The 288358-nt window shown below is 40.5% G+C and overlaps 9 protein-coding genes across 19 annotated transcripts; 2 read left to right on the top strand and 7 right to left on the bottom strand.

Moving 5' to 3' along the window:
• Window positions 1-77157: 77157 nt before the first annotated feature.
• c6h1orf127 (chromosome 6 C1orf127 homolog) lies at window positions 77158-86554 on the bottom strand. Of its 4 annotated transcripts, XM_051949124.1 has the most exons (12): window positions 86436-86554; window positions 85908-85977; window positions 85745-85827; window positions 85565-85666; window positions 85353-85477; window positions 85121-85261; window positions 84993-85031; window positions 84754-84891; window positions 84562-84646; window positions 82416-82612; window positions 82129-82246; window positions 77158-81025 (listed from the first exon to the last, which is right to left on the bottom strand). In XM_051949124.1, the coding sequence occupies exons 2-12, from the start codon at window positions 85943-85945 to the stop codon at window positions 80427-80429; spliced, it is 1665 nt and encodes a 554-aa protein (XP_051805084.1). In that variant the 5' UTR covers window positions 85946-85977; window positions 86436-86554; the 3' UTR covers window positions 77158-80426. The 4 variants fall into 4 exon arrangements, 2 of the variants coding, with proteins under 2 accessions (XP_051805084.1, XP_051805085.1); XR_007942366.1 differs by having other exon boundaries at window positions 82416-84355; window positions 85353-85666; XR_007942367.1 differs by having other exon boundaries at window positions 82416-82568; window positions 85353-85666.
• A 732-nt stretch (window positions 86555-87286) lies between these two features.
• tardbpa (TAR DNA binding protein a) lies at window positions 87287-91936 on the top strand. Of its 3 annotated transcripts, XR_002596251.2 has the most exons (7): window positions 87287-88050; window positions 88489-88652; window positions 88739-88879; window positions 89175-89345; window positions 89562-89646; window positions 90471-90620; window positions 91384-91936. XR_002596251.2 is itself a non-coding variant. In XM_022206713.2 (6 exons), the coding sequence occupies exons 1-6, from the start codon at window positions 87810-87812 to the stop codon at window positions 90563-90565; spliced, it is 897 nt and encodes a 298-aa protein (XP_022062405.1). In that variant the 5' UTR covers window positions 87287-87809; the 3' UTR covers window positions 90566-91936. The 3 variants fall into 3 exon arrangements, 2 of the variants coding, with proteins under 2 accessions (XP_022062405.1, XP_022062399.1); XM_022206713.2 differs by having other exon boundaries at window positions 90471-91936; XM_022206707.2 differs by having other exon boundaries at window positions 89562-91936.
• Window positions 91937-98690: 6754 nt separating this feature from the next.
• Window positions 98691-108946, bottom strand: pgd (phosphogluconate dehydrogenase). The gene is made up of 13 exons (XM_022206726.2): window positions 108795-108946; window positions 108337-108412; window positions 108069-108248; window positions 107923-107988; window positions 107716-107834; window positions 107567-107636; window positions 107343-107477; window positions 107071-107260; window positions 105099-105229; window positions 101734-101867; window positions 101218-101317; window positions 100069-100191; window positions 98691-99184 (listed from the first exon to the last, which is right to left on the bottom strand). Exons 1-13 carry the CDS (start codon window positions 108800-108802, stop codon window positions 99065-99067), a joined length of 1452 nt encoding a protein of 483 aa, XP_022062418.1. The 5' UTR covers window positions 108803-108946; the 3' UTR covers window positions 98691-99064.
• A 4797-nt stretch (window positions 108947-113743) lies between these two features.
• Window positions 113744-182871, bottom strand: kif1b (kinesin family member 1B). 5 transcript variants are annotated; one of them, XM_051949120.1, is made up of 49 exons: window positions 182555-182859; window positions 181229-181383; window positions 162922-162998; window positions 162634-162813; window positions 161518-161586; window positions 160920-161098; window positions 160073-160184; window positions 158389-158466; window positions 158234-158299; window positions 158043-158060; window positions 157610-157685; window positions 156400-156478; window positions 155912-156054; window positions 155210-155251; window positions 153291-153502; window positions 151757-151836; window positions 150706-150781; window positions 148889-148968; window positions 148354-148460; window positions 147914-147997; window positions 147008-147188; window positions 146807-146879; window positions 138821-138926; window positions 137768-137916; window positions 136004-136186; window positions 135382-135515; window positions 134240-134491; window positions 131916-132034; window positions 131524-131609; window positions 130264-130393; window positions 129736-129889; window positions 128180-128270; window positions 127962-128080; window positions 127801-127856; window positions 126434-126542; window positions 125785-125851; window positions 125440-125524; window positions 124361-124466; window positions 122984-123098; window positions 122762-122895; window positions 122076-122137; window positions 121831-121976; window positions 121369-121629; window positions 121188-121259; window positions 120946-121067; window positions 120712-120864; window positions 119356-119548; window positions 119081-119199; window positions 113744-116783 (listed from the first exon to the last, which is right to left on the bottom strand). In XM_051949120.1, exons 2-49 carry the CDS (start codon window positions 181332-181334, stop codon window positions 116741-116743), a joined length of 5484 nt encoding a protein of 1827 aa, XP_051805080.1. In that variant the 5' UTR covers window positions 181335-181383; window positions 182555-182859; the 3' UTR covers window positions 113744-116740. The 5 variants fall into 5 exon arrangements, with proteins under 5 accessions (XP_051805080.1, XP_051805076.1, XP_051805078.1 ...); XM_051949116.1 differs by lacking the exons at window positions 113744-116783; window positions 119081-119199; window positions 119356-119548; ... (22 more) ...; window positions 137768-137916; window positions 138821-138926 and adding an exon at window positions 140141-144078 and having other exon boundaries at window positions 182555-182871; XM_051949118.1 differs by lacking the exons at window positions 113744-116783; window positions 119081-119199; window positions 119356-119548; ... (22 more) ...; window positions 137768-137916; window positions 138821-138926 and adding an exon at window positions 140141-144078 and having other exon boundaries at window positions 153291-153424; window positions 182555-182870.
• A 1321-nt stretch (window positions 182872-184192) lies between these two features.
• On the bottom strand, window positions 184193-206735 carry ube4b (ubiquitination factor E4B, UFD2 homolog (S. cerevisiae)). The gene is given in 29 exon segments (XM_051949128.1): window positions 184193-185322; window positions 185481-185627; window positions 187615-187789; window positions 188540-188731; window positions 188914-189048; window positions 189322-189466; window positions 189562-189688; window positions 189818-190053; window positions 190262-190360; window positions 190524-190651; window positions 190871-190970; window positions 191065-191203; window positions 191628-191826; window positions 191992-192105; window positions 192193-192291; window positions 192548-192664; window positions 193284-193340; window positions 194310-194393; window positions 195671-195781; window positions 195971-196093; window positions 196896-197037; window positions 199052-199156; window positions 200020-200508; window positions 200738-200963; window positions 201077-201221; window positions 201554-201641; window positions 201869-202004; window positions 204631-204850; window positions 206405-206735. Coding segments are annotated over 29 exon segments (4170 nt in total). The 5' UTR covers window positions 206432-206735; the 3' UTR covers window positions 184193-185257.
• A 1158-nt stretch (window positions 206736-207893) lies between these two features.
• On the bottom strand, window positions 207894-211574 carry rbp7a (retinol binding protein 7a, cellular). Its single transcript, XM_022206803.2, has 4 exons — window positions 210982-211574; window positions 209518-209696; window positions 209258-209359; window positions 207894-208672 (listed from the first exon to the last, which is right to left on the bottom strand). The coding sequence occupies exons 1-4, from the start codon at window positions 211217-211219 to the stop codon at window positions 208613-208615; spliced, it is 579 nt and encodes a 192-aa protein (XP_022062495.2). The 5' UTR covers window positions 211220-211574; the 3' UTR covers window positions 207894-208612.
• Window positions 211575-212651: 1077 nt separating this feature from the next.
• On the bottom strand, window positions 212652-217029 carry nmnat1 (nicotinamide nucleotide adenylyltransferase 1). The gene is made up of 5 exons (XM_022206778.2): window positions 216946-217029; window positions 216419-216537; window positions 215661-215844; window positions 214576-214694; window positions 212652-213720 (listed from the first exon to the last, which is right to left on the bottom strand). The coding sequence occupies exons 2-5, from the start codon at window positions 216528-216530 to the stop codon at window positions 213320-213322; spliced, it is 816 nt and encodes a 271-aa protein (XP_022062470.2). The 5' UTR covers window positions 216531-216537; window positions 216946-217029; the 3' UTR covers window positions 212652-213319.
• A 52-nt stretch (window positions 217030-217081) lies between these two features.
• lzic (leucine zipper and CTNNBIP1 domain containing) lies at window positions 217082-219860 on the top strand. Its single transcript, XM_022206791.2, has 7 exons — window positions 217082-217248; window positions 217502-217623; window positions 217713-217848; window positions 218232-218330; window positions 218454-218549; window positions 219356-219437; window positions 219530-219860. The coding sequence occupies exons 2-7, from the start codon at window positions 217523-217525 to the stop codon at window positions 219583-219585; spliced, it is 570 nt and encodes a 189-aa protein (XP_022062483.1). The 5' UTR covers window positions 217082-217248; window positions 217502-217522; the 3' UTR covers window positions 219586-219860.
• A 2387-nt stretch (window positions 219861-222247) lies between these two features.
• clstn1 (calsyntenin 1) lies at window positions 222248-268490 on the bottom strand. 2 transcript variants are annotated; one of them, XM_022206759.2, is made up of 19 exons: window positions 268216-268490; window positions 250984-251106; window positions 247025-247054; window positions 244636-244831; window positions 242934-243142; window positions 241492-241641; window positions 241046-241231; window positions 240716-240964; window positions 237245-237366; window positions 236956-237118; window positions 236622-236672; window positions 235473-235630; window positions 234250-234398; window positions 233049-233293; window positions 230983-231153; window positions 230521-230666; window positions 230206-230341; window positions 227107-227291; window positions 222248-225429 (listed from the first exon to the last, which is right to left on the bottom strand). In XM_022206759.2, the coding sequence occupies exons 1-19, from the start codon at window positions 268295-268297 to the stop codon at window positions 225235-225237; spliced, it is 2946 nt and encodes a 981-aa protein (XP_022062451.1). In that variant the 5' UTR covers window positions 268298-268490; the 3' UTR covers window positions 222248-225234. The 2 variants fall into 2 exon arrangements, with proteins under 2 accessions (XP_022062451.1, XP_022062460.1); XM_022206768.2 differs by lacking the exon at window positions 247025-247054.
• Window positions 268491-288358: the final 19868 nt, after the last annotated feature.

Genomic DNA, 288358 nt, shown 5'->3' with positions numbered 1-288358 from the left:
GCACTTAACAGAATCGGGAGTTTAAGCCATGTTGATCCCCCATGAACACTATGTTAAAAAAAGAAAATAAAATTGTAACTTAATTATAGATTTATAATGAGCCGCTGCACCACTGCCAAAAACATGTCCCATACCAAGGCAAACAGGCACCTGCTGAATGCTCTCCGCTCATGGGTTTTCATAGCTTAATTAATCTATGCCTTGGGGTATCATGACTCGTGCGTGCTGCTTGCGTGCATGTTTGAGACAATTAGGTTGCTCCAAGAAACAGAGGTGCAACTTCAACATGGAGCGAAGACACCAATGCCACACATTTGCACGACACATTTTGTGTTTTGTGAAAGGAAAGTCAATTACCCAACAATTTGTTTCCCACTGAAGAAAACTGAAAATTAATGACGAACGAGAGAAATGATTTTTAATACAAGCGAATTACAAATCGTGTGCAATAACCTCTCGGTGACAGAAAGCAAATCCAGCCCAAAGTTGAAGCCAGTTTTAGTCCCTCTTATTTGCTATTGAACACATTTTTTATGACACTAAGAGGAAATATTGGCATATGACACACGATGACACAGAAATGTAGGTTTAGGACTCACCTTCCTGATGAACAATCTGCGGAGGAGTTATCGTCTCAGGCCGATGCTCGCTCTTCTTCCACCTGATTTCTGGAGATAAACATAAAACATCACATGTAGATTGTAGGCTTTCTAAGGAAACAAGCAACAATTTGAAAGTAAATGTGCAAATCTTTAAACATTAAGTTGTTCTTCTGACAAACAAGGGATGCCGTTATACAGTTATGTGGTACAAATTTGTTCCTTCTAAGAAGCTATATGATAAAATCAGCCTCAAAACTTTTGACATTCGAAGAACAACTTTTCCCTTCTCCGTGGAAACAGACGGATGTAAAGTGTTAAAGCCAGAACCCTAAAGAAGTCATTAAACCACAGGGGAAAAGGGGTTTATTCAATGACGGTCAAGCAAATTAAAACATCTTTTTTAAAAGGCGCTATTGTTATAATTTTATGTTTCTCCAAATTAAACCTACGTCTCACTTAAAACCCCATTTTTCCTGTTCCTGCAGAGAAAATGAGCTTTAGGAACTACAAGAAGCTGAAAGTTTTCTCCGCTAAATGGAAGTAGGTGCAGTGTTTGTGTGCTTACTGATAAATCTAAACAACACGGTAATGATTTGTTGATGTGAGATACAACAGAAATAATTGGTGAGCGGAATGAATTAGGACAAAAGTATGAAATTCTCATGACTGCTAATTACCAGTTTGAATGAGCCCGATAACTAAAGAGAAAAGGTATTAAATGCAATAATTATTACTATTGCTAATTACATTTCCAATTATGTCACTAATGAGAACAGCTTAATTATCAGCACATTGGATAAATAAGAGTTTTGCTTTCTACCACTGCGATGTGGTCACGATATGGAGAGCAGGTCCTCGGACCAAAAACACACAAGATAAAGCTCCAAAACTCTCAAAGTGTCCTAAATGCTGATACAATATTGATTATGTGGATTATATGCATAAGAATTTATACATTTGCTTATGATCCTTGCACTGTGTCGAAATTAATGTGATATCGAACAAATTTATCAGAGGCCTCCGAGAACTGCTTTTTGTATTCAGTACTGCAGCTGTGTGAAATACGTTTCATTACGATGACTTTACTGAATGCTTTCTCAATTTTAACATACAAAAGGAACAGAACTTTTCCAAATATTCAAAGGAGGAGACACTGGCAGGCGGGCAGGAAGGCAGCCAGAAAGAAAACCAAAAATCTGGAGGGTCCGATGTACAAATTAGGCACTTTTATGTAAGTCACCACAGTAAGTCTTCAGTTCTTTTTCCATGAATAATCCATTTGCTAAAAATTAAAATGCCAATACTTCTCAAGTTACAAAACCATGAATCGATGTACTATATTTAAAATAACAGCTCGTACTGGATGATGGAAGAGTTACACAACAAACAAAGAAAAGGAAGCATGGTGGGGTGAAGCCTGGCACAAATCTGATTTGTGGAACCCGATTTGAACATTTACAGGCCAAGGACAGGCCGTTATCAGTCGTCATCGCTCTTGGAATTTTGCGTCAGTCTGGACAAACTGCAAACACCAGTACAACAGGAGATCTGTTACCATTGTGTAACATCAGTCCAATAACAACCGCTTTATTCTGACAAATATAACCCAAATTCACCATCTTTTTCTAAACCTGACAATGTTCTTCTCATGCCTCATCTTACACTGAAAACAAAAAATGGAATTGAAACATTTTTCGGCTTCATTTCACAAATTTTTCTGCATTTTTGAAACACAGGAAAATGTTATTCTAATTCCAAAATAAACTTCGGATTTACAACCTTGAAATTTCTATTATTTTAAAATGCTTCAATATCTTTCATTGTGTAAATAAAATATATTTCTACAATTAGACACAATTACTGGCTATTATCAGAAGATTCTACATGGATTGGTTTGCTGAATGAGGGATTTCTTGTATTATTATTATTATTATTGCAGATGTTATCAAAACAAAACTGTTGAATGAATGCGTTTTCACCAATGTATAATATCAGTAAGAACTGGTGATCTGTCAAAATACACTTTTATTGTTGAAAACAGTGATAACTAGCAGCTGGAACACAATGACAGAGACTCCTGTAGCAGTTAATGGTGTCCATCCAGTGTTTGTATACAGGAACTGAATCCACGTTTAACTGGAGAGTGTTTCTGAAGATACGTTCTGTTTCTATCTCTTTAGTGTTTCTTACACATAATTTAATGATCTGTCAGACTTGTATAGATTCAATTTAAAGGTAGGAATATTTTTTTAACATCAAACATCTATCAAATTACATGATTTTTACGTAAAGTTACATGCAAAAACTCATATTACACTTGGTATGATCTAAAATGAACAGATTCTTGCAATTTGAAATTGAATCATCAGTATTTTGACACTTTTTACAAGACTTTTAACTACAAATTCTAACTAATAACTAGAATGTTCTGCAGTATTAAGCCTTATTATTTGTATTATAGCATTATTCAACCACATTTTTAGGTAACAGGTTGTTACACATATAAATATCTCTCATTCAAATAAAGAAATAAAACAACACTGCATAAAAAAAAAATGTATGAAACTGTTACTTTCCCTTTTTCACAGCAACTTTTCGGCAACAAACCAGGCGGCTTTTGTTTTGTTTTGATGTGTGATAATAATACACCATATATATTTTTTATTTTATTGTTTTTTGTTATACTTACACAAAGTTTGGTCTGCCTTCTAGTTGTTGCAGGGAACCTTTGCTGGGTTCTCCTTGACCCCTTCACGCACTTTTAGCCGCCCCACGGCATCTTATAAATGTGTTTTTCCTGCCTTTTTTTTTCATGTATTTGGAAGAAGAGGTAGGCGAGATTGTGCAGTTGTGATTTGTGTGTTTTAATATTACATAATCCCACTTATGAGTTCACTTTCCGATTCTGACGTGCATTATTTGATTTCTGTGGGAGCCCAAGTTTGTAAGACGGACAATATTGTGTGTTTTGTTTCTTGGCTGTAAAGGATAAGAATAAACGGAGATTGCCTCCAAGAGATCTATGTGTCGGCTGAATTAACAACACAGAGAGAAGCCACCCGTTACACAACCGTGTACTTTTCATGTGTAAATCTAACAAAAAGTGAGTGAAATTTACAACTGTGTCACACGGGACACAAACTGAGTTCGACAACCGACTTCTGTCACTATTTCACCAAACAATACGCATCCATCAACACATTTCCTGAGATGAAATCGGCCTGCTGAGCGTACTAGAAGTTGGATGAGGGCATCTACTCGTCATATCTATGCGAGTGATAACAACTGAACAAGGGCTGAAAACAATCAAATCAGCCGAGTCTGGATCTCAGTTATGTTACGAACTAATCTACCTTCCACATCTGAATCTGTGAACTGGTTGATGAAAGCTGGGAAACGGTACGAGTCATATCACCACTATCATCAGCACCCCTTCTCACTGATCCCCAACACCTCCGCAAGTCAAAACTACCCCCCACGTGGCTGTCAAAATACTGCTGGATCACACTCAGGTGAGTTTTCAAAATGCTGTGATATTTCTCGCATTCCTTCAGGGCGTTGCTCGAACTTCCAGGAGAGCGGAAGTGTTGCGAGTAGGACCGTGTCTGAGAGCCAAGTAAAGCATGACGGATTAGAGTCATATCTTCCACATGGCTGCTTCCTAATCCCACCATCTGAGGTAAACACAGCGCCAGGTGAGGCAACACGCCTGTCTGAGACACCTCTGGAACTCACTGGGATTCTCCTCCTCTGCGCCCACGGACTTCCGACTGAATCCCGCATCACTGTGGGTTCCACGGATAATCGGGACATGCCGGGACATTCTGGTCTGTTGGAGAGTCATAGAACACACCTACATTACTAAAGTTGGTTGTTCTGAAAATCTCAGCCAGGAGGAAAGAGAATTCTAAGTTCCTAGAGAGAGTCTATTATAGACAGAAGATCTGGAGGTTATCTTACAGACAGCCAGAATGTACCGACTCCAACAGAATATCCAATATCAGGGTGTCAAATCATTTTAGTTCAGGCTCCACATGCCAGCAAAACAACCTATAAAAAACGATAACTCCACATGTTTCCTTTGTTTTAGTGCAAAAAAAAGTGTCATTCTGAAATTATTTCCATTTAAAGAATTATCTTTTTATTAAACATTATGAACAAACTCAAGTTTTTTCAGAAAAACAAGTGAAATTTCAGCAACATTAAGCCTCAGTTGATCATTTACACATTAAAACTTACAGATCACAGAGTGTCCACAAAGGAACAAAACATTCAGTCTCAGGTATGTGGAACTGAATGATGTAGTATCCAAGTTAAAGACATGATATAGTATTTAGGTTAAAGAAAATTTATATGTAATCACTTTAGATATTTTTAGGATTTTTTTTGGAAGATTTTCACTCACACACTTTTGAAAATACAAGAATTTTCTTGCCTAATTTAGGGGATTTTTTTAAAAAATAAAACTTTTAAGGGAAACTTTTAAGGAATTATTGGAATTTTCTGAAGGATTTGCAAATTTTCAGAAATTTGGGGAATTTTTTTGCTGAATTTTTGTATTTTTTCAGACAAGGAAACAATATTATGTGGTACCCGTGAATGAGGACAACAGGAGGGTTAAAATACAACTTCTACAACAGCAAGAAACATCTATTTGCCCCATCTCCGCTACCATTAAACTGGTGGTTATATTGTTCACTTGAGTCATATGCGTTTACACTCCTTTTCCTATAAACGTAGAGTGTTTTCAGATCAGAACTTGAACATCTGGTTCAGCTCTTTGTGTTCTTTTTTTTTTTCTTACGCGTGTTCCAAAAGTGAGCAATAAGGTGATACCTCTGCATGTGTCACTGCCAAGGAATGCTGCCAACTTTAGTTTCAAAGTGTCTCACCTCAGAGGCAGGACGAGAGGAGGAGCAAAAACAAACAAAACCAGAAAGAAACACTCATTGTGAGTTTAAGCTTCTTTTTTTTCAAATATCTAGATCATTACGTAAAAAACAGGTTTTGATATGTTATGGCACGACTGTTTTTCAGTACATTTTTTACACATGACCTCATAAATTGGAGGAAAAAAATGCACACACCCATGGAACGGATACTTGAGGTAAAGACACTAACAAAAAAAAAAAAAAGCTTCGGGAAGATGGATATTTCACAAGTAAATGGGGTATGCACTGTCTGGTATTTGCCTCAAACTGGTATTTTCCATTGCATGGGTGACTGAAGTCAGCGATACAAAACATGCAACATGATGCATTTATCAGGACTTTTGGAGTGAAAAGAGGACGTGTTTAAGGTTTTTTGTTAATATATGTTCGGCAGTGGTTCCTATAATGTGAAAATTTTCTGCAATCCTCTTGAAAACCGTGTTTAAATAACAACACGGTACAACAAAGCACCGGGTAATGCTCTAAACACAAGCCAGAGCCAAGTCACTTATGAAAACCTTGTCAGAACACGAAGGTTCTGAAAAAGTGCATATTTTGATTTCAGTGATAAAACAGCAATCAGGAGAGCTGAAAGGTGTTAACTGTTCAGTGGCTGTTGGGCCCGTTTGATCTGAGCAGGGGAGGTTCTGTTTCATTTGGAAACTACTCAAACACAAGTGCTGAAAAGTTTCCTCTCATCAGTGCTTGTTTTGTTGCAAATTAAATGTCATAAGCGTAGAGTGAGGATAAAGCGCGCTTGATGCACGGCCTCCGCTGACGTTTATGGTGGTCCTCAAATTGCAATTTATTATGTCAAAGTTGCTCAATCAGCATGCGAATGAATACTCAAGTTATCGTAAAAAATAATTTATGAAATTGAGTTTCGAGAAAACAGAACACTCCAGGTTTTGAGGACTCATACCAAAGAAGCGAGTGCATGACAAAAAGAGAAAATCTGAACCTGAATGGTGAGATTTTCTGAGGTTACGTTACCTTCGGTTGCCCTTGGGCAGAGGTATGAGATAAATATACTGTAAAATATACACACCTTTGTCACGCAATGCGAGTTGAGTGAACAGGCATTTGAGTTCATCACAACATTTCCTATAAATGCAGGCTGATCCACCTTAGGTTGTTTTGTAGGATTTTTTTTTTTTTTTTTTACTGTCTTTGCTGACAGAAAAATAGCCGCCTTTAAAAAAAAATCTTTCTCACTGAACAGCAACTCGGCTGCTCCTATCAAAAATATTAAGTATGGAGGCCTCGCATGAGTACATGTGTTTTCGTGGTTATTACATTGTGAATACAGACATATCCTGCGCCTACACAACACTGCTCTCATAATAACTCCACATCTCAGCTTCATTCATGCTTTTATTAATGATTTCAAAGTCTTCTAACCACTGTTGGTTTTATAAAATCCGGCTTCTGAGCTCCCTCCAGGGTGTGTGCGTCTATGATGAAAGAGGAAAGAATCTGGGCAATACTCATCCTTCTGTACTCTCAGGGCATTTAATAGAAATCGAGACAAATTACATTTACATTAGTCAATCAATTGTAAATTAAATTATTAGTTTAAAAACGTCACACAGGCTGCACTGACAGTAGTCTGGGCTGGGCTTTTTAGAGCTGCCATGCAAACTAAAATGAAAAAAGAACAAGCAAAAGGGCCTAAAATAACCTAAAATAATCAAATCAACGCAGCACAACTTAATTCTATTTAATGCGCTGTTGTTCCTGCTCACCAACAATATAATGCAACTGCAGGCGAAACATTTTTCACCTATGCAGTAAAGCCTTAATAACACGTAGCTGACTCAGGAGCAGCTTTAATCTCCTATTACTCACAGTGTAATTCAGTGCAGCTAAGTCGTGTCTTCAATGTAAAAATGTGAATCACTGCTTCTCATTCACAAATTCCCCAACTTAAGTTTTGTTTCAGTGTCTCTTTCGGTGTTTGTTTTGTAAATCCCAGTAGCATTAGGACGGAATATGCATAAATTAGAGCGATTATATTGCGGCAGATCTGCGTTTTATTGACTCATTTTTGATTAACGCCACCGATTCGTCACACAGGGGTGAAAAAAACACCACGTGTAATAAAACAGGATTGCGTTTTTTTATACAATCTTAAAGTTCTGATGAGCAGAAAATAACATATTTCATGTTATACTGGCAAATCACAGGCAGCATATGGACACAGACAGCAGACAAACAGGCTACACTCAGCATTGGTTTCTACTTCTATGGCTCTTTTAATATCTTTTTTTTCATCTGTGAAAACTTTGCATCATTACTGTTTATTGTATCTGACACGAATACAAGTTCACCGCAGCTGCGTCTTTAATGAGGACTATGTGGTTTTATAATGCTCCAAAGATAGGTTTTTGGGTGGAGTATCACTGTAATGGCATCTAGGTACCCAGTCAAATTTTTAAATTCCATTTTGAGTTTTTTTTTTGACTATATAAAAAAAGGGAGAGGCCCCTTTACACTGTGCCTCATGCATGGCTTCACCTGTTTCATGTCCCAGTGGAGGGAATCACAGTGACCACAACACCCAGGCTGAATATGTTCCCTTAGACGGGCTTCTGAAACAGATCTGAACAGTTTTAAAAATCCAAATGCAATCACAGAGCTCAGACAAACCAGACACATGTTGGGAAGTCTCCAACATTCATATTACGGAGCCTATAAAAAAGTATTGGAAGTTATTTCCTTTTATTGCTTTTCAACATTAAATCGTGGCCAATTTAATTTGGATTTTTTGACAAGAATTTACCAAAATAGTACTCTTTGATTTGTTTTCCAGTGAAACAATGGCCCAAAGCAGACAGCCAAAGCTACACAGAAAAGCAGAATTTTCTCAGCCCCAGACTTCTATCCAGTTGCTGTTCAAGATCCAGTTCAACCCGTCAGAACTAAAGCAGTTTTCTGAAGAATGAGGTAAAACTGTAGCGTCCAGATGTGCAATCCTGATCGAGAGCTATCCACTTATGCTCAATGCTGTCTATTAAATAATGACAAGAAGGGTTGAATAGTTGTGAAATCAATGATTTTACATTTTATATTTTCAATAATTAATAACCCATGGGTTTTTTCATTTTTATTTTTTGCCCGCAAAATGATCTCAAAAGTCTAAAAATACTTGAAAACGTGTGAAAATTGCCACACACATCAGGACAGGCAAAAAAAAAGCGATATTTTGGGGGATTCGCATAGATGTGACCCAAAATGGCTCAATAGCGCCACCTGGAAAACAGGAACTACGGCCACCACGAGCCACCTACAGCTGTGAAATTTGGGAGGCATGCGTAACTCATCAAGATGCACGAAAGTCTTCATCAACCATGCCCAACACCCAAAAGGAAGTCGGCCATTTTGAATTATCTGACATGCTTTCGACGATTTTGGACCAATTTTTGTACATTTTCAAAAGCTATAAACTCAATTGGGTTAACCCCGACAGAGCTGAAGTTTTGCTAGTGGGTAAACCAGGCATGGGTGATTAAAAGTTATCAAAATGCTCAACAAAAGTCTGAGGGCGTGGAAATGGTGGCTGGCGGAATTTCGACGATTTGCCATGAAACATTAAACACTGTCGAGCCTGTACATGCTCCAATCTGTCTCAAACTTTACATGCGATCAAAGTTCGGCCCTGATGGATTCAACAGACCAATATACAGTCACAGTGATAGCGCCACCTGGTGGACATGCTTGGATTCGCTGACGAGCAAGGATGCAAGGACCCAACCAACGCTGCTTTCAGCTTTAAATGGTATTACTTTGCAGGAATCTGTTTTCACTTTGACATGAAAGAGTCTTTCGTCGTAATTTCTTGTCAAAAATGCCCAAATAAACTGATCTTAAATTAATGTTGAAAAGGAAATATAGGAAACTTTTACTTTCTAAATTGGAACGGACATTTCTTATAGGCAATGCAAATGAGCATACTCTAATTTCATCTTTATACAGCAATAAAACATAGAACAAATAGCGACATCTATGTTTGTTTTCCTTAAATATATATGTGTATGTTGGTCATAGTAAAGCCTGTAGAAACAGTTGATAAAGTCCACCTCTCAATCTACTGATTGGGGGAGCTTGAATTTGTGCGATTGTTGAGTCCCACCAATTTACAGAGATTGTGTGAGTGTAGAGAGTGTACAAAGCATGGACATGTTGATTATGTATGCTAGGAGTGGTACAGTCTTTTATTGGAAAATTTACACCCGTGCAGTGATTTATATAAATCAGTAGTGCCCACAAAGCAGTAAAACTCTAATTGTTTCTTCCATTTTGAAAGTCTAGCGTCCATTAGGATGCAGTGAGTATAAAAAGGACTTTTAATCATCCTCTCTTGTTGATGAGCTGATGTGTGAATGGCCTATCCTACCTGACAGTGTACCATATGTTGATTTTCTTTTTCTAATAGTCAACAAAGAGATAGAGGGAGCTTATTCCATGTAGGTGAATGCCTTTGCTATGTAACTTAATTAAAAGCGCTCTGAAGAAAGACGACAATTACCTGAATGGTTCTGGTCTTTCTGATCTGTTTCTTCTTGCTGAATGAGCAAAATTGCCTCTTTTTGCCATAGTTCAGCTCCCTGAAACCAGCCGCATTAAAGTGCTCTGATGTTCAATGCGATCTAAATACAATCTCTCTCTTCTTGTAAATAAAGAGTGTCTCATAATACTTTAAAGTCGCGGTAAGGGGAGTGCGGTAGCGTGCCACGTTACTCCCTTCTGCCACACCGCAGTCTCTGCAGTGACCCTTTCATTGTCAGATTTAGACTGGGCCGACCCCTTCTCGACCGGCTGGCATGGTCACAGTAAATCCTGGAGACTGCTCATGCTAGGGACCTTGGGTAATTAATAAAATCCCCATTACATGCCTTGTGCCCGTTGTTTGCTATTTCAACACCCCATTTGTGCCACGATTACGTCATTATCAGTCACCGCCATTAATTCTCTACCCGAAGCCAGAACTGCATACTAATAAATTGGGCTCTAAAATTTTTTTTACCTTTCAAGGAGTTGGTGTTGGAAACTGGGCAGGAAGTGCCACTCCAGATTAGGAGTCATCTGGTGACTCGGAAGGAGCCCTTTGAATAGGAGGCTGCTGCATCTTTGGAGATAGTTCAAATTTCCCCTTTGATTATTTTCCTTTCCCCTCCAAAATGAATCTTTATTAAGCTTAATCCTGAATAAAATGAAATTAGCAGACTGCAAAATATTGCTTTCTTTCTGACTCTATTCCCTTGTGCATGCATGCAAATTATAATGCTTATTTATGTAAATGAGGTGTCGTCTTTAATTAGTTTGCTTGGAGGCATTAAAATACATGTATTCTTTCCCCAAAAATGATTTGTTTTGTTGCTCTGTTCAGTTTAAGTTCAAAATGAATGATTATGCCGACTAAAAAGGTTTATTAATTCTCTAGTTTTCTTTTTTTTTTTCCCTCTCCCCTTCCTCTTTGGAGAATTATCTTCTCCACCCACTTCTAGGAGCAGAGTATTCTCTGTGAATCGAAAAGCCTCTTCAGGCAGTACTCTGAGCACTACTCTGACAAGCACTTGTAAAGGTCCAGGTTGAAACCACATGGTAGAAATGCACTTCCACTTATCAAATCTAAAAGCTGTGCTTCAGCAGTTCTCTCCATACGTTATGGGTTCGTGCTACTTGACTGTTGGTGTAATGATACATTATTGAACAGGAATTTGCTTAAACCGTTGCACTTTACATTCATATATGTATCTTAATGTGCAGTTTAACCATCGGAAAGAACATTGTGCTCCAATCACGAGTTGATTCGTTTGCATTTTGTTCATACATCACAGAACACACACTTGGAACATAACCTGCCTGGAGGTGAGGGCTACGTTATTAATTGAACGTTATTATCGATGTAAATTCCAGCATCCTGTCAGCGACCGGGGCTCGGCTCAGAAAGTGAAGCGACCCGTTCAGAGGCGCTTCGGCTGATTTGGGTCTTATTTTAATATTTGTTCAAAAGGATTTGCAGTGTTCCAATAAATCTCCCCCTATGCACTGTTTTTATGCATTTACTGTTGGATTTACAGTCCCGTGTTGAGTGGCTATCGACAGAAACCTGCTTTATGTCATTGTCGGAGGTGTTGGGTCAACTTCAGCTGGAAGCAGCCCCTGACTGTGTCGCGCAGTATTTCAAACCACTTCAGGTTGAAGTGACCAACTGCGGCTCTGCTTGTTGTTCAATATCCTATCAGTATTCTGCATCCCTTCAACTGCTCAGATGAGCTGAAATGGCAAGTTAAGATGCCCCCTCCCCAGCCTCCGAGTGTGATTTATGGAAAGGAAGCTAAAACCATTATAGCATTTTATTATTATTGTTCTTTCAAGGCTAATGCAACAATAGATTTTTGCATGATTGATGCGTTATACTAAACATTAGAGGATTACATTAACTTTGCATAGAACAGCTAAATGACATGAGATTACTTATTGTTATTTTCCTCCACATGATCATACTGTAAACATAGTACATATAGTATTTCTTGGCACATATCGATTACCGTACTGTACACACACCGGACACTCAAAGTAAACACCAACAGATACCGCTTTAGCCGTCTTTCAACGCTGCTTTTAGTGACGACTCTAAACTGCTCTTTCTTGTTCCAGGAAAACTTGTGAATGGCAGTGCTTCAGAGATAAACAAATATAAGTGACTTTGATAGCTTCTCATCTGCCCCCTTCATTCTGCAAATTATAAAACTCTGGCTCTGTAGGAGGGAATATGGCAGCAATATGCTGATACTTCAATCATCTGGGAGGAAATTCCACATGTAATAAGGAGGAATTGCATACAGTATACAGTAGAGCCATGAGTTCTCTTTCATGGCATGTGTGATAGAAAAACTCCTCAGACCACATCAAACCGCTTCACATTATTCCTCACACATTAAGCACAGACTCAGCCCTGGCTCTGCTTTCATAAGGTGTTCGCTCACTTTCATCATTTTACTGGAATAATGTCTTTCTCAGTGTGTTCCTTTAAACCAGGAAATGTACCCATAAAAAAAAAAAACAGTCACACTACTTGAAAGATGCTCGACCCAAAGCGCTTAGGTCAGAACATCCTTGACATCATCTGTGTTTTCAGCTCGTGCTTTCGCACATTTCTTTCTCTGGTGAGACCTTAATGGCCTGTTTTACACGTAACACTTGAGGGTTCACTCATCATAAAAGTGCAATATTACCAATGCCACTGCAGGAAATCAGAGGAGATAATGCTACAGAGATGTTTTTATGAAAAAGAAAAAAAACCTCCGTCAAAATGTTTGATGCAAACTTTGGATTGCTTTACAGGCCTTGGTGCCTGTGTGTTTATCATGTCCAGGCCATGCGGCAATGATGGGCATCCAGCAACTGATTTCTTCCCCTAAAGTGCTAATTTGTGCCACTCTAGTGTGCACAACGCTATAATTACCTGAAAACGTAAACTGGAAGCTATGCCTGACAAAGACAAGAAACTGTAATAAAACTGAGCTTTTGGTGCTCAGTTGTGGCGAGTCTTATAAACATATTAATGGGATGTTTAAAGGGTATGGCACTTTTCCATTTGTCTTGTGGAAAAATCTCGGGCAAACACCTGGCGCACTAAGTGCTGCAGTCTGAACGCTGAACAGCAGCTAGCAGTCATGGCATTCTTCTATGAAGCACTGTCACACCTAAAGACTTTCTATTAACAACGAGCTGCAGATTAAAACCAGACTTGTAATTTCTCGACTGTCGGGGATGACTGTCATTATGTGGCAAGCTAATGAACTACCAAATTTCAAAGCATTTTGCCTCGTAAATTACCTTAAACAATAAAATCTGTCTTTTTCAAAAACACATCATTCAAATCGTCAGCTCTTACTCTACTGTTCATTCTTCTGAGTTCTATGACTGGTGACCTACGACTATTATTAAGTGTTTTGAGTAAAATAGGAACACATTTTTATTGAATCTATCGGTGGCAGACATTAATGTCAATAACAGTATATTTAAATTAAATTGTCATGCACAAAATGTTGGCAGAATTGATGTTTCTTGCATATTAGACTGATAAATAGCTCGATTAGGAAATGTTTCATCGCAGGCTTTACATGATGCCACCTTTAAAGATATTTAGTTAGCTACAAACTGCAGGAATTGTTTCACTTTCTCACAATCAAAAAGGAAATTAATCATTTAAAAAAAAAACAGATTCTAAAAAAAATGCAAAAACTTGCTAATCTAACTGATACTTTTCATCGGCGTGCAGACCAAGTTTAGTGTTTTAGTTCTGCCACTTGTGGAACAAGTTTGTGCACTTGAAAAAGGAACACAATGTTATGCCTTTTGTGTGTTTTTGAAATCCATATCTCATGATAACAAGAACATACGTGTGAGTGGGTACAGCCTGTGTGGTAACATCCTGTAGGTGTGGCTGCATTTCTCCAAAAACAGCGCTAGATTGTTTCAGACGGTTTTTTTGCTTGTTTTTTTATGACCCAAATTCCGCAGACATATTTTTGTATGTCTTCTGTGTCCTCTGAAACCAAGCATACAGTATGTATGGAATGCTCCTTCTCAGGCATGTCTCTAAAAACACTATTTTACTGTCATTCAGAATAAAACATCCAACTCTGCAGAGCTTGCATAGGCAAATCCGTTGCTGCAAAATAGCTAAGCAGCACGATTGCTTACAAAATTAAATCAAAAATCTCAGGTTTCACTCAACTATATCTGTCTTTTTAGTCTTCTGTATACACAGCAGCTGAAAAATGCTAAATCTGGAGATGCCACTGTTAAATGTAACGTTAACGAACATTAGAGCTCGATAATTGCGCTGTGCTGATGTCACAAGTCAAGATAAAACATGACAGAAGAAAAAGAAATATGTTCCAGTTGAGAAAACTGGTCCTGCAACTTAACTTACTGTTACGAAAACAGACAATTTATAAGCAGAAAGACACAACACGTTAAAGGACACAAAACAGGGAAGACAGGTTGAGCTATCGTTTACCGTAAAGAGACGTGATTATTCCCTCATATAGGAAGAGTTCAGCAGCAAAGTCAGGAGATTCCAGTGTTGAAGATGCTCTGGTGGTTTACCAAAGAAATATAATATATAGAAAACCATGATGACGGTATTTTACTTTTAATGAATATTGTACTGAATTACTGTAATCAGTTCTGGTGACCTCTTGAATAACTCAACGGAATCAATTCATAACTTGTATGACAACTGCGTGTATGTAAGACCTATGTGCAGAAGGTACGATGTGGAAATAAGCTTTTAAATGTAATTGATGTTTTGGTTCATTTGTCCACCAGAGGCAGCAACGATAACTTCTGAAAATAAGCGAGGTTGCAAAGAAGTGTGCGCATTTACAGGCAGCAGGTATAGTTAAATGACATTTTACACAGCGTAGAGTGCAGAAACATTTGTGTCGAATGCACTGAAAAGGATTTCAAAGATTCTTAGTTGTTACAAAATCTAGGAGCACTAATTAACAGCAAATTGATTTTTTAGACTTTGACTTGAAAACGTTTCTTCGCTCAGTCAATCGGCAACATCAGAACGACCACGAGAGAATCAGAAACCAGTTGGGTTACCTTTGAATTAACTGTTAACGTACCAAAAATCTGTCAAGTGTAACTGACATTTAGGAGGTCTGTCTGTGTGTGTCTCTGGGCGGCCGCTCAGGTTGATAAAATCACTCATTTTCCACTTGAGGTCATCTGACATTGGAGCACATTATTTCGCTGTTTCAAACTCTAAATTTTGGATGCACCTTTGCTTTCTGTGCTGGAATGAGCAGAGAAGAGCTGAAGCCTAGTAGCACCTACTGATGTCATGTGAGGTGTTTAAGGGACATCAGTAAATTCAAGCATCTAGTAATAAAGTGCATGTGAGGCGTTGAGGTGGCATCGGGAATTTGTAGCTTCAGAAAACAACCTGGGTTACACTTTTGCCCTCTAAACTACATGAATCTCTGCACGCATTTTGATCCTTCTGCACCACTACAAGCAAATTCTCAACACTGAAATATGAAATATTATACATTTACTGCATTAATTGTAAAAAAGAAAAAGTTGCAGTCGAAGCATGTCTGGGAACAAAGATTTTGCTGTTGGAGCATCAAAATTCTAAATTGAAAGAGCACAATTTCTCCTCCCTGGTGTAGCTTGCAGAGCAAACCAAAGCGATGAGGAGTCAGAAATAATAACAAAATCTAACACTGCTTACAATTTAGCCAAAGAGTTCCAGGTCGTCCTCATGAAAAATGCCAGGTTTCATACATTTTTCTGCACTTTTACTCCTATTTACAATCATTCGCATGATGTACTCAAAAATTACTAATGTGTATGAGAACTGACAAAACGATAATGCTTAAAATATATTATTCAGCACCAAAGGCGCTTTGAAAATGTTTGGGTGCTCCCAAATTATGTACTGGGGCACCTAAATTGGAAAATCTATGTGCACCAGTGCAGCTAATGTAAACAGCTGGGCTGTAGTGCTGCTAACTATTTTAAGATATTGTACCAAAAATGTATTTTAACGGTAACAAATCGCTCATACTAGTAAGGACCGTCTCCAGGTTCAAGTAGAAACCTTGGACTTTCAGAGACTTAGCAATAAACAACACTTCCATTGAAAAATTTGTGTTTGCAATCTATACATACACAATCTGAAAAGCTAATATTCCTTAAGTAGTATTTTATTTTAAAAAATAAAAAACTTTGAATGTTTTCCACAATCTGCAACCCTAATTGTTTCATATACGTCCAAATGGAAAAGGTAATCAAAGCAGATCACTTTTTTTTCTTTACTTAGTCTCGGTCTCACAAAAGCCACAAGAATTTGAGAGAAACAAAATGCCTGTCAGGGCGAGCATACAAGAGGCAAAGGGGGGAATCTGGCATGGCCTAAGCAAAGTCATAAAATATTTCCCTTTTATTTAATGTCGTCCATAATTCATTGCCAGGAAAAGCTAATCAATAGCACCTTAATGAAAACTTGAGCCATATTTTATTTTGCCGCAGAGAAGTCCCGGATCAGCATTTGTTGCCTTGTTATGTGCCGGTTTTCACCCTTGGGCTGTTTGACAGATGTGCATCACATTTGCAGATACCTTAAATATTTGCTCTCTTCAACCACATTTGCTTTATCAAAACACCACAGAGCAGGAGGGAAATTTCTGATGATGACAGCAGTGTAGATCTAAAGCGATCCAAAACTGTAACACGTCTCCTGTGTCTGTGTTTTACCCTGATGCTCAATACGGCAACATACAATCAAATACTAAACACTGACACGTTGTTGTGTCATAGAAATACTCCACTTCCCTCAGACCCTAGTTTTCAGGTTGAGTGGGGAGTGTTGAAAATACTAACATATATGCATTAAACATTGTACCTAAACTAAGTGCACAAAAGGGCTTGGGAGGTATACGGTAGCTGTAAATATAACAGCATAAATGGACACAATATGTACGTAAAATCACTTTGAAATTGTGGTTCATAGAAGTAAAATTATGTCAGCATGATTAAGATGCGGATAATAAAATGGTTGGCTGGGACTGCCACTAAAGTGCAGAAAACTACACATTACTGCAATAAATATAATATGCATTCCAAATAGCACAAAGATCCGGTAATTAATGGCTGCAAAAGCACTATAGACCCAGTAAAGGTTTAGCTGCATAAATTGCAGACATATTAGATGAAGTTAATCCACAAAATGTCTCTCTTTTAGCAGATTATAATCAAAACTGCATGCTTACAGATGCAAATATATGAAAGAAAACAGGCACATTCTTTTGACAATCCTTAAAACAGAAAAAAAAAAGGTCAAATTAAAGTGCTAGATGAGGTTCAATGTGCCTGATAAAACAACCTCTACTGCATTTGCTCAAACCAGAGTGGTGTTTAAGGATGAAGGTGTAAATAAAGTGGAAACACAGCCGCTTGCAGACCGACTTGTGAGATGCGATGCTAATTGTTTCCAGTGATCCTTGTCAACATACAGTATGCTCTGGTTGCAGTCAACTATCTATGAACTCAAACTACAATTACAAGGGAAAAGGTCATTTTTCATGCTCTGAAAGGCATCCTAATGAACTGGTTGCCATCTATTTAACACCACCCTCCAGTCCTCTAAAACAGACTTTCCATTTCCGCTGACAGCAGGCTTCACTTTGCCCCGCGAACAGGATGAGATGTTTTGTTTTGCCATTTGTGTCAGGGGCAATGACTGCAAAACTTATGGAAACTTGTTTAATGCCCGCTTTCGGAGTAAACAGTTATTCATCAAAAAAATAATAATGTTTCAAAGGTCAGGCCATAAAAAACAATATCTGCCCTCTTTCCATTGCCTATTGCATTAGTAAACGTTCCCATGGCAAGCGGCTGCGTTGGAGGAAAAAAAAAAAACACTGGCATTTACTGGGAAGAACCAGAGACTATAGAGTGGATTATGACAGAAAATAAAGAAACGACTCCCAAAGTCACTGTAAAAGAATCATCATTTTGACGATCAGACTCCAGTTTTCTTATCCATATGGAATTATACGAGTGTGTCAGAGCTGTCCGGCAGCTCCACATCGTTTGCCTGTATTTGCATTGTCAGCCGGAGGTGAGAGGGTGGAGACCTGCCAAGTGTGAGGCTCTGGGCCAATGCCATGACAGCTGACAACTCAGGCAGGCCCTCTGTGCAGCGTTGCACTTCTAACAGCCAAGATCCCAGATCAAGTAAATCCTAATCACAGAGTTAATATGCCTCTAATGTGAAAATTCATATTTCTACTCTGTAGCGTTTCATGTTCAAAAGGGAGAACATGTCGTTTGGCATGCCTTCATATAACACTAGGGCTTCCATCAGTCACTGATTATTGCAATGAGGAATTAAAATCCCTTAACACAAAGGAACCGGCACCACATTGCTTTGGCTGTCAGAATTAACTAGTGCAAGTGACCTCAGCCTATACATGCTGAAGGAGGAGGGAGCATATTCAATTAGTCAGACAGAAATATTCTATCAGACATGCATTCATTGTTGATTAATAAAGATACAGAAGAGCATGTTTCATTGTATCAAATCCCAACCCTGTCCTCGCTGTTCTCCATATGAACCTGGTCATTTCTACTCAACGCGTTTGAGGTGACTGGTGTTCACAACCAAACTATACTGATGTGTTCGGGTTCAGCCGGGCTGCAGAGGGGCTGTCGAGTCTGTCAGAGAAGACCGGCTGAGGGAGGCTGGGCTGAACTGTTAGTCTTCTCCCCCTTATGGCACGCTGTGTTTACACCGATCCCTCAGGCCATTTGTTTGCAGCACTTCCTTGCCCCACAGCACCATGCATAATGCAGGAATGAAAATGTTAACAGTGGCAAATAAAATCGGCAAGGTGCCCCCACAAATCAGGGCAGTTTAGGAGCACATTTAATCATCCGTGCATTGGGGACAACGCAGAGCAATTAATTGTGGCATTTCCAGGAAGATCAGGACCCAATTTTTCCAGGGCCTTTCCAGCTTCTTGCCCCGTTCACTGCAGACCAGCGGCACCCGAGCTCCTCATTGAAACATCTCCACATTTTGGCCCAATTACAGTAAGTTTATTATCTCTTTGCTCTGAAGTAGATGAGAGGAGAACTCTGGTAGCATGTTGCAGATGAATTGCATCAACAGAGCCCACCCAGCAGAAGAAATAACAAAAAACAGGCATTGTTTGAAGAGGGTCTCCCATGTATACACACAAGAAGTAATTCCATCTAGGTCTTGCATTTCTCCAGTATGCTCCAAGACAAACAAGTTACAGCACCATATGGTGATGTCAGGAAAATAAATAATTTAGAGAAATTCATGTGCGGTGCGCAGATGAGACGCCGCAGAAATACCAACACAGGCATCCTCATACTTAACCCTTCTAATAAGAACCCTCAGCATGGGGCTACGAAGAGACAACCACAATATCGGGCCTTAACCGAATTGAGAACTACTTTGGAATTTCAAAGACTGGGACTGGTAACTGTCTCTGGATGTAAGAACAGCATTTTGTGCAGATACAATCTGTAGTGCCTTTCAGCACTTCCTGAACACGAGACAGTCTAATCTAATGAACTAAAGGGGGGTGTGGGGGGTAGAGCAAAATCTGCCCGGGCTTTTAGCCCAGTGCCAGCGCTCTCACATCTTACTGCAGTCAAAAATCCACTTGTTATTTTTATTCCCGCTGAATTTTCCCTGAGGTGTACTCTGCGTGGCTTGAGTCATCATTGTTCAAGTCTTTAGAGTTGGGAAAAAAAAAAAAAACACAAACACGCACACACACAAGCTGATGGCAAGGTTATAGCCACTCAGACGAGGGGGCACTCGTTTTCTGCCAACCCCAGGGAAAACTCACAGAGGGCTGCGGAGAGGGAGAACAGAGACGTGCCATGTTGCTGACATGGCAGGCGTCACGTCATACTAACCGGTAAGAGTGATGTGCTCAGACAGCACTGAGATTTGTAGGATACTGTAGCAGCTCCTAACCAAAACAGAGAGGGGAGTGTGGATTGCTTTCTTCTGATTTAAATACCTGAAAAGGAAGTGCAAAGGCGGCAAGACGCTGTATAATCCTGAACATCACCCAACAAAACCTTTCAAACCTCAAGATGTCTAAAACATCTCATTATCCCAATCTTGTTCATCACATCTCATCTTTATGTAGCTGCCGTTTGCAATGAATCACATCTTTAAAAATTAAGCAAAATCCTGAATAAACTTCATATCCTCGATTGGTTCTTATTTGTCCTCGTGCATGTACTGAGGACAGAGAACAGGTAACTGATGCTAGTCACATCTGCAGAGATTTTTGTGTCTTGTGTGTCCTCTGAAACCAAGCATGCAGTACGTATGGGATGCATGTCTCCAAAAACACTATTTTACTGTCATTCAGAATAAAACGTCCAACTCTGCAGAGCTTGCATAGGCAAATCTGTTGCTGCAAAATAGCTAAGCAGCACGACTGCTTAAAAAATCAAACATAAATCTCAGATTTTACATATCTTGGGCTATATCTGTCCATTTTGCCTTCTGTATGCACAACAGCTGAAAAAATGCAAAATCTGGGGATGCCACTATTAAATGGAACGTTAACGAATGTAAAATTGTGCATGTTAGTGTTCAATAAAAGCATCGTGCTTAATGTCACAAGTCAAGATAAAACACGACAGAAGAAAAGAAATATGTTCCGGCTGAGAAAACTGTTCCTGCAATTTAACTTACTGTTAGGAAAACAACTAAATTTATATGCAATTTATATGCAAGACGCTGTATAATCATGAACATCATTCAGCAAAACCTTTCAAACCTCAAGATGTCTAAAAAGCCTCGCTATCTTCATCACATCCCACCTTTAGGTTGCTGCCATTTGCAATAAAGCATATCTTTAAAAATTAAGCAAAACAAATAAACTTCGTATCGTGGATTGGTTCTTATTTGTCCTTGTGCTTCACTGAGGACAGAGAACAGGTAGCCGGTGCCAGTCAGATCTGCAGAGATTATGTGCAAGAAGCAGATGAGTGACAAAATAAAGCAAATAATGAACAAAGAGCCACACTCTGAACGCATTGCCGAAGCAGATGCGCATTACAAAAGGCCTTTTTGATCGCTTTTTCATCTCAGCGACAATGACACCACACAATAAAATCACTGGTGTACTGCAACTGCGCACTCAGCACTTTTCAATACGACATTGTTTTCATTAAATGTTTTTGTGTCTTGTATTTAGTGCCAAGTGGTGATTTCATTTTTCTTTCCTTTATTTTGTGGGCACTGACCGACGCAATTTCCCCCCTTAAGTGTTAATAAGACAAACTTAATCATGATTGAAGCGCAACAAATTAAGAAACCGCTCTAAGTCACAAAATCACAGGCCAGTAAGGAAAACAGTTGACTTCTGAATTTAAAAGCTGGAACGTGGCTGACGAAGGAATCTGCAAATTGCTGGCGTAAATCACAAATCCTCTGGAAGACAGTCGTGTTACTCTAAATGAACCTGATTTGATGCTAAATTCCCAACCCTAACCAGTTGAAAAAGGTGAACCACAAGCCACAAGACTCTGTCAGTTCTCAAACTTAGACGGTTCCACTTATTTTTGTTGCTTGACTTTGTAATTAGGGAGATTTGAGCCTTCGCAGTCGTTCTGAAGTGGAGAAAATTATTATTATACATCTACAAGCAGCAAAAACAGACAGAATTTAGTTCCGATTCATAATTATTGTTATCTGCTGACCAGTGTCATTAAAGAGAGGCTTTACAATGTGACGGATAATGTGACTAACTAACATTTTGCACAAATACTGCTCCTGTTAAAAGGTTTCTAGTATAATCACAAAAATAACTAAAATCCTAAAACCTGAGTGAACAAAAATCGCTGCAACATCAAACCATCTTCCTGATAAACACCCTCCGTTACAGCCTCTGATATCACAAATTGTAAAACTGTAAATGGGTATGAGAAGCTTTAAACTTTAAAATGCTGTCGCCATACATCACTCCGTCTTTCAAGGACTGCAGGTACGACAATATCTGCTGCTAACAGTTTCATGACTTGTGAAACTGCAGGCTTTTAACATGATGTTTCTCTCTTTAATGTGCACAGCAGGACAAAGCGAGCCAACAGAATAAGCAAAACAAAAAAAAAAAAAAAGATGGCCTGAGCAGCTCCACATCCATGATAAATCACTGCCATTTTTATAGCCTCTAATAAGTTGATGCAAAGCCATTTTTCTTCCTGCCCATCGTTCAAACATTTAAGGCATATTTACAAGGAACTTGTTAAAATATTTAATAATATTTAGTGGCAATTTTGGAGCAGCCTGTCACAGTGGAATTTATTACCTTTAAGTGTTTAAAACGGCAATGACATGAATAACAAACTGTCAAAATTCCCTAATTTGCATGGACAGGCCATAACTCCTGATACCTTGCATTAAAAAAAGAGGTTTTTAACAAAACGAGTCATAAAAGAAGCATTCAAAGTGAGTGATGGCAAAGACTCTTCCACAAAGTCGCACCACTGAGACAGCTCCCCCCCCACTACAGATGCCTCAGAGATCAAGTCAGCCAATAAAAGGACATATATCCTGCTGCTTTGACTTATTTATCCTGTGTGGATGAGCTCAAGATGGAACATCTCCTATAGGCAAGCTTAATTAATTGTGATAAAAGGGCTAATTCAGAGGCTGCACAAGAAAAGTGAGCCAAACAATAATATTCCCCACAAATCATCTCTGCACGTCAAATATTTCCTCCATAACTTTCTAATTCAAAGTCCTTCGGACGTGAGGCTTTTGTTAAGGAACCTCGCGGAGCCAAACAACCTCCTCCGCATCTCTGCCGCTCTGTCCGCACCTCCTGACGGAAATCATCAGGTGCAGCTGCTCGACGCTAAACTCTCTTGTCCTTTGTTTGACTGAACAAGACGATGGCCATGTTTGAGGCCGCTTCTTCCACCATTCAGTGGTTTCCACGATAAGACTCAGTGACCTGGGCCTGCCCCGGCTGTCCCAGTCAGAAAAGGGCCCCCGTTGACACTGATTGCAAGGCTATGAGTAGTCTCTCCCCTGTGCCCTCTCAGTGCAACTCTAATTAATAGCCAATTCATCTTCTCTGATCTGAGCCAGCACATGGAGTAATATATCGTTAGTTTGGCAAGCGAGCTATTAAAGTGTAATAACCAAGTACCAGCACTCGATTTGGAAGAGTAGCACATACTTAACCATGAAGTGGAAACAATTAATTTATTGGAGGATCTCCTGTAACCAATCATTTACTAGCATTCACACTGTGATGCAAAAAGCCATCTCCTGTTGTGTGTGGCACCAGTCAATGGCATATTTTGGGCTCAGCGCCTCAAACCTTTTGCACTGCGACCGGTTACGTAAGCCTCATTTAAGCACCAATGTCACACTTTTCTGCCAACACATCTGCAAGGTAGAAAGTTCATTAGGAAAAAGCTCCCCCGCTCAATTACAGGTTACCTTTTCACATGTAAGTATTTCTTCAAGGCAAAAACGCATTTCATTCTCTACACTCATCTAACACATTCATCAAACGCTGCCTTGAACCAAATGATTTAGAACATTCCTTTTACTTTGTGCTGAGGTGAATCAAAAGATACCGACTACTTTTATGACGGTTCATGCCTTTATTTTAAAATAGTTAGAAGATAATATTCCTAGGAAGCTGTTTGCATGGATAAAGAAAACTAATATCCCACTAATAATTCCATGTACATGCAGCCATGCATGCTCCATTTAACATGACTAACACGCTGTTTATCACGTCAAAAGAATTTCCTTCAGGATAAGTAAAGTTATCTCTTATCTTATCTCAATATGAAAATGTGGAAGGGCTGGAGCTTTGCTTTGTGGCTTCAAATAAAGATATACATTTGTTTTGACAGGTGGTGGATTCCTCTTGCATCCTTTCAGCCACCTTTGTGAACTGGTCGGCTATCTAAAAATCCTTCCTGATGTTTAAAAGTAGGTGTGTTACTGGCTTCTTTTCATCCAGAAATGTTCTTTACATCTCGAGCTCAGCCTTGCAAACTGTTGGTTAGTTGGTTGAACCAAATGTGATTTAAAAAACACAACTAAGACAGATATTCAGAGTGCACCGTCATGTCTAAAGAATGCTCTGAAAACCGCAATACTATCCCTAAAAACACTCTAAGCCTTAATTCAAAATACGGCGTTTACGTGACCTGTATCAGATTCAGAATGTTGTCATTAAGGGAACAATGGTGGATTATTAGCGTGCATCTAAACAGAGTTATTTTAAACAACACAAATATCCAAACGACATTCAAAATTGAAGGGAAATAGAGAGAAAGCAGCTTCTCATATACAGCCCAAGTTTGTTACCTTCATGCCAATTCACACTTCATTTATTAAACTTCACCTGTCGCTGATCCTGATAAAATTCATTTCTGCAGTCAACTGGAAAAAAATAACTGCTCGGATTATTTTTATAACAAATTCTACTAAATCACAGACTGCTCTGTGTTATTCCACTCATGGCTCAATGCCACACAAAAGTTGGCAACTCCCCTCCTCTCTTAACGAACTGAATAGATCATCGAGTAATCCATCTCTCACATGTCAATAGGAACACCCCGCAAAGAGCAGCATTACGTAAATAGATGCTTTCCTCCTTGACTGTAATATTTAGCAGAGAAAATTTGAAACACGGATGAAAAGTGAGGACTCAAAACTGAGGAAACACAAACCTGCACTTTTTTTTTCCTGTCTCTTTTCAGACCATTAAGACACACAGTTGCTGAGAAAAGCAACATACTGCGTCTGCTCCCTCAATAATGCACCTTGGAACAATAAATCCCTCTTTCAAACTTTGATAATTGCAGGAAATAAATGAAAATACATAAGGCTCAGTGTGATTTTGGCCTGCCTCTGAAGCAAAACATTTAAAACCCATTATTCTTTTTGCAAGAACTAATGACGTTTTTTGTCTCTTCAGCTTAACGCACTAATTGACAGTTTTTTTGGAGGATAGCCCAGATGGAAAAATAAGTACCCCCTTAAAGACCCAACTCCCTTGCTCATTCCCCTAGCTTTAAGTCCCTTATTAATTAAACTTTCACCAAGTCAGGAATTTTTATTAAAAAGATAAAGTCTGCTGTACCGTAAAACAGAACTAGCCTATTGTCTCTGAAGCTAAAATTTTATTTCTATAAATAAAAGACACTTTTTAATACCATCAGAGGGACTGGGACCAAAGGATCCACACAGTACAGTAATTAGAGGGAGATTTTCATCCCAACTACTCTAAAATTGGTCAGCTTTAACCAATACCCTTTGCTCCGACTGAATTAAAACTCTAAGACTGTTCATTTTAGCATCATGGGATATTATTTACTGTACGGCAAACGGAGGCGGCATCATCCCGCTCGGGAGAGACGGAGTGTAAATGTGTGTTTTGCCATCACTGTGTGTCTAGCCATACATCTCAGACATCCTGGTACACTGCTGTTCAGAGGGGAAATAAAAGCTGCAGCCAAATATTGACTGCAGTTTTATGATCAGTCATCCACTTGATCAATCAAATCCCTCTTGTGTCATTAACTTTGCAACAATATTTGTCAATCAGCACCATAAGAAGAGGACTGTGTGGCTCTAATTAGGATTCTACTGCATTTACAGATAAAAAAAAATAAATGAATTAAAGCTCTTCTGTGCTTTTTATTGCAAGAAACACTTATGTTTATAAAAACGATGACTTGGAGATTATAATATAGGTTTTTACGGAGATGCGCAAAAGGAAGACAAATTTTGTGATGGAAATTCAGAGGAGAGGAAAATTAGAAATTGACGTTGGAAGAGTGAGTTGTGAGGCCATGAAAATACACTGCTTTTGTTTTTAAAAACAACACGGGCAGTGAAAGTTTTCTTGTTTCTTGTGTCATGTATACAGATCCTGCACAATTCATAGTGATAAATGACTTTAAATCTGTTGCGTCTTTATTAAATATCATCCAAAAAAAAATTCAAAGCACTGAATTCTCAGTTCTCAGCAGTGATTAAAGCACCTGAAACTTTGGTAGATTTCATGTTTTTTACTCCACTTCTTGCCTCTGCTGGGGTTTTTTTGTGAACAAAACTTTTTTCTTCATTCAAACTGATTTAAATGAAGCAAAAACGGCAAATGAAGGAAATATAAAACTGCAAAGGCCAAAATCAGGTCGAATATTCGTTGTTTTCTGCAGATTGTTAGTCCCAATACCAACAATCAGGAAGATGCATCATTATAAAAGAAAAGTTTGGCTTTTTAATGCATATTTTTACGTTAAATATCAATAAGATTTTGCTTTAGAATCCTGTTTTCTACCAAAGTTTTATTTCATAATGCTTAAACCGTTCTAATTTAGGATAAACTTTCCAAAATAAGCTGTTGTGGATGCACTTTTCCTTGCAATTCTTTCAATCAAAAAGCATCTTAGGTGCTTGAGGTTTCTGTTTGGTTTGTTTCTGGCGTATTTATCGACACATGCTTTAATAATGAGCATGAACCACTGTGCAGTTTTGGTGTTCTCTACATGCACGAAGCTGATTTCAAGCGCAAATCTAAGGTAAAAGCATGAAATCACACAAGGACCACTGTGAAGGACTTTCTCAGGAAGTAGAAAAGGTCCAAGACGTCAACATTACATCCACTTATATACGAGCAACCAGCAGTGTGCGGGTCAGAACCATTTTTACGGCAGTTTGTTATAATCCAGAGATGAAGGCAACACTTAAACAGAAGACTATGGCTACACGCAGCGTTAAGGTGCATTAATTTGCCAGAAAAGTAATGTATCATCCACAGAGGATCATTATGCCACTTCCACAGTCATCGCTGTACAGCCAGCAAATCACAGCCAATTAAGAACCCTTTAAACTTACAAGTCAAGCATCACTTGTTGTGCTGTCCATAATGGGATTTTATGGATATGAAGCAGTTGTGATGGCTGTATTGGTCTTGTGATGAATGGCTAACTCTACAGGAAACGTGGCCCGAGAAAGAACAGTGTTGAAAACTAAACAGATCATTTGGTGCCTCGAGTTTTTCAGTCACACATTAAAAAAAACAAAAAAAAAGGATAGGGGGGGGAGGATAAGAGAGGTTTTGGAAGCTGCGTGTTTGATCCAATTCTATCATTTCATGAGAATCACACTTTTAACTTATTCTGAGAGATAAACAATTCAGGCCTGTTTCCCAAATTTTTTGTGTCAGTTTTCTGTTTTCTGCTAACGAGATGTCACTAATATGTACTGGAATGCTGTATGAATAGGCAGTTTGATTGGCCACGAAGAACTTAATGATGTATACCAAATGTGGGGGGACAGCTTCTAAGCGCATATTTTTGGAGACAAACATAGCTGTTGACAACATTTTCCACCCAGTTTGCCATTTCTGTCAGGCTGAAAATGTAAAATTAAGTGCAGAAAAATTTCCAAGGTACCACATCGGTGAACAAATCATGTCCTATTAACATGTTGCAGCATTTGGTCAGATTGTAAGGACACATTATGGAAAAAATGCCACTTAGCAAGAGGGAAGTCATAATTAGAAGAAAAACAGAATTCCTGCATGCATGAATTTGGACAAAACAAATCTGTGTACCTGAATTTCTTTTAACTAATTAAAGATGAGATAAATCAAACAGTGCACGTTGGTTATTTACATAAACGCATCCTGCTATTGTTATGTGAATTTTGTCGTATTGTTCCTCGGTGCACATAGCAGCTTATTCTAGCTTAATTTGTGCCACTGTGTCTTCCTGTGAGCAGACCCCAGTCATCTTTAAACGGCTCCATTTAAAATGCAATTTGATTATCTGCCAAATTGCTACCAAGTCTTTCCCTCTGCAGCTCAGGGATGGGGGGTAAAAATTTTAATTAGCATTTGCGCATAAAAGAGAGGTCTTTGTTGCACCGCATTTGAACACGGCATCCCAGAATGACCACCACTTTCAAAGAGTCATCACCCAAACGATTTCAAACTAATAGATCCAAAGGGAGAGGAGCAGTCCTGGCACGGACGGGTGGGGGGGAATCACAGAGGTCTTCAGTGGCACTGGAAAAAACCCACAGGACATGGCATGTTTAAATAATCCAAAACTTTTCTTTAATCATAGTTTAGAAAATTGGCTGGGACCTTCGGCAGGAGACAGCTGCTCTGCCCCACAGCCATTTAATGAGATTCACTGAGGGTTTCCCTTAAAATATTTACGCTGTCCCATGGCACGGCAATATTGTCCTAGAATGGGGAGATAAGAGCCAAGGAGGTGTGTTGAAGTTCTCCTAATCAATTTGCTAATTACTGGAGCAGCAATAGGAGAGGAGAGAGGAGTCCCTTCTGGCAAGCTGTATTCTAATAAATGCTGAAAAATTTATTTACTCCCTTAGCCAAGAGGAATTCTGAAGTGGGATTACAGCAGAGAGCTGATTGAGACAGAGCTGCACTGTGGCTGAGGTCGCAGTCAAAGGAGCAAGGAGAGGTCTCCAAACATAAAAGCATCTCTCAGGACCTGCACCTTTGCATCTGCTCCGGGAACAGCGATGGCAGACTCTCACAGACTTGGCATGAAAAGACCTGACTGCTATAGCTACATATCAACAAATATTAATGAGACTTCTGGTTCTTGCATAATAAAACAGGTTATTGCAGGAGTTGCAGTATGTACTACATGGCAGCGACTCCAGAACAAAATGAATGTACGTATATAATGTATGTATGGAAATACTGAGACGAGACGATAACTTTAATGCCAAATGTCATCATGGGGTGGTATCTTACGTGGAGCAGAGGGCAGGAGGCCCAGACATTACACCAGACGTTAGGGCTGTGTGTTTGAAGTCACCTTTGTGCCCTTTAGCACCGCCTGACCCCCCCGCCCAACCTCTGGGACTGAGGACAACCCCGGACCTGTCAGAGGACACAGCCCACATCTTCTTCAGGGCTGAGGGCAAAATCTGCTCCACCTTTTCAATGCCACGTTATCTATAAAAGCCTTCCTTCTCCGAGGTCTGCAGCCAATAGCATGCTGCCTGGATCAGGACAGGTCAAAGGTGGGCATAAAGTGAAGGCTCGACGGGGAATTATCATAAACTAATCACAAGCCACTACGGTACAAGTACAGCGAGTATACGGTATATGATATATTCTGCCACCAGCATTTGATAACCATAAGCATGAGCCCCACCGGCCTCTGTGGACGAACTACAATCTGTACATAGCCAAAAGGAATAACTTCAAACATTTCCAAATATAATTTATTATGAATATTTGCTAAACATACTGCCAAAGTGAATTAAAATTCAACCAGTTAAACGACCTTGTCCCATTTGCAACACTCTGCTGCTGATTAAATAATATTCAAACCATACAAGTGTAAAATTTTAAAAACCCTGCCGGTTTTATTTAGTTTTGGGCTATGGCTGTTTGGAAAAATGTGCAAACACCTTTAATCAGATCACAACAGTGACACTCCCTCGTGACACTGCTTTTGTGTTCTTACACTGAGACCGAGCACAACCACATGAAAAAGGGAAACAAAAACACGGATTTATTAGTATTTACAGTCTCTTTCCATGTCACTCTATTCATTTCTCCAATCAGCTCGTTCCCCTAACTCCCAGCCTCTCCAGTGCGACCGAGCGCGTGGATCTGAGCGCAATTCCGCCGAGAACAGAGGCAAAAACAAAAACACACACACAAAAAAAAACCTGTTGCTGTGACATTTTGTTCCCTCTCACCTCCACGCATGCCAGTCACAATGGACCGGTGTGTGGGGGATCTGTGTTCACATCACCATGGTGATGGCTCTCTGTCTCCCAAGGCTCCCTGGAGGGGTTGGAGGGCTGGTGGTGAGGAGGAGGGGGCAGCGCTGGAGCAGGCTGCCAGCCAAACCTCCACCAAAATGCATTCGAACGAGGGGAACGATGACGGAGACGTGTTTCTACGAGCTCCTACCATGTGTAACGTTACGTTTTTCAGGCCAGTCGGAGTTCGGTCCACGGTCTGAACACAGCAGCTGACACCGAAGCAGCCAAAGGAGAGGTGACATGCTGCAGGGAAAGCGTTTCACTCTCTAACCTTTAAAAGGGCAAAAAATAGAACAAAATGGTGTAGGTTCATGAGCAAAGGTCTGAGAACATCTGTCTCTTGGTAAATCATCCTTGCATGACAGAAAGGCACAGAGATGACATTACACTGAGAACGACAAAAGAAGACAAAAGGGCACACCTATTCTACATCAGCTCCAGTTTTTCATTTGCTTATTTGACTTTTCTCCCCTTCTTGGACAATTAAGCCAACACATTCCCAAGAGGATCCGCAGAGTCATCATCTAGATTCTAATATAGTGGCAGCATAAGGAATACCAGAGGGCTTTTCACTTCTATAGAGAAATTATCTTCAGTTGTGACCCTTTCTATTTCAACAAATGGCGCAAATGAATGCTCGTCTGCAAGTTTTATACAGTTTGTTGGTCAAAAATTGCACAAAATCTTATTTTTAAAATGTGACAATACACCTACAACTGGCAAATAACCCAAAAAACATCTAGAAATTTTTTGCTGGTAGTACTATCGGAAACATTACGGGGTTACGGGAAAACCGGCCACTATTCTTATCCCACTAATAATTCAAGCGCATGTGTGGGTGTGTCTGTTATTTGCTTTTCTCCACAACTGCTTATCCAACCCGCTTCAAACTTTGCAGGTGTATTACAGGGGACTCCAGGAAGTGCAGCGTCATGTGTGAAGTCATTTGGATGAGCAGTTCTAGAGAACTATAAAAAGATAAATGGCGGAGAGCCACCTGTAGCTAAGAAAAAAAAAAAAAAACACCTCACCCATGATCACCTACAGCGTGGGAGTCATTTAGACAGAGATCCAGCAATGTGGTGAGCCGTTATGTCGAGGCTGTTAAGATTATCACCACGGGGTTCTGTTAGTTCTATAATTTTTTTAAATATTTGAACTATTTCTTCATCACCTCCATGCACAAAGTCCTTTCTCCACTGCTATTGGCATGCTAACATAATGTCCCATCACGCATCATCTCACGTTCTTATTTTGGCCGCTTTATATTTATTTATAATTATATGGATTAACAGCTTTTTAAAAAATTTGTCTGTGTAACAACAATCGTATATTTACTTCTTTATGTTCCTCACAATTTCATCGATGAAAACGATGATGGAAAATATTTGTTGATGACCTATTTTTGCAGCAAAACAAAAACTTTACAGTAAGATTTCAAGGCAAAAACTATTAAAACACATTTTAACCTTTTCTGCCAACAAATAAAAACTTAACAATGGTTTTAATTAACCCTCTGAACCCCCAAACGGTTTCTGGATGTAGTACAAACAACTCAAAAATGTTTTCGTGCAATATGCATTATGTCATGATTCATTAAAAAATATATCCTTTTTATTAATTATTTTTGAAAAATAACATGGAATCAGCATGAGCAACATTTTCCAAGATGTGACTAATACTGGTAAAAATGGTTACTCTACATACTATAGATATGCTCCTACTAAGGCTGTGCGATAAATCGAATTAATTTGATTAATTCGCATTTTTAAAACCTGACGATTTGAAAATTTGCCAAATCGCAAAATCGAGGCGAGCTTAAATATATAACAATACAGATTCTTCTTCTGCCTTTCACGACTTGTGCACTGGCGTTTGCTTCCGCCTCTCACCTCCTTCCGCCAAAACACTCACACCCCCGTCAAGGCGGACAGAACAGCAGACGAAGAGTTGGTCGCGAGAAAAGGGCCTCATGTTACATCGATTATATGGAAGTGGTTCGGCTTTGACAAGACTGACACAGAGCAAACTACAGTCATGTGCAAGGTTTGCAAAAGTACTGTGAAAACGAAGAGTAGCAGCACAACTAACCTCTTTCAGCACCTCTGGCAGAGGCATCCTAAAGAATAGGAAGAGTGCTAGCAGCTACGGGAGTGCGGCATGGCTAGCACTAGCCATAGCTAACAGAGCGCAAAGAAACAACAAAAATTGATTAAATTCGTAATCGTCTGAGATTTTATTTTTTTGGCCATATCGCCTTGTCTCCTTACAATGCCTGCAGTTCAACTTAGCTCAGCCATAAAGTCCCTGATTTTTTGTCACCTAACCAATCTAGGGCAAATTGTTGTTGTTTTTTTAACATGTCGAAAGAAGTGATTTTGATGAAATGTTACAATTTTGAGCTTAGACTAGGCTTAGGCAACAAAATGGCATGCAATGTGTAGTTCTAGGACCTTCAGAAGCTGGAAAATATGACAATTCTTTGTGTTTTTACAGTTTCTAGCTCTAATAAATACTGTAATTTTGGTAATTCTAGCTCTAATCAACTGCATTTGCCATTGGAACACACTGACAGGTTTTGGGGTTTACGGGTTCAAAAGGTTCCTTACATTCAACAATGCAATATGTCATGCACTAATGTTATCTGGCAGTTTTTGAAAGCAAAATGACTGAACTAAAATGGCAATTTAATCCAGCACAGCTAATGTAACACAGGGATGTAATGTTAATGTTATTTTCAGTTGGATATTGTTCACGTCAATTTGAAGATTAATGACGGCACTTTGTCGAAAATTTTCTTTAGATATTAACAAAAGAAATAATGCTGGATAACTGCATTAATGTTATCCAACCATTAGGCATCTACTCTCTAGTTAATTTAGACAGAACACAGCATTTCACTAAGTGAGGGAGGGAATTATGTGCTAAATGAGAGCGTATGTAGTCACAGTTATCCTAATACTATGCTAGGTGAGCCAGCAGGCAGAGTTTGGAAATTCTAACTGGATTAACAGAGAAGGGACAGTGAGCCTTTTATAATTAACCTTGCCATACACCAGAAACGTACCTGTAACCATGGTAACTGTACACAAAGATGGCAATATTTGCAGTCTCAATATTTTTAGATACAAAATTTTGACTAAAATGTCACTGGAAAATACCAGACTAAATGTTTTTCATTTTTGTTGACTAAAACTAACATGCATTTTTGTCAGAAGACGAAGCCTAAATCAAAATCAGGTGCCAAAATTAGCTCTGGTTTACTATGACATGCACACACTGATACGCCACAACATTAAAACCCTCCAAGGGATGCGCTGGAAGGAGCTCGAGCCACAGAGGCCCCACCCTGCAACCCACAGGGCCCAAAGGATCCAGTGCAAACATCCCGATGCCAGACACCACAGGACACCCCCAGAGGTCCAAGCCCCGACAGTTCAGGGCTGGTTTGTCGGCTCGAGGGAGACGTGCACAACGTGAGACTGACTGGTGTGTACTTATATAATTTATCACCCGTTTTGCACCCAAATATCACTGAGATCTCAGTGTATAGTACATAAAACTGAGAGTTCAGCTGCTGTAGTGTTTTTTGCTACTGTAACTGTTCACGCCTGGCACTACCATTCGTCTTTCATCCAATCACAACTGAGCGGCTTTAACTACATCAGTCCACATCTGACATTAGGATGCGTCTCGAGCAGCCACTTGTGATTGAAGCTCACTTCCTCTGCTCTATATGCAAATGAATATGTACATCATTTACGTCTGTGGACACCAGATGCACTTCCTGTTTGTTGGAAATTTAAAGAAGAAGGAGAAATCACCATTTTGCCTGTTGTTGCACCATGGTGATCCCATTGGTACGCAAATGGCTCATGCAGAGAATATCATCGTTGGGAAAGCAGTCCTTTAATGTCTTTAATTCAATTTTATTTTATTCGAATAGCACCGATTTACAACAGATGTCCTCTCACTGGACATCTTGCATATTCTACACAGAGCACCCAACAAATCCAAAGTTTCCTTGAGAGTCCATTTGAGCAAGCACTCGACAGTGGGAAGGAACTAAGACCTCTGACAGAACCAGGCTTAGGGAGGACAGCCGTCTGTCTCGACCGAACCAGAACAGGAACAATGAAACTTTCTGCTCTTGTTCGGTCCCATCTCTCTCGCTCTCATAGCAATTCCAGAGCACTCAACTAAACATCGTTTAAAGCCCAACTCAAAGTTCACTCCACACAAATTGTCAGCGGCTATTACTAACAAAAGAAAAAAGTTGCACATGCATTGCATTTTCATTTTACCTCTAAATTTAACCAACGCAAATGAAACTAGAGACTGAGAGATTCGCCTAATACCTTCCCAGATTATCCTAAACATATCCATTTCATTCCACAATTCAACCAAACTCAAGCTTACAGTTAATGTCTCTGTATATTCTGGTCATGTGAGTGTTACTGGAGTGGCAAACGGGAGTAAAGGTGATGCTCTGGCTCTACTCTTCATCCAAAGTCCTTCGCTGATGGAATGTGGTCGGATTTCAATACACCCTCAGGGCGTTTTGGATGCATTCACACCTGTACTTACAGCTGTCCACGTCTTAAGACGCATGGTAGTGCCAGGTGAAAACAGCACAACTGAGCTAATTACTCTAAGTATAGAAATCACCTTCTGGAATAGTTTTTCTGCGGACTACGATTAACGCGCCAAACACGTCTCGCATCTGACTTGATTAACGAATGGGAGTGTGTTGATAACACTATATTATGCATTGGTGTGACACAACGCTGGAGAGTAAACTTAGTCCCACATATAAATAAATACGGCATTGGATTTCCATTAAAGCAACATGGCTGAACAACCACTTCAAGCGACTGGCAATTTGTTAAATGAGTTAATTGGTCACCAGTTCATCCAATTCATCTTAATGCTCGTTTCTGGACCACACCCAAAGAACAGTGAGCTAGGCGTGCGCCGAAGACTGAATCCCTCGAGGTAAATGGTGCCAAAGTCAAAGCTGTCCCACTTAAGTTTTCAATCAAATCTTGTACTTCTCACCTTTCAATTCCCAGCTCTTCTTTTGAATTATTGCAGCCTACCACCCGGGCCTGCAGACAAACATCGCTGTTTTTGAGTGTGATGCAGAAGTGTTTACTCATTAAATGCCAGGTGGTGCAGGCGCTGAAAAGCTACAGACTGGGGGAAAGGGCCTAACCTTTATGCACTGTCTAAACGTCCTCACTTTCTCCTTGAACATCTATCCTTAACTGTGCTCCTCTGGTCCCCTCCCTGTCCCAAAGTGGCCAGCTGGGAACGGTGCGCATGTGCTGACGTCCCTACTAACCTTGGCCAGTGTAAGGATTACAGTGCATTTACACTCAATGCTCCTTCTTTCCTTAAGACTTATTAAGAATGATAATGAGCTCGGAAAGGGGCAGCTTGTCCCTTTCTCAAATCTGTGAAAGCTGTTCTTTCGATCTTTCTCGCTGTTCACTTGTCTTATTCTTCACTCTTTTTCTTCCTCTCCACCCTCTCTGCAGTCTCTCCCTTCCCCAGTCCATGCCTCCCCCCCCCCCCCTCCCTCTCTCTCGCTATTGAAAGGACCCAGGACAAATTACCAAAAAGGCCATTTTCATCTATGAACTGCAGGATTTAATCGATACTTATTTCATGCCTTCAAAATCAACCCTATATTACTGTTGTCTGCGTGATTTGTTTATTTTGCTTTGGAATATTCCTTCAGTCGAAGGGGGGAAATGCACGGGATGCAATTCACCTTGAACCTCCATTATATTGGATTTCTCTACTGGCTGATCAAGCATGCAAAAAGGACATTTCCTCAGCACTAAAATAAAAACAATAATGATGATTAAAAAAACATGTGTGCTATTTGTGCCGGTATAACAGTACGTGTTGAAGGCAGTATATTTTTACAAGGAAAACACTATGGTTGTGGTAGTGCGAGTTTGTATACAAAATAATTACACCGAGGGCAATTGATAAAGCTTATGTGCTGAGGGAAACAAAAGTAATAGCTCCTGAAGCCTGTCAAATGGCGCCTGGGATTACAAATGCTTATTTGACATCAAAGACCTGAGGTCCACAGCCAAGGTCAAACAGAAGAGGAATACACATGGGTTTAATTCTACACACCCCTTGACAGATGCAGATGGGTACTTATGAGACATGAGGCATTTCGCTGACTGATAGGGCTGCAAGCAATAAGAATGTTGGAGGCATCGCACGCTGATTAACCAATGAGATTCTTAACCAGTTTGGCGAACCGGGGGTGCAGCACGGCAGGCAGCATTTCAAGTCACACAGAGAGAGGAAAAACACGCAAACTAAAAGGCTTCCAGGACCACATCTATAAACACTGACCTGAAGCACACAAACTAAATTGCAATTAAAACAGCACAAATGGACAATTAACATCTCAGCTCTGCAGCTCAGGGGATTTAGTCGGCCTCACCTACAGTGACAACGAAAAAGTCTAACAGAGGGAAGAGGCAGGGAGAGCAAGCCGAAGAGAAGCAGGGCAAAGAAGGGCAGTATGTTTGACAGATGGATATTGCAGTGTCTCATCAATGCCGAGGAGAGATGAGAACCTGTACCAGCGGACTGACAGTGAAGGCTGGCTGGTGTCCAGCTAGAGATGGACCTCCGGACAGCAGACACATGCAGTCACATTCCAGAGCTACACTGAGGAAGCACACAGGATGAAGAGCTGGAAACTGCTTCAGCTGATCCCTTTACAGCTCTCTCTGGACAGACTGTAGAAAAGTGCATGTACAAATCCCCTGCAGTGCACCGAGGTGAACTGCTGGACGCCCAAGTGTCACCTGCTGTTGGCTATTATTTTGTTTATTCCGCAGACCTCGTGAAATAGAGGATACCATCAAACTGAAACCTACCTTTACACTGGCTAATGCTTGCTATTCAAAACACACGGATTTCATGTCGAAACATGTGTTTTTAAGCTTGCCTGTTTAAGTGCCAAGCGTGTGCTTGCTTTCCATGCATGAATACATCTGCAACAGTTAGGCTGCACAGCTGCTGCATCATGAGGGCATTATGGAAAATACCTCAAAAGCACACAGTCTGTGCATAATGCGTCTTTATACGTGATAACATTAATCCACACCTGACTTGTAAAATTAAATTAAATAATCAGAAAAAGCACAAAAAGGGACATCAAACCTGTGAAACGGAAAAAAAACTTTGATGTTTACCTTATGTTGTACTAGCAGTGGCATTTTTAATAGAGAAGATGGCTTTCCTTGAATGATCTGTTTAACCAAAGACAGAAGGGAGAGAAAAAAAGAGGATAATTAATTACTTTTGTGAGCTATTGCACAGGAGAGACAATAAACCTGCCTGGTCGCCATGGATATGACATATTTGCTCTGAAAACAACACAATAATTAGCAAAGGAGAAAGATCCGGCGAGAATATGAGAACTCCGGGTTTAAAGTGCCAGTGATCTATTCCTGTCCTCATCTTCATCCCCGCGAATAATAATAACAAACAGAGTGACAAGCACACAGCACAAACATTTAAAAATGCACAAGAGGACGAACGGTGACCCTTAACAGAAGCGTGTTAAATAAAACTCACACCATGGTGGGGTTTTGCAGAAAATAAAATAAAATAAATAAAACTAACTAAACATGCAGTGTGTGTTTTTTAACAGATTGTTTGTTCTAGAGTAGGTGGAAGTCACAGAGAGCAGGAACTGTATTATATTTACCCTAGCAGATACAGTTTGTGTGCTGTCATAGAGATGCTAAATCTGCCATTATCTGAAACAACATTTTTAGGAAATTGTCTAGTAATGCTTAATAATAATTTAAAATTAGTAGAGATATTTTTTGAACTAAGTCATGCATGTAGCAGATTTCAGTTTGGACTCCTTAAGCTCCAATTAACTTAACAATAAAGATAAAGCCCCAAAAACAATCATTCATAGACAATTTTCAAGAGCAGAACTTCCGCAATTCGGGGGCTTTGAATATTGAACATTTATAGTAGTTCCTCTATTTACGGTAAATGATACAGTATGAAGGCTACTACCTGTTTAGGGCAACCAGAGGAGTTTCACTAAGTTTTTCTCGACTAAAACCGGGACTTTCGGCACTTGCACAAAAAAAAAAAAAAGTCGCTCATATGTGTCGCTTTTGTTGCAGAAGTGTCAGCTGACAGCCACAGCTCATATGTAGTAGCTGCTGAGTTAATACTAAAACACACACGTCAGTGCTGGTTTAACGTTGTATATATATGTATTTTTTTTGGAGGTGTGGGAAAGTGTTTGAGCTCGCTTTGACGGAGTAAAAAGTACAAACTGTGAGGGGAAAGTTGCACCTTTCTGCCTCAACTTTGCTACCGGGGTCTGACGCGCGGCTAGCTGCAGTTTTAGCTCCGGTCACTGGCGGCTTTGGAATCACTGTGAATTATTAAAGTTTACGTTTAAAACCTGCTTCTGTCGCCTGTCGTTTCCAGAGGAATACATACAGCGGGTTCACTCAGACTGTGTGAGTCGCTCCAGACCTGCTGCTGCTGCTGCTGTCGGCGCCGCCGCTGCACCGAGGCTGGGAGTCACGCCGTGTTTACCGACAAGTCCTCACATCAACTCTCTGTCCGTTAACACCGTCTCTCTTAACGTTAAACGCCGCCCGATAGCGATATTTGCCGGCGTCTCTGTGGCAGCCGCCAACACTTTGATAAAGCATTTCTGCGCAGAGTTATTTGTTTGGAAATGAGATGAGCGCGTTCAGTAGTTGAGAGCAAAATGAAAACTCTTACCTGTGGTACTTCGCTGCCTTTCGGTGACTTCCAACTAAAAGGACGTGTGTGTTTACGGTGGATGGCGTGGGGGCTTTCATTATTAAAGTTCCCACATTTTTTTCAGTTTTTTCGGGTTTTATTGTTGCATTTTCTAATTTCTTACGGGGCGAGTCGCCCGGAAGATCTGCCCTGGAGACCGGCTCCAAGTGGGAAGAGGAGTCCTTAATTGAATTTCTCGGTTAGCAGGTGTTGCTTGGAAAACCTGAACTGGAGTTTAGTGATGGTCTCCAACTCAGCTGACAAGTTGGCCACAGAGTTTGCTTCATAAATATCCTATTTCAGTAATGTAGGTCTTAGCATTAAATAAAGCAAAACTGTATATTTTTTTAATGTTAGGCTATTTTTAGATCAGACAGTAGCTAGAGATGTACCTGAGAAGTAGCTATCTCTGAAAACCATGTTAGACAAGTTGTCCTTCCATAAAAAGCAGCTTGGACAAAAAAAATCCAACTTCTTCTTTAAAAAAAAAAAAAAAAGTTGTCCAGTTTGCTCTTTAAATATCTCCTAATTCCTGTAACATAGGTATACAATTAAATAAAGCAAAGCTGTAATGTTTCTAATGTTAATCTTAAACATTTGCTAGCTAACTAGCATGCTGTCAGATATAGCACTTGGGAAGTAAGTAAGTCGCTAAGTAGCCTATTGTTAGATTTAGCACTACCTAGGGATGTACCTAAAAAGCATCCCTAAAGATCAGGTTGGATGACTTGTTTAAACAATTTCCTCTTTAAATATCTCTTCATTCTGTGATGTAAAAAAAAAAACATATAAAACTACAGTAAATAAATAATTTTGAATAAATCACAGTAAAATAAATATATTGTTGATTTCCAGAGGCAAAAGTAGCTTACATTTGAGCTCACTATAAGTCATTGGACTAATTTTTAATAAATATAAAACACGTCCTAAGTGCAGTTATGAGACGAAAATGTAAAACTACAGTCTTTTAGTTGTAATTACAGATATTAATTGTAGGGGATACTACCAAAAAGACAGGCTGCAGTGGAAACAACTGTGAACACAACATTTCATACATTTTGACACAAAACAATTTCCTATTTGCATACCCAGTAAACAGAGTGCACAAAACTAGAGTAATGAATCCAATATTTGAATTCCTTTTAGCTTTGTTTTGGCCACCACCAAATCCTGAGGGAAATATTTACCACTTTGGCAACTAAAAACTTCTACTTTGTAGACAAGAGAGTCTCTATCTTTACTTGTCTATTGCCTGGTGCTGGGCAGGTCCGAGCTTTTTAACTGAAAACGGCTGCTCGTTGTGTCTTGAAATGTTTTTATTACAGTGGTGGCGCTGAAACAGTGAAGTTTAGGGCTGTGATACTAAAACAAACCAGCTGAAAGGCGACTAACACTTTGAACTCAGAGGTCTCGTGTTGTTCCGGAGCGATAATTATCTCTGCGCTCTTTTCTACAAACAACTCTTTTTGCAGAACACATTGTCATTTGATTTACTGCTAATATGAAAATATTAATTAGCAAAGCTTTAAAATCAAGGTTAGGTGCAGCCATGGCTTGGCTGAGATTAATGTCTTTGCAGTAAAAATAATTATTCATGCATTGTTTCAGACCTTAAATTAAAATCTAAAACATGTTGTTGGCTGTCACGGGTGGCCAAAGCTTACAGCATTTTCCATAGTTTTAGCTCATTTAGAACACGAGCCTCCTCTGTTTGTTTTCCTTCTCTCTCACCTTTTCTCCCACCTAACATACATGAATAATTTACTGTAAAATATTCTGAGCATGAGACTCCTTGAAGGTTTTCCAGGAGCAAAGCCCAAAGGAATAGCGGGGCTGTGATAATGTATTTTAAACTTGAACTTTCCTTATCTAAATTCTGCAGTCTTGTGAACTATTGACAAACAGATTATTGCCAATTAGCAGTTTTGTGATGTGTCCTCTTGTACATAATAAAGAATCGAGAGGATCGATAGCAAAGTCAACTAACAAGGTAGATAGTGCTTTAATCTCTACCTTCCTCGTAAGGTTTGGGATTCAGGGATCGTGACCTACAGCTTGGTATATCTCCAATACATTTAGGATATTGGTTAATCGAGCTGTCATATCAGAACCACGTTGCTATGGAACCGTATTTAAACTTGTGTGCAGCATTTGAAGCCAAAAAAAAGACCACTACACTGAAATTTAAGGTTCTGCTCATTGATTTTACTGAAGAAACATTTGCTTTTTTTAACTAGATTAAAGGTTTCTGAAGACATTTTGGCTATTTGATTTAAATTCAATCAACTTAAAACAAATCTTTGATAAATATTATAGAAGTTGCTCCTAGTTCAGATCCATCTTCTGCTTTCTGTGACTGTATTTTATATATCGTACATTTTTATTGCTGATAAGGCCTTGCAGCCAAAGTCTTCCACCTGGTCTTCTACCACTGAAAGCATGACTCATACAGTTTAGAAGATCACTGATAAATATTATAAAAGCACACCTTATGAGACATAAATCTACCTGCTATTGTATGCGTTTTATGCTCGGTGCCCTGGAATGTGTTATATATACTACATTCTTAAACAAACTCCCCCCACGGTCACTGCAGAGGTCCAAGCATCCCATCCATCAGTGGGTTCCTCCTGATGTTGCAATACTGTGATACAGAATAATAAAGAAGTAAGAAAGACTAGAAAATCAATAGATTATTCTGCAGATCACTTGATTCAGTAATGATCCAGTCCATTTATCGCCAGCCATTTATTCATAAGGCCTGCTCTCAAGGGCGCGCCCACCCCACCTCTGCCCTGCTGACTCCTTTGCCATTGGTACCACTAATTATAAAACATTAAAAGCTAATCACATGACAGTGCAAGGTTAGAAAAGACATGCAAGTAACTTCATGAAAAGTGCAATAAACAGGGGGAAAAAAAAGGCATTCAATCAATATTTGCATTTAAAGCAGCGCCACTTGCACGCAGCGTCGGGCATGTAGGAGAACCTGCCACAGTTTAGTGGGTTTATGCTGCCTCCATCTTTTCTGTTTCTTCATGTAATCCTATTATGACTCGATGCTGTGGAGATCAGGGCTCTGTGGGGGCCGCACCATCTATTGTGGGACACTTTGTTGTTCTTGCGACTGAAGATCTTCACTCTGACTCTATGTCTGTAGTCACTTTCATGCTACAGAATGACTTTTGGACCAATCAGAAGCCTCGCTGATGATGTTGTGTGATGGGTAAGAGTTTAGCTAAATCTAAAGTGACTTAAACTTTATACACAGCACTGTATACTGCGAAACTTTTTCTATTCTCCTACTTTTTTGCAAGCATACAAAAAAAAGGAGCTTTAGAATGTTTTTTTCCGATGTAGTTGCTGTCAAACTCTGATAAAACATCCTGTCTTCAGCTGAGAATACGCCAACACCGTAATAAGTACGGTAATCCTGCATGTTTAGTAGTCTAAAACTAACTCACATTGTTGCTTCTAATGTGACATCCAATCAAATTCTCCTCGTTGACTGTTTAACACTAGCAATTTTCCACATTTTTCCATTCCATGGTTGCAAAAATGCTGAGAAACCAAACGCAACACAAGCTACATGTGAGAAACATGAAAGGAAAGAAGCTGGACTGTAATTTTTTTGTAGCTAATTTACTCAGGGTGGGGGTTTTTTAATAACAAGCGAATCATGTTTCTTTTAATTCTTCTTGTATGTCTTGAAAAATGTAAGTTGCACAGTCCACTAGGTTGTCCAGACTGAATTATATAAAAACCAAAACCAGAAAAGACACTGGTCAAGAGCTGTGTGTATGCTTGTAAGTTGACGGAATCAGCTCAAATACCAGTTTAACCTCATCAAAACACATTTACAATAAGCGATCGTATATATACTGACCAATTATTTATTCTACTGATCAATTATGTTGCAAATCACAATGACAATAAAGATATTCTATTTTATTAGTGCAGTTAAACATGGGTGAGATTTGTAATTTTTTAGAGGAATAGCGCTGCATATGGATTTGTTTTCTCCTTTATACATGTAAAGTGTGGCATAGCATAAAACAAACTGTTGTAAAAACATTGTAAACACTGAACGTTTTTGTGGCAAAACAGTAAATTTGACGAGCGAAGACGCCGCGTGCCCTCCACAAGCGTCCATGCTGTCCACTGACGGGAGCCTGATCAAGGTCGACTTATTTTCAGTCACACTGCATGAGGGGGCCGACGAACTGGCATTCGCCTTAATTAAATAAAGACATGTACAAATGTCCTTTAGCAGGTGGCTGTCTTATGGAAGTTAACGGTGGTGGCAGCTGCCTATGTATGGTAAACAGGGAGCATTTTTGAAAAGTGATGGTGGCTGGTATAAGGGAGGAGGGGGGGAGATTGGACAGCTGTCGCCATACCCACCTCACTGTGCTGACTTAGAGCTAATGCTCGATCAAGCCTTTGTATATATTTTTCCAGTACATTTCAACACTGTGTACACCTAGTGTTTGAGGCCGCACAGAGACACATTTGGCGTGACAGATGTACACGGCACATGAGCAGCAGAGGGCAAGAGCTGAAATGCCTTAGCCAGTAAATAACTCTTTCTGTCAAACTTTGGGGATAAGCAAGACTACCTCATGACCTCCAAGAAAATGGCTTTCGATGAAATACGATAAGATAGAGATATTCTCTTCCGCAGACTTATATCCTTCACAGAAAAATTAAATATGCAGACATGGATGTTGTTTAAGCGTCTCCTGTGAACCTGGCTGTTTGTCTTTTCATTCAGGGCCAATATAATTTCTTCATCTGAGCTATTTACATGTTTAGGCAGCAAACAATAAGAAGTAGGTGGCTACTTCCTCAATCACTTCCAACAGGAAATTAAGGTGTGGGTCCTCCATGAAATCTGCAGTATCGCTATAATCTTAACTTTACTCAAAACAAACTGTATATTCTGAAATAAGCTATCCAACAGAGGGAATTGGACATTTGTGCTCACGGCTTTATGGTGTCTGGAAAAGCAGCTGTTTCTTAAGAAATAATTACAGAAGCTGCATGTCTGAACAAAAAAACAACAACAAACAAACAAATGCCATCTTCAACAGTGCTGGTCATCGCACCATATGGTGGTGATAAGATGCCCAGGTAAAATCTAATTTTAATAAATTCCTAATCAGCTTGGAGGGGATAGTGAAACAACACAGTTAATGGAAATGTGTAGAGTCAGCAAGGTCTTTCACAGCTGCGTTTTTAATAAGATTTGAGAGGCATTACAACAACATCGCAGTCAATGTCATGTTGAGCTGCTCCCTCTGTCTGTAACTCCAGCAGAGGGAAAAAAGAACAGACAAATAAGGGAGGCGAGGGGAGGAAAACATGGTCATCTGTTTCAAAAGAGCTGAAATCTGATCTCTGGGGGGAGAGGCGTAGTCGGAGGTACTGTATAGTACATATCATCTCCCTGCGATCATTCATGCTTTCTAATTAAAGAAGGTGAGGAGGGCCATAATTTTATCGTATTTGTTTTGCATCACTGCAAAAATAGAAAATGAGGGCTTGCCAAGCTGCACCAATTTACTTCATTTCGACCTTGATTAAAAGAAAATTAATTGCCACATCTCTCATTATGTTGCAGGGAGCATTTGATGACGCGAATGGAAAAACTCAAAAATAAGACGCAAAGGCTCGGAGGGAGTGTGAGCTGGACCTGGATGTTCGGGAGACAGCACACTCCCCTAATGATGAAAACAAACAGGCCCTCTCAGGAAAAAATGCCCAAGATGTTACAATTCTGTAATTCAGGCTGCTAGATGATGTTTTTTATTGTTTCTGCTGCAGATTGTGCATGCTCTCTTATGATCAAAAATATTCCTGTTTCAAGAGCATCAAATCATAGCATGTCACGACAAACTATTACCTTTAAAATCAAGATTATGCTCCTCCAGAATCAACAGTTTCATGCAGTTTATTTTATTGACAGAAATCTGACAAAGCAAACAAAATCTGACAAAGCAAACAAAATGTAAATCCTGTTTACATCCCTCAAGGCCCTGCGGCTCCTCCTCTTCCTGAGACACCATATGTCTCAGTGGATCAACTTCAGAAGTTTTCAGTAACCATGGTGTATGATTACATGAGAATTTCTCTCAGAGAAGGCCTCCAGGAGGAGCAAAATGCTAAATGCTATTTTTGAAATGAAATTCTCCTTCATGTGGCTGCACCTGTTTCCCTGGGAGAGTAAACAGAGCAGACGCCTGATAGAGAAGGCCTGCCCCCAACACACACCTAATTCTAAAATATTTATTAGCTTTTGACACTCTTTTAAAGTCACAGTCGGGGACAAAAGGGTGCCCTGCTCCTTCTGCACTTGCTTGGCTATGCTTGTTCCTCTCCCCTCCTGGCTGAGCTGCTTCGGCTGCTTATCTCCGACTACGCTGACGGAGACGTTAAACCCAACTAGCCGCGGCACCCATCGGTTCTGACCTCACACGGGTCGACCCTGACATCTTTTCCACAGTTGGGTCCGATCAACGGGGGCTGAAATTTAATGTTATGTTGTTGTCTTGCGTGAATTTTTCATGCACACCTGAGTATTTGTAAGCGAGTTGTTGCATCCAGGCCCGAGCACCCAACTTGCTGGGGGGGGGGCTCATTATTTGGCATGCCTCGTCAAGCTATCATGGAGGCAATGGGGACATCTGAATAATTGATTGAAATAATGTAAAGTAATCTGGCCAGCTTTCATTCTTGGCTCACCTGCTTCTAATTCGGAGACCGCTCTCAGTTGACAGGGGACAGGGGAGGGACATTTAAGGACATGGGAGTAACATGGAGGAGGACTTTTTACCCATCATTACCCACCGGCTCTCATTTCTCCACTGTTCTTACCAGTCGTGTTGTGGTAAATAAAATGCTGTGTTAATCCCCCCTGCGTTGGAAATTATCACGAAGCACGCAATCACTAATAGAAGCAGAAAAACAGAAGCAACTGTACCAATATATGACTGAATATGTAGCACTTTGCAGCCTTTTTCCACAGCAAATAGCAAGTTCTCCCTCTTCTTCCTACTGTACACCAAGCTGGAAACGTAATCTCTGATAGGAACCCTAACTGATAACCTTAAGGGGTTTGAATAGTACATTAAAGCACATCAGTCATGCATGATCAGGCACCTTTGTTTAGACTGAATTTGAGCAATCAGCTCAGACTCTGTGACATTGTTTGTCTCATACTGTGATAAAGTTCTATGATTGACCATAATTATTCCCTCAGGATCTTAAAAGCTCCTTCCAAATTCAATTCCTCAACTTCCCTGCTCACATTCAGCTCAAAGCACGAGAACATAAGAACTCAAAAAAAGAAAAATGCAGAAAAAATCTTTAGAAGTTAGCATTTTTTAGAAATGTATTTTCCCAGGGTTTCAGATATTTTATGTGGGAGAGAAAACACGAAGCGCTCCTCAGTTATTCCAGGTGTCAGTAACAGATGCATACAGACACACCTGACACAGACACACGGTCTACTTCTATTTATTCCTGCTCACCTGCAGTCACTGTTTCAACAAACTGCAAAATGACATTTTTTAAAGACGTACTGTACATCCTGTGGTCTTTGCATGCAAAAAATAAAGAATCCACACCACAATCTAGAAAACAATTCAGAGGATCTGTTGCCACCACTTAATCAAAAGCATAGTCGCAACACAAGAAGAGAAATTCACTGATTTAGAGAAGCTTTGTAAGTTAGAAGCATAATTTCATGAGCTGTGTGGACTTAATAATGCTGCTATGTCAGCTTAATATTGTATAGAATTTCAACTTAAATTTCTGCATTAACTAATTGAAAACAAAATTCAAGTGGAAGTAACCTAATTAAATTGGTTTGATGACTTCATTTTCAGCCCTGTGACAGACTGGTGACCTGTCCAGGGTGTCCCCTGCCTTCACCCGAGTCAGCTGAGATAGACTCCAGCACCCCCCATGACCCTAGTGGGGATAAAGCGGTGTATAGAGGATGGATGGATGGACTTCATTTTCTTCATCTTCAGTTCGATGGAACAGTTTTGTTGCTGAGTGAATTCATTTCATAAAGCTAGAATAAAAAAATAAACTTAATTGGAGCAACTTATTTTTTTAACGGTTGTCAACTTAAAAACTTGTCTTCATAAGTATGACAATGAAGTTTGGAATACTTAAAATTCCTCTTAAATACTGTAGAAAAATCAGCTGCTACAACTTCATTTTTTGAGTAATCAACGTTAAAACGTGTGTTTGTGAAACCATTTATTAAGTAGACAATTAAAACTCCTTTTTACCGTAGAGGAAACGCTATTTCACCTAACTCATTTTAAATTATTGGTTGAACTCAATTTCAGAAGAAGTTACCACAACTCAAAAAGGTTGATGAAAACTGTTGCGTTAATTTTTTTTCGTTGGGTCAAAGCATTTGTTTTTAGACTGCAGAGTTGAGGGTTTTAGGGGCGGGATTCTCATTGGATCATTGACACGGAGCTCCATATTAGACATTTATCTCCAAATTCCTCCCTGTTCTACATCTGAACGACATGTAAACCTCTCATTTCGGTTCTCCTTGTTTGTTAACACCTTGAGCAGTAGTGGGAGCTGTGGCAGCAGCAAATCGTGGCTTTCTTGACTCTGAGTTCAGGCGTTAAAAAGTCCTTCGCAAGCTCTGAAGTTCTCCTTCTGCATTTGTTGAAACACCATAGAGACAAGCCGCATTCTTCTCGTTGTGTCCTGCTGAGTGCTGCTGGGTACAGTATATCACCTGATATGGTGTTTATCCTTGAAAGCTTCATTGAATACCTCAAACTCCCCTGCCAAGAACAGAACTTGACATGTCTGTCCTCACTGCGGCTCCTATTGTGTGCACAAACTGATCCTGGTTGTCGTAATTTAGACGAGATCTTTTCCCTTTTTAAAATCACTTCTCACACACCAGGCTGACGTCCCTCTATATGATAAGGCGGTTAGTTTGTCCTCCCCTTCCTCACTTACCAAATAGCGCCCACTGAAAGTGTTCAGTTTTAGGACACAGGGGTCACACCTGTTGTGGAACTTGATAGAAGGCTTATTTATAAACTTTCTGAGCTCTAAATTCCTCCTTCAGAGAAAACGCTGACACACAAAGAGCGAGGGGGGTCGGCTGAAATGCTTGTTAAAGAACACAGCAGCAACTGGAAAATCTGCAGAGAGGAAATTAACCAGCCACGAAACCGATCGGTGAATGTTTAGGTGGAAGGACGGGAGATTCTGGCAGTATGGTGTCATTTTGAGGACATTATAGAGGCCTACAATGCAAACATTGCACTTTTTTTTCCTCTCAGTGAACTGAAAATACACAATGTAAAGTAATCGGTCCTTTTGAAGCTATAAAACTATGTGGGTCAACTGTGTTTTCTGGCAGCGCCGCGCTCTCCACCGCTACTGTGGGGAAAACACTCTTTAAATCACGTCACATTGTGTATTCTGAGTGACCTTCGCCGCGTCTTTGTGGTAATTTGAAAACTAAACACTCCCGCAAGGACGGCCTCTGTTAAGTGCTATATTTTGCTCCCTAAAAAAGGAAAAAGTCACAATCAGGTCCTGAGAGAGGGGGAGCGTCTTAATATATTGCCTAAATTTAGGTACTGAGTTATAGCCCAGGAGATATCTGGGTGGGCTCATGTGACGTATGAAAAGTTCTGGAAACGCTGAGTGGATTTTAAGTATAAGTAGGGAGCACATTATGGCCGTGGGGGAGCACTCTGAAGTGACTGATAGCATGACAGCTGCTGCTTGACAAGTGACTGATAAGTGCCCTTTTGAAATGGGAAAGATATGCGCTTTATTGCTTTTCTGCTTCTTTTTGCGTTTTATTAGACGGGACTGGGAGCAGGGAGTTTGTTACACTTTATTAATCAGAGTGTGAATATTTGCTTTTGACCTTAAATATCAGGGGCCTCAGAGGCGTCACAATCCAATATAATTTGCAGAAATCTGTTTCAGGTTCTTCGGCGGGAAGACACTAATAGAAGCATCATCATATTCTGCTGAGCCCCTCTCTCCGTCACTCTCGCTGTGCCATGTAATGTAATGTTGTTCCCTTAACATTTAGCAGGGTTCAAGTCATTCTGCACTGGTCAGGAAGTTGTAAGGACCGGATTGCGCACAAGTAAGCAGATACTCCACACTTTATTATAGACATCTGGGTATAATATTAGTCATCGCTGCCAATACCAGCAAAACCTAACAGGCAAACCATGTGACAAGGCGCAATACCAGACAAATCGATGGCACAAAACAGATTGCATTGCAGAGATTCCCTTTGCTGACAGGCCACGGGATAGTTTTGGCTTTTAAAAAATAGCGACATCTTTTAAGGTGACCTCTAGAGTGCTTCTTATAAAATTACAAGAGACAGAAATCCATTTGCAACTGTGCTATAACACTGAGATTACATTGTTACTTTAGAGCCGCGGTGCAAATTAATTTGAGGTTCATTTCATGTATTATATAAATGGATGGTGGTAGGAAAATTAAATCCCAGTATTGCACATTTCTATATATTGTTTTATTTCTTGCAGAGGGTGTTTTGGATCACTGTGCTTGCCATTCAATTGGCCAGCGGGGCAAGGTTCCAGCAGATTTAACTCTTTTATAGCCTCAGCTGTCAAGAGGAGGGAAGGACAAAAGCAATCCTATGTGCATTGTCAGTGTAAATAAAAGCAGGACAAAGCCTTTACAGATACACATCTAGAACTGATTAAAGAGACCTGCCAGGAATGTGTGAAAAATCATCACCTCTTCTGGATATAACTGTTGGATTTCTGTGCTTGAAAAAATGAAAAGTCCTTTCTTTGACACAGTTTTCTAACAATAATCATCTGAAAGTACATATAAATACACTGCAGGTGTCCAGCTAAATCTGTGTCTGCATTTTAAACGCGCTCACCTGGCAGTGAGGTCCAATGAACGTCTGGTGATGATTTAAGATCCATGTACTCAGATGGGACTGCAGCATTGTAAAAGTGAAGTTGTATTACTGGATCACTTTGTTTGCTTTAGACTTTCATTCTCGGCAATTAATCACGTCGTAAATGTTGCCTGTCAAAAGTGATGTAGTGAAAACATTTTAAAAGTGCAGAAAGTGATGCTACTGTTAGTGTTTGCCGCAATTTAATTATAGATTATAGGACACCTGACTTAAAGGTGGTGTTTGATTTTAGGCGAATCGGTGGGGAAAAGGCTGAATTGAACACAAATGAGGTGCATTTTCGTGTACTTTAGGACAATTCCCACTCAGTTTTCATCCACATTTAGTGTCACAGTTTACTTTGTCAGACAGCTCCTCTGTTCTTGCTCTGAACGCTGACGTCTCTCAGCCTCAAGGCCCGAAAGAGCGGTTAGCTGCAAAGTTGCAAACTCTCTGACTGGGCACAGCAGCCCTTTTCACCCAACACCAGCCACACATATGGAAAGAGAGCACAGCGTGTCAATGGGGCAGCCCTGTCAGGTATGAATATCAGAGTATCTCCTACCCTATCTGGGGACCTTGGAGCCATGTGTCGACACGCATCGCACTGTTAGCTACATCGCCTGGTCATATTGGGGACAGGAAAGCAGTGGCGGAACAGAAGCACTCCAGATGTTCTTCATCAGTGGGCCACAGGGGAAGTCTGTTACCACAACACCTGGCTCATTCTGCTCGGAGCTCCGAGGCAGAGTGGTGACGTCCTGCCACAGTCTGGCTATCCGACTGAAAATAGACTGCTCATGGATGGCACAGGATCCTGTGTACACATGGACTGTCTCATGTAAAGGACTCCATGGAAACTTTAGCGGCAATCTGACGTATTAATACTGAAAAGTGGATGTGCAGTGAGCATACTGTGCAGATCTGAATGCACGCAGCTTTGAAGACTCTATTGTATACATCTGCATTTAGAGTGATTGATCTAATTAACTTTCTAACACTGCAAAGGGGATTCTGACTAAATAAGACAACTGCATTTCTTCTCAGAGTGATTTATGTCTTCACAAACATCTGACTTGGAAGAAAAACATCTAAATAAGAGCCCTGCACAAAGTGTGATGAATGATTTAATGACTCAATGAAAATACCCTCTTCAGGTGGAGATGCTTTCTGCTGCACATCTGTAAATAAGCTTAAAATAAACCGTGCACTGAGCAGACTTGAAACTGTCCCCTTTGCAGGTGTCGCATTTGTAGCTTTCACACTGAAGAAAAAGGTGTTTATTTTCATTCTGGCAGTAGAGAGCACGGACGGTGAAGAGGGCAGCGGCCCAGGTGAAAAACGACAGATGCCACGCTCAATAATACCAATGTTAAAATCTCCTTGACCTGCAGGTCATCAAATAGCAACCCCAATTCGTTTCATATTTTCCTTGCTGGATCAATTGTAGCATAAATTTGGGGCTCAATGACAAGAATAATTTAAAACAGATCTATAAACGATAGAATGCTATTCCCTGTGGCCAAAGATGCATAACAATTTCCTAGACTGACAGGATGAATCCCCTAAAGCATTGCCAAAGGTAAATGCACATGTAGGTGTGGCAAAAAAAAAAAAAAAACCACACCATAATACTCTGCATGCGTGTGCATAAACACCCGCTGCCCTGTTTGGTGGCTCTTGCCTTTATCTGGTGAGTTCAAGTACATATTGAGAAATCAATGTTTTCTGAATTTCTTAAGCTTTTCTGCTCTGATCAGCAAAGATGGGAAGGACAAATTGTTTAACATGTCTGCATAAATAATAATATCAATGCTGATCCCACCAACCCCCTTACTTAAGTCAAATGAGTCTGACTTTCAGCACCACCAGGGATTACAAGAAAAGCAATAAGTGTATGAAATGCAAACCTTTATTAATGAGCCCTCAGAAGATGTGCTTTTAAGGCATGCAGACGTCCACACACATGCTTCATTACTGGTTTAATTTTTTTTGCAAATTTAACAGAATTTGGGGGTAAAAAATGAGACGTCTGTTTGACTTATCAAATCCCAAACCTGTCTGACCGAGCCCGTGCACAGACACCATCCTCCTGCTTAGAGGACAAGATTATTGGACTTCACGCTAATACTGTTTTGCAAAGCATAAAAGCCTCTCGCTGATAAATATTAATTTGAGCCTTCATGATGTATTTGAAAATTCCAGCTAAAATGTCACCACATGGAACATTAATGTAATATTTCAAGGCCTGAGAGCAATACTCATATTGATTGCATTTATTTGACTCTGGGGAGGAGAAATAATTCTTCAATGTGGAGACACATCTGGTACCCAAAGATGCGAAGCAGGGAATGAGAAAATGCAAAATAACAATAAAAAATAATAGGACTTGTATTTAAATGCATTATCCCAGAATTGTTTGGATACCAATGCCTTATTATAGCCGAGAAAAGACAGATGCACCCGGGTCTTTTACTGCTATCTCTGAAAGGTTTAATTTTCTATAAAGTGTTTAATACCCAACAAGAAGAGAGCAGATCGTTTGCATTCAGCTATTTTCTCTCCTGCCTGCTATTTGCAGCAGGTTCCCTCTGTGATAAAGCTAAACAGCTAAATGACAAGAGCAGCACTGGTGCTAATGCTCCAGTTTTTCTTTACTCTACTGAGCTGCACTTTGCTTTCCCTGCTCCTGTGAGGTTCTGAACTTCAAGGCGTTGTCACACAAGGATCCTGTCCTTTTGTTATCAACGGTATTGACTCGCAGTGAGTCGAGGCGTCTGACTGTCTTTGTGCAAATGAACTGAAATGTGAGAAACAACACTTTGACCCTCAGCCCATCTATCACCGGCTGCAGGGGCTTTATTAATTAGATGAACAATATTTGGCTTGTTAAATCATTTTGGAGGCGGGCCTTGTGTTATGGTTTGCATTTAGAAACCACCTTTGGAACATTTACGCACATCTTCCCTGTCACTTTGGAGCTTAATTCGCGAATAAAAAATGAAAATCTCTCATCTGTAAAGGGAAGAAAACGCAATCTGCGCTCCTCCTCGTATTCTGTATAAATCAAAAACCAACTAACAGAGCGTCGCGTCCTCAAGCACCAAGGTGTGATGGAAAAATGCCGAATGCGCGCACAAACACGCGTAAATCCATCGCCAAACGCGCATCAAATGTCCCCTAATGTCGCTTTCCTCTGTAATAATGACGCTATATTTTAATAACAGCCGCGAGTGTGATCGTAGTTTGGCTAAAAGAATCAAAAGAAGTGCATGTCAAGAAACTTTTCTCACGTTGAGGAGAAAATCCTCTCCATCCAGGCGCTTCGGATACAACACGGCTAAAGCGCCTCCCACTGGCGCATCTCAGTACCAGAGGCTCCCTGCATGGTTCATCAAACACCTCAGCACCTTCTCCTGCAAATATTAGTCTTATTCTGCAGCGTGCACGGTGTTTAAAGGTGTCGTGTTAATGCAGTTTGTTTATAATGTAGTAGTTATTATGTATAGCAATGTAGGGGGATGAATAAGGCGCAGATGAAGTGATGAATCCACATCTGATGGTGAGATCATTTCTATATGCATCACCAGAATCCTAATGTTAATTTAAAGGACACATTATGTGAGTACTTTTAATCCCACTTAATGTGAAAAATCAAAAGATACCAGCCAGTATAATCTGTGATGGTTAAAGACTCGACTAGAAATATGTTTTTCTGTAAATCAGCTCCAAATAGGTGTTAAATTCATACTTTTCCGCAGTCCTGACCCAGTAAATAAACCCTTATAGGACCCACATGCCCACTCAGTCTGTGTGGCCTCAGTTAACAGAGGCTCCTACCGAAAAGTCTGTTCCAGAGCATGAATGTCATCCCAGTTTATTTAATTGTTTTTAAAGGCATTTAGGGCGCATTTGTGTTTTATTGTTAACTCTGCAGCGAGGACAGACTGGGAATATGGAAGACAGATGATGAGACGGAGGTCCTGTTCTGAATCCAAACTGCACCGTAAGTACCTTTGTCAAATGAGCCACGGGAACAATTAGTTACATCTGCGTCTCAGTAATTTGCCACTGAGATCTGTGGGTTTATTTTCCAACCAAAAAACCTCTGAATGTTTCACCAGATATTCGCTCTGTTTGGTTAAAAGTGGGCCAGTCAGCTGAACCGGTGTGTTTGGTTGGCATGCAAATAAACTCTCCTCATTCTCCGCTCACTTTTCATTAAAACTTTTGAATTTGCACAGCTGAACCATCCAGGGAGAGGAGGAGAGACGGCTGCATCCTTTCAGGCTTCACGCCACCAGGAAGGAGGAAGTTTTCTCCAAATTCAGAACAATAAACCTCCAACCAAGGATACCCTAAATAATGGATTTACACAAAAACCCAAGACAACGCCTTCAAAAAGCAAATACCTTTTATCACCATCTGTAGCCGGCACCTGGGAAGGTCGGGCTTTGTGTGGAGCAGAGTGAGGAGGGAAATCAGAGTTTTGGTCGCAGACAATGTGAGCATTTAAATAAGAAATGGAATCTGAGCTCCAACTGTTTACTTTATTTCTCAATTCCCACATCAGTTCATGAAAGCGACACAAAAAAACGATGAGAAAACTTTTTTTTCCGGGTGTGAAAAAACCACGCACACACCCCAGGAAATGACAAGTTTCAAAGTAAAGAGCAATGGCTCAGCAAGACAAAGAATGTCGCAATATGATATGTGATAATTGTGAAAAAATCTCTGAGCGCTTCCTATCACATCTCCTCATGCATCTCTGCACTCGCATGTCATTTTCACTTTTTTTTTTTTTTTGGTGGAAAAACTGCAAAGGACTTAACATTGTAAGTCACAAATAAAAACCCGCCTGGTCCTGAACTGCTTCCATACGTGACATAAAACAGAAGTATGCGCTGCTGGGGCTAGACGGGTCAGCCAGGCATCAACAGCAGGCATCAGTAAAGTGGCTGCACCGTGGCAGGTGATTTAATGGTTGTCACAGCAGCAATAGAAGTGTACAGAGACAGGATTCCAGTCAAAGCTAATATTTGTGATGAATCACTGTCATGCCAGAGGTAAATGTAACACTAATAGACATGGGGAGATCTACTGTTAGCTGCTTTTGCTAATGAGCATATTCTTTCAGAGAGGTGGTGTCACTTCTGCGCGCTAGTTCCATACAGTAAGGAGAGAAATGAGGGGGCTTATATTGGATTGGGTGTAATGAGAGTGTCATAGCCATGCTGCTGTGAGGAGCTCAAGCATGCGGCACGGCGAGGCCTTGAAACGCAGGTATTGTGTTGTTGGAAGACGGCTTTTATAAACATATATTACTGATAACGTCTAGTTGAAGCGAGTTAAACAGAAAGAGCTGCATGTTGGCTGCTTGAGAAGAGAAATGCATTCAATAAAAACACTTTAGCTGAATATGTCTATACTTTCTTCAGCTTTCAAAGGAAAATATAAATAACTTTATGTTGTAAAAGTTGCTTTGCAGATTCACATTTTGCATTCAACATGAGATAAACCCATAAAAATTTGTTTCAGGATTAAAAAGGAGCTTTATTTCTCAACCTGTAGAAGATCATTTCTGTCTTCTACTGATCTGAAAACGAAATAAATCCCAAATTAGAAACACTGTAACATAAATGTTGAAATTCAGATGAAATTTTGCATCAAATGTATTCGTAGCAAGTGTAGAGATAAAACTCTGACAACTTTTTATAATATTAGTGTCCTGTGTAATTTACTCATTTTTGCATTCAGCAGCAAAATCAGATTAGCTACAGTAACACACATCATACTTTAATGTTTATACTCTTAAGTTTTTGTGAGATATTGTGGCAAAACTGTTGTTGATTGGTCCACAGTTAGTCAAAAACTATTCTAATATACAGTATATGGGAGAATTTGTTGTTTTTTCTGTTTAATATCACTGCAAAGTAAAGATTTTAGGCGGTAAGAGGTGTTAAAAATGTCACTGTGAACCTGTTATTGAGTCAATAATGACTTTAAACATAGTAATGAAGTGCTGTCTTTATGTTAATACTTGTTTTCCGACCGCTCTCAAGGTAAGGAGGAGAAATCTCGGCGGTGCCACATTTTCAGCCTCCTGACACCTCGAAAGCCTCTTTGAGATGGCACTGGGACGTGTCTATCTGTGTCGAGGAGGATTTTCTTTTTGCTGAATGGCAAGTGTTTGGTTTCCTGTTCAGATCAGCCAGCTTTAAATCAGCGATACTCAGAGACGCCCCTCATGGTGGAAGGTCACGGGGAAGTGCAGAGGCTGTAACTGACTCTCTGAGCCAGGTGGAAGGAGTCTTAAGCTGACTTGTCTGTTTTAATTTCCTCCATGAGGTCACATCTGATGCATGTTGACGAAGATGATTGAATGGTTCCATATCGCTTCTGCTTGTTTAGTAGCTTGCTGGATCTTTTAAAGAACTGTGGAGAAGGATTTGGATTAAATTTGGTAGAAAATTGGGCCTCGGGCCAAATAGCTAGTGAGCAGTTTTTGGTTCAAACCCAGGATTATTTAAAAGAATTCCTTCTGCTACTCAGAAGACTGTTGCTTGTCACACTCGAGTGAAATGTTGCAAGAGTTGTTGTGTGGATTGTAGATGTTTCTAAACCACTCTTAAAGTTTGTTTTTAAAACCCCAATTCCAAGTCAGTTAGCAACAATATTTCACAAGCACTTACTCACTGAAGCATGGTGTGTGTTACTCTGGTTAATCAATACAGTAAGTCCTGATGAATGATGAAATAATGCATTTCTAATTCAGTTTTATTTATATACTTTCAGATCTGTTGATATAAAACATCCCTCTTTTTAATGCCAAAATAAGTAGATTTTCTGAAATTTTAAGAACGCTAGTGTTTTATAAGTTTAGCTCATGTTGACTGTAAAATCTAAATCTGCAAAGCAACTAAATGTAATGACATAAATACAAAATTAGTTTATTATCCCTCTGAAATACAGCTGAAGAAAGTAGAAACTTGAATATTGTTGAGAGAAAATCTCCTTTTTAAAAGCTGAACAAGTATACTTTCTAAAATGTTAACAACAGCAGGGATTTGTCATCTTATCTCATGTTTAATGTACAATCTGAATCTGCAAAACAACTATTTGAACTTCCCTCAGGATTAATAAACTATCTATCTATATATCTATCTATCTTGTTGTGTACTTTAAACCTGTGCTTTCATATTTACTGTTCTTAAACAACACATTTAGAGGGCTGTGTGTCCATGAAAGAAGCGGTAAAACTCCGGAACTGTCTGTGCTGGAGCTGATACACCACAATGCTCCTCATACGAGATTTCCACCCTTTTCCTGCAGCTTTAGCGGGATCACAGAGTCATGAAGGGATCGTATTTCATTGTCAAGCACCGATGCCAATGTAGATTTACAAATGTGCCTATATAAACCAGGAACCACAAAAAAGCACCAGTCACTGATCTCACAATTACTTAGTCCCTTTGGCCGTCCACCCACTCTTTGAACTGTATCTTGTGAACTGAGAGCGCCTTCCTACTCTGGAACGAGATGTGGCAATACCACATGATATTGCTCAATCCACTGAGTATTCACAATTACAATGCGGTCTGTTGCATTTGCCGAAGCCAAGAGAGAAGAAAAAAAAAAAAGAATCCTAAAGCCTATCAAAGTCTGTTGGCCTAATTTGTCTTGTTGGGGGTCTCACTCAATCCCCTGCATCCAAGTAGCACACCGTGGCGCTTTTTTTTTTTTTGCTCGCCGCCCCACCCTCGCCCGCTCCCACCCCCTCTTCCAACACATTCAGCCCGAGCCCTCAATTGCTTGTTTAACTTGACACATAATTACTGTGGAAATATTTGTGTATTTTGTACGGGTGCCACAGTCTGCATTGCAACCGACTGCCAAGTCCTCGCAGCTCCCACTGCAGCTATCGCAGCCAGAATCCCTGATTAAAACAAGATGCTTTCATTTGGGCCAGCTTTGGAAGAAATCACTCCCAGAGATGGGCCTCTCCCTGCCAAGCCCTACTGCAGCAGGGTTTTGCCATGTGTGGCAAAGCTGACATGCTCGTTGTACCAAAAGGGGCTTCGTTTTTTTTTTTCAGTTTAAACCCGAAAGTGCTACCGAATCGAGTCTTTTCCATTTAAAGTGGCGCTCTGGTCAGCCTCGCTCTTAAAACTCAAGAGAGCTGTCATTAAAACCCCATGGAGTTTGAGGTCATCTCTGTAATTTTTCTCACAGAAGCCTTTAATTTTATACTTACTGGATGGTTTTTTATATTAGGATTAAGGTAAATGTGCATGAAATAAGTGCTTTTTAGACCATGAAAAAGCAAAAACCCTTAATTTCACTAATGTGCTTTCATTTTAATAGTCATAATTTGGCGGTTTCTAAGCAGTTTTTCCTCATAATGTCAAATTCTGGGAAAACGTAGGCCGCTTCTGAGGTGTAAGTGGGTCTAAAGTTCACTAGCTGTGTCAGTATTATTATTAAAGGAATGTTTGTTTACAATGTAGTGCACATGGTGCAAAATCAGCTTTATGTTCGTCCTACCATTAAAACCCCACAAACATTGATTTCATTTCTAAATTTTCTCACAGAACCCTGTAATTTTATACTAATTGAATGGCTTTTATATTAGGAGTAAGACAAATGTGCATGAAATAAGTGCTTTTTAGACCAACAGAAAGTAAAAATCCTTAATTTCACTCATGTGCTTTCATTTTAATAGTCATGATTTGGCGGTTTTGAAGCAATTTTTCCTCATAATGTCAAATTAAGGAACATTGTAGGCCGATTCTAGGCTGTAAGAGGGTCTAAAGTTCACAGAGTGATAGGGATGTTTATTTACCACTTACAGCCTGGAATGACTTTCCGAGTGCAAAATCAGCCTTATCTTTCTTATCGGCAGTATGCAGGTGTGCCTGATAAATAAACTCACAGTTTGCATACTGTGCTTTGATTAAACAACAATTTATGCAACATAGAAGGCTAAATTTTGAAGGATATCTTTGTGTATTTGGAGCAAAATTTACTTCAGATGTGGTAGGATTTGAATAATCTGTAAAATGTTTGAATCTGCAGCTATGTCGGCCTTTTTCTACATGTTATAAGGGCTCTTTAATTCGTCAGTCGCGTGGGAGATGCGACCCCAGCAGGTGACGAATGGTGAAGTCACTCTAATGTGGCAGTGACTGGACGTCTGAGGAGTCGGGCTCCGTCTGACCCGTCAGCTTTGACTCACCACTGGCCCCCAAATCAACAAAATCTGAAGGGTCACTCGTCCCGACACCTGTCACGCAACTCCAGATCCTAATTTGTTTGCTTGAGATCGTTAATTCAAAGTCCCAAGTTAATTTTTCCGTCCAAACAAGCAGACATTCGGTTGTGACCTTCCGTAGAGCACGCTGTGACTGCGGCACATTCCAGCAGCAAAAGAAGCAAAACGCACCACTTCAATCAATGTTGGGGGCCACATTCATGTAAATTGGGACCTCATTCACAATATCCAAAGCAAATTATATTCATTAGATTTCCAAAACCATGCCACTGATTTGTCAAGCTGTGAATGATAATGAAGTTGTCTGGTTAATGAAGGACTGAAGATGCAGGCTTTCACAATCATGATCGTCTTCTATATAACCCTTATGAATATTTAAGGATCTTAATTCTGTATATAATTGCGCACCAAAGCTCAGCATCTCTATAGACTTCACAAACATATATGTAATGGAGGAGACAGGCCCGGCTATATTTCATTAATCATTCAAATTAATTAACTGCTGATAATATAGGATGTTACACTTGCTGGATCCACGAGGAGCTGTGAAGAAAAGGGAAATGTGCGGAAGATGCGCGTATTTCTGTGAAATTTCACGTGTGAGATTATTCCCAGAAAGTCAGAGTTTATATTCACGTTTCTACCAAAATGGAGGCTTTAAATAGCTTTTTTTCCCCCATGCATGATGTGACCGTGTTGCAAATAGAAAACTGGAGAAAAATTGCAAAAAGGTAAATAAATGATCTTTTGCCTGCGTTATAGCACATAGAGCAGAAGTGCACGTGTGATGCAAAGATCAGGGCTAGAGAAAAAAGAAAAAAAAGACAAGAAGTAAATAAGCTCGGTCGTATTGTGATCCTACCTGTTCCCAGAACAGCTTTGGGAGTAAACTGGAGTAGATTTGAGTGTCATGGTGGAAATCCTCAGTCAAATAAAACAAAGTGGGGCTGCATCGATGCTCTGTCTTGTTTTATATGATGGCTTGAAATAAATGAACTTTAAATGGAACCTTGGCAGGGACTCGAGCTATTGATCGATTGAAGCAGGAGCTGAAGTTTAAGGGCACAGCTTTCCCGGGGCTGGGGCTGTAACTGGAGTAATGAAATTGATTAGGCCAAGGGAGGGTGACAAGCCAGTAGAGTCAAGCCCTTGATGTAAGGAAACAAGAGTGCCATCTAATTGGGGTGTAATATGGGTCTTTAGAGGACATTAAGCACACAAGTGGCGGAAGGGAAGCCACTCTACTGGATGGAGCCAAGATGATGTTGCACCGGTGTTATTATTTTGTAATTATTCACTCAGATGATTGGATTATGGGAGTCAAAACTGAGAGTCCAGCCAAGGGTCAGCTTATGCCCAAACTGTAGCATTAGCCGTTATAGCAACGTCCAGCCTGTCCCTGCATTCTAATGCTTCTGTTGCCACTGTTCTAATTAAAGGACGAAGGAAAACAAGTTTTTCTCGACTAATGATGAACATTAAAGTCCTGCTTCGGTTTAACATGTGCTTTTCTTGCTGTTATTTCCTTGGAAATATGCAATGCTACTAACCTTACTAGAGCTTCACTAGCTAACCACCTGATTACACGTTAAAACGTCAGTTTGCGTAGGATAAGAATCAGTTCATTAAAGTTGCAGACAGCAAAAATCCAGCACACAAAATCAGTATCAAAACGCATCTGTTCACTTATAGTCTATGTAGACAAACTATGTTGGATGAATATAAAAAAATTAAGGATTTTGCATCAATTGAAATGGTTGAAGTGTATCTATAAATGTCACTTTTCTCCTTTATGTTTCACCTACGTTTGACTGTATAATGAGTTTAAACTGGGCTAAATTTGGTCAAAATACAGACTTTTATGTACATCTTCCATGCAGTCATTGTCCAATCAGCATTAATATATAATTATAAGCATCATTTGACCTGAAAATCAACGAATCACTGCTGACTGGGCTGTCACGGTTGTTTTCTTACTTAAATTTCCTTGGAAATTTGCAATATTGTTCGAATTTTACCACCTTATTAACCAAGTAATTGTACAGACTACACATGTTGAATCTTCAGTTTGCTTCGGATAAGAATCAGTTAAAGTTGAAGACTGTTGAAATCCAGCACAACAAGAATTCAACAAGAATATATATTTGTTTATTTATCAAATATCATGGGTTTTACATGCTGTAGAAATATGCTTGGAGTGTTTCTTTAAATTAGCGTTAACAAACGTCCTTTTTATGCCTTTAGTTGATCATCTACAATAACTTTAAACTGGGCTACAATTTGGTAAAAATCCACACTTTTTATGCATCTTACATGCAAGCATTGTCCCATCAGCATCAGCACAATCATAAAAACAACTTTTTTCATCTAGCGATGAACACTGAAGTCCTGTTTTAGTTTAAAGTGTTTTTCTTATTTTCATTTCTTTAGAAATGTGCTATGTTGTTATAACTTTACCAGCCTTAATAACTGGCTAATTGTGCAGATTATGCAAACTCAAACACCAGTTTTTCAGTCAATTAAAGCTGGAGATGGCTAGAATCCAACACAAACTCGGTAATAAAATATATTTGTTGATTTATAACGACAAACCACAGCAGAGAAATATTATTTTAAATGTGGTGTAAAACCTGCTTGGAACGTATCTTTAAATTACTGTTAACAAATGTCCTTTATCTTCTTTAGATGACAGTCTACAGTGAGTTAAACCAGGGTTAAATTTGTCAATATGCACACTTTTTATGTATAAATATTTTAGTAATTGCAAGAAGCTTTAGTGCCTTATAATGTGCTTGTTTTTTTTTTTTTAATTAGTGCCAACAAATGTTCTTTTTTCTCCTGTCCCAAATAACTTTAAACTGCTAAATTTGGTCAAAAAGCACACTTACAGCATTTAATATGTAATTATCAGCATGAAAAGGGTCCAAACTGTACGTCTGGCTACCTTGGCGCCCAGAAAAAAACAGTTTCATCTCCGGGTCTGGGCGTCATTTGACCTGCAAATCGACAAATCACTGCTTACTGCGCTGTCACTGTTTTGAACTTGAGAGTAACTCCGGCTGGGATCACGGGGAGTGCAGTGTCCTCCTGCCAGCGCGGGCCCTGTCCAGTACAGGGGCATTTATCTCCTGGCCTGAACTGTCTCACTCAACAGGATGGCCAGAAGTTACGGTGCATTACAAGCACTTAGCGCAGTGATATCAAGGTTCACCTCTGATTTCCAATCTCAGGCCAGAATAGTGGGCTGGGAGGCCGTCATTAAAAAGCCATTACATGCCCATATTTCATATACCAGTCTCTCCTATGTTTCAAGGTGTTAAAAGCTCAATGTATATTTCCTCTATATTTAAGCGGCAGGACAACGGAGCAGCACATAGCATCTCACTAGCAGCCATTGACCTTGGCCTAGCCAGCCTTCATTAGCTTTTAGACACTTATCAGTCATAACTGGGTTTGTCCTCTCCGCAACGTTTCCTCCTTCACTTCACTTAGGCTGGAAAATAATGGCTGAAATCCATTTATCTGCCATTTCCAACAAGTGCGTGACATTAACAAATTATCTACTTTTCACTAAGTATGGCCAAGGTACCCTCTAAAGGATTCCTCCACTCTGCTGGCCAAGGTCAGACCTTTTTAGAAACTGCCTTTTTTTTTTCTTCTTCCCCTCTTCCTACCTGAGCTATTTTCTTTCCTTCCCATCTTTAAATATTCATTCCGCTTTTGCATGCCGGGGCTGAGATTTTATGAGCACCATCAGCCATATTTCTCCAAACACACATCTTTATTTGTTTTTGATTATTTATGCTCCACTCTGACTTTATAACTCACATCCCTAGGAAAACATTGATCCAAGAGGCAAATGAATCTAATTAGGACCTCTTTCTTCTGTGCTGAATATTGACTTGTTTTGAAAGGTGCCTCTCCATTTCAAGCCAATGTCTCTGGAATGCTCAGTCCCAATCTCTTTAAGGAAAACGTCTAAATGCTGATGAGATATTTTAGTCCATAAATGCGATCCTGCACAGATCTACACTGGCGCCTAGACGTTCATAATGTATCATATTAATTGCAGGATGTCATCAGTGCGCTAATTTCCAACTCTCGAGAAGTGCAGGCACCAGTTGTTTTTTTTTCCTTTTGTTGAGTGCTTTTTGTTCTTTTCCTTAATCTTAAATTAAACATCTTGTCGCGGAGGCAGCGTCTAATCTCTGCAGCTCACTCTTGCACTTTCCTCGGCTCTACCTGTCAATCCAGTCAACAAGGACAGTGCAGGGGAGCGATGATGTACCATTAGTCAAGAATCATCTCGGCGAAGAAGAATCTTTGTTCTTGACACAGAAAACTTGTGTTCCATCTCGATCAGCGAGGAAATGGGGCCTGGCGAAGCGTACGTCGCCTTGCATTTGTCTTGAGCCGCCGTCCCAAGGCACCGGCGCTTGTTGGCGGCATTACAGAGTCGGCTTTTGATGTAAAGCCTCTGCATTTCACCATTTCGCGCAAACCCCAATTCCTAAAACATTCTGTCGCGTTCCATGTAGTTGATTCCTATTTAAAACGGTCATGATTATTTTATTTTGTAACATTAATGGAAGTACATTTGGGGTGGAGGAGGAGGGGGGCGGCGGTGGTGTTTGCATTTGCAATTCATATTCCTCCCTGCATGATTACATTAAGAGTATGTTCTGTCATATTTGATTAATGTATCGTGTTTTCCCTTAAAACAGGATTAAAATATGAAAACGGACAGAAATTATTCTATTACAAAGAATGATCAATTTTTAATAATCTACTCAAGGAGGGGGAGAAAATGACTCGCTGCTCAGAAATGCACAGATCAGGGTCCTGCAACATTTTGCAATCAGGGTTTAAGTCGGAGACACAATTAGCATGAAAGGCTGCCGGGCCGAGCTTTAACATTACGAAGCTTGACTTCCAGGTGTTGTAGCACGCTGTACGGCACATTTATGTTATTCACATGCTTTTGTGTGCAACATCTGTTTTTAAAAATGCATCCTTGTTCCTACAGCAAGCAGAATCTTTGTATTTACTGTAGATATCTTTTAAATCTCCCCATAATTTACAGGAGCAATCATAAAATTTAACGCTCACTCTTTAATTTTGAGGGGTGAAAACATAAATAACGGAGAAACACAAGCTTAAATACTGTGTCGAAAAGTACTCCGACTGACACTTTCTTACGAGCCTGTGATACATCATCTCTTGAATCCATTCATGTGCTCTTTGTTGCATATTTTGACTTATATTTTCAGGAAATCTTCTCTATTAATCTCTCCCAGAAGCCTCTCCGGACGGTATTTGTCATAGAAAAAAACACTACGTTCCGTCAAGTCTTTAACCTTGCAGAGAGATTGCAGTGAAAGCTCTTCGCTTAACGTCAATAGCCGTTTTTGAAACAAAGTGTGTATGCGTACTGATATAAACACGGGCCTCCAATTCCACTGTCAGCCATTTAGCCTGACCATGGGTGACTGTGAATTAAAAGAGGGGCCTTTATGTGCGACCCTGCAGCACAAAAGGCTACATCCATAACTTATAGAGACAGGGAGGCCATTAGCTGCCACTGCCGGGCCACCTTTACATAATACGCTGTGTGTGGACTAATCACTGAGCTGAGGAGTCAAACTGCTGCACGTCTGCAGCGCTTCCACATGGAGGGAAAACAATCCAGAAACGACAGCAAACTGCCCATGTGTCACAGCCGCATTCTGCGCTGATACCATTCGGAAAAGCGCTTTCAGGGAAAATCCTTCCCCTTTGGCTCCACTCTGGGTGACGATTAAAGTCAGCTAATCCCGCGTTAACTTTTATCATATGAGATCAATTGACCGTTTGTGTGTGAATGGAAGCCTGTTTCTCCAAAACAAATCACATCCATATGGGCTGCTTTTTTCTTTCTTTTTTTATGGCAGGGACAAATCAAAATGTCTCTGAAAAGCCAATTATTAATGCTGAAGCAAAGCTTTTTTCTGAGAGCGAGCAAACGACAACAAAGTGTGGCTGCGGAACCAGAACCACATGGAACCGGGTCGATGATACGAACAGAGAAGGTTCCAACAACAAACTATTAGCAGGAGCGAGAAGCACATGTGGGCTACGTGGTTGTCCCAGCTTCTTAAACCACTTCTATACTTACTACAAATGCAAATACTGTTTCTAATCTGTGATTTTTATTTATTTTTTTCTCATTTTTAATGTCAGTATTGTGCATTACACCCATGAAACAACAGCAGTAACCGCTATGTGCAAGATTGAAGTGTTTGGACGCGGCTTCTAATCTTTCAAATAAAGTGAAACACAAGTGTCTTTGATTGCACTTATCGAAAACAGTTAGACTCACTATAAAGTTGCTAGTTGTGCAGAAATCAGGTAAATGATACCGTGTGTCCTGCTTAAAAAGGATTTGCAAACCATTTGGCCTGACTGCTCTTCATATTACCTTAATGTCTCCCAAAAGGCCAAAGCCAAGAATGAATTATTGATAGCCATCATATGGATCGCACGCTGTGGCTCCACATGCCTATTAGAGGGTTTTGTTCATTCATTTACGCTAGCTTGGACTGCTGCCTTGACCGACGCATCACTCTTCTTCTTTTACTTTTATCCATTAACTGTTAACAATAACTGACTTCATGCAGGTCGCCGAGTTTCCAGCAAACGGTGAAAACAAATGTGAGGACCGTTTGCATGTTGCGCTGCGGCCGCGCTTCACTTCATTTGACCTTTGACGTCTCTCTGAACCGTTTTGTCTTTCCCCTCGTCTCACCATTAAAACTGGAAGACAGTTTCTAGTGAAACAATAGCTGGAATAATAATTGCTAAGTTTAAAAAACACGGAATCTAATTGTGCCGATCCCCCTGGGAACTAATATTGGACTATCTTATAAAAGGCCCACAGTATCCCTGCAGTGATTTATTGCTGAATTCCAGTCATTTTCAATACATTATAGTTTCCAAATTGTGTTTAAATTGAGTGTAGAGGAGAAAAGGCCATTAGGAGATGCAGAAATGAAGATTATATTTAAATATTCATGCACTCGGTACCTTATTATTGAATCTGTACACTAACAAAATCAATATTAAGTGCAGCCTGACATAAATTTATTTATGAATTTCGACTTTCTAAGTACTTGCGTTTTTTCACTCAAAAAAAAGGATGAGTATAATGCTGTAATGATATCAAAACAGAGTGTCAGGGTGCATTAGTCTGGGAGTTTATGAACCCGCACATAAAAACTCAGGAGCGTCCCTGTAGAAGTGCTTACTAGGCAGAAATGTCGCTTTTTACAAACATCAGTCATTTTACAGCCCTGTATCACGGAGCGCTCGCCGGCTGTGGGTGATAGTTAGAGAAAGATGCAGTCATCTTGTTTGTTCTAAATGAGATCTTTGCAGTAAGCCTACTTGTATTAAGGCCTGGGAGTGGGACTGTGTAACATTTAATTAAAATGGATGTCTCTCGTTGTGCCTAACCTGTCCCCCTAACTCCTTCTTGTTTCCAGGCCATGTCTTTGTTTAGACAACAGCCCAATGTGACACTTGTGACATGAGGACGCTGTGGTTCGGAGGATTTCCTCGTTGCATGAGTCTTAATACAGCAGCATAAAACAACATGTGATTGGCTGTCCCTTGCTGAAAGCCTCAAGGAGAATTATAAATGTACGACAAGTAATAAAACATCAGCGTTGCTTCTTTTATACTGCATTGTGCGAGCGAGAGCAGAGAAGCTGCAGCATTTTTTCCGTCCGTATCACAAGTGGTTTAAAAATACGACAGATTTTCATAAGTTTTCAAAACCGTCCCTCGTTCTTTTGTTTTGTTTTGTTTTTATAGAAATGTGAGCAAAGTTAAAAGGCTCTTTATTGGAGGAGCCACATCTCTGGACACAAGATGATGCCATAAAAGCAGGAAGGCATGGAAAAGCAAAACATCAATCTGAGCTAAGAGGGGGAAGCAATAAATCAGAGAATCATAGCCTTCAGCCCCGCCTTTAAAATCATTTAAACAGATTCAAAAACCCTGATTCTGCTCCAGTCTGTCTGTAAGCACCCTTATAAAGCCTTTATGTGCCTTAGACACAGAGGATAAACCCACAAAACCTCATTGAGAGACAGAAAAATGACGCCCTGCTCCTGGGAAGTGGATGCTTTAAACGCCAGTATCGGCATCGGCATCACAGAGCGGAGATGAGTAAGTAAGGATTAAGGAAGACATCCATCCAAAGCATTCCGCTAATACGCTTTACAAACCTTTTCAGGTCTCCTTTGGTCGTTGAGGTCCACTCATATCAGAGCTAAAGGGGGTTTATCAGATGCTAAGTACATCCACATTATTGTAATTTCCTCATTTCCCTGTTTGGAAGCATGTCAGCTGTTCTGTTCAAACTCAGTGCCGGTAGATGAGGCGGATAAAGATGTACGGTCATCGGATCTGCTACCACTCAACAAAATAAAGAAGATATCTTATTGCTTTTGAGAGAATCCTTCATCTGAAATCTTACAAGAGATCTAAATCTTGACTTTCAATGGCAGAAATAAACCAGTTTAACTCTATCGAATGACAAAAGCATCAGAAACATAACCTGCTTCCCTACAACAGCCCATTAAAAGTTCACATCATCTGCTTATTTACATCCTTCTCCTGTCCGCTACATTAACTTGAGGGAAAAAAGCTGGAATGTCATCTCCTTGTGACCATTAGACGGACGCAAACGGGAGGAAAAAAAGAAAGGATGGGATTGTAAAGAGCCGAATTTAAAATAGGAGAAGTTATAATGGACTTAAAACGTAAAACTAATGTGTTTCTCTGGAATCATGAACATCAGAAAGCAGTTTATTATATTCACTCACTCACATGGTGTAATCGTGGATCATTTCATAAAGTAATTTGTGAGTACAAATCGAACAAATGTTAAAAATCTGCCATTTGCACTAGAATGCTTTTGTTAAACCCGCATTACTATTTGACTAATCTTTATAAATGTGTGGAATTAAGTGACTTTATATGTCATTCTGCAACATCTATCCCTTATTCTGTCCTCTAACAATCTTAATTTTCATAAAGCTTGTGAAATAACTTGCCAAGAACTTCATTTTAACTTAAAATGGAATCATTTCAACATGTGATTTTAAAGGATCTGAATACTTCATCCGTCACTGGGAACCATCACTAGATTTTACTGTTTCGTTTACGGATGCATAGTATCGGACCTTTACCGATATTTTCGAACTCATTTTGGCTGATTGCTGATGTATGCACGTATGGGTCACTACATAACTGAGGGACTTTTGAAGTCCATGGGATATATCTTGCACACACTTTTAATAAAAGTGAAAAAAACATTTTTTTCATGTTCATTATGATCGTGTCTTTTCAAATTCCATAATTATTTATGATGGAATCAATCACTTTTTCATAAAAATGACTGGCAATATATCACATTTAATTTGTAAAATAAATTATATCTGCATCCGAGAAGTTCCCCGTTCCAAAAACACCTCTCCAGGAAGTGTGTTAATTCCAGATCACATGACCTGCTCCACATGATGTCATTTCCTCCTGAAGAAAAGACTGGCCAGACTCCAAGGCTTTCTGAGTTATTTGATATAAAGTAGTCAACAGATTTACTACAATATCTTTATAAATAACTTTCAATTTCAATTGTGTATATAATATTTAGAAGAATCTTTCTCTAAAAATGCCATGTGGTGTTTGGTTACAGGCGGCCATGTTGGTTTTAGGCCTGAAAACTGCAAAAATGATACAAAAAGTCCAGCAATTATATATTGACCCAAATATTTCACCTAAATGCAGAACGCATCAAGTCTCTTTTGTTGTAGAATTTGTGGATTATGCCCACTTTTACTATGATGACCCACTGGAAAGGGTTGATACAAAAATGGAATCCTTTGGGCCGACATTCTAGTTGTGCTTGTTTGTTGACAAAAGGGGTCAACACCTTGTGCCTAAAAAGATATATGTGTGTGTGTGTGTGTGTGTGTGTGTGTGTGTGTGTGTGTGTGTGTGTGTGTGTGTGTGTGTGTGTGTGTTAGTACTGATACTGTAAGTTGTTTTCTAGCTGACAGAAAGATGACATTAGAAAGAATTGGAAACATACGAGTCCACCTCATGCTTTCAGTTTCAGTGAAAACAAGTTCAGATGTTCAGGTGCAGCTGACAGTAAGGAATATGTCAAAAGATTATTTTAGCCTTTACTAAATAGAAACAGTGGAAAGAGAAAGGAAATGTGGGGATGAGAGACGTGCACTTAAGACGCAAAAACGTTCCTTCTGAGAAAAACTGTTAAAAATAATGATGTAAATCTCAGCGTGTTTAATGTGATGCTCTGACAAGAACTCATTTTTAGTCGACATCCCAGAGATCCCAGACAAATAAAATCCGATAATAAGGCAGTAACTGTGGCGCTTAACCAAAATGTGTAAATTGTTAATAAGGGATGAAAACAGCTGTAGCAGCTTATTAGCGGCGAGGCTTTACAAGGGAGAAGCTGCGTGGAGGGAAACGTGTTTATTTCACAGCAGAATTCATTCACGTTTCTCGCCCGGATGTCAGTTTTAAACGGGATATTTTCTCATGTTGACCGAGAAAGTGTTCTTCGGTTGGTCCTGATGTGTCCTCTGTCTGTTTCAAGCCCTCGGTCTTCTTTCATCCCTGTTCACCCAAGAAATGGAATCATAAAAACCATTCATGCTAAATGAAAAAGGGCATCATAAAGCTGCATTACACCGGAGTACACTCCTCTGCACCTTCCATCCTTATCAATATCACCCTTCGTCTCCTCGTGCATCTCTCTTCTGCCTTCCTGCTCCTCTTGAAACAAAAGCATAAAAGCCTTAGAAAGAGGCATAATCTGTCATTCCTGTAATATAAGATAAAAGTCTTTAAAAGCTAAAGGTCCAGGTTGTTGTTTTTTTTCTCCTCCCTCCTTCGAGCCAGCACTCTTTAAGACTACTGCTCAGGATTAGCAGCATAAAGAACTATATATTATTTGCAGAAGAGCTTAGTGAGCACAGTCTGAGCCTATATATACAAGTCAATTTATATTAGAATTTCCATACATGCATTTTCTTGTTACCGTCAATATGCAAAAATGGTACTTACCAACAAATAATGCATAATGTACTAGAGGCAGGGCATCAATAACTGTATTTGAGCTTTAAAAGAAAATGCAAAAAGGCAGAGCATAAAGATGGGCCATATAAAATATACAACACATTAAACACAAAAACGTCAAAAATATAAAGATGGCTCTTTGCTGCGGAGACAGCGAGTCATTTATCTATGAAGAGGAGGAGGAAATAAAAAGCTTCCATCCCCAGCTCTCGTGTATTTCATTTACTAACAAAGTCAGGTTATCTGTTTGCAGACAACTCTCTTCCTGCTGCCTGGAGACACACAGGAGACACACAAAAGACGTCTCAATATCTCATTTTCTAAGTTTTTCTTTTAAATCAAACGCAAAATAATGCGAATACGGTTTATTCCGGGCGAAACACTTGACCTGGACATGGTTTGATGATGGAGCTTTCTCATATTTAAGACCAAAAAGCAGCACTTAAAGAGCGTCAATTTGGGAAAGGCGTACTTGAATACAAAATCTGCCAATGTACACCTCCTTCGGGCACTTTGGTACACCACATAACACATGTTCCTCTCTGCTGGCTGGCTCAGAGTGGAGACGACGCTGTGTAGTTTTGTGGTGAGGTGTTCTGTTGCTTCTGTTGCATTTTCTCCCACTGGTTTGACATTCAAGATCTCTCAATTATGTATGAACGGCAAGCAATATCCTTTACCATCAGGCCCCAATGTAACATATTTCATTTTCAAGGGCTGCAGAGCACAATCAGACCCTCTGTGTAATTACGACTTATTAAAAATGATTCCAAATTATCAGCGGATCTGTGGGCTGGTGTCTGGGTCCAAACTGAGAACTGTTGCACCGTATTACGAGCAGAATAACTTCCCATGGGTGGACGGTCTGTCAACAGAAATCGCTGTCCTTAGATCGCAGAGCACTACAAATTAATTAAAGGAAAATCACAACCACTATTGGATTCGTACGCACCTATATAACGTGACAGTGAGCACCTATGGAATCCTTTTTTTTTCCCTTTTCCTGCGGCTTTGCAGACGTCGAACGGCTTTCGGGAATAAGGCATTATTGGAAAGGCGCCGTCAATGACTTGTTGCAATACACTTTAAGCACTTTCGTGACCGGTTTTAGCTCCCTATACACAGTCTCATAATGAGAAAACACAGTTCAGCAGAGAAAAGACATCTCAAACAGCATGTTTACCCTTCACACAACATGGAGGAATTAAAAATGGATGAGCGCCCCATCCATTATTTCAACCTCCAAATGGCAAAATCTGTATAAAGCTCTGAGTATCCGTCTGGGTGAAAATAAATAAATCAAATATGCACTTCAGCGTTTCCTGCTCTTTTTCTGCCTAGGCTACGGTGTCGTGTTTGTGGAGGGCACATCCTGCTCTTGAAAACATGATGAGCTTTCTAAATATATATAAATAAACCAGCGGTTTCTCAATTAGCTTTCGCATCTTTTCTGTTAATTCAAATGATTTTGTCACTTTTCTGGGGCAGCGCATGGAATATTTAGACAACGCTCGTATTTCTCCCAGACTCCCAGCTGAATCCCTCCCCTCTCTATCTGAAGTATTCTAATTTGTGAACACGGCGGTGTCAGAAGTGATTTTACAGTAAAGTCACTAATTATATGCAACATCAATGCGATGTGGGGGGAAAACGTTAAAAATTTAGCATCGCAAGACAAATGGAAAAATGCGTGCCGAAACAAGGAAAAGAAGCACTAACATTCACAGTTTTTCAATGAATAATACATGTTTTTTTTTCCCCTCACTGCTTCACGAGGACTCACCCAGATCGGCTCCTGTGTCACTCTCATCTTTATCCGATAAACTACATGTTTATGACTTTTTTCTTTCTTTTTTTTTTTTTTTTACATGCAGCGTTGTTTTTCTCATCCACTCATTAAGGGAATAACTGACTATATGAAGCATTGTTCTGCGAGATGATTTCATTAGCAGAACTGGAACAACAATAGGAGGAAAAAAACACCATTGAAACTAATTTGTACATGACAAAATCTGCATGTTTTTCTTCCTGTAGTGGCGGAAAGTTGGCTTTTTTTAACACCTGAGTGTCATTTAGGAGGGTTTCTGCAAAAGATAATTTAACCAGCTTGTGCATATTCGCAAGAAGACCGGATTAAAGTATTGGCGGTTTATCGTTGCTCCCCAGATGCTCACCAAATGGCAGTCATGTGTACTGTATAAGGTGCAAAGGAGACTGATAAACTGCTGGTGCATCAAGCTTACAGCAGCCAACTCGACCTGCCCTCTGAACTCCGCTAACCAAGACTGACACAGCGGGTCAGCGACGGACTGACAAACAACTTTGCTTTATTTTGAAGGCATTTTTCATGGCTCCCTTTACACAGTAATTATATTCCAAATCATTACGTGTTGTAAAGTCTATTGACCCTTGGTAAACTTATATTTACCAAGCTGGAACAGTTAATGAAATAGTCTTTTAATTAGCACTCCTCTTAAGGGTGGAACTTCTGAAGGGGTCCCTGTTTTGTTTTGGCTTTGTGGTTGACTGAAGTGTACGGATCCACTGTTCTAAGATAAAACAGTAATATCTTAATTAAGACTTGCTGTTTAACTGTTTACAGTCGAACCAGGCGCCCGATGTTGGCGCACCTCGGCGGCACCTGCAGCTCACTAACATTCGCCATGAATCAATAAAACAATATCATAATTTCTTCTTTTGTTGTTTTGTTTTTTTTAGGGCCGGGTCGTTTTTCAAGCTTGACTGATTGAAAGTGGTCCGACTACTCAAGGTAACAACTGGAAAGGGGGTGAGGGGGTTCTTTGCTGCTTGTATAATGCAGTCTTTGGCAGGCTCTCTCTTTGTATCAGATACATTAGGACGGAAATGTGCACTAACTTAAAAATGCTCATGTGAAAAAACATGGAATGTATTAAATTAATGGTCTCTTTTGCCTCGGGGCAGTAATGAAAAGGGACCCCCAATGAGTTCATTTTTCACGGCTTTGGTTATGCATTCAACACTCTAATTGAATTTCAATGTAAGTTTTACAAAGTCTTTATTACAGTGACTCTTGATGTAAATTACATGTGATCTATCGCGGGACTTTCACCCATTAAGTAATTTAATTGTGACATGCACTTTCTACCCACCTCATGCTTTTATGCCTATTCCTCCTCATCCAAATTGTCACTTTCTTCTATTATCGGTGCCGTTTGTGTGGATTGAGGAAAGTAGTCTGCGTATACTCTGAGCAACTTTCACGAGAACAGCTCCTTAAAAGGAGTAATTGCTCCTCTCCCCCATGCTAAGAGAGGGGACAGCACCCGACAGCTAAAGTATACTGGAGTATACACAAGTCACAAGGATTTGCAAGATGTTCGCAGATGACTGCACAGAGCGCGTTTTATCGGGGAAAAGCAGATTATTAGATTTATCCTGTGAAGAGGAAAAACAGGGCACTCGGAGCATGTGAAATTCATCACGTTTTCCAAAATTCTGCACAAGATGAGTCATCTTCCCAACAACCTGAGAGAGATTTGTTAAACACATTCTCAGCGAAATAAGAGAAACAATGCACTCAGCTCTGCCTTTGGGAGTTTGTTTTGCACATTGTGAGCTGTATTCTGTCTGAAATGCAACCTGGGAGTCACTTTTCTCTGTCTCCATCTAGTGTTTCTGCCTGAACCGACTGCTTGAGCTCTCACACATGCAGGGCATAAATAGAAAAGCATCGCCTTCCTCTTCCTTTTAGCACTGCAGAACAAAAAAGGCTTTTAAAATAAAACACGCACCCAACCGAGACGACGGAAATCTTAATCACAAACCGTACGTTTCTCATCAACAGGCCCGAGCGTGTGTGTGTGAACGTGGGCCGGCCGTCTGAAACACTGAGGCTGAGCTGACCTGATCATTAGAGGGAGGAAGAGGCTTGACCTGATATTTCCTCTGTTGTTTGGTCAGGAAAGGGACGTTATTGTAAAAAGGCTGTAAAGATAAATAACCCCGCCGTTTCCATGGCAAAGGCACAAACAGTGGCCGCCAAAGACAAAAGAGCACGGGACAATAAATCCAGCACTGTCAATTTTGTTTAGTTTCCAGAGTGTTTTTGAGGGAAATATGGTTTCAAAACAAGAGGCCACATCCATTTTTCCACACAGAAAGGGAAATCGGATCAGTTTTTTTCGCCTTTTTCTGAACACGCCACGGTTTCATCTTGTACATTATTTTCCAGGCCACGGCATCCTGATTGGTAATAGGAATATCTGACACCCGTATTTTTGCCTCTGATTCAGGAAACTCCTTGTACAGCTGTATACATGTTTTTATAGCCTTTGGAAGAAAGGGTATTGTCTTTAAATTCCTAAGACAGCTTTGTCCAGCCTTCGTATTTAAGTGGAAAGCCATCCTAGGCACTATTTTTTTCTCTCACAAGCCAAACAATGATGAGTGAACACGCACCTCTGCCTTATTCCAAAGGTCATCAAGAGTTCATCTCATTAGAACAATTCAGGTTCAAACAAACTGTCAGTGATGATTCTTATCATTCAACATAAAAGAGGAACTCTGCAGCGGAGGATGTTCCTCAAAATAACAGAAAAACAGCAGGTCGACTTGAATTTTCTGACCTTTTTCTGTCGCAGTCATCTACAGTGTTAAACCAAACCAACAACAAAAAAACACACACCACCACCTCCTCGGCCGTCCTCTCCGTCCCCCCATCTTCTCATTGTCAGGGGAGACGAGGCTCGTCAGGAGCGAGGCGTGATGAAGAGCGGCCTTATCACCGCGATACGAGAGCAAACACAGGAGTCTTTACAGCACGTCGTCTCAGGAAGCAACACGCGCCAAGATTACTGCCCTTTAAGAAGCCCTAAGACACGACCAATCCCAAGTAGTATTTTATCTTGACAGTTTGCAGCGCTTTGTTTGCCTTTTCTGTGAAGCCTGGGGATAAAAGAGCAGCCTCTGTGAGCTGTGTCTGATTAGGATCTAATTGTTAACATTTGCTGTGTCTTTTTTTTTTTTTTTTTTTTTTACTAGCAGCCTGACGTTGCTATACATGCAGCAGGTAGAGGCCTTTCTCGGTGTTATGAAGGACTCTTCCCTTGCTGCTCTGGCGTGTTACTCAAGTACTAGTTAGCACTAAGGTGGCAGGAGAGGAGCCCCCAGCTCGACATCAACAACAACAACAACAACATCAACAAACAGGAATTGATGGCGAGTGTTTATTATCTGGTTTAATTGCTCCTCATCTGGAGGATCTGACAGTTGCGGTTAATGAGAGAGGGAGAGGAGGCGCACGCTGTTGGCAGCCAGTTTCACAGTATAAGACGTGTAAGTGTGTGTGGGTGTGCGTCTGTGGTGAAAAGAGGATAGATCACATTCCAGCTCGACGGAAGCAACACAGAAAGATGCGGGAAACATCAAACTGTTTATCAAATTATCAAAACAGGGGCCCTAAATCTGGAACTTCAAGCCCGAGCTTCAAACCCGCACGCTTTTCCTGTAAACCACGTGTCTTTACTGCAAGAAATACACCTGTACCGACCCAGACCTCGGCAGTTTGTGTGCAGGAATCAGATGTCAACCAAAGACAGGATATCGCTGAAATCGAGCTTCTTCCTTCATCTGGCCTGCAGCGGGTCTGGCTCGCATCCAGCTATGGACCTCCCTGACATTGTGCAGTGTCACGCACACACGTCCAGGCGTGGTTCGGCAACAAAAAAGCATCAGTAGGTGTGTGAATCAGCGGGGAAGGTCAGAGAAGGCCTGCAGGAACCAAGCGATGCTCTGTATCCTCCGAAGAAAGATGCAAGAGTGAGAAACTTCGACGTCGCCACACATTAACACAATATAAACACACACCACCACAACCACCATCACAGGCTCGCTGTCCCATTCATAAATTCTCTCCTGTTGAGAAACACGGGCATTTCTTAAACCGGGCATACCCGCCCCTTTTACTACTCCGGCTCAGCAGGCCCACATGGGAACAATTAGGGGTATACGCAAGTTTGGCAAAGGTCCGTAGCAACCAGCTGCATCTGTTTTTATTTACCTTTTTGCTCTGGCGCTGGATAATGTCAGGAGCACATCTGCTACTGTGCAACGTAACCGTGGTTACATGCGTGGTTGACCCATGATTCTGTAATTACCCGCCGAGCGAGATGAAGAGGCCCAGCAAACCACTCAAAGCCACACATAGCCTTCCTCCCCCCTTCCTTCCCTCCATGTCTCTCCAGTGGCATGAAGCCTGAGAGCTGCTAGCAGCCGAGCAGAGGATGCTGAAGTGGCGTTTAATGGCCCAAAGTTGTATATAATAGTCATTTCCACTTCATTTTGGTGTCGTTAAATTGCCACTTAGTTAATAACTCTTCCTTTCTATTATAGTAGGACTGAATGCGGTTACACTGAAGTGAGATAGGGGTGAGATACGCTTATCAGATTTCCCGATCCGATTGCTTGTTTGTGGTCACGTGACGCAGTTTATCACCCAGACTTCCTGTTGGACAACTCTCAAAGGTCTGAACATCAGCTAGAAATACGACATTTTTGCATTACGTTGGTGGTTTGCGCAGAAATGCTCAGACAGATCTGATCAGAAGAGGCAAGAAGTTACTCCTCAGCTCGTTTCTTGTTTGAAAAACTGCGGACACCCAAGCACAACTGGTCACGTGAGGACACTGGGATTAATCACAGGTGGTGTTTCAGTGGCAGAGAGATGCAGCGAGACGTCCCTCTGATGTTCCACAGATCGGAATTAAATGAGGAAAAAGTTTCGCTTTCTCCGAAGGTCACGTGTTTTGTTTGAAATCCTGAAAGTTCACATTATTAAGCATCTTTATGCAGCAGACTCAAAGCGGCCAATCAAGACAGAACTTGTTTATAATAATGATGAGTGATTATGAGCAATAACAATGAAGACCATATATGGATCACTTCACAGAAGCTCGTGTGTGTGGGGGTTGGGTGCCACCACGCTGAGCATCTCCCAGATGTGCAAACCATATGCTCGGACTGAAATTAAAACAAAAAAGAAACAGTGAAACATGAAAGGGATTTTTTAACTTTGTAAAGACAGTTAACAGTCGATACAGATAGGGGTAATGGCCGAGAGAGGCCACATGAAAGAACGGGGATGTTGGCGTGCTTTTTGCACCACTTATTCCATTTCCTGCTCATAAGTTCACTGAGCAGATGGGAACCAAAGGCACAAGGAAGTTTAGATTTTCTGCCCCACAGCCCATTGTATATGATGCATGTAACTGCGTAACACTGCACTGTTATCATTTACAGACGCTTTGGTGCATGCCGGGAGGTCACAATAACAAAGGTGAAAAGAAACAAAAGTGAAACATCTCGAGCCATTTCAGTCAACATATTCTGATCCACACCTGTGATTATGCACAGATTATACTTAAGTTTGTAATTTTTAAAGCTACTAATTGACTTCACTGGTAAACATGGTCAATTAAACTCAACCTCTCGACTACATGTTGGATTTTCCAGAGTTATTTCATGATAAGTGTACAGTTTAGAAACCAGGCTCGATGACTGAATGTAAGTTCACAACAAAAACATACATAACTGGTTAATTTGGAAAAGATCATCTGGAGGCAGCCTGCAGCTCATCAAGAGAGGTTTCTGAAAACATATTCAATAGTGCCCTCTCCTGGTGGTTCAGTGTACTGCAGCAAAATACACAAAGCAGCAACTCTGCAGCTTAAACAATGCTTATTCAGACACGTTCTGTATTTGTAAGTGAGTAAAGGTACATGTTTGTAAAGCTTAAATCTCATCTCAAGTCTACGAATCATCACTGACAAACAGATAGTCTGACTTATCAAAAAAATAAGTCTTCATTATGAGTTTCAGTAGCTCAAGGCAGCTTCTCTGAAGGGTGGCATCAACTGAAACTACTGCAGGGTCTTCACTTCATCAGCCTGTTGTGCCGCTCAGATAGAGACATGTTTATTTAACGGCTGCCTTCCCTGTGTCTGGATAACATCTAACCTCAGGCAATAGCTGGCAGAGGTCTGTCTGTATTTCTGCTTGTATAATCAACCTTCGCTGACCAACGCGTCACCTTTTCACAACTGCAAACAGACGCTAAGCATGTGGCACCGATGTAAACTACAATAAAAGAATCAGAAGGCCTTCCCAGCAAGCAGGGAACGTTCCCACATCATTGGCTAACATTGCTTACAAGTTCTAGTAATATTTTAACAAAAAACCTTAGATCCTAATGATTAAAGAATGTCTTAAGGACATTTACCTTTCAAATCATGTTCCTTTAATGTTAAAAGTGAACTGAAACATAACAATAACAAAAAAAAAAGTTTTTCGGATGTTTTGGAGGCCTCAATTATTTTACAAAATGTTTGATATGTGACATATCAACAAAGGTGGAACATTTTCCCTGCAATATTTTGGGGATGTTTTGGAGAAGTTGTTGAAGGAACACATTACAGAATCTGAGAGGGTTAGAAGCAGAGTGGTCGAACTGAGTTTTATTAGCCTAGCCGCGCTAGACAACCCACGGCAACGAATTTAATTCTCTGCCAGGGTGGGTCTAGTTACCCTCCATAAGGCTCGAGGTTGGATGCTCCTAAAACTGGCCGGACGAATCACCATGAAGTGTAGAGTCAGAAGGCGGGCGTAACTAAATGACGACAGAGGCGCGACGATTCTGACAGAAACAACAGGAAACAACTAGCCTAGCCGCGCTAGACAACCCACGGCAACGAATTTAATTCTCTGCCAGGGTCGACAACAAAAACAACAGTCGTTGAGCTCCATTAGCACCGACTCTGAATAATCTTTCTGTTAACATGTCTGTAATATACTTGAGCTTCACCCATTGACTGTATAAATAAGGCTTCACCGAACTACCGCATCCTCTGATTTCCGGCACTCTAGGAGCCTATTCGTTGCGCTGATTGGTTGTATACCTACCCAATTGCTGCAGAGTGATTTGATAGACAACCTTTTAGCCCGCCTCCCTCCCTGTCGAGTGTGCCTTGACCCTTGTGTCTTCAGAGCATGGGTCTAGCGCGGCTAGGCTAGAGTTTTATATCATTCCTGTAACATTTTGTGGTCTAGATTTTCGTGGTCAAGTGGTCTAAATCCAAATATAGTGTTAGAGTGACGTTTCCAATGGTAGACCATTCTTGAAAACACAAAAACTACAGAAGGTTGATTAGACCACTCTGCTTCCAAACCCTGCATCTATAAAACGTTCTCACAATGTTCCACAGTGCTATAAAACCCATAAAACATCATCACAATGTTACATGATAACAAAGGAGGAATGTCCTCAGAGTAACATCCAGCAAATGTTTAAGGGAAATCATTTTCAGAATGTCTTTAGACAACATCCTGCCTTTAAGGAGAACATTCTGGGAACCAAACAAACTACTTCCTGCTGAAAACAAAACATCGCTTGAACTGCAGAGCCTTCTTAATATGTTTCTAGAACTTGATGCTGATCATGCAATATTCCCACTACAATAGTAATGTACTGTACTACAGAGAGCTTGATTTACAATACTATTTACTACTTGAATGTTTCATCCTCCCTTACACATAGCAGCACTCCTTTAATCCCACTTTGTCTCATGAGCATGTCGGCCCACAATGAGTCAAGATCAGCATAAACTGAAAACCTTATTCTTGAAATGAAGTTAAAATGGACCACTGCGATCCTTTCTCTATATTTATACACATTTATCTAATCAAAGCTGTTGGTAATGAGCCTTTTGTTATACAAAAGTAGTTGTCTAGTTAATAGGAAGGATGATATCTTTCTATTAATGTTCTTATTCATAGAGGAGAGTTGTGACAGATTTGCTTCCTTCACATTATGTTGTAGTTTTGTTTTTATTATGATGTCTGAACACATCGTTTTTTTGTTTTGTTTTTCATTTCAGTCCTCAAACATAATATGGTGCCAAGCTAAAAATCTTTGTTAATCACTACAACTTCTCTAGTAAATCATACAGCAGGTTTTCTAGTTTTAACCATTTTGCCTGGGTTCATGGGTTCTTCTGGTATTGCCAATATTGTTTCTCATTGTCAAGCCAAATAAAAAGTCTGGCACTACACTAAAACTGTAAATCAAGTCTAGTAAGACTTAGAAAACATGAAATAAACAAAGAAAGGAGAAAAATGCATTTTTTAAAAGTCATGTCATGCTTTTTATGATGGAAATTTTCTTTTTCAACATAAGTTTTTCACTATTACGATATGAATTATATTTTTTATGTTGAAGTTAATCTAAAGTGAAGCTGACACCTAAAAAAACACGCAAGTAGTACTAAAATACACTGAAAAGGGTTGCTTGCTGCAGCCGTTGCACTGGATAAGAGAGTTGTGACAATACTACAAATATCGTCAGGTTGCTAGTTCTTCCAAATCCCCTCAGTCTTCTCTGCTTTTGCTGGTCTTCATTCCTGGCGCTTGTGTTGAACTGTTGTTCAGGTGGAAGCAGTGCAGTTAAAGACACTGTGGATGCTTCTGCTGTTGCTTTTGTTTCAAGTAACTCCGGCTCTGCTGAGGTATTTGTGGCTGCATGTAGAAAATCAAAAAAGCTTATTTCCGTCGCATTAATGGAGGCGACGGTGTCATTATCAAACCTGGAGGATCCGTTTCCGCTTCGACTCTCTGGAATCTCATCAGTGTTAAAATTAAAAGTGCTGACATCTGTCTGTGTGTGAGGAGAATCAGTTGAGGAAAACCCTGCAGTGTTCCCTTTAAATGAGTCTCTGGGATTTGGTTTCTCTTTGGGGACGGCGGACGAGTCCAAGAACGGGGCTCCTGTAGTTACATTCTTGTGTCTGAGGTTGAGCCTGGACAGATCTGAGATGTTTGGACCAGGAGAAGATGTGATGTGTGACGACGTGTCATCAGGCCGAGCTGCGGAGGCGTGGTTGTATAAATTTAGCAAAGATGAGATTAATCGGCTGCATTTTTAGTAATAATAACTGAGATTTGTAGCTGATAGAACAACATTTTAAGACAGCATCCTGCCATAAAAAACACCTCCTTCTATTATTCCACCACTTGCAAGTTTAAGTTCCTCTCCACTCCAAAAAAATGTGTTTCGCTTATTGTTATGTCTCGCAGATGTTTGACCCTCGCTGTTGGCAGAATGATGCATGGTCAGCGTTTGACACCAGAAGGCTGTTTTCATATTCGTCTGCTGATGGAAGAAAGTTTATGTGTTCACCTTTAATCTGAGGTTGAGAGATGAACCTACGAACATGATTTGTGGCGTCGCAGATAGTTTTTTAAACCAGCCGTGGGTTCAATACACAACTTATGCAAGCGTAACGTGGAAACTTGAAGTTTCAAGTGTGCAAACTCACAATATGAACATTATTGTGCTTTTAAACATGAAACTAATTATGCTTTCATCTCTAAAAGAGCCTTTTTTCTCACTCTCATTTTTTTCATCTCCATTTCTCAGTGGAGTGAGTTGCTATGTCAAAATACATAAATTTTACATCTAGAAGGGATGTCTATCACCAAAATTCTAACATATTTATATTATTCTGATTATCAGGAATGTAAATGCAAGTAGACAACTGCAGGGTACTAACATCCAATGAAGATTTGCACCATTCGTGTACCTGTTGACTGATTAAAAAACTTAAGTATAACACAGTAAAATATTTTTTTAAAAAGCTAAGGAAAGTTAAGTTGATCAAGAATCTGTTAATACATAAAAATATAAAATGCAAAGGACAAGATTTAGAAAAACAAACTTGTGTGACTGTAAGATATAAGCTCTGAAAGCATCTTTCGTGGCCTTTCATTCGCTGTTTGTTGTTTTCATTTACTTGAGTCTCACTTCAAACCGTATAAAAGGTGTTAAGGTTGAACCATTAAGTGATTGACTGAGCAACAAACAAAAAAAAAGTGCTCGGCGTGACTACAGTAAACTCCCTGTGGTCAAAGTAACATCCAATAATTAATCACCTCTTTAGTTTTACTGTGTTCATCAGCGGCACACTCACCTACGCATGGCAGTGTGTTCTCCATGCTCCAGTGCATTTTGTGATTTGTCTCTTTGAAGGTGAGCACAACATCCGCCCTGTAGAACGGCTGCACGAGCTGTTTGCTGTCCGTGCAGGGCTGTAAAACAAACCGGGTTTAGATGCTTCATTCTGTCATGAATGCTTATGGGAAAAGACACGTAGAACTTAAACCTGAACAAACATCAGAAACTGTCTGACATGCATTACACTTCACGCACCACCAGTCATTTATCTCTAATTTTGGTGCCTGTTGTTCCAGCTCTTACCTTGTATTGGAGTATTTGTGCTGTGGGAAGAGTCAGAGTCACAAATTGACTCGTTTCGTTCACGGTGAAGTTTTCTGTCTGGTTAACGGACACATCGCTGACAGTCAGAGCTTCACTGGAAGACCTGCCTCGTTTGGTCAAACCCATGCAGCGCTTGAAAATATGCAGCACAGTCATCTCTGCTCCGGTTGGAATCACTTAAATGTACATCAGATACAAAATTAGTTACCAAGATCCTACTATTTTCAGGTTTAATGCTACTTTATGCACCTACTTCACTACATTTGAGAAACAAATATTACACTCTTTAAACCACTACACTTGCTCAGCAGATACAGTACCTTTACTTTACAGATTATGTGCTCAGTTAAAAACATGAAGAACACTCATGATTAACTCATGCAATACGATTCAAGATTAAACACTATATCAGTGGCTTGTGACCTCTTACAAAACAGCAGTATCTACCTGGGACACCTCCAAACTTCTTAGATGATTTCATTTTAAAGTCCCACAAGGTTAAAATCGAGTTCTAGCTTGTTGATAGAGCAGATTGGAAAATGTTGGCAAATATAAGCTTCAGTAGAAATACAGTTGCTGATCGAGTTTGTCCGATGGCCACTGATTTAAGAACACAGTCGACTGACAGTTGACAGTGAACGAACAGGAAGTGGTCCATCTGTCTTGGAAACCCCAACACTCCATGTCCACTTTTTTCTTTGTTGACAAAGACGTCTTACTGATGAGCGCGTCAGGGCCTGCAGAAAAGCAGGCGGAACTCCAACAGACAGAACGCCACTGGCAGGCCCGGCTTCCGTATTGCTGCCACCCGCCGCAAGCGCCGAGTCGCGGTGCTGCCCATAGATATAGATGTATATATCTATGGTGCTGCCCGCTCCGAATGAGACAGAGCGCCCCTAGCTGACAATGTGGGAGCTGCAGTTTGATCAAACAGGTGCTGTAGTGATGTAGGGCATAATTTTTGGAGTATTTTTTGATATTGCAGCTGTATTCCCCGGGCCAGGTCGGAACTCCGGCGCTCCGGTACCGGTCGGCAGACCTTACGTGTGACCCCTCCGCACACAGGTTGAGAAGATTACTTGTAATCTTGCCTGGACCAAAATGACTTTGACACCCCTGCTTTAGAAGAAGCTTGACTGAACCAAGGATGGATGGATGGATGGATGGATGGATGGATAGATAGATAGATAGATAGATAGATAGATAGATAGATAGATAGATAGATAGATAGATAGATAGATAGATAGATAGATAGATAGATAGATAAGTGCAGGCCTGAACAAGAACATAAATGCAGCATAAAAAATTTCTTCTTTTGTGACTTACAAAAAAAGTAAAACAAAAATATAATTTATCTTGTTTTGGTTAGAAAAGGGTTACAATCAGACATTTGTGCAAAAAAAAGTGTTTATAGGTGAAAAATTCTCAGGTATTGAGTTAATCCATACCTGACTAGCATTAAATGATCAGATGGTGTGACCAGCGACTGTAAAAGGCCACCTTAAAAATATGGTTTTATTCAAATGACACAAGAAGACAAGAGAAAGATGAGAATAGACTGTTAATAAATTGGATGTTGGCAGGTCAGAGCTATAGACAGTACACTTGAATGTGCACAAGCCCAACGTCTGTCATCTAACAAATGGTTTCACATGGAATATTCTGGATGAACGTGTCCAACAATGGGATCCTGCCTCCCACCAACTTCATCAAGTCCTTCAGGAAGAGCAGGACAACATTCAACAAGCAGCACAGACAACCTCATTAACTCTGAGTGTCTTGTTACCGACTTGTAATTGCATATGACCACACTGTTCATCTGCTCATTACCATTCACAATGTAAAGCGTACTTAGCTGTTTCATGACTTCCATTCTGTTGTAGAGATGCCACATATTGGAACAACAAATCTTTATTTCCCTATGTTAAAAAGGATGAATGGAATTTTTAAAAATATTACATGCTGCATTTATATTTTTGTGAAGTATATGTTGTTTCAGTGCTTTTCCTTTACCAAAGTGTCTGAATAACTCTTACTTTCTGTGTTAATCATATTAAAGTCACACTTCAAGATGTTGCAAAGACAAATCATCTTCAGCTCTGGTGGTTCTTTGCTTGTTACTCACCTTTTGGACATGTGGCTTCCATGCTGTAGGCAAACTGACCCCTGACCAGCTTCAAGGCCAAAAATTCCCCCTCATGTTCCATTATCTGTTAACCAAAGCAAAAAAGTTTCCAAAATACAGCTATTTAGTACATTTCAGGTGTAATGTTGCCAATGGTCACTAGGTGGCAGGATGCAATGTGGAGTTTCTCACTTTGACTGGACTTAAGATCTCCCTCCTCCTGCCCTGAACTGTGATGTCTTCTGCGGTCACGTCGACGTTCATCTGGATCAAACTGGCATCTTCCAGCGCTACAATGAGGTGGTCGCTCAGAGACAGAGACCAGGGCAGCTGGAAGTAAAACCAAACATTAGACACACAAAGACAAAGACTTTCTCTCTCATCCGTACACATTTATAATCAGAAATTCAAGAACTGGTTTTCGTAGATACCTCATTATCCCAGTTTCCATGGGGAACTTGTCTGATCACCTGAGCACACAAACGCATCCAATATTAATAGGAAAAATAACAAAGATGTAAAAACACCCAAGCTGCATATTAAAACTGTGAGCAGTTACCTGAATATACTCAGGGTCACACTGGATTTTCTCTCGGCTCTGGATTGAAACTACGGGACACTTCATGACCAAACTGTGAGGCCTTCCTCTGAATCGAGTCATCCGTTTCACCAGATTCAGTGTGAGGACATTAAAGCCGTGCTAAAGAGTCAACATACGTCAAGACAGTTGTCACAATCGAGCCCAGAAGTTAAGAGTTTGTATACTTGGATTAGATATTTCTTCAGCATACCTGTTGCTGGACCAAACATCCAGTGTAGCTGACTGTAAAAATGAAGTTGTTGTTGGGGTCTTTGTACAGAGAGAATCCACAAGCAGACAGCTGGAGGTTCAGGTGATCCAAAGATGCCAGGTTGGCTTGTGGGAAAAAAAAGAGATGACACAAAGATTTTTTTTTTAAAATGTATGTGAATATTTTAGCATTTATGAGTCAGGCAGGTTTACCTTGGATCTGTAAAGCCCCAGAGAGCCAGACTCCGAGCCCTTCGATTCTTGAGCTGTGAATCCACAGCTCCATGTATTCAGAGAAACACGTCACATCCTCTTCTGAAAAGCAAATATCCTCTTATATGAAGTATGAAAGCAGCAGCAATAACTGCAAATCATCACAGAATGAACATTTACCTGTTAATGTTGCTGTTGGAGTATCAATCCATTCTTGTTTCTGATTGGAAAACACATTCGTCGTGATGAAGCACTGTAAAACACTGGAGAAAAAACACAGAACTGAGCTTATATTTTAAACAACTGTGAATAACTGAAGTCAAGTCTTCTCTGTGGTACTCACATAGTTCTGAGCAGGATGTTTAATCTGATCTGATCCATGATGAAGTGACAGAAAACATCAGAGGGAAGTCCTATTTGTAGGTGACAGGTGAAACACAGGTGTGTTTACTTTGTGTCTTAGGAGGTAAGTGACAAAAAAAGTAACAAAGAATGTCTGAAATGTGTGAAAACAGGATTAAAGCAACGTGTAAAGTTGTAAAGGATTGTGCTGGTGTTGCACCTTGAATTAGCCCTTTCAATTCTGGGTCCCCTTTTTATGTCCTAAAAACAAATATCTTAAAACAGTCTTATGTCATAGTATTATTTAGGGGAAATCACCAGACTTTGAGATGGGGGTTCACTTTAATAGTAAACTGGATTAGTCTCAAACAAAACTGGCCAAAGTCTTCTCCATGTGCTGAGGAGACTGAGGACATCTGGATTGTGCAGGACGCTGTTAAGACTTTTATAGACACCGTGCATCTGCAGTCTCTCGGTGGTCTTCTGGGAGTGTGGAAACACTAAGAGGGACAGGAAGAGACTGAATAACCTGATCAGGAGGACCAGCTCTGTCCTGAACTCCACTGAGGAGGTGGATTAGAGGAGGATGTTTGCCAAGCTGACATCAGTCATGGACGACAGCTTTCAACCTGACAGTTGAGGCCTTAGCAGCTCCTACAGCAAACCACAGTGCAAGAAGAAGTGTTAGTGCAGGTCCTTTATTCCTTCATAGGTCTGACTTTAAATGTGACCATAATGCAATACAGTTACTCTATTTACCTAATTAAGTGCAATATAAAAATCTAATACTGTTACTCTTTTGTATTTTTAAGTGCAATACTGAACACTGTATTAATTCTGTACATGTGAAAGGTGTACATAGTTTAGTGTGTATTACTTTTTTCTTGTTTTGTAGTTTGTGCCTGCAGTTTTAACTGGCTACCAATATGTGAATGAATTTCCCCAGTGAGGAATCAGTAAAATTGATCTTTTTTTTCTCCATATATTCTGTATTATCTTTTTCACGCTCTTTATTCAAAGCTACTACTGCATCTCAAACTATTAGATTATCATTTAAAAAGTTACAGATTTTCTATCAGTTATTTAAAAAGTTAAGCTTTGTTTGCACCTTTCCTTTGTGCTTTCGGGTGAACATTAATAGTGAAACTTCAAAGGGTAGTTTACGAGTGTTAACCTCTGCATATTGTAAGTTAAGAAACACGACTAGACTGACACAACTACTAACATAAGGTTTAAGACAACTTTATAAAAGTCAACCGACAACTAGTTATGTGAAGGTCATACTTACAGTCGAACATTTTTTATTAGAATGTTTGGCATCCCCACAAAAATAGCAGTGCGCCCTCCCAAACCGATGATGTCATCGCTACAAGGTGAGCATCATCACCATGAGTAGCCATTTTGTTAGCTAGCTTGAGGTTACGGAGGTTAGCCGTGTGCCGCTGGAGGTATATTCACCGTGGTGTGATTGTTTAAATTTCCCAGAATAACGCAAATTGCCGGCGTTGTTGTTTTCATACATTTTCAGGCTACATGCTCGCAAACAAGAGGACGACTCGTGTTTTTGTTGACAGTAATCACAGCGCGAAACTGGATGACCATTCATTTGTCTTGAGTTTGCTAGCTCATTAGCTAGCTGGCTAACTTGTTTACCGTTTTAGAAAACATGCAGCTTTCATGGCCGTCAGCTATTAAATGTTAGACAGTTGTGGACCGGCTGCTTCGCTCGGTTTGTCTGCGTGCGACTGCGGTAGAGTTACGTTTGCTTTTTTTCACCCGGTTATACAGAACTTCAGCCCAGGATCGACACCGCAAACTCGCGTGTTGCATTGTGGTGCTTACTAATAACTTGAGCTCCATCAGCTGATTCCACTCGGACCAGCGCTCAGCCATCCTGGACACCATGTCGGAGCTGTACATTCGGGTGGCTGAGGATGAGAACGAAGAGCCCATGGAGATCCCCTCGGAGGACGACGGTACTGTTTTGCTGTCGTCGGTGGCAGCCCAGTTTCCCGGGGCTTGCGGGCTGCGGTACAGGAACCCGGAGTCCCAGTGCATGAGGGGAGTCCGGCTGGTGGAGGGAGTCCTGCATGCACCCGAGAACGACTGGGGGAACCTGGTCTATGTCGTCAATTACCCCAAAGGTGAGATCCGAGTTGGTGTTAGTCACTTGTGGGTGTGCAACTCTGTCCGTAAACATTCAGTCCTCAGTTTTAGCATTTTAACGTGCAGCTAATGAGATACAACGCAGAAGCCATGCGGTAAATCCCACATGCCGGAGATGGATAGATAGATATTTTATTCATGTCTGTAGGGAAGTTCAAGGTATATAAAAGCTCACACACACAGCTGAGCCATCCTCCACATATGTACAATAGACAGTATTCCAGTGGATATGTACAGTACTTTTTGCACTATGATATACGCACTGAGGATCCTCACTCTTCTATGTATTGAATGTCTGCTGTCACTAACATCCCACAGGGGCCAAATTGACCTTTTCCTTCATCTCAAGGTTTTTTTTATTTTTATGTAATCAGATGTTTTACTGATGTCAGTCTTTATCTATTTATTCTCCACAGATAACAAAAGGAAGATGGAGGAAATAGACGCTGCCTCAGCTGTGAAAATTAAAAGGGGCTTTCAGAAGACATCAGATCTCATTGTCCTCGGGTTACCGTGGAAAACGACAGAACAAGACCTGAAAGATTATTTCAGCACCTTCGGGGAGGTCATCATGGTGCAGGTATTGATGTCTCCTGTGCCTTTTAGATATTTTGATCAGCATGATTTTGATAGGCTTTGAGTTGACTTGCCCTGTGTTTTCTCCAGGTTAAGAGAGATGTAAAAACCGGCAACTCGAAAGGCTTTGGCTTCGTCCGGTTCACTGACTACGAGACACAAACCAAAGTCATCGCTCAGAGACACATGATTGATGGACGATGGTGTGACTGCAAACTTCCCAACTCAAAGGCATGTTGGGCTTTTAAAACTTAACTTTACACAGATTCCCTGTAGGTCAAGGATCAGTTGATAAGAATTTTGGTGCATGCCTGCAATTGATAACATTTTTTTTAATCCTTACCCTTGTGAAACTATGATTATCACAAAGTAAGAACATATTACTATCTCATAATGTTAATGTAGGATACAAACGATTCGATTTTAGAAAAGTGTCACTGAATTTGTCAGCGGCAGGACTTGGAATAAAAATAGGAATATTAATATAGACGATTTAAATCATGGCCGTGTCCTTTTGTCCTCTCAGGCGTGTCCTGATGAGCCCATGCGGAGCCGTAAAATCTTTGTTGGCCGCTGTACAGAGGACATGACAACTGATGATCTGAGGCAGTACTTCATGCAGTATGGCGAAGTCACTGATGTCTTCATCCCCAAACCTTTCCGGGCGTTTGCCTTCGTCACATTTGCTGATGACCAGGTGAGTTAAAATGAGAGTATGTAGTATAATATTAGGTTAGTAGACAATATAGTAATGAGCCACACAGATAGTTACTATGCAAACAGAGAAAAACCTCTGCTACAAATATTACAAATTAAAAGCACAGAAATTTAGTGTCGCATAGCAGTATCTATGAATATTAAGAAGTTACCAGAAAAGACAGTGGTTGTAATTCCCTTCTCACTTCTTTCCCAGGTTGCCCAGGCGCTGTGTGGAGAGGACTTGATCATCAAGGGCATCAGCGTGCACATCTCCAACGCTGAGCCCAAACACAATAATAGTAGGCAAATGATGGATCGAGGGCGGTTTGGGGCTGGTGGGTTCAGTCAGGGCTATGGCAGTAATCGCGGTGGGCTAGGCAGCGGTAGCGGAGGGGTTAACTTTGGGGCTCTCGGCCTTAACCCGGCGATGGTGGCTGCTGCTCAGGCGGCGCTGCAGAGCAGTTGGGGGATGATGGGCATGCTGGCTAACCAGCAGGGTTTGACCACAACGGCGGGCACAGCCACCACCACCCGAGACCAGACCTATAGCTCTGCCAGCACCAGTTACAGCAGCCCCAGCTCAGCTAGCCTCGGCTGGGCTGCAGGCACTAACACTGCCCCCAGCGGCAGCTTCAGCTCTGGTTTTGGCGCGTCTATGGAATCTAAGTCTTCTAGTTGGGGGATGTAGATAGCTTCGAGTTGACCTTTTCTGTTGCTATTAGGCTAATCTGGTAAGTATACCTACAGGAAGGGGGGGGGGGGGGGGGCACAGCTTATATCTTCTGATTATTAAAAAAAGAAAACACTGCCTTTTATTTTGTTAAAGAGAAATTTATACTTGTGTGTGACTGATTGTATAGTCATGCATTGAATGGGTGAGAAGTTGTTTGTCAGTGGGAACTGCCACACTACCTTGTTTCGTTTTGAGAATATGTTACACTAAGATGACTGTGCATGCGAGATAAATTATTTATAACATGCACGAGTATCTTGAGAGCCCCCCGCAGCCCCTTGTAAAGTGGGCTTTATATAATTCTATGTATGTATGCATTTGATTGTATCTTTTTGTTTGTTTTTGTTTGACTTTTTTCGGAAAAAGCCTTCATGAAAATCTCTTCTGCAGTTCGTCAACTCTTTCCCAATTTCCCGGGAGGAAGCGCCTCATTGGCTGCAATGTTCGACAGATCTCAGTATCAATTCCCCTCCTTCCATGTGTAAATGCTTTGTCATCCAAGAACACAGCTTCACTCTGCGTCATGTACTCTGTTAGACGGTGGGTGTTGACTTTTTCCTCTCCCCTTTTTTTTGGGATTATAGAAATCTTGTCTGCTCTTTGTCACTTTTCAAGATCAATGAGTGGGATTGATGTTGGACCGAATGAGAATGAGCGAACGGAGAGCAAAATGAAAGAAAGCACGTGTGAGAAGGACTGTTTGTGCAAAGTTTTTTTTTTTTTTTTAAAGACACAAATGCCTGCGAGAGTTGAGAAGAACCTGTGGCTTTTGTGCGAGTGTGAGAGGAAGAAGCAAGTACGAGTGTGTTCCCAATGGCCATCACGAGGACATTTATGGCGTCTCGAGATCCCTAAGGTCTCTGCTTTCTCTCATCGTTTTCTATCAACCTTAAATTCTTTTAAGATCACCGTGAACTGTCAAGTGCTCTAAGTATTTGTATTCTTTTTGCAGCTTTCTCTTGCTGTCTGATTTGATGTGGGTGCTGCGTCTGGTTGCGTGCTTTTGTTTTCTCCTTGTTACCACCCTCTCTGTGTGAAAATGTGACTTTGTGTGGGGGATAGAACACTGAAAGCGTGCTGAAGTTTGCAAGTGAGCTCAGAGGTTGACGTGGCGAATGTTTGACAAGCTCCCATTTGAAAGTTTGCGTTTGAAGTGGTTACGAATGCATTTTCTATGTTTTGTGAATCAAAGGGAAGTCTGAAATAAAATTGAATTTGACTAGGTATGATACCCTCTTTGACAGTGACTTATTCTTGACTTTACATTAATTTAAACTGCCGACACTTTAATTCACATGTATAGGGACTTCGGACACGGAAAGCCCAGGTTTCGTCTGAATCCGGTCAGTTACGCAGAAGAAGAAGAAGAAGACATTGTTGGGTGAGCCGGTGCAAACCACAGTGGAAACGCTGCACAACTGCCTTAATCCTGAAAAGGATCTTCACCCCACTAGCAAGGCACCTTGGACCATTGAAATTTAGAGCAAACCATACTTAATTATAATCTAAAGTTGTTTTTTTTAATACTTGAAAATGTCACAGCTGGGACCAGTGTCACACCAGCAGTTCAGGCAGTGAAATGTATCACTCAGTTCCTGCATTTTTGTCAGTAAATGCTTTATTCTTCTACCTCCAAACACTCTTAAGTAATAACTCATGCCAATTTTCAATGTGGTGCAGTAGGATGTTGGCTTGTTGTTCTGTTTATTTTCACTGTACAGCGGTTGAAATGTTCAGACTGATTGATTTTTTTAAAGGGACTTTAACTTAATTGATTGAACGTACCAGCAGGAATTCACACTTTGTGTATTAAAGTTTTAGTGTTGCGTTGTAAAATAAAAGTTTGGAGTGTTTAATCATCTGTGGTCTCTTAATGTAGATTAAGTGTTGTATTTTAACTGGGCTCCACCTGTGGCTGTAGTTTCCTTACTTTTAGTTCAGTTAAAAAAAAAAAAAGAAGCTCAGATTTAGTGAATTGTGAAACTACTGTAGAGTCTTGTACTTTGTCGTATTTTATGCTGGCTGGTTACTGGGTGTAGTTTCAAATTTGTGCCCGTTGATGGCACTGCTGTGCCAATTTTGTAATCACGTTTTCTTTCTTTAACTTTAGTAACTTGTTTGTAAAGGGTTGCGGATTTTTTTGTGCTTGTTCTTGTGCAATTTGTCTGCACAGTGAGAACAACTTGGAATCTAACTGGATTATTATTTAGTTCCTAAATCAATTTAAAGTAAAATATATGCAGCCCACATCTTAAATTGTCCCTGACCTGTGTCATTTGCTGCAGATATTTTGAAAATACTTTGACGTAATTTAGAGAATGTGTCTATGTCTGCTTGCTTGCAAGGTTTCTGAAAGCTTATATTAGAGAAGAAATTAATTTTTACAAAGTCAGTTCACAACACCTGTAGGTTATTTTAAAGAGGGCAAGATTTGAAAACCTGAAACAAAAAATAGTTAAAACCTGTGTGGGACATATCGATCAAAATCTGTAGTGATGGTGCAGGCGGTGAGGGCCGTTCATTTCCTGCATGGTTAAAAGTAACCGTCCCCATCAGGCAGTGGCAGGCCGTGCTTTTCACACTTCGGCCTTCAATAGTGCTCCGTCTGAATCAATCCACCCCACAACAACTATGCTATGGCTATAAAAACCATATTACTACACAAAAATGCAGTAATATGAGCTGTTGAATCGAAGATGGATAACTTGTCAGGGGCGTCACTAGGTTTGTTTGTTTTTTTTTTTGGGGGGGGGGGGGTTGTGCACAGGATGTGAGTGAATGTTTAATTTCAAAAACAAAAACAGAAATTGCTTTTCCACTTTCTGGACAGATTTAGATTTATTCAGAGATACTTTACTGTGTAAATGTTTTAGGCCACAGTGGCCATGACTTTTGCTCACAAAACAATAATTCAGGGCTGGCGACTTGTGACCGGACCTTAGAGTGACATTTGTTCTGTGCGTGATGCTGGCAGGGGGTTTGGAGTCCTACCCCAGAAAATTTTGAAAATTACTGATCCTATTACTTGCATTCTGGTGTAATTTAAGAGCATTTTGCCCTTTTAAAATGTTATTATAGAGATAACATTAAGGGATAATAAAAAAAAAACATTGAGCTTAAAAAAAAGCAGAAAAAAACAGAGCAAGGGCAGGCAGTATTGAAAATGGTTCTTCTTGTAAAATATGGATGAAAGTTCTGTGGCTGGATGAGCACAACACATTTCAGTATTTTCCATAGATATCTGCAGAACTGAAATAACTCCAGCGACCACTTTGTAACATTTGTCTTGGAGGATTCTAATGCACTCACAACAGCTTCAAGCAGACCACATCAGCCAACTAAACAATAAAAAGAGCTGAAGCAAAAACAAAACATGTCTTCTTAAATTATCCATTCACTGAACAGAATTGCAATCAGACACTAAATTCTCTATTAAATGTCAAAACAATCCATGTCACTCTAAAAACTCAACAGCTTTATAAGCTCTAAGATTAAACTCCCCACAAGGATCCAAAAGAAGTTGGACTTCTACATGAGAGCTTTAATTATTCTTCATCTACTTCCTGAAAAGTTTGGTCAATAAAAAAGACAAAAACTAATATTTTCAGCTGAACTAAAGACAGACTTTGGGATTTTTCTGCTCACATGTCTTATAGTAAACTTACTCTTTCAATAGCCTCCTAACCCCCTGGAAACCAGCGTTTGTCCTGTTTTTGTGTTGCTCCTCAGTGACCCTAAAAAGCCGGTTGTAATGTTTTTTGAGCACCACACCATACTGTGATGCTTTTACAGTGAAGGTTCTACTGTGGAACCAGTTTGACATGTTAAGGCATTCTTTGTGTGAAAACTCTTGAGATTTCAGGGATCAGAAGGTAGGTTTCAACTTTCTTCGTGAACTTTCTGCTTCAACTTTAAACTAAATTTCCTTCACTAAGCCAGCCCTCTGGACTTCCAGTAAGCTGTGTTCCTATTGGCTGTCCAGGTGGCTACTTGGTGTTATCAGGAACACCTGAGCAGCTCAGTGTCTTCCTGCTTTATGTCTGCAGTCAAACATTTCCTCTGCTTCACTGAACCGGGTTTGGTTCCATTGCTTTAGTTTGTTCTTTAGGCGTTGGCTTGCAGCTTCCAGCAGTAAAATCCTCTTTAATATGTTTCTGGGTGTGTTTTAGGGCTTTGTACTGGATAGTTGTCTTGGTAAACGTGGTTCTTTAGCCACAGTTAGCACATGGTGCTAATGTGTGCAGTGATTAGTGGATTTGGTGCAGCTGAGTTGTGTCTTTATCGTGGCTGTAGTGAGTCTTTAGAGGTTTTTGGTCAGAGCTTCCATCAACTTGTAAAAACTCTAAATTTTCTATGATGGAACCATTGAAACACATTTGTCTTCGTCACGAAAAAACAATCATGCATTTTAGTTCGATCATAGATTTATATATTTTTTTAAAAATCTGTGTCAAAAATGTACATAGAACCATGTTAATATATTTAGTAAACAACTCTTCACAATTTGTTAGCCGTCCACAAGCTACTGGTTGTATCTTTGACCACTACTCTTGACAGAAATGGTGCAGTTTAGCTAAATTTGTTGGCTTTCTGGTACAGACTTGTTTCTTCATCACAGTCAGATTCGTGATGGGTTTAAGTCAGGACTTTGGGAAGACCAATATCCTTAATTCTAGCCTGATTTAGCTATTTCTTTACCACTTTTGGTATGTGTTTTGGCTCATTGTCTTGTTGGAAAATCCAACTGCTTTAAAGATCCAATCTTCTTGCTGATGATTTTAGATTTTCTTGAAAAACGTGGAGGTAATACTCCTCCTTTATTCCCTTTATTTTGTGTAAAGCACCAGTTCCAATGGCATCAAAACAGCCCCAGAGCATAATACTACCACCACCATGCTTGATGGTAGGTTTGGTGTTTTGGGGCTAAAGGCCTCACCATCTCTCCTTCAAACATATTTCTGATCATTGTGGCCAAATAGCTTCATTTTGTTTCATCTGGCCACAGAATCTTCCTCCAGAACACGTTTTTTTCCTGACTTGTTCATGTCAACTATTCAGACTTTCCCACTGTAGTGTTCATGACTGAATCTAATGAGTGTTTCAATAAGCCCTATTAAATTGACTCAGTGGAGTCAGCACCTGTAGTCAATTCTAAACACTCGCCAGAAGGTAACAGGCCTTGCCACTAAGAAAATTTGACTAACACAGCTTTCTATATCCCCAAACTTGATCATTCAAGTTGCTGAACAGATATTTTGGACCCAGCAGATTTGGTTATATTTCCAGAAGTCCTATGCAAAATCTATTAAAGTAACCAAAATACGTGATTGTTCTTCTGTGACAAAAACATGTTTCAATGATTCAATCATAGAAAATTCTCTTATAGGAGTCACTGGAAACTCAAGGTATTAGATTATTTAATCAGTGAAGCCTAGGCTTGTATACAAGGTGCCGCAGACGTTTTAAATACTGTAGGTAGTTGACTTAAACTTTAAAAGTAGGAGTCAATTGAAGTTATTTTCAGGGCCAGTACTGATTATTAATAATCAAGGAGAATGATAGATGATATTTGAATTCAATATAATGTAAATTTGCAGAAAAAATGGAAATCTTGATATCAAACTTTTCGGAAGACCAACTCCATCATCAAACTTGATTAAAATAGCACATTTCCAAAGCTGTGTTCTGATTTATGGCCTTATAACTGTGTCATACAGCACCAGAGACATTTTTAAGTTCCTTCTACTTCTAGTCATGGTCGTTCTGTTTCCACAGAGGTGCAGGACTTTATATTGCAGCGAAAACTGAGCCCACAAGAGCAAAAAACACCCGGGTAATTGTAAAAATGCCGAATATTGGACCTGATAATACTTGCAACCCTTAGTTAAAAACCATCTACTGGTCAGTATTTTATTCTGTCAGGATTTGATCACAATCTGACAGTTAGCAGGTCATTTAAATCAAAACACATTAAACTAGTCTTTTTCACTGCTACATTGCATGTAAATAAGTCATTTTCCATGTTTAGTCATGAATATTCAATGCTTTAAAGAAATATTTAAGCTATGAAACCAAACGTCCAGAGGCATTAATGACCCTTTTCAGCCGCTGCATTCGTTAGTATCCACTGTACGGTCATTTGTTTCACTGATGCTGTGGGAAATGCAGGAAGCAGAGACTGTTTGATCCTAATGAAAACCATTTGCGTCCAGTCTTCCTCCTCCTGCTTCATTATGCGTCATCATACTGTCTGTCTGGCGTCTCCTTGCTTCCTGCTCTGCCTGCAAATGACTCGGTGGTCTCATCTTCCACCTGCGCTGAGCTCTAATAGCCTCTTGTGCTCTAATGCGAGCGTGGCATCATTATGAATACAAGGCCCTAATTGTGGAGATTGTTCAGTGGGTGAAGCTCGCTCTGCTAATGGAGCGGCCTGTTTATGGTATTTGAAGTGTACGTATGCAGTTAACCGTGTGAAAGATGGTGTTTGTGTTGCTTTTGTTCTGCCGTGTTCCCCTTCAGGATCAAAGCTCCAACATGCAGTCAAACAAGGAGGCCTTTGAAGTGTCCCAAGATGGCCGAATAGGAGGCAGCACGGCAGAGCGGTGGCAGCACAGGTGCACCGAGGTGAGGCTTTGTTCACCGTTTAACAGCAGGTGTAATAAGAGCTGCAACACGCCGCTGTCAGGTACAACATCCCTCACTGCTGGTAGGGTGAAAGCAGCCCTGTTAACAGATTTACTACAGCAGCTGATTTTAAAGCCCTGATCAGACTTTAGCTGGGAGTTTGGTGATAAAAAGACTTTGTTTTTAGGAAATACTCCAAAATATACAAGGCTGTTTTTAACGTTTAATTTCACTTCATCAGTGAAAGGAGGTTTTCTGACATCAGCCAGAGTTTACTGATCCATTCTTAGATATTTAATCTACCTTTTTTAAATATTTTCCATCAGTTATTTAAAACTGAAAATTTAAATGTATTCTAGATTCATTTGTTTTAATTGTGATGATTATGGCCTTGTATGTATTTTCACAGTCAAACTTCTGATGTCCACATTTTCAACATTTTTGGGAAATCTTTGAACATTTTTTGGTGGAAAAAAATGTTAAAAATGTTTCTTAAGAACATTCACAAAAAAATCTACCAAAATCCAGCAAATTTCGCTGGATTTTGGTTGATTTTTATGTGAATGTACTTAAAGAAAATATTAGAAGTTTCACTTATATACATAGATGTAATTGTTTTAGATATTTTTAGGATTTTTTTTTTTTGAAAGATTTTTACTCATTTTTGAAAATATTTACAAGAATTTTCTTGCCATATTTTGGGGATTTTTTAAATAAAACTTTTAATGGAAACTTTTAAGGAATTATTGAAATTTTCTTCTAGAATGTTTTGCAAATTTTCAGAAATTTGGGGATTTTTTTGCTGAATTTTTGGATTTTTTTTTCAGACGAGGAAGTAATATTTTTTGATGTTCGTAAATGAAGACAGCAGGAGGGTTAAAATCTGAAATCCAGCATCTCACTATTATCATTCAAAAATATATTTGCCCATTTGCTGTGTTCATTTATACACTCAGTACTTAACTAGGGCTCTGTTACCATGAATTACTGCATCAGTGCATGAAGGCGATCAGCCCGTGGATCTGCTGAGGTGTTATTTAAACCCAGGTTGCACGAAATAGATCTTAGTATAATTTGTTTAATTCAAATGAATCACTTGTAACTGTGTACAGAAGCACTTTTTTAGGTTGTAGGGCCACCTGCTGGACAACTACTGAAAGAACAACGAGGCACGGTTCAGTAGAGCTTTCCATTGGGGGGCAAACTGATAGGAAATCATTACTACCACTAAGGTTATGATGAATAGTTATGCTTCTAAGCAGGCTCTTTGTTCAGGACTTTGTGTTTCCAGGATCCAACAGTAAAACAGTGGAGCTTTGTTGTGTTGGACCATATGATGGATTTAAGTTGTTGGTGTTGATGGTTTTTTTTTTTTGCAGCAAAAGTTTCTACTGGGACGGTTCTCGCAGTGGGATCATGAATAAAAGTTGAACTTGCAAATTCCTGCAGTCAGAAACAACTTTTTGTTTGCATATTTAATTTTTTTCCCCGATTGGAACAGAAAGTGAGATCAGAATCTTCCTCCTCAACATTCCCTCCTCTTCGTAAACCGTGGCAAATTTTAAGCAACTTTCTTAACAAATGATCAGCAGCAATATGAATAATAGATTAACCGATATCAGGATTTAATTTGGGTGAAAATCACTTCCTAGGCAGACACAGCTGCTTTTCATCCTGCCACCAGCGTTATTTTAATACAGAGGTGTTTTAGCAACAAATGAAAACATTTTAAATATGTTCAGCCACTGGAATAGCCTTGTTGTAGGATTGTGGATTTTGTTACGCATTAATGTTAAGTTTTAATGTGTGAATGTGTGTGTCTGCTATTGAAACATGTATTGATCTGCAGTGATCAGTTCAGTGTCCGTTTTTCAGCTGTACATCCTTTTATCTATATCCAGTAACTTGTTGCTTAATTTAGCGCCACACACAAACACATCTCAATCCTGTTCACAGCGCCCAGAGAGTAACGACCATTCAAGCTAATTATAAAGGGATTGAAATCTTTATTTAGCCTAATACAGCACAGTGCAACAGTTCCCCTTAATCCAGTGTTAACACCGTGAACCCGTCGCACAGCGTGACAGGTGAACATTAGCTCGATAGTGTAATTCATGGAGGCAACGCTGAGCCGCTCCCCCTCCTGTGACTACATCAAAACACACGCCTGAGGGGGGAGAGTTTACAACACACGTTATCTAGGATTCCACTTTTAGATAAATAAAACTGCATCGAGTCTCTGAGAGGAGTACAAAGTTGGATGAGGGTGGTGGTTGGTGGCGAATGTTCAATCGTGGTCTTGGAGGTGGAATGTGTGAGCTTCCCCCTCGTCTTCCCGTCTCGTTCGTGTTTTCCAGTCCTTACGCGTTGTAGGATGAGGAGGAGACGTTTCCGCCGTGGCCCGTCCAGTTGGTGTGGATGAAATGACCGGGGTTGGACAGCAGCTCGTATGTGTGAGCTCCAAAGTAATCTCTCTGAGCCTGAAAAGCAACGCAGACGAGATGAGGCAAGAGTCGCTTATTTCAGTAAACCGAACAAACTTTAAGACAGCTGCTTTGATTGAATAACAGATATTTGAGCTACAACATTGACAGAAAAAGCAGAAAATGCTCACACCTATAGTTGAGGAGGTACATATCCATAGATCGTGCATTACAGTCTTTATGCCACCAGTTTGGAGACACATTCAGAAGCTAAGAAGTGAACTTCTGTGGACGAGGTCAGCAGCAAAATGTATTCTAACCACCAAAAAAAAAAAGGTCAAACTAAAAAACTTTTTTTTGAATTTGGTGAATTGAGGTGGAAAGACCCAACTATTATTGTCCATGGAGTCTGGTAAGTCAGCAATAAAGCTGCCTCTGTTCACCAAGGTTAAGTGGTAAATATTTGAAATACAGGGTAAAGTGAAACTCAGATTGATTTGTAATTTTTTTTTTAGCTGGATCCAACCTTAATTGTTATTTTACCGATTAAAATACATTTTGTTGTTGACCTTATCCATAGAAATTTACTGTTTAGCTTCTTAGCTGGTCCTCATGTCTGCATCTAGTAACGCACACATTATGCATAAATACCCCATACAACACCACCTCAAAGTATACTTTTAAAGGCAGTAATATTTGTAATTTTGCCTGATTTATCATCAAAATCATCAACTTATTTCTGCTTCATGTTCATCCGTTTTTAAAGACCCCTAACCAGAGTAAAAGGGCAGGAGAGTGGAGTAGTTACAGCCACTCACTTGACACCGACAGGATCTTAAAGATGCTTGATCCCAACACAACGCCCACAGCTACATGTGATCTTTTTAATCCGATACCTTTCAAACGCTCGGCCATGTGCTCAGTGGTCACCGTTGTCTTACCTGGAGGAGGTTGGCAGGCAGCTTCTCGTGTCTGTAGCCATCATAGAAGGACAGAGCGGTGGTGAAGCAGGGCATGGGAATGCCGTGCTGGACTCCAGTGCTCACTGCTCTGCGCCACGACGCCTGAAGCAAGAGAGTGACAGCTTCATAAGGATCGATTTAATGTGGTGTAAATGTGGACGTCTCCAGAAGGCTGCACAGTTTCTAGTAACCAAGACTCAACCTGAGTCGATTCAGAGTTTTATTCTGTGGGACAATACGTCTAACAGCTGCTCAGTCCAAGATATATGCTGTATTTAACTTGTCATCGGGATCCCTTGGAAGAACTTAAAAAAAGCTCAAATACATTCAAAACAGCTGCTAGGATCCTGATGAGAAGCAAACCCCATCACACCCATCCTCTGTTCACTCCACTGGCTCCCATATCCTTCAGAATCCAGAACAAAATCATTCTGCTCACCCATCAGTGCATTCATGGCAATGCCCCGGAATATCTCAAACAACTCTTCAGTTACCAATCATCCAACAGAAACCTCCGCACTAATAATTATCACCTCCTCCGCCTGCCCAGAACCAAACTCCTCAGTCACCACGGGAGACAGAACCTTCACCTCACATCTGGAACTCCCTCCATGACCACCTGAGAGCTCCACAGACAAAAAAGGCTTCAAGACCTTTCTTTTTAACGAAGCTTTTAATTAAAAATGTCCCTGAAATTTCTCTTTACCCTGTTTGCTTTGTTTTGTCATTTTATATCGTGAATGTAGCACTTTGAGATTTTGGAGAAATGAAAAGTGCATTACGAAGAAAACTTCGTCTTCTTCTAAATCTTCTGCGTTCTCTTTACTAAGAGAATTGAAAAGTGGGAACTATGAAGAGAAAAAGGACTCGTATTTCTGCTTTTCAACCTGGTGCTGTTTTCTCTCTACTCAAGTCTGAAATAAATCCTCAACAATACGATATAAAGGGAACTCCTATGATTTTCATCTGAAGACCATCTGCCTGAAATAGCATCAGACCGCCCAAGATTAGGCCAGCAGCTGTTGCCTCACTCCTTTTGTTTTCCACAAAGGGGAAATAACTCGTTCTGCGTCTTTGCCAACGCGTCTCTTGCAGGTTCTCGTTGGTCCACTTCCTCCTTCCTCATACCTGACAGTCTTGCACAGCATCACTGAAGAAACTGTCCAGCAGCAGGTTCTGCAGCTCGGAGTCCCGGTCAAAAGCCTCTTTGATTTTCCCCAGGAACACACTGGAGAGGGCAGAAGACAGAGAGCAGCGTTAGCACACCGGGTATTCGATTTAGGTTGTGCAACATCTCTGCCAGATTACAGAAAGCAAACCAGTGTCACAGTCATCATTTCCTCATTCTTCTCTCAATCTGATCTCATACGAAGGGTCAAACTTTTTTCCCATGTAGATTTTATCTCCAGTATTACAACACCAGATAGAGAAGATTTAATTACTTTAGGCTTAAAGAAGACTTCCCTCCTGACCTAAAGTTGTCCTGAAACTAAAATCCTTAGTAACAAAAACTTCTCCTTTTTTATTCTTCTTGCTTTCTCAAGGTGTTGCACCGTCTCGCCACATTTTTCATCAGCGGGGTTAAAGAACTTTGCACAAGGCCGCGGTGAGGCAAACTATGAGGACACATGAGGGTAAACATACCTGCGGATGATGCAGCCTCCTCTCCACATCAGGGCGATGGCGCCGTAGTTGAGCGTCCAGCCGAACTCTTTGGCCGCCTGTCGCAGCAGCATGAAGCCCTGAGCGTAGGAAATGATCTTGGAGGCATAGAGGGCCTGCAGGAAGGAAATTAATCGCTTTATATACCAATGTAATGGTAGAATCTGACAAACATTTAGGTGACAGAACAATGAAAAGGTCTTTTATATTCAAAAATGATCAGAAGCTGCTAAAAGTTGGTCTTGAGAATATTTGAAAATGCTGGTTTTAATTATTTTAATCACCTCTGCAACACTTTGGGATAACTCAAATTTCAAAGAAGTTCATGTAGCCTTTTATTAAATGTGTTTAAAGCCCTATTCACACAGGATTAGTATGACCTTGGGACCAATGGTCATTTGTAATAATTGCAGAGGATGTCTGTGGTCCTAATTGCAAATTACCTACCATCTTTCACAAAACACTGATGTCCTGTGGTAACACTAGTCCCATCTCAGTGATTGGGCGGTATTTTAGTTTTTGTTGGAGTTTTTTTTCCCGCGCCTTTTTCTACCTCTTTCCGGTTGAATTATGGAGGCTGCAGTGGAAATTACTGACAGCATTTTAGGTGCAAATGCAGGAGTAGTCAGATACCCAACAGGCCCATGGAGCATTCACAGGAACGGCAAAATCAGATCAACAAGAAGAGGGAAATTTAGGAGGATATAGAGATGGATGACATGCGTAGCAGCATATGTTAAGAAACACTTTTCTAGGCCTGTCTTTCAACAGGCTTGATACGACCCGTTATCCCGACAACGCTGCCCTGCTCTCAAGTCACATTGCTGCTTTGAGATATTTACTGTTGCCAACTACATTTCATGTCACCAGCGGTTGTTGCAGAGTGCACAGACTTGACATCATACCTCGGCTGTAATGTCAGTAAATTACAGTTAATTACAGACTTCACTTATTCCGTGCGAACACAGATGTGAGAGGGTGATTCACAAATATGAGTTTAGATGAAATGTAGTTTCAGTCTCACCTTTAGAGTTTGCATACATACTGACCAAAGTAAAAAAACTGAAAATGTAAAATACTGCTTCATTTGCAAACTAAACTGACTAGTTGTCAAAACAGAAATCATGAATTTTTTACCTATGAAATATATAAATTAAGGTATTATTAAAACCTGTGATGCAATCGAATGTAACAAGCCATCAAAGAAAAATCCTCCATTGAACCCAAAGTGCAACATAGTTATTAGTAGGGCTGGACCCGAATATCCAGATATTCGTTTGCTACGGCACTATCCGGATATTAATTTGGTATCCGAATATTCGCCCCACCCCCACCCCCCGTCAGACGTTACTGGGCGGAAAGAATATGCGGCGTTACTGTCGTCCCTCCGCCTTCGGCCCACATCGGCACTTATCGGCTCATCTCATCATGTGATCACATAAAAATATACACATATGTCGATGTGATCACTCCCTCCTCCCCCCAGACGAAAACATTCGGAGCTCGTCTCTTCCCTGCGCCTTCGGCCCACTTCGGTTCATCCCGCCGTGTTCTTCGGCTCATTTCGGCTCCTCCATTCGTGTTTATAAACACCACCCGAATGGCCGGGTGGCTGCTGACTCTGACGTTGCGCTTCACTTCGTTGCATAAACACAAGACAAGATGCTGAAGACAAAACGAAGGCAACGAAGGTCGGTTTACACTGGGTTCAATCTGTCATCAGGAAATGTTGGCCAGAACTTTCTAAAAATGAAAAAGGATCTGAATTTTCGGGCCGTCTGCGTCCCCCTTCTCGTCGGACGTTACGGGGCGGAACGGATATTCGTCTTTAATAGGGCCCGAATATTCGAAGGCCAGAAACCACTATTCGGGTCAGCCCTAGTTATTAGATAAAATAAAATTATACTTTGCAAAGTGAAAAGTTAAAGTAAAATTAAGCCGATACATTGTTTTCTGTCTTCTGTTTTTCTCCTTTTTACATCATGAACTGTTGTGCTGCATTCGTACTTCTGGCGACGTTCACACAAATAGACTCTTATTTTAAAATGAAATTATGCCTGATAATACAAATCACATCACTGCGCATGTACGCAGAGCACACAAGTACAAAAACATTCTACAGAGAACAAGACCAGACAGTAGACAAATAATTAACAAAAAAGATTGGATTCAAAATTACAAAAGTAACTTTGTGCAAAAAAATTGATATAAAAATGCATCTTAAAAGAGCATTTCCTATTTCAGTGACAGAGTATTGCAGAAATATTGACCAAACTGTCAAAAATGAACACTGTTAAAGCAGGTTAGCCCTCACATTGTGACTTCATTGGCAACCCAGATTCTTCCTCCTCAAGTAAAAGATTTCTTTCTGTTCTGGACCAATGGTTTGTTGTCTTTGGGGAACAGAAGGTGATGCATCAGCAGAGTACACGTTGCTGCTAATATGAGCGAACAGAGATATCCGTGTCATCATTTTTAAAAATCTCAGCGTCTGACCAGCCAGACTACAACACAATCCCTGGAGGGTTTAAACTAAAACAGGGTCAGCAGAATGTACAGATGCCTCCGTCTTCAAGGTCTTAAAACGATGGAGAATTGTAGTAAAAGCTTTGCATTTTAAAACAGTTTCCTTTAAAAGATATATTCAAAAAATCTCCCAAATTTCACAAGAAAATTCCTGTAATTAAAAAAAAAATGAGTAAAAATCTTCCAAAAAAGTCCTAAAAATATCTAAAGTGATTACGTATATATCAGTAAAGCTTCTAATATTTTCTTTAAGAACATTCACAAAAAAATCAACCAAAATCCAGCGAATTTCGCTGGATTTTGGTTGATTTTTATGTGAACGTTCTTCAGATTTTTTTTTAACATTCCTTTTTTTCCCACCAAAAATGTTGAAAATGTGGACATCAGAAGTTTCACTGTGAAAATATATTTTTTTTCCCCACATTTTCAAACTTTAAAACGGGATGACACGAGGGTTAAAGCTTGGAGTAACTTCCAACTAGCTCTGCATGTTTGTGTGAAGGTCAGATAAAAGGTCACATGTCTGAAGTCCACAAAAGAAGAGACGTTTACATCCACTAAAGGATTTTTGTCTTTCAAAGGTTGGACTCTTCTATTGTAGAGAAAACTGATCACAGGATTAAACTCACACTGTGTGTATATTGAAAAGGGAATTTCTGGTCATTTGTGCTTCTCCACATTCTACACACCAACCCAGCAGTGTGTACACCAATTTTCCACAACAGCAGCCAAACAAATATTTACTATAATTTAGTTTCTCTCCCCAGATGCTTGTGCCTGTCAGCTGCCCTACATATTCAGTGTATACATGTGTGTCGTACCTTTCTGATGTCCTCCAGGAAAGCAGCCTTGTTGCCGCTGAATTTGACCCCCTGTGGGCCTGAGAGGCTGCGACTGGCCTCCACTCGCTCATCCTTCAGAGAGGACAGACATCTGGCAAAGACGGCCTCCCCTGGGACACAGAAAGCGAAAGCAAGAGGAAACAGGAGAGCAGAGACGGACAACGTTAGCTCTCTGCACACACTACATTTGACCGTCACATGAAACACAGCGCCAGACAGAAATCTAAACACACATGACTCAGCTTCACAGTAATCTCTCGCAACAGTTTATTCCATAGGATTTGCAAAAACAATGCCAACAATAGCATGCTATCATTAAGACAACATCCAAGGATCAGCATGACTCAGCAGGCGTGTCGGCTCTCCATTGGACAAATAAACTGAGGGATTGCCGCTTGGCAGATTAAAAATGCTCATTCGGTTCACACTGTATCAAGATGTGACGGTTAAAAACCTGTTGGGTCAGCATGACTTGCTAAAATCTGCGCTGCTCTGTGATGCAACGGCCTGAGAGGAACTGTCCTCGCCAGGCATGTTTTCCTTTCTGGATCAGGAATCCACCCATTGTGCTGCTTCCACGCCGACTGGCTCACAATGAAGCCTTTTATGTGCTGCACCCATCTCTGTCACAAGAGGATCTGCAGCACCGACTGTTTACAGCAGGGGTGTCAAACATGCGGCCCGCGGGCCAAAGCCGGCCCTCCAGAGGCTCCGATCCAGAGACATAAAAATTACAGAGAAGACATCAACTGCAAATTTGTTAAATTACAAATTTATAATAATTTGTAGACCAGGACAAGTTGTTTTGATCATAAAGTAAAATACTAGACTGCTCATTGCTCTTGTCACTTTGTGCCCCGTTTTTGTAATATTTTGTCTTTTTTTTTTGTCTGACTATTGCCGTTTGTCTCATGTTTTTGCCATTTTGTGTTTCCTTTTTGTATCGATTGTGTTTTTTGTCTCATTTTTATCATTTTGTTTCGCTTTATTCATTGTTTTTTGTCTACTTTTTGTCGCTTTGTACCATCATTTGTCTTGCTTGCCGTGTGTCCATTTTTTGTTGCTTTGCATCTCATTTTTGTAATATTTTGTCTCATTTTCATTGTTTTTTTTTGGTCTGATTTTTGTCATTTTGATCATAAAGTAAATTACTATGTTGTTCAGTTGCAGATAACTAACTAAATGTTTTGTTCCTTTGTAGACACTCTGCTAAACTGAGACATAATGCTGCTGAAATTGATCTTTCTTTTCTTAAGAAATTTCAGGTTGTTCGTGATGTTTTGTAAAAAGATAATTCCTTACATGTGAAAATTTTTAGAATGTACTTTTTTAGCACAAAACAAAGGAAACATTTGGAGTTGTGGGTATTTATCGGCTATGATGTTTTGATCTTACAGGTCCGGTTCACTTGAGATCAAATTGGGCGAAATGTGGCCCCTGAACTAAAATGAGTTTGACACCTCTAGTTTACACTTAATCTATTAACCAACATACTTCCATTAAACTTGTCTTTAATTTTAAACAAAGCACCCAGAAACTACTCTTCTGCTCTGCTCTGACATCTGTGTGGATATGAACGTTGCCTTTTAACGTGGCTGTTTATGAAACGGTCACAGCAAAGGCCAAAGCCAAATCCCCCTTATGTCACTCGAGACGAGCTGGCTGTTAGGAAAGCCTTCAAATCTTCTTACAGACGGCCACATATTGATCACGTACTCTCGAAGAGGCCACACTGCCTCTCAGCCAGCTGACAAAACTAAACATTAGCCCAACAAATCTGACCCGGCCGCCCTTTAATGTGTTGACACGATGTTGTAATCCCAACAGGTGTGATGTAACGGCTTTTTGCCAAGTTACCGTGACATTTACTGAAAGCAGCCGGCACTGGAGGAAGAGAGAAGGAAACAAAGATACTTCCTTGTGTGCGACAGAGGTCTTTTCTTCCTCTTACCGATCAGGGTGACGGGTGTCCCGTACTCCAGGGCTGAAATGGCAGTCCATTTCCCCGTTCCCTTCTGTCCGGCGCTGTCTCGGATCTTGGGCAGCAGATGTGTTCCATCGGAGTCCCTGTATTTGAGGATGTTGGCCGTGATCTCAATCAGAAAGGAGTCCAGCTCTGTTTTGTTCCAGTTGTCGAAAGCCTGAGTGTTCAAATGACAAGGTGATGAAGACAGACGCATTTTTGTTTTATTTTCACTCTGATTTGATCAAACAGAAGCTCACCTTTGCCATCTCATCGTGGTCCATACCCAGAACGTCCTTCATCAGGTGGTAGGCCTCACAGATCAGCTGCATGTCTCCGTACTCGATGCCATTGTGGACCATTTTCACAAAATGGCCGGCACCCTCGTCTCCAACCTGCCCAGAGAGCGCACAGCGTTCATCAGGCGACATTACAGGACATCAGCCACTACATGCTGAATAATTTGTAGAAAGGATCCACTCACCCAGTCACAGCAGGGTTCTCCTGTTCCCACCTTGGCAGCGATGCTCTGGAAGATGTCTTTAATGTGCGGCCTTTAAAACAAACATCACATTCATTAACTTACTGTTGCAGTTTTCAGGTCTTAAATCTCACTTATGTCCTAGAACTCACCAGGCCTCTTTATGTCCTCCTGGCATGAGTGAAGGTCCGTAACGTGCACCTTCCTCTCCACCGCTGACTCCACTGCCAACAAACAGCAAGCCCTTCTCCTTCAGGCTCTTACACCGCCGCTAGACGATAGAAACACACAAACGCTATGAAGAGTTGCTCAGTTAGGAATGAAAAGCGTCTCCTGAACAGCTCTTCTCGTTCACTTACTGTGGTGTCTCTGTACTCAGAGTTGCCACCGTCGATGATGATGTCTCCGGCGTCCAGGAGAGGAACCTGCAAGCCCAATAAATCCAGCTAGTAAGTACACAGTTTTCTACAGCTGATGCGAACACGGATCAGCGTAAACTACCCACCAGATTGTCGATAAAGTCATCGACGGCCTGTCCGGCCTTGACCAGCAGAATGATCCTCCTGGGCTTCTTCAGCTTGGACACCATGTCCTCCAGGGACTCGGCTCCGATCACCTTGGAGCCTTTGGCCTCGTTCTTCAGGAAGTCGTGCACCTTGGACACGGTCCGGTTGTAGGCGCAGACCTGTGGGGGCGATGCTGTGATGAGCGGGTGCAATAAAACAGGTTTTAGCAGGAGTAGGAGGAAGTAAACACAGAGGTTGTCATCTTACCACAAAGCCGTGGTCATTCATGTTCATGATGAGGTTCTGGCCCATGACAGCCAGACCGATGAGTGCGATGTCTGCTCTGTGGAAACAATAATCACATTTACTGGGATGAGCATCCTGGATGAAGAAGAAGAAGAAATACTGCAACATCCTGCAATTTTGAACCCATATGTTTATGAATAACGAATCAAAATTCACTTTAGAAATCCCTGTCGTTTCCCAGAATCCATAGCGACCGCTCCGTTGGTCATTCTGTCCAATTTTTAACCTAAAAAATTTCTACTAAACAGTAAAGCTGCTCAGTTGAACAACAAGACCACAGCTCAGTTTACTCTCCCCGTTAAAGCAGATTACTGTCAGTAAAACAGACAAACTCTGCGACGGTTTAACCCCAACTATCAGCTGCTAAATTCTCACTTTTCCGGGTTTCAAAGTAAGCAAAAAGAAGTTAGAGAACTTACTCAGCCATTGTGCTCTGCGGGTACAGTAACTGTGAAAGTAACAGGGTCTAAATGACAGTGGAGCTCACACGCCAGTCCTTCTCGTTCAGATTTCCACCTCACTCGCTTTTCACTTCCTCGTTCTCATCTCAACTTGACGGGGAGGCTTACGTACGCCCACGTACAGTTTCCACCAATCATAGACCGTCCGACGCACTGGAGAGACAGCGACCGGTTTGTGATTGGTCCAGAATACTGAGCAGAGGTATCGGCTCTCCTATTGGCTCTTCCGGCAGTCAATCACCGAGCGTCAGCGCACACCCACAATGAAGATATGGCGCATGAGTCAGAACTCAAATTCAATACTTGAAACACAGAAAATACACCTACTGTGAATATTTCGAGTAAAAAATATTGTATTTACCTACATTTATGAGACAGATATACTCACGAGTTACTTTTCAGATTAATAATAATTCACTGTTTATGATTACACCAACTTTTTGGTTGCCATATTGTAAAAGTAGTGTTGACAAAACAAAAACATAAGAGTAAAATTAGGAAAAAATAGCCATCTTAAAAAACACAGCAATTTTGGTCAGATAAAACATATTTTTAGCCTTAATTTTGTATATGTGTATTTTTGGCCTCTTATTGTTTAATGAAGTTTATTTGCAGTAAAAGTAAAATAAAAAGTTAGATAAAAAGTTAAAGTAAAAAGTGATATATTCCAAAGGGAGTGTCTAGCTGGGGCCCGAAGTCATGTTCTGTATCTTGCGCTGTTGCAGTGATTTTATTTTAATTACAGATGTTTTAAAATGGTTTCATATTTAGCTCTTAGACAGCAATGCGAAATCGTAATATGTGACAATTGCAAAAGGTGTCCCACAAGGCTCAACTTGGGGTTCTTTGCTGTTCACTCTCTATGTACAAAATGATCTAATGTGTATCTTTGAGTGCATCTTTGATACATGATACAGTTTTGTACTGTAGTGTGGATACTGTACACTCAGATCCCTTCAAAACCGCTATTCTTAGACACAAATCAGACTTAATAAATAATCTATTGACACAGCTAAAACTACTAAGCACTAAACATCAAATTCCCCAGAGTCAGAAACATGGATTATGATCTCTCTACAATGAGTGGGAATAATATTGACAGCGTCACAAGTATGTGTGGGATTTGGATCAACAAGAAGCTGACATTTAAATATCAAATGTCCAAACTAGTGGCAAAATTACAATAACAATAGAAGAACAAAAGATTTCTGTTACAAGGAATGAATCATGTTTCCCACTGCGTTGTAGAAAACTGCTCACTGTGGGAACGTTTCTGTCAGTGTTGGACTACGGTGACATTTTATACATGCAGCTGTGACTCTTAAGCCCTTTGACACTGCTAATCATAAAGGTTTATTACTGGCGATAATTAACACTAATAGTTTGGGTGGCTCCTCTTCTCTGTCAGAACTGATAGACACTGGGTTTGATTAAATTAGAGAACACTTAGTAATTTTGTACTTCCTTAAATTACTTCATTGCTGTCTCTTACCAAACACACTCAAATAATTGCATTATGCTTCAGGTCCTGCTTGTTTTCACTGAGCTTAGAAAATCCAGTTTTACTCCCCTTTAACCTGGAATAACCTGCAGAACGATCTCAACTTGAGTCAACTCAGGTTTGTAATTTAATCTTTTTTTCTTTTTTAACTTTCAGGCAACCTTGCTTCAGCTGATTTTTTTTTTGTTTTTAAAATTTAAATGCTCAAATTAATGTTGAAACTTGACTAAATTACCCAACTGTTTATAAAATGGGTACATCAGTAAAATGCTACACACACAGTGAATCATTAGTCTTATTAATCCAATTATGTAATTTATAATAACAACTGTCACAGGAAGCATTCCTTTGCAGAGCAAGTGCTTTTGAAAATGCTGATATGCATTTCACTGATCGTTTTAAACAGAAGAACACTAAAAAACATAAGAAAACAGACAAAAAAACAGAAAACTGTAATGCCTCGGCAGTTAGAATGGCAACAAAAACAACCAATGAAGTTAAAATAGGGTATATACAGTATTTTTCCATGATTAAATTACATTTTCTAGCCTTAATTTATTGTCATATCCTGTGTATTTTATTGTTCAATGAGGTTTATTTACATGTTTATGTATATATAACAATCATAATCTACAAAAATATATCTAAAATGCTTCTTGATATTATAAACTGATAAAACTACTTTAACTTTTGTTATGATGAAAATATGTCTCATTTAAAAAGCAAATCTGTGTAAAATTCCAAAACCTGTTTCATTGTCACAAATTCTGTCGATTTTTTATGAATTTAATTAAAGCATTCACTTGAACATTTTTAGTTTTATCTACTAAATAAAAAATATTTTTGAAATTCTGACATATCCATGAATGTATTTAAACAGATCTGTATGTCAAAAAAGAAATCTTTTTTTTTAATGTGAATGTTATGGCCATTTATGGTTGCAGGTTAGACGTGTAAATTCAGGTTTTTTTGTAACTTTAGTGATAGTTTGTGTATTTAAAAAAGAGTAAATACATAAAATAAAAAGGAACACTTCATAAAGTTCTTTACACTGAATGTTTATTTGTGGAGCATTTTCTTATTTTTATTTACTAAAACAATCTGAGGACTGCTTTTTACAAAACTTAAACTTAGATAGATATAGCTTCACAAAAAAATATGGGTTATACAGGGTTATGATGGGTTTACTAAACAAACTATTCAAGTTAAAATGAGGACATTTCTTTGGCAACATGCGGAACATCAGCGGGTACGATGAGATTTGTGGTCAGTCGTTTTCTTTTAGCTGATCTAGATGTTCTGAACAATCAAACTGTAGTTGTTAAATTACTGAAATTGTTGTACACACCCCTGTTTATCTGGGTTAGTCATCACACTTAGAGCAATTTGTGCAACAAGAGTCTAATCATTGCTCCATGCACACCTGGCATGACTGTGCTTAATTCAGCCTTATAAGCATTACGCAGCACTAAAAGTAAAAAAGAAGAAAACAGTCCGTCTTTTCTAGTCCTGATCTTTAAATTCCCAGACTTCTTTTCAGGCTGTGTGGGATTTCACGCTGCAAACAAACCGTGTCTAAGTTCTTCTTCTAATTACTGGAAATCTCTGGCAGATCACAAGGAAGGGACCCAGCACTGAAAGAAGTTTAACGTCAGAACTTCTGATCACGAGACGCAGGAAGGAGGAGAGACTCTCAGGGATTAAAAACACTGCAGGAAGATTTCTCTTCATCCTGACCAATAAAAGGTCTGTTTCAACTGTTTAATTTGCCATGAAGTGCAACTGCTTGATGACTGCTCCTGAGGTTTGACAGCAGAGAAGAAGCAGTTTAAAAGAAATATCAGCACAACGGCAGCTTATTAGATAATACAGTTATGGAAAAAATAATTAGACCACCTTTGTTTTCTTGAGCTTCTTGTTCATTTTAATGCCTGGTACAACTAAAGGTACATTTGTTTGGACAAATATAACGACAACAACACAAATAGCTCATTAGAGTTTAATTAAAGAGCTGATTTCTAGACAGTTTCATGGTTTTCTTGATCATGAGCAAAATCCTTTCAGTTCTTCCATCAATATCCATGGCATTGTTCTGCCAAAAACAGCTTTTATGATTCCATGTTTTCTTTTCTGTCTGTTTTAGTCCCTTGATCCACACAGGAGTTAGTACTGATTGATAACCATTGTTTCTGATGTCTCTTCATGCTCTCCACCAGCTTCTGATCACAGCAGCCCATTCATGTTGCACTAATTCTAACTAATCTGCTTTGTTTTTGGGCTTGTGGTTCTTCATTTAGCGTTTGATGATTTCCCACAGGTTTTCAGTTGGATTTAGATCTGGTGATTGAGCAGCCAAGACATGGTTCCAGTGTTCTCCATCGAGGCTTTAATTGACCTCGTCTTGTTGGAGAATCCAGTCATTGGAGGCAGGAAAGAGTTTTCCAGCTGATGGAAGAAGAGTAGCCCCAAACATGACCTGGTTTATTTTCCCTGTTCCATCCAGACTGAGACTACCCCAGATGGTCCCTGATCCACCCCCATGTTTTACTGTAGGGGCAGACAGTCTGGTTTGTAGCTTCTCCAGTCTTCCTCCTAACCAGTACGTTGTCTGGAGTGGGCATCAACTGAAAACTGGATTCATCACTGAAGAGAACCTTAGCCCAATCATCAACAGTCCAATCCTTGTGATCCCAGCAAAGAGTAACCGGCTTTCCTCTGCCTTTCCTTGATGAAGGGCTTCTTCCTGCCCCGTGGGACTTCAGACCAGCTTCAAGAAGTCGGTTTCCAACTGTCCTTGCTGAACAAGTCCCATTTCTCCACAGTGCCCACTCATTTTTAAGGTCCCTGGAGGTCTGATGGCGATTCCTGACAGGAACAGATGAGTGACGGTCATCTGGTGGTAGAAAGATGTTTCCTGACCAGCTATCAGTTTGGTAGAACCATGCTGGTCTTGTTTTTTCTTGGCGTGATGAACGGCTGTCTTGGAGATCTTCAGTTTTTTCTCTACCCGTCTCTCACTAATGCTAATTTCCAGCAGTGCCAAGACGGCTGCCTTTGTGGCTTCACATAATTCTTTAGTTTTAGGGGTTATGTGAGAGCAGACAACTTGTGAGTTGTGCTACGGCTTGAATGTTCTCAGGAAACCACTCTAGGCCTTTACATGTGCTGCTGATGACATGAAATGACCTCTTATATTCCCTGGAATACAATGAAGCTGAAGCATGTCAAATAGGACAAAGTATTCTGGAATCAGCTGCATTTTTTGTTGTGTTCATTGTATTCTTCAGGTTATAAGAAATTAGGGAAGTTACTTTTGGATTAAGGAGTTTTTTTTTTTTTTAAACTAAATCACTGCATCTTATCTCTATCTACAAAGGCGAGAACAAATAGGCGTGACTTCTTCTGCTAATGCACAGTTTGCACTTTTTATTGTTGCCTCATTCACTAAACAGTTCAATGGTGCAAGATTACCATACACAGAATTAGGATATCTGCATGACACATCTATGCTATACAGCGAATGGATTATAATTATTACAAATACAGTAAACATATTTACATTTTAGTTCAAGCTCCATACAACACAGATATTTACAAAATAAGTATGAAAATGAAACCAGTATGACAAATAATGTACAGTGTTAATATCATGTCTTTTTGTTTTCCTTTTCTTTTGGTGAGCAAATCGGAAAAGGGAGTTTAACTGATATTAATCTTCAGAAGGGGGGAGATGGAAAAATATCACGGCTAGTTAAAGGCATCAACGGAAACAAAAAATAAAGTGTTGAGGTGAAGAAAGACACAAACAATAGCATACTGTCGTTTTTAGATGTGGCTAGCTACTTTGTGTTATATTCCCTGATATTAGAAGAAATAAAATGCATCAGAAACCATCTTTTTGTTGATGCGGCTGGTTAGGATGAGTAAATATTCACTTTCCGATAAAGAGGAAGCACTAATGTAACCCACGTCCCGCTAGAAGCTGCAGCGGGTTACATTTTAGGTCTCTTTTTTCCTTTTTCTTTAAATGATGAGAAAGAAAACAAACACACACATCTTTACATTCAACTCTCTCCTGGGCTGGAAGAGGCTGCCACGCCACCATTTGGTTCATTATGAGCAGAACAACTAAACCGCACAGACTTTATTTGATCAGTTAGTTGAACCTTTTATTAATATGTGCAAAGAGCTGCAAACTAATATATACATTGCAAACAATAAATACACAATCCAAAATAATATACCTCTGCAAATTAGTCACTGAGGGGGAAAACGTTTGCTCTGGAGGTTAATGTGAGGTATGTTGCACTTTGAGCTTGAATCAGTGCATAGATGTTTTGTCCGATTTTTTTCCCCAGACGAAACATTTGAACAGAAAATGGCGATAAAGCGGGTTTTTGTTTCACCGACCAGCAGGTTGGTTGACCTGAGGGCGGCGGCGATTTTATGTCATTTTCAGCTCTGAGGTGAAAGTTTTCTGTCTTTACAATGAAGATGCGTCACCAATTATTACGCTTTAACACTTGTAACCGGCAAAGGGTGCCTCTGTTTCTACAATAAACCTTAATTTGCCTTTCTTATGACACAGTGGGCGCACTGCTGGTTGGCAGGCCAGAGTTTATGAACGCCCATCTGCACTTTTTTAAACACACATTTCCACTATTTGTAGAACCGGAGGCACCGACTGCAGCACAGAGCAAACATTTTCGAGAGCAATATCAGAAATAAAACCTTTGAATATGTCGTCCCTTTAATATCACTCCTTTCTTTCAGCTATCATCCAGTGTAGCCCTGATATGTGCTCCTGTCTTTGTTCCTGATGACTCAACACAGCATGCCATCTGCCTTTTAGTCGTCTTTTTGCTATAGATATGTGTTAATGTGCAAAATAAGGTCAAACACCAAGACACGATGTCGGTTAGAAATTAAGAAATAAATGCCCTCTGTTGCATTTCGTATAAAACTTCACTGAGGAATGATTAAAAGAATAAGAGAGAGAGAAAAATGTTATTTCAAAAATAAAAGTCAACACGATGAGAGTTAGATGAGTTTCGATTCAAGAACACAAACAGAAAAATGAACAACCTGCGGTGCTGCACTTCGTTTTGGAGGTTTTTAACCGACTGGATCTGGATCTGTCCTACTTCGTTCTCCTTCTTACTTCTTCTTCTGTTATGTCTCCAGTTTTTTTATCAAATGCGTGAAGGTTAAACTAAATGTTAGCGGCTCTCTGGAGGTCTCGGCGTGTTAGTTAGGAATGTCTTAAATGAGCTAGCAAACTGATCCCAGAACAGACTGTACAAATGAACTTCTCTCTTTAGAGCGCTGCTGTCCATCTTCCTCCTCCCAATTCTGTCATCTCTTTGAAAACCAGCTTTTTTTTTCTTGAGATGAAAAAGCAAAACGACAGCCACAAATATCTACTCCTGCAGGAAGAATCCGCAGAGACGTGAAATGATCTTCTTACATTTTTTGCTCGTTTTAGCGTGAATTTTCCATGTTGACACAAATGCAAGAGTGCGTACTCACTGACTAACTGACTGACACTGGCACTATTGGGGTTTTTTTGGAGTTATGTACACAGACCGAGGAGTGGGATCTAAATATCACAAAGAAATCCAGTCCTGCCCTCATGTCTCGCTGACAAATTTGGAGTTTTTGCTGAGGAGACGCTTGGAGGAGAGAGTCTGCTTTAGGAAGAGGCAGCGGCCGGATACAAATCTCATGATGAGGAGAAAAAAATCCCTATGAATTTATTAGCAGCAATAGTTCATGTAGCAGAGCATAAACTAATACATCACTTGGAGATATTTGTACTTTTTCCCTTCATGATTTCAACAGTAAGTTCTCTGATTTGTTTCAATTTTTTCCAGTGATTAAAGTTGGTCTTCTCCTGAGGACTGCTGCAGTTAACATGCCAGCATATTATATATAAAAAAAACAACAACCCAAAAATAAACGTCGTTTTGGGAGACAAGTAACACTGATATAGACATTTTTCTTTTCTACAGATGATTGGCAAACTGAAAGCTTCTGAAGAGTCGTGCACACACAAGTAGACTACTACAACATGCTACTAGTTAGGGAATTTGGGAATGACGAGAAAGCGGGACGAAAATTAGACCCAAACATTGTCATAAAAAACAAAAACACAAAAAGCTGAGGGGGAGGAAATAGAGAGGAGGAGAGCGAAGTCGGCAGAGGGTGGCTGGAGGGGAAAGGGAGGCAAATTTGTCTGGAACTGAAACTTTTAGTCGCATGAAAGGAGACTTAAGCCACAAGTCTACTTACAAGAGAAAACCGTCAAGAATCACAATGATTAATAAGTGTTAACACTTGGTATGTTCAAAGGCTTTTCAGAAACAATGGAAGCCGTTGGTTTCCTGTGTGCCACTCCACTCACTCAGTTTTTCGGCAGGCCGCTGCGCCTCCTCGCCAGCTTAGATCTGAGGGGACAAAAGGATTTCACATCAGGATGAGACGGAAATGTCACTTTTAAAGAACGTAGAGCCGCTGCAGGTTAACCCTTCATGAGGCAAGTGATCACATTTGGTAACTTCCACACACATTTAATATCCGCATGTGGTTTTCACCCAGCCAATCAACAAAGACCACTCTACGTTAAAGCTCACTACATCGTGGAATCTGACCAATCAGCAGAGGCCTGGAACGGATCAAACTTTCTCTTTTCTCTGAAGTTGGAAAAAGACGGACTTGCAGCTCGGTCCTCTTCTATGTTTATGGTTGAAACATCAAAACTAACCATGGATAGTTGATGAAACTCACACGTTTTACAGCTGAGAAATTGTGCTAAGTGATGATAGAAACATTTCTTGGAGGCAAGGAACCATACATGGTAACTTCACTGACCTTGAACTGCAACGTGAAAATTAAAAATTTAGAAAAATGTCATGAAAGTAAAAAACTCTGATGTCCTCCAATAACACTGGAGGGTTAAAATTTGAATGTCAAAGCTTTTCAATGAGTGCACTTTAAAGGGTTAAAGAGCCCATATTATGGATATTTACAGGTTTGCAGTAGTTTTTTACGGTCTAATAGAATGTGTTTACATCCATTATCATTAACAAATAGGGTTTGAAGTAGATGTTTTCATTAATAAGGACTTCTATAACTGAATATGAACAGCAGAAACAGGAATGAAGACATCAGAGCCTCACATGATGCATAATGCTAGCCTCTGTTTACTGTGAAATCTTTAACTTCTATTTAACCAGATAAAACAGGCTGAGATCAGGAGTGACCGGCAGCAAACATCACAAAACAGTTACAAGGAGGTGACAGTAGAAGTGAAAACGCACAATTCTGAAAGTGCAAAGTGTTCTACAATAAAGAGTGAGGGAGCTGTAACAGACAACATGTTCAATGATCTCACACCGTTTATCCCTCAGGATACAATAGAAGGCTCCAAGTGGAATAAATTCAGACAGTTTCAGTTCAATCAGCATTCCATGTCGAGGGTTAACAAATCTGAAAGCTCTTTTTCCAAATTCAGTACTTAGACGAGGAACAGATAAAACAAGAGAAGTGCAGAGCAGCTGTTTGTTCTTTGTAATAAAGTGCACAAATAGGGAGGAATTAAGCCTAAAAGAGCCTCAGAAGTTAGTCAGCTGATGTGTTTATATGCACACACTCAGGGAGAGATCGATGGATTCAGATTCAACAGTTTGTCTCTTGTGTTTACGTCTGCCGTTCTTCTGTTTTATGATTCTTTCACTGTTTTATCACAGCTGTTGTCAGTGAGTCCTGTGTCTAAAAGCTGTTTCTTATTGTTCTCCAGACTGTTTCTGTGTCATAACTTAGCTGCTAGCCGTTAGCGTAGCATTAGCCACTGTGAAAAAAGCCAGTTTCCTGATTTGTGGCAATGACTGTACTCCTTGTTTAGTTTTTGCTTTCTGCTAGAGCGACGTGTCTGTAAGTTAGAGCAGATTGTTCAGTTGATCTTTGGAAGGACGTTAGCCACAGCTAAACGGCACAGCCTTAGCATAGCACTGTCAGCAATAAGGGCTACCTGCTAACACTATTAAATGAATTGATGGGGGCCTTTTCTGTGGAACAAGGAAACTGGGCACCACCTGTGTAAGAATGTGGAGTTCAGTACAACTTTAACAACATCTGCTACCCGCTATTTCACCAGAACTGCCCTGTCCTTGTCTGTAAACAGCAGCTTGCAGCAGTGACTGATGGCTCCTTGTGACTTAGGTTGTGCTGTGGGCGAGGCGCTGCTGTGACCTCACAGTGATTACAGACCGAGAGAGGAGGCGGCTGCATCAACAGCCAAAGTAACACAGTTAATTTATTTTATCAGAAACTGTTACATAAAAATAACATATCAATAGAATGTCTGCACAGATAAGGCTCCTCTCCCTAAAAGCCTCTGATTGGTCAGCTGGCCCGTTGAAAGCTACGTCACGCTGATTATGTAGAAAAACACCAGATTTACGAGTACCAACAGAGACACATCCCTAGCAGAGCTGGCTCCCATGAAGACATTATTTCAGACTGCGAGGCAGCAGCTTGTTCTTTAACTGAGGTCCAAACGAGCTGCCAGGCAGACTTCAAATGAGGTGTTTTAGGTCGGTAAAGGAGAGAATAACTCCCCAGATCTTCAATAGGCATGAAAAAGCTTCATATTACACTAAAGGAAAAGGAAAACCAAAAAAAAAAAAAAAAAGGTGCAACATGAGCTGTTTAAATGCTGTGTGACAGCAGTGGGTGGTTGTACCTTATCGTTCCTGCTAGCAGAGGATTAAAGGCGTACAGCCAGTCGTTCATGTCTTTCTCATTGTTGGCCTGCAGGAGGATTCCTCGATGCTTTGTGCACACAGCAAACGTGTTGGGAGTCTGAGAAGAAAACATCCGTCATATAAAACTAGACAAAGTGCACACACAAGCCTGTCGCTGATGTCAGTTTTTACAATTTTTGTGACAGCATAAACCCCCGTGCACGTATGTGGCTGTGCTGTTAAACCTGATGCAGTGCTGTTCTTTTTTCCCCACCTTGAGCATGGCCTGCTGGTCTTCGCTGTATTCCACCTGCGCTGTGGACAGGTTGAGCACGCCTCGCTCCACCGGGTCCTTGTCACTGTTGTAGATGAAGACGTAGGGCCGGCGAACGACCACAAAGTGCTTCACCCACGAGTTGGAGCGGGGCTCCATGAAGCTCAGGAAACCCTTCTTGGACACAACAGATCTGAAGAAACGACAGGAAAAAAAAGAGGAGAAACTGGTCAGTGGAGTGCTTGTTTTTCGGAAGAAGAATCTGATTGATTTGTTTTGCTTCTGGTTGAAATCATCCAGCTTTAGCGAGTTAAATCAATTCACATCATTTCTGCCTGAATTAAAAAACAAGATTATTAACCCTCATCCTGCAGGTCAAAATTGACCTGTTTTAAAGTTTGAAAATGTGGAAAAAAAAAAAAAATTTCACAGTGAAACTTCTGATATCCACATTTTCAACATTTTGGGGAAATTTTTGAACATTTTTTTGGTTAAAAAAAAGAAATGTTAAAAACGTCCCTGGATTTTTGTCGATTTTTTGTGAATTGGTTGATTTTTTTAAAGAAAATATTAGAAGTTTTACTGATATATATGTAATCACTTTAGATATTTTTAGGATTTTTTTGGGAAGATTTTTACTCATTTTTTAAAATATTTACAAGAATTTTCTTGCCAAATTTGGAGGATTTTTTTAAAATAAAACTTTCAAGGGAAACTTTTAAGGAATTATTGGAATTTTCTTCCTGAAGATTTTTGCAAATTTTCAGAAATTTGGGAAATGTTTTGGCTGAATTTTTGGATTTTTTTCAGACATGGAAACAATATTTAAGTTAGTCACAATTGACCTGTTTTAAAGTTTGAAAATGTGGAAAAAACAAATATTTTCACAGTGAAACTTCTGATGTCCACATTTTCAACATTTTTGGGAAATTTTTGAACATTTTTTGGTGGAAAAAAGAAATGTTAAAAATGTCTCTTTAAGAACATTCACATTTTATGTCAAATAAATATTAGAAGTTTTATTGATATATATGTAATCACTTTAGATATTTTTAGGATTTTTTGGGAAGACTTTTATTCATTCTTTGAAAATATTTACGAGAATTCTCTTGCCAAAATTGGGGGACTTTAAAAAAAAAAAAAAAACTTTTAAGGGAAACTTTTAAGAAATTATTGGAATTTTCTTCCTGAAGGTTTTGCAAATTTTCAGAAATTTGGGGATTTTTTTTGCTGAATTTTTGCAAAGAATATTTTTTGCTGCCCGTAAATGAGGACAACAGGAGTGTTAAATCTCATACTGATGCTTTTATTCCACTGGAGCACACAGGTCAGACATGCTAACACGGCTCTACTCACCCTGGCCTCATTTCTTCAATATCAGGCACCAAGTTGAGGAACTCGTTCTTTCCAGCCCGTGCAAGGTAGGACGTCTCCAGAGTGGGAACCATCGGGAAGTTTTCATAGTCTGAGCAGGAGGGACTGGAGGCACGAGAGCTGTTCTCTGGGGTTCTTAGAAACAAAGCGAAGCAAGTTAGCACCACGGATGTCAGTAATCTGAACATACAGGAGGTTTTTAGAGAAAGGTTTTACTTCTGGTCTATGGAGCCGCAGCGGGAGTCGGACAGAGAGGGGCAGGTTGAAGAGGGGGTGAGGGTGGCGCTGCTGAAGCTGGTCACTGACGCGTCACGTCCAATGGGGGAGATGTCAGAGAGCTGGAGTAAAAAAAACAAGCAGATGTTAGATATAGCAACTTCCTAGTGAGATATTATACTGTAGTCACTTTTCAGCGTGAAATTATCCAAATAAAACGTGACCAAGATGAGGTTTCTCACTTTGCAGTCGCTGATGCTGTTGACCACCTCGTTGTATTCGCTGTTGAAGGTGTGTGTCAGGAGGCGCAGGCACTAGAAGACAACAAACATGAGACTGATCAGCTCACAGCAGAGGAGGAGAAGCAGCTGCTCGGAGAAAACAATCACCGTTACTCTCACTAAACACGGGATTTCTCTTCACCTTAGTAGCCAGCTCCTTCTCACGATCCACCAGGCTCTCGATGTCGGCCGAGTCGTAGCCGCTGCTCTCGCTGGGCGTGATGGCGCTTTCAAAGGTGGTGCTGGAGATCTGTGAGGAGATGGAGGTGGAGGTGGACAGGGTGCCTGAGCTCATGCTGGGCGACAGACACTCGCTCAGGGACTTGGTGGTCGGAGCCGATCCCACTGGAGGCGCCTCTCCAAGCTTCTCCCTCAGCAGGAGGAGGTGACGGGTCTTCTCCACCTGGACGGAATGAAGGTAGCAGTTAGGCTTCTACTCCAAGAAGAAACTTTTTCTGTGAGTATTTTATGGAAGGTTGTTTTTTTTTTTTCATTCAGTGAGATATTAGGCGGTTAGAAAGAGGAGAAATAAAGCACAGAAAGGTTTGGAAGGTTAAAAGGAAAATAATTTTGGAGGTTTGAGATGCGATTCTGAAGGTCCGACCTCATGCAGCTGCTCCATTTTCTCCAGCTCCCATTGGTGCTCCAGGATTAGGCTGTCTCCTCTGGGCCTCCACCCGGCCAGGTTCTCCTCTCCTCGCACATAAGCCACTGATGTGTCCAGGATCTTCCTCCTCCTACGCTGCATCCCTGCTCAGGACAAAAGCGCTCATTAGATTGATGATCTCAAAGGGATGATGATAAACTTCATCTTCAAACATTCTTTAAATGATTTTTCAGTCTGCTCACCTGGACTCCCGGTGTCAGACATCTTGCACAAGCTCAGCTCGTAGATGCCGGTCACTCGGTTGCTGTAATGAAGCAGAGGAGGATCTATTAACACGGTGTATTGAATCCTCATGTTGTCCTCATTTACGGGCACCAGAAAATATTCTTTCCATGTCTGAAAAAAATCCAAAAATTCAGCCAAAACATTTCCCAAATTTCTGAAAATTTGCAAAAACGTTAAAGAAGAAAATTCCAATAATTCCTTAAAAGTTTCCCTTGAAAGTTTTATTTTAAAAAAAATCCCCCAAATTTGGCAAGAAAATTCTTGCAAATATTTTCAAAAAATGAGTAAAAATCTTCCAAAATATCCTAAAAATATGTAAAGTGATTTCATATATATCAGTAAAACTTCTAATATTTTCTTTAAGAACATTCACATAAAAATCAACCAAAATCCAGTGAATTTTGCTGGTTTTTGGTTGATTTTTTTGTGAATGCTCTTAAGAAACATTTTTAACATTTTTTTCTCCCACCCAAAACATGTTCAATAATTTCCCAAAAATGTTGAAAATGTGGACATCAGAAGTTTCATTGTGAAAATAATTATTTTTTCCACAATTTTAAACTTTAAAACGGGTCAATTTTGACCCGCAGGACGACCCAGGGGTTGACAGAAAATGATCCAGCTGTAGAAATAGGAACATTACCAGTCAGGAGTTTTGGAGTATCCGCTTCCAAAGAGGTTCCTGAGAGAACGAGGAGGGGAGATCTTGGCGTCTCTGGAGTAGAAGACCATGCAGATGTCTTTGGTGATGATGGCAGGCTGGATGCAGTGGTCCAGCTGAGGAGAGGAAAACACATGAAACATAAAGATGTAAACAAACAGAGTGATGCTGCAAACATCTACAACACAGTGGAGCAGTACAGACCTCCAGATATGCAGACAAGGTCATGTAGATCTTCTCTCCATAAGGAGTGACTCGGTTTAGCAGGAGGGAGTTGTGCAGGGAGCTGTCCCACACCGCCTCGAAGCGATAGAAAGTCCTGAAGGGAAAAACCGAAGGGCAAGAAAAATGAACTTCCACAGTGCTATCTTCTGTAAAGGACTACTTAGTGCTTCTTTGTGGATACAGCGGGGTGTAACTCTGAGGAAGAACTTGTGAATAATAAATAATAACAGATGTCATTCTGTTAACAACGACCTGAGCACAGCTTTAGGCAGTGAACAGTGAGCAGTGACCCTCACACTTATCTCTGGTCACAACAAGACGTGAGGAAACATGTGGTGAGACCTTGACGACAGACACAATAGGAGCCACAGAGTGTCAGGAGTCAACTGGCACAAACCAGGACAGTGGCATGAAGAATGTGAAGCTTATAGGTTCAATATATTTAAGCTACGATACACATCATGCAGCTTACAGCAGTAAAGTAAAGATCAGACAACTGCTGAGATTTTCAAACCCGCTGCAGAACATTAGTTTACTGCCGTCTGTGAGGCTGTGTAGAAGGCTGTACTGTTCCTGTTCCTGGCAGCAGGGGGCGCACTAACCCCACAAACAAAACTGAGAGGAAAGCATTCATTTGGAAATGTCTGGGTGCCACAGAAGATCAACACACCACTGTGGGTGGAACTGAGGACACAAAATCACAAACTAAGACAAAAATACAAAAAAGGGGTTGCATTTGCATTTACGATCGCCTTTACTCACTCAGAATATGGAATTGGATTACTTTTTAAGTTAAAAATAGGTGGAAATAAAGGCAGATCTTATGCAACATGCCGGCCGAGGAGAACTTATTTCTATGAGCCTATGGGACTAAAGAGAAGCATAAAGGTCTTTCAGCGAAGGACGCTTATGTTCTCTGATCGCTAGTACCTATCAATATCCTTATCAATAGAAAGCCTGAGCACAATCAAGAGTCCAGCAGCAGCAGGAGGAGAGAGTGCACAGAAAAAAAGAGAGAAGCACAAAGAGTCAGGCAACAAAGGCAATGAAGCAAATAAACAGGAGAAGTAACAGCAGTGAAAATGGAAATGGTCATGCAACAACTTCAGCAGATATAAAGACAAAGACAAATGTTTGATACTGAACAACATACAAAGAGCTTCAAAGAAAAACAAACTAATTATAAAACATGACGGTAAGTTAATCATGACAAGAAGATGATTGCTTTATTCTGATAAAACATGTTTTGCTGAACATCCTAAATGTTGTGTTTAGTGTGTGTTCAGCTTCTGTTACTGACAATTTACCTTTAAGGTAGACAGAACAAAACCAGTTTAATGAGGGCATTTCACCTACCTGTTGGTGTTGTGGGATGACTTGATGTTCTTGGCAGAAATGATGTTCAGGGACAGGACAGCATCTGCTGCGCTATCATCCACCTCAGCCTTGTTTCTGATACGACCTGGACACAGACAAGCACGAAACATCAGTCTGATCATTAAAACTAATCACTGCATTTGAGGCAAAATAAAGTCTCAACATTGGAAATCAATCAGCAGAGAAGTTTAACCCTATAAGCTGCAATTCCAGCCTTTTTCAGTACAAGAAAAATCGCTAATATTTTATCTGTAAATAAAAATATGACGAGAAATACAGGGAATATTGGACGCGCATCGCGAGGTGCATTTCCTTGAAAACGACCGATCCGTGGATTATATACCGACTTCAAGACATGTTTTGGACAAAATAGTTTACTGGCTTGTTTCGTCTGGATGTCCAAGGTTGGATTATGGCCGTTCTTTGTGGAATATTTTCGTCTGTGTGTAATAATGAACCCGGAAATGTGAGTCGCGCTGTGTGCGTTAAAGCCGTGTACAGAGAACGGATGGATGGGTATTTGTTGTTTGTCGGACAAATGTGTTTATATTACCCGCTGTGGTAATCACATCTGAAAGTGGTTTATACCGGCGGATTCGTGAGAATCTAAGCTTTCCATCGGCGTATAATGTTTGTAATCGTGTTTGCAGTTTCAGACATTTAGGAAATTGCTTATGCAGATCTCAAAGTGTACCGCGGGCGGGACACTGAAGCGCAACGGGTTAACTGCCAGTCTGTAGATTAACAGCCATGTTATCACAGGATCGAGCACCCTCACTCACGAGCCTCTCTGGATAAAATTGTCATTAGCTAAAACTAAAAAATGTGAAATGTAATTATCTGGTCCATCAGCTATGGCTGCAGCATAAACTACTGAAAGTAAAAGGCAGCCTGAAGCCAAACAGGCGCATCTTTCCAGATTGGAACTATTACTGCGGACACTGTGTGCTGTTTTTAAGGTGTTGTATAACTCCCTCTCATACGGAACAGGAGGAGTTTCTGGTTCCTGTTTGCTGTTGCGAGGCTGCACTATTAATCCCTGAGGGAAGAAAACTCACCCACAACCAGCTCACGAACGTCCTTCCAGTGGAGCTCGCTTCCCTTCTCATGGATGAGAGTCACTGTGATCCTCCGCTGGATCCCCTGCAGCAAACATGACAGGAGCTTAGAATGACAGGAAACAGCTAGAACTGAATTAAACCTCCAAATGTGTCTTCAGACAGGAAATATCATTTACTTGTGTAAACTTTTTAGATTAAAAAACAACAACAACAACACATTCTCTTTATTCTGGCAGATTAACTGGAAATAAGATCTCATCTAAATTTGTGTCCAAAGAAAACTGGATTTACAGAATCAGTGTCTAGTGTGAGAGGACGAGTAAAGGTGTGGATCTGTGTTACCTGGTGCAGCAGGTAGGTGCCATGGCAGGGCAGCCCTCCACTGTGATCCACTACAGCTGGGATGTACCTGAGGATGAAGGGAGGTCACAACAGACATTAAAAACATTCTAACATATTTTATACATTTTACTCAAGTCAGACTTTTAGACCAACAATCTGCCTTCATTTTTATTGAGGTTTTTACTACATTTAAGGCCACAGTTTGCAGCAAGCAGATACTGAAAGAGAGATTTATATGACAAAATATGACTCTTAGTGGCCCATAAAGGTTCTTCATACACACTCTTTCAGTAATGCTTTAATCCTCTGAACCTCAAATACTTATCTTTAAAAACAGGCAAGACTTCTCATTAAACTGGGCTGAACTGCCGGCTGTGTTTAAAATATACCTATAGCATGTGGAGCCAACATTTTTTCCAATGCTCGTAAGTTTTTCTCAATTCTTACAAAATCAACAAATAAACACCCAGAAACTGTTTGGAGTTCAGAGGCTTCATCTATATATTTCTTACTTAACATTTCTTGAAACATACTGAAACTGTTTAACAAGTTTCCTGTTTTTCTAAATGGCACACAAAGAGCTTTAAGAGTCTGATCACGTTTAATTTGCTCATGTATGTGAACATTAGATCCGCAGGTAGAAACTTACTCTCCAGTGGGCTCCAGCTCGCTGATCTCAAACCACACCAGCAGGTCATACTTGCTGACACACTGACCCAGGTTGGACTTGGTGATGGTGTTCAACTTGGTGGCTGGAACTGAGACATAAAAACGTCGGCTTAGCATGACCAATTTAGAGTTTGTCTCAAGTTTAGAGGGGATGAATGACGGTAAGGGGCAGATATTAACTGCACCATTTGGAGGACGGATGTGTGACGCAAACACACCGCTGACGCTGGACACTGAGTCATTAACCCCCACACACGTATGACATATTTTTGAAGAAAAAAAACAGAAAACAGAAGCTGGGGGTGAAGCAGAGCATTCAGACTAAATGCTAACTGTGCTGTGAGGGGCTAAATCACAGATTACACCACCACTGACAGCACCCTGCTGTCTGACACATCAGGATTATGCTCCTGTTGAAACAGGCTAATCTCTGAGGCACACAGTTACATTCAGTTGCGCACAGTATGGCTGAAAGGAATATTATTTCACATGAAAGCTGCTGTGATTAGAATGCTAAAGGTTTCGGCCTCCAGAGTCTGATCGAAGCTGCGAATGCTAAGTCAGTGATCCTCTATGATTATGATAAATGCTCATTTTAGGTTCTGGCTTGAGATTCAGCAAATGCTGCAGATTTACCTGAAGATGTCACCTCAGGCCACTTTCTAAGCGACAGGGGAGGGTTGGATTGAGCTGACAAGACCTAAATACGCTGCAGCGAGGTGCAGCACACACCACCACTGCAGAGCCTTGTTGTGCTACTACCTGCAGTCACAGAGCACCACAAGAGCAAAGCACAGCACTAGCCTAATTGCTACGACACAGATGCATCTGATGCCTAGCTACCACAGAGTCCGCTGTACCAACCGTGGTGCCTGGGCACAATTAGCACGGGGTCAGTGGGTAACGTGAGGAACGGGAAGTGAGAGAGCTGGTCAGCCTCGTCCTCCAGGCTGGCCACAGCGGAGGAGGCGAGGGCGTTGGCGTGCTCGGACAGCGTGTCCAGCACTTTGCCGTTGACATATCCGCTCATGAGGTAGCGGACCAGCTCTATCTTTCGGGTATGGTCTGGGTGTGTGATGTTGCACGGACAGTAAGAAAGATTGGAAGGGAAGTGTGGATAAAGTCACGTGGAAGAGGGAGGAGAGAGGTGGGTAAGAGGATTACAAATTACATGATTAGAGACCAAAAAAAATCCAAAGGAAGCGAGAAATGAAAGGAAAAAAAAATGGAAGGACACATGAGGAATGATTATGTAACTGTAATGACACAAAATATGCTGAAATGATGGCGACAGGTGAGGAACATATTGCTGTTACAGTCGGTGTGGAATGACACTGAAATGCTTACCTGGCTTAGACAGAGGCATGGGGATAGGGTAGTATTTCCTCGATGGCGTTGGAGGACTGTTGAGACGAATGAAAGATTTAAACTACAGAACATCAGAAAATCATATTTTATCTGGTATGTACAACAGCTCTACAGAAAACTGCTTTTTAAACGTCACCAACCTGATCAGGTCCTGGCCATAAAGATGCAGTGGGTGCTGCTGGTAGTGGCCAAACACTTCAAACACGATGGGTTTGCTCTTGATGTACTCAATAAAGGACTCCGTGACCTCCACTGAAATCTGCTCAAAGAACGAAGAAAGATTGTCAGACTCAGGTAATCTAAAGATGTACAGCTCCTGTGTGTGTGTGTGTGTGTGTGTGTGTGTGTGTGTGCTCACATTCTGGACATGGTAAAAGCCCAGAGGAGCTCCTTTGCCGGCGTTTTTCAGAGGCTCGGTGGAAAAAGCCTCGTCGTGACGATGCAGGAAACTAAAGGAACATAAATCAATGTCACATTCATTTTCTAAAACAAGATACAAGTAAAACAGAGACAATGTCATGAACTTATAGGTTTCAGTTCTTCTTCTTATTATTACAACTCAAAGATAAAGTTCTATCAATCATCCTATTGATATGAATTCAGTTCATGAACTGAAATCAAATAATTATAAAACCTACAGTCACACATTTACTCAAGCACTGTCCTTAAACACAATTTTGATATGCTTCACTTAAGCAGCTCCATGTTATGCTGTTTTCTACTTGTATTCTACTATATTTTGGAGCTAAATATTGTACTTTAGTATCTTGCTGTTTTGCAGATAAGAAACATTAAAAAAATAAACTGACAAATAGGTAATGCTGTATTATTAAGCTGCTTAACAGTATAAAAAGTAACTGAAATTAAACATCAAAGTGATATACACATTAATAACACATGCATTATTACAATACAATACATGTATTATACATGGATGTTGGCAAAGCTCACATCCATCAGGGACAACCCCTCCCACCCACTGTATGACACTGTGGAGTCCCAAAGTAGCAATTTCAGCACTAGACTGAGACACTTAACCTACAATACGGAACGCTATCGCAAGTCATTCATTCCATCTGCTATTAGACTTCATAACACCAGCATCACTGGCTGATGTTAACACAAAAATAGACTGCTTCACACAATCCCCTACCACATAATCTGCACAGTTTTCTCTCGTACTTCACATCATTCCATAAGCCACCTTTCCCATCCTGCACTCCTGGACATATGTGATTGTGATTATGATTATCATTATATTGTTGTTGTTTATTGTTGCTCTACTGTATGATGTATGCTGCTGTAACATGGGAAATTTCCCCGGATACGGGGAGTAATAAAGGATTATCTTATCTAATTGTAAGTATAATTGATACTTGAATTGAATACTGTGACTTCAGGTACTTTGGGCATATTTCGAGGCCAATACTGTTGTAAATGGTTGTATTTATATAGCACTTTTATCCAAAGTGCTTTACATGATACATCACATTTACTCATTCACACACTGATGGCGGAAGCTGCCATGCAAGGCGCTAACCACAACCCACCAGGAGCAATTAGGGGTTTCATGTCTTGACATGACATGAGCACGACGGGCAGAGGATCGAACCGGCAACCTTCGAGTTACAAGACGGCCACTCTACCCACTGAGCCATGCCGCCCCCCTGTTGTACTTTTATTCACGCAAATGTCTTTTGTTGTATTATTAGCATATATTAATTTACCTTTGGAGAGGCTTTATTACTCATTTTTTCACTGCAAGCTCAACAGTTTTGCTTCTAGCCCATGTAGATATGGATATATTTACAATAGTACCTCTAGGTTAAAGGTAACACTCAGGATGCCACAAACTGCACTGCTCTGACATCAACATCCAACAGAGTCTCTGCTCTGTGACTACAGTGGACTCACTTGAATTGGCAGAAGATGTCGGCATACTCAGGAGGAATGCCGTTAGCCTGGAGCACAGTGACACGGAAGGTGAAGATGCTGCCCACCTCCAGCTGGCCTGCCAGCCCGTCGCCATGACCCAGCTTGGTGTCTGCGATGTTTCCCAGCTTGAGGTCTGAAGAAAAAGCCATAAGTTAAGGTTAGTGGGACTTGTGCGATGATTTACTAGAAAATGACCCTCAGCTGCACCTGTGATTGTGCTTCGGCAATCTGCATCTGAAATCTAAGCTCTGCACAATACAGTCAGACGGGTTTCTGCACATTTTCAAGCTTAAAGTGATTTATAGAGTTGATCCTGCTGTCCACTCATCAAACAGCCTTTGTAGACATTCCTTCACAGAGCAGGAAAAACTACAAAAAAAACAAAGTCACATTTCCATGACAAGAAGTCCTCCTTTGCATTCAACAGGACCATCTGCCATGTGTGTTTCCCCCTGGGAGGAGAGGTTGAACTTTACGAGTGGCGAGGTGAAGGTCTGGAAGCCGTACCCATGTCATTGATTCTGTTGAGCTCCTCCGAGGGTGTGATGACCTCTGAACTCTGACCCTGGCCCTCCACAATGCGAAGCTCTTCCAGGGACATGCCGGAGCGCGTCATAACCGTAGAGGGGAAGTCGTTCTGATGGAGGAAAAAGAGAACATTAACATATAGCTGTGATAGTGTGAAGCTCTACTAGCAGAATGCATTTCCTTATCATAGAATATCAGTTGATTGACATTAAAACTTACAGTACTGTTCAAAAGTTTGGGGTTACTTAAAAATGCCCTTATTGTTGAAAGAAAAACTGTTTTTTCCAATGACGATAACACAAAATTAATCAGAAATACAGTGACTATTCTCGCTGGAAACAGCTGATTTTTAATGGAATATCTCCATAGGGGTACAGAGGAACATTTCCAGCAACCATCACTCCTGTGTTCTAATGCTACATTGTGTTAGATAATGGTGCTGAAAGGCTCATTGATGATTAACCCTCCTGTTGTCCTCATTTACAGGCATCAAAAAATATTGTTTCCTTGTCTGAAAAAAATCCAAGAATTCAGCAGAAAAATTCCCCAAATTTCTGAAAATTTGCAAAACTTTCAGGAAGAAAATTGCAATAATTCCTTGAAAGTTTTATTTATAAAAAAATCCCTCAAATTTGGTAAGAAAATTCTTGTAAATGTTTTCAAGAAATGAGTAAAAATCTTCCAGAAAACCCCTACAAATTTCTAAAGTGATTATATATAAATATCAGTAAAACATCTAATATTTTCTTTACGAACATTCACAAAAAAATCTATTTTTTGTGAATGTTCTCAAGAAACATTTTTAACATTTCTTTTTTTCCCACCAAAAAGTGTTCAAAGATTTCCCAAAAATATTGAAAATGTGGACATCAGAAGTTTCACTCTGAAAATATATTTTTTCCCACATTTTCAAATTTTAAAACGAGTCAATTTTGACCCACAGGACGGCACGAGGGTTAAAAAAAACCCTTATACAATTTTGTTAGCACATGAATAAAAGTATGAGTCTTCATGGAAAACATGAAGCTGCCTGGGTGAGTCCAAGCTTTTCAGTGGTGGTGTCTATTTGCCAAATTAGTTTAATATTAGCAGGGAAAAAAGACATAGCATAATACTCAAACTAAACACAGCATCATCTGCTGATATGACGTTTCAACACAAATATTACACACCCACTGTCTCTCACACACACAGAAAAAGTGTGTCTCTGAAACTCCTTTCCTCTGATTCAGGGCTTACCTTTTTGAAGTATTCATCATCAAAGGAAATCTTGGCGGTTCCTGACTGTCTAACTCCTGACCCGTAGTCTGGAGCCTCCTCGTCAGCTGCAGAAAGACAAACCCTCTTATCGGGATGCATCACAGATGCGGCTGACTTAAACCGTCAGAGCTCATCAAAAGGAGAGAAATCTAAGGGAATCTTTTCTTTGCCAACAGATCAGTGGCTCGAAAAGCCCTTCAACGTGCTGTCATACTGCTACCAAAACAGAAGCACACGCTCGTCAGATGGTTTGTGTGAAATATATTAATGAAGCACCGTGTGGCACAAATACATTCGTTTATAATATCAGTGGCAATGTTTTTATCTGCTCCAATCATCTCGCTCATTAAGGAGTCTCATTAATTACTCACCAGCTATAGCCTGGACCCCCACGCGCAGGAAACCCCGCACCTCGCCCTTCTCCGTTACTATGGCAACACGGTGAACCAGCGGTACGGGGTACAGCAGGTTGCTCAGGTACACGAAAGCTCTGAGGGTAAACAGGAGGGGAGAGAGATGAAAGCCTGATTGTGGCGCAGCAGTCGTTTAAACCAGAAAACACTTGATACACGCTGGCGTATCAGTTTTTTTGGGTTACATGACTGACATCTCCTGTGTTTAATTACCAAAAGCAGATTAGATATCCTCCTAATGACAAAAAAAACACCCGAGTAGTGACGATGTGACAGTTTTCTGATACCTCTATACATTGACAAATATACTTTTCCAATGATTTAACCCTCGTGTCGTCCTGCGGGTCAAAATTGACCCGTTTTAAAGTTTAAAATTGTGAAAAAAAATATTTTCACAGTGAAACTTCTAATGTCCACATTTTCAACATTTTTGGGAAATCTTTGAACATTTTGTTGGTGGAAAAAACAGAAATGTTGAAAATGTTTAAGAACACTCACAAAAAAATGAACCAAAATCCAGCGATTTTTTTGTGAATGTTCTTAAAGAAAATATTAAAAGTTTTACTGATATATATGTAACCACTTCAGATATTTCCAGGATTTTTTTTTGAAAGTTTTTATTCATTTTTTGAAAACATTTACAAGAATTTTCTTGCCAAATTTGGGCAATTTTTTTAAAAACAAAACTTTTAAGGAATTATTGGAATTTTCTTCCTGAAGTTTTCACAAATTTCCATAAATTTGGGGAATGTTTTTGTTGAATTTTTGGATTTTTTTCTGACAAGGAAACAATATTTTTCGTTGCCTGTAAATGAGGACAACAGGAGGGTTAATCATGTGCACAAACATTCCCAGCATTGATTAAGAACTACAGTAACATACAGTCAAATATTAGTGACAATAATGTGAAGGGATGAACAAAAACAAATGAAAAAAAAACAAAGTGAACATAAAATCTAACATGCTTCAGCAGCAGCTAAAACCTTCTGTTTCATTTTTAAACTGAGCGACAGAGTGATGACAGATCGCCCAGGATGGAGCTGGAAAGGCTGTAAAATATTGCTTTATTGTGTTGTGCCACAGCGACAGCAGTCTCTCACTTAAACACTCGGTGACGTTTTGTTTTGTGGGACATGATTTGCTTCTCTGCACCCCTGGTGACCTACTCCTTTTCTGTGGCTCCCCCTCCCTCCATCCCAGCGCTGGGAGAATCAAGGCCAAGACAGAGCAGAGATATCAATCTGTAAAACCTCTGGAGTCACGCTGACGCAGGTAGCTGAGCTATGGCTTTGCAGAATCTGGCTTGGCTTGAAGCCCGCACGGATCTGTCGTCTCATTCCGAGATTGGCACACAGTGTTTATTACCCAGTTATTGTGTTTACAGCGCCGAGGCTACAGCCTTGGTGCAACATGTGCTGTGATTTCAGTCGCTGCTGGAGCATATTATTTCATCGTGACAATGAATTACAACAAAAAATAAAAACAAAAACACGAGCGTCATGAGCTGGGGAGTTAATATTAACTACAATACATTTCATGAACAACGTTAAAACAAACAAAGGTATGCAAATAAAACAATTAAACACAACGTATTAAATAAAGCAAACCAAAAAAATTTCGACCGTGGTTTAAAGGATAAAAACAAAGTAAAATGACAAACATTTAATTAGCTTTCAAACAGTAAATACATGTATTTCACACACAGAGAGGAGTTAATACAGTGAGCGCTGTGATGGTTTCGGGGGATGAGACATCACGCTGGGAGGAGGTGGAAAGAAAAAGATGTTGGCTTTTCAATTTTTGGGGACTCGGTCTAAATTAAAAGTTGGAGATAAAAAGCTGCCCTGTGAGCACAGAAGTATGACTAATCATATCAAATTCAAAAGGGCTCCATTTTATCTGTGACTGCTTTTAGTACAAGATCTGACTCTTTCACAAAGGAGGGCTTTACTAATTATTAGTAAGTGACATGTTTACAGTATTTACTGACATTTCTAAGCCTCGGATTTCCCACTATGTTGCTTCTTTTACATCTCTCTACCACACTGTTTTCTGAATGGACGCCAGCCTGTCCAAAACCTCCTAAAAATGTCAAGAGTATTTCATTTGTATGATGCTACAGGAGGCGGTTTCTCACCTACAGTTACTCATTTTTATTATTTTTCCCCCATTCGTTTCACTTTTCTCTGGATAAAGCAAATTCAGCTGAGCCAACATCAGCTCCAAACTCCCGTCCCAGCCTGCATGTGGAGGATGAGCACAAGCCGCTGCCGGTCACCAACCTTCCCACCAGGATGAACCAAGGGGAGCGGTCGTAGAAGGGGTCCTGGCCGTCGCTGAAGATGTCCGAACCCTCCTCGGTGCCGGCGTCCGAGCTGGTGTCGTCCACGAACGCCTCGTCGTCGATCAGGTCGGACATCTCGCTCTGGCGTTCGTCCGCCAGCTCCGTGATCTCAGAGTCGGTGGTGGAGAACGTGGGCGAGGGCGTGCGGTCGGCCAGGTGCTCATTAACGCAACCGTGGAAGATGGGGGAGCTGAGGGGGGTTTGTGTTTTGGGAACAGCGGCAAGAACCGAGGGAAAAGGTAACAGTGGAGTGACAGCAGAGTTAAAACAGGCCACGGAGGCAACCTGATGATATTTCACTTTAGCCTCGTTTTTCTTGCAATTAATTTTTGTAATTTCCTGAAACAAATTGCACAAAACAACATACTATTAAAACACAATCAGCCAACAGGGGCTGGACACTAATCAGTAAAGATGTCACGTGTTTGCTTTTCATTATAAGCCTTTATTCGCTCCACCAAATCAACTGGAGCAGCTATTGCGAGTGCAGCCGCAGGATTCATTTCATAAAGAGCAGGTATTAAGCTAATAGGTGTCAGAGCAGTTTATAGAAACGTGACCATTTTAAACCAAAATGAAATGACACTTTAAAGGATTAACATATAAATCTTCTCATGTGCGCTGGGTGAAAGAGGATAGAATACAAAATGCAACAAATTCCACTGTGTTGGTGACAAGCTTTGTGTGAATTACAGGAAATATCAACACGAGAACAGCAACAGACAGGGCAAAGGATAAAAAAAATATTTAAAAAAATTTAAAAAGAGGATAATTTACACAACTCATGTGATGTCAAATGAAATGGAAAAAAATACAAAGTGATACTGATATGAAATTAAAACAAAACCACCAAAGAAAATCACAAATGCAACACATGACAACAAGAAGATGCATTAAAATATTTACACGAGGAAAAAAAAAAACATCCACAGAAATAAATGATAAAGAATGAACACGGGTCATTACTGATGCATGCGACTCCAATGACAAGTGATGAAAGTGAAAAATGAAAAGTCAAATGTATAAACAACAACAGCAGTTATGTGTGCTATTTTCCTGCTGCTTTTGTGTGCTGCGTACCTCCCGACGAGCTTGAACCAGTGGAATCGGTCATAGAAGGGGTCGTTTCCTGTCAGGGTGCCTTCGCCGTCCTCCTGGTGAGTGGAGGCCATCTCTCCAGCGCGGTCGTACATCTCCCTCATCTGGTCCAGCCGCTGCCTGCAAACGTCGACAGAGTGCGTTCAGAATTAATGGAGGTGGAGAACGCACGGCTCAGTTAACAGCTGGAGGGCAGAAGAGGTGCTGCTAGATGTAGAGATATCAGACTCATAGCTCTTTGTGTTTGGGTTGTGCTATTTTTCTGAAGCCGTGAGAAACGATCCGACAACGAGCAGATTAAGGAAACTGAAACCTTCACGACATTTGAGTAGATTAATGATTCTTAACACTGAATGCTGATAACAGATGACACGCTGCATTGTCGCCTTCTAATCAAAAACGTGTTTCTGTAAATGCTACTTCTCTTGTATGTTTGATCGTCGCTGTGCAGAAAGATTTATGCCTAGAGTCTGTCACTGGAAATTCTTCAGCCTACTCACCTAAAATCTGACTTTTAGGTGCTTGTATTTCCTTGTACATCGAGACTAGTCGTTAAACTTTTAAAATGAAACGTATTCGTAGTTTAAGCAGGTATGGTGTGGGCCTTACTTGAGTTTTCAAGGGACCAGTAGTGTGTAGCTCCATTCTTCAGATCTTGAACTTCTACGGCCACCACGGTGCGAGGGAAAGGTCTGGGGTCACGTTCTTTCTCTGGCTCGGTCGACAGAAGTTCAGGAGGCAACGGAGAGTACAGCGTGTCTGTCAGGAGGACGAACTGGAACTGGACCTGAAGGAAAAAAGAAAAAAAAAAGACATGGTTGAGAAAGAAAGAATGAGTAAAAGCAGAATAAGAACATCGATGTGGGGATGTTGATACAGTGAGGGAACAAACCACCCTCCGTTTTGTGGTCTCTCTCTTCCTCTGAGGCCAAAATGTTAAACCAATTAACAACTCTAGATAAAAATTACAGACCGACAGAAACCTCGAGGAAAAAAAAAACAGTCTGAAAATGCCATGTGACAGACCACCCATCTCCAGTATCAATCACATAGCGCATAGAAGGTGACTGGAAAATGAATCACGGCAGTCTCCTGATGGGGAAGGTAAACCTCAGAAGACCAGCTTTAGATTTGTAACAAATCCAGTCCCTCTGTGTGACGATGAATCACTGCTGTGCTCTGGCAGATTTAAAAGGACGAGCATGTGCATTATGTCAAACATACAGTCCACTCCTCAGTTTTTTTAAGTCTCAGTTTTAATTTGAGGAGGTTTATGTAAATATAGAAGAAACATTGTAGGGGATGTAGCCCTTTTAATATTTGATACTCAAAGTTTAAGGGTTCATTGGTATCTGGACAAATACACATTAAGTCAAAGAAAAAATCATCATATTTAATGCCATGCGGAAAATCCTTTGCAGTCAATGACTGCCTGAAGTCTCAGACCCATAAACATCACCAGACGCTGTGAACCTCCCCTCCTGATGCTCTTCCAGGCCTGCAGACATCATCATGCGGGTTTGGGTTGAGGAGTCTGGTCAGCTGAATTAACGTATGAATGGATGTAACGGTCTCATTTTACGTCACAGTCAAACATCTGTGTATGTGATGGATTATTTCTATGAGGGTGAGTCACCTCTATGCGGCTGCCAGTAAACGGAAGAGAACGGATGGAAGGGGCTACCAGCCTCCATACGGTGTCTAGTTAGAAATGACTCAAGGACAGAGCAAAAATAGTCTTCATTATGCATTGTGCATAGTCTAAAACATCCATACATTGTAAGTTGTGTAATTCCAACAAGATACATCCTACTGGAAATCTGCATCATAAAGTGATTAATTCTGAACCTCAAAACCTGCCAGCGGGTTTCAAAGGCACGTTATGTTTTTCAAAATAAAACTGCCAAAATAAAACAATTCATCACAAACTGTAAAAATACAAAAAAAATCACCAGGTTTCCATCTGAGTCTGTTTGAAAAATTTTAAAAATCAAGCCTGAAATCATCAAAATCCCTTCAGTCTTCATATCTTGCTTAAAATTTTGCCAAAAACAAATTGCTAGCAGTAACCAGATTCTGCAAAAACATCGGGGTCTAACTGGGTTACAACCACATTTTGGATTACCAGACGCACGGAATTACAATTCTATGAATGAAACCATTGCAGAAGACATGGAAAATATCTCAAGGAAGCAAAAGTAAGACGTCTCCAAATGTTTTCTCGCATATATAAGTAATGCTTTCTTTGTCAGAAAAGCAGGTTAAAACTCTTCTGTTGTTGCTATGCAGATAAAGATGCAAAGCAAAAGCTTTAAAACCTGCTTTTAACTAATGTTAAACTAAACAACCGACACATCATTTCACTCACTTTCTTCTTTAGCTCCACGCTAATCGCATTAGCCTCCTTCAGATACACCGCGTTCCCCCACAGCTGGTCACGGAGGGAGGTGAACTGATGGTACCTCCACTTCCTGAACGCCCACTGAGCCAGCTCAAACTCGTGCTGAGTCCACGGAACTGTGGGGAGACGGAAGACAAGAGTAGCACATAGTACACATTATAAAATACATTTAATACACAGTAATACCCATAACACCCAGAAGGACCATACCAGTGATTTTTGATTGTTTAAGGCCAAGCACAGATTGATTCTACTTAACATTCCTGCCTGAGTTTATCCATAATTCATCAAATGGAATATTTTGACACCTTTAATTTTCTTACAAGCAGTGGCTGTACCGACTTCTTTGTGAGGTGTTCAGGGACATCCAATAACAGATTTTACAGAGACAGTTGCAGCAAAAAATCAAGAGAGAACATGCAGTTTCTTGTATGCCAATAGTCTGTTGAGTACAAAGGTTTAACCGTGTCACCAAATTTCAAAACAGCTACTGTGTAATCGAATAAATAATCTTATTTTGACTAAATCTGGACGGATGAGGTGCCTCTAAACTTGTAAGTTAATTGTGAATAATGATGATTCCCCATGTTTGATAAAAATCCAGTCCTGTTCGTCAATGAATGTTTACATCAGGACTGCTATGAGGTAATGGTGGCTAAACCGTGAAAAAAATCCAATCCAAGTATGGTCCTTCAGACTTCACGTAAAACATTATAAAGCATTAGTAGTATGGTATATTTAACAGAAATTAGAGGATATAGTGTATTTGGTAGTCTGATTTATTATCTTCAATGGGTAATTAGTATGGCGCTATTAATTAATCTTAATCAGAATGACGGTGACATTATGGATACGAAAATACTATACGCACATCCAAGAAGTTTAGGCTCTGGACACAAAATGTGGAAGAAAACACACAGTTCATTTATATACATATACACACACTGCTACATATATTTAGGGCTTATGTAAAGCATGTGCTGTAAAAGAAAAATCTCCCGGTCTGATCATAGTACACACCTTCTTCTTCCTCTTCCTCCTCCAGCTCTTCTTCGTCAGGTGTTTCGGCTACCAGAGAACGAGTCTCCACCTGTTTCTGGAGTTCCTGCAATTTGCTCTCGTAAACCTGGACGCCAACACACAGAGGAGAGGACAGAGAACACGGACGGGTGTCCATCAGCCGCAACAACAAGAGAGCTCAGCAAGCCCTTAGAAACGTAGCAGACATTTTCAATTTCCCTCGGGAGTAATGAAGTAGCTACCTATCTTTAACATCCAATCGGCCTCGTGGCTCATGTTACACCAACAGAGTTTTGCTTCTGAAAAATGTAGCATGTAAGACTTTCATCCCAATAGTAGATGAAGCTGGACGTGTAAATAGTACTATGCATAATTCATAATGAGATGTACAACTGCAGATTTCTACACCTGCATCACTAATAAGTGTTTTTTTTCTTTTTTAGAAGCACTGTGTATACAATACTACAATGCAAACTATGGATTACTTTGCTAGAACAAACTACTTCACAGAATCAATAACTGCATATCTGCTGGGCACAATAAAAATATCAGCCAGAATCCAGAACTGAACGTCCTCAATAATGGAAGAGCTAAACTAAAAACTGAGCCAATGCTATGAATGAGAAGCTCTCACTTTTTCTGTGCAACCAGCATGAATAGTTCTGGAAATAAAACAATGAAAAACTATCTTTTGACAGAAATGGCTGGAGTGGAAGAAAAGAGGTGCTGAGTCAACTGTAATCCAATGAGGGGCGCCATCATCATCATCATCATCATCAGAGCGGGGCAGGCTGTGGCCCGATGACCTCATCCTGTTTGTTCTCAGTCTTCTGGGAAGACAATGCAGCCTTTTAATTTGTCATTGACCTCCTCCCTGCTGAAACCCTACCAACAGGCTGACAGCTTAATCTCCCCGATCAAAAGATTTCGAGTTTCACTGAAAGTATACTTGTGGGCTTGAAGCTGTGTGAACACATGTACCATTTAAACACATTGACATGAAATGTGATTTAAAGCCATTTCACACGGCGTATCTGAGACTATCTACATTCAAAAATGAACTGAATGATGTCGAGAGTGAAATGAAATGCGCAAAATTTATGTGCATGGAGTGACAAAACTTTCAACTGTTGCCAGAATGCAGTAACAAACAATTAGAGGGATATTTAACAGCAAAAAATAATGCTTTTTCTGTTCTCTAGTGGCAAATTCTGTCGATAAAAGTCCAATTTAATGTAAACATTTACCTAACAATGACAACCCCTGTATTGTACATCCCTATAGTAATTTCAAGGGCAATAAAAAAGAAAGACAACCCACTTATAAAGAATAACTGCACATGGAGCGCGTCATTTTATTTCAGTCATACTTTGAAAATAAACCTCCGGCGACACATAGATTTGACATATCACTTTTTAAACCTGTGGACAACGCTGTTCCAATAGGTACTGTATGTTTGCACAAAGTGCTTGATTAAGGAGCAACACAACTTGGTACACGGCCACAATGAGGCACTTGATATGTTGTAAAATCCAAACACTCGACAGACAATCACAATTGAGACCTAGCATAGAGATATATGTGTATTTCATAAGAACAGTACACTGTACATAGTTACTTGGATGTTGCATACTTTCCAGCTTACCTGGTCGCCATCAGCACCACAGCATACGTTAAATAACATTATTTAATGGAGCGTTTAACTGGGCTGAACAACTGTAAGCTGCTGCATGCAAAGACAGTCAAAGACATGAGGCTGCATACGTCACATCATTTGGTTTTTTTCTTACAGCATAGTAAGGCTGAATATACAGTCAAAACTTAGAGCATAAAACAGAAAATGAATTAATCATTCCAAAATCAGGGAACACATTTTGATAGTCGCTTGCTTTCCCAGTGTCACCATATCTCTGAAATGCTTTAAAGGCCATGTGACAGTGGATTTTACTAATCAACGGGTTCTTTTAAAGCTACAAATGCAGCGAGGAAAAGACAGATTGACATGCAGACTTGCTGCTAATCCAATTAAGCATCAGCAAAAGCACAGAGGCGAAAACATTGACACGGACAAGATTTCATAGATCAACACTCTGATATGTCTATCATCCAGGATGCGTGATTATATGGGTTTTGATGCAGCTAAAACAAGGCAGTGCTCAAAATCTCATTTGATATGGATATTTCTACTGAGTAGCATTATGCAAACATTTCAAGTCTTTGTCCTCCTTCCAACACGCTTTAAGGCCAGTCTTTGGGAACCATGACAACGCTCGGTAGGGCATTCATTTGAAACACAGTGAACTCTGTGCTTACTCAGTGAACCACAAACCGAAAATGTAATTTTTAAGACCGGACCAAACAGAATTCAGAGCTCAGTTCATAACGTGTGGGTGTTGGAGGAAGAAAATAGGAAAAATATCCTAAACAGTCTGGACTGGTGACAGCGAAACTTTCAAACAGATACAGTTTTCTTTACGTTTCCAGCTAGAGTCATAGTGGTTCTTCAGTTTGTAGGACCTTCATTGAGCTCCAGGATCCAGAGAGTATAATACACGATCAATTAAAATACTTTTTCTGAGAGGCTTTTAAAATGTACATTTTTAGGATTCGAGTAACTTGCTGTTCATTATTAAAATTAGTGTATTAACTACTAATTATACAACTTATCCACGACTTGAGGAAGTGCAAAATACTGTAATACAAGTGGGTGGCAGTTACATATTTGAAATGATAAAAAAATGTAAAAAATAAAAAGCAAGAAGAAGAAGAAAAAGTTTGGGCTTGAGCAGTTAAGTGGCTTACTAAGAATATGAATGTTATTACTAAAAAGTTAGTTTCGGTTAGGTAAGTTATGAAGTTTTCCTTCATCTGAAACCCGATGCAAGAGCATTGAACTAAAGGAAGGGAGAGAAAACGCTGAACTGCAAATGCATAGCAGGATTAATAGAGTTTAGTGCGTTAAAGGCACTTTTTGAATACCAGTTTCTTTAAAAGGCTGTTTCAGTCTCTGTTTAAAAGGCACACAACTGACTTGTCAGTCATCAAGTTATTCCATTATAAATTCTAAAATGGTCTTAAGATTCCAGATCCAGGCCAGTGATGCTTTAGAACAGAAAATGCTTCATGAGGTACAACACAAAATGTAATATTGCAAAGACAACTGTTTCTCCCATCCTAACATTCACTTTTCTGGTACGTAGAAAGAAAAATAAATATAGGATGTTTTCCGTTCCTAATTTGAGCTACAACAACAACAAAAGTCTTGATGATAATAATTAGACACTTCAAAGTGTTCATACTATCGTGACTAAAGACATTCATCATTATTCAATACTAAAACGGCAAAGATGTAAACTCAGATATTCAACCATAAAAAGAATTTTGGCAAATCAAAGCATGATTCATGAATGAATTGTCACAAATGCTGATAAATGAACAAAGTAGGCATGGCATGTCTCTTCTGAAAAAAAGAGTCCCCTTATATCACACGTTGGCTTCATATCCTCACGGCAGCTCTCCCAGTGCTAGTGATAACAACGGCATACATTATGATGAAGATGATAAAATGTCTTTTTTTTATATTACATACAATACTTGGATCAACCAGTAACACACTGATCAAGTGCAAAAGTCACAGTCAGTTTCGTCAGAGCTGTTGTGATCTGTAATGTGTTTGCCTACTAAAAGTGTATCAAACTAGTTCCTCATCCCCCAAGTCACACTCAGACTGTCGTTTCTCTGCTGGCTTTTAGATTAGGGGCTGACATTTGCCTGCGCATTCGTGGAGGAGCCTGAAAGTTCATAGGATGGTTAGCGTGGTCAGTGTGATGGTAGTGCTGGTAGCCATTGAAGCCGCCATCTGCGTACATCACGCTATTATAGTGGCAGGGCTGCTGCTGATGGTGAGGCGGAGGGTGTGCTGGCTGGTTCTGGTGGTGGCGGGGCTGGTAGAAAGACTGTGTGTGCCTCCTGTTGTTTTCAGACTGCTGCAGTGACTCCATGGAGCCAGAGGGTCGCTGGCGGTGATTAAAAGAGTTGCTGCGGCCTCGTTCGTGGGGCTGCTGGTGCTGGTTGTTCCTGTAGTTATGTCTCTGACCCTGGCTTAAACCTTGCTCAAAGTCTCTGCTTCTGTGCTGAACTGATGGGCTTGGTAATGGAGGAGTAACATGGACAACTGCAGCAGCCATCGTGTCTCTAGACTGCACTCCTTCTCCAGCCAGGCTCTCTCCCTCCTCTTCCTCTACAGCTTCTTTGGGCACCTTCAGCTCTATGACCTGCTCGTCTGTAATGATGATATGAGTACCGGGGCTCCACGAGTTGCGGTGCTTCGGGTTACTTTTGAAGGGGAAGCGTAGCTTACGGTCTTCTGGGGGTATAAAGCGATGAGGCCCGGTGTGCCGGCGGAGCTGCTTGGAGATCTCTTGCTGCTGAAGACTCTTGAGGCGCATCTGCTCTTGGCGCATCCAGCGCATGTGGCCTCGCTTTAGGGTTGAGTCGTCTCCTGCACTTTGGCCTGACAGTGAATCTACATCCTCCACATCATCAGGCTTTTCAGGCACAGGAGGTTTTCCTTCTCGAGGGCTCGGAGTTCTGTCTGCATAAGTAGAAGCAGCTGAGCCGGGAGGCTTTTCTTGGCCTTCTGGGGTGATGAGGGGAAGGACCTTTTCCATTTTGACCATTTTGTTCCTGAGAGCACGGATCTCCTCGTCTTTCATGTTGTTCTGCTTCTTCACCTCTTGCAGGATGTCCTCCAGTTTATCGATGTGCACTTTTAGCTCATCCATGACAGCGCCTCCTGCTCGAGTGCCATTCGTTATGACATCCTCGATGCGCTCATCACCAACTCCGACAGTGTCCCAAACATCCCGAGCCACTGCCCTCCACGAGTCCCGCTCGTTGGGGTCCTTCTTGCTGTAGCTAGCGCAGAGCTCCTTCATCTTTACAATAGCCAGTGCCTCAATTTCCTGCCGTGTGTGGCGGAAATCATTCAGTGCTACTTCATAACAGATTTCTTTGACTGCCTGGATCTTCAGGTCTGAGATGGTCACCCACTTGGAGTCCTTGGTGATGCGGCGCCGCTGAGGGATCTGGTACATTTTAACTGGCTCTCTTCTTTTACCACTGCTGGGTAATCCACACTTTTTCACTATGGTTTGCAGCTTGCTGGGAGGCAGCTTTTCCCTCAGGGAAGTGATCAGTCTCCAGCTCTCCTCACAAGACCTCTTATCTGAGTCATCCCCACTATCAGAGTCTCCATCCTTGAGAAAACAACACAGGACACAAACGAAATGGTTCCCAAAAAAAAGGAGATATTACAATGGGAAATCAGGGAGAAGATGAAAAGATGCCTTTAAAAAAAGAATGAATAAATGTAGAAATATGCAACATGGGAACTTCAACCATGAGTCAAGTCAAAGTTGAATCAGAATATGATGGTATTTGAGCTTTGACAGAATTTCGATGTTCAAAATTTGGAGATTTATGATTTTTACTGAATTATTATTATTATTATTATTATTACACTGTAATAATATCTGAATATTTTGCATACATCGTTGCTATACAAGATGTATGGAAACATGCAGTATAATTTCTGTAATTACACTGAAAATAAAGATAGAATAAACAAACAAACGTACAACAAACAGTGGCTTCCATTGACTTTCTTGTCAGTTTTTTTTCTCCTTTTTCTCAAGTGAAAATGACTATATGGATATGAATTTATGTTCTTTAAAACATTCACTAAAAACAAGGCTCTTTACGTCTCAGAAAGGGGGATATCATTTTCAAAATTACTGTTCCCAATGTTGCATATTGGTATTAAAAGTAAAGATAAAGCATGTCTATCATGATTAGAAAGGAAATATCAATAGATGACAGCTGCTGATTGGAGCACTTCTGTACTGTTTTGTGATATTCCTCTTCTTAATTGAAAATTTGGTGATTTGAAAGCTGGATCCCAAACATGCTAAAGTGGCATGCATGCAGATGGATTTTGGAGCTTTCCCCCTTTAGTCCAGAAGGTTTGAGTGGCTTTAGTACTAGCGGTGAGTTAGAAGAGAGAGTGTTCTTGCAGTTGATCAGAAAGCCAGTAGAGAGAGGAGAGGCGGAAGTGAGGGTAAGTGTTAATCCACTACAAAAAAGTTGTTAGTTTTGAAAAAAAATGCAGTTTCTCATTTTTCGTAGACAACGTACATTACAGATCACAACCAGAAGGTACAGATAATTCAGGTCTTGTGTGTGAGAGACTGTATCTACGGCTAAAATTGGACATGTTACGTCCCTGAGAGTCTGAAACCTGTGCCTGTAGTTCTGCACATGAAAGCACAAGAGTCTATAAGAGGTCTGTGATTCCCTGATAACTCTGTTGCTGAGCCGTGCCCTCAGTGAGCTACAGAGATGCCAGGTAAGGCTAGCAAAGAGAGGTAGCCAAAGAAGTCAATGAGAAACCACATTGTCACTATCTGTCGAAAAACTACAGCAGGAATTTTTGTTATCACAATGCATTGGACATGTCAGCAACTGCATTGAAGAGATGAAACTCAGGACAAAACAGAGCAAGAAAACTAGAGTAGAAATCTAATCCAAGCAAATCAACAGCCACTTCAGAGTTGACCAGCTCAACAGCAAACACTGCAACTTAGTCCAGAACCAGTACTGGATGAGTTAAGAAAACATGCTATGAACATGAACCATGCAAAAGCAGCAGCACTTCAGAAGAACATGGATGTGTCTTTCAATGCTGACATTATTTAGTCTGAAGGGATTTTTTATCTTAATATCGAGTCAATTTTCGCTTTAAGTTAGCCTAGCCATGCTACACCCATGTTTCTGATGGCACAAGGGTCTAGGGAAGCTCGACAGGGAGGGAGGCGGGCTAAAAGGTTGTCTATCAAATCCCTCTGCAACAATTGGGTTGGTATACAACCAATCAGTGCAACGAATAGGCTGACGTAGTTCCGAGAGCACCGGCGGATTGTGGCTAAGTCCCGTTAGCTTCCCAACCAGCGGAGCCAACTGGTATATTAAGGATTTGCCATATCCCGTCGGCATAAGTCCAAATACGTCTTTCTTCTCAATGAAACACTTCAGTGCCGTCCTTTGTTTATCTTTCAAGTTGAATTTTAGCTTCAAATCTTTAAGGGCTGTGGCCAAAGCCGAGTCCAAAGATAACTGTTTATTGTGCGCCAGTTGTTTCTGTCAATCGTCACGCCTCTGTCGTCACTTAGTTACGCCCGCCTTCTGACTCTACACTTCATGGTGATTGGTCCGGCCAGTTTTAGGAGCATCCAGCCTCGAGCCTTATGGAGGGTAACTAGACCCACCCTGGCAGAGAATTAAATTCGTTGCCGTGGGTTGTCTAGCGCGGCTAGGCTAGCTTTAAGTTGCTGTTTTGCAAGATTCAGATTCACTATAGAAGACACAAGAAAAAAGGAAACAGGGATTTGGAAAGGGGAAAGCTTTACAATCTAAGTCTCGCTCAATCAATTTGCTACAGAAAAATCTGTTAAACTCAAGAAGAAGGCGAGTAAAAGCTCATCCATCTCAACCCAGAAAAACTTCCATGCAAGAAAAACAGACATGCGCTAAGAGTAAAAGTGTGATTCACACACATACACACATCTCAAAAGTGTCAGAGCTCTGAGAGAGAATTAGTACTTGTCAGATTTAAATGGACCAAACTATCATCCAAAAAAAACCAAGCTTTCCAATTGTAATTGGCCATAAGACGCCATGCTTTAGCTTTGAATTCCACTTACAGTTATCCTGAAGTACATACCTCTCAAAATCACACAAAATATCACAAACTAGCGGCATCACAAGCTGCTTCTAATTAACTTTCAAAAAGAAAAAACTAATTTAAACTTTACTCCTATAAAACCCACTCTGCACTTATTTGACTCAAACTTCTAAAATGATGACGACAGAAAACACGCTGACTCGTTTAAAGTGGGTTTGATGGGATTCCAGCAGATCTGCACTCACCAGCCGCTGCTGCTCCAGAAGTTGATCTGCTTCTTCCTTCTCTTTTTTGTACAAGATCTCCATCTCAGTGAGTCTACACAAACGAGTACAACAGGTTGTGAAGCACATCAAACAACTCATGATGCACACAAGCAACATTTAAAACCACGCTTAACGCTATTAGAAATTCATTTAAACAAAGCAAACGGCACAGTTTTATACCTTTTCTCCATTTCCTGCTTCATGTCAATACCCTGCTTTTCCAGGAGTTCTCTCTGAGCAAACGTCCAATCCACCGGCTCCACAGGGGTTTCAGCAGACGGTGTCTTCTCCCTTTCAGCTCTGGCCTGCTCTGGGTGGTTGAACCGGAACACGTGGTTCTTTCCCATAATGATACGGTTGCCTATAACGGGGTAACGTACAAGTGCGGTAGGAAAAAGTGTCACATTAGCAAAGATGTTACTTTTCAGTGCAGTAAGAATTGTGTAAATGTAAGAGTTCTAACTTATTAACCCTCCTGTCGTCCTGCGGGTCAATTTGACCCGTTTTAAAGTTTGAAAATGTGGAGGGAAAAAAATATTTTCACAGTGAAAACTTCCACATTTTCGGGAAATTTTTTGAACATTTTTTTGAGGAAAAAAGAAACATTTAAAAAAATGCTTCTTTAAGAATAACCAGGAAAAAAAATCAACCAAAATCCAGCAAATTTAACTGGATTTTAGTAGATATGTTTCTGAAATGTTCTTAAAGAAAATATTAGAATTTTTACTGATATATATATATATATATATATGGAATCACTTTAGATATTTTTAAGATTTTTTGTAAGATGTTTTGTAAGATTTTTATTCATTTTTTTTGGAAATATATACATTTTTTATTTTTTTATTTCTTGCCAAATTTCTTTTAAAAAAAATTAAACTTTTAAGGGAAACTGTAAGGGAATTTTCGTTCCTGAACAATATTTTCTGGTGCCCATAAATGAGGACAACAGGAGGCTTAATCATGTAGCCTACTGGAAACCTTAATATATGAATATATTTTTCACAGTTATTGGGAAAACTGTTACACGATCACAGCTTGTTTACAGTTTATTCACAACTTTGCATACATAAATGAGATATGTACCTGAACGGAGCTGGATTGCATCCTCAACACGCTTGCCGTTGACGTAGGTTTCCGATCCCTCGCAGGGCACCAGCATAACAATGACTTCAGCAAAAACAAACAATCAACATTGAGTCACTCTGAAAAGCTCATCGTTATTCACATTTAAACAGAAAAGGACGAACATCTCAACCACCATACGCATGTAGTGGCTTAACGTTTCCATTAGCAGAGAAAATTCATTTTCAGTCTGTATTTATGCACTAGTTTTAATCTATTGACAAACTGCCTGGGGTTGCTTATGCGCGTATTTAGGGGGCATCTGTATCTGTGTTCGAATTGAAAAAAATCCTCTACCGTCTTTCCACCAACTCTGCTTAATTCAAAACATTCCAGAAAATCAATACATATTTATATACACGCCCAACACAAGCAAACAAACGAGTAACACTGTATCTCACCATCTCCGTTGGCGTTCCTTTCGCTGCGGAAAATGCAGTGTTCTTCTCTGATGTGAGCGCCACTTAAAACGATGTCCTGTCTTCTCTCGGCATCGGCCTGACCCACCCTGAAACGATCACAGAGGCCATTTTGAGAGACTGCACACCGCTCTCTCGTTGCATTGTCAGCCATTTCGGCAAAAAGTCAGCGAGAAGCTTCAAACTGTTACTTGCGAGAAGGCCGCACTAAAGAACTGTAGGTGCCTTCATCTTTCATCGCTTATTGTCTCCCCCCCAAGGGTTCAAATGTAACAAAATACTCAAGGGGAATAGTCTATGGAGGGGAACAAAAGGACAAAGAGGGGAGGAAAGTAACTTTAGACTGTAAAAAAAAATTCTGATGTGGCAGATTTTAAGCCTTTGACTCTCAAAGTTCCTTTTGCTTTACATAAAAGAGGGAAAATGAAATACGGTAGGTTTTCAGAGGCCCTGCAAAAAAAAAGCAAAACCTTTCACACCCTCTGCGGCATTTCGGAGTCATTCAGATTTTGGTTACCTTGTAATTCCGTCTTTGATGTAGTAGAGCAGACACTCTGACATGAGAGGATCCTCATTTAGGTTAACCAAATGTGGAGTCTACCAAAGAACACAGGAGACGGACAGTTTACCACAAAAACACTTCTGGAATTTCATCACTTTCATCAATACTGAACAGTACACAAATTACACCAATACGGGGAATTTCAATCAAGTAGGCACATTTTACCATCAAACACTGCTGCTTCCATTTGCTTTGTAAAACACAGCACACAAACGTAGACAGAAAAGGTCACATTCACACCATCCTGACACCTCTTGGGTCTGATAGATGAAAGAACTACCACAGACAGCGCTACTCCTCCAAAACACCAACCTTTTTGGGGGAAAACACCCCGTTAAAGTCTGTATAGAGATCACAAGGCTTCTCAACGAAATGCTAACCCGTGGAGCGCAAGCGAGTGAAAGGAGAGAACAAAAATTAATGGAAGACAAATGGTTGTGAACAAAAGAAGAAAACAATAATTAGCAGAAGATGAGGGGAGGAGGAGTTGAAGCATGTCTAAGAACAGGATGAATTTCACAGAGGAGAGTTTTCTACAAACCAACGCTCACACAGTGACAGCTGGCACAGAAAAAACAGTGATTCAAAGCTACCAGACCCCTTTCTCTGCCGCAATCGTGACTTTGCTGACAAGCACATACTACCTGTTAGAGTTGAACTTGTAAATACATTTATCATAATCGAGCCCTAGGGCATTAACTGTCTGTACATAGTGTTTTTACATGATCATTTTTATAAAAATACCCGCACACACTTCTCGCTTCCCTAGCTTCCACATCTTAGTATTTTTCCACTCTCTCAGCTCACTCCCATTTGTGTAAGTTGAGCTATTTCTTATCCTATGCAGCCATGTACCCACACCTGCTTCTGTATAAATAAACCATGTATTGGGACAGCCCTTTGTAGCTGGCACTGTCCTGTTACCCTTGCAAGTAAACTACTGGTCTCCGTGTGTTTTCTGGTCTGGTGAAGATCTTCTTATGTTATGTGAGAGCTCTTAACGGAGTTTCTCCCTGACACTACCGTTTTATTAGTCTATACGTTGCAGCCACAGTTCTCTTTAATTGCCGGGTAAATAAGAAGAGTGAAGGGAATCTACTGCTGCTTGTAATTTAATAAGCCTCATGATAGCACTAAGAGATCTGTTCAGCTATAGCAAACGCTTTCATAATCTACTCAAAGCAAAGTATTATATTCAAACAAGACTTGGCTTTAAGTGATTTAACTTCACGGTAGCTTAAATACAAATTCACCTGTCAAATCCTAACAGCCTGTTAAAGCTGATCTCATGTCAGACTGTCAGTCAAACATGGAAGGAAAAGGGAACTATAGATGGTTCTTACAGTGGGGAAAAAAACTAGCAAACAGTGAAGAGAACAACAAAAAGCGGAGGTACTTTTGATAATAAATAACTACTTAGGACTTAACTAAAGCATCAGATATGGGGCTACATCTAGTGCAGTCATGGTGCTTTCTCTGCTTATATAATTTACAAACCTTCTTGGTGGGAAAATCAAACTGCTCATCAAATATCCTGCCTTGGCTAAGCTGAGTATGCGAAGGAAGCAAATAACAAAGAGTGGAAAGACAGACAGAATGATAAAGTGAACGGTGAGGAAAAACCAGGGAGAGAACAGGGAGGATTCTCATGGAAAAAGATAACAAGGAAAACAGAAGTGGGGGAGTGATAGAGGAAGGGTGTGCAGCACCGCTCATGGGAAATATGACATAAGAGGAGCGTGTTTGTGTCTCATCCAGCTGGTTTGCCCTACCTTTTTAGGAGAGAATACACCCAAAGTGCCTCCATCTTCACGGATGGCCACACCCATCTCTGCAAGCAAAGCCTCCCTGTAAAGAAGACAAAACAGCAAACTGATTAAATATTGTTTATATTGAACTATGTCGTTAATCAACATGTTACGTGTAATTTTCTTCTTCTGGAAAAAGCTTTCTGCAACAGATACTTGAACTTTTTGTATCTATTTTCACCAAAAACCTTTGTGCTGATGAGCAGCAGAGGTTGACAACTGATGCTGGGCGACATCAGAGCAAGTCATTTATGGTGTGACAACAGGCAGAGAAACTCAGCAGACAGACGGTAGGTGTTGGTGGCTGCAGCCACAGATGAGTGGATAAAGGGGGACTGGGGAGTTTGTGCAGCAGAGTGTGACGGCAAAGAAGAAGAGGGAAACGGACAGAATTGGTGCAGAGGAAATGAGACAGAAAGGTGAGGACAGTGAGACAGACAGCCAAGAGGGGTGACAAGACAGAGACGGTGCTACAAGGATTGTCTGCAGGCTGTGTTGTGGTCTGTAAGAACTAGCGCTTAAGATTTACTGTGAGGCAGTTGTTACAAATCAATGTTATCTCGAACAGCCACATTGAAAGGCAGGGAGAAAACACAGATGTCATCATTTAAAATGGGGATAACAGCGGTATTTTCAGGCAATCTCTTAAGGGAGACACTGATAGTGCATTTAGCTGCACACATGGAATGAGTTACAAACAGCGTAGAAGGAAAAGAGAGTTAGAATAAGAAGGAAAATGCTTGACATCCACACAGCTGCCCAATCACAGTGTGAAGTGGGTGTGAAAGTTGGATCGTTTTGGAAAGTTACAGATAATGGGTGATGGAGACATCATAGAGATGTGGGAGGAGGTTTCCGCTGCTATCAGACCATCTGACATGCAGTTGAAACAGACCATAAACCCCACTTAAGACAGACAGGACATAATGAGGAAGGGGTAGATGCACACGTAGGACACACATCGCCCCCTCGGGAGGTACAAATGGAAACGAGCAGACTGTCTGCCAGTACTGACCTTTCCATGCGGATTGCTTCAGTCTTTCGCAGTTTCTCTTCCCAGGTTTCATTGAGTTCTGCGATGATCTTTTCTGATTCCTGAACACAAGCAGCAAAATGTGAGAAAAGCACAAGCAGTGTAATGAAACTGGAACCATTAGCAGTGTAATGAAGGTTTAGCTGAGTAACAACAGGCCAACCCAGTGTGGATTTTGTGAGATTTAGTTTGTCATACCAGCGACAAACCTGTTTTCTTGGTCAAGTTGATATTTTTCTCCTTCAGAAAATAAACTTCTGGGGTACATAGGGGCAGTGGAAACATACTGCTATGTATTTATTATACAACCACTTTGAGCTCGAGTGATCAGAGTAACAATACAACCACTACATCTTCTTTATCATTTTAAAAGCAGTGAATATTAAGCCATTTATAATTCTATATACGGATGTACAAACGGACATTTGGTCCTGTTGTTATTAAAGCAGTGTATTGTCATTTTAGCTTAACATGACAATAAACCTGTAAACTTAACCTTCACCATAATGTTTGCTTTTAGATGACTAAAACAGCTGCTACACATTTAGAATATGAATATATTTTGCCTCACTATTATAACTAAAAGCCCATAAGACTGAATCTATTTCGGTCCAATTTCCTCCGTGTTTGCGTCGTGCTTGACGTCATTGGATGACAGACAGACTGGGCACCATGGTTGCCATGGAAACTGCAGTTCCTCATAGCTGCTTGTTGAAATCCTGTGTGCTACCTTTTCTACAGCGTGAGGGAGCCCAGTGCGAGGGGGAGAGCTAGAAAACCAAGAGGCCACATGAGGACTGATACACAAAACGGGTTTTTACTGAAGGCTGTGTGTCGGCCAAAATGAAACAGCGGCCATCTTGACATGAAAGGATTTTGTTGACCTTCAATTAGTTTACCAATCTATTCAGATATTTAGCATAATTAAAGCATGCTAAACTTACTTAAAAATCCTAACACTGTTGTCCTTATATTTTCTTATTCTGTCTGAACCAAACACTGTGATAAATTCTGACTAACAATGAGAATATGGTTATATTCTTATTGCAACACTACCCTTGCAGTAAAAACACATTTATCACAGCAGAAGATGAAGACAACATTTTACATGGATTAAGAGGCAGAAGTAAATTAAATAATAATATTTAATATTAACATGCTTTGATTATTAAAGCATGTTTCAGTGGTGTCTAAGGAGCTTTCCCTTTTCAAAAACTAGTCAGATAATCTGTAAAATTAATTCCAGAGAAGATTTACAGTCCAGCCTGTTCCTACACTTAGCGCTACACAGACCTGTATTAAGGCTTACTAAAGAACGGATGAATGGCAAAAATGTAAAAAATGAAGTCCTCTGTTTCTTCACATTTTGTAGTGAGTAAAACATACTTAAAGTTAGAGACTTTAAGTGGATAGAGCTGAGGGGTTTTGGGCAGATTGCTGTTGGCCTCTTCTTTCCTCTTAACTAGAGACATAAGTGAGATTTGGAGACTTCTTCATCCCACATTTTCCACTTTACCTTGAGTCTTTCAATGGCCTCCTCTCCTCCAGGTGTGGACATGATGCGCTCTTGGATGCTGGTGACTGACTGCAGGCCTCCCTGGCTGCTTAGTGAGCCAGAGGATGGAGAGGCTGTCAGGGAACCAATAGGGGCTGTGGAGAAATGGCCAGGGCGTTGGTTCTCTGAGGCTATCAAGTATCTATGCTTATTGTTCTGAATGTCTTTGAGGTCTGAGCCAGCAACAAGAGAAACAGAGAGAGAGAGAGAACACAGACAGAGGTGGGGTAGACCCAGGATAGGATAGAGAGAATAAACCACATAAAATGGAGGAAACAAATATCAAATAAGAAGAAAGAGTAGAGAGAGAAAGATGGGAAAAGAGAAAGGAGAAAGGGGGGGAAAGACCAATGTAAGACACACGTTGTACGTCACAGGGTTAAGACAAACACCCAGCATGTTGGTCAGCTACAGACGGCAGCAGTTTTCACTCCAGGTCGTTTTCAACGGTCTGGTTACTTCAACTCTTCCAGAAAAGATGAACTGGACCTCAGCCTTTGCTCTTTTTAAAAAGGTTTCAGATGGCTGTTCTAATGTGGGTCGGAATTTTAGAGTAGTGCAATTAACTCTGAGCTCTGAATTTCAAATGTGTACAATTTGTGGTTTGGGAAGAAGTGAACTTCTACCCAAACGTCAACAAAAACACACTGTGTGAAAACTGCAACTAAAGAACGGGAGTGAGATGGAAACTGCAAAACTGTTCAGCAGAAGGACGGACGAATCGTTGACACATGCTGTAAAAGTTCGGCCCGCAGTTGAGTAAATTGATTCACTGCACACACACACACACACACACACACACACACACACACACACACACACACACACACACACACACACACACACACACACACACACACACACACACACACACACACACACACACACACACACACACACACACACACACACACACACACACACACTCACGCAGCCACCATTACAAAGCCACAGCAGCCTTTCTCAAAGGTCAGGCAGCTCATGTCAATATAATGGCATCAAGGGTCTCTAAGGCACACTGTGTTCACTTTTTAAATCCAAAAAACTAGACCAAAGCTGCTCAGCTTAGGTAGAACATAACACAGGACCAAAACGTATTCTTTTACCCCACTGAGCATCCATTATTGGTCAGAAAAACTTTACAGATTTAGAGCATTTTAACTGAACTGAATATGAGCAATAAAGGGACGGAGGGAAGACGTTTTAACAGCAGAGGGGATACTAACAAACTAACCACTCAATACAAACTACTAAAGCACCGGAAGTTAGTCAACTCTGCATACATACACCTCGGGTGCAGCTATTTAGAAATGTAAAATTATGCACCTTTCCGTCTGTAGCTCTGAGCCTCAGCTTGAGAACTCAGAAGTGCCATTCTAAAGGTTTGAACAATGTCACCTGCAGGAGACGATTAGTGGAAAAAAACAAAACAATAAAAAGCAGAAAGATCCACTGGCAAGAAAAGATGCTTAAGAAAGTGAATCAATGAAAGTGAGACGTGGCTAGGAGCTGCTTTGGGCTGGAGAAGACTGATATGCTATTTTAAACGCTATGTTTCTAAAAGGGATATTACAAGAGTAACTGTTCCGGATGAATCTGAGGCTGCAAATGCTTGCCTCATGCCCATCATTCTGAAAAGTAACAGCAAACAAGCGCAGAGCATGCTAATCTAGTGGCATGCTAACCCTTGCCAGATCAGCACACCTACAGAAGCCTTGCATTTCAGAGTCTCTCTCTAATAAGCTTTGGCTAGTTTAAGCAATTACATGCAAAGCTGCCAGCAGATTTAAAATACAGGTAATGGGGTTTGTAAGCAATGTTAGCTATTTCGTTAGGGCAAACTGCGATATGCAATGCATGACTATCACACATATACACACATTTGATTCCACTTCCTGGGCAATCATCCCCCATAGGATCAACTGAGGGGAAGCAGGAAAAGATGAGAAGGGTCAGAGGTCAGCACCAGTAGAATGGGAGGAAAAGGTTACAGAAACTTCTTAGAGAGCTAGATGTGAATGAAACAAGGATAAGAAGAAATGCAATGGAATGATTTGTTAAGTACCATGTCATTAGGCATGATCTAAGCAGGCATTAGCAAGTAGACAGGTTATTAATCACTTCAGCTATTACAAGTCACTAATGGGTAAATTACGACTCTAATTGACATGGCTATGAGCCATTAATCCTGTATGCAGCAAATGAAGTAAGATATTTTACACAGTTTTAAACCATCATTTGTGTTGCCAGTCATAAACAGACACATGTAACTATATACACATTCATAAATGATTTTGTGCAATCTAAAAATATAATAATATTCTATAAATTTAGTTTTCAACATATCATACTCAGTACAGAATACACACTACATCTTTTACTCAGTAAAGAGGCATAATAAACCTGTATGAAGGCAACTTTTTTTTTAGTTTCGTACCAGGCACCAGTACAAGCATTATGATGAAAACAGAGTTTAGATGGCTGAAAGCAATCAGACAGTAATGAAGACAGAAGATGTTGCCAGCTTGTGGTAGACCCTGACAGAGAAGGTAGTTGGCCAACTGTGACGGCATAAAACTCACTGTCCAGGATGTCTCCAAGGCCCTGGGCACGGAGCAGCTCCTTCAGCCGAGCCACTTCATCCTTCAGCTCACGCACCAACTTATTGTTGGGATCCTCATTGATCACAGCATTGCACTTGATGTTCTTGGCTCGGTCAGCATAACTAAAAACAACAGTGAACTTTGTTTCATTCTGTAAGGGCTTTTATATGTAAACACACCACATATATAGCTGTAATTATTTTTTAAAGTTATTATCTACAGCAGGGGTGTCAAACTCAGTTCCTGGAGGGCCACTATCCTGCATGTTTTAGATGTTTCCCTCTTCCAACACACCTGATTCAAATGATCAGCTCATCATCAAGCTCAGCAGAAGCCTGATAACGAGCCTGATCATTTGAATCAGCTGTGTTGGAAGAGGGAAACATCTAAAACATGCAGGAAAGTGGCCCTCCAGGAACGGATCTTGACACCCCTGATCTACAGTATATGCTGGACAGAAACCTTACCGGAGCGTGCTGAGGGTTTCATCATAGTTGATATCTGCAGGACTGAGGGCAGCTACCATAGCTGTTCTGGAGTTTCCACCTGACAACAACAGATCAGCAGAGACATCAATTACGTGACACTGTGAATGAAAGACATTTTTAATGCACTTTGTGTAGATCCAAACTAGATTAACACTAGCCTAACCGCGCTAGACAACCCACGGCAACGAATTTAATTCTCTGCCAGGGTGGGTCTAGTTACCCTCCATAAGGCTCGAGGCTGGATTCTCCTAAAACTGTCCGGACCAATCACCATGAAGTGTAGAGTCAGAAGGCGGGCGTAACGAAGTGACGACAGAGGCGTGACGATTCTGACAGAAACAACCGGCGCACAATAAACAGTTATCTTTCCACTCGGCTTTGGCCACAGCCCTTAAAGATTTGAAGCTAAAATTCAACTTGAAAGATAAACAAAGGACGGCACTGAAGTGTTTCATTGAGAAGAAAGACGTATTTGGACTTATGCCGACGGGATATGGCAAATCCTTAATATACCAGTTGGCTCCGCTGGTGGGGAAGCTAATGGGACTTAGCCACAATCCGGCGCTCTCGGAACTACGTCAGCCTATTCGTTGCGTTGATTGGTTGTATACCTACCCAATTGCTGCAGAGTGATTTGAAAAACAACCTTTTAGCCCGCCTCCCTCCCTGTCGAGCGTTCCTAGACCCTTGTGTCTTAAGAGCTGGGTCTAGCGCGGCTAGGCTAGATTAACACTGGATCATTTCAAAATACAACATGATTTATTGTAATTTACAATATGCTTTATTGTAAAAATGCTCAGTAAAGAAGGAAACACCACCAGACTCAAAATGAGTGCAGAAAACTAATTCCACTAATGTAAGATTTCCGTTTTATTAGACTAAACTACTATGTATTAGTAAGACTGAAAACACAGCACACCTCTCCTACACATGTGCCTGAACCAAGAGGACGCGTGTGCTCGTCTAGTTAGGTTGAAATACAGTCTGCTGACAGTGTTGTTCTTAAATTGGCAGGGTAATGTACACTAGCTCCAGTCATTTTTATATCCCTCCTTCGTTTCCCATTATATAAACGGCTCCATTTCTCTTGCTGTCCAGAAGTAAGGACTTCACTACACAGTTTTCAGGCATAAATTTCCCCATGTTCACTCAGTACAGTGTGTTTATCAAGTGATACTAAAGGTTATACCGAGGTTCTCCCTCAGCAGCCACGTCAGAACAGAGTCTCTGTATGGGATGAAGTCACTCTTCTTCTTCTTCTTGCTCTGCAGTAAACAAAACACCAGGCAATCAGGCAGGAAAAAAACTATATCTGATGTAATGCTTCATGTTTCAACACGTGAAATTAAGGATGACATGAAGGGCTGAACAATATTATGATGCAACATAAACATAAACCTTGTGTGACGCTAAGTGGTCAGTTTAAATGAGTGGATGGCTTTTGCTCTAGTGCAATAAATGTGGATGTAACTGTGCATGATGCCTAAAAGCACAGCACTGGTTTGATGCAAATCGTAGCTACTAAATCTCTGCAGCTTCAACAGTGCAACGTGGCAAAAAGCTGTCAAGTCTGTTTAATGGGATGAATCAGAGGTTAGTGTTTCAGCTGTCAAAAGGTTTACCTTGCTGGTACAGTTGTCCTGTGTAAGCAAGCATTACAAGGACAAGAGAGGAGAAAGCAGAAGGGCACACATTACAGCATGCCAGGCTACATACATTAATTCCTTGAGAAGGGAGGGTCAGGTCGAGGGAGAAGAAAGGATGTAAAGGAGGAGAAGGAGAGAAAACAAACAGAGGATCATAAAACACTCACCACTTCAGCCAGGGCAGAGATAACCTTTCCTAAAGTGGTGAGAGATTTGTTGATGTTTGCTCCCTCCTGCAATTACAGACAATTGTTTTTAAATTCCAGAGCCATCAAGGTGATCTCAGCTAGTTTTTAGATGTTTACAAAGATGGTAGTCTTACCTTTAGCCTGGTACCTTTAGCTCCGGTGGAATCTGCTCGTTCACTCCCTGCCAAGTCTACCAGACTGATTTTACTGACCTGAAGGACAGAGGAAACGCATTAGATGCATCAAGCTTATAAATAATATATACATGAATTATAGGAGGGTAAAGAACAAAAATAATCGATTCACATAAGTCTTATCCTCTGCAACTCTGAATCAATTACCAAAAGCCCAAAATAGATTTCTGTAATAACATTAAGTTGCTGGAATAAAAAGAGCAGAACTTCGGTCTAAGGTTTTCTGGCTACAGTGTGCACATACTAAAATGATCTTGTATTTCATCTTCAAACAAGGCAAGTCTTTGGGCACATTTTAAATTTATTGACTTAGCAATTAGTGTTTAGTTTAAGTTCAAGTATCTTGTAAATACTCTGTACACCATCACAGGCTCATGTTTGCACAGTGGAGCAATGAACTCATGCACCCTGCAGCTCTTTACAAAACTTCAACCAACTCTGGTGGTTTGCAGGAAATAACTTTGTCAGTGAAGTCTGTTTTTCAAAAGATGTGTGCCTGCAAGCTTTCTGGATAATAACGGCTTTCCCTGGTACTAACACTGCAGCAGAGAGACTGTTCTCCACGATGTTTACAACATAGCAATTTCTGTTTTATAGAAAAACATTTAACCAGTGATGTTGTTCAGTTAATTATAAATTCATTGAATAGTTTTTACATGAAGAAAAACAGATGCTAAATGCTTCCTGCTAACTGATGCAGTTAACTGATGAAAATAACTTAAACATAATAAAGCTGCTTACTCTCAAGAGGGTCATGGTAAGACAATGACCCGCATCAAACCAAGTTTGCTGAACTGTTAGTTATGTTTTATGTGGAACTCAGTGGGAAAAGCACAGAAGTCAGTAGTCTGTCACACAGACGACTGAGGTAAGAGCCTATAACAGTGCCCTTTGTTCATTTTATTGAATTAAAAATCAATTCTAAATCAAACTGTGACACCAAAGATCACGACTGAATTAGAACGACGGAATACAATCAAACTGAATCAAATTGTGGAATTCCCATCGCTACTTTCAACGATAGAAAAACTAAAGAAAAAAACTCCAGTATCTTTAAAAGTACTCCAAACAAATCATAAAATTCATGGTGCTTTCAGAAACTTTCAACAAAAATCAAACCATCAAAAATATCATGCAAAAAGTGCAAACCGGTCTAAAAATGTGGGCATTCCTCTCAAGTGAGATGCAGCTCGGCAGTAAAATCTGATATAGTAGCTAAATACAATAGGCATTGTGTTTACAATAACACAGTGGTCTTTGTGTCGACAGAGAGGAAATGTTAAAAGTCAACTCAAAAATGGCTCTTTCTTTTCGTTCTCCAGCCACCACTGACTGCACAACCAACCCTCATCCGAATCCGAAAAAAACTGGCTATAAATACACAGTATGTATAAAAAATTAATAAAATCACTTTCAACAACATGGAGCTGAAACCTTAATTGTACTGTTGTTAACACAACAGTAGGAACTTTATGATTCCCATCTAACGTAGGAATCATAAAGTTCTAGTCTGCTCGAACCTTTTCTTTATTTTTTCATATTATGTTTATTAAATTTTCATTTTTATGCATTACAAAGCAAAATCACAATAACAAAACAAAAAACATAAACAAGATGCTCGAACCTTTTCTGTAGAGAGATCCGTCTCGCTGTCGTGTTTCTTCTGTGTGAAGACGATGGTGAAGACTGCATGGGACCTGCTGCTGGTCTCGTTCATGTTGGTGGCAGCCACAGTTCTGGAAGTTAGCACATGTGGGAATAGTTAGGCAATACAGCACAATATGAACATAAAGCATTTGTCTGAGCACCGTAATCATTTTTCCCTTTGTATTATTCTGCATGATGAATGCTGAATTCATGGTTTGGCCTTTTACTAGAGCCCTCATCACCGGGGTTTACACCCATTAGAGTGAACTGAGTTGAAGGGATTACTTTGTGCAGCGGAGGTGGATAACAGTGTGAAGATGCCAAACACAAATTCACAAGGCGCTCTCAGAGGGATAGTCACAGAGGAGATACGGGCTTTAGACGCATGTTCTAGAAATAAGCCCTCTGAGTCAGCACAGCAAGATTAAGGCAGGGTTCACTCCTCCCCATTGGAGCTCTTCTGACACACAGAGAGTAAAACATACACACACATACAATACACGCACTCGAGCATATGCAGATGTCATTGAGAAATACTCCTTACATGCAACTGCAGATAGGTTCTGTCATGCTTGACTTGCTTTTTTATTAAAACTTAAGAATGCTACAAAGAGAACATCCTCGTTTCTTGCATTTATCTAATCAATCCTTAATCAACACTGGCAATCAAGTTATAAAAATCATCGCAATTCTCTGATTCAGAATCCTTCCCTTATCAGCCTGCATGACTGAGGATGTGAGTTATCACAGCATCGCAGCTGTCACCATCACTCCTCCTTCTTCTCCTTCCCATGATCTCAGCATGATCCCGGAGCTTGACTCACCTGGCCTTGTTGCCTGCATCCATCAGGTCAGCGATGTCTGTGTAGGAGGTGACAGCTAGCTTGGACAGGTCCTCTACGTAGGGACCCAGCAGCGGGTGTTCTCGGACTCGCAGATTCCCTTTGTTCTTAGGATTGAGCAAATCTCGGACTCGCTCGCAGTAGATCTCCATGTAACTGACCTAGAAACAATTTTAAAAGTAACACACTGAGTTCAAGTGTCCCAGGACAACACTGAAATTCAGTAACATGAGGCTGAGAACAGAATAATAAGACAGTGCAGCTCTGTACAATGTGACTATATATATAGGAAGATAGGCCTAATTCTCACAATATGTTCTTTTTTTTTTTTGGCAGATCCATATTTGAATCCCCCAGTCTGACTAAAACGTGGTAGTTTACTCTAACATGATAACCAGAGGGAATGAACAGAGGAAACGCAGCATCCTTGAAGCTTCAGCCAACATGTGATTGATTCACTTTTACCAGATACACTGATAGGAGAAGTCTTGGAATGGTTCCTTAGAGACCAGCCAGCACAGGAGTTGGAGTAATGGGTTAACAATGGGGATTATGGATGCCAAGGCAGTCTGAGCCTCACCTCTACTGAGTAGGAGAGCTCCTCTTTGTTGCTGTCCTCATTGATTTTCTCAAAGAGATCTTCACATAGCTGGGAGGCAGAGAAAGAAGACATTTTAGTGCAAATTAGCCGACTCGGAAGAGAGAAAGGGGATGATAAATAGGTGAGAGATCCGTGGACAAACAGACAACAAATAGCAAATCAATCAGCAATAAATGATTACATCATAATATCTAGAGATCATCTGCACATGTGACTTAATTTTAGCTGAGAAAAACAAGGTATGAAAGCTAGAATTAACCAAAAATATGAATCATTTTAATTTATAATCAGACAAGACAGAAAATGACAGTATCTTTGAGAACAGACAGAACTAATCATTTTCATTTTCTGTAGAATCTGTAATGGAGAAAACCCCACAAGAGCAGGTCATTGATTTAATCTTTAATTCCAAGGGACAGAAATTTTGGATTCATCTGCTTTGCAACAGAATTGAATGTGTTCTGAAATGTGGAGGGAGAAATATTAAGAATTTTTAACATTACAAAAGAAATTCAGTAATTTTCCAAGTGATGTTTCTAGTATATATATTTTTGAGCATGTGTACATAGCATTTGGTGTCATCAGCATAAAAAACATAACACTGTCACTTTTGGAACCATGTCATATTCTACTTAATGATGTTACAGTGTCTATAATTGGCAGAAAATAATTGGCTTTGTGTCATTGTTCATGGGATTAAACATAATTTGTCCAAAGTGCATACGGTGCAAGTCTGCACCATGTTAACACTGCATCCCGGGTTATCCGTGTCCCCTCTTATTGCTAGTTTTTCTAAACCAGGCGGTGGCTACAAGGACAAGCAAGGAAGGTCTCACACCAGCTAAATGGAAATAAATCATCCGAAGCACATTAAGCAAGCAAAAATTTGCAGAGCCATGGAGATATCTCATTACAACACTGGTGAAAAAAAAAATTCTCTCAGGGGTTGAGCTAAACATTCAATGACCCACGTGAACAGGAATAGTAAAGATTGCTGACTGCAAGAAAAGAGGTTGCATTATTCAGTACGGTGGTCAAAGTCGGTCATGATCTCTGCAGTTCACTAAATTTGAAAAGATACCCTGCAGAACATACCATGGGAATGATTCCTTCCTGCCCTTCCTCCTGCTTGCCCATCATAGTGTAGGATTTGCCAGCTCCTGTCTGGCCATATGCAAAGATGCAGACGTTATAGCCCTCAAAGGCATGCTGCAGCATTTCCTTGCCAATGTCATTGTACACGAGGTTCTGTGATGCAAAGCATGGGTCCTCCGGCTGTGGGAAGGAGAAAAATTATTTTAAACATGCATATGTAGAAACTTATGGTACTTCAAATTGCGAAATTATGCTTGAAGTCGGAGCAATGAAAATGTCCAAACTCACCGTGGTGTGTGACCAGTAGGAGTAATCAAAACTGAAGGTCTTTGCTGGTTCCTTTGGGGCTTTGGGGTTGAGGATAGCTGCAGAGGAGAGAACAAAATTAGAAATGTGGCTGATAACATCTGGTTTGAATGAGAGTGTGTGACAACAACTGTTCTCTTGTGCGTATAGACTCATTTTGAAAGCTGCCTAGACCTAGCTAATGATACAAATTCTTCTGAGGAACTGGATTAATGTCCCTTCTACCACCACAAAGGATGTACCAAAAGCAGCCAGCAAGTCTTTGACCAAGAAGTCACTGAAGCAGAAGTTCCTGTCCAGGCCTAATGCCATTGTGTCTACTTAGCTCAGCTGTTTTTTGTTGTTATTGTATGGATTTGTTTCTTTGTTTAGTTTTTTGCACATGCACTTTTCTTTTTATCCAGTTCCTTCAGTAGCAGTAAATGGATGGCACTGTCACTTTATGAATTAAATTCTCTGTAGACTGGCTGTGGTTGCTTCAAGATCCTGTTCCTCAATGAGGGCACTAACAGAGATATATATGGAACTGAAAGTCACATGAATCAGTGACAGATCATGTGCTTTTTTCAGGACAGCAACTGTTGCTTCAAGTTTGACTGAAAACAACATCTTTAATCATTGTCTCCAGTCTCCATATGGACTGATAACAACAGCCTTTTTCTACCACTTCACCTGTTGTATCTGTGACAGGCTTAGTGACACCATATTTCCACATTATCCAGCCGCTCCCTGTGGCCACACAGACATTTTTTAATGAACAAGAATCTGCTACCATGCCTGGCATGTCAACCCCCTCAGTCATTCTGGTTGGTACCCCTGGGACAATAGCAGATATGTGGCAGGGAAAGAGCAGGATGCAGATCTACCGTAAGATATTTTGCGGTTAGCCGTGCTCCTATTGTTCCTAAAATCCCCTTATTGGACTTTGTTGGGCTAAAGATTGCTTGTGTTTAGGCTAATGCAGAGAGTTCCTTCAGGGTAGGAAATGCATACTTTCAGCATTAGAACAGAGAAGGAAAGGGAAGAAGAGTGTAAGAGACTTAAATTAACGTAAGTGCTCAAGGGCCTAGCAACAAGTCAAAGAGATGAACAATAGAAACCAAAAGTGAGATGAAAGGAAACACTGCATCTACATCTTTGTAAGAAGAATAGCCTCTGTGTATGCAAGCGTGTAGAGCAAATGTGCAGTGCCAGCCAGAAAACGGTAATTAGCTTTGTTTAATGCAAATTCTGTGCTTTGCTAATGGGCAAATTAAAGCCAGGTTTAGCTCATCGACATGAGGGTGCTTGTGAGGCTTTTGCATCAAGATGTCGCCAGCAGAGTGCCTTTATGTGCTCAGAGGATTTCAGCACACTTATCAATAATGCAGGAGATGTGGAGAGACAGGGATTGCATATCGCCCTCCACAGGTCACATGCTGACAGAAAAGCACAGCCTGTCCTCAGAAACCAGAACACTAACGGCTCTACGTTAAATATGTGATGATAATAGTGGCTGTTACTGCACTAAGGATCAGGTAGCTACAATCTTGCGCAGGTAGAAATTATGCATTTGTTTCCATCTACAACCTTCAAACAGGTTAAGGTGCACCGGCAGAGCAGCAGCTTCCATATCGGGCACTGGAAGAAGATACAGCGAGACAGGTGGCTAAATAAAGCCCCGTTTCACCTTTGACCTGCCTTCAAGGGGAAATTGGAGACAGGGCATGAAGAAATGAAGTGCGATTTAGGTTACCAGCGCCCCTATTCCCCTTTTCTAGAACAATCTACAGTGGGCATTAAGTGATTCAGTGTCAAGGTGAAACCTTAACAATAAAATCTGAAAGAAGAAGAGACGGAGTCGTATGTGGGACAGTGAGATGCCAGTTACAGGCAGCAGTCTTATGGTTATGAACATAGACTGTATATATAGTGGACGTAGCATCTGGCTCCAGAATTGAAGCCAACCCGGAAGTGTCAAAAACTTGCAATATCACACCGTCCGCTAGGGTTGGCTCCAAAAAGCTTTTTCTCCATAGACTCCAATTCATTTTTGGAAAAAATAAAATTTGATAGACTGATGTCCTACAGCTCAGGATTTTTTCCCCGTTAGTTTTCATGGTCAAAATGAGAGATCAGGTGGCCGATCTTAAAATAAATCAATACTGAATTTTAAATAAATCGTTAAAGTTGGCGGAGCCAGGGGGCGTGGCTACACTTGATAGACAGCAACAGAAGCCTCTGCGGCAAAACGTGGGCGGGATAAGAGAGTTCTCAGCCAATCCTGCCCCTAGTTGCTCTCCGGTCCAATCTGTTTGATGACGCTTTTTACGTCACTGGCTCCAAAAAATCCAAAACGGCGACCAGGAAGTAGCAAAATCCGGGCTTCATTTTCTCGCCGTTGAAACCAACGGGTGACGTCACGGTTAGTTTACGCCTGGTTATGAACCTGACGGCGAATCACAGCCATGTTCTAGCAAGACAAAGCATGGTGTGAGTTTTCTAATCCCCCATTTATTCCTGGACTCTCCTCTGAGACCGGGGTGGATTTTGTGATGTAAAAAGCGTGTCTAAGCACAGCAAAGCAACAACTGTGAGTCTGCTTAGCTCCTAAAGTTGAATCACGCTCATGTGGCACAATCGCCTCATTTAATTGCCCACTCAGAACAGATAGCTGCTTCACCCATGTAGTCGTGTCAGAGCGTCACAAGAGTGGATCTTTCATCTGAGAGCCTGTAAAAGGGCACCGAGGGCAAGGATTCACAAAATATCACACATATGGAGCTGCAACTGCTGTTACATCTCCACTAAAGAACAGGATTATCAGTGATTACATGTCTACTTTAACTTTTAATCATTTGTGCTTTGTGTTGGAAGAGTGACAAATGCTTCTCAGGGTACATCCATCTATAGTTAATCAGACACATTTGTCAAATTGTTGCATTCAGCCATCAAGTGCAACCTACATTCAAACATTACTCACCTACTTTTTCTAAACTGAATATGAGTCACTCAGTTCACTCACTATGCTCACACCTATACATCACACACAGATTTTACGTGAACAGGGAAACGTATATAGTAATAGTCATAAATCCAGCTGCCAATGAGGAATTTCTATCCTTCCCATTTATAGTAAACATTGGGTCGAGCGTCACATCCTGGACTGGAAATGGCAGACGCATTCTGCTGCCTAATAAACAACGTCATCACTCTGTCTTTCTTAACCATGGCAACAGGTATAGGACCCGATTCTGGTTGCCATAACAACTTCAACTTGGCACAGAAGGGGAGGATGCGGCACATTGCGTTCTCTTTGCTCTCGTCTCAAACATTCCCTGTTACAGCTCTCTAGAAATTATACATAGTTCCTTACAATAAAGGTTTGTCCACAGTTACAGTCATTTATCAAACACTGACTTTAGGACGCCATGAAGACAACAAGCTACTTATCCAGAGGCATTACGAGAGACAACTTTTACTGCACAAAAACCATAAACATACTCTGAAAATGGAAACTGTCAGAACATGAATACTGTAATAAAACAAAAATCATTTAAATCAGCTACTCAGAAGGAGTGCACCGATTGGCTGTGTATCAGGAAACAGTAAAATCTGCAGCCACAAGGGTCACATATTGAACATTATCACAGCAAGAGCAAAATACTGTGGCATCATCAGACCACTAAACTGCACTAAACATCTATTACATAAGCAGAGGACAAGCAAAACTGTGTGGGTACTACTAAGGAGACAATTCTCAAGACTGAGAAATTTAGTCAGAGCCGGACGTTCTGTGAACAAGCTACTAGTCTCGCTGGCATATGAAGATAATTCAAATGTTCTTTTTTCTGAAGTGTCACAGCTCTCAATTTTCATTCTGCGTTTCTTTGCTAGCACTCCACAGGAGCTCTCTGTTTTAACGGAAGGTTAGATAGCAGTTAACTAACCACATCCTGCTATCTGAAGGATATCACTCAGCTGGTTGTAGCGGGCAGACATTTTGTGCTACAGTGTTCAACATGGGGCCTATAACCCAACCAGGAAAGCAAAGATACCCCTCAGTAATGAGGTTGTTAGGAGGTCTCTGAGCACCAGATGGGGACTAAAAGCCAGCCCCTTTCACCTGAGACGAGCAGACGAGTGGAGCCTAAAATGGCTGAACGTGTTTGCCTCTCTCTTCCCGTAACCCTCAGCGGACCTTCAGGCTGCTAGTTCAAACTGATCAATGCTTATCTGAGATCACAGATCGGGGATAAGGGCATTAAAGAAATGCATGTGTGATCTCTAAAGGGAAAACAAATGGATGAACTGCTACAAGAAGCCAGACATTCAGGGAAATGATATCTGTGAAGAATTACAATAAACACATGCGCTTCTTTCAGCAAGACTGAGACGTTTTAATAGCATCCCTGGGGTGTGTGTGCAGCTGTGCATATGGGCAGGAGTGTGATGTAACAGTTCACTCCTCAATGATGTTATTCCACTCATTTCATTCATAACATTAAATTCTCTCACAACATTGCATAAAAATATTTGCGATTTCAGCAGATCCAAACAGCTCTAACAAAGTGCACTTCTCATTAAAAAAATGAAAGGATGAGAGTATATCACAAAGATAGCTATACAGAGAAATTATACTCAGTAACTGATAATTATTGCTTTATGGCAAGAGAGACAAGCAGTTTCAGAAATGTTTTGCACAATATCCACATCAATGATACATAGCACTACAATATTAAATATTATCTGATCTAGTACTAATTCATTTAAACTGATTGTAATTCACTATCACTGCATGTTTAATTAGTGTTGATTACATTCGGGTGCTGAGCCTAAAGGCAGTCATGCAACCTCACAGAATAAAACCCATTTCATTTTAATAATTTTCTGCTTTGGTTAACACTTAAGTTTACAATGTTTCTTCTCTTCTAGTTAATAAATATTCTCTTCCAAAAAGGGATTTTTCAGCCAATTATTTCCGTGGAAAATGCTTATAGGACAGTCACTCAAAACCCTTCAGAGGAATGATCTTTGCCTCTCTGTTTTTATCTTCTCTACTGCAGCATTGGCTCTTTACTCGAGGGTGGGGCTCCTTACTCAAACACATGAACGGCAGACTGAAACAGAGTCTAGGTTATATTTTACTTGAATTAAAGGTTGCGATACTTTGGCATCACTGTAAGTGGTAACTGTTGAGCAAGCAGAACAGAAACTTTCAGAAATGTGATGTGATGCCCTCTGTGCTCTCTACATCCCCAGACAGTGTGTTTTACATAGACAGATGTCATACCAAACGTTAATAACATGTAACAGTTGAAGTTACTGAGTTTTGTATCGCAGCCTTAAGTGACTTGTAGTCTGAGGCTGAGATTGTCCACACTATTCTCCTCTTGACCAGCTGGACCTACAGCACAGTTTGTCTCTTTGTATCAACACTAAAATCCTGCTTCTGCATTAATGCATGAGCAATAATAACGCAATAATGTAAACTGCACATCTGCCGTGCAGTAAACAGTAACAGGAGGGATTGTCTGCATTGAATACCTTTTCTTTTAATACCAGTAATTTACTGTAACAGAGCATTCCTGCTGTAAAGCTTTTGGTAGCAGAGCATTTGTTAAATTAAGGTGATTGCGCTGTTCAGATGGAAACGATACTGCAAACAACTCAGCAATGGCAGAGCACGTTAAGTGAGAATAATGCTAGACTCATGATTTATTAAGACAAATGCATTAGGAGACAGGAAGATGGGTGTTTGTAGCACACGATGAGTGAAATTTGTTTAGAAGCTTATAAGCCAAATCGCAAAGTTTTAGGGGGATAGCTAAATGATTTCAGTTCAATCACTAAAAACTTCCAAGGAGGATACACTGCAGGTACCCCACATGCAGCATGAGAAATAAAGAGTATTATATATATAGACAATATAAATGCTGACAGGACATGCAGAGCATACAAGTCATATGGCATAATGCCCTGCCCCGTCACATTAAGAGAGAAATCAATAGCACCACAGCTCCAGTGCAGTGATGACCACCTGTGCCACAGTTTGTGTGAGAATAGTGAAGCAAAACAGCTGCTGACAAGAGGCGACGGTGTGAGCAGTGCCACAGCAATGCTAATATGGTGTTCAGTCTTAAATAGGAAGCATAACGACGGTATGGGGTACATGCTTAGGTGGCCACAGAAATGTCCTGCGTGTTGCATCCAGCGTCTCTGGAACAGTTTGTTTGATGGCCCGGTTACCAGGGTTGCAGCACAGGTGACAGAGTTGTCACTGGATGCAGCTCAGAGCTGAGGGCTAAAAGTAGTGTCTGAGCACTGCTGTGCACATTCGACAAACAGCTGAGCCTGTTGCAGCCACAACACAAGACATACAACATCTCCAAAACAGAAACTAACATGTGGCATCTCCATTACCCCCTTTGGACGCAGTGCTCTTTCACGTCTGGTCTGGAAGATGCCATGTGGTCTTTAATTAAAACATATCCACACAGCAATTCAATATTCCACTGTTGAATGCTCCTGCCAAATACACTGGAACTTTCCAGGCAGGCCGATGAGTTTGTCTAGCTAGGGAACATGACCCATATCACTGTCACTGACTCAGACAAACTACGACAAACTTTCTATTTAAGCAAAGAGCACACATTTTCATTTATCAGATGAACCTTTACATCAGAGGTACCACTGAAACTGTGAAGGAAGGCACTAACAAAACCTCAGTTTCTACTCAGAAGGCTGATCACGTCATTTTTGTCTTCCTACTGGGAGAGACGAGGAGGGAAAAAAGCACAGGAAGACACCAGAACAAAGCACTGAATACAGGGTATTGCCGTTGACAACAGAGCCTGCAAAACACATTAGGTAATCTGTTATGACAAGGCTTTATGTGGTCAGTCCCCTCTGTCACAATGACCCTTTTCACATTGCTTTACCCCCCTCTCCTTTTCAGAAAAAAAGACAGCAGCATTCAGAAAAAAATAAACTTTCTGTGTTTTCGTTGGAAAGTGACCGAAGTCAGCTAAAAGTAAACTGGAAATAAAAACAAAAGGACTACGTTGAAAAAAGTCAGTTTATTTACTACTGCAGCAAAATGTGACATCTGTTTGACATGAATTCATCACATGCATGAACTCAAAGTGTGTGTTTACATGCAATGCACTAAAAGCCTATATTTACTTGCAGCTGGTCAGCAATCACATTTAATTCCTCCCACCTACCAAAGATAAGAGGATTTCTTTGGAGCCTTTTGAGTGACAGTGCAGAGAACAGTCTAGCAATATTAGGAGGGCATGTGTCGCTTTTTGGGGTTTTGGAATAGGCACTTATATTTGATAGCATGACTTGGAAACCTTTTGACTGTATTTCTTATAAACGTGATAATTAAATAACCCCAAATCATCTGAAATCAAATGTTTAAGTGCGTGTAAAAACACAAAATGGGCTTTGTCTCATAATTATAATACGATAATCCAAGATTTGTTTCTACTACTACTGAGCGTTGTTTGCTTTTTATCAACTTCCTGGCAGAAAAAAAGGGAAAAACACATACATATACATAAAGTCACTATAAGTTGCACTTAATTTTTAGCTAGAAAGCAGTGGCAGAGGGCGCAGTCCAGGCCTGTGTGCCAGCTGTTCCAGCTCTGACTACTGTCTATTTTTACTGCAGCAGATGGCAGTTAGTGCTTTGCATGCCGACAGACTGTCAGTGACAGGAAGGAATGGACAGATTTCAGCTGCCCAACCTTTCCGCTGAACTCATAGCCAAACCATACATTGCTTCCAGCCCACAGACACTGATAGCTAGCGAACTAGGGCTCTGTCTGCCTTTAGATATTAGAGGTTCGCACAGACTCACTGAGTCCAGGATAACAGAGACTAAAGAGAGGCTTCTAGAAGCCACCAGACAGAGACAACATGCAAAGCCAGCAGGACTCCATTCAGAAGCTAAACAAACACAGAACTCGAACAAAGAGAGGGGGATACCAGGCAGCCTCTCAGGTGATGACACGGAGGGGTTAAAACCACAAAGCACACAGGCCTGAAATAAAAATACATCTTTAAATAACATTTTAAAAAGGCTGCAAGTCTAACTCCTTTTGTTTCTGCCTAAATTCTGGCAGCTTGTACATTTTTGTTGTTTAGTGTTAAACTGAAAGGATCCAGGCGTTAATGGAGCAAAGCTTCTCACGGATCAGGTCCAAAGTGTACAATCTCCTCCCTGCAGGTGCTGCCTCAAAGGTCAGAGGTCTTTCCCAATACATCCTGTGTCATGAGAAGCTGGAGCGACACCATCTCAGCTTTAGATGAGCACGGTGTAGTCCAGTTTTAAAATAGCACTTAATTTAGTGACAGCAGAAAATTGCCTTGACACAATCAGCTCTAGGGAAATGGGTCTGCATGTGCTGTATTAAGAAATAAAAAACTGCAAAGGATTATAGATAAAGACTGTTTATATCTATTTGGAAATGTGGTTGTGGAATAATCAATTAACAGTATTCACACACATAAAATATAAACCTTCAGTAGGAACAGGAATAAAACTTTGATACGACACCTGCCTCAATACACTGATACCAGTCCTATCTAAACCTTAACAAAATAAAGGAATAATAAATTAAAAATAGGGAACCTCAAATTTGTTGTTTCTTGTCGATTAAGAAACAGAAAAATATTTTTACGATGTCAAAGCAAGGCAGTGGAAGATGTGGAAAAAGCCATAACTCGTCAGGAATGAATTACTGTACCTGAACTGATACATTTTAATTTCCTTCATTAACATCAGCTCTTCACATGTTCAATTCTCGACCTTCACATGTTCAATTCTCGACCTTCACATGTCATACTATTCTTTATAAAACGTTAAATCCTTGCAGAGATAAGTGCAGCAGTACTTTGGGGAATAATTTAATCACAAACTGTTACTTTTTCTGCAACAATTGAACTGATCATTGTAACTGTTGTGGTCGATCTGCATAATTGTGAATACCTGACTTTAAGCAGTGAATTAGAATTAGAAGTGTAGGCGCTGTGCTTGCATATAAAGATTGTGTAATGTTGTACATTACCTAAAAAGACGAAAAAATAAACAGTTGTCATTCCCCTTTATTGCCTCATCAATTTCACATGGTTAAAAAAGTTTGCTTGTATAAATAAAATCTCATTCATTTCACTTGCATTTGAGGGAATTATGTACTTATATTATCACATCCGCTAACCTGACTCTCTTTGAATCCTTTAAACAAGTCGGCATGTCTGTTGGAAAGATGCTCTGCCAAGGTGTCGGCTTCCTCAGTGGACCCTGGTAAAAACTGTCGATGTGTTCGCCCTGACTACTGACTGTATGTGAAATGATGCCACGTTTTCCTCGTGCATCCACTTTGTGTGCAATCCGTGGACTGTCGGCAACTTGCCGACTATGCCTCCTATTTTTTCACCATGAAAGCTGTAGTGTGTGTTATGAGAGAAGAGAAAGGTGGTGGGCACACCCACTATGCCTGCAGGGAGTGGGAGCAGAGCCCTGCACAGACACTCTGCCCCGCTGTCACAAATCCACGCAACTTGGAGCAATTATGCTTCTATTAAAGCACTGTAATTCTTTCAGTACAGATACTATGGAAACAGGGCAAAATATCATTTTTAACAGTGAGGTGATGCAAACATTTTCTAGGGTTGGTATACCGTACAACACTGCAAGTGAAAACTATGGCCACTGCTATTGCTGGTTAGCATTAAATTAATGGGGAGGGGAATGCTATTGTGAGAAATGAACAATAAAACACTGAAATTAAAGTATAACATTAATTAAAGCAGCTGGTTTGAATCATGACTGTTCAGTGTCTCAATTTTTTATTTTTTTTAAACGGCATCAAGATAATCATAGGATCCAGGCAGAACGGCTGAGTGGGAACAACAGTGTAAACCAGGCTGTGCAGACAAGGGAAACACAGAGCCCCTTACATTCACTGCTCACAACAGGCGCCCATTTTACAGAGCAGTGACCTGGATTTCCTCAACTAGCCTCCACTCAGCAACCAAAGTCACACTTTAAATGCTTTCTGGCTTTATGTAAGCAGCGTGACATCACAAACGCAGAGCAGGCACATGGGTCTGTGAAAGTCTCACATCTTTTTCTTCAACGCCAAGCTTAAAAAAAGAAAAAGATAAAGAAGATAAGAACTGACTGATGCCTCAAGGTAATGTCAGATGACTAACCTCTTCCATCCAGCATTTCCTCTCTGGAGAACAGAGGCGATGTGTGAAACTACGTGTGTGCATGCATGTGTTTACGAGTGTGTGCGTACACTCCATTGATATTAATTAAATTTGCTGCACAGTATTTAAAGGGGAACTTCGGTTTTTTTCAACCTGGGGTCTGTTTTCATATGTAATTTCATACATGTGAGTGATGGAGAAATGAATTTTCGACATAGCTCCAGTATTTAGCCAGGCAGGCAGCTTAGCAGCTCAGCTAGCAGCTCAGTTAGCGTAAAGTATGGGGCAACTTGCCCCCCCGCGTCAAAGTCCGCCCTAACGTGGTTTTTGCCCCTCACTGACCGGCTCGGATAGTCTCAATGAGTGTCCCACAACATACTAGAGATGAGAAGTGAACGAAAACCTCCAAATTACTTGGCGATCGCTATTTGTTGTGGTCTGTATCCAAAGCCCAGGACGCTAGAAAGCAAATCTCGTTCCGAAATCGTGCGATAGCTCACAAAATCGTGAGCTTTGGATACAGACCACAACAAATAGCGATCGCCAGGTAATGTGGAGGTTTTCGTTCACTTCTCATCTCTAGTATGTTGTGGGACACTCGTTGAGACTATCCGAGCCGGTCAGTGTGGGGCAAGAAGCACGTTAGGGCGGACTTTGACCCAGGGAGGCAAGTTGCCCCATACTTTTCGCTAGCCGAGCTGCTAAGCTGCCTGCCTGGCTAAATACTGGAGCTATGTCGAAAATTCATTTCTCCATCACTCACATGTATGAAATGACATGAAAACAGACCCCAGGTTGAAAAAAACCGAAGTTCCCCTTTAATCGGTGGCATAACAGCCCCATTTTGGAGTGGTGCAAGATTACCCGATCAAAAATGAGCTCTTCTGCCTAATTAGTTACGGTTAAATAATAATATTCAAGTAACCCCCACTACTTTTACTCATGAATAATGCAAAGTGTCCATAATGTCCACCAACAAGGTTCCCGTGCCCAGACTGCAAAGCTCTCCAGTTTGCCTCTGAATTCAACCCTCAGACTGTGGGAGGAAACCAAACAATACAGTCTGGAAAGAGTGCTGGGTTAGTGAGGGCACAAAATCTTTAAAAAAAAACAAAAACAAAACACACATTCGCTCTCTTGAATGTGGGAAAATCCAGCTAATTCACCCAACTTAGGCAGTGAAACAAACAGCAGGTAGGAGCAGCGAGCTAGGAATGCCATAACAGTCAGATAAAAAGGCCACTATCTGCTTTTTATCTCCTGCTTTCATGAAGTCAGGGACAAAGATGTTGGATGTGAGCAGCTGGAATATCTGCTGGGTATGTGGAGAGGGTTGTGTGCTGGTAAAGAACTACACTACATTCTGTTTGAAATTCATTAGTACACCACCCTGTATGTGCCAAGAATGTACTGAGCAGACACTTTGATGTTTACATTCTTATCCTTGACGGAGACAAGTCCATACGTGCAGCTACAGTTGTAAAGAACTATCTTCAATGATAATGAGAGCGAGGAATGCTGCCACCGATGATATGGCCCCCACAGAGCCCTGATCTCATCTTCACCGAGTAAGTTTGAAGAGTCAGAAGCTCCTGCAGACGCCTAAATCCACAGAGGAACGGTGGCAAGTTCTCTCGAGTTCTGCTAATGATGCAGTCTTAAATAATGAAAAGAAATCTGTGTGGAGGCACAAGCTCTAAATAAACAACAAAACAAACAATGCAAATATTATAATAGCTTTGCCATTTGTTTGGCTTAACTGCATAAATCAGCCTCCATCATTATGAGTGAAATTCCATCGTCTCTAGCTGGAGAACTGTATGTGATGCTGCCTCACGCTGTCCTACACGTGAAGAGCGCTCGTGCACGACTTTCACTGTCTCTGCTGCTGTGGCTGCGTTCGCATCCCCCTCCCCCTCTCCAGTCAGCTCCTCTAATATCCAACATTTTCTGTAAAAGGCTCTCACAGACTCTGCTGAGATCAATCACAAGCCAGAACGAGGAGCACGCTCAAAAAATTAGCAAAGATCATGTTTATGTTTATGTGATACATGTAATGCATCTAATACAGATATGATCAGAACAGGATTACTAACGGACACTACAGCTAGTGTGCTCAGTGAGAGGAGTGCGAAATGGAACCGGACCATGTCTCATCTTTACTCTAAATAAGCACACAATATACAAACCAAAGCCTGAAATGTACAATGGTTTTCTAGATGTACTTCTTTTTGTCTCTGGTAATTAAAAGATGTCTGGAGGTAAAGTCCTCTGATGTGAAGAAATTCATCCTGAGAGCGACAACAGTGAACTATACCATTTTCTTCCAGGTTTGATGTCTGATTTCTGCAAAAAGTGGCTTATATTCCATACAGAATGCTAGCCTGTACAACACTTTGCAGTCTGACAGCTGAATAATATGAGCTGTCGCCTAAATAAATTGACTCAGCACTGGAGCAAATACACATCAAGACTCAGATATTTAAATAGGGGCACATTTTGAAAATGAAAGTTTAAAAAAAAGGAAACGCTAGAGAGTCAACATAAGCTGTGGAGAGAAAACCACAAGTGGTTTGGTTAACTACAAAACAGAAACCATTTTAAAATGCCAACTCATTTGTCACTTTTGCCCCATGCCACATCAAGCACATTCCAGCATTCATGTATAATAATAACATAGTGTGGTTTCTAATTCATTTTAAAACACTTATTAATGACAAATGACTGAGTGCACATTCAAAAGGCCACCATAGCTTTGTGGAATGCTTTAGTTCACAATTTAAACAACAATGGCACCATTTCATAATAAATGCCAATAAACAGAATACTTAAGGACAGACTGCATGAACAGAATTTTACCAAAATTAAATTATGAGAGTAGAGCTAAATATACACAGACTTCTCATTTAAATAAAATAGTGTGTGCAGCTGGGTCAGCATCCATTCAAACAACACCAACCCTGTTTATATGAACATCCTGCCAAATCAAACAACTGTCAACGATTCAGCTTCAATAACTGGCAAATGTCGCCATCAAAACAACAACTTGCAAAACCGACACCAAAAACCTTCGGGGGCATCAGGAGGGCAGAAAAATGCGAGGGTGAACATCGTGAGGCAAAGCCAACCAGAACACATGATCTGATGAAACAGAGGAGTGTGTAGAAGTAGAGAGAGAGGATTTTATTCATCCATTCATTCAATATGTATTTTTACAGCAGTGGAAACCAGTTGCCGTTGCTTTGACCACACTGTGTAGAGGACAACCACAGAACATCTGGGAACGGGTCAGTGCATGCTCTGAGCGCAGTTCAGTGAAAGAAGAAAACGCATAAAATAATATTTTTGGCATATGTCTTAAATATGTAAACATTCAACGATATCCAATCGACTATAATCCCTTCTGTCGCAGCTAAAGCATTCAAATGCTAGCACACAAAAAGAAACAAGACAAACGGAAGCAATGCTGAGTCAGAAGACTCTGACTTCTATTATTCCAGTTTAAGATTAAAAAAATATTGTGACCAGTGCGAAATATTGATTATTAGTATAAAATAACCATTAAAAGTCAGAGTTTTAGCTCAAAACTGCACAAACTAACGCTAGCCTCTCTCTCTTTTGTTGAATTTTCTGAGATAAATTAAGCCTCGTGCTACGCTGTGTTCAGTGTAAGGGCCACATTGTAGTCAGTCGATTGCCCTGTACCGTGTGACCCAAGCAGCTATGGATGTGTTGTAACGCTACTTGAAATCTTTAAAGTCAATTAATACATCAAACAAGATTAATGAAAAAAAAAAACCTTGCAGTGTTTGCCTTTCTTCACAGGCCAGCCCTACCAAATGGTTCCCACACTGTCTGTGTAACTTTCTGTTATTCAGGTACATCTACTGAAAACTGGGTGAGCTGCACGACATGGGTTTCTCTTGTGACGGTCCCGTGACACAGCAAAAGCTGATATCGGACACAGACATCGGCTTGCCTAGCCTCCTCATTAGCAGGTCAATCTGATGTGTTGGAGCCTGCCCTGTAAGTAGTGCATGCATTGCTCCAAAACAATCTCAGCATGAGGTGATGAGGAATGTAACACCTTGAGTGAGCGTATGTGGATGTGTGCACACCTACAAGGGTGACAGGGATTACAGCAGCAGGGCGTGGCGACCTGAGGCAAGCCTGCAGATTACTGGTCCTAATCAGATCAATCGGTCCTGTCTGCACAGGGTTCAGCAGAAGGATGAGCATCCCTCATACGAGCCCACGCCTCCCATCGTCCTTCCCACTTGTCCCGCCAGCGTTCTCGTTGATGACAACAGTTCATTCATATGAGATGGGTTCATTGTCATTTCTGCTGTGATGATAGCCTCCTCTTGTGTGCAACTGACACTGGAGCTGAGCTGATTCCTCCCTGCAGGGTTTTTGTAAGGTCACTATCCGCTTAGCTCACACTGAGAGGACACTCAGCAGAATTGTATTGGAAAGGTGAAGGTTTAATTGACAAGGCAACCTTTTGTTTTCTCTATCAATTTTTCATTTAGTTTACTCTCAGCTTTGGGGATAATGTTTCACAGACAGCTGTTCAGTTTAGCTAGGCTGGAGTGTACAGATAAGGCATTACAAACACAAATTATAATGTGAGAAATAATGTTTGCGTGATGTTCTAAACTAAACACAGTGTATGCTTCTCTCTGCGTGCTGTGAAACATCCATCCACCTTCTTTGTCCATACATACATGAGTTGCTGCTTACTGGCTGCAGGGGGACAAAACACATGGGTTACACAACGAGACGAAGACCGATGTGAAGAACACATCAGGGCCCAAATGAGGGCAGGCTTTGTGTGTCCTGGAGTTATTCAACATTTGGAGCACCGACACAAAACCAATGCAACAGGACATCGCGTCACCCCTTTATAATTACATTAGCTCTGCTATGTTTAAGAGCTTCTACTGAATGAGGCCTTTGCTTATTTCCAGCCTGCCTGCAGAGGCCTTGGACACATTTCCTGCACACTGGATAATCAATTTGCTGCCCCTCTGCCTGCACCCGATCCCTGACAATCCTCGATGCATTGTGAATAGGAGTGAGAGAGGGGGAGAGGGTAAGCATATCCTCCTCTTGCCCCTGAGCTCAGTCTTGCTCTGTCCTGTTGACATATGCTCACAGACGGACACATATGCCCTTGAGCGCATCACAACAATAAGGGGAGTGTCACAGCATCGTGCACACATCACCCAAACACCTACAAGCTGACCAAGCAACTCCATAAAAACATCCCATTTCAGTCAGGCAGCGTTCAGTCCTGTTTAAATGCTAGAACTCACCAAAGACTCCCTGGAATAATCCAAACACACATGTACTGCAGACACTGTTTGTCTCTCTTTCCATTGATTCTGATGCAAGCAGCATACTGGACTTTACACCAGCAAAAGTACAACATACTAACACAGATTTTTAAAAGCTGTGGATGTTGCTGCAGTAGAGGTTTGAAAAGTCCCTTCAAACATTGTAATATGTATATTGGCTTTTGTAGCTTATAGCCACCTCTCAATCTTATAAAAGAAGCTTACTTGGTAAGTTTTTGATGTTCAAAAGACAGACTTTATTGGGAATATTATGTAAAGTTGTGATGAGTCATAGATATGCTGCTTGATTAAGTCCATCTGTTTTTGAATGAGGTCTTTCAGTTTTTGGAAGGATTACATGATACCACACATCTGGCAGCCATGGAAACTAAACATATCACGGTAAAAGAAAACAATCACTTGGAGTTAAAAGAAACACACTTTGCAAAGAACTTGAAAATCTCAAGCAAGGACTAATTCTATAATTACATGCTACAATTATACAAATCAAAGTATCTATTAAAACACTGTGCACTGTACTTCTTGGTCTCCCAAACAAATCTGCTAATAAACTGGACTAAAGATGTAAGCTGGTTCAAGTTGGTAGACGGCGACAGACAGGAAAATGTGAGGAAATCCAGTGACCACAGCTCCAGGAAGGTCAGATTTTGGTGCTGCAAATCAAACAGTCTCAACCTGAGCCTGTTTTAGTGACTAGGTACTGTTCAGCCTCTCAGCATACCAATAAGACAGCATGCTCAGCATACCATCTGCAATGAACTCCTGATGAAGGGAGAGTATGGCCGCCTGCCAGCCTCCCTTTCTGCTCTGCAATCTGCCCATGTGATAGGAGGTAGAGTAGGCAGCACTGCAGCCTATTCCTCTCCCTCGCTCGCTCACGCTCTCACTGACTAACCCCCCAAAAAACGCTGCATATTCCACTGCAGTTCTGCTACAAACCACGAGTCACCCTCCAGCTCCTTCGAGTGACATTGGCATAATGGAAACCCAAGGATATGGAGTAAAAAGTACTAGGGATTTGACACAAAGCTCCTCTTTGGTAGAGTATGAGAGATAAAGGACAAGTGAGCCATAACTGGTGGGGACACTTGATCTTATGGAAGATTCATATAGGCTTAGCCTAACGAGGCCGATAAGACTGACAGACAAAACTTGAGGAAAATAAGAGAGCGTGCTGGCAGACCAGGTTTCTGCTGTCACATGCCGTCTTGTTTCTGGGTCGTTAAACGTTTCCATGCTAATGTCAGGCAGACTGTGTTCATCTGCCAGCTGAGATGGAACATACAGCACAGTCATGAGTAAGGAGGCAGCGAGCACTTCACAGCACCTGATGACTCAGTCACAAGTACGCAGGTTGAATCACATGACTACACACCACATTCAGGTCTTCTGCTCTTGCTCTGCTATTGTTTATCCTCTCATATCAGAATCAGAACGGTCCATAGCTAGGCAGGGCGCTATCACATATGCAACCACACCAGTTCAGTATGTTCATGGAAAGCTATGCAATGCTTCATTCAATGTGTACATATGTGTGTTATATAATTACACTTTTTTACATTTTCTGCAAGCCTCCATGATAAAACCAATAAGATTTTATTTTAGTGCATGGATTATTTCAACAAATTAACATTTTCATTAATGCGACTAAGTTTTGAACAGATTTCTGCACATGTAAAAGCAAAAAGTGATTCAAGTCAAACTATACACAGCATCCTCCATAATTATTGGCATCCCAGGTTAAGATGTGTTGAAAGCTTTAAAATAAATTCAATTTTTATTGCAGAAGCATAGTCTCACACTGACAATTGTAGAAAAATGTATTATAGGAGAAGATTAGGTGCAGTTTTATTGGCAAAAAGGGTTGTACAAAGTATTAACATCAAGGGTGCTAATAATGGTGGCAAACATGATTTGATGTAAAAGAATTATTTCTTAATGTGTGATTTTTTTCCCCCACTTGAATTAAAGATTAGATTTTCCTCTTTTTTTCCCATTGTGGTCCTATATTATTTAGAAAAAAATTGAATTTATTAGAAGCTAAAGAAGATCTTAACCAGGGGTGCTAATAATTATGGAGGTGCTGTAAGTGCATGTATTCATCACCAACTCAACCACTGATCCCGAGAAAATGTTCTCAAAGGTATACATATAACAAATTATAAATCACAGTTAATTAATCAATCAGCCTTTGCAGTTCTAATTCAACCACTTCAGCTCCTCCTGGACCAAAACCATGCATCCTGTTAATGATTAACTGGCCATAACGTTTTACAAGCCTCTTTCACTAACTGTTTGTGTACACTCAGAGATAGCATTTTCATAAAGTGCTAAAACAACACACACATCTATTGTAAAACACTGACGGTGTGATAAAGAGGAGATGGAACGGGGGTACTGGCAGGCCAGACTGTGGGACGACCCCCGGGTCTCCCAGCATGAACCAACTAAGCGTTTCTCACACAGACTCCTCAGGCATGCAGGCCCCTTCAGAGGAGGAGGAATTTCCCTCTGTAAGCCTTTTATTCTCTTTCAGGCTGTTTGTCCCCAACCGTCCACCATTCAGTTTGCTCATTCTACTGTTCATTGCTAAGACCCCTGACGGAAGACCACGTGGGAGCATGTGTGGTATACCAAGCTTGCCTTAGCAGACAGACCTGCATAAATTTAAGAAGTTTTTTTGGTTTGTGTGGGTGTTTTTGTGTGCAGGCCAGTGGGTGACTTACTTGTAGTGTTGCCTTGCATCTGAATGATACATTTTGAGTCCTTGCTTGTCTCCCTGGAGTTGAAGGGCCGAACTCGAACAGCGACTTTTACAGACGCCCCAGACATGTTTGCGGTTTAAGGACCGTCTCCCAGTAAGATTCCTTAGATATCCCTCCTAGAGGAAACACAAAAAAAAGACGTGTGCATCGGCTTAGTAAAAAGAATAGCTGTTGTTACATTAATTAAGAGAGGCCATGTTTGCTGCCAGAATGCACTAGAGCAGAACCTATTTTCACAACATGTAAATCAAACACAATGAAAGTGCACCCCCTCCCAATTTCCAGTCATGAGAGCCTACAACAAATATGGCCGACCACAGCCATTGAGGCTTTAATATTTTGTAAACAGCAACATTTAGCAGTCAACTAAAGGATGCATGGCAATGCATTCAATTCAGAAATGCACAGTGTAGGTGAGAGAAGCTTTACAGAATGGAAAATCTAAATATTGTATCTAATACCCGTGCTTCTTGCATAATATAATCCTTTATTAAGATAAAACGCAACTTCCCAGTGTGTTTACAGTCAATTTAGGGCTACACATTCAGCGCTCTGTGACTGAACAGCCTAAGTATCTCCTCTTTTTCCATGTCCTTGCAGTCAGCCATAGTTGCTGAAGCATACGCCCATGAAATTCTATCTACCCTATTTGGTGTGGGCTACAGTGGGACAGCAGCCGGGCCTGTCTGCTGCCATCTGACAGCGTCCATTCTGTGCAGACGGAGAGATTAAAATGTTGGTTTTTTAAAAATTAAATTCGCCCACGTTAGGAAGTAGGCTAATCCCCCGCCGCTGTATGTTGTGGAATAGTGCAGGGAGGAGTTTCACGTTCATTTCAGCCGCACAGACCCGGACACATTGTTCACATTTAACCTGCACGATAGGGTTATAAAGCGCTAAATCCTAATAGGTGCCAAGTTTCACGCGGCGACCGTTATATTGTTTATTTCGAGCTAGCGATGAGCCGTGATGTGCTATCGGTGGGACTTCAGTATCTCTGGCATGAGACGGAACTAACCTCCAGAGTCCGTCTGACGGAAACGGCAACGCAACCACAGACAAATACCAAGCTAGCAAACGAGTCATTTCATATAATTAGCGCATACAATATTATTTTTAAACTATTATCGCAACTGAGGCGGTGTAAACGTCCAACGGCTGTCTATGACTAACGTAGAGACAACTGACCACCAGGTAGCAGCTGCTTCTCACATTAACCTGTAACAACAACCGCAATGAATCCTTAAAAATACAAATAAATAGATGGATATTAACGTTTATACTCACGTTTGAGGGGACTCTCGCCGAAACAGCACCGACACCACCGGACAGTGGCGAGAACTAAACGCTAGCTAACGGGCGTCAAGATGGGTTGTTGTTTTTTTCTATCAGAAGCTGCGCGCACGAAAACTGCTATAAAGTCCGGTTCCGTTAAAAACACCCATTATAGCGGTATCCTCCGCCGGATAGACTGTGATTGAAAAACGGCGACTCTTGAGCCGGTTTATCTTCCAGCACGGGGGGGAAAAGGCGGACGTCTCTCTGCACACAAGCGAAAAGCAGAATTGATGGATCGCCTTGATTTACCGAAGAGATTACGTCAACTCCCTCTCGGCGCGTTGACGGACATGCCGTCGGACCAATGAGAGAAGAGATGGCTTGAGAAATGTGCCGGAGAGCCAATGGGGAGGCTCAGGAGGGTGGGAGTGGGTGGGGTCTCTGGCCTCTTGATTTTTTTTCGATCGTGACGCCACACTGCAGGATTTCTACCCACCGCTCCCCGCACCGCTGTCACCGCAACACTTAGGGTCACCGCAAAGAGCGCCGTCTAGCGACAAGTGGTGCATGTCTCACAAAAAATAAACTTCACAATGCATTCAGAGTTAAAAAGTCTTTGCTCAAACGAATGCTTTAGACTAGGGAATACTTGAACCACTGCACCTACCAAAGGACTTCATGCAATGTTGCAGCACTGGATGTTTTCTGTACACGTTTACCTTTGCACATACTTTCTTCTCTTGCACATACTTCTTTTGCACTGCACTTTTATTCAGCATTCCCTTCCTGAGTTGTATGAACAGATCTGACCTTGTCTGCAACATAAATATTGCTCATGCCTGTTTTTCTACATATATTTCTGCACTCTTGCTGTATTTTCATGTTTGTTACTTCAGTATGTATGAGTAGATGGGATTGAATAGTGTCTGAATGAGTGCAGCTAACAAACAATTCAATTGCACTGATTATTAGTTTATTGCTGCATATGATAGTAAAGCCTTTGAACTAAAATAAAAGAGAATCACATCGTTCTACAGTGTTTTTGTGTGTTTGATGCAATTCTTTTTTTTTTTTTCCTCATTTTTGCTTTTTTATCCCACGCCGGCCGAAGGCACGGAGGGGGGTATTGGCGTGGGCACGTCCGTCCGTATGTCTGTCCGTTCGTCCGTATGTCCGCATTTCCTTTCCGGAGCATATCTCAGAAACTACTTGAGGGATTTCATTGATATTGCACCCAGGCCATCTCTATATAGTATAGATGTGCCTTTTGGGGTGTATGACCTTGACTTTATACCTATTACAGCAGAAGAATGACTAAGCTAATGCATTTGGGAATCCACAGCTCCAGAAAAGTGTTTTTGTGGTGCCGGGAATTGGAACAGGTTATTTTTTGCAAACACAAAATAAAGCCAAGTGTAAAAGTATCACACAACACGACATTTTCTAACTTCTGTATTTACCTCGTCACCCAGACTACTGCATTATTACAGGCCTTACCTAAGCAGCTAGTAGAGAAAAATGTTTGAGATATTGTATAATCTGACATTTTGCAGTTTTGTGTCCTTTCTGTAGGTTAAAATTCTAAAAAGAGACTAACCTGACCACTATGGCATCAATCTGAGGAAAAAACAGTGACTAGTTGTGACATAATGTGCATCATCATTTATTTCAGTTCAAAATCCTAGCTTCCAAAACAGGTACGTGGTTAAAGGAAATCATTTCCTGTACAGTTAAGGTCAGCAAGGTCAAGTTAGGTACAGTGCCATTTGAAAGAGACCGTTTTGAGGTGAGATGACTTTGTAATGGTGTGCTCCTACGATGGTGTCTCTGGTGATCATGCTACATTCTCTCACGTTCCTTCCACTCTGCCTAAAATAGGGTAACTTGTCCATGAGCTGGTTAGGAGATTCTGGACTTGAGGCCATGCACACACAAGTAAATTCAACCTATCGAAGTCAGCAGGGAAAATGTGTCTAAAGAGGAAGATTTGAACATACTGTGTTGCGGTAAGCCACTGCTTATCTTCCTACCGTACTCAAAAGGAAGCTGACATTTAGGATTAGTTTACGTTAAGCTACATCCTTAATGGATATTGCCACTTCTGAACTTCATCTACAAGCACAAAAGTGTGCGCAAGTTAACTCGGCGACACCAGACTACAATACGTGGACTCAAGTTCGTCATTGTCACAGTCTTGGTAAAGAAAACTCAAGGCTAGCAATTCTGTCAGAACCCACCCAGACTCTCCCAAATGTATTGCCCTCCACTCTCCCTCTGATAATTATAAGTCTTTAATGAAGCCAACATACACAATATTACAAAACAAAATGAGAACCGTAAAGGAAGATGATGAATGAAGTGACTGTATGCACCTCGCTGGTAAACCTGTTGGTGGTGGACACATACTTTTGCTGCATTATAATGCATTAACTAACTCTTGTTAAATATATGTATATATTTTGATATATATACACAAACTCATGAGAACAAACTAAAAAGTCTTAACTTTATTATGATTTATTTTTTAGAACCATGATAATGGTTTGAGACAAAAAGGGTAAATGCAAATAAAAATCAAATCAGGTCTCTTTTTTTCCATTCAAAATGTTGTTGTTTTTTTTTGTTCTCATTGGTGGTAGTGACACTGAATTCAGGCGATTTGGAAAGATCCCTTAATGATGACTAGCAGGCCAGACGTCGGTGATGTGGTCCTTAAGCAGGCCGTCCGCCCTGTTTCTCTCTCATCCAGGTGTGGATCCTCTCCTTCAGTTCAGGCACTGTGGAGTAAACGACAGAAACTGATGTCAACAATCTAACAGGCAGCAGGTCTATTTGACATTTAGCTCCCCTGAAAACACAAAATATAACACTGCTTTTCTGTTGTGCGCTTGCTTTACATGTAACTATTCCTAAAAAGGCTTAATAATCGTGTTACCTGACTCTAACATGCTCTCTGTGAGCGGCTGCCTGTTGAAGGGATCAGTGGGGGAGTTGAGCAGGTGGCGCAAGATGATGGATCTGTCCATGATGTTCCCCGAAGGCAGCATCACAGGGTCGGTCATCAGGGTGTCCATCAGAGGGTCTGTTGAAACACGCCCACGTGCACGTTTTACAGAGAGTATAAACAGAATTGCATTGTTTTCTACCGGCTTTCTGGAGTTAAATGAAAACAACAACAACAACAAAAAAACCTGAAATGAAACACATTTTTGTTTAAATGTGAAAAAAGAAAGAAAACCTAAAATGTTTCTAGGAAGAATCTGTGCAATATCAATGTTTTTCTGCATGTAAAATAACGCACAATATGTTATTTCTTCACATTCAGAGGAATCTGTACAATATCAACAGTATCTATGCATAATTCTTGCTCATTTCTTATTTTTTTCCTGATTTTCACACATTTTTGCACCATCCCATTGGCTGCTGTGACACTGCAAGTTTCCTCGCTGTGGGAATAATAAAGCCCAACCTTATGCTAATTCAGTATTATCACCATGTAAGACAAGGCTTTGTAAAAAGGTGTGTGTGTGTGTGTGTGTGTGTGTGTGTGTGTGTGTGTGTCAGTGGCACGTCAAACCCACATATCTGTAAATATGTTTTACATGACAGCAATATTGACAAACCAATTAAAACACCACTAAACACGATATCCAATAAATACTCATTAGGAGCGTTTGATAAAATGTGCCCTATATTGAAATGTCACAGGGTTGTTACAGCAGGACCTGCGTGTTACAAAAATAAAACCTGACATGGGAGCTTTTATACCACACAGACAGCTGATACCCCAGCCTCCTGTATGGCACACTCCCATCAACTGTGGTGGCTTGGCTGGCGTATCTGGGAATCAAAGGAGGTATGTGGACCACATTCTCGCTCCAGATTATATTCGGTCTGTGGTTACAGGATAGCCTTGCTCTAAGCTGTCTATATGGACTATATGAGCTGCAAAATCCGCTGCAAATGTCTGGAACTTAATGGCAACAGAGGCTGCTGACGATCCTGTCTGTCAGAGGCTGACCTGGGGTCACACCGAAAGATTCTCTTTGGCTTTGGGCAAATTATTCAGCGACTCCACGGATGTAGGTACAGTGACCTAAAAAGATGTTTTCTTTTATTTAAAGGTAACCACAATAAATATTATTTAAACACAGTATTTGTAGACCGAGGGTAATGTCTATTACGATGAGGTGTTTTCAATCTTTTTATTGTACGAACCTGAGAAACAGATTACTATAATTTATTGAAACTTTCTTATGATTTAGGTATAATCAAACTAACAGTCAAATTATTTGGCAGCTATCCTGAAATTTTAGATGTGTAAATATGTATACCAGACAGCCTTAGTGACCTTCTGAAGTCATGGAATTGATAGTAAATTACATAGAAATTGGTAGGGCTGGACCCTAATATCCAAATATCCAAATATGCGGTCGCTGTGGAGCATCCGAATATTAATTTTGAGATTCAGATACTCACACTTCCGGATTTACTTGCTATCCTAAATCGGCATTAGCACCCAAATACTGCCTGTTCGTTTCGGCCACTTCCACCCGTCTGAACGCATTTTTTTGAAGGGTGGCTACATTGTGAACAAAATCAGGAGTTCACTTTTACCTGAAAATGTAGATATGCTCATCTTCCCGGCACATAACATGAACAGACTGTAGGTATGCTACTGAAGTGTCTGTTCCTGTAAATACATCGCAGTTTCATTGGACTGTTTTTGTTTAAATTTGCTTCACAGAAATGTCTGTTCTTATAAATATGTAATCTTATTTGTATACGATATAGATATATATTAATATTGTTAATAAAATATAATTCATTAGGTAAATGTGTACTTTTCTAAATTAGTATTTAATTTGCACTTGAGTTTGTTTAAACGCCCTTTACTGTGGTAATAAATAAAGAAAAGAAAAATACAAATAAATGAATACATATTGGGATACTATTAGAGTTTGTGGGAAAGAGAAAGCAGCACTTCTTGACTCCAGTTATCACCACTGGATAACCAGATCCAAAAGTTTTAGTTATGCTGCTTAAACACTCTGTAGACCAACACACACCTTTGAATTCATCAGGTGCATCACTGTAGTCCATTTCAGACTGGGAGTTCTTGGCGACGATTTCCTCCACCTTCTCAGATAGCAGCTTGAATTTCTCAATGGCGATGGAGGACTTAATACCGGCCTTCCTCATCTTTGAGATCACCTCCTCAAAGAGTTCACGGCTGTAAGACCGCTACAAAGGAGTGGAAACGGAAACATTATTTTGGAACGCTTTGAGATGAGAATTCAATACCTTGTTTTCATTTTTCAGACACAAACACCGTTATGTTTAAACTCTTCATCAGCTGTGGGACTGTGTGAAACAAGCAGTAGCTGGGCCCCGTAATATACAAATCCTGTGGTAACCTTCTCCCAACATTTCAGCATAGATAACAAAACAGGGAAATGAAGAGATTAACTGGTATGCCACTTCATTATTCAACTTTCTGTTGTCAGTATTTAAATGTTACGTTGTCACTACAAGTCACTGAAACCAAAACATAAATCAAGTAAAAGTCTGTCATGAACTTAAAAGTAATTCCTGTAAATGTTGACCAGTAATACTACATTATGAAGCGTCACATAAAAATGTGACAGAAAACAGTTTTTACTTTGCAATTCACACATTAAAATGACCTACTCTAAAGTATTTGGCCCCTGTTGGTTCCCTGCTTTCATTATTTGGTGTGAACTGGAAATTTACGAGCAGTGGGGTGACCTTTGACAAGTGGCTGTGATTGGCTGGGTGAAACCTGAGTCACACACTGTACTGCGTTCATCAAGTACAATAGGGAATTCATGCTGTTGTCTTAAAGGCCAAGCAGCTACAGCTGATGATCAACCACTGTTTTCCCTGCGGTCTTTTCACATGATGATTGTCTTGTTAGATTAAAGCTTTATCTTTGGCTGAAGATATCGTGTTTGTGATGAAATCGGTTCCAACCTGGTCGTCTGCAATTGCTTTAGCGAAGCGGGCGCAGTCTAGCTGCAGGTAGATGTCGGTGAGCTGGTCTAAGAGCTTCTTGGGTTCAAAGCCGTACTTCTCAGGGTTCTCCACCTTCAGGTCCCGACACTTAGGCCCACACAGCTGCTGGAGGTTAAAGTTCAGCATGGCAGCTAAACGAGGCCCCAGCTCCTGTGTGAAGAAGGCAGCACTGTTCAGATGGCACATCCGGTTTAAAATGTCAAATCCAGGTGCACGATACGCTGCCTTTACTAGAACTGTTATTGTCTCATTAAGGACAGACTTCCACCCACAGAGCCTAGAATACATCAAGCGTGTGCTATAAAAAGTCCAGTGGAAACAGTGACACTCACAGGCCTGAGGAAAGGCTTCTGGACCTGCTTGGTGAGGATGTGGAACATTTCAACTGTTTCTGTAGCCAGGGCCAGATAGGAGCGAGACACCCGCTCATCCTGAGTCAGCTGGGACTGGCGGCTCTGCTGCTGCTCCTGCAGGTATGCATGAAGACACATTAAAGCATTACCAGTCTGTAACACTTTCCTCCTGCCAGGGTTCAAAGCTCTGCACAGCTACCAGTGAGACAACCCCTGTGACCTCTGCTACAGTTTTGTCTTTCCTAATTCAATTGTAGTCACTCCTTTTTCTTTGTGCAGTGATTCACAACCCATTTTTACTTCTTCAGTTACATGTTTTTATTGCTGTCTAAATGCACAAAACACTTGATAAACAAACACAGCACCCTTGCAAAGCTAAGCACTGACCCTAGGCAGCTGATCCCACTGCTCCTTATTCTTCATCTCCTCCTGAACTTCGTGGATGCGCTTCAGGGACTCAAGGCTCTCGTCTAACAAGAAGGTGGTGTCGTTAATCAGCATGTTGATGTAGCGCACAAACTGCTTGCCAGAGCTGGTGGGGGTAAGCACAAACAGGAGAATAGATCAGGCTGGAAATGAGCAGTCAAACCTCACACGACCAAAGCTGTTGATCAGTAGCAAACTCACTTGAACTCCTCCATGAAGGTGCCGTGGTGGGCAATGTTCTGCCAGAGACTCTTGAAGATAGTGCTGATGTGGTACCGTATAGTGAACTTATCATAGAACTCACTGGTAGCACCGGTATGCTCAACATCTGACCAGAGGAGACGATTGTTTTAGTGAAAAAGGAAAATATCACAACCTTATAGCCAGGTTTTAATCTACACTACATTTCCCATTCAGTACAGCAGCAGCTCAGAACTACAGTATACACAGAACTCACCAGTGTAAAACTTCATGAGGGCGGGGACCAGCTGTTTGACAGACAACGGGTGGTTCTCCATCATTTCAGAGAATCGCTGAGTACGAGGCTGTACAGCAGGGTTGGTGACGAACAGCACCTCCACCAACTTGGCGATAAGGTAGGGGTTCCTGATGTAGTTCTGACTGCAGATGAACACCACCAAAAAGGTGACAATGTCCTGCACACACGGCTCATATAAAACCTGGGGAGAGTACCTGGAAGAAAGGAGGTGATAGACGATATTACTGTCTGTTTCATACTGATGAAAGTATCAAAATTCTATAAACAGATGTGCTATTTCATATTTAATATCTACTTTTTTCTCATTTTATGTCCCTTCTTTTAAACAACATGTTAAACAAAAACAATCCAGCTATTCATTGTTAAGACGTGGCTGACCGATGAAACAAGCAGACAACTTACTGCACAACAAAAAGCAGAAACTCTGCCACATCTTCAATGTAAAACTCAGGCAGAGCAGCGAAGCTTTTGGGAATCTCAGGGTTCAGAGGCAAAGTAATGCTGTGTGAAGGAGGAAGAAATGAACACAGTGCTTGGTGATTTATTATACACTTTGAAGTGGAACGCGGTCTAACCGACAGCACAGAAATGTGATGCTACATCTGTTCCTTTTCCATCAGTCTAATGAACAGCAGCATGCTCTGTCAGTGCAGAGGGGACTCACTTGGGGTAGGCAGGGTCCACCATGCGAAGAATCAGCTGAATGACTGTGCTGTAAAACTGCAGACATCTGCGGAGCAGGTTTTCATCCAGAAGGCCCACGTCAGCACAAGCTTTGGCTCGCACCAGTTTCTGACAGGACAAAGTCACACACGATAAGGTTCACATCTCTGTAAATATGCTCTGCTGCAGAATCCTGCATGTTTCAGCATTTCAGGCTAGTTTTGGGTGCAACTCTTCTGATGTCCAAACGCACTAGAGCTGAAGAAGCTGTTTGCAAGTCGCTGCTTAATGGTTGATCAATAAATGAAGGAAAGACAGCGAGTGTATCTGGAAGGGTGTTAAACCGACCTTGAGCTGGGTTTTGCACCGTTTGAGCATCTCTCTGTGCCGACTAGCCAGCGGAGAGTCTTTCCACTGGGTCTCACTATTTTTGAGCTCCTCTACAGTCCTGTCATGAAAAACAGCAGCATTAATGCATACACACACACACACACGCTATGAATGTGCTATGATGATCTTCTCAGACGTGTTCATGCGTGTACCTGTTGAGTTCACGGATGGCACGCAATCTACGGATGTAGCGCCGGCAGCCAGGCAGGATAGACAAATGGTGGGTGTGAAGCGTCAAGAAGAAACACTCGGTGGGGAACTTGGGTTCTGAAAACTTGGTGGGGTCTTCGTCTGTACACATTCACACAAGAATTATACTGACTTACACTGGGTCACATGTTTCTGTAAATTACTGCAGCATATGACATGAAGGCACACAGTGACTTATTTAGTAAATGAGCATAAAAAAAAGGCAGTCAGAAGGAACAGATGAAGTGATAACTCTGAGGCTAATTGGATCACTTCTTCATAATGATAAAAAAACAGACAAATCGCAGCTCTTGCATGTTGATGAATCACTCTTGAGAACCGATAAATATGCAAAATGGCTCCTCTATGTGCAGTTGGCAGATTTATCAAAAATGACAGCAGCTTATGAGCCACGGACGCAGCTTGCATTTACTGATATTAACATACCAATTAAATCACTTTAAACATCAAGAACGATACATTTTTTTTAATGACAAAACGAGTATTTTAATTTACGCCGACGTACGCAGTTCAGTCAGCCAGCTCTTGAGCTCCTCCATGGTGGCTTTCAGACGAGTCTCTTCTAGGCTGACAACAAGGCGACACCGCGGATGGAAAATGTAGTGGGGGTCCACCGTCTCCAGCTTGATCTTCATGCTCAGCTGTTGCAGCACCCAGAGGAAGTTGAGCATGAAGCCGTCTGTTGACACCAGCTTGTCATCGGTCTGGGAGAAAGAAGAAATTGTTGCTCAAAGTTCAAGACGTCAAGATGGCTGAAATAAGTTTAAGTCAACACCAAAGTTTTTGCATGCATGCACACATACGAGCGGAATTTACCACTAAAAAACTACATTAATTTGGTAGTAGAATAAATGACTTGTGCGACCTACCTGCATTTGAGCTTTCTTCACATTGTAGTTGACTAGAGCTGCCATGTAACTAAGAGCTAAGTCGCGTGTTTCTCCATTTAGCAGGATGTTGTGGAGAACCTTGAAGAGGTCACCCTGAAAAAGAGACCAAATAGTGAAGGTCAGTTTTCTACATTGATACAAAGACCGGACGAAATGAAACATGATGAATTGAAGACTCACCCTAGCTGACTCCAAGTAGTGCTGCAGCGACTGGCTGACAACTCGTGTGTTCTCCATGGTGATGGCTGGGCCAGAGAAATACTTATCTCCTACTTTGGTCTAAACAAAAGGCAAAGACAGGCTGAGTCACTCAAGAGTTTCTGCACTTTAAAAAAACTTGCCGCATTTCAGTTTTTGTTTCTGCAGAATCACAGTGTGAGGTGTGCTGTCCATTCTCACTTTAAAGCTTTTTACGTGACCTTTAAAGATGCGAACAAGTTGCAAATGACCTACAATCTGGTGCTATTCAGCTACAGTACGTTGAGCATTTAACTAAACAGACGCCGCTGTGAAAGACATCCGTGGCACAACTCACATCATCCTCAGCAAACACAGAGAGGCCGAAGAAGGCTCCCAGGTAGGACAGTCTCTGGATCTCTCTGCCACAGCCAGGGCTCAGAGGTTTGGGGCACCATAGAGGCAACGATGTTACCTGCACAGAAAAGCCGTGACAGAGACAAACGTTACACGAAAGGACAAACAGGTAGGCCTGATTTCTACACATTTTATTTAGTGTTGTGATTAATAATCCAGATTCAGAATGTTGAATTCCCAGGACTCAATCATCAACGGTGTGTTCTCATAGGTCATTCTAAGTGAAGCTAAACATCTAAATGTGACTTTAAATAAATATAAAGTATTTCATGGGGTAATAAATTAATATTACTGGACAAGAAGCAAACACCTACTAAAGCTTAATATAAACCCCATGCACTGTGTTATGAGAGACCGTTCCTTTGCTAAATGTAGGTCGGGGTCCTTTTCCACACACTGGAATTTTGTCTTGGCCTTTATCTTTGGAGCAGGATAAAGTTTGAACACCATAAACAAAATAAGCAGAGCTCAGTTCTTTGTGCTGCTGCCAAATCGTCATGCTGGTATGAGAAATGCAAACACAAAGACAAAGGCCACCTTTGCAAATAAAAACCAAGGAAATTCTTGAGGACCAAACTGTTTGAGGACTGTTTTCGGCGTAAATAGTTTGAACCACACAGACGTAATAAACACCGAAGTGTCAGAATGAAGCTCTGGTCATCCAGCTGGATACTCACCAAATTGCACACTGGGTGAGTCTTTCCGAACTTTATTTCACAAAGCTCGGCTAATGCCTGAAAAAACAAAACACAAAGGTTTTTAAATTTTCAATAGAGATTTCTCCAAATCAACATCACGTTGTCACAAATACATCAGGTAGCAATGTGTGTTTTTATAACCACAACACAACACTGTCAGTGATTTTTGAAGGTCTTTATAACATTCAGCGTCAAGTTTGAGATCAATTCATCTTGTTAAATTTGTAATAACAGATTCTAACACAAAGCATTCTCCATCAAGCAGCCTGCAACACATTTATACAAAAATTACACTGATGCTCCAGAAAAGAAAATGCTTAAATGCACCAAATAAGACCTTAGTGCTATTATCGTGTATGCTAGCATTTCCAGATAAGATTGTCAAGGTATCCAGAAAATTCTACCTGTCCATGCAAAACAGGCAGCACAGTAGGAACGCTTTTATACTGACATCTGTTTAAGCATTGCCACAAGCAAATGGTGCATATCTTAAGCTATGTAGAGTAGACAGGTGGTCTAACAGGCTGCATCCGTTAAACAACCGGATGTGGTGCATATTCATTATACACAACCTTTCAAAAGTCTGGGGTCCCTTAGAAATGTTCTTATTTTTGAAAGAAAAGCATTTTTTTTCAATGAAGATGACATTAAATGAATCAGAAATCCAGTCTAGACACTGTTATTGTAGTAAATGGCTATTCTAGCTAGGATATTTTTAATGGAATATCTCCATAGGGGTACAGAGGAACATTTCCAGCAACCATCACTCCTGTGTTCTAATGCTACATTGTGTTAGCTAATGGTGATGAAAGGCTCATTGATGATTAGAAAACCCTTGTACAGTTATGCTAGCACATGAATAAGAGCGTGAGTTTTCATAGAAAACATGAAATTGTCTGGGTGACCCCAAACTTTTCAACGGTAGTGTAAACATGAAGACATTCATTCGGATTTCCTGTTTGTTTCTGTTTTTTTGTAGGTTAAGTGAGAACAACGTCTTCTTACCATAAGGGGGAATTTAAAGTTGTCACTGTCAAAGGAACATTCTTTCACTGCAAGAGCCAGCCCATGGAGGATGGGAATGAAGATCTGAAAAACAAGATAGTAAACACAGTTAACTTCATGCCCAGCCTAGCCGACGCTAGACCCATGTTCTGAAGACACAAGGGTCTAGGCACGCTCAACAGGGAGGGAGGCGGGCTAAAAGGTTGTCTTTCAAATCACTCTGCAGCAATTGGGTAGGTATACAACCAATCAGCGCAACGAATAGGCTCCTAGAGCGCCGGAAATCAGAGGATGCGGTAGTTCGGTGAAGTCTTATTTATACAGTCAATGGGTGAAGCTCAAGTATATTACAGACATGTTAACAGAAAGATTATTCAGAGTCGGTGCTAATGGAGCTCAACGACTGTTGTCGTTTTTGTTGTCGACTCTGGCAGAGAACTAAATTCGTTGCCGTGGGTTGTCTAGCGCGGCTAGGCTAGTTGTTTCCGGTTGTTTCTGTCAGAATCGTCGCGCCTCTGTCGTCACTTAGTTACGCCCGCCTTCTGACTCTACACTTCATGGTGATTGGTCCGGCCAGTTTTAGGAGAATCCAACCTCGAGCCTTAAGGAGGGTAACTAGACCCACCCTGGCAGAGAATTAAATTCGTTGCCGTGGGTTGTCTAGCGCGGCTAGGCTACTTCATGCCACTTTCAGAACTGCATTTCCAGCTCATACCGAAACTTCAAATTGCACATTTTTACAATTTTCATCACAGTCAAGTAGTGTTAGAGTGGCCGCCCTTAACTCAACATGGTATCACTCCACTCACATTCCTGTATGCACACAAGGACTGGGAAATAGATTACATTAGATGCTTTATTTTGTGTCATTCACTGCGCTATATGTGCTTCTGCTAGCCGTCTCACTGAATGTAAAGTCTGTGTCTTCAAGAGAAACAGCCTGAAAAAAGACTGCACATGTATCCACGCTCCCAGTTTGTGTTTTGTGATGATTGAAGCAACAGAACAATAACGTGCTGATTCTACTTTCTTCAGTCTGTCGCTACATGCTGGGTTGCTTCTTTGTGCAGACTTCAATGCTCTATCTGAGCTGAAGCTGAACACTCACAGTGTGTTTGTTTAGTTGGGACATCTTGTACAAAACAGTCCAAACCTGCATGAGATCTCCATTTTCCCCAATGTGCACAAAAAACATCCTTGCAGACGAAGATGTTCAGGTTGTAAATAAATGTTTTATCTTTTATCCAGAAATACATAGCTCTGGGGGTATCTTTCTGCTCCTGTACGGAGGGATAACCCCATCCTAAATGGCACTGAGTAAGTGTAAACAGGTATCAAAAATAGACAGATATGGTTCTCACCTGTCTGAACACTTCTTCCTCCTGGTGAGTAATGCGCACCAGCTCCTGAATAAAGCCATAAGGAAGGTTCCGACACAGCATATAAGGTACCAGCAGAGACTGTTGGAGGGGCTCCTATGTGTAGTAAAAAAAAAAAAAAAAAAAAGGACAGAAAAAACACAGCGTTGAAAATAAATAAATAAATAAATAAATGTGTCTGGAGGCAAGGTGAAAGAGTAGTTGCTATGGAGATGGAGAGGAAAAGGAACAGGACATACACAGATATAATGACAGATAAGAAAACAGGCCAAAGACTGTCACAGCGAGCGGTTGGCTTTCTCACCGAGGCTGAGTCAGGGTGCCTTGCAGGACCAGGGCAACGTGGGAAATACACTGAGAGCGAATGTTACTGAGAAGCTGGCTGACGTTTGGTTGGCTACACATCTGAGAAAGACACAAAGTGAGGAGAAGAGAGAGCATGGTTATGTTTGGTAAAAGTATACAGTAGACACTGTTGAATCGCTGCGTCTCATTTCTAGACCACATGGATGTGAATAAGCTAAATAATAACTAAATATTAGCTGCTATCACAAGCGTTACTGTGACTACCACCTCACAATGTTAATGCTATGACAGAACCTCTTAACCCTCACGTCCTCCTGCGGGTCAAAACTGACCCGGTTTAAAGTTCAAAAATGTGGAAAAAAATATATATTTTCACAGTGAAACGTCTGAGGTCCACATTTTCAACATTTTGGGAAATCTTTGAACATTTTTTAGCGGAAAAAAGAAATGTTAAAAATATTCCTAAAGAACATTCACATAAAAATCAACCAAAATCCATTTTTATGTGAATGTTCTTAAAGAAAATATTAGAAGTTTTACTGATATATATGTAATCATTTTAAATATTTTCAGGATTTTTGGAAGATTTTACTCATTTTTTTGAAAATATTTATAAGAATTTCCTTGTCAAATTTGGGGGATTTTTAAAAATAAAACCTTTAAGGTAAATTTTTAAGGAATTATTGAAATTTTCTTTATGAGGATTTTGCAAATTTTCAGAAATTTGGGGAATTTTTTTGCTGAATTTTTGGATTTTTTTCAGACAAGGAAACAATATTTTTTGGTGCCCGTAAATGAGCACAACAGGGGGGTTAAATAGGTTTTCTTTTCCAGTAGGAGGAAAAGAATCCTAGTTAAATCCCGTTTGGGTCATGTCTTTGTCTCACAAACAGTCCTCTACCTTGGGAGCTTTCCTCTCCTCCATGCCAACGCTGTCAAAACGCTCGATGAGGTAGTTCAGCATCTCTGTCTCTTTGCATGCTTCAATGGTGAAGCGGTCGCTGGCTGAATCGCAGGACATCCCCCCTCCACATGCACCAAGACTACAAACAGGAAGGCAGACACAAAAGGAGACAGAGAAGCCGTTAAATAACAAAAAAAAAGCACAGAGAGATGTTCCATTAGCATTCAAAATTATCAAGCGTAAATTGTTAACAAGCTCAAACACAATTTTCAAGGTCCCCTGAAAGAAAACAAACTATAAAGCATTAGTGACGGCTTGGGATCTTTAAAAAGAAGAAGAGTTTAGAAGATAATAAATATTCGAGAGCCTGTTTGCAGCAAATCTTTAAAGGCAACAGCAGGGTTCATCTCATCACAGATATCTGACAAATGGGGACCTGAGAGTTTAAATTGCTATTAGTTGTCGGGTATAACAGCATAACTTGGATGTGAGTGGCTTCAAGATACAACAAATCCCAGTAAATTAAAATAAACTTTGTCATTTGAACGGGCAATGCAGAAATATCATTCTGCCTACAATCGTTCCCGAAGCGAAAAAGAAACCGACACAAGCCATAATGCAACACTAGGGCAGGACCCGAATATCCCGAATATTCGTTATCTATCCGGATATTAATTTTGATATCCGAATATTCACCCCACCCCCCGTCGGACATCACCGGGCGGAAAGAATATGTAGCGTTACCGTCTTCCCTCCGCCTTCTGCCCACATCAGCTCATCTCATCCTGTGATCACATAAACATTTACAGCCATGGCCATAAGTTTGGACACAAGTACCATGACGCTTGTGAATCTTAGAAAATACCACAAAATTGTCACTTACAATAAAGTACAAAACTCCTGAGAACTATATTAAGTTTCATATTTTAAAAAAAACATCAAAAGAGTTTGGTGTCATTTTGTTATTCTTACCAAATTCGGTTGTGAAAGTACTGCATTTTTTTGTTATTTTCTTCTAATATTATGTTTTTGGGAACAAAGTTGTTCCAATTGTTGGAATTTATTGATAATATTATATCCCTTGTTGATTTGTTGACTAATTAAACTGGTGCTGTCAAAAAATATTAGTTATGTTCTGTAATAGACATCAAAACAGACATAGTAAGTCATGCTGTGTCCAAACTTACAGCCATGGCTGTACACATGTCACCCCCTCCTCCCCCAGACATTTTGGCTCATCCCGCCGTGTTCTTCGGCTCATTTCGGCTCCTCCATTCGTGTTTGTAAACACCACCCGAATGGCCCGGTGGCTGCCGACTCTGGCGTCACGCCTCACTTTGTTGCATAAACACAAGACAAGATGCTGAAGACCGGTGTTTGGGAATTCTTCAGTTTAACTAAAGACTAAACGAGGGCAAAATGTGGACCCGGGAGACCAGACGAATGGATCCGACTATTCGGGCCGTCTCCACCGCGCGCAAACACCCCCCCCCGGTCGGACCGAATATCCGGATATTCGTCTTTAATAGGGCCCAAATATTCGAAGGCCAGAAACCACTATTCGGACCAGCCCTATGCAACACAGAACGTAACTCGATTCATGCGTGTTAAGTTGAGATGTAAGTTTAAGTAGAGCATTCATTTTTGCTGATGTGAAAACTGCTTGACTTGAAGTAGCAGAATGAATATCCACACAGCAGACACCATATTTTATCTTCTTTCAACACTGACCTGTATAAAAATCACAATTTCCAAAAATGTCTTAAAATGTTGTAAGCAGGTTAAATAATACAGAAATCATATTAAAATATTCTTCCGTGGTTGAGGGTCATTTCAGAGATGTGCAACAGTATTTTGTTCATTAAAGCATATATTCACAATCCATTAAAAAATAAGAGCCAACTTTACTCAATAAATAAGACATGACCATTTCTATATCTTGCAGCACACTTTCCATGAAACCACTTCCTCTGACTGCTTTTAAAACTTACCTCTACAAGCACTAATTGATCAAAACACTCTCAGAGAAAGTTCAGTCTACATCAGTTCATCTTTCACCACTATAGCCTGGTGTGTTTGCTCTCAGTTAGTAGTAAGGCCGCATCCCTGAGCAAGCGCACACACACATTAACACACACCATGCAGTGGTGTACCTGGACCCAAACTGAACCTGTGAAAAATCCTCCTCCTCCCCAGAATCGTCATCACTGCTGTCCTGAGACATGTCGGAGAGGGCAAAAAACAGGAACGACAAGGGGCTGACAGGACAACGAAAAGACAGGAGGAGTGAGCGGAGGATTGGAACAGAGGGGGATAACGTGAAAGCATGAGGAGACAGAAGGAAAGCAGAAAAAAAAACATCAAGAAAATGTGGTGTGGTAACAAGTCACAAGAAAAGAGGACACAGAGGAAGAGGAGAGCACTGAAGGAAACTACGGAGGGTTGCGTGTTTCGAAGACTACTTTTTGGGTTGTGTTTTAAATATTAATTCATGCTATTTTGTCTGTAGCTTTTCACACACGAACATGTTTTTTCAGTCATACAACTTGTCACTGAAAAGAGGTCTAAGCCACGTGTTATTCAGGATTTTAGGGCCAACAAAAGGTCTATCAAACCGGTTTGTTAAACAAGAGCTGAAATTAGCTCATTTCTAAAAGGAATACATCATTTAAAATTGAATGTGTTGGCAACAAGCAGCCTTAATAATGTAAGTAAAGACACTAGAATGTAATGTAATTGCAAATTCACTGAAGATATATGAAGTTTGAAGTGGCTGATATATTTTTCTATCGAGAGCTTAACAACCGCTTGGGTATTTTTGACTGACATCATTATTTTTGGTGATTGCTTGTGTGTTTATAAACATAGAAACGCTGAAATATCAGTTTGTGCATTGACTTTTAGACTGGCAGTGCAAATCTAGATCATGAATAAGAAATGGCTGCATGAAAGTTAATATAAGAAGCAATGTGTACAGCAAGAAATGATTTAGCCAAAGCTTCAGCTGAAAGACCCGAGTCAAATCTAACCTTAAATCTTGGCGTTTTAAAAAGGATTAGGTTTTCAGCATGTTCGCTTGTGTGTGCACTCCACGCTGACATGCAAATGACAGAGCAGATACCTAGACGGCGGGATCCTGGCAGCAAAGGCAGCCTGTCGGGCATTCAATCTGGGAGAAGGAGGCACCGCGGAAGGGGTTGTGGAGGAGGACTGGTTGCGAGCCCTGGGTGAGCTCAAGGAGAGGGACTGGGGGCTAGTTGGTGGCACAGGAACCGGGGTGTTGGGAGGAACATAGAGCCCTGCAGGGCTTGGAGACGCTCCAGGGAAACTAAATCCTCTGTGACCTGGGCTCGATGGGGAGGGAGCCCCCCAGGGAGCGGTGACAGAGTAAGGCCGATACCGCTGGGAGATGGGCATGGGGGCAGATGGAGGGTTGAGGACGTGTCTCGGAGCAGCAGTAGCTGGCGGACTCAGGGGAACAACAAATTGCGGGGTGGAGGGTGTAGAAGGTGTAGAAGGTACAGAAGATGTAGTAGGGGTGGGAAGAGATGGGGAAGTCCTCTTGGCTGCATCCAAAGCCGCTGGGTGAGGACTACCACACCCATACAGACTGTGGACAACATTGATAAGATGATGATTGGCAAAAATAATGTAGTGACAATGCTTTAAAAAACAGATATGATTAAAGCAAGATCAGAAAGACTGAGAGGAGCAGATGGCAGCTTCCAATCACATGATAATGAAGGAGGAGGAGTGTGGATAACAGTCTATCCACAGCCTGGTTATGTCTGGGATCTAGACTGGCAGATTACAGAATAATAATGAGTCAAGGTACTTGCCTGGACAGAGAGCTGGCTCCAAAGGACCCAGCATTGGGCCCCATTGGGCTGCCACCTTGACTGGAGGGCTGCACCAGCGTCAGACGGTGGTCGGGGGATTTGGCTGCTGCAATTGGCTGTGAGGTGGCGGTCAAGCTGGCGAAGGGGTTGTGGACACGTGACTGGGTGGACATCATTAAGACTTCCATCAGGATCTGGCCGATAAGGTCTTTAAAGTCAGAGTATACTGCAGGAGGGAAGAAAAAAACAGAGCAGTCACATTATCAAGTGCAGGAATCTGTTGAGTGGTCAATCAGCTTGTTGAAGTGACAGAGACAAAGAAGATGTTCAGTGACAAACCATCTTTAGGGCTCTGGTGAAACTCTGCAGCCAGTGAAGGAAGAAAGATGACATCTCTATCCTGCTCCTTCCACGATACGCGGAGGATCTTACAAATGAGCTGCAGAGCCTGTTCTTCAGAGACATCTGAGTTTGCAGAGGTTTCCTGTGATAAGGAAAGAGAGAAAACAGTGAAGGTTTGCTAAAAATCATTAGCTGGAATACATGTGAATTGGACTAGCAATTGTAGGAGAGTCATCATTATCACATGATCTGTCTGGCTGAACAACCAGCAGGTATGCATCAATAAAGTGTAACAAAAGAAAACAAAACCAAGAGCAGCGTTCACGGAAAGTCCCCAGTCGCCCATCTGTCAATACTCCTGTTATATAAAGACTCACATGACCTTAAGACCGGCATGATCAAAGTCTAGTAGGCCAAATAACTAAGGATAAAAAGGTGCTTCTCTTCCGAGTGACGTCTGCTGCAGCTGTTCACCTTTTCAGTTAAGTTCCTCTTCTCCCTGCGGTCACTGTCCTCCACCTCCATGTTCTCTATCCCTGAGTCCACATCCACCTGGGACATGCTGAAACAAAAAAGAATGGCAGAGTTCATCATAGATCTCTTCACCCCTGAACAAACCATAATAATATTCACAGCTATGCAGTCCAAACCAAGCATCATATTTGTCTTATCTCTTTTACAACAAACCACTGGAATCTTGTGTAGCAAGCTGAGGTGGAGAAAACTACCTATTTTCACAACTCAAAACATGAACTCGGCGGTACAAAACGCCCCCAAGAAAGCCATTACCTCTTTTCACAGGAGGCAGGGTCAATGTCCATGCTCTGCGATCGGGACAAACTCTGGGACTGAGTCTCAAGGCTGTTGGAGGGGGAGCTGGAGAGGGAGCTGACACCCTCGCTGCTCTGACTACCATACGCCACCCCTGCAAAACACCAGAACTGAGTACCTCAGAAACACAAGAAATGAAAAAAATACATACATAATGTGACAAAGATGTGTCATAATTTTTTTATTTAAGTCGTACTGGTATTCTAGAATAGGTGTTTTACTGCACTGTGCTGGGCCGGACTCAACTTAGATTATGAGTGTGTTTTGGTTTTAGGTTTGTTTGCCTTTTTAAAGGCTAGACTGCTTCTTGGAGACACTTTGGAGAGACCAATCAGAGGAGACAGAGGTTGCTAAGACAGTATCATCTTCTAGGTCACCACCAAATAATCAGGCTCAGTTATATTGAACACTTGGTATCATTTGTACTTGCAGCCTGTGCAGCACTGGATTTTAGTCCTCCGTGTCTCTTCCCGTTTTGTATTTTATGTATTTATTTTTCTAAAGGCACAGAATGAACAGTCAGAGCATAAAGAGACTACGTTAGTTCCACTTGCTAATACAGCTAACATCACTATAACACAGTCACAAACAATAAGGAAATGACTGTACAGAGATAAAATCAAAACAAAGAAAGAAAGAAAAACTGACGGTGGATCAGGGACAGTCATAACAACAGAATGCACACCCAAAACCACACATCCAACTAGACAGTTTACTCTGGTGTAATGTGCAATTCGATCTATGCACAGAAATATTCTGAGGGAACTGTGCCCATCAGGTATGCTAGCAAAATTTAATCGGCATAGAGGAAAATAGAAGGCTCCGTGTCTTGGTAAAACATTTGAGAAGCCTCTCATATTAAAGCCCATTTTCTGTAATTTTATGATTTAAAATGTTAATCAGTATGAAATAATCAAGAACCAAGCTTATATTGGGAAAGTTATAGTATCTAATTTCAAGATATGGACATGCACTGTTGGATGAGCATTCCCAAATATTGCTATGAGACAATGAGCTTAGACACACAGTGTGAACAAATCTGTACATACGAGGGCTGAACGGTTTGGGTAAAATATCTGTTTGCATTTTTCCAACAGATCTTGTGATCATAATTTCACTTGCAAGGTATCTTAAAAGGAAAGCTTAAATTCAATGTTCTCAGTGTAATAGATTTGAAAAATGTGCATTTGTAAAAGCACCGGCACAGCTGTATAAACTCTGGATCAGACTCACTGTGTACCATATATCTGTAACTGCAGCGTTCACAATTTTATTATTGCCTTTCTTCAAACTGTGCTTTCGAGTTAAAATCGAATAATTGTTCAGCTCTAGTACAGATTTCATATTACAGCTTTCAGAGCAGACTGTGATGATATGAAAACATAAAGAAATGCATCTTCGGGGATAGAGGAGAATCAGGGTTAATGGGAGACATCGGGGCATTTAAATTTTGCAAGTTATCGTAAAAAAGAAGTTTGAGAGAATTTGCTGAAATTATAAAAATGTTAATACCATTCTTGAATTTATAGATAGAGAATGTTGCATAGTTTCAGAAGGAAATAAATACCAGAAACTATATTACCAGTAAATTAGTTTTAGTTTCTATATAATATTCATCGCGTTATTGTGAATCTTTAACTTTGAAAGACATCATTATTGGGATTAATGTTATTGTAATAATAACTGTTTTCAGTGAGACTTAGTGGTTGACACAACCAAACAGTCTGTTGTACTTTTAAAATGATCAACTGTCATTTTGTCACCATTTTAAAGGTAATAAAAGATATTACACAAACACCCCTGGAACCCAAGACAGATATGACATGATTGAGCAGCCAATTAAAGTGTTATATTTCACATCAGAGCTACTAGTTATGGATGAACCAACTGTTAGCAAAGGTTCAAATTGGTGTTTTTAAGATCAGCATGGTGTGCCATACCATTAAGCCCTGATTACTGCAAACAGGCAGAGAGAAAGCTGCTTAGCAAACACCATCTTAGGGTGGAGGAATGGCTGGAATTAACAACCCTCTCCTGGTTGTACAACAATCACACAGCAATCAATACAAAACTTTGAACCCTAGCAGTAGGGTCAAGGATTAAATACACAAAAAATCAATAAAATTACTGTGGAGGATGGCCTAACCACTGAGAAGACAATCTCAAACTTTAACCAAATATGTAATGTACCGTTAGCCCTAAAAGGTAAACCTGTATAGCAAAAACTACATTTATCCACACAATGCCCAGAAACTGTCAGTCTATACCCCTACATGGCTCACTCGGGCATTTTCTAGAGCAGCGCATGGGTGAAAGCCTCAGTTCAGACTCTGTATGGCAGGGCTTACATTTGGTGTCAAACAAGGACACTAGTGATCACAATAATCTGCTCATGTTTGTGTTTATGTCTTTCAGGATGTATGACAGCCTCCTGCTGTTCAAATATCAAGGTCACAAATATAAAGAACCAACCAATCAAACCAGTGTTGTTTATCTTTAAAGCCTCATAAACAATATGCCACAGATTCATAAGAGTTAGATGGTAGGGTTAACCTACAACTCACCAAAGAGGTTGACAACAATAAACTCTCTTGATAATCTACATCTCTTAACACCAAACCTAAATTGCAAGTTTGAAAATGAAGCATTGAATTTAATAAACAATCATTGCAAAGTGGCAAAGCACATCCAGAATTCTGTAGATCTTATCAATTCCTTACCAGAGGTGCCCATAGGGGATGTGGCAGGGGTACCACTGTGGACATTGAGCCCCAATGATTGAGAGGCGGCTGGTGGCACTGGTTGGGGTGCGGCACCTGAGGGTCCAGGGAGGGGTCCAGGTGGAGTCTCTCTCTGTGGGGATGTCAGGGGTGTGCTGATAGGGGTGCTGGGCTGCGATGTCTGTCCCCCCGCCAGCCGCGCCAGTCTCCTTCTACGCATCTTAAATGAATACGTAACAGCAGATTTACACATCGTCTCAAAGTTCTCTGTACAACCCTGCACAATTTGATTATCGACAGACTGAAACAACCCCACTGCTCCAAGGAATGGTACAGGAGGTCATTCTTCCCCACAGCATTAAGACTTTTCAATTTGTCTACGTCTGGTAGATCACAAAAAGACTATCACTCTGCCTGCTGATGAAACCACTGTATATACTGGACATTTTACATTCTAAATGTTATTCAATGCATCTCTAAACTCATCTGCACCTACTTATGTCATTTGTACATTCTCTTCATTTGCACATTTCTGTGTCACTCCTGTATATTATTCTGTATATATTGCTATTTTTTTCCTTTCTATATTATATTTTCTACATCGTTACCTTATTTGCCCCTATTTTGTTTTATGTTACCTTTGCTTTATCCTGACCCTAATATTCTGTGTTATGTGTGTTATCTGTGTCTTATTGTTTACCCCCTTGTTGCTGCTGTAGCATCAGAATTTCCCTCTGTGGATTAATAGGGTCTGTCCAAGTCTAAGTTAATCGTTATTCATGTGTTTTAAATGTTGCATAAACTATTGGCATCATTAGCCTTGACATCAAAAGAAATGCAATATGATAAATTCATATTTGATAATTACACACATACAAAAGTCAGTTAAGTAAAGCGGTGATCGGTTTTCGTTCATCTGTTTTGGAACAACATCCAGGGCTCATATGCTTTAACCTACATTACGAACGTAAAGTCACAATATGAGCACCAATCGCCACAACTTGGCCGAAGAGCTAAACAGTTGTAGGAAATTAACTGCAGCCAGGTAGAGTACTACTGAATGACCAGCTGAATGCAAATGCAAGAGGAAAAATAATAATTTAGATCGTGTGTGGTTCAAGGGGAGCAGCTCGGTGGCCATACAGTCGGCCCACGGTTGATTTCACAATGGTGGCCCGGTGTGTTTTTTATGCTGAGTCGTCTCGCAGGCTAATTTTTGGCTGTTAGCAAAACAACGTTAGCAACTACCAGCTAGCTTCCCCGCAGGAATCCAATTAGAAAGTAAATGTAACGTTTTCTGTCAAAATACACCAGGGAGAAAACATCTGCCAGATGGAATCAAATCATTTTATTAACAAGAATGTCGTTGCTCTAAATTAAAATAATGTTATCCGGTTTTTGCACAGCCTTTAGCATCACGGTAGCTAGTTAGCACTTTGCTCCGGCTAAATGAAATTTAGTGGCAGCGGTGACTGAAACAAACGACCCACTTCACATTCATAGATATTACCGAATAATAAACTTACTATCGGAGTTGGTTAATACGCATTTATTTGCGCTGGTGTTAAGTTGTGGGGTTTTGTCGCGAGTGCTTTTCTTCCATTTACATTGTGCTAAAATTCGAGCTAGCCTTTTTTTTTAGCAAATACGCTAACACCAAGACCACCACCAAAGATAAGGAAAAAGAATCTGCAACCCTACATTGTAACGTCAGAAAAATAAAAATAAAATATTCTCAGCAGTCAGTTTGAGCGTGTTTCCATTGTCACCTTACCTCATCTGCGCTCAACTCCTCCATCATCGCAGCTAAGTTAGCTCGCTATTTCACTTTCAACTGCTTTACCGTGCCAGCCAGAGCCAGCTAGCTAGCTTCTATTAGAACTAAATATGCATAGTCTAACTCGTTCAACAAATACGTGTCAGTCTTGATTGTCTTCAAGGCAAAAACTAGGACGCCGCTATGCGGAGGGTGGCGAGATACAGTTCCTCCAAAAAGTCTCTCGTTTGCTAGTTTTCTACCAAGAATGAAACAAAAAGAAAAGTAGCTAGCTATTATACGTCAAAATACAACTGCGGCCATTTTGGTTCTACAACGCGTCACGTGACTTAAGGGACTGTTAGAAGTGTGCGGCTTCACTGTGTCGCATTGACAAATTTAGAATTTCACCTGTTGTGTGTGTGAATATCTCTGTTTTATATCCATCTAGTGCACTGTTGATGAATGAACTGCTAGCTCGTTGCTCAAAGCTCCTTTCAGATTTACACCGATGTTTTCATTCTTCCTTAAAAAAATGATAATCAGCCCACCCTGGAATTATTCATTAAACCAGGAGTGTCCAACTCATCTTAGTTCAGGTTCCACATATAGTCCAGTCTGATCTCAAGTGACCAGTTAAATCACAGCATAATTGCCTATTAATAACCACAACTCCAAATGTTTCCTTTTGTTTTAGTGCAAAAAAGTACATTGTGAAAATGTTCACATTTGAGGAACTCTCTTTTTACAAAACATCATAAACAACATGAGATTTCCTAAGAAAAATCAATTCAATTTCAGCAACATTATGCCTCAGTTTATCATTTTCACATTACAACTTCCAGATCACAGTGTTTCTACAAAGGAAGACAACATTTAGTCTCAGGTATCTGGAACTGAACGATATAGTAGTTTATGATCAAAATGACAAAAGTCAGACAAAAAAGAAAAAAACAACAAACAAGACAAAATATTACAAAAACCAAATGACAAAAATAAGGCAAACGACACAACACAAAGCCAAAAGGAGACAAAAAGTTAGACAATAAAATTACAAAGTGATTAAAAATGGACAAATGACAAAAACGAGACAAAAAAATTAGACAAAAATTAGAAACAAAATGACAAAAACATGAGCCAAACTACAGAAGTCAGACAAAAAATACCGCATGTTTGACACTCCTGCATGAACCTCAGTGTCCTTAAACTGTCAGTGGGGCACAAGGTCGCTGCAATGATGTTTTATATGGTGACTTTTTTTAAAGACTTAATTTGAGCAGTTTCAGCCACATTAAAAGTAGGATGAATGACATAGGCCAGATCTACAAGTTTACTGTGGATTGATAGGCTGCTAGAATAAGAAGAATTAGTAAGAAACCAGAAGCAAAAAGTCACAAAAGACACTAGTTTTAAATAGTAAAAAAAAAATATTCTTCTATAAAATAAGACATGATTGAAATTGGCAGGTAAAATAAATCAATGAAAACTGATATGGCTCATATATAAATACCTTAATCGTGGATGGAATACCATTTAGGCTTCATGAACAGTCTGGAAATTTTGGGTTCAGCATGTGTAACGTAGCACAGACTATAAATACAAAGGCAGCGATGTTGTCGATATTTTGTTCTGATTTTTGTCACCACATCCGTACAGCATTTTGAATTACAGTTAGATTTATAGAAAATAATAATTTACTTCACATGTCTTTCAGGAGCATTTTATTTACACAAAATTCACATAGAAAAAAACTGGATTCGAAATATCCTGCACCTAACGTTTTCTTATATTTATGTAAAAGGCATGAATGAGAATTTTACAAAAAAGCTCACATGAATGTCAGATGGACAGCACAAGCATTAATGCGGTATCTCAGGTTTATCCTGCCAGACAATAGAGATATGAAGGAAGCAAAAAGCACCAAACATATTTCCTTTCAACCAGCTGAAAGGAGCCATGAACTTCCCTCATGTTCAGTATTTTTTAGGAGGCCTGCATACAGCAGATAGACCCGTATCTGACAAAAGTAATGCAGCGATGCCATCTAGTGGTGTGACTTTATACAGTTTCTCCTGACCTGTGTGGTGAAGTCACACTACAGAGAGAAAATACCACATCCTGAACTTTAAGTGTTGTTTAGCTTTTCGGGGTTTACAGTGGCGGATCGAACACATGAAGCCTCCAATCACAGAGCTGCTTCTCCACAAGTACAACCTTCATTCCTCTTCACTCGTTTACATTCTTTTTGAAGACCTGTTTGCAGACTTGTCCTTCACAGTACAGCTCCTGAGGAGAATTAATCACAGAAACATACACTTTCAGGAAATATTATCAGAATAAAACTGCTTATTTGGGTCATTTTTGTTTGCTATGTACAGCAATCATAATTAACCCTCGTGTCGTCCTGCGGGTCAAAATTGACCTGTTTTAAAGTTTGAAAATGTGGGGAAAAAAATGTTTTCACAGTGAAACTTCTGATGTTAAAAAAAGAAATATTAAAAATGTTTCTTAAGAACATTCGCAAAAAAAAATCCAATTTTTTATGTGAATATTCTTAAAGGAATATTAGAAGTGTTACTGATATATATATGGAATCACTAGATATTTTTAAGATTTTTTTTGAAGATTTTTGCTATTTTTTGGTAATATTTACAAAATTTTTCTTGCCAAATTTGTTTTTTTTTTTTTTTAAAAAAAAAAAAACCTTTAAGGGAAAATTTTAAGGATTTATTGGAATTTTCTTCCTGAAGGTTTTGCAAATGTTATGAAATTTGGGGATTTTTTTTAGCTGAATTTTTTGGATTTTTTCAGACAAGAAACAATATTTTTTGGTGGGAGGGTTAAGTAAAACATCCACATCCTTATTCCTACCAGATGAAGCTTGTCGTCTTCGATCCAGTGAGCCCAGCCTCGGTTCTTCTTCTCTCCAATCTGTTCACACACCAGTTTATTTCCCTCCCATGTCACCAGCGACTGCACAGATGGCAGAGAGGAAGAGACAGAGTGTAAATCACAGCACAGAACATTTTTAGCAGCACACATTAAAATGCAAACTACATTATCTACAAATCACTTGCAATCATTGTGTTTATTATCGCTTTAAAACACAAAGTTCTGCCGTTCATCTTCACCTTGACGTGTCTGTTGTCCAGCCCATGCGTGAACTCCTTAAACTCCTGGCCCACTCTAAAGGAGACTGCGTAGTTTCGAAAGCTGCTGGTGGTCTTGATGATGTACTGGTCCCCCTGCTCCTCAATCACCTTCCTCAGCCTCAGCCTCAAGGCAATCTTCCGCATGAAAGGGCTGATACCTGGGAAAAGTACACAGAGTACAAATGAACGGGACAAACTCAGCCACAGGCTTCGAACACATTCCCTTCATTCACAGCTCCATGAATATCACAAATAGCACTGATGCAACATCAAAACCAAATCATTTTTTCCCTCCATAGTGGCAATGTACTGCAAAATTCACTCCGAATGCCTTATTTCATGTTGGATGATGTGCATTTCACTGTACATTTCCAGTTTGGCCAGTCTGAGATCGACACCAGCTCGTTTGTCAATCAGGCTGACTTGGTGAACAAAAAAAAGCACAGCAGCACCTTCACCTGCTGAGGAAACTGAGGACTTTTAATGTGAGCAGAGGCTTTTTAACCCTGGTTTACACCTCGCTCTTTGAATCCTTCCTCATATTCAACATTTCATCCTGGCGCAGCTCCTTCTCCACTAAACACAAAACAAAACTCCCCCGTATCACTGGGTTACCACAGACTCATGTCTCTGAGCTACATGTATAACTGGTCTGTGATCAGGAAAGCCACCCTGATCACAGAGGATCACCTCTCACCCTCCTCCATCACCTATTCAAAGACAATAACCATAAGGGGAAAAATGAAAAGATTGTATTCAACATAAAAAGTAACTTTGTGCAAAAAAATTCGATGTAAAACGCATCTTAAAAGAGCTCTTCCTACTTCAGTGACAGAAGTTTTGCACAAATATTGTCCAAACTGTCAAAAATGAACACTATTTAAGGTGGTTATCCCTCACAGTGTGATTTCATCGACACCCCAGATTCTTCCTTGTCTTTCCAACAGAGAACCTACCCAGGAATTAGTCTGATTCTTAAACCCTGTGAGCGTTCACTACCTCATCTTCACTCCAAATCTGGACCAGATTCAGCACCTAAAATTGCCTAAACCTGAACCGTTTAAAACCCATGGATGAACTTATTATGCACAATAGGGTTGCTATTGGTTTCCACAGATGTTACAAAGTCCCACTGGCCTGCAAAAACATCTGTAAAAAAATCCTTTATTTCCACTGCAATAACCATTCAGAACAAACTGAGATAAGACACTGAACACTACATATATATATATATATTTTTATCAGCTGCTGTTTCTTCTTAACATTTCCTTCAGACGTCTATCAGCTTGTGTCTTAAGTGTGTTTTCATGTGTTGCATTTTATCGTTAGAGCTTTCTCTATTCTATTCTGAAGCTTAAGGGAGCTGATACTGGATTCTACATTCTACAATTCCACATATCACAGAAGATTTTGGGATTAAAACAACATGCTTGAAGGACTCACCCAGTGCGATCATGTAGCCCTCCAAGTTGACATTGCTGATCATGTCCCAGGTACCACAGAGGCTGGCAGGCATGTCGATCACCTGCTTTCCTTCTCCAGAGATAAACCGTGATCCTCCACCTGCTGGGCTGATGCAGAGTCTGGAGAAGAGGCTGAGACAGTGGTGTTTTGTGAGAAACTGTGTGTGAGAGATAGGTGTGCCCGTAAGTTGCTCACTGTCATTTGACAACCCTGACATGTTGAAGGAGGAAGACAGACGTGTCAGACTGGTCTCTCTGTGCACTTTACTAACACAGCTGTCAAAATGTGCCTCAGGCGTCTCGACTGTGTTAAAAACACGATGTTAATGTTTAGAGGAAAGCTGTTTCTGTGGTTTTTCAATCAATTAAGATGCCTTCAGCTGGAAATCCAGAAACTCCATATCTCTAGCTCATTGGAAGAACCCGCTCATTGAACATATCTCTCTGGAATTTACATCTTCTCCTCATAATAACATTGCAGATTCTCAGTCCTCTAGGTCCACCTTCATTGATCTTCTAATGTCCTAATTCCATATATCTACTCTGTTACTCATTTGGTTATGTTTGGTTTTGTCTGAGAGCCAAGCAATCAATTCAATAAACAAATCAATCAGTCAATGAATCAGTTAATCAACTGATTCAATCACCCAGCCAATAAAGCGTACACAGGAGTAGCCGCATTCGCTTGCACATACACACACACACTCACATTATATTGATTATATTATGTAGGTGTCTTTATTAAATAAGTGAGGGAGAGGGAGACGAGTAATCAGACGGTGTGTGTGTATATGTATATTTAGATATCTATACATATATATTTTATATTATTTACTTATCTCTTTTATTTTTCTGTATTTATTTTCGTTATTTATTTCCATGGTTGTACTTTTTTTTAAATCTTTATGTATATATGGGTATATGTGTGTATGTGTATATATATGTAATAAAAAAAATGCCTTCATGAGCCACAAATAAGCTAAATCCATCCATGTTCAACACTCATGTTTACTGTCAATGTCAAATCTTTTTCACAATTGTTGGTATTGTGTAACAAGTATGGAAGCAGTTCTGCTTATCACAAGGTCAAATCAGACCTGTGAGTAAACCTCTCCTGGCTTTAAATCAAACCACTGTTTTGGTGAGGATGAGCTGCATTAAAAAGGCACACCTTTCTGTGCAATGAGGAAAAAAACACACCGACATTTCTTCACACCCTGGCCTTCCTGAAAGGAATTGATGCGACACCAGTTAGAAAGAAAATAAAACTAGTGGCATTTCTCCAAACATTGAGTGGTTTTTACTCCTCGTGACAAACACGTCAGCAGAATGACGGAATGACTGCTTCTTTTTCCATCAGGGTTATTTTCCTGCCAAGGAGTAAACTGAATCACAGACACATGATGCAGACCTGGTAATTACCCACATAATATGATGAATGTAAGTCTGGGATGTAAAGATGTTGAGCTTTAACCCTTTTAATCCTTGTAATAGAATACTATTAATCCAGCATTACAAGTAAGTAAATAAAGAACCAACTCTGATACTAGTGTGACAGAGTCAGATATACTTTTTCATGCCCCTTCTTTCACAACCAATCGTCAGTTGGCTGCAGTTTCAGCTGTAATCTTCTGATAGAGACACTGAAAGTTCCCCAAAACAGCATTTTATTCAAACAGTGAATGTGTCGGTTCAATAAACTGCATTCAAAGCTTCTTATCTGAGCGATAATCGTAACAGCGATGAACAGATCCAAGGTGGAAAAAACAAACAAACAGCACTGTTTATTTCCATTGTAACAAAAATCGCGCCTTCATTTTATGCCGCTATTGCCTCCTTTTAGCTTTTGCCTGAGGAAGCGTACAGAAAAATCCAGCTCTAGGCTCAAAAAATGATGAGATAAGTCTGCCGAAGAAACTGGGAAAGATACTGTGTTACAGCAAGTCTAGATTAAAATGAATTTGCTTGTGATCATATTTAATGAAATACTAACTGACAAGTGTTGATCTTCACTCAGAATTGTAAATCTCTGGTGGAAAAAGCTGCATTTAGGCAGGTGAACTGCTGCTCATTTTAGTTTGTTTTTGACTGGTGTATTTTTCCACACACGCTGACTTATAGCAAAGTGAAAGCGACACTGAATGACTTCATACGTCCAAACATTTCAAGGAAGTGCACCCATTATCAGAAAGAATGTTTATACAGTAGGCACTGGTGGAAGTTTAAATAAACTGGATATGTTTGTTTTGAGTCTACAGTAAACCTACAGCACTAAATGCAGACATTTCACTCTTGAGTTCTTCCAGCTGTAAACATCTTCAGCTCGACGAGGCCCTCGAGTATCTCTGAAGAGGCGCTAGAATCACATCAGCGTTTTTCTGCTCGCTCTCAGCGCTGTAGAGGCCGTGCTCCCGGATGTAGCAAACGACGCCGTCTGGCAGCAGGTACCTGACGCTCCGACATCGACGCAGCGCCCGTCTCACGTGCGTGGCTGATATATCGTTGGTGACCCACTCGTGGACTACGTGGATGTTCTTGCGATACTTCCACAGCACGTCCGACTCATGGATGAACTTGTGCGGGTTGTTGCCGCTGCGGGTGATGCACACCATGCCGTGGCTGCCCACAATCTCAACGATGTCCTCCGGCTTCCACATGTTGGGAATCCCAAAGGACTCCAGGACGTCGGCTCCACACAGCAGCATCAGCCGAACACCATCTGAGTAGAAAAGAGAGTTCAGTTAGAATGGAGGCCGGGGTTTTTCTCTCTGACAGCACAACTCTGAGGTTTACCTTCTTGTTTGTAAAGTTTGTTTTTTTTGGCCTTTTGTTAGTAGGTTAGTAGAGAGGCAGACAGGAAAGTAGGGGGAAGAATGAGGGGAAGACCTGCAGTAAAGCTACCTGAGTGCCCAAGGTTTACTATTTCAATCACTAATCAGTAGCCTCCGGCTGCATCCGTTAGTTAACAGAAAATCCCCAATTTTCCACATTAGAGTTCTGTTTACAGATCTGTATGTGTGGCAAAAAAATTGCATAACTTGGTAGCTGCATAAAATCTGATAAACGATCTGAAATGAAATCACTCGAATCAGGGTGTGGAGACAGAAAGAAGCAGACCTCGCCTACATTAGCTGCTGCTATCGTAACACAAATGTCCAAATGAAATGAGAGCTCATGCTGCAGCATTGTGAACCACGTGAGGTCCAAGTCTGGAAAAAACAATGTATGATATAAAAACAGACAGTATCTGCTGTGCTGATTTAGATATTTTCTGTTTGATCTGACTGTGGAGTCGATTTTAAATAATCATCTTAATGGAGACAATTAGAACATGAATACGTGACACACTGTGCACTTTGTAGCTGCATGCAAGAGATTCAAATGCAATCATAATTACACTAATAGCACATTTATTTCACCCTTGGAGGCTCATCTCTTGCTGTCTTACACCTGCCTGGTGTGATCAGAGTGAGCTAGCACACATCACCACACCCTTAAACCTTTGTCTTCTGTTAGTTAAGCTGAACTGAAAAAGGGAGTTGTTGACAAGATGACATAATCTTACATAACGTACCTCTTCTATTGTGATTAGCCGAACCCTCAAAGTTCTCTTCTATGCGCCTCTTTTTTACATACTTAACTGTATCCACATCATCGTCAATTTCCGTTGCCAGCAGTTCCTCATAGTGATGGCTACATGGGCACAGACAAAAGTGATATAGCATCAATAAATCACATATCGAAACTATGCTAAATGCTAACATCATTTTCTATACAGGAAAGCACAGGAAAAAAATTTGACAGAGCAAAACAGTGTCCTTAAATATGTCTGACTTTAGCTTTGTGCAAAATTTCCAGTGGGATTCCTTCAGACTGTGAAGCTGCAGTTCAGATACTGTCTAAGATTATCTTCTTTTCATGAAGTAATTCCTGGGAAATATTCAGTTATTTATACTAATAACTGACAGTCATGCAGTTAGTCTTACAGATGCATTTAATTCTGTATCGCAGCATGTCAGGATCTATGAGATGACGTCCAAATGAAAGAAATAAATGTACAAAAGTTTCATTATTGAAATATTCAAGAAGTGAAAATGTCCAGTTCTCTGACAGTGTAGTTAAGTCACTGTTTGGAAAGACTGAATAGTGCTAATATTTCTACTATTAAGTTAGTTTTTCTAAAACAATAATTCAGAAGCAATTCATACATCATAAAACATATATAGTAATAAAGTCACATTTTAGGAATGGTAGGGAACAAAGATGTAATTTACTGTAATGGATAGAAAGCTTCAAGACATGGAGGGAAAGGAAAACTTTGTGTAACATCCAACATTAAGAACTGTAGCTGCAAGGCTTTTAATAGACTCTATGTATGAGCAGTGATGACATGACACCCAAGATATATCAAGATTTCATTTAACATCACTGAGGAGATGTTCTCATTTTGTAACAATGGTCCACCATCAATCATGTGGCTCTCAGATGATCAAAACCTGCTTGAGGGTCTGCTTGTAATTGCTTGTCATTATAACTTAGAGCAGTGATGTTAGGATGATTTTTAAATGCTTGAGTCAAAGCACTGAAGCAGTAAGACGTCTCACAGATACAGTGAGCAGAGGCAGCGCCACTAACAAGACGTGAGATTTGTCAGCTTACCGAACAACTTTCACGGTCTCCACCCACTCGGGCTGAATGCCCTCCCAGGAATCTACTGTAATCCAGCCTGAGTCTTCTGTGGCCAACCTGGCCATCTCCAGACGGTGGCAGGCTTCAATCAAACCCTTCTTCTTGTAGCCGTCACAGACTGGAGAAATGATTCCTTTCACCACCATGTACTGACCTTTGACACACACAAATAAGTGTGATTTAACGTGAAATTAAGAACAGCAGCACAGCAGACGCAGGTTCCTCTTTACAAGCAAACTCGGAATGTGATAACAGTTTTTACATGACTCCAAACTCATACGATAAATTAAAAAAGAATCATTTAAAGGGCTGTTCTTCTCACTGTATGAAATAGTTTAGCTTCTTTTCAATAGAACTTTATGTCAAAATGTAGACATTTTAAACTTTAACCCTCAATCTTGTTCTTTAATTTTCAAACTGCTTAATTCCCTTGTTTGAGTTGCATGCTAATCTAGCTAATTATTCATTTGATTTACTGCCATTTTTACTATTTATTTCTAATTGACCGCTCTCACTTGCCTCCTATAGCTTGTGTGATTGTCTCTGTGTTTACTTGTTTTAACTGTCAAAGCACTTCGTGAACGCTGTTCTTTAGGGTGCTATATAAATAAAGTTATTATTCTGATTTCTCTCTCTAAAACAGTGGAGATTAGCTGAATAATACTTGTGGTTCTCACAACACAGACACATACATTGCTATAATAGATCTAAGTTTCGTTTCACTCAACCTGTGTCTTCCAGATGATCTCGAGCCAGTTCAAACATCCTCAGGTGCATGTTGGTGATTGGGTTGAAGGACCCGCAGGCCAGCAGGACCACTTTGGTTCTATTATCACTCATACTGGCGCTGGGTTCACGTTAGAACAGCAGATATGGGGAACAAACAGAAGACTAAGCAAGACTTAGCGAAGTGCTTTTACATGTCACGTCAGAAATCGCTTTGGTGCTCTAAACTTTGAGAAACTTTGTCTGTATCCACTAAAACACAATTAAACAGTCTAAAAGAGGCTACAAATTTTAATAAAATCAAAAAAAGTGCCGTAGCTAAATGCTATTTTATCTTTATTAAAAGTTAGCACTGAAATGTGAAAATAGCAAACGTTAGCTTCAACTGTCAGCAGACAGCGCGGCATTCTTATTTACGTCCACAGACATGAATGTAGAACATTCTTAAGCAGACAAGACACAACGTTAGAGCTGAACTTAAACAAAAACAAGTTTGTAATACAAAGTTAAAATGTTTTAATTGTACTACCAGGAGAAACGGCAGCAGCCTACTATTTCGTGATGTTCCGCCTACTTCCGGTACGGACGTAAAGGACGTAAACATCAACGAATCTGATTGGCCGAGAGCCGCACCCACAGTGACGAGCTGCATTCACAATCACAAACCCTGAAAGCTCCAACGCGACGACATTTAGCAGTCGTTTTTATTCTATTAAAGTGCTTATTTTTGGTGGAGATAACTTCGGCGTTTTTCTTATTTTTTTAAAAATACATTCGACAGTATTTTACTTGTCGCGCGATTGATCTTCAGCTGTTTACAAAGAGAGTCACGGTGAGTTGTTTTGTGTTAGCATGCTAGCTAGCTACTAAGCTAACTGAGGAACTTTAAGTGTTTGCACGAGTTTCCAGCATTAAACATTAATCCAGTTTATAAATACAGTAGTCTGAACAGCTCTGTATTGGTCGCTTCAACGACGCCATTCTGATGCAGTCTAATTAGCATGGCAAGTGCAGTTATCTGTGGACAACAACACTCAGTAAAACCTGTTGTATGCTGACTGTTTATTCTCTGTTTTGCTTCTCAGGAGCTTTGATTTTAACTGAAGATGGCTTCTCGGGGGAAATCAGAAACTGGCAAATTGAGGCAGAATATGGAGGAACAACTGGACAGACTGATGCAGCAGCTTCAGGACCTGGAGGAATGCAGGTGCAGTGGATAGAAACTGATTGAATCCAAAGCACTTAATATGTTATATCCTGTCACTCGGTTTCTTATAATTTATTTGTTTATTCCAGAGAAGAGCTGGATGAGGAAGAGTATGAGGAGACAAAGAAGGAAACCTTGGAGCAGCTGGAGGAATTCAACGACTCCCTGAAGAAGATAATGACCGGAGACATGACGCTTGTGGATGAACTCAGTGGAATGCAGCTGGTATGGATGATCAGTTCAGTTTAGTTTGTTTTATATTGATATGACACAAGTTATCTCATGACACTAAGGTGAAAGGAGGAAACCTAACAAAAGAGGAGACGTTCTTGGTGCATCATGGCAAGCCCCACAGAAGTTAAAGCTCATGGCAGCATGACTAAGGGATGGTTCAGGATCATCTGAGCCAGGCCTAAATAAACCAATCTAAGTTTTAAAGGAGCCTGATAGTCCTAGAGATTTGTGTTATGTGTGAGTTAAGGGAAATATCCTGGTTTAAAATTAACACCCACTGAATATAAAAGGCAACAAATAGTGGTTGTAACTTGTAGTAGAAGTAACTAAAACAAATGACTGAACTGTGAAATGTTAAAATCTTTCTTCATCAGGCGATCCAAGCTGCCATCAGTCAAGCGTTCAAAACCCCAGAGGTGATCCGACTTTTTGCCAAGAAGCAGCCGGGACAGCTGAGAACCCGACTAGCAGAGGTTGGGACTAGTTTGATTATTGTTTAAAGCAGAGCTCACGTAACTACTGAGTTGCTTCTTGGTGTTTATCTGTACGCTACGAGGCCTGAAAATTGTCCCACTGCTGTGTGACATTCTGCACAGATGGACCGAGACGTGATGGTGGGGAAGCTGTCGAGGGACGTGTACACGCAGCAGAAGATGGAAATCCTCACAGCCCTGAGAAAACTGGGAGAGAAGGTGAGGAAGACGGGTTTTTTCCTCAAAATCTCAGATGATTCAGCGGCTTGTGCTCATGAGTTCACATGAGTAAAGCTGCAGACATCTGTGTTAGTCATGTAGCTTCACTAGACTGAAAGAACAGTGACTTAAAAATACTTGAATTTTTGTTCTAAAGGAGCTGCAACATTTTAAACATGAGGGTCAACATATAACTGAAGTCCATGGATACATCTTGCATACATTTTTAAAAAACATTAGTTTTTATGTTCATTATGATCACATCTTTACAAATTCCATTATTATTTGACTAAAATGTCAACTAAATAATTTAATTACAAATCACATGACCTGCTCCATGTTTTGTGTCTTCGTTTTGTTGTTTCCTGTCTTATTTTTGTCATTTTGTGTCCCGATTTTGTCCCTTCCTGTCTCGTTTTTGTCTGGTTTTTTTGTCATTTTGTGTCTCGGTTTTGCCGTTTCTTGTCTCATTTTTGCATTGGTTTTGTCGGTTCGTGTCTTGTTTTTGTCATTTTGTGTCTCATTTTTGTCACTTTGTCCCTTGTTTTTGTAATTTTGTGCATTGGTTTTGTTGTCTTGTTTAGTTTTTGTCATTTCGTCTATCGGTTTTGTCATTTTGTGTCTCAGTTTTGTCGTTTCCTGTCTTGTTTTTGTCATTTTGTGTCTTGGTTTTGTCATTTTTTTGTCTCGTTTTGTGTCTATTTTTTGTCATTTTGGCCAACTATATCAACTATGATACCTGTCAACTATGTTAGAAAACGTCCAGCTACAGCTTCATGCTGACCCGTGTTCTTATTTTCTGACAGCTCACTCCAGAGGACGAGACGTTTCTCACTGAAAATGCTACAGCTGTTCTGCGCCACTTTGAAAAAGTGACGGCAAACCTGGGTGAGCGTCAACATGTTTCCCCTGTAATCTTCAATCCTTCCATTTCTTGAGTAAATATTCATGTTTACCTTGTTTTACCTCCTTTTTTTCAGGGTCTGAAGACAAAATCCTGGCTTTAGCTAGCTCTGGAGTGAAAACCAAAGCGTAGCGATTCTACAAAATGTTCCTTTTAGAGTCTGTGTTCTTACCCAGAGAGAAATGTGCCAATCAATCATGGATTTTGTAAATAATCAGTGCACTTTGGGGTGTTACTGTAGACGCTAACACTTTTTAACAGTATTGTTTTTTACTTGTCGACTTTTTTAAATGTCAAATCATGATGAGTGTGTAATTGTATTCTCGGTACGAGCATGTTTCGTTAAAGATGAATGTAGTGTTTTTTGGGTTGCTGTGTCTGTTTTAAAACATGACAATTCAACAGTGCTGTTTTTGAGATGTTTGAAAAGCTACAAATGTTCATAATTATTTAAAGTGAAGCATGCTGCCTGCAGGGCTTTGGACTGAAGAACAGAAACACCAGAAATTTCAAGTAACTTAATTACACGCAGAAACACTAACGCCTGAAAACAATAATGTAAGCATGAAAAGGTGCAGTATGCTCTATATGCACTAAGATCTGACTGGATGCAGGAGTCTGTCTGCTACTCACCTCTTTTATAAGAGCTTTTAGAAACATATCGGCATTAAAAAAAAACAAAACATGCAGATTGTCAATTAAGAGTCGCAAAAGTTTCTAATTGAATGCTGGGTGACCTGATAGCCAAGTGTTTTGGGTGAAGAACATTTAAACGATCTGAGCCGCAAGCATCAGATTATTCTGATGACATTTATTTTCCCCAATAGTTTTGTTCCCGAAAATAAAAATAAAAAAAAGTAATGAATGGAACACCCAAATGCGTTATTTCATGATAATATTCGAGACTGTGCAAAATTTTAAGGGTGTCTGAAAACTTTTTTTTCACCACTGTATATTAACTGAATTAGCATCCAAAAGCTGATATCTGATCTAATCTGAGGGCCTTTTGGAAACCGCCTTCATCCAGTGCAAATACAGTGTTCAGATGCATAATTACGGAGTCACAGGAGTGCCATAATAATAGACAAGTCTTGGAAAAAAATGTAAATCTAAAGAGGAAAGAATAAATAAAAACACATTTTAAAAATTCTGTTAAAAAATAAGGAAATATGTAAACGTAAAGAGGAATAAAAGAATTAATGAAAAAATAAGGAAATATATGTGTAAATATAAAGAACAATGTGAAAAATAAATATAAAAACAAAGGTAAATTTTGTCTTTGCTTTTCTCTCTTTCCTTTGTTTTTTCCTTTTGTTTTTGCTTTTATTTGATGGACTGAGCTGTCAATCAACTGGCTTTGGGTGGGGCTTTCTGCCCCGCCATTTGATTGACAGCTCAATCCAAGTAAAAGCAAAATGAAAGAACAAAGGGAAAAAATGAAAGGAAAAGAGAAAAACAAAGACACAATTTATCTTTATATTTTCATTTTTTTTAACATTTATTTATTCCTCTTTATATTTACACATTTATTTTCTCATTTTTTTATTTACTTATTTTTTATTCCTCTTTATATTTACACATTTACAGGTTTGTCTTGTATTATGGCACTCCTGTGACTCCATACATAATGAGGCGATAAAAACCCCATTAAATCTTCAGATAAATCTTTATAAATAAAGATAAATGCAGTTTGCCTGGTTGGATTAGTTTCCATCTGTAGATGATGTTCAGCAGCATTAGAATCAAACACTTAACAGTTTGTCGTTTTAAAAGCCAAAAAGACATGGGATCATGCAGGGGTACCAAAAGAAAAAAGATTTAGCTGGATAAAATCTAAAAACACCTCTTACCATCTGTTCAATCGGCACATTTAGAAGTTTTAGAGACACTTTAATCCAGTAGATTATCCCCGTCTTCAACTCCATAAGAACCGCAGTTTGGTTCATATTCGGGGAAAAACGCGGTAGATTCGACATGTTTGGATGCTTTTGGGTTGATTCTTTGATTGTGAAGCTGTTTAAACTTGATGGTATTTTAAAAGTTTACAGTAAACAAGTTTGAGTATTCATGTCTTACTGCCAGAATCAGTGTTGGTATTTAGTTTTGATGCCATGCTACTTTGAATGAGTAAAAAAAAACAAAAAAACAAATGGGTGTTTTATTTATTCACTTGCTTCGTTTAACCCAGGGGTGTCAAACATGTGGCCCACAGGCCAAAACCGGTCCTCCAGAAGGTCCTATCGGGCAGTGTAAAAATTACAGAGAAGACTTTAAGTGCAGATTGTAAATAAGTAAAGCTATAAATTTAAAATAATTTCTAGACCATGACAAGTTGTTGTGATCATACTAGGTTGTTCATTGTTTTGTCATTTTGTGTCTCATTTTTGTTGCTTGTCTCATGTTTTTGATGTTTTGTTTCTCATTTTTGTCATTTTGCGTCTAATTTTTGTAATATTTTGTCTTGTTTTGGTCTGATTTTTGTTGCTTGTCTCATGTTTTTGATGTTTCTCATTTTGTCATTTTGTTTCTTGCTTTTGCCATTTTGCGTCTCATTTTTGTTGTATTTTGTTGTTTATCTCATGTTTTTGTAGTTGTTTATCATTTTGTTTCCTTTTTGTCTCATTTGTTTGTCTTTTTTGTCATTTTATGTTTTGCTTTTTTCTTTGCATTTTCACCACCAGAGGACGCCAGCGTTCAACATTTCAAACATTTGCTCCCAGCAGGGTGTGTTCTCACACCATCAAAGTAGAATTACAGCAGAAGAAACAGCCGAGAAAACAAGAGCAGACAGAAGTTATTCCCCATCTCATCGTCCTTTATTTTGTTTACGAGCAAGCATCGACTTCACTACAATTTGCCTTTCAACTGGTAGAAAAGTGAGAGCAGCTCCAACAAGCACAAAGGAAACATCCAACCGTCCTGAAAACATCGTCACCGTCCGTTTTGAGCAAACTTTTAAAAGAAAAAAAACAACAAAACAACAAAATAAAACAAAAAGTAAACTCATATCTGGAGTGTGGTGGATGTGTGAAACAAGACAATCTGAGCATCAGTAGTGTGTCACGTCTCCTTTCTCACAACCCCACATGGAACGTACACAAACTCGTGGTTCATGCAAAGTCACTTCAACCCCTCGGCGTTTTTACGGTATGGCTGCAAATTCAGGTTGTCGGACAGTGACATTCATCTCGACCGACAGCTCTGGGGCCGATCAGAAAGAATAGAAACCGGGAAATGGTGGCGTCTCGACTGTGAAGACATCAGTGACCCGCGTTTACTGTTAAAATGTGGACATGAAGTGGAATGAAACTGGTGAGAACCTCGGCAGGCTTTTTATACTCCTGTGAATTTTCATGCTGCCCTCAAAATCATTTCTCGACAACTCAGGCAACAATAGGACACCGTTCCAAAAAAAGAAAAAAAATTAAAAATCACCTTCCACTATACACAAATAGGTCAGTTAACAGTATACCCATGTATGCTGCCAAAGCGTTGAATGTACTGTACATCTTTTTAAAGGTGGACTCCGTCAATATGATTTAGTACAATATCTATAGAAGGTACAATATGGATCTACTTCCTCTACACATCAACAAGGACACGTGACATCTATGTAAAATGTTCTCACTTTTTAAGAAAACTAGCGGTGGACTATTGTTACGACAAAGAGATCCCCAGCTAGCACTGAACCAATAAAAAAAAAGTCGCCACAAATAAAAGAGCGTGGATAAGTGTTTTTTTTTTTGTTTTTTTTGTTAGACCCGCTAATTATGATCGGCAAAAGGCACTCCCATCTCAGCCGGCTCACACCTGACCCCCCACCTTTTACTTTTGGAGACCGTTCGCTACGTTTCAAAATAAAATCATGAATTCATCGAACTTAAAAGTCCAAAAGTAGCCTCGAAACTCTCAATTTTGGCCTCCGGAAGCAGATTCACGTGCAAAAATGAACCCCTTTCTGCACGCTGCGACGCCCCACGCAGGTTTGGGAAATGTTTCCGTTTAACTCGGGGGGGCCCCCCCCCCCCGAAAAGCATGAAACAAACACGAAGCATTTCTGGGGTGAAGGTACATCGTTTTTATCTGGTTCTGTGAAAGATATATACAACAGTGATGGACGACGGTGTCTGAGAGGAGACAGAGGTCGGACACGTTTTCCCCAATCAACTGTATACGCTTCATACTAACACCAGAAGGAAAATCAGTTTACCAAATGTAAACAAATATCTTAGAACAACTCTACAGTACAGTTCCATGTACAATAAAATCTAGTGGTCTACTGCAAAAAAATATCTCATTTGAAGATTCCAACAAGAAGAGACGGGTTTTTAAAGTGTTTTCCCGCCGTCACACAACAGACAACAGCCGTTCTTTAGCAATAAGAAAACAGTTTAAAAACATCCCATAAACGCACTATTATGATTTTTCAAAGTTAAATAGCCGTGCCATGGAGAGTAAACTCATTTCACTACCCGACCGGTTTCAACTAAAGCTGTCGGTCATAAATATGCCTCTTCAGTAGTGTGGAAGGTTTATTTTTCTCCTTCCTGCTCCTGTCAGCGCAGTAGGACTGGGATAAAGGCTTTAAAGCTGCTGAGGAAAACCAAGACAAAGCTCTCTGCTGGTCCAAACACACTCGCAGAATCTTTTTTTAGTACCCATATTTGAAGATCAACAAGCACCGCCCGCCGGCCCGCTGTTCGTGAAGCTCGATTAGCATTTCTCTGATTACTCTCAACGTAAAAGAAACAAATCCCTTCTGTACAACAGCGAGATCTACCCGGAATGAAAACACGTTAACGCCAGGAGGAGAGCACTGCCACCTGTGCAAGCAAAGCAAAAGCGTGTGTGAAACCGTCCACCCGTCCCGCCTACCGGAAAAAAAGCTAAAGGAACGGTTTTTACTCCTCGCAAAGAAAGAAGAACGGACGACAAAATGGACGCCACTTTGTCGTGGAAACCTCCGCCGGACAGTCCCGGGTTCCCCGTCATGAAGCAGACATTTTGTACAAGCGTGATGGAACGGCTTTTGCAGAGATTTAGCGACATGCTACAGCCCGTGTGACACGAATATTCTACATAACGTCGTTTTAGATATTGGACCCGTTGAGCAGGCCGTCACTAACACATCGACTAATTACATGGTTTTATATTTACAAAAATCTTTAAAAAGCGATTTATTTCTCTACACATATGACTTTCCAAATGTCCTCATGCACTTAAAGAAGAAAAGAAAAGAAAAGAAAAGAAAGAAGGAGAGAAACGCGGTCTACTCGTTAAAAGCGTCGTTTTTGTTTCACGGCGGACTGCAAGTCAAGAGAACTCAAGTCAAAGCTATCTGTGAGTTTAGCAAATCTAAAAGCGTTAGCAAAGAATATACATCAGGAAAACAGAAAATCATTCTCCTTTTGAAAGCCAGACATCTGAGAGAGAACAGAACAGAAAAAAGAAAAGTGCAGGGTTGGCTTCCTCACACAGTTCAAAACAAATGTCGGCCAAGTTTTCCTGGGAATTAAAACATAATAAATAAAAAAGTAAAAATCAGCAATCCGGTGATGACTACACTACACTGAGTACCACCACTAAGATAACAACAGGAAAACCTGGACCAGATATACGCTGAAGGGAACTTTTGTTTTTCCTTTGCTTTTTTTTTTTTTTTTACATCATGGCTCCTAGACATGAAACTGTAGGGAGGGGAGTGTGTGACGCAGTGAGTGAGTGTGGGTTGGTGGTGTGTGTGTGTGTGTCGGAGCTGTGTGTGTGTTTGTGGTGTCGTGTTCAGTAGGTGAGGGTGGAGTCGTCCCACTCCAGCTGCTGCTGTCTGCTCGCCCCCTGCTGGTCCTCCGGCTCGCCGCCCTCCTCGTCCTCGCTGCTCTCCGACTCGGCGCTCGTGATGTCGTCTTCCTCCTCTCCGTCCTCGCTCTCCTCCTCCTCCTCCTCTTCCTCCTCGCTGCTGTGCTGGTCCTCGTATGTCTGAGAAGGAGACAGACAGAGACGGTGTGTGAGATGATACGTTGGTAGGTAGAGCTCCATCTACAGTCCTAATCTGGTACTACTTCCTAGATAATGCACACTTCAAGTGCATTAAATCGTAATAATCGGTTCTTTTATGATATTACGTACAGTATCCCTTTATTGTAAGGGCATTGTGTTCTTTTGTCTTTTCCTGTATGTTGCTAACTCAAAGAGCTGCTAAACTGGCTTAACGACAATATTCTCTTTTAATAAAGTCAATCCAGTTTATGTTTGGCATCTAAAGAGCTCTGCAATGCGTCAACAAAAAAAAAAAGCATTTCTGCAAATCTCCATCTAGATCAGGAGTGTTCAACTAAGATTCAGTCAGAGAAAATGTCTTAACCCTCGTGTCATTCTGCGGGTCAAAATTGTCCTGTTTTAAAGTTTGAAAATGTGGAAAAAAAGAAAAATTTAGAATGAAACTTCTGATGTCCACATTTTCAGTATTTTTGAGAAATTTTTGAACCTTTATTGGTGGAAAAAAAAAAGAAATATTGAAAATGTTTCTTAAGAACATTCAAAAAAATCAACCAAAATCCAGTAATCACTTCAGATCTTTTTAGGATTTTTTTGGAAGATTTTTTACTCATTTTCTGAAAATATTTACAAGAATTTTCTTGCCAAATTTAGGGGATTTTTTTAAAAAAAAATAAAACTTTTAAGGGGAAGCTTTTAAGGAATTATTGGAATTTTCTTCCTGAAGGTTTTTTTTTTTGCTGATTTTTTTTTTTTCAGACAAGGAAACACTACTTTTTGGTGCCTGTAAATGAGGACAACAGGAGGGTTAAAGACAAAGTAAAACATGCCGATAGAGAAACTGAATGCGTCCCTGGGTTACATTCATCACCTTAATACTTGTTTCTCATGCACGAAATCAGTTCTTGTTGAAAAACGCTGTGAAAAAATCCAATTCTAACGTGTTGAAGTGACTCATTTCAGATTAGTTAGTGTCTACGAAACTACAAAATCATGTATTCCCAGTGCTTAATGATTTAAAGTGAATTATGCCCCCTCATGGAGAAAGTTTAGATTTCGACACTCAGAGTTATTCAAATGTCTGAGGTCTCAATTAGTGGAGATGTTCTTTCCTGCAGCAGCCCGACTCTGATTGAGGCGTCCGTAAATACTGCATGACTAAAGCAAGTCAAACACGGCAGTTAAAAAGCTCGTCGTTGGACCATTAGCGGCTAGCAGCAAAGTGAAAATGATTAATTAAATGACTCAGAACTACATGAGTCCACTGTACAAACATTTATATCCCGCCCACGAGCTGACTCATTAACTTCACTCGGGACTTTTGCACGACGACAGCGTTTGTTTTCTCAAACCCTGAAGAGTCGAACTGGTGACAGAAATAATCCAAATATGATTCTTTCATTTCATTTAATGCTGCTTATATATCTGCAGCACGGTCTCTCCTCTCATCCCCACAGAACCGTCAGCTATCAGAGCTCACATGAAACTAGGTCGCAGCTTCACCCAGAATGCAACAGCAGGTGAAAAGCTGTCTAGACTGCAACCTAAACACACACTTTTTTTTTAGAGCAGCACTTCGTTGAACAGCCTGTCACCAGCTAATCACCCATAAACTTTGCATCTATTTTGCCTCCATGCAGACAGCTCGCGTCGTTTTACCTCCATGGGGTTGACGGTGATGGTCAGGGCCGAGTCGTCCCAGTCCATCTCGTTCTCTTTGCCGTTCTCCTGGTCTCTCATGGTGCGTTGGTGCGCAGCTCGGATGCGGAACACGCCCAGGATGATCATAAACACCAGGAAGCTGACGCACACCACGATGACGATGGTGGCGGCGCTGGGGACCACTGTGAGGAAGCAAACGCACCGACAAACACAAAACAAAGGGTTAGATCAGAGGTGTGGAAGTCATCGTAGGTCAGGAGGAACATTCAGCCCAGTTTGATCTGAAGTGGACCGGACCAGTAAAATCACAGCATACGAACCGAGAAATAACCACAACTCCAAATGTTTCTTTTTAGTTCAAAATTACATTCTGAAAATGCTCAACAACCTGGAATTTCTTAAGAGCAATAAATTCAAGTTCAACAACATCATGCCTCGGTTTATCATTTACACATTACAACTTCCAGATCACAGAGTGTCTACAAAGGAACACAACATTTAGTCACAGCTATCTGGAACTGAACGATAGAGTGTTTTACTTTATGATCAAAACGACAAAAAAAGACAAAAAAAAGGACAAAAATAACAAAAACGAGACAAAAAACAACGAATAAAGCGCAACAAAAAATAAATATAATACAAAACAAGACAAAAAGGAAACATAAACAGACAAAAAACAACAAAAACAAGACAAAATATTACAAAAATGAGAAACAAAATGACAAAAAAATAGACAAACGACGCAAGCGAGACGAAAAGGAAACAAATGACAAAATGAGAAACAGAGCGACAAAAACAAGAGAAAAGTAACAAAAATCAGACAAAAACAAAACATTACAAAAAATGAGACAAAATGACAAAAGACAAAACAAATCAAAAAAGTTAAAGTTAAAAAAACGGACAAAAACAAGACAAAAGATGACAAAAAGGGAACACAATGACAAAAAATAGACAAAAAACACAAGCAAGACAAAAAGGAAACAAAAAGAAAAAATCAGACAAAAACACAAAAAAACAACATAAACAAGACAAAATATTACAAAAATGAGACACAAAATGACAAAAACCAGACAAATGACATGAAACAAAACAAAAAGGAGACGAAAAAGTTAGAAAGTGACAAAAAAATGGACAAAAAAGGAAACCGCAAAAACATGAGACAAACGACAAAAACAAGACAAAATATTACAAAAAAAAATGAACAATCTAGTGTTTTACTTTATGATCAAAACAACTTGTCATGGTCTAGAAAATATTTTATATTTATGCTTTTACTGCAGTTAAAGTCTTCTCTGTAATTTTTACACTTTGAGGGCCGGATTGGACCCTCTGGAGCGCCAGTTTTGGCCCGTGGGCCTCATGTTTGACCCCCTGGGTCAGATGGTAACTATCTATTTGTACATAAACATGTTTTTTGTGGGGAGATGCAGCTTCCTCGTCTGTCTGAGGACAACTCAAAGGCCTCAGCTTCACGGTGAGTTGGCGCTGATGACAACAGGCTCCTAGCAAACAGCACACGGATGCTTTCAGCAGCTATAGGTGTGCGTCTCCCTTTAAATAGCTTCTCCAGTCCTCCGCCAACCTGCTTTACTTTGCCCCACATTAGCAGAGACGGGCCTCTCTTGTGCGGCGGTGAGCTTAGTGAGCCTGACAGCCTAGAAGATTACCGGAGCCAGAAAATAAAAGGTTGCGCTCAGAGCACCGCCTGTACAGATGTCACAGACAGCGCTCAAGTGTAATCCCTAAACTTGTGCCATTAAAAAAAAAAACAAACAGGCAAACAAGCAGTGTTTCACATGTGTCCTACTTCTGGTTAATAGACTATAATCCATCTGCAGCTAGGCTTGCCATAAATGACACCAAATCTACATCTCAGCACAACAATTAAGCAGATTACTGGTTTGATTATAACATTTAGAATTAATTTAATAAATCAGTGATACATGCAAAAAAAAAACAAACAAACACCGTACCTTCCTGTTAATTTACCAAGTAGAGAAGCAGAGTCATTCTGTGTTTAACCTATAAAACCCAAAAACCTCTGGTGGAAAAGGTCAAAATTACACCACTAAAACAGAAAGAACGCTCAGATTTTCAACTTTCCGATGAAGTAATCCGACTAAATTGACTTTTCGGTGCCGCTGGGGAAAAACAACCAAAACTAAATCTGGATATCTCATCAACATCACATGTCTCATTTAGAAATATGCCAAAAACAGGCCGTTGAAAAACCATTACTGACTTAGCCGTGGCAAAGAGTCATGTGACGAAAATTCAGGGATGAACTGGAATGAACCACAGACCGGGAAAAAAAAAAAAGACAAATGCAAGTGGTAAAACTAAAGTAGCCACTGCTTTATCCTATATTTTTGGACAACTGTTGCACATGTTGATTCCATTTTTATTTTTCCATCACTACATGAACTTGTTAAGTGGAATTGAAACTGATATTTAGCTTTTGTTCTTGTTCTTAACACTCCTGTTGTCCTCTTTTACAGGCGCCAAAAAATATTGTTTCCTTGACTGAAAAAATCAAAAAAAAAAAAAATCAGCAAAAAAATTCCCAAAATTTCTGAAAATTTGCAAAACCTTCAGGAAGAAAATTAAAAAAATAAAAGCTTCCCTTAAAAGTTTTATTTTAAAAAAAATCTCCCAAATTTAACAAGAAAATTCTTGTAAATATTTTCAAAAAATCTCCCAAAAAAATCCTAAAAATATCTAAAGTGATTCCATATATATCAGTAAAACTTCAAATATTTTCTTTAAGAATATTCACATAAAAATCAACCAAAATCCAGCGAATTTCGCTGGATTTTGGTTGATTTTTATGTGAATATTCTTAAGAAAAATTTTTGACATTTCTTTTTTTCCACCAAAAAATGTTCAAAGATTTCCCAAAAATATTAAAAATGTGGACATCAGAAGTTTCACTGTGAAAATATATTTTTGTCCACATTTTCAAACTTTAAAACGGGTCAATTTTGACCCGCAGGACGACACGAGGGTTTAATAAAGGAGCTTTCTACGCAACACATTCCTGATGCCGCAGAGGACACAACAAAAAGTCCTGTGTTGCATTTTAACATGTTTCAGTACCTGAGGCCTGGTGAGCGTTGACCAGGTTGTGACCCGACAGATCCACTGAGGCATGATGGACGGGGTTGATGAAGTTGGGCTGCACCATGGCGTTGTTGGAATGCTCCATAGGGTTGGCCGTGTGGATTACATTTACCTAAGGAGAGAAAAAAAAACAACACAATCACACATGTAAACTGGCGCACAACACGGCTCCATTTCAGATTCAGTATTCTCAACGGACACGGGAATGTTTTAGTAACACCAGGACGCGATTCGCAACCCTGAGCTGTTAGCGTGTCACTCTGGTGCGACGTAAGCGACGCTCAGCCATACCTCGACCTTGAAGTCGTTGCTGATGTAGCGCCCGTTGAGCTCGGAGCAGACCAGTTTGAATTTCCTGTCGAACAGAGCCTCGGTGTGCCAGTTCTTGTAGCGGATCAGGTGCAGGACCTGCTCGTAGTTGGCCATGGTGTTCACACCTGGAACGCACAGAGGGGAGCTTGTGTTAAAAAACAAACACCGGCCAGTACCAGTAAGAGCTGAAGCACTTCTCTGTACTAGAGGAAAGCAGCACTGATTGATTTAGACACGTGCACGTAAAACTGCAGCAGATTTCATATGAGCAACCCTGATTTTTAAATTATTCTGAGCTACACTAAATAATATATAGATAGGCTTAATAAAATACAGATTTAAGTGCATGTCCTTCTCGTGTAAAGCTGAATTTCTGCAGAAGAATGGGTTGCATTATCAGATTCTTAGAAACCGGGGCTCTGTGCTGGTCAGGCTCGTTACCGGTGATGACGAGGCCCAGGTTGGACGAGCTCATCTCCAAGGCTCGCTGCTGCAGCTGGGTCATGTCCACCTCCAGGCTCTCGTGTTCCCCGTCCAGCTCGTCTCCCACCACGGTCACTTCACACGTGTCCAGGTTGTGCATGATCTCCTCCGACACCACCGTCTCTTGGACTGAATTAGGGCGAGAGATGAGATTTAGAATGAGTCGTGGAGCCGTTTTGAGCCTCGAATGCACGAGTTAGTTCATTCTCAACTGCAAACCAACACAGAATGTATGAAAGATGACACTTTTCTGCACTAAAATGTCAAACTGCACTTTTTCTGGAACAGTTTACACACAGTTTCCGACTGCAAAGGCCACTTGTTTAATTATTAAACACCTGGCGTAATATTACGTTTCATGTTTCGGAAGTAAAAAGCTGCAAAGTATTTGTCAAAAAAGAACAAAATTTTATCAGAAATTACATCTACACATGTGATTTATTTTATTTTATTGCACTAAAGGTGTGTGTCTTAAACCGGTGTTAGTCACAGAAAACAGTTCGGATATTTATGTACATTAAAACAGCATTTTACTGTTTAATTTGACTGTTCATAGCCCAGCTGATGCAGCCTCCATTTGCTTACAAAGCGATTAATATTTTATGCAGATACAGCGAGCACCTTTTGACCGTAAGATCCTATTAAGTGACTCTTAATCATCGACTCTGACATCTTTAGCTTGTCAGATCTGTAAGGTGGAGCAGGGCCAAGCAGGTAATAGCAACAGATTTCTCTAAGTCCCTTTGTCCCATATGGCCTGCTGTTCACCACGGGACATCAAATCTCGCTGTATCTATGTCAGCCTCAGCACAGGGCTATTGTCTCTGCTCCTCTCAGCTCAAATAGGAGCTTAACAGATGGCGGGGCCGGTCACTGACCCCTCCCATAAAGTAGTAAACAACTTATCTGTTTTCCCTCCTCTCCCTCCCGCTCGCTTGCTCTGTTGGTTCAATCCCTTCATCCCCCAGACATAATCCTCAACATAACCAGCTACTGTATGTCTGCAACATATATTAGCAACATCATTTGCAGTAAAACGTCACTCAATATGTTGTGCAATTTTACTTCCAGGATCATGTAATGCTTAATTTCATGTGCAGCGTTGTAAATTGAGGTGCAATATTTCATTTTAAGGCGCGATATTTCAAATATATGCAGAAAATTTCATTATCATGAGTAACATTTCCGTTTCATTTGCAATATTTCCTTCATTGTCAAGTGTAATGTTTTGATTTTCAGGCGTAATATTCCAGTTTCATGCACTACATTTCTGTAACGTGTGTAATATAAATTTACTACTTCAGAATCATCTAGTTTTACTTTCTTTTATTTAACTTTTTCTATTCTTGAGCTAATTACATGCGTTCTCAGTAATGGTTCAGACTTATATTTTATTGCTTTTCCATTCTATTACAGAGTCAGTAACTTCTTTTAAATCACTTCTTAAAATTCACTTTTATAGACGTGCTTTTATGTGAGCTTTACTCGTAGCTTTAACTACTTTCAGTGTTTTATTCTGCATTATGTCCTGGTTATTTTAGATGTTCTCTCTTGTTTTATTTTACTTTTAGCTGCCTGGTTCTTTGGTGTGATCTCTCTCTAATTCTTTAATTCTCTCCTTTATTACTTTTAATTTTGACTCTCAGTCTTGTTCTTTAATTTTCAAACTGCCTAGCTCCCTTGTTTGAGTTACGTGCTAATGTAGCTAATTATTCATTTAATTTATTGTCATTTTCACTATATATGTTTAATTGACTGCTCTGACTTGTCTCCTGTAGCTTGTTTGATTGTCTGTGTTGCATGTTTTAACTGTCAAAGCACTTTGTGAACGCTGTTCTTAAGGGCGCTATATAAAAAAAGTGATGTATTATTACTAATAAGCACAGTTAGCTGTGAGCTTTATCAGGGAAAATCATTTATTTTAAGATCAATTAAGCTTTATCTCATCCTAAATACAGGTTATGTGTATCTACTAATCCCCTATAACATTCTCAGGGGTCGGTTAACTGTCTGACGTTTCTCACCTGTGGGGTCGTCGTCTGCTCCCTCCGCAGCTTCTGACTCGGTGTCGGCCTCCACTTCGCGGGTGATGGTGCTCACGATGCGCATCTCGGGGAACAGCGTCACTCCCTCCTGGCTCTCGAATTCGGCGGCGCTGCGGGCGAAGTGGTCGATGCCGCTCAGGCTGATCTTGGGCTCCTCCGGCTGCAGCACCATCACGTAACCTTCGGCATCCGGCACCGTCACACAGGACTCCTCGTTGAAGCACCTGGGGAAGATTCAACGTTAAACGCCTTTAAACCTGTTGGTTATCTTTGACAGACTTAAGTGGCATTCTGAATGGAGGAAAGGCAACACATCGGGAAAGATATTTGAGTCACCTGGATGGCAGCAACAGTGGGAAAAGAAAGGAAAAATTCATCCCAAAACAGAAGAGTACGTGAATAAAACTGGTTTGTGACTCATTATGTGTGTTTTCATTTGTGCCAACTGGTTTGATGTGTTTGGGCTGCTAAAAATACTCTTTTTTTAAAGAAAGTGAAAGGAGAAAACGTTTGCAAGATTAAAAAAAACTTGCTTTCATTTCTTTATGACTGCACCTCTACATATTAAATGCTTCTTACAATTCTTCCTCCACATTTATGCAAATGCAGCTGCACCTCCAACTGGAAAACTTCAGGCACATACTGCAATTTTAGGCACGAAAAAACGTATCACCTGAACAAATTGCTCAGTCTACTTTATAATACTGAAGGTAAAATGCAGGTTTGTGCATATTATGCAATTATTGTTAAGCTGTTTCACCAACTCTACCCAATCTTGGAGCACCCTCAGAACAAAGAGCAGCCAAATAAGTTCTTTTCATACCACGTTATGAAATCCATAAACGCACAGGTGTTCTGTTACTGATACCCAAGCTCTGAAATGCTTCAAAGAGAATATAAAAACGAGACACAGAATCAAACCTCTCTTCTGCCCGTCATCCTGGAACACCAAAACAGCTCATGTTTATTCCCTTTGTTGTGGAAATCAGGCGAAACTCTTGACCTGCATTTTACCTCAACAAACCGGCCTTACGTTTAAAACAGCAAGACGAACCACTTCTGAATGTTTATAAGGCAGAGAGAAGGACCTGTAACGCAGAACCTGAGCTGCTGCTAGCAGACAGACGGGGTGACGAGAAGAAGATGGAGCAGAGAAGTATTTTTAGCTTCTCCTGCTTACTTTACGGTGGTGGAGATGCGGAGGTGCCTGATGCCGGGGGTTGGGAACTGGCGGGAGTTCAGGTAAGAGATGTGCTGCATGACCTTGTCGAAGGCATCGATGTCGTCGCCCTCCACGGTCAGAGAGGACTGGTTGGGGTTGAACTCCACCTGAGAGAAGGAAACCAGGTGATTTTCAAGCAAGATTTCCTCATGACGCCTCCTGATTGTGACCTACTAACAAAACACACGACTGGGTAGTTTAACCCATTGAACTCCAAGCAGTTTTGGGTTGTTTTTTGTACTCATTGTGGGCTTATTTTGCACTGCAATATAAAGTTCTGCATCTCTATAGAGACAAGCAGAAAGGACTCAAACGTATCTTCTGTGCGCTATGACACAGCTATAATACGAAACCATGGGGAAAAAAATTAAAGTTGAATTTCTCTGATTCTGTATTTTACAGAAAAAAAAGAATTAATGTGTACATTTTCACAAATATTGAATAAATAATGATAGCTCTACATACTAGAGATATTTTACTGCTTACATTTTTAAGCTGGTCCCATCTACACCCCCTGTCAAAAGTTTTGAGACGGGTTCTAATTTATTTGAATTAGAAAGTGTCTCAAAACTTTTGACAGGGGGTGTATGTCTCCTCTTAGCTCTGTGGAAGGTCTGCAGTTCAATCCACTTCAGCTAAAACATCCCTACATTTCTGTCACATGACTGCTTTCTCAGTATTTTAAATAAGGCATGTAGAATGAAGTGATTTTGATTAAAATATCCTAATATTCAGCTTAGATTAGGATGTTGCTCCAGATGAAACTAAGAGTAACACGTGACTGGCTCAGGGACAATGAGAAAGTCACAAATAATAGGTGTTTTAGGGTTCAGAGTCATTTATCATCCCTTACATACAATCCTTTCAACTGATAGTTTACACAAATTTGGCAATGTTCTACAAACAGCTGAAATAAATGAAGCAGCGGCTATAAACTTAAGTGTCAAGCCTCAAAATGGCTGTGAGATGAAGCTGAAGAACTGTGCATTGTTTTAGTGTTAAATGCTGGGTAGTCTAACCTTTCACACCTCAGAAACAACCACTTTTTGGTGAAGCTGCTGACAGTTCACACATATATACGACCCATGAAAGAGGCTGAGAGCAGAGACGGGCACCGCTGAGATCCGCACTCGGATGCTGCACCGCTGTTTTGTGCTTCTACAACACCTTGCCCTACTTACCTTGACAGCTGAAGCTACCTCCTCGGGCAGCTGCACGTCCAGTCCTTCCTTGCAGGTGTACAAACAGTCGATCACCTTCTTGTTCTCCAGCTTGCCAGAGCGGATGATCAGCCCCGCAAGGTTCCCTCGGAAAAACTGAGCCATGCGAGCGTTTGCGCCTGGTTTGATGGAGGCGAGGGAAAGAAAACAGTAAAACGCAAAAGTAGTTATTTAAATTTGCATCCCACAGACTTCACCTTTTCTGGGCTGGAGATTCAAGCATGCTGACTCAATGTGAAAAGCTGAATGGAATTCATGCGAGTTAGTATGTGTGCCCTTACAAGGCGCAGACAGGCAAATGACAGATGAGCTTATGCACGCCTTCAGCACATGCAGCATTTGCATTACCAAGGTACACTGCTGCCTTACTGAGGAAAAGAAATGGAATCCACAAGAAAAAAAAAGAAACGCAAGGAAGAAGACTTTCTGAGATAATGCTGAATGAATCCTCTTTTGTCGCTTTACTTTCCCAAAATAACAGGACTACAAATCTGCAGCCTCGACATTTCAATAGATTCCAGTGTTTCAGAAACACTGGGGTGTGTCTGTCATGCTGAACAAGAGGTGAAACAATTTTCATGCCTTTCTGCTGAAGCATAATGAGGATAAGTCTGCACCACTGCGGAGTCGGCGACAAACTCTACATCTCAAGGTCACACGGCCCAGTGATGTGATGCGTGCGCTGGGGGTTTGCTATCTGATACGGAGGAGTTACTGCTTCTAACCCCAAGGTCATGTTCTGAAAGGAGAGCCAGCATGGCCGAAACGCTGCAGCCAGGTCAGAAATTTGTGCTCGTTGTGTGTCTATTTCTGTTCTGCTGGTGTATCGGGTTGTGGTATTCAAAAAGAAAAGAAAAAACTGCCTGGCTGCTGCAGTGAGAAGAGTGAAGAAATGGAGGATGAAGGAATATAAATATATAACCAGGCAGCATTTAAAAACACAAAACCCATCAATACTGATTCATGCTGCAAAAAAAATAAAATAAACCTTTCTGCATCTAGAATGTATGAGAATCATTCTAGTCAAAATGGCATGAGGATGCAGTTAGCATGGCGGGACACTGTGGACAAATGGACGTATCTGAGGAGAAAGGGAAAGACTTGAGCAACCTGAGGTGGGCTCAGAGACTGTCTCAGTGTCATTGTCATGTCCTGAGTTTTCTGTAAAGGACAGAAACAAGAGAGCAGGGAGAGACAGGGAGGAAGGTTGAGGATCTGCAGGAGAGATTCGGATGCTACACATGAGCACATGCCGCATCGTCTGAGAATCTAGGAAAGAGTTAATACTGCACACAATATGCATAACTGTACTCTAGACAAGCTCTAATCAATGAGAATATTTTTACTATTAAACCATCAACAGCAGCAAAATGCGACAGAAGCAGAATATTTACACTAATATGTCACTTCTTATTTTCTGCAAATGTGAAATGAAAAAGTGTACCTTGCCAGCAAGCACCAATGGTGAGCTGAGTTTCGATCTTGGAGGCGTGCAGCGGGTAGTCCTCTGTAACCAGGAAGGGCTCAAAGGTGGTCCCATCCACAAACAGAGACACAGAGGGGAACTCAACATTCAGCACATAGTGATGCCACTCTTTGTCACACACCTGCCAAGACAACAACGGCGGGAAACTGAAATCAGGGCTGCGAAAGTTACCACGTCCACTGCAACAAACTTTTTTTTTTGCCAATTATCTTGCATCCGGCCATGTTCGATTTAAATCGAAGCTGACCTGGTCGAGCTTCCAGTGAAACTCTGCTGGTTTGTAGTTCTCTGCCTCCGATGGATCCTGGCGTAGGAGGAAGATCAGCCTGCAGTTGTGGACGTAGAGCGAGTAGTGATGTCTGTTCATGTCTGTAGAGGAGAACGAATGAAAGAGGAGATCAGGATGAGAAACCGTAACAGTCATTTATTAACTGTGCCAACTCAAAATGGAAAAAACACAACCTTTACTTTTACCATTTTCACCTTTTAATTCATCAGAACATCTCAATTGTGTTGCAATCAAAAAAGCAACAACAATACTCACATATTAAGGGAAAAATCTTGTGCGGCCTGTGCTATTACAGCACTGTATTTACAAGTGAAGACAAGAGGGCGTGAATTACTGCCTGATGTCCAACCTGACTAATCATTTATTCTCTGATTATTCTCCTGGACGTGCAACAATGGCTAAACGTCTTGATGGACATTAGCAAATAAAGAAACTGCAGAATGAGCATAATTATGAACATAATGTTTACACGCCTTCTGTGCTCACCACCGCTCCAAAATTTGCCACGCATGCTTCGCAGTTTTAATGTTTAATATGAAATTTCCAACTATACACTGTTCTTTTTCAGAGGCAGAAACTGCAAAAACAAAAAGAATCATTTCAACTTTTACATGGAATAACAATCAAATCTAAGCTTAAAATCGTGAAATTTTATCAAAATCACTTTAGTTTACACGCTTCAAGTAAGAATTTGCCACTGCTCCAATCAGATGCAGTAAAAATATCAAGAAATTCTGTGCTCTTGTGCACAACTGTGCCAACTTCGCTATGATTAACAGTAACATGACAAAAAAAAATCAGGGACTTTCTGACTAAACTGCCGGCTGTGTTCACACAAAGCACAGGGCAAAAGACGGAAACAAATCAAAAATATAGCTCAAAATCGATCACATGCAGAGCCACCATTGGTTCTTCCAGTGTTGGTAGCACATGTAGGCACTTGGAAAATTGTATATTTTTTTTTATTTCTGTAAAATGTTTCATCTTTTTTTGTGATTTATGACATTGCAACTTTTTCATGCTGCACTAAAGAGCTGTTTGAAGTCTCTCTACTGCTAAACATAGCTGTGTCGTTTCCACAGAGGTCTAAGCCATCAATGAAGTGCTTAGGGATTTAGAGGGTTTATGCCAACGCTTCACGGCGATTTCGGTATTAAGAACCAAACACTGAAATATTATGAGAACTGAACCGAGCCCGAGACAGCGATAATGTGAGATTCTCGTTTCTGTGAAGCAGAGCCCGCGCCGAATGGAGGTCATGATTTGCGCTGAGATCATGGCTATGGGAGTTTCCTGTCCAGGCCACAGCCGTTCTGATGTAATCCTTCTTATATAAGCAGTCGGACAGAAGCTGATGAACTGCCTCCCCCTTGCTGGCCACGGCAGAGACTTTACAGTCAATAAGGTCTAGGAGCTTGTGACCACACGCGGAAATTATACCGACCGACAAAAATGGAAAGGTCAGCGAGCACTCAGCAGAGGTGAGGGCAAATATAAAAGGAAGCTCGTTTCCTTGTTAGCCAGTCAGCTGAGTACAAACATCGATTATAGCCTGAAGCTACAATGCACGGGTTTTTTTAATTAGAGCTATACATCCATACGCCATATGTGCCGCTATAATGATCGTGTCACTCAGACGGCTAAGATTTAAACTCAGGTTGTGACCTCTACAGCGGGCACCAGATATTTTGAAGTCGTAATTTTCACAGCGCATTTCCTGTCCTAAGCCGTTCAACCTCGAGAAGTTTGTCGGCAATTTTTTTTTTACTCCTAGCAGATTTTATTTAAATTGCAATATAACGTCCTGCAACTGAGCCTGTAGTTAGGTAAAATAGCCACAGAATTTTGGTGAACCGAGTCACTAAAGGCTTTAGCCTAGCCGCGCTAGACAACCCACGGCAACGAATTTAATTCTCTGCCAGGGTGGGTCTAGTTACACTCCATAAGGCTCGAGGCTGGATTCTTCTAAAACTGGCCGGACGAATCACCATGAAGTGTAGAGTCAGAAGGCGGGCGTAACGAAGTGACGACAGAGGCGTGACGATTCTGACAGAAACAACCGGCGCACAATAAACAGTTATCTTTCGACTCGGCTTTGGCCACAGCCCTTAAAGATTTGAAGCTAAAATTCAACTTGAAAGATAAACAAAGGACGGCACTGAAGTGTTTCATTGAGAAGAAAGACGTATTTGGACTTATGCCGACGGGATACGGCAAATCCTTAATATACCAGTTGGCTCCACTGGTTGGGAAGCTAATGGGACTTAGCCACAATCCGGCGCTCTAGGAACTCCGTCAGCCTATTCGTTGCGCTGATTGGTTGTGTACCTACCCAACTGCTGCAGAGTGATTTGAAAGACAACCTTTTAGCCCGCCTCCCTCCCTGTCGAGCGTTCCTAGACCCTTGGGTCTTCAGAGCATGGGTCTAGTGCGGCTAGGCTATAAAGGCTTCACAGTTGTACAGAAGAATACAGAGTCATAAGACTCTTTCCCAATAGACTCACAATTCGTGTTATCGTTGTTCAAGTGCAATACATCTGTTTTCTCCTACTTCAGTTCATTTTCTGGTCATCTTTTCTGTTATTATCATTAGTATACAGTTTACATCTTGTACTTGTTATTTTAATTCTTACTTTTTCGAGACATTTTACACACTCGCACATTTAAGACACTTGACACTAACACTTTTAGAATCTTACATTTTGTAGCTTGCATTCTTCGTTAGTTCTATTTTCTGTGTATATTCCACTAACCTTTGTTTATTGTCTATTGTACTTTGGCAAAATAATTTCCTCTGGGATGAATAAAGTAGATCTTATCTTATCTTACAATGTTGTTGTTTTTTTACAGGGTCTGGTTTTAGCAAATGGTTTATTTTTTCAAATGTTAAAATGAGACATGTAGAATAAAATAATTCTGATGAAATGTCACGCTTTTAAGCTTAGATTTGGTCACATTTCCCGACCAAATGACATGTTACAGATGAGGACTTCAAGGACTGTCGTAAAGTTGAAAATCTGATGACTCTTGCTGCTTTTACAGTCTCTGGCTTTTATAAATGGTGTCTTTTTTGCAGTTTGTTTTGGCTTTTAAGAGGGTAATAATGGCTAATACTTGAAAGAGTAATATTATGTTAGCTATGTTGAAAAAAAGTTGTTTCAAAACTGTGTAGACCTTTTGTTTTGGTATTTTTTAGGTAATATTACTAGGGTAAATAACCCTTTCAGAAAATTAAAAAGCATGGAAAGGATCAGATTTAACCTCAGACAATGATTTAAATGACTTCCTGTTCGACATGGGAGGAAAAGAAAGTTTGCATCAATACTACAGAGGGTGAGATACCCTTCCGTTTACAGTTGGATAACATATTCATGTTTGTTCTACGCAGTAAGAGGTGTAAAGTTTTTTACTTGTCTCCAGAGCTGTTACCTGTCTTGTCAGAGTTGCAGAGGATGGTTTCCTTCTCATGGGCCCCGGGGCCATGTCTCATCCACACGGAAATGGTGAAGGGGTCCTTCAGGCTGGTGGTCACCATACCATCAGGAACCTTGATAGCCTGGGTGCCGTTGAACTCAAACACCTGGTCGCTGTCGTGTCCGTTGTCAGTGGGCAATCCCACCGTCCAGTTGGCGGAGCTGCTGGGTGCAGGGAGCAGCTCCACGGTGCCAGAGCTGGCCCCTAAAGATGGAAGGCGTAATTATAACGGGCACTTGCAATTACTCTGATTGAACGAGCATTTCAAATCAGGCAGTTACTTACCACACAACTTGTGCAGGGACTTCTCAGAATAGGTATCACGGTCGCAGCCCTTCCCAATATGGCTGGTTTCCAGCTCGACAGTGGCCCGGATGGACGTGATTGGCTCATCGCAGGTCTCCAAGTGCATGCTGGGGAAAAGGGCCAGGCTACCTGTGCCAGGCTCGTATTCAATCCTCTTGTTGAAGCCTGAAATAGGAGAAGGGAGAGAGAAAAGGATGAAACAATGTTCTGATAACAGGTGAGCAGTAAATACGGAGCCTGTTAATAGTAATTACTCAGGAGGAAATATTTCAGCTCAGTGTGATAAAGGCCTTAAAAGAGTTGAATAACCTTTCTGACAATGGCGGCCTGTGTGGATCATGAGTGGATCGCTTCTGCTCAACACAGAGGCACAACTGAACAGTGATAGTTGGCGAGCTGCAGCGATAAGAGGAGAGCTTTGATACCTTGCCAGCTGGGTTTGCAGGTGGGCTTGACGCTGATCTTGACCAGCACGTCTTCAGAGGCGCGGTTCTTTCCACAGTCGTAGGCCGTCACCGTCAACTTGTACATGTGCTCTTTGCCGTAGCTCAGTTTCTCTGTGTTCTTGATGAAGCCTGAGAGAAGCAGGGAAAAAAAAAAAACGTAAGTACCAGAACCAGTCTTTGTTTAATTTCAAAGCCGCAGCTGTGCTGGTAAGTGGAATAAAATGACTCAGAGAGCAGGTATAAAAACCTTTCAAGCTGATAAGCAGCAAACCAAAACATTAAGTATTTCATCTGAAACAGAGCTGCCGCTTAGAAAAAACCCTCCGAGTGATTCACTGTCAAGCCGCTACAGAAGCATTATGCATTGAGTGACGTCTCTTAGGGCAACGTCATAATGTTTGGACTTGCTCTTTTACCTTGAGATGTTATACTGAGAGTGTATTACCAAGCTATGTAGGTGTTTAAAAGAAAGTCATGGAAGTTGTTTGACTAAACTTTCATTTTAATCTGCCTAGCAGTCAGTCTACATTATGTATTTTCATACGGATTGATCTCTTCATATTATCACCCGTCTATAGCTGGGTTTCCATTACAGTTTTTCGCAAAATAAAAGCGATATTTCTAAAATTTCGACTAAGTATATTTGCGGTTTGAACGTGTTTCCATTGAAGGTTGTTCTGGGCAGAAGCATCGTAACTCTTGTAAAATAACATCCCGCGAGATTTCGATGTCGAACCCTTTCTTCCTCATTTCCACTTCTATCTCCTTCTAACACTCTGCATTCCTCTGCCGTTTGCTGTCTAGTATGGCAGTGATGTTTTTCTCAAGAATAATGGCAAGAAAAGTCTCGGTCTCCTCTTCTGTCCACATGTACCGCGCCACGTTTACTCAGAGAGAACTGGTCATGTGACCAGGTACGTCACGTCCGGTGACGTATAATTGCGGAAAAGTGTTTCCATTGCGCTTTTGCGATATTTTTCAATATCGAAACGTCTGAAAAACCACCTCATGAGAGCGTAAAAACTTTTTAGCGATATTTTAGTCCTTTTTTGAAACTCAGGTGTTTCCATTACCAGTTTTTTATTGCGCTGTTCACATTTTGCGCATATCTAAGGGTAATGGAAACGCAGCTTATATTTGCTCGTCATAACTGTTCAACCGCGATATCTGATTTTTTTTTTTACTGGATCTTTGATTATGTTTTGCTAGATACAAAGATGAAAAATTCCACAATCCAACACGAATCACTGAGCAACATGAATGACGTTTCACAAAGGCAAACTGCAGTGAATTTTTACTAACAATCTGTCTGCATCGTTGTTTACACAGATCAATAAATACTGCCATGCGTGTCAATACAATCCTGGCTCCAGCTTTTTCCAGTCGGCACAAGGGCAGAGCAGCTATGTGAAGGTTCTTACCGTCTTTGTCGATGGTGAAGGGCACATCGGGGGTCACAATCTCGTAGTTGCAGATTTGGCTGAATTGGAAGGAGCAGTCGGCATCCACCGCCTCCACCTTCAGTATGCTGTCGTATTTCTTCCCCTCAATAACGGTGGCTTTGTAGGACTTCTCCTTGAACACTGGCGAGTATTCATTGATGTCATTCACCTGGATGTGGACAGTTGCCCTGAAAGAGACACATTCAAGTCATTTTTTTAACCACAGCAAAATATTTTAATCGGCACATTTGATTATGAGATGAATATAACAAAAATATATGAAAAAGTTGACACTCTTTGAATGAATAACTATAGTTGCTTTGTTGTTTGATTTCACACTTTCTTATAACAAACAGAAGTAGTAACTGCATGTCAGGCAGTGCTTTGATGGATCTTATGAGTTTAGTTATCTTCTGCTGTGCCACTTAGAGCTCCCCAAGAAAGAACTGAATATAAGGATGGACCTCATTAGGGCTGCAGCTACCAACTCCCTTCATTATCATTTGGTCAACCAATTACTTTTTTAATAATCAATATGCCGTAAAATGTCAATAGTGAAAAAAGTAAGGTTTGAATTACTACTTGGCCACAAGTGGACCTGTTTAAATGTCTTGTTTTATGTGAATCATACTCAAAAATGTAAACACATTAAGTTCAATGTAAGATCAAGAAAATATCAAATTCTCAAACAAGAAGTCGTAAACAACACCTAAGCATCCAATGCTGGATAGCTGCAACTTGATTTTCTGTTTCTAATCATTGTCATTCCAGATATACGTCATCAGTAATAAAGGATAGAACCTCGACAAACCAAGACTTACACTATAATATTGCAAGGAATAGTCATTTTGCAGTCTCCATAGAACTCATTTTTTAATGCATAAATGTCCATTTGGTAGCTTTAGACACTCTAATCGCCTTTTTGATTGATGAGGGAAAATTTTCACAAGGGGGCTGCACAGTGGTATAGTGGTTAGCACTTTCGCCTTGCAGCAAGAAGCTCCCCGGTTCAAATCCCGGCTTGGGCCTGGGATCTTTCTGCATGTAGTCTGCATGTTCTCCCTGTGCATGTGTGGGTTTTCTCCGGGTACTCCGGCTTCCTCCCACAGTCCAAAAATATACTGAGGTGAATTGGTTACTCTAAATTGCCCGTAGGTGTGAATGTGATTGTGTGTCTGTATATGTAGCCCTGTGACAGACTGGTGACCTGTCCAGGGTGTCCCCTGCCTTCGCCCGAGTCAGCTGGGATAGACTCCAGCACCCCCCATGACCCTAATGAGGATAAAGCGGTGTATAGAGGATGGATGGATGAAATTTTCACAAGGTCCTGATGTGCACGAATGTTACCAGTCATCATAAACAATAATGTGTCTCCCTTGACAGTTCCTTCAGTGATTAGAAAGATGGAGCTGTAAATTTGCTTTTAATGTCATCCTAAAACCTTGTGTCACAGTCCTGGGGTTGCTTTGACTTTCTCTTACAAATGGCACCAAACAGGGAGGTGAGACTGTAACTTGAATTATTCTGCATTAATCTGGGAAGGCCGGTCTCTGCATAATCTATTTTTTTCCCTCATGAACACACTGCAGCCAAATATAATCTGAATCTGGCTAAGATGGAGGGAAAATCAGGGTTCAGATCAGACACAGGGAGACTTCTGAAATGGCTAAGGCTGACTCACTTGTGGGATTTCTTCATGTTGGCGCCATCGGGACCCTCTCCACAGTCGTAGGCCTGGATGGTGAAGGTGTGCTCCTTCTGCAGCTCGCAGTCCAGCTTGTCCTTGGCCCTGATAACCCCCTCGCCAGTGGACTTGTCCAGCACCACTGCCTCGAAAGGGACATTCTGCCCGTGGATTCTGAAGCCGCAAATCTCACCTGAACACGTTAAGAGTCAAAAGAGACTTTGCTCAGAACTGCTGACGACAGCAAGTGAAATCTGAATTTCAAATGAGAAAAAAAAAAAACTGTTAACTACAAAACAAATTAATTCACGCAAAAAAAAACAAACAAAACGTCAGCCACAGGTTTTGGGAGCCGGGGAGTTGTAGATTGGGGTGCGTGGAGTCTGTGGAGGAAGCCCAAACGCACTGTCATATGGGTGAGTAGTTGGGGGGAGTTGGGAGAGGGTGTGGGACATTTAGTATCAGTAGACAGAGTGTATTTTCCAAGCCACTTGAAAACATTGCATCCAGTCATGCAGGCAGAAACTGAAAATATGTGAACAGGCATTTCACAGGAGTACTTAAAATATTAGAAATCAAAGTCACAAAACCAAGCTCAAAAAGTGATTATGTAAAGCACAGTAAGATCAGTAATGTCTGTAATGAGTAAAATTACAACCTATCTTACGAGAGATACAATAAATAACATAAATAAAAGAACTCAAAACAAAATGTAAATTCTTAACAATAGTAGGGCTGGACCCGAATATCCGAATATTCGTTCGCTACGGCTGTATCCGGATAATAATTTTGATATCCGAATATTCACCCCTCCCCGGTCGGACGTTACCGGACGGAAAGAATATGCGGCGCTACTGTCTTCCCTCCGCCATCGACCCACATCGGCTCATCCCGTCCTGTGATCACATAAAAATATACACATATGTCTATGTGATCACTCCCTCCTTCCCCCAGACGAAAATATTCGGAGACGTCTCTTCCCTTCGCCTTTGGCCCACTTCGGCTCATCCCGTCGTGTTCGGCTCATCTCGGCTCACCCATTCGTGTTTTTTACCACCACTCGAATGGCCGGGTGGCTGCCGACTCTGACGTCACGCTTCATTTCGTTGCATAAACGCAAGACAAGATACTGAAGACCTCTGCTGTTTGGGAATTCTTCAGTTTAACTGACGACAAAACAAAGGCAAAATTTGGACCCGGGAGACCAGACGAACGGATCCGAATACTCGGGCCGTCTCCGCCACAAGCCCGCCCCGTCGGACGTTAAGGGGCAGAACGAATATTCGGATATTCGTCTTTAATAGGGCCCGAATATTCAGAGGCCAGAAACTACTATTCGGGCCAGCCCTAAACAATAGAGAGCACTGTGATAAGGTGATACAGCACCAATTCAGCCATCAAAACCCTAAAAGGTCTGTGAAAGAAAAAAAAATCTCAGTTTCAATGGTTTTCACATTTAAATAAAGTCTTCCTGTGTAATTTTGCCTCTCACCCATAAACTACTGCAAAAATTCATCCAAACAAAATCATAAAATCATAGAGAACTAAACCAGTACGATAACAGTATTCAAAGAAAAAAGTACTGGATGAGAACTGGGGTTAGAAATATCAACTTGCTTGACATCCACATCAAATGACAACTGCAGCCATGCTAATGGTAAGGATTAGTGGTGGAGAATTAACTCAAGAGATCCACTGAGGCAAAGATGCAACAACAGAAACTTTGCAGCATAGAGAGTTTGCATTAGTTAACAATCTCAGCAATCTCGTTCGAAGACTTCAATGTCAGAAAAGTACACAGGAGTCACTGTAACTGTATGAATCTCGTCAAAAAGAGGCACCGTGAGCGTGCTTGGTGTCTTAAAAACGTTCTAATTTTTTTTAGAACATTCATTCTCTTTTTAAAACCAATTCTAGTATCAATTTCTGCTCCAATTCAGCTCCACAAATGTCAAGAGAATATGAGATCATTGTATGTGGGCTTTGAGATTTGACTTTGTTGTTGAATGTGTAAAAAAATTGCTTTAGTCGTCCATGTTTTTTAATTGGAAAGATTAGATTAGACAAAGTGACTGAGAACTCCTGTTATTAAGCAGCTTTCTGTTTCCTGGCGACAGCTGAAAAACTGTTAGGGTCTGCAAACTGCAATGGATGTCTCATGCACAGATATTTCTAAGAACAGTCAGCCCCACATCACACTTTTCATCCAGCTGTCGGAAGTCCAAAAAATTCAGGGTGAGAAAAACGCAAGGTCGAGAAAAACCAAATGGGGAAATCACAGAGCATGGCAGAAGTTTCTGTGTCAAAGTGTGGATGCTGTTTTTTTTGCGTTAGTGGGTTAATAGTAACAAATAAGCACAAGGCAGAAGAAAGAGCCCAAGATCACCTTCTTCAGTGAGGGTCACCTCAAAACTCTCTACAAGGAAGGGAGAGAAGATAAACCCAGATCAGTTAAAGAAGGGTTAAAAGTTCAGAAAACAGAGGACAGGAAGGAAACATACGCTTACAATACCACCATTAGAAAAGCTTCTGCCAGTTGAAAAAAAAAAAAGGAAAGACTTAAACATTTATGAGACGCCGGCTGTGTCTTTGCAGTTTTATTAATGCCGCAGCAAATGTTGCTACTGAAATGACACCACATCCAATTAAATCCAACAAAACTCTCCCTTTCAATGGCAGCCATTCATCTTACTTTCTTAACACATCACACTTGTGTTTTGTGGAAACTAAACTGTGAATGAAAATACTTTAACGGACAAAAAAAGTGGTTGAAAATGATGGAAGTCTTTTTCTGCTGCTGACAGTTTTACATCCTTTTCACGGCCTCCGGTGGGTTTGACTTGATCACTTTGTTTTCACCTAGTGAACAATTAGCAATGGATTTCACATTAGAAAGGGTAAGCGGGAATAGCTAAAGGATGGATTTCACATTGGGAGCTGCTGTTAAGGCCCATTATGCAGTGGGTGTCACAGCCTGTGTCCTCAATCGCTCTAATGATCTGCTCAAACAAGGGCTTTAGGAGTTCCTTAGCTTATAAATTAGTCCCAGCTCAGGTCAAATTAGCCATCATAGTCATTTAACTGCTGGTTCTAAGCAGACAAATTAAATGATAATCTGAATAGTCACTGAATATCAAAATGCTAACTCATTTGCAGGAATTTTGTTGCAGAAAGTTGTAGAGAACATTGTAGGGATTCAGATAGTAAAGGGGCACCATGACAAAGTCTTCTGTGACACTCAATGACCATTGACTACCATGCATGCAATAAGTCTGGCACTCTTACATTCCAATAATATATATAACATCCTCCTTTGTGACCTGTATCAGATGCCTGTGCCGTAAAGTAGTAATATCCGCACAAACAGATGCCCAGTGTGCACAGTATATATGAAAAAAATCATCAATCATTGATTGATAATTATGCATTTATTGAGAAAGTTTTCAAATTTAGGACCTATGTGACAGCAAACATAAACAAATAACCCAAAATTCCCTTGGTCCGTCCTGACATGCCAAAATCCAAATGGCAAAAATGAAATAAAACACATTTTCAGGACACATTGTTGATTAATAATGACTGGGTTAGCCCTCTTGTTGTCCTTACCAAAAAATGTTGTTGCCTTGTCTGAAAAAAGTCCAAAAATTCAGAAAAAAATACCCCAAATTTATATAAAAATTTGCAAAATCTTCAGGAAGAAAATTCCTGAAAAGTTTCCCTCAGACGTTTAATTTTTTTAAATAAAAAATCCCCAAATTTGACAGTGAAATTCACTGGATTTTGGTTGAATTTTGTCTGAATGTTCTTATACATTGATTTTAATTTGTTTTTTTCCCACCGAAAAATGTTTAAAAACCTCCTAAAAAAAGGTTGAAAATGTGGAAGTTTTCACTGTGAAAATATATTTTTCTTTTCCACACTTTTAAAACTTTAAAACGGGTCAATTTGACCCACAGGACGACAGGAGGGTTAAAGTCCAAACACGCTAGAGCCTTCTCCTCCCTATAGCAGAATGATAACGAGCTGCAGCTATTCTGATCTGCAGGATGGTCAAACTATACGAGATGATAGAATCAAGGATGTTTTCATATTTTACTCTCCCACCTTGTCAATTATTCCTCAGGGAATCCAACAAAACGGTCTGATGGGCAAATCATTCCGGCTTTGTGTTTGTCTTCTGTGTTGGAACGCAGTCATCCATGAACACTGAACTCATTTTCAAGGGCCTCGGTTTCAACCGTTTCAGATCCAATCACCACAGAGATGTGCACAACTAAAGTCCACCAGTCTGATGGACACACTAACTCAGAGTGACCCGTCATTCATGGTACACATTCACCTGTTCACACTGATCTGACTTAAGAGCTTGTGCTTCGGCCTCTGAATGGCCGGTGGGTCAGCTTTACAGTGCCCCCTGTTTGTTGGCACAGATGGAGCGACTGGAAGGAGGCTTGCATGACAGAGCGGGTCACCCCTGCTGCCACGTGAAGCCAGGCTGCTTGCTCTGGCTTCAGAAGAGCTCGTTCACAGGGACACACAGTCCGTTCGTGAAACCCTCATCAAAAGAGGAGCCCCAGCTGAAAGGAGTCGAGCACCGAGCTCTGCATTCAGCGCTAATTTACTGTGAAAGGAGACAAACGTCACGCAGAGAATGGGCATATCATTCAACTCCCGGCCCTCCTGTTGAGACTGTCAACCTTAAAAACTGCCAAACCAATCAGCACATAAGTTTGTGAGGAAAATGACATCTCCTCTGGTCGGCACGTGGATGCTAAAGCCTCACATTCTAAATTGGGAGAAGTAATCTGAGATTAAAATGGTCATATGAAGTCTAGTGCGAGCACTGAGTGTGAAGAGAGCAGCAGACAAAAGATCACACGACTCATGCGATGTGAAATGGTGGGAAATCATTTCCAGTGCTGTGGTGCTTTGAATCCAGGCCAAAGTCAATCCTGATGTGATTAAAACCCCCAGAGCTAATGCTGCCTTGGTGCGTAATTGCGCCTCTCCAGTGGGAGGGAAAAAAAACATGAAAAAGTATTTTGATCTGAATATCAAACAGGCCAATCTGGAGGATATGGTAGCCAGCTGTATGTCAGTATGACAGGCAAGTCATTAAAATCTTATGCGCAAAATCCCTTTGAGGCACACAAATGTGCTACCAGAAGTTATTCAGCAGTGAACAAAGTAAGAAAATAAGATTTGACAGTTGGCGTCTTCATCGCTACTGAGTCACTGATCATTTGATTTGAGTAACTGATCATAATTACTTTTGGATATAGCCTTTATCACAGAAACAATTAAGAGTTATACATAATAACACACCCTGCAGTGAAGGACCGTCTCATACATTAACCATGGCATCGTCTAGATTTCAAAGCATGATGCTTAGAGGATATTAGAGTTTGTAGTTCTATGTTAAAGCTCGTGTAAAGGAAATCCAGAGATCATACATGTCTGAATTCATCAAAAATGCAGTGAAAAGACTGTGAGCTATTTAGAACTGCATTGAGGAGTTTGACTATTAAACAGTTTGCGGTTACTCCACCAAGTAAAACGGCGTTCTGTGACGATCGGCATACGTTTGTTTGTCAATCTGTGAATCTGTCTGTTAGCAACATTAACCAAAAACAGACTAACAGACACATTAATGGAGAGCTGAGACTCACAGCTAACACTTGCCTCTTTAGTTAGTTTTACAAACTTTCGTTGAGACAACTGCAATTAAAAGCTGCTTAAGTAACAGGATCTGAACTATCTCCTTCCTCAGCCTTCATCCTTCCATCTTATAGACATTAGGTTAGGTGCCATTACAACAATATTCTGTATCTACAGTTTCATACTTCACATCTAACCTGTTTAGTTCAGTTAAAACAAACTCTGATCTGTTTGTGTTGGTCATTTGGGCTGGTGTGAAAACTGTCAATCAGTGTTTTCAGCTGACACTCCCTCGACATATCAGATCAGAAAATACCGCTTATTGTTTTACAAATATGAAACTTGGTTTAATAAGGTTGGCCATTTTTTCCAATCACTTAGATTTGACTAAGCATGGTATGAGGAACTCAGACTTTAAGTACAGCTTTCCATCTATTTCATTTACAGGAATAACGAATTCAGTTTATAAATAATACATTGCCAAACAGATCATGTGTCTTAAAAGGCGCAGATCAGTGTCCTTGAAATGTCTGAGATATAAATTATTCATGCAGATCCTCTGCATCCATCATGTGTTACACAGTCTCAATGGGTACAGAGTAATTCGTATGTTTTCTCTTTCATTTATTGTGAAACAGCCAGTACAGTGAAGGAACAGCAGCAGCAGCATTTCATTTTCTCTCTCACCTGCATAGCGTAGAGGAGCATCTTTGTCCAGAGCAATTAGAGGAGGGTCCAGAAGAACTTTGTCATCATTTTCCGTTACGATCCCGTGATACGTCGTCTCGATCCATGGTTTGTGTTTATTGACTATGAGAAACAGAGGGAGAGAAAATGTCTGCAATGAATACCTCTATAAATATAATTTCTGTCCTGAGACGACACGTCAAGATAAGCAACTCCTTCTTCTCTCAACAGCACTAAACAGCAATTTTCATGGTTTTTTCTGCGTTTTTAATGATCTCCTTTCATTTGTGTTTGCTCAAATAGCTGGTCTGACTTTTATCTTCCTCCCTCCGATACAGCTTAAATGCATTTTTAATGAGGTTTTGAATGCTTTTAGTGTTATTTTTAGAAGCACTGCACAAAATGAAGGGATCACCTACTACCAGAACAGGCAACCATGAGCCAAGCAGGATCAAGAACGTGCGTCGTTTCACAGGGAACAAAATGAGCTGGTGTGACATTTAGAGGCTTAAAAACCACGTCTGATGAATCATTCTTCATCTTAAATTTACAACGTTCGGATAATATACTGTTTAACATATCCAGAGAACTAGATAAACATGATCGCATGATTATTTTATGATAGTGCATTCTATCTTTCTTTGAGAGTTTTATCACAGCAATGATAGAGAACTCGATGTTATGATTTTCCGGCCAGCTTGAGGAGCAGTAGCTGGGGTGTTTACAGCTCTGCATGGCCGTCTAATCAGCCTGGGAAGCATCCCAGCTGCAGACAGGACTCTGCTGTAGCTGTGGATTGCAGAAAAAGCTGCAGCTAGTGACATATTTGGGCCAGTGTGGAAAAAAACAGCGTAGATGCAGGGGATATAAAGCTCTCTTACGCCAATATGTGCCCACTCTAGGACAGGAGGAGACGGTGGCATTCCTGTGCTACTGATCTGCAAAAGTGAAGCTAACTCTGGCTGACAGTACGCTGTGGGGGACAGATACACTGAGAGAGGTGGCTGGACCAGACACTGCACGAAATCCAAGTTTGCCCAGCTAACTCTGGCTACATTATCAAACTATTGTTTCAATTCAGGCACAAAGTCACATTAAAAAAAACATCGTTTAATTGTATTTTTGACAACAAGCATTATGTAGTATCTTATAAAGTACTGAAGAATGGCAGTGCAGTGATCCAGTGCATGTAAATATGTGATCAGACATGCTGCCTCTGCCCCAACTCACCCAAGCCCTAGTTCTTTTTAAGGTCGATTTTAATGTAAACAATCTGATAAAGTCAATACGCCCAGACCGTGCATTCAAGCTAATGCCAACAATGCACTGCTGCAAAAGCCTAAACAACAATGGCATGAAATCACTGACCACAGCAGAGCAATGTGAGAGTCTATCTGGTGTTAAAGGGATGGTTTGGTTCCTTTGAGGCGAGGCCGTATGAGGTACTGCCTAATAGTCGTTCTATTACTTACAGTAGATGGCAGTCGGCATGCCCCAGTTTGGAGAAGCAGGAAGGAGTGTCGACATGGAGGCTAATCAGTGAACTAGGGTGGATGAGGCTTTGCAACAAAACCTGTTTCTGTCCTGACGTTGACAAAAATTTCGAAGGAGTTGCTCAGCTCTTGTTTGTCTGTTATTATGTGATTTTTTTTTCAGATCCACATTGTTGTGTTAACACGCCAAAGTCAGATAACAGTAGACGAGCAGCTTCAGTTAAAATCAATGTCTTTGTCAGCTGTTGCTATGAAGAGAGTGATGTAAAGTGGTGAAAATATTCTAAACACAACCTACGCCTGAACAGATAGAGATTAATAGACGGCGAAAATAGATTTTGCTGCTGACCCAGTACACTGCACTTCACTCCTGTATCGGCTGGGTGTGCCGACCACCACCTACTGAGAGTTAAACACTTACTATAGATAAGTACCTCATGCAAACCCACGTCAAACAACCTGAACTATCCCTTCAGCAACAGTTTTAATCATTTGTAAGACAGAATAATATTTTGCCAGTGGCTATTTGGGAGCTTTTGTTTGGATTCATTGATTTAAATGCTACATTTAGGCAGTCTGGAAATAAAGTAATAAGACATAAAGCTGGTATACACTCTAAACAAGTAGGTGAAAAAACAATGACCTGCTTCTGAAGTTTTTTCCACCAAAAATTAAACCACTGCAGGACAAAGGCTGCACTGCTGACCTTCTTAAATAGAACGCCTCCAACAGCTTGGTTTGTTAATATAAGGTCCATTTTGTTATGTGTCCACTGAAAGCCTCGTTTTAAAAGGTAGTATTACTTTGTGTTTGCATTTGAGCACAATTACAAACATATATTCATATTGTCAGTCAGGTCATGAAATGAATCAGCCAATTACTTAAATATGCATATACTCCCGTGTGATAACTGCATGAGGCTAGCTCTCCATCAGCTGTCATACTACAAACTGTTGTTCAAATGAATTAAATGAAATTGGCAAAGAGGTACATGACTAGAAAATGCTGTAAGCAGCTTCTTGACTTAGTGAAGCACATCCTTCATCCCACGTTTATCCAATTAACAGTGCGTAATAACACACTCTGCGCACGACGTTCATCTCGAAAGGCAACATTATTTCAATAGACAGAAGATTTATCACTGCGTCTCTGCTGCAAAAGGCTGTTGCTGTTCAAGTATCTGCTGAGGCTGCCAAACAGAAATGTTGCTGGCACATGTGGCCTTGTATTACGTCCACAATTCTGCAACTGGCTGTATTATGAAGTCTGAAAAATTAATGCCATATACTCACCATTTAATACATAAAAGTAAAAAAAAAAATTACATAAAAAGCAGATTTCTACAAATGTGTGTTGTTAAAAGACGGCTTCGACAATACAGCCACAATAAATGGCAGTAATGCAATTTTCCCTCTATGAGTCTTTATAGTTAAATCCTAATTACAATATGTTGTGCAGAGGAATTAAATCCTCAGTCGCTTTATGCTACAGAAGAGTCAACATCACACATTCATCATCCGACTAATGGAAAGACGTTCGGCAACACAGTCTGCGCTCCAATTATATTATGAGCTTCAAATAGTACCCAGACGAAAAGAAAAAGCCCACAAAAGCATAAATACATGATGCAGATGTTTTCAGATGACATTAAATGTCAGTCTGCCAAATCCAATCTCAGCGAAGCAAATTACTTGCGTTTGTGTCATCATATAATTTAGTTTAATTCTCAGTGATTACGTAATCAGTGAAATTAATTACATGCTACTTGCACAAGGTTGGTATGATGTGGGCATCGTAATGAATCAGGAGCAAAACCCAGAAAAGAGTTCTGTTCTTACAGAGATGGTCTCACACTGAAGATGAAATCTGTCACAATGCACGAACAATTAACATTGCAACGGCTGCAGCATTAGAAATACGGCATTAGGTTACAATTGCTAGCTCCTTGTCAAAAACATGATTGAGAGCTATTTGCTTGTCTTAGCAGGGAGTGTTACTATTGTGACTTCATTTATTGTACATACTTTTAGAGGCACTTTCATTGCAAATTATTATAAATCTGACAGTAGAGAGACAACAAGATAATCAGGGGAGAATGATGGACCTGAGCTGTTGTTCTGATTGCTTAGCAAGGACAGAAATGCAGCACGATTATTAAAACTGGACAGGTGCTTATGCTACATTTGGCAGAAGAATTTAAAGATTATTGCAACACTGATTCAAAAAGTTCAACTCCTCAAAAGGGGACTTCACAGGGAAGGTTTCACTGATTCAAACACAAATGTTGGGAAGCTACGTGAAGGCCTCATATCACTTTACAGTCACGGGTAATCTGGTCCTGCATGTGCAGAGCCTAATTCCAAACAGTCGATGTGCTTGCCAGTAATTTGCAATTGATCACGCCCAATAAATCGTCTTTGCTAAGCATCTCTTGACCCCAAGTGCCGTGAACTTCTTTAGACAGATTGCCGGGCCAGACTACTACAATAATCTGCTTTAGCTTGCACAGAATCACAGCTACTGTTAGCTAGGTCACATGTGGGCCTCACATTTATCCACGAGTCTTTCATGGCATTCAGCGCTGAGATGCACAGAACCAGCACCAGTCATGAATGGCACAACATCAAACGGTATCCTCAAAGATCCTGCGTGTTTATGGAAAACATCTCAACCTAATTATAAGCGATAACCACAGATAAACTAACCATGACAGCTGCCTGATGGAGACATTCCTGTCTGGTTTAAATGCTATTTCTCTTGATTTAAAAAGCAAAATGCCCATTTGTGTGGCATGAATCTCCACCTTGACCAATGGGAAATCTTTAAAGAGCTTTACTTTTCACAGTCTGCACTCCATCTTCCACAAACAAGCACACTAACTAAATGCCTGCTCACACAGCTAAAACTGAAAACGGTGTTTGGTCAGGCAACTCCGTCACGGCCAAGAAAGTTTGTGAAGTGAAGCCAAGCAAAGTCTGACAAACAAGAGCAACTCCCAACAACGGTCTGAGATTGGCAGCACAGACCGTCTCAAACTAGAGTGAATGCAGATACGCTCACAGATGGCAAGCTGTGGAGAAATGTGACACATCCAAGTGTAGGTATGAGGACAGAAGACTCAGACCTGGAAGGCCTTAGACAAACTCGGAAGCAAACTGCACCGTTGCAGTGCACTGCTGGTGAAATCAAAGCCCCGTTCATTCACAGCCACCTCCTGTGGCATGAAATCTAAAACATTATTTTATTCAAAGCATGAAATTCGGATATACATTGCGTGAAATTGCCAACAAAGCCCTTATGGCAAGATATCTTTATCATCGAGTCTGCAGCGAATGGAGAGAACATTTGTTGTTCAGTGACTTGTTCAGAGAGAATATTACACACAGGGCAACAAAAACATGATGTGAACAAACTTAGATACAACATTTTTGGATACTGTGCCATTTGTTACAAACAAGGAGTAAGAAAAGGAGTGTGTGTGTGTTGTCAGGGCGGGACTAGAGGTTTTAAGAGAGGAGGCTTTAGGATTTAGGATTGAGGAATGAGTCTAAGAGGGGTTTGCTGCTGCAGCACAGAGGATATTTAGCCTGGAGGGCTGCCATTTTCTTAATTTAACTTAATTAGAGAACCAATCCGTCTCAGAGAATGCATACTCACTACAGCACAGTTATAACCTGCCGGCTCAGCCCCTCGCTCACATCAAAGAGGAAAATTCAACAGAAAGCTGCCACTTAGGGCTGGACCCGAATATCCAGAATATCCGAATATTCGTTCGCAATGGCGGTATAAGGATATTAATTTTGGTATCCGAATATTCACCCATCCCACCCCCCGGACGTTACGGGGCGGAACGAATATTCGGATATTCGTCTTTAATAGGGCCAAAATATCCGGAGACCAGAAACCCCTATTCGGGCCAGCCCTACTGCGAGTCGACCATTTCTAAAGAGTGATCAACATTAAACTGACACACTGACATAATCTCTTATCATAGGAACTGTTGAGTAAAAGGAGTCTCATGTGTCACAAGTTGCTAAATGAAATTAAAAACTGTATGAAATGTCATTTTGTAATAAATAGTGACAAATGCTTATTACAAGACCTCAAAAATATTCAGTTTAACTCACATAAAAGCACATTTCAAAATCTAGGATGAACATCTATCGCAATAAATGACTTGTAGAGTAATTTCATCTTTTTTTCTGTGCTGATCCCACAATAAATAGTAAAATTAATCGTAATTACTAATTCTCCATGTGGGCCAAAGTTGTTCCAAGTCAAAATGCGCATTGACCTGTCTGGAAAATATTGCTTTCAAAGAAGATTTCAAAGTAAACAGTGAGCAGAGCACAATATTTCTGTGAGAATTTGTCTCTATATACAGAATATAACAGCTGATTTGAAAGACAAAGCTTTTATAGCGATTTTATGAGGCCTTGAGTGGCAAACAAGTCATTAACCTCATTTAATGCATCTTATTTAAGTCTGACTGCAGAGTAATGAACAGAAAAATAAAAGTCAAGACAGCCTCACAGACAGTGAAAAATACAGTACCGCCCCTCACAATCCTATTCATAGCTGAGAAAAATCATTGGCTTCAAAATAAATATTACATGGAGAGTTGGGATATAACTGCAAAGATATAACAGGCACAATCTTTGTCTCTTGCTAAATAATTCAGCTTATCCAGACAGCGTCATCCCCTGCCGATACTCACAAAATGACCTTGATGACAAAACACGCAACGTTGTCGTTTTTAAAAAAGCATATATCTCCAGAATACAACAACAAATGAAAACTATTGTATTCTTTATCCAGCACCAGAGAAACAATAAGCCCCAGTGTGGCAGACGCAGGAAAAATCAAATCCTTTAAGACGCCTTTGAGAAACGAATGTGTCGGAAGCTGGGGACAAACACACATATGAAGCAGCTGCTATACGTGCGCAGATGGGTGGGCTGCTGGACGCACTTAGAGCCTGGCAACGCAGCAACACGGCCTGGTATGCAATCCTGCTGCACGGCAAATAAAGCCAATGACATTTAATCCAATAATGGGTTGCGTCTATTTCATTCACTGACAAGGTCAAGCAATAAGCAAGACATCAGACAAAGCAATGAAGCCGAGCTAAAACGAGCCGCCGCCAGGTTTGTATATATGCAGGGAAGAGGATGAAACTAGGATGCAAAGATGCACCGCCAACACCTGGAATCTGTTTTTTGAGACGTCCAAATTGTGAGTAGAGGCAGAAGTCAAGATTATTTTGAGAGAGCCGGGTTAAAGCAGCTGACTTCTGTTGTTTTAAATCATTTGCTGATCAGCTCCGTCCACTATTTTGAACCAGGCGTTGAACTAAATTAAGAAAGAATGGTTTATTCCCGCTCTCTGAAATGCCAAAAAAAAATAAAAATCACGCGCGGCTGTGAAATCATGTTGAGTAACTGTGATGTCGGTAATCAATACAACAGTCAGGATCACTGACACCGCAAACCTTATGATGAGACCAGGATAGCCAGTACTTATTTCCACATCAGTCGCTCACAAGCATCGCCTGAACTTTTAGTCCGTGGAGAATGCAACGTGTTTAAGCAGAAAGAAGAGCCCTCTTTGATATAAAACCTTCTGTTGTCCAGTGTGATTACCACTCCAGCTTTTGTGCGTGCCTTGCAACTGAAACAAAAGGTTCTATACAGTAAAGGCTTAATGGGCCTCAGATCTTTGCATAGAAACGGCGTTTTTCTGTGGATTTTCTCTTAAATCTGACTCAAATCAACAACACAGAACTTTGAGACAATCTTTCAGGATTCACAAATTTTCCGTGGATTCACATATTGAACAGCATGACGCCACCACTGACTTCTTTCACAAACCTCAAGAGAATGGGGTAACATATTGACCATTCACAGGGACACAAAGACAAAGCCCCATTATGGTTGCCTAGCGCTTTTATTGAAGCCTAACCTATACAGTTTGACCTATTAACCGTGATGAAACACTTCCTGTGAGGGTGTAAGAGCCACAATAGGTTCTGGTAATCCTGAGATTCAATAGGCCGCCCTGTGCACTCGCTCTACATCCATGGCACCGCTGGGGCGTCTCTTCCGCACAGAGGGGGAATATAATCTCGCTACATCCCCAACACTGATATGACAGTAACCCCAAGCCTAAGACACATTTCCCTAAGCCAGAATAAAGGATATCTTGATCTTGAGCACATGGCAAAAGTGGAAAACGCGTCCAGTTACTGTACAAACCTCATCTCTGCTAGTGATTGAACCAAATAAAATGCAACCAAACAATCCACACACTGCTGTTCAAGCTGTGCAGTCAGAGAAAAGCGGCACAGCTGTCCAGATCGTAGCAGAAACGTAGCAGCAGATGATCAGCCTGTAATTATCAGATGAAACCTCCTAATGCCTGGGAACCTCTGAGGACTTGTTGTGTAATGATGATGTTGCCGTCACGTGTCAGGCCTGTGACGTGCTGCGGAGCTCTGCTTCATCGATTTAACTCATATTTTACATGTGATGGCCAGCAGCCTGCGGGCCTTCACCGTCTTTGATTACATGCAAATGTGAAGCTCCACTACACTTTATATGAGGCTGGTCAGTCACCGCTGAGCAACACGGAGCTCTGTACTGCAGTAATAATTCACACACCAGTTTGTACCCATCACTGCTATTTGAGATTTCATATTAGATTTTAGGACATGGTAAAAAAAAAAAAAAACAACTCTGCTACTCAACTACCAACCTGTCGGCTGCAAAGCTAAATGTAAAATGTCTGCATTTTGCATATTTTACACAACATACCAAGCAGCTGGTGCATGCGGTTTGATGGAATACACTGAATACTCAGTTAACGCTCTAGAGCAAATGTTTGATTACCAACAATTATGAATAAATTAAAATTAGCAGTAAAAACACACCAATCACAAGCAACAAAAGCGGCAGCACGGTCACCAAGCAGAGTGTGCAGACTGTCGTCTTGTTGTTGTTTGAGACTAAATAAAGCCACACTGTTGCCGGGTTGTTGATATCTGTCCCAATAGCTGCAGTCGTACGCTGAAGGAAGAAGAGGAGGACGAAGGAGGGAGTGCCTGCACTCAGGCAATAGTCAGGCCTTGAGGTGTTTCCAGGGAGAAAATTCTGAACAGCTTAGACTATGGAAACAAAAATACTGAATATATTCTAAATACACCATTTAAACCCACTGCCTTAGCACATCAGCAGTATGCAATTTCAGCTTTGCACTAATTTATAACTATTGAATAATTCTGCGTTTCTTGTAGATAGGTGTGCTTTCAACAACAACCAAAAGGTGCCTTCAAGGCGGTTTAGTACAAGGCAGCTTTGAGCTGTGTTTAAACCTCCTGTTGTCTTTATTTACAGGCACCAAAAAAAATAAATAAATAAATAAAAAATACTCCAAATTTCAGAAAATTTGCAAAATATTCAGGAAGAAAATTCTAATAATTCCTTAAAATTTTCCCTTAAAAATCCCCCAAATTTGGCAAGAAAATTCTTGTAAATATTTTCAAAAAATGAGTAAAAATCTTCCCCAAAAAATCCTAAAAATATCTGAAATGATTACATATATATATCACTAAAACTTATAATATTTCCTTTAAGAACATTCACATAAAAATCAACCAAAATCCAGTGATTGGTTGATTTTTTTGTGAATGTTCTTAAAGAAACATTTTTAACATTTCTTTTTTACACCAAAAAATGTTCAAAGATTTCCCAAAAATGTTGAAAATGTGGACATCAGAAGTTTCTCGGTGAAAATATATTTTTTTCCACATTTTCAAACTTTAAAACGGGTCAATTTTGACCTGCAGGACGACATGAGGGTAAAGTCAGATCCAGCAGAGACAAACAGAAGCTGCAGAGAAAAAGGTGAAGGTATGAGATGCATGCAAATCTGAGTGAAGGAATGACTTCAATTATGCTGGTAAGTGGTTCTCCTAACTCCGTGTACTAGGAATAATCAATGAACAATCTGCTCACCGTCTGAAACAGTGGGCACACTTCTGTGTTTGTCTTGCCCTACAAGCTCCTGAGCTTGTTGACGCAACTCACTTCCATCACAGACTGGGGACTGTTCTCAGAAGCCCCGAGACCCTCAAAGGAAGTCCAGACCTCAGGGGCCTTCGCTCCCTAAACACAGGGGAGCCTCTCAGTTTCCTCGCCAGGCAGCAGCATTTGTTTGTCCTCTACGCACTCGCAACCGCCCGACAGAGCGAACACACCCTGGACGGCCGTAGCGTCTCTCTGAAGAGGGGGTTGGGAGCCGCAGAGTCTTGAACGCAACTCAATCACCTCTCTGTGTGAGCAGCACAAAAGGGCCAGTGAGAGCGACAAAAAAAGCGAGAGTGAGACGGACGGAGCTGTGCACATGCGCTCGGGTGAAGCTGACCTGCGGCAGGTGAAGTGTTCTCTGGTTACCTGTTTCCCAAGGAACCTGAATCTTAATGTGAACACGCCCGAATGCCAACAGCTCTGCAGTGGCTTTTTTTTTTTTCCTTCTCTCCTGGAAGCAGTTAGACTCAGGGGAGGAGGTAACGCAGCCAGATGAGCTGCAGATATGAGCTGAATTAAAAACTGTAAGCTCTGGTTTTTATTACGCTTTGCCCACAGAAATAACACTGTGGGGTATCATTCACCAGTGGCTATTACTTTAACCCTCCTGTTGTTCTCATTTACAGGCACCAAAAAATATTGTTTCCTCATCTGAAAAAAATCCAAAAATTCAGAAAAAAAAAAAATCCCCAAATTTCTGAAAATTTGCAAAACCTTCAGGAAGAAATTTCCAATAATTCCTTCAAAGTTTCCCTGAAAATTTTGATTTAAAAAAATCCTCCAAATTTGGCAAGAAAATTATTTCAAGTTATAAATTAATTTGCATTTTTTTTCCTGCAAATGGCTTCCAATATCTTGTAAGGATGGTATATTTGACAGTGACCAAAGTAAGTCTTGGATGAATAAATTCAGAAATTCCAGCACATTTTAACCCTCCTTTCATCTTCATTTACAAGCACTAAAAAATATGGTTTCCCTGTCTGAAAAAAAAATCAAAAATTCAGCAAAAAAAATCCACAAATTTTTAAAAAGAATTGCAAAACCTTCAGGAAGAAAATTCCAATAATTCCTTGAAAGTTTTATTATTAAAAAAATCCCTCAAATTTAGCAAGAAAACTCTTGTAAATATTTTCAAAAAATTAGTAAAATCTTCCAAAAAAAATCCTTAAAATATCTAAAGTGATTACATATATCATTAAAACTTCTAATATTTTCTTTAAGAACATTCACAAAAAAAGTCTTTTTTGTGAATGTTCTTAAGAAACTTCTTTTAATATTTCTTTTTTTTCCACCAAAAAAAATGTTCAAAAATTTCTCAAAAATGTTAAAAATTCCCGACATCAGAAGTTTCACCGTGAAAATATTTTTTTCTCCACATTTTCAAAGTTTAAAACGGGTCAATTTGACCCGCAGGATGACAAGGGTTAAGAACGATGGCATTCAGTTTCAATTATGGCATTTCATTGCGGTAAAAGGGCATTTATTCTGTTGTTTTTTTGCATACTAGGGTGGTTAATTGCAATATTATTGTCAAAAGCAGGAAAATTGTACAAAACTCAATCAACACGAATGCAGGCTCCTTTCTAGGTGGTGCGACACAACTCCTTACTCATTTGGCCAACTTAATATTCACAACTGAATGACCCATTCTTGACAGTTCACTGACTCCATTCAACCTCGTAAAGGCCCCAACGAGAGGAGAAGTCACCGCCGACCCAAACTGAGTCCAGTGTTCTCATGGCCTGAGTGGCAAACTACCAACTGGAAAACGCTCCAACATCTTAGCACTTTCAGGGGGATTATCTCATATACACATTCTTGAGGAGCTTGAGCTGTGATCCTTCGAACAGTGACTGCACTGTGACGCGCTCAGTCGACATGCCAAACCCCGGCGTCTGGGCCTAAAAGCTTATTGTTCCTCTGAGAAATGTCTGAATAAATACCGAGAAAATGTAAGAGTAAACTTTTAGGAGCAGGGCTTCTGTGCAGGGCAAGTAAACAGTTATTCAGGGCAACGCAGGGTAACATGTCAGCGGTTCTTATGGGACTCCACAGAGGCAGCGTGGAGTTTTTTAATCCCGTTTTCTTGCAACAATCAGCGCTTAAGTAATAATATCTCAAAAAACACACATTACATGTGAGTGAAATCTGGTGTAGGCCATGACCCAAATGACTGGGTTCCACTGTGGACTGCACCACCAGGCAGACAGGAACACCGTGACTCTTAAATCCTGCATCACGGGGTATAAAGGCATACTTTTCCCCCCAGACTGCCCACATTGTACCATTTTATCCATGAAAACATTTGTTCAAGCATGAACTGTTGGGTATAAATTCAGCAATTTTAGAGTTTTCTCATCATGATCACAATTTTTCCACTCGTATTTTCATCTAAGCATATCGGACAAAAGTTATCCATTTGGTTTTAACTTGTTTCACGCTGTTTTTCCTGCAAATGGCTTCCCATATCTTGTAAGGACGGTACATTTGGCAGTGACTGACGTAACTCGAGGATGAATAAATTTAGAAATTCCAGCACATTTTAACCCTCTTGTCGTCCTCATTTACAGGCACCAAGAAATATTGTTTCCTTGTCTGAAAAAAATCCAAAAATTCAGGGAAAAAAATCCTCCAATTTCTGAAAATTAGCAAAATCTTCAGGAAGAAAATTCCAATAATTCCTTAAAGGTTTTAGTATTAAAAAAATCCCCAAAATTTGGCAAGAAAATTCTTGTAAATATTTTTTTTAAAAAATGAGTATACATCTTCCAAAAAAATCCGAAAAATATCTAAAGTGATTACATGTATATCAGTAAAACTTGTAATATTTTCTATAAGAACATTCACACAAAAAATCTCTGGATTTTGGTTGATTTTTTTGTGAATGTTCTTAAAATTTCTTTTTTTTCACCAAAATATGTTCTAAGATTTCCCAAAAATGTTGAAAATGTGGAAATCAGAAGTTTCACCATGTAAATATTTTTTTCACATTTTCAAACTAAAACGGATCAATTTTGACCCGCAGGATGACACGAGGGTTAAAACAACTACTTAGCTGTGGTATGACAGTGTAACAGCATCTTTTCCTCCCTCAGTTTTAATACTGAAAGTTCCACAAAATTTAAAGCCCTGCTAATCCCGAGGTCTATAAGAATCATGTCTGGGTGACGCAGCAAAGGTTCACGCTGTCTGAGTCACTTTTAGTTGAATGTGTCTGATGTTAAAGCCAGTGATGTGACGCTGTGGAATACACAGAGCAGATCACTAAAACATCAAATGGCTTCCATCAGCGCCTGACACACTCATGACAGCTGACATCTTCCATATCATTTGAAAAGCTGATCAAGACCTGACATGTTCAAAGAGGAACAAGGTGAACCGTTGGGAGACATTTTAGAAGCACCTCCATCGCTACAACATCACGTTTTCTGTCACGAGCTGCAGTCGTGTCGATATTCGATTCGGTTATTTCTAAGGGAGAAACAAGTCTGTAAACCAACGCTGAATAATGCCACACAACAGCGCTACTTGAGCTGTAACGAAAAAGGCGAACAAAGCGGTCATTGTCAGCTGTGTGCATCCACATGCTTGACGTTTGCCATAACATTACAAGATGGCATACGTCACACAGATCATTGGCAGCTTGAAGGCTTAAAATGGGCGTAAATGAGATTGTCTGCAGCACACACAAAACGTGAACGTGTTTATTTCTTCGGTGTCAACCGGGGCACTGATGGAAGTCATCCTTCACTTCAGTTTCCTGGAAGCTCCAATCAACTGTAACCTGGCAATAGCCAGATTAATAATTGTGTAGTACTTGATAGTACTCCACAATATCAATCTGGGACCGCTCCATGTAAATCCGTTTGAAGGAAAGAGGCACGGATTGGACAATGCAACAGTATGTCCCGCCTCTGACAGGTTTGTTTTTAGCCAATCACGCAAACTTTAATATGTCGTCACAACGAGCAGAGCCAATTGGTAGATTAAACTCTTACCAAAACCCGTAGGTAAAAAAGCACAAACATCTTTACCATCCAGAAATGCGCAAAGTGCCTCTCGTTCTTCCTTCAAAGAAGCGATAGGAGATTCAGCTAAAACTGACTTAATAGCAGCATCTACACGAACGTTGTCCTCCGTTGCCATGTTTGTTTTGATCTACTGGCGCTTGGTGTCGTCTTCATACCCGGATATCCCGCCCCACACACGAATACTGCTGCGTGATTGGCCGCGAACCAACTTGGTGCTGTACGAAAAGTGAAGGCGGGAGCGGAGCAAGATGGTTTCTTGAGAGATTTGTGAACTCACAAATATCGCGAGAAATCAACTTGCTGGCAAGGTTAAATCAACTGACCTATTTGGGGCGACAGAGCTTCATAAGCTGGGCAAAAGGTTTCAACCGATATTGGTTTTTGAAGTGGTGCTGCTTCAGCTTAATGTGGAAGAAGACTTCAATTAAGCCTGTAGACTACAGGATTAGACATAAACATTAGGGCTGGGCGATATGACGATAGACATCGTCTGGACGATAGAAAATGTCTATTGTTTTATGTGAAGATTCTATCGTTTATATCGCAGTGTTGCAAAACACACTTTATGGCAGTATTTTACATCACCGACGTGCCTTACGGCAAGCCCAGGCACGTGGCTAAAACAAACAGCTATGGAGGAAGATGGTAGACTCGACTCAGAAGAACAATCTAAACAACAAGATAACGAACAACCAGCTCAAACCGACGAGCTTGTACCTAAAACTTGTAGGTAAAAAGAGGGGGAACTTCAGTCATATGGCGGTGGTTTGGATTTAAAAAGACCGACAAGGATCAGACTACCGTACTTTGTAAGGTATGCCGCTGCCCGGTCCCAACAACAGACTCGAACACGAGTAATTGTTTTTATCACCTGAAAAATCGCCCAGCCCTAATAAACATGATCAATTTGTGGATTCAATGACATATATTTGATGGCTTTTAAGAAAATCCGAATCACCTAGAATAGTTTAAAGCACACAAGACATTTTGTTTGCAATTTTAAGTCACGTTGGGCTTAAAATACCAATTAATGTGTCAATAATTTTAATTGACAACTTTGGTTGGTTGCTTGGTCAGAAAATATTATATATGTGTTTCTTAAAGGACAAAATGATGTCCTCAAATGTCTCCAGAACCAGAAAGAAATAAAAAAATATGCAAGTTTAACAAGCTAAAATCTGACAACTGTGACTTTTTTTTTCTTGAAAAATGACTCAAACCGACTAATCGGTTATCAAAAAAGCTACAGAATACTTTAATAGCTGATACCTAACTGATTAATCCATTAATTTTTGCAGCTTTGCCATAAAAACCTAAAACAAACCAAATATTTCATTGAGATCGTTATTAAGGAGCTTTCTTAGAGGTGTGCCACTTGCCTGGCCGATGATTCTATTTAAAATAAAGAAATATGTTGCTGTGACTTAACTGACATGTAATTTTCTGTGAATCAATGTAAAGCTTCTCCAGGAAAGAGGAGGAGGAACCTCTAACGCCTGACATGTAATATGTCCCAGTCGTGTGAGGGGAGCGCATACGTTAACTCTGCACCGCACAAAGCAGGGCATCCAATTTGTTCGACTAGAATTACTTAATTCAGTGATGAATGAGCCAAGAAACTTCCCAGCGGCCAGCTTTTCCTTTGTCTGACTGTGTGCACTGAGGAAGCTCATGCGTCTCGGCGGCTCTAATGTTGGACTCCAGAACATGGGGACACCCAGCAGCTGCTCACGGTAAGAAAGAAAGAAAGAAATGTCACGAGTGAGACCTTTAAAACAAGCAACCGACACCGTAATGAAGATATCCAGCCATGGAGCAGCAGACAATGAAAGCAAAGAATTGAAAATCTGCAACGCTTTGAAGTTTCAGCAGCACTGCTGGAGATGATCTGTGTTTACCAAAGCTTTGCTGGTGTTGTAATAATCATACAGTCGAGGTAAGGATTCAACACATCCATTGAGGTGTGTCGATTGGTAGCCACATCATCACTGATAAATGTTTGAGTGTCGCTGAAAACCACACCATCCTTTGTGCTTGTAAATTCACCTGAACGTATTGATCTCAATCTGTTTCCGTAGCAAACATCCAAACCAGACGATTCAAGAACCACTTCAGGGGGGAAAAAAACCCACAATAATAGTATCTGGGTTCCTCATTTGCTGCGAGATGGTGGGTAACAAGAAAAGATCAACAATACGCCACAAAAACACAGAGCCGGAGTGGTGCAGGGTGACAGGAGGCGGTGCACGAAATAACCGAGTAACCTTTGGTTTAATAAAAGATAAGCCCTCGCCAAGATGGTCATTTCACAGGTTTGCTTTGCTGATAAGAGCAGGAACAACAGCAGGTGCACTTTGTACACAACACGAGACATCACACTCACACAGCACCCAGGACAAACTGCTGCAGGCTATTTATTTTTACTTTCGATTGATGAAAAACAGTTACTGCTTGATATGCATACCTATAGCTCTTGCCTAGTCCTCACACTGTTCACAGAATGGGTGTAACGTGAAAAGACAACAACAGACGGGCCTCCAGCGGTTGTGATGTGACCCCTTACTAACACGCACCTGCCTTTTCACACACCCAGGAGCTCAGCGTGGACTGAGTGAAACACGGTGTACAAATTCATGCAGCGGATGGTGATGGTGTCCATATCTAAGCAGGGAGCTGCTGCTGTAAGGAGGGAGGTGGACCGCCCTGCAGCAAATAAAGCCATGTTTCTCCTCACTGTGTCCATGGGTGACGTTGCAAAAGACAGCAGATGCACTTTCAGTTCTTGTTCTCATCAGCACCTACTGAGAGGCTTTTTGCATTTATTTAAAAAAAAAAATACAACTTAAGCCTGTGATCACAGTAGGACATCAATTTTTAAATCCACCGACAAAAACAGGGACATGTGAAGAGGATCTGCAATGCGTAGCCAAGCAAGCTCCATCCTGGTGCGACCACAGTGGTGCCAAAGCCAAGTATTAAGGCCTGCTAATGGAGGAATAAACCTGTGTGGTTTAATTACACTGAGAGTTAAAAAATAAATAAATCAAAGGGGATAAAGAAACACATTTTATCCATTCATGTGCGTTCAAATATATTTTAAAAAAACAGGCATAGTACAGGGAGTACGAGGGAAGTAAGGAGAAACTCTGCAGCAGAGGGAGAGGCGTGTTTTTAATCCGAATAAAACAGGACTAGACTAGAGGAGACCAAAAATAGAACCGATGCGGATGACAGAAGGGGGTCGTTTCGCAGATTTTACATTGTCTCCTCAAGTGGCTGACTTTGTCAGATTAAACGTGACACACGGGCAATAACCACACTTGGAATCTGGAGTTTAATTCAGCGCTGAAGTGCCGCAGAACACCGCCGGGTGCACTTGCTACCCGGCGGGATACTTCGCCACATCCCTCCGCTGCGGCTTCGGAGCTGACCATCCCCTGAACAGGTTCCTGAACATCCCCTCAGGACCGCTCAGCCCCGGCTAACCTTTCTTCTTTATAACCTTCAGACGTCTGGAGGCGACACTGAGAGCCGTTTTCACCTCGAGTTTAACCAGTTTAAGCTGCACAAAGGCACCAGTGTGAACAACGGGACACAACGGGACGCAAATCCCAGCTTAGTTACCTTTAGCTGCCTCGACCGCGCACAACAGTCCGAGGACCAGTCCGACAACGGATGCAAATCGTTTATTCCCTCGGAACCGCATCCCGACTTCGAGTTCAACCGACGGCGAAGTCCGAGTCAGCCTTTTTATTTTGCTCCCTCGTCAGCCGGGCAGAGTGTTTCTCTCAGCAGAAGAATAAAATCCAGGAGATGAGTGTCGGTTACCACGGTAGCTCTAAGATGGCCGTCGCCGCCGCTCTGCTCTTCAATCAGCGCTTCTCTCGCAGTTTTGCAGCGCGACGCATTCAAGGACCGTCGGAAAATCTGAGAGAGGCACGTCCAGGCGCACTGAAACACGAGACTCCTAATTCCTGTGTGGCACAGGACATGTTAAGGTCTCCTGTTAGGTTGCGGGTCAAATTGGCCCATTTTAAAGTGAAACAAAGCTTTTTGATTTTTTTTTCTGAATGAAACTAATAAGTGTAAACAACATATAAAATGGTTCATTTCACATACTGGCAACTCTGAGCAGAATAGAGTAAAATATCCTTTATTAGTCCCATAAGGGGAGATTTGCAATGTCACAGTAAGAGAAAATCAAGAGAAGCGATGTCTTGTGTTAATTTGTCAACATCACTCAATAAACAGGAAAAAAAAATCTAAATAGAAAATACATTTGTTTAAAAATCAATGTCACGTAAAACTAATGTATTTTATATGTCGGTCTTTCTAATGTACATTACATTAAGGACTCCTGTCAATACTAGTGCAATGTCCAATACATATATAATATTCAAGTTCTTGTGCAATACCTTTATGTGAAATATTGTAATTTAAACAATATTCTAATTGATTACCCTGGTTTAAGTAAATTTATGTCTTTTTTTGCACAGTACTTTGTTTACACTTTTACACAGTATGTCTTGTCCTGATACTTCCTATACTTGTAGCATTTCTTGTTTAGAATTCTCAGATTTAGATTTGTTTATTTATTATTCTACTGTCTGCTGTTGTTGCTAGGTACTGCTAGTCAAATTTCTTGCGCGTACTCACTTGACAATAGAGGCTTTTCTGATTCTGACTCTGATTAAAACTAGATTTAACATACTTTTTTTGAAAAACGAGTAAGTTATCCTCATTGAACCACAATCTGTGAGAGGTAAAGAACACAATCGTACTAAATACTGATAGAAATGACTTGTGATGGAGTAAATAACGAGATAAAAACAATGTTTATTGTGAATGTGACATGTAAATAATGAATCACAACGCAACACTATTGTACATTTTTTTGGGAACAATGGCAATAAAGGCGAATAAAGGCTTCTATTCTTCTTATCTTGTCTTATCTTAACTTGTCAACAGTATTGTCAGAATGAAACAGTGGTATTGTGATTACACAACATTTATCCTGTTCAAACCTGTATATTGTCTCTTATTTCAAACAGCCTAAAGGACACAGTGTCTTCATATTGAGCGTTTTTGTGTGTCCCAATCACAATGCAAAAGAAATTCTCAAATCATAGATGTAGTAAAGACTAGAATGTATCAAATATTACCCCATAATATCACACACCTGTTTATAATTCATCCCATGAACGTCATCAACCTACCTAAGATCGTGTACAGTTCTATTGGAAATGCATTTTTTTTAGTGTGGATAAACCTAATTTATCATTTAATGAATGTTATTTTATTTACATCTTAAGCTTTTAGTGATGCTGTGGATTAACTAACATGAGCAATGAAGCTTGGCGGCCATAAAACTACATATTATATACAACAAAAGAACCTAAAGCCTCATACTCTTTATCATTATGCATCCTTTTGTCACTCATGACATGTTTTATGTGACATGTAAGCAAAATAGCCTTAAAAATGACATTTTACTTCATGGTTCCCGTATGGAAACAAGTCTGTATTTGCAGCTACCTTTTATATGTCAGCAGGTTTATGCTGATTGTGTTTTAAATTTTGGTGATTTAGTGCAGTTTTGCGTATAAAATACACATCTCAAGATTAATGCATTCAACCAAATGACCTTGAAGTTGTGCTACAGCAAAGAAAAACTTTTCCAGGGAGGGAAGTTTAGTTAATCAGAACCCAGCAGCTCGTTTGTGCCCCATGGCAGGTTAATCCAGGAATGCATGGGAGGGCAATTATGTTGTCTTTCAGCCCAATAAGACATCAAATGCCAAAAATAAACACGATTGTATCCTCATTCAAACAACTTTAAGCATTTAAATTTCTGATCTAAAAAGTGCACAGATAAACTGATGGTTCAAATTGAAGCAATGAAAACTCAAACCTTCCCCTCCATCAGTCTAAAGAAATCCCACTGCAGGTGTCTCCTGAAACAACACATAAAAAGAACATTTTGTGCTGATTAAATAAAGGCACATGGTCCAACTTTTGTGTTTGTGCACAAGATCTCAGAGGCAACATAAAGCGAGAAGTCTGCACATGTTCACCAGCATCAGTGTTCTGCTCTGGCTCTTGATTCTGGTGAGGATTCAAACAAAAACTGGGCTTTAACGGGACATTTCGAGTCCAAAATAGCTCTCATTTTTTGGAAAATGACATTTTCTGTAACTGTTTATTGACCGTCTTATATAATTTGCTAAAGAATTTCTGTTCACAACAAGCAGTGCAGAATGTCTGATGTTAAGCTGAACAGAATTTATGTGTATTTCTTCTGTTTATTTTTATTTTTTTTTTAGTGGTATTTCTTACTTTTTTTTTGCACTACCCCCTTTGCTGCTGCATCAATACAAATCTCTCCATTAATAAAGGCTTATTTTATTGCATTGTATTTTATTGTAGCATCTAATTTGTGACAGGTGCAGACATTGGAAGAATTTACGCTTGCAAAATAATTTTAAAATATAAATTAACATCCTTTAGACTGGTTCCTAATTTGTGAGCAATGCGGACCAGGGACAAATACAGAAATGCTTGCAGGACAGAACAAAGTTTGACAGGTTGCACTTTAACATATGCATACATCATTGTCCAAGTCAATATGTCATTAAATCACAATCAAAATTAGAGGAAATTATTTATGTTACAGCTGCTGCCATCAACGATTTTGGAATTTAAGCAGTAAAAATACAAGATAAACATTTGCAGATTAAATATTTCCTAAAATATGAACTCATAAGCGTTAAATAGAAAAATGTGCATTGTACATCTAAATATAAATACAATGTAATGAATAATAGTAAAGTTTAAATGACATTGCACAGAGAAGTATGGCATATTGATGAAGTAAACTGCATTTGCTGTGTTTATTAAGTCATCTGGATTACACAGGGCAGTTAAATCACTTAAATACCTCCGTTCTGTCTCTCTTGATCCCTTAACGACTGACAACCATAAAAATCTACCATTGTTGGTTGCTTCCAGCCAGGGCTGGAGTGGGACTCATTTTCAGCCCTGGACTTTCATGCCTCAGACCGGCCCACTTTAGATCACAACCTGTTACTATTAAAATCATGTAATTCTAGCCTTGTCTTGTAATTCAGTGTGTTTTTCTAAAACATTTCCAATTCAGTGCTAGTAAGGGTTGCTTCACAATGAGGATTTATTCCAACATGAGTGCACATCTCCCACATTATTCTTTACAACAATATCAGAATTTATATTCTGTTCAAATAAGTGTTCAAGGATATCCAAACCTTAAAAATAAAATAAAAGAAGAAATAAAAATATTAAATTTTAAAAAATAAACAAATAAAATAAAAGGTGTTGCACTTTCTAATAACATTATCAAGGTTATACAAGGAAACAGTTCCATCACAACTTAAATTTCACAAATATGAGAACATCAGTTAAAGGTTAATCTCCAACACTATTCTTTACAACATCACAATGTCCTTTTTTGCAATATCAAATATCAAGTAAATTTTTACGGAGCTCCCTAGGGGACATCCTTCGTGTTGTATTTTCTCTCCTTCGTGTTTGTGTTTCATTCCTCCACGTTTATTTTTTAAGGAACACTTTTGTCATTTTTGCTGTTGGCATGTTGTTTTTCAAACACGGACTTCGTGTTCAGACACGGACTTCGTCTTTGGCCCGAGCAGGCCTGGCAGACCGGCTGATCATCACCCTGGAACATTACACGCCAAACGGTAAATAATTATTTTTAATGAATACCGCAGTGCTTCGTCTATTGTTCTGAACTCTGCTTATCTCAAGTCACATTAGCCCTTTCTGTATTTATAGCAGTTGGACTGCTTCGGTTTGCACGCTAGCATGAAGCTACCACACGTTGCACGGGCTAGCATTACTAAAAGGAGCGCTTGTTTTTGTTCACCGTCTCTACTGACCAAACCGCGACTGTTTCTCTGAATGTATAAAAAGCGCACCGCCCCGCACGCGGTCCCATTGAACAAAAACGAGCGCTCCTTTTAGTAACGCTAGCCCGTGGGGGCGGACCTACTTTATTGAAAGTCTGGTCTGGAGTAATTGACAGGTCCTATGGAGGAGGCATCCCAAACTCTGTTCTTCTCATTTGGATTAATTCTGAGTTAATAACTGTTGGTTTATTTATCGGTGGAGCAGCAGAACCTCTTCCACAAACAGTTTTCCTGCCTGTTGGCTTGTTCTAGCCAGTTTTCTACCTTCGGCTGATTCTACCAGCAGACACTGAAGGGACTCTGATAGTTCGGTAAGTGTTTATTTTATTATCTGTGCCGCTTTTAATGCACTTTATATGCAGCTTTAGTGTCAGATATAATGTGTGCCATGCACTCCAGATGTTGGTGGGGTTTATTTCAGTGTGTGTTGACCAGAGAAGAAAGTATTAGCAATGCTAACCGAGCTAGCTGCTCAGTCGTAGCCTGATTAAAGCTAACGTAGAATTAAGCTAACGATGTTTGTGTTGTGTGTCATGGAAACAGCTGAAGTGTGTTGTGTTTGTGTAATGTGGTACATTTAGTTAATAAAACTGTCAGTGGAGACGTTGGTTCACATTAATGTAACGTTTAGAAAACCTACATGTGATTAAAACAGTAAGGTTAAGGTTCTGTGTTGTCAGTAGTCCTGAATATCTGCTGAGTCTCTGAAGTTAAACTGGAGAAAACAGTAAATCTACTCTCTAGTCGTTAACTGTGGAGTTTTCAGAGAAGAAAAACTGTTGCATTTATTTATTGTCTGTTCTTATGCTGTGATGGATTTGTAAAAATACACAATAAAGTGCACATCACAAAAGTCTTTATGAACCACACCATGGGATGTTGTGCAACTTTTTACTAATTTGAGGGATACAGCTATGCAGTTTATTTCTTCTTTCTTTCTTCTTGCAATTTATTGTAGCAGTTAATACATAAGTCATTACATATTATTACCTCCACCAAGGAGGTTATGTGACACCCGGCATTTGTGTGTCTGTCTGTCTGTCTGTCTGTCTGTCTGTTAGTAAGATAACTCAAAAACGCCTGGCCAGATTCACATGAAATTTGGAGGGGATGTAGACTATGGTAAGAGGAAGAGCTGATTTAATTTTGGTGGCAATCCGGAAAGGATCCTGGATTCTGGATCACTTTGAATTTTTTATTTAGTATGTTTTAGTATGTGGTCCAAAAATAGGACAAAAACATCATAGGTTAGTATGTCGTCCAACAAATTGGAACAAGGTGTCCAGATAGCTCAACTGGTTAAGAAGGTGATTCATAAACAGAACTGTGTTGGAGACGCAGGTTTGATTCCAGCTCATGATCCTTTACTGCATGGGTTTCCTGTTTTCCTCTCTATCCTTGGCGGAGGTCTGCACTCTCTGAGTGCTTTTCTAGTTTATTACTGAGACATTTGGAGGATATATTCATTTGCAGTAATTGAAAGTATTTAAAATCTTTGAGTTAAACTTAGAAGAACACAAACTTAGTCTACATCCCCTCCAAATTTCATGTGAATCTGCCCAGGCGTTTTTGAGTTATCTTGCTAACAGATAGACAGACACACACACACAAACGCCGGGAGTCACATAACCTCCTTGGTGGAGGTAATCATTATCAGCCTTAAAAACCCACAAAACACCCCTCTATACTGGACCACACTTAGTACAGTCCAGTTCCCCCTTCTATAAATCTGCTTGGAATCTTCCACTTTCTGTTTGTCAAAGTGGCCTTCGACCTGGACAAGTTTTGTTGGAGCCGGCATTCTTCTTGTTTTAGTTTTCGTGCCACTGACATCAATGGAAAATACTGACACTTTGCCTCCACTCGCTTCGTGTCTCCGTAGAGACGCCGCTCAGAGGGGCGTGTCGTATCTACTCTTCATATCTATGTTTCAAACACCTTTGACCGTGTGCACAGACGTGTTACGTGACGGTGCATCTGCAAAAAAATTTAAAAAATTAGCCACTCTGGGCCTGCTTCCAGCCCTTTCAAGCCATTTAAAGTCAGATCTGGGAGTAGTGTGAAGTCTGAGCTCGGGAGGAGAACGTGAAGGCATCATGTGTTCAACGGTGGCCACTGACGTCAATACTGTTATTGTGGGAGCATGCAGCTCCTTTAGCACAGACGGCTAAACTAAGACTGAGGGCCAAATTCCTTCTGGTGCTGCAAAGGGTCTGTGAGGAAAGTGGGCACTCAGTGATCCCCATGAGGTGGAGTGCATGGCTGATTTAAACAGATGGACCTCAGGGGACAACAGAAAGCTTTAGCTTGGTGGAAAATCCTTGTCAGATTTGCAGTTTAATTGATCATTTGTGTGGCCCCTGGTCACACAAGCTGCCACCAGTAGTCAAAGACCAGAAATGAGACGTTAAATTATCAGTTTTCTCAGCTGTGTGACACAGCTGGACAGAAACTCGGGGTGGAGGGCATCCCTGGCAGAGAGCACGCCGCCTCCAGGCCCCTGGTTGTGTAATCCAACCGTGGAAAAATGGATATTTCAACAACACAACTCCACCAGAATGTGACAAATTGTGTGAAAATGTTTATGTGCTTTCTGAAGCCAAAAAGTTGCTTAATCCTTAAGTCCGTACAGGCAGGATGGGAATTGTAAATCTGAAGCATATCCATGCTTTCATTTCAGTTTTGTCCACAGAAGGACCTTCAGAAAATCTCTCACAGCAGAACGAGGCTCGTACGGCATATTGATCATTTTACAAGTTTACCACCAAATTCACCCAGCAGAATAAACGCATGACAACAAGAAGAAGTGCGATGTGAGAATAGCAGTGCCTCGAATTGCAAATGGTGGGTGGGGGACGCTATCTAATCAACACTTTCAGATATAGATAGCACCCCTAAGGAGATGAGGAAGCGATGCAATCAGAGAGTTACTTAGGGCAGCATCTACATTTGCTAAATTTGCATCAAGCTGAGCAGCCTTGATATGGCTGCTGCTCATGCAAATGCAAGCACATGTAGTTTTAATTTGCCTTTTTTAAAAATGAGAGATGAAAAGGTCAACGGTCCTTCGTGGAAAGTCTTCCTGGGAGAACTTGCTGGGGCTTTATTGCTTTAGTTTTTATCTTCCAGCGCAAAAGATGCTTTAAAATCTGCGGGACTAAAGGCCGATCTTTAGGCCTCAGCACAGTCCTGATGGCTGAGAAAAACCACAGAGAATGGGCATAGTTGTGTGAGGCCACAATAAAGCAATGAGTCTATAAACAGAGAGTTCATGGACATCAGGGCAGTGGAAGAGTGAAAGCACAATGCCTGTTTGTTTCCAGTTTGGCACCGCATGAAGTGACCAAGAGAAAGTGGAGCCCCACCACCACCACAGGCCCCCTCTTCTCTCACAGATGGGACAGAGTGGTGATTATCATTTCTCTGGGGGACAATGAGAGGCAATAGGAGGTCCTGGTGGATAGGTGTGAGACATCAGCGAATACTCAGGAAGGTGTTACTTCCTCCCAACCATCTCGCCCACTGCTGGGAGTGAAAGCCTCCTCTTTAGGGATTTCCATGACTGCTGACGGTTTGCTGTCTGCTGTAACAAACTCACCGGCAGCCACTTTGTACTTGTAATTTGTATTTGGACAGTTGTGGAAGTTAATGAGTGTGTGAAACCATCACCTTCACGAAATGCCACAGATTAGGGTTTGGAAGTTTTCTAGGTAGTTCGTCCCATTGGCCATTTCTGGAGCCATTTTATGATTTCATTATGTCACGAATAGAGTGGAGCTGAATTAGGATATGTTTGTATCAGTAACTCCACCGACTTATCTTATGTGAAGATATATGGGTATGAGACTCTGTATTGCGCTCGTCCAAGAACCCCGATCACCAACAGATCCATCTGAACTTTATTCATAAGGACCTACATGACACCTCGTAAGCTTTACAATATGAAGTTCAAAGCAGACCCAAACTGTTCTCTCTGTCATACTGACTCAATAGGTACCTATTTTCACATGGTGTGGGTGTGCCCAGGCGTGGCATATTTTTGGGAAGTGGTGAAGAACAGTCTGTCTAATCTTTTGTCTTGTGATATTCCCTTTTCACCTCTGGTTTTGATCCGCAACGATTTGTCCCAACTGAAACTTCACAAAATGCAAGAAAGGGTCTTTTTGGCTGGCTTGACTGCTGCAAAGAAGATGGTTGCCACAAGATGGAAACCCCCACACTCTCTGTCTCACCATCAGTGGGTACTAACTTTTATCGATGTGGCCTACTTGGAGTTATCCACGGCGTGGATGCATAATGCGAATGAAGAGACTGTGGAGCTCTGAAACAGAACAGTGACTGATTTTAAAGCCCTTTTGATATGATTTGTGTGTGTGCTGGCTGATCTCTTATGACTATTACTAATTATGTGCAGATGCATTTTTTTGTTATAGTTGTCCTGGACCTGGTTTTGTTTTGTTTGTTTGTTCTGTTTGTCTTTTGTTGCTTTAAAAAAGACAATAAACATTTGATCCCCCCAAAAAATTGCGGGACTTTTTGTAACATAGCTGACAGGTATCAGCTGAGATTTTTGCTGTTTTCAGGCCTAAAATCAACATGGCCGCCTATAACCAAACACCACATGGCATTTTTACAGAAAGATTCTTCTAAATATTATGTATACAACTGAGTAAAACTGAAATTTAAGTCATTTCTAAAGATGTAGTAACACTGTCCACACTTGACTCACACACTACTTTATCTGAAATAAGTCAGAAAGCCTTGGAGTCTTTCCAGTCTTTTCTTCAGGAGGAAATGACATCATGTGGAGCAGGTCATGTGATCTGGAATTAACACACTTCCTTGAGAGGTGTTTTTGTAATGAGGAACTTAGTTGAAAGTCCCACAGATACAGTTTGTTATTTTCCATATAAAATTTGATATAATGCCGAAAAAGAAATATCTGTCATGATTATCTAAACTTAATAGAAAGAACACAATCAAAGCGATTTTTGAATAAGCTCATTTTATTATTGTTTAGCTAATTAGAAGGTGGTTGTCATTATTATTAGATTCGGACGGTTATTTAGATGACATTTTAGTGATTTCCAGTTATTTTTTACTAATATAACCTTTGAAGGCCCCGTTACACTAGTGTTGTCTTTGTACAAAGTACACCCCACACTGAGCTGCAACAATTAGTTTTGATCAATAGAACATCAAGTGGCAACTACAACAAAGCAAAAACTATCGATGCCACATGCAAATGGTCTTGTTTTCTGACGTAGAGAAAAAGCTCAAAATATTGTTATGGCTAGAAAAGGTTCAATTTAGCTAAAAGTGCACCAGAAGTTAATAAAACTGTGCCCATGGTGGCAAATTCTGATGACTTAATCCACATCCTGTCTGATATCGCTTCAAAGGACAATGAGTAGGTAGTGTGACCAGGACAAAGACACTCCTTAAACCAGTGACTATAAAAGTCAACCTCAAAATGCAGCTTTATTTAAATGACATGATGCTACAGATGACAAGAGAAAGACAAGAACTGGCTGCTGGCGTGTTAAGAGGAGATAAATATCCAACAAATCCACCGTTTGTCATCTGAGAAATAATTTTAGACAACATGATACGACTGACAATCTGCCACATGAGGATCTGATGTCTGACAACCTGATCCTCTCCACAAAATGGATGGATGGATGGATGGATGGATGGATGGATGGATGGATAGATGGATAGATGGATAGATCCACAACTAATTTATTCTCTCTGGTCAGAAAGAATGAACAGATTTCATTATATAGTTCAGTAATATGATGTCATTTTTGCACTACTTAAGCCATTTCTACATGTCATGTCATTTCAAAAAGAATAAGCGATCCCAATGTTTTCATTTAGTGTATTTACATAAATCATTTAAAATATGAGGTTCAGCGCTACACAAATGTGAAAATTTGTTGTTTTCCATGTCGTACCTCAAAGTAAATTCAATATTGTGAATTTTTGGACACTTAATGAAACAAAACAAGGAGTTTAATGGTGGAACTTTCAGATATTTCAGATGTTTTAAGGACCAAATGACCACAGCAGTGTTTCCCCTCCTACAAGTCTCAAAGGCTGAGCTCACTTCTTGAGCCCCCAGACAAGGATTTGGGGATTAGATACACCACGTTATTAGGATGGTCGAAGGTCACGAACGCCTCACGGCTGCCTCGCATTATTCAGAAGTCCTTCTACCTCATTTTCCATCCTTCTGCCTCTGAGTTTCCCTCAGCGTGGACAGAGGGTGGATGCTGTGGGGGGTCGAACACGTTCAGCCACCGACCGTCATCGCAGACATCCGTGTGGGCTGCAGCCGTTGTGGGTGGCTGGCAGCAGACTGAGCATGAAAAGGGACTTGACTGTTATCATGGGAATCAAAGCGGTCGTGACCATTAATCGAGCAGAGTTTCTCGATATTCTCCTTCCTGTGTGGCGTCTAGACTGCAGCTTGTGTCATTAACTGCTGCAGAGTTTTCCCTCCTAGAAGATGCGGGGATTCTGTCTCGCTTTTTAGATTTTTCTGGTGATAATTCCTCAGAAGGCAGCAGTTTGGAGTGTTTCTTAATGACTTCCTCACATGTGATTTTATATTAATGATGTGTACAGACCAAATTATTTGTTTATCGGTGTCCTTTTTTCCACAAAGCAGCAGCATACTTTTGTGTGCCAGTGTTTAATTGACCCAAGGGAGGAGCTCAGGAAAGTTATTCGAGAGGATTATACCCCTGCATGCCAATTTGCCTTCATTTTTTATTCACTCCCAGTTCCTTTATCTGATGATCAAAAATACATCCCGTGAAACCTGAATGTGTGCCGTCTCATAAATTTATAATCCTCAATTTTCCGAGGACATTTTCGTTGAAAGATTAATTTTATATACAGCAGGGCTTCAATCTTTTTTCAGCTTCAGCACCGACGTCTCCTCCACTTTGCTCATGAATGCGTTTTTTAAAATCCGTGGCTGGAGGAAATTAAATCTCACTTTAGAAGTTCTGGATGTTATCGAGTTCTTTCATAGGATTTTTTTTCTTTTTTTAAAGCCACTGGGTCTGTGTGTGCAGGAGAACCACGAAGAAGGGAAGCCGTGCACCTTTAAGCTGCCGTCTACTTCACGCCTCTTCCACAGGGAGCGTTTAAAACACACCCTGGGCGATTGATTCCTCTTCACCTGAGAAGCTCTCATTTATCTTGCCGCCTGGGCTGTCGTTCATTGTGCCCTGTAAATGCACTGTTCGTGGCCCTTTTTAAAAACTAATCCCGCCCTCATTCATCAAAAGCCAAATTACAATTCCTACTGGCAGTGTGCTTTGCAGTTCACCTCATGAGACAAGAAATCTATTTATTTCCCTGTTTGTTTTTTCATTTCCATATTGATGCAATGCAGAAATATCTATTTTGGTTTTGGAACAAAGATGCTAGGATGCTTTTTGATGTCTGACACCTACGATCTATGTTCCATACCTCCAGGACGCGCCTTTTTAAATCACAAACCTTTAAAAATAAGTGCAGCTCCATGCTCTGCAGGAGTTTCAGCTGTCTCTCAGGAACAATTGTTATTGATTAAAGGCAGGACACTAGAAGAACCACATGCAGGAGTGAGTGGGAACCTGACAGATGGAAGCTACTTCTCCACAGTGCTCAAGGATCCTGCAGATTAAGCTCCCAGTCAGCACCTTCTATAGCATCCATATTCATTAGACTTTAGTTTTATCGCCGCTATCAGACGTGTTTGATTTCATTTGCATCCCTAATACACGGCTCATTTAAACCAGCGTGTGAAATCATGTCTATTTGCTGCCCGTGCTGGATTCCAGATGGGCATCAGGTTGCTCAGAGGAGTGCCGTGATTTTGATGTTCTTGTTTTAAGACCTTGACCCCTGAAACCCACAGAAGGTCACCTCTGACATGCCACGGAGAGGGTTTATAGTGTGGGTCAAGCCGGTGTCAAACTCTCACCTCCTTGTCTTTATTGCCTCGCAGGGTTTACAGAGGGGGCACTGGATGGCTGTCACAGCGACTCCAATCACTCATGTGTGATGGGCAAGTCCTGGCTGGCTCCCCGGAGACTCCCGTTTTCAGCACTGAAAATTAGGGCCCTGGGGATGGCAGCTGATGAATATAGACAAGTTGGACTTTGTAAAGTTGTTGCGTTCAAATGGAAATGAAGCAGTGGCGAGAAACGGTGTGTCTAAATGAAGCACTGTAGCGCAGTTATTTCCAACCAGGGATACTTATACACCAAGTGGATACTTCACATGCCAAGAGGGTGTCAGAAGTTTACTGCTTGAGTGGTGTAAGGCCAGCAAATACGACAAAATGGAATTTATGGTTTGGTTTAAAGTATATTTTGAGCTGTTACACATAACAGATGTTGAGAAAGTGTGTAAAAACTAGCTAAGATGTTTGGAGACAGCAATGACGAGGCTGCTCAAATAGACAGTCAAATCTAATGAAAAATAATTAAAGAGTAGTGACAAAAAATGGTTGAAACATAGCTCAAATGTTAGTCTTTTATCACCTTGCTGATAGTAGATACCATCAGCCTTAGCCCCATCTTCACCTCGAGTGGTTAAATACCTGGGACTCTCCAGACTAGTTTTAGAACTGAAGAAGCCGCTCGGATGAGAGGCCAAACGTCTTCAAGATCACAAGAATAAGTCCAGTTGCGTTAAGATGACCTGGATGACTGAGAACCTTCACAGACATAACTCAAATGTTGAATTAATACTTATAACGCAGTTTAATGTGAAAATTTTAATTTTTAAGTGAGATTTTTCATTATGTGTCATATAACTTTGCTTCGTCAGAATCATTGCCAGTCTTAATTCTTATTTTTCTATTCTAGTTATATTTTAGTTTGTTTATTTTTATTTATAGTAATGTATGGTACTCATACCTTCTGCTTTTTTGCACAATATCTGGCACAAGACTTTCCTTTAGAATCTTATCTTTACTAATTTTGCTTATTTTGTTTTAAATGGTTGTCGGCCATGTTGCCACAGTTTTGCAGCAAGATCCTATCTTCATGTGCAAATCAGGACTTCAATAATCTTGCTTAGTTTACTGAAAATGTAAAACATGACAGTCCATTTGCTTTACCAATTTTGGAGCCTCTGCCTGTACATTTGAACTAACAACCATTGCAGCACCAAATACTGAAAGTAACAAGAATACCACTTTTGAGATAATATAAAAACAACGTAAAAGATATGGGAAACTCGTTGCAAACAGAAAACATTTCAGTGAGCCAAAGTTAGCTGCAAATTTGCTGCAACATCACCAAAGATTCACTAAAACTGTCTGCCAGAAACCATTAATGTCAGAAATGATCATTTATGGCAAACTTAAACTGACACTAATGCTACTAATCACAAATATGCTACCAGAAGGTTACTAGAAGTTTAGAACTTCAAGCAAACCACAGGTGAGCATCTTTGCTAGTAGGGGCAAACTTCTCTTTTTTTGCCAGAAAGTTTGCCTCTAGTGGGCAACTCATGGCAACATTTTTTGGAAAATTAATGTCTTGGCTGGAAATTGACCCACAAGTTTGCTTCAAATCTGCAACAAACAAATGCAAGGTCAGTTATTTGGTAAATGTAAAGAGTATATGACACGACTTCGAGTTGTTGCCCAAATGAAATCTTGTCCAAACTAACCTAAACATTGGCAGTTCAACTCTTTTTTGCCAGAATATTGCTGGAAGTTTGCCTCTAGTGGGCAACAACGACAAACTCATGACAATATTTTGTAGAAAACTAACATCTTTGCTGGAAATCAACCACAGGTTTACCACAAATCTGCTGCTGGCATGACACAAGGTAAGTTATTTGCTAAAGATAAATAATAAGTAAATGATTCCCCTACAACTCTTATTAAAGGCATTATGGAGGATGTTTTTTTTTTTGTTTAATTTGTCTGATTCACATAAAATGAATATACTGACCTTTAGTGGACTTGTATGTATGGTCTCTAAAAGAATAAAAAAATAAAAAAATAACTCTGGACATGGCAGGACCTGAAAAACATCAGCCAATCAATGCGCTCGGACCGAGGCGTTTGGTTTGCTCCCTTTCCTGTCAATCAAAAATCTTCCGGCTCAGGCCTCGTTACGTAGATTACGTACGCCTTGGACTTACGTGTTTTCTGTATGTGTTGCTTTGGTATAGCTTCGTAGTTAGCTGGCGACTTGTTTTGCTCATCTTTTTTTACATAATGGCAGATAAAGATCCAGGGGGACCCAGCCGTAAAAGACAACTTCACGAGTCCTACGCAAGTTTCTGGAGGGGGGCGTTTCTTCGTAAATGTTAAGAGGGGGGAGGTTAGAGGGGGGTGAGGGAGAGGTTGTATGTGCATGCGCATGCTACGTTCAAAGTCGTAGGAAATTTAATCTCCTCTAATGCCTTTAACAGTGATACTGTGTGTGAACGAGCACTAGTGAATGTGTGACGGTTGTCCTTCTTCCTGTTTCTTTTTTAATCTGTATTTTTTTCAGTTTTTATCAGTATTTTCAGTTTTTATCTGTATTTGCGCTGAAAGAGAGCACCCAATTTCGTTGTTGAACATAACAATGAGAAATAAAGTGATTCTGATAAATATCATTCGCTTCAAAGTCAACTAAAATGAACATGTTTGGAATTTTACATGTTGGGTTTAAGGACTAGTTTTGACATGATAATCCAGTTAGAAACCGCTGCTGTAGACCTCTGTGGAAATCTCTCTCATTACAGCTGAACAGCCCTGTTTTATGACACACACAAAGTTCAACGTGCGCACCCACACACAGGATGAAGCTAATAAAACAGAGGCAGACCCAAGACACGCTGCCCACCCATCGAAACAACTCCCAGGTTGTCTGCGATTAAAATCAGTGTTTGTATATGGGGAAAGCTGCTGTCCAGACAGAGGAAGTGAGCAGTCTGCTCCCTCATTACCCTTGAAGGAGGCTCATATGGCGAGTGGGTTATATTAAAGTGGAGGAGGTTAAAAATGGCTTGGAGCCAGTGTGTGGCGCTCCGTCGTCTCCGAGTGAGTGTGCAGCAGGGAGCGATGCTGACCCAGATGCTGAAACTGGTCTGTGCAGCGAAAAATCTGCTCAATTTAATGGAAATTATTTCAGAGCAAAATCTAATGCGGCACAAAAAAGCGGCGCATCGACTCAGAGGTTGTTTTGCTTGAATTTCCTTCTCCAGCCGAATATAAATGCGATTCAATTTGGGTCCAGTTATGCTCAGCAACAACACTAAATCTCCCTTTGTGCTAAAAATGAACATTATTACAAGCTGATGAACACAGAGACAATGAAGAGGTAAATCAGCAGGACATAGGAGGGTCCCTGCAGTCAGCTCGGTCACACTGTGGCTGAGGTCTCATTATTTCTCTCCTGCTCCCCGGCTGCTCATAATTATGCGGTTAGCCAGCCATTAGCTGAGATCAGTGATTATTAACTAACCTGGTCACTTCATGAGCCCCCCCGCTGAGAACTGTTAGAGCTGCTCCTGGAAATGACTCGGAGCTTTCATAAAACGTGACACGGCCTCCTCAGGCGTTCCATGTGTGATTATTTTAAGAGGTCTTCCAGGCTCTGTTTTCATAAAAAGGGGGACTAAGCTTACAAGAATCAACACATCAGCGCTGTGTGCTTCTCAGGAAGGTGGAAAGCTGCTCCTAATGCATCCATTTGGTTAATTATGTCCATTCATTATCCTGCAGATTTTGTTGACCGCTGCCTTTTCCTTGTGAAAGTCTGACTCCTGTCCAAGTCAGACAGCTCGTGATGCACTCACTGATTACAGCGGGTGCCTCGGTGCATTATGTGGTACACGGCGACTGGATTTATTTGATTATTAAAAAAGAAACTCTGCACAACAGACAAAAAGCAGCATTAGACTGGAATATAAACAAAGAGGACTGGCCCGGCTTACACGCTTGAAGTGCTGAATAAAGAAAATGTGTTGTTACTTAGCAAACAAAATCTAACAAAAACATCCTGAACTTACCCTCTGACAATACCGAACTCGCTTTTTCAAGGCTTTTAAACTGTCGGCTTAAAACTATAAAACTATTCTTAAATTTTCAAGGCCAGCATTCATGCTTTGACATTTGTTTGAGTATTTTAACTGCTGTTAGAGCCTTGGAAAAAAAATAAATTTGGTGTCATTACCCCTGTAAAGATGAAAGCAGAAAATATATTGATCTTTGCTAAAAACACAATTTTAGGAATTTACTCGCATTCTTTAAAAGGTTAAAGTATAATTGATCGGGTATAACATTTTGTGTGGACAAAAAGTACAATAAAAGCAACAACACAAATGATTATTCTAAGGCGAAATGACAAAAAATGGCATAAAACACATTGATTCTAATCATTTTTAAACCCACTTTTGGAAGAGTGTAGTGCCTGATCACTCGAGCATCTAAGAGTTAAAAAAAACAGACATTTTACAGAGTATCCTTTCATCATATTCATAAATAACCTGGAATAAACAGTCACCATGTGGACGTGGGTAAAACATGTGGAATCAAACAAACCTTGTTTTAAACATAAATGTAACTGAAGTCTTAGAGTGTAATATGATGCATGTGTCAGCTGAGTGAAGCCCACTATGTATTATTCAATGACAGCACATCACTGGCGCATGTCAGAGCAGGATATAAGTTTTGCATGAATAAATCCCGTGGTGCATTCGTGTCGGCACTCCCTGTGACCTCGTGTGACGAGGAAGCAGCAGGTTTTGGGCGCCGCATGTTAACGAAGGATTAAAGTATTATTCAGTAAAAAGGGCCTCCTCTCTCCCTCATCCCTCCCTCTATCTCCCTCTCTTTCCACATGACCTTTTAATTATTGATTTTCAACTCACCAGGCCTCATCTCTCCTCTCATCTCTCCCCTTCTTCTTCCCCTCTATCTCGCTGCCTTTTTATCTTCCTGCCGCTATTTTTTTCCCCAACCCAAACACACACACACTCACATTATATGCACACACATTTCTGCTTTCCCTCGCCTCTCCATTCGTCTCCGTATTAAAATGCGTAGCTGCTGGCCGCTGGCTGCAGTGTCAGCAAGGGAGGGAGGATGAAGAGGGTAATTCATACCCGGCTGTCACCCAGGCTGGAGGTGAGTGAGCACACCTCTCCCCTGTAAAGACAGCCAGAAACGAGCCCAGCGAAGAAGCTCGGAGGCATCAATAACCCAGCATCCTCCGCCTGCACTAACGACAGCCTCACACAGTCTCATTAAACACTCCTCAGATTGAGATGAATGGGACTTCTCTTTACCTGCGTCACCCCCGCAGTTAGAGGTGTGAATGAATAACATGATTTGGCCGAAGCCCACGTATTTTTCTTAGGAGACAGTGGCGCAGAAGGGATGTCTCGGTTTGTGGAAAAGTCCTCGGCGTGATTCCACCCACGAGAGCTTTGGGTATATTTTCCATAGAGCGGCAGCAGCAGCAGAGCCCCTCTGGGACTGTAAACGGGCTCTCATTGGGCTCTGCTGCTAAACCTACAAGGACACACACAGAAAAATACAGCTACATTCCTGGTGAAAATACACACTTACACCTGTATATACAATCCACAGACTGCTCCAGCTGTTTACTTTGACTCGCTGAAGCAGTTTTATGAATTCTAAACCCCAATTATTAGAGCTAGAAACACCTAAATTGCGTTTAACCCTCCTGCTGTCTTCATTTTCGGGCACCAAAAAATATTGCTTCCTGTTCTGAAAAAAAAAAATCCAAAAATTCAGCAAAAAAAAAAAAAGCCTCAAATTTCTGAAAATTTGCAAAACCTTCAGGAAGAAAATTCCAATAATCATTAAAAAGTTTATCTTAAAAGTTTTATTTTCAAAAAATCCCTCAAATTTTGCAAGAAATGTTGTAAATATTTCAAAAAATGAGTAAAAATCTTCCAAAAAAAACCCCCCAAAATTTCTAAAGCGATTACATATATAGTATCAGCAAAACTTCTAATGTTTTCTTTAAGAACATTCACAAAAAAAATCAACAAAAATCCAGTGAAATTCGCGGGATTTTTGTTGATTTTTTTGGTGAATGCTCTTAAGAAACATTTTTCTATTTTTATTTAAATAAATATATTTCTATTTTTCCACTAAAAAATGTTCAAAGATTTCCCAAAAATGTTGAAAATGTAGACATCAGAAGTTTCACTGTGAAAATATATTTTTTTTGCCACATTTTCAAACTTAATTTTAATCAGTAGGACGACACGAAGGTTAAAAGAGTTTTGACCCACTGCTGACACACAAAAGGATCATTCTTGACAACATCCACTCCCTAACCTCTGACCTAAACGTCACCTGAATTCTAACCTGGGCCTCGACAAAAGCTGCTTCAAGACGGGAGGTTGGCTCCGATGCCCTCTCTGAGGCTGATTCACACGGGAGCATAAACTAACGATGCCAGCCACGCCAAACTACAAAACAGGCGTTTGCCCACCTCCAAAAGAGTCTCCCAGCCCCATTCCTCCTCTCTGCTTCACCCTCAGGATAATTCTGTCGCTGGTATTCTAGGAATCTGTCTCAGGATAAGATAATCCAGGGACAGCTGCTCTCTAATTTTAAGTTGAAGGCCTGAGGATACGGTTGTCACAGAGAGAAAACAGAGAGGCGGTGGGTATGAAAGTTGGTAAAAAAAAAATAAAGCTGCATGTTGCATGTGCAGGGCAGAATCCCCTCACACTGTTCTCAAAGGCCTCTGAGGAGGTCAGGATCTGATCCAAGGGTGGAGAGAGAGAGCCCATGATTCACTTTGACAATTTCATCAGCTGTTGCCATGGAAACGGCACCTGCAAACAGAGGAAGGTGCAAACAGTGACACCTCGGGAGCGTGATGGAGAAAGGTGCGCACACAAGGTGATTAATAAATGAGAAAACAAATATTTAAAGGCGTCTCCGTGTTGCTGTTCATGCATATGCCGGTCCTGCAAATAATCAGCCGGTGAAAAACAGTCGTCAGTCGCTAATATCTGCATCGCCATCTGACGCTGACAGGTGCTGCTGGTCAGAGCTGCTGCTGTGTCAGCCGTCGGTCACGCTGTTGCATAAGATCCAGTTGGTTCATTACTGTGCATCAGCATCAGGCTATCAATGCACTGAAACGCTTTGGCAGTGCTGATTCCCGCCCATTCACGCCAATAAATCTTTTGGGAATTAGTATTGACGTATGCATTTGCAAATTCTTACGTGGAGGTCATGCAGAGCGTCATAATGAGCAGCTCCAGAGGCCAGAGATTCGGTGGGCTGGTGGAAGAAACAACAAACCGATCCTGAGCTCTGATGCCTGCAGCAGAGCTCCATAAGAAAGGGCTCATAATAAAAAGCTGAGTTTATGTCCACAGCAGAGGCAGACGTAACAGTGTGGAGCCTGCAGGAGCTCGACAGAACACCTGTAAAGGGGAACACAATTTGCAGTAAAAATAATAGTTTTGATGCTACCAGAATCTTATTAATGCTTGACAGAGGCATACAGAGCCTGTGAACAGTATTCTCCTTTGATTGCTATTCAGCAGTGAATCATGGTCAACTGGGTTGTTTTTACAAGAATTTACAAAAAAAAAGAGTCTTTCATATCAAAGTGAGAATGGATTTCTACAGTCATGTCAATTAACAAAAAATCCATCCATCCATTTTCTTATCCAGGACCGGGTCGCAGAGGCAGCAGGCAAAGCAGGTCATTCCAGACGTCTCAGCAACACTTTCCAGCTCTTCCTTGTGGATCCCGAGGCGTTCCCAGACCAGATGAGAAACATAATCCCTCCAGTGA

The sequence above is a fragment of the Acanthochromis polyacanthus genome, chromosome 6 (genome assembly GCF_021347895.1).
Source record: "Acanthochromis polyacanthus isolate Apoly-LR-REF ecotype Palm Island chromosome 6, KAUST_Apoly_ChrSc, whole genome shotgun sequence".
NCBI lineage: Eukaryota > Metazoa > Chordata > Actinopteri > Pomacentridae > Acanthochromis > Acanthochromis polyacanthus.
This window is presented reverse-complemented; position numbering and strand designations above follow the sequence as displayed.

Coding starts and splice junctions, on each gene's coding strand:
- c6h1orf127 (XM_051949124.1), bottom strand. CDS start 85,945: ATGGATCAGATCAGATTAAACATCCTGCTCAGAACTAT. Junction 85,478..85,564: donor TGGGGCTTTACAGATCCAAG/GTAAACCTGCCT, acceptor TTTTCCCACAAG/CCAACCTGGCATCTTTGGAT. Junction 82,613..84,561: donor GGAAGCCACATGTCCAAAAG/GTGAGTAACAAG, acceptor TGTACATTTAAG/TGATTCCAACCGGAGCAGAG.
- tardbpa (XM_022206707.2), top strand. CDS start 87,810: ATGTCGGAGCTGTACATTCGGGTGGCTGAGGATGAGAACGAAGAGCCC. Junction 88,653..88,738: donor GGGAGGTCATCATGGTGCAG/GTATTGATGTCT, acceptor TGTTTTCTCCAG/GTTAAGAGAGATGTAAAAAC. Junction 88,880..89,174: donor GCAAACTTCCCAACTCAAAG/GCATGTTGGGCT, acceptor TTGTCCTCTCAG/GCGTGTCCTGATGAGCCCAT.
- pgd (XM_022206726.2), bottom strand. Junction 107,989..108,068: donor ATGACTTTATCGACAATCTG/GTGGGTAGTTTA, acceptor TTGGGCTTGCAG/GTTCCTCTCCTGGACGCCGG. Junction 100,192..101,217: donor ATGCTGTGCAAGACTGTCAG/GTATGAGGAAGG, acceptor CTCTTGCTTCAG/GCGTCGTGGCGCAGAGCAGT.
- kif1b (XM_051949120.1), bottom strand. CDS start 181,334: ATGTCTGGGGCGTCTGTAAAAGTCGCTGTTCGAGTTCGGCCCTTCAAC. Junction 148,461..148,888: donor ATCAAAGACGGAATTACAAG/GTAACCAAAATC, acceptor TGATCGTTTCAG/GGTGGGTCAGGCCGATGCCG. Junction 121,260..121,368: donor AGAAGGAGCTGGCTACTAAG/GTGAAGAGAAAT, acceptor GTTGTCTTCTAG/TGCCTGCGCCTCCTGACACA.
- rbp7a (XM_022206803.2), bottom strand. CDS start 211,219: ATGTCAGGGTTGTCAAATGACAGTGAGCAACTTACGGGCACACCTATC. Junction 209,697..210,981: donor GGGCTACATGATCGCACTGG/GTGAGTCCTTCA, acceptor TACTTTTCCCAG/GTATCAGCCCTTTCATGCGG. Junction 209,360..209,517: donor TGGACAACAGACACGTCAAG/GTGAAGATGAAC, acceptor CCATCTGTGCAG/TCGCTGGTGACATGGGAGGG.
- nmnat1 (XM_022206778.2), bottom strand. CDS start 216,530: ATGAGTGATAATAGAACCAAAGTGGTCCTGCTGGCCTGCGGGTCCTTC. Junction 214,695..215,660: donor GAGACCGTGAAAGTTGTTCG/GTAAGCTGACAA, acceptor GTGCCCATGTAG/CCATCACTATGAGGAACTGC. Junction 213,721..214,575: donor GGCTAATCACAATAGAAGAG/GTACGTTATGTA, acceptor TTTTCTACTCAG/ATGGTGTTCGGCTGATGCTG.
- lzic (XM_022206791.2), top strand. CDS start 217,523: ATGGCTTCTCGGGGGAAATCAGAAACTGGCAAATTGAGGCAGAATATG. Junction 218,331..218,453: donor TGAGAACCCGACTAGCAGAG/GTTGGGACTAGT, acceptor CATTCTGCACAG/ATGGACCGAGACGTGATGGT. Junction 219,438..219,529: donor AAAAGTGACGGCAAACCTGG/GTGAGCGTCAAC, acceptor CCTTTTTTTCAG/GGTCTGAAGACAAAATCCTG.
- clstn1 (XM_022206759.2), bottom strand. CDS start 268,297: ATGCGGTTCCGAGGGAATAAACGATTTGCATCCGTTGTCGGACTGGTC. Junction 251,107..268,215: donor CGCGGTCGAGGCAGCTAAAG/GTAACTAAGCTG, acceptor TGTTTCTCATAG/TCAATAAACACAAACCATGG. Junction 227,292..230,205: donor CAACGCTCACCAGGCCTCAG/GTACTGAAACAT, acceptor GCTTCCTCACAG/TGGTCCCCAGCGCCGCCACC.